Consider the following 226,051-nt stretch of genomic DNA (forward strand, 5'->3'; position numbering starts at 1 on the left):
ATTGTTGTTCTAGTTGTTGTTTCTGTCTTTGTGTGTTTTTTGGGGGGTTGGGGTCTTTGTTATTGTTGTTTCACAATTGAACTTTAAACTAACATAACTCTCAAATTCTAGATACTTTAAGGTCAACCTCTGTTTTCTAAGTAAGGTATACATGTGTACACATGTATTAACTATTAAGAGACAGAATACTCAATATAGTTATTATACCACACATATACATATATCTTTCTCGTGAATCTCGTGCTAATTTTGAAAAAGTTTGAAGGTGAACATCATGCATAGAACAATCGGATTACTCCGGAATGTTCTTTGCATCACGTATCTTTGTGTTTCAAATGTTTCAATTTTTGTTACCTAGTCCCGTGGATCAATTATAGATATGTATTAAACTGATTCGAAAATGGTGAGGGGTACTTTATTTTTATGACGTCATAATGTCCGGTTTAGGATACTCTCGAAAAGTTCATCCTAGACGATCCTGACACGTTACGCCCATTTTATGACTATCTTAAAGGGATTCCACTGAGGACCAAAGGCCTAAAACATAAAACTTTAATTTCTCACGAAGATCAGATAAGGCATTTAAAGCAGAAAGATATCAAAAATACTTACAAATAAATTGAAAATCGTATCTTTGTGTTGTTCTTAGCCCAATTAGAGTAAAAAGCGTTGCAACGCTTTTTAATTTTTGGTCATTTTTCACAATTGGAATAATTATTCTGGAAAACGTAGTAAGCGAATGATGTGAAATTTTTTCACACAAGTTATTGGTTCTACGCCTATATCCAATAGTACATTAATCTCGAAAAAAATATATATATTTCCAGCCCCTCATGTCAAAAAAAAACTAAGAGGAGTCCCTTTAAAGCCTTTGTTTATCAAAATCTTGAAAGAAATTAACCATTGAAATGGTAATAGAAGAAATGTTTTTTATGCATGTCCTATTTATATATTTCTGTATGACAAAAATAAGCTTTTTTACAGACAAGATGTCAGGTTGCCGTAGACAATGTGTTTCTTTAATTGGACACGTTTACGGCCAAATTATAGAATGGCTCCATGTGACACGCAGATGGACACTAACTAATTAGCTGAATATATTATTAATGGAGATTCACACATAGCCATGCGACCGTATGAATTAAATAAGACTTTTCCGCCGAACAAGGCTTCTTAATCAGACCGGTCAATAACGTATTGATCAAAGCATTCCGAATGTCGTGAGATCTTAAAATTATTTTCGTCTGCATCTGCGCGTTCTTTTATTCTTCTATATTGTATCTATCTTTATTTTTGCAGTTTTTTCACAATGGAGGATAATGACTAACGGTAAATTATGTTAGTGTTATTCTCCGATGGACTATTGTCGGTAGAAATTGCTTCATGTTGCGTAAATGTCCATAAAAAACGGGCGCCCATTATTTCAATTATATGAAGCGAATTTAACAAATACTTTGTGCTGTGAATTAGTATTATAACATTAAATTGATGTTGATGGCTAATTAAATCAAAACGTTTATAGGAAATAGAGAATATTTGTTCGTTCGTTCGTTTGTTCGTTCGTTCGTTCATTCTTCCGATCGTTATTTTTTTTGTTGGTTTGTTTCAATTAAAAATAATAATAACAAAATGTGTGTGTGTATGTCTTTTAAATATGGTTAATCTTCATGACGTCATTATGTTGATGATCAAAACAATATTCTGTATAATTTCTTCAACTTTTGTTAGGCTAACAAAACAACAAGTGTGAAAATACTTACATGCTCTCAGTTATCATGTACATTTTACTCGTGGCGGAGGAATTGTAATTCGGTTTATATGCCCAATTAAACAAATAATTCAAATAAATGTATTTTAGTAGCTTATATAAAAACGTGTATTCAAGGGAAGAAAGTTCATTTACATGTGAGTGATAACAAGTATTATGCTAACATATACATACATATGTGGCAAGGGGAAAGTTCAACATTATTATACGTACATGTGCATGTATATGGCTCGACGTTACGTACAGATTAAGATTAAACAACCTTATACACGGGATTTATTAGATATGGCGTATGCAGTACACAGATTTTTCTCTCTCAATACAATAGCTCAGTCATTTGATGCAATCTTTTTGCTATTTACATAAAATCTCTATTAATTCTATCTAGTGCGTGTGCAATTTTACTTCATGTGATATGTTTCTATTTTATATGAATTTTCATGCGTAATTTGTCTCTGCAGCAAAAGCTAACTTCTGTAACGAGAGTTGCGACTTTCTGTGCATGTTTCTTTTTTCTTTTCTTTTTCGTAAGAGCTGACTTGAAAAGACAAAGATACCACCTCCCCTCCTCTATTTCTATTGAAAGTAACATGAAGCTTCGAGGTATAAAGCGACCAATACACGTCTATTCTAAACGAATATAAAATTTGTTATTTTCTTCTTTTTTTAAAAAAAAATGCTATTTTTTGCACAACTTAACATGATATATTAAACAAAACATTTTTGTCTCTATCAAGATTGTCCCCTGTTTTAGGGGAAAATGTAAAAAGGGTGCATTAAATAAGGATTTTGAAGGTTTGTACTTAAATTGAAATAACTGTCAATAATTTGATATGGTTCGGCCAAGTTTGAAGTCATGATAATAACTTTTTAAACTTCTGATTGACATTTACTCGGTTACATTTTATTCTAGTTCAATATTTGACTGCATTCTCAAATCCATGGTTGTTGAATACTAGGATGGCTCAGGAACATAAAATAACTTTTATTTCATAATGCCCAAGGATGTAAACAGCTAGAAATCAAACTATTGGAACTGTTTATAACATTGTAAAACTGTGATTTATTACGTTTAAAATGTGTATTTATGACGGCATGATAAATTATGTGCATTTTTCGTTGCTGAAAACTCTATGTCCCAAAAGAGTATCTCAAAGTTTTTAGACAGCGTTACTGATTGCGCGAGTAATTTTGAGTTTTGTTTAGGTGCAACGTATGGTATCATTTACGAACTGTTTGATGCTTTTAATGCAAGATACAAATCCTGAGATCACTTTATTTAATAAAACTTACTTATTTAACACAGACGTCAAAACAACGCAACGCTAGTTTTTTTGGAATAATTTCCCCCCTGCATTGCAATAGGATAAGGTTATGTTTAAGTAAGAAATTATTCATTATTTAGTTTGCAGCAGCAGGGGACGATCGAGTTTACTTTACTTTATGACTATTTGAAATTGAAATTACAGTCATTATTTTAAATTAACGTTGTCTGGAAAAGTTAAATAAAGAGACAAAATGGCTCATATAAACGAAGGAACAAACAATTTAACTTATTAGCATTTTAATATCCTAATGTTCTCGTAGATTATACCATTTATTCACCGAATATTTAACTTAAATGTATTTAAAATGTTCTACTATAGAGTATATATAAGCTTATATAGAGAAATTGTTATTCTCTCCTTCACATTACGCAAGGCTTTCTTTGTAATAATGAACAGATCTAGAAATGTGTATCGGTATATCAAACAAATACCAAACAGCATTTTTATTCTACTTCAGTCTATTTCAATTTTTCTATCATCCGTACATATATAATTCATTTTCTATTACAAGTTAGTCTTATTCGATAGGCGCTTCAAAAGAACGCCGTTTTCTTCCGCTTATGAAGCCAAAGTCTCAACACAAAGGAAAAAAGGGAAGTGACGTAATATATCCGGAAATGGACGTCTCTCGAATTTGCTCTGATTCTAATATAGATCCAGTATGACTTTTTATCATTGATCTTTTGTCTGCATTTTCACAAAGACATATTCAGTCATTTTCTAGGAATTATTTTTTATCTTAATTAGAACCACTTCGCGTCGCTTAAACAAAAAGAAAGTAACAGTGAACATTCACAGGCTTTGATATAGTATTTCGGAATTTAAAAAAATGAGATTTTTTTTATTTTGATTCTTTTTTAAGTAAACGAATGATACTATTAAAAATTGTAAATACAATTTCCCCAATTACTCGCTAACATCTTCGATAAAAACTCGGAAATTCCGTGAAAGTAAAGTCTGGTGGTTCTTCTAGTGACACTAAAATCTTTAATAGCTTCTTTATTCTAAACTCTCACGAGAGTTCCCCCATGTTAGCCCACCATTTACATGCAAAACAAACGGGGGGTTTAGCGGTAATAACGTTAACATTCTATCAACATTTATAAAATTGCTGACCATGCCAGACATCCGTTGGCAAGGCAACTATTCGTGAGTTTGATTATCTTTTTACAGAAATTGTATAAAATTTGATCATCCAAGTCGCCAAATTATGCAAATGCCACACATTGAAATGAGGGAACAAAAAAGATGACATGCTAATATCGAATTCCAAACATTTCTTCGCCCTGATCTTGAGAAGTTTGGTAGACGCTTGAATAATTTGGCACAGGAAGAGAGCACGGTAATTTGTGACTATCGGATCTTGGAGGATTCTGATTGGTTAGAAGAGTCGGAATATTTGGAGATGAGGTCAGGCGCTCCGGCATAATGCGGAATACGGAGCCAGGACATCTTTACTCCAGTACCAAATACTTTCTTAAGGAATAAAGAGAGATATCTGATCATGCAAGATTTTTAATTTTCCTATTTTGGTGCGCGCATTGTTTAAAAAACGCTTAAAAGGAAAAATGGACATTCTTTAAAAAGAAGTATTCATATTACTTTTGATGGTCAATGAAGCATCTCAGCACGGCGTTGTACAATTTTATGGAAAGAAAAAATTGAAGGGAAAAATGAGTTGATTTAGATATGGAAGAAAAAGACATAATTTAAAAAAAGACGGGAAGTTAGAAGTTTGGTAAGTTTATTTTTTGCCCTGGTATTAATTTTTCATGTAATGCTGTTGTTATTGTTGTCTAAAAAATAAAAATAATAAACTTTCAGAATGCGCAAGTTGAACTTATCTTAAAATAGTTTTGCCAATTTGATACTTAAAGTTAAAGTTTGAACTGATCATTCGCATTTTTTTTAATCATTTTATTAAAACTTTAGATAAGCTCGTATCCGCCTAACTTTTTTAAGTATTTAAGTATATACATTTATAATATGTTTAGAAATAAACGAGTTTAACTTATAAGGGTATATCATCTATTGTTAGTTGATTTTGCATCGACCAACAACCTATGTTATATTATCTACCAAATCTTATGTAAATGATATTTGGTTTGACAGTTTTTCGTTTTAAGCGGACCTTTTCGTGATTTGTCAGTAATTTCACAATAAATCGTCAATTTTCCCATTCTTTTTTTACTTCTTTCTTTCTTTCTTTCTTTTTTATTTCTTTTTTTTTCTTTCTTTTTTTTTTCTTTTATTTTTCGCTCCTGTACTGTATAATACTGAATTAGCGTTCAAAACAAAAAATAAATCATTACTGTTTTAATTTATTGAACTTTTCGGATTTTTTTATTTTCGGAATGTGTTGAAATCTAAAACTCCCGAAAACACAAGATAAAATTTACAAAAAAAGTGCTTATTTTTTCATAAAATTATTCTGTTTAAGTATTACAACTTAACTTTGTCATCGCATAAGTAAAGTATGGCAATTCTCGTGCATGTTTTTTCATTCATGGGGAAATTTGTTTTATTACTTTCATTTGTCACGGAAACAAGTGAGAGAGAAAAAACAATCATTGTATAGTCACTTAAAAAAGATACATATTCTTGTAATTGTGTGCATTAACGACGTAACAAAAACTACAATAATTGCCCGCGTATTGATTTTCCCATATCTGACGATTAAATACATTAGGGCAAACCATCTTATTCATCTATAATGCAGCCCTCCCATCTGGTCTCCAGTTTTCACATTCTTTGAAACATCACGTCACATAATTCTGCCAGATGTTAAAAGCGCAGACGACAAAGTCATCTAAGGGCGCGTGGAGGCCACGTGACTGAAATCTCTTGACTATTGTTAGTGATCGACTACCGTTATATTGACGTCGCTGTCGAAATGGGAACAAAATCGATTTGCATCGTAATTTAACTTTACATTTGTGACAACATTATAATATCTCGGCAGAGATCTAAAAGCGAATTTTATGACCTGGTTTCTGGCTCATTCATGAATGTATCTTACACCGATCCATAAATTAACTTCCTGTGATGACCCTTATAATGAATAATTGATTGGGATGGGAGAAAAAAGGAAACAAAATTAACATTGACGCAGTCTGCTTAAAAATATTTTTAGATAAAAAGTTTTCATCATGATGACTCGAGATATTTTACGTAATTTTAGATTTGATATACCACATTATATTTACAATTTTATTCTATTTTAACACTATGTATACTGAATTCGTTGATCAATTAAATATTTTTGTTATGCATAAATTAGTAAAACTTGTCGCGGATTTAATTTTTCAGAAACATAAAAGGAGTTAAGTCAAGTCAATAGCACATTTAATAATCATGTTTGACTTCTTTTTGATTCACATTTTTTACTATTTGTAATGTAAATCATTTTCTTGTATCAGAAGGGAAATAAATTTGACGAAATAATCGCAAAAAAATCTGAATAAGAAATACATATAAATTTTATTGAAAACGAAATGAAAATTGTAATGAATTTTCGCGCGCTAAATTGAATAGAATATTTTTTTTAATTTTTATTTTGAATTGAATAATGCAATTTTATATATAAAATGTATTTATAAGGTGAAAAACATTAATTCAATTTATATGATGTATTTCATCATTGTTTGTGGTTGCGCTCGTGTTATTCGTATTGCACGTGTACATGCTCTTACTAACATTCTTCGATATATAGTGCAATTACACGATTATTTCTTTTCTACTCGAACATGTGAGCTTGGTCGATTTTAATTAAACAAATACGGAACTACAATGACGTAAAAATAAAGTTAACACCGTTAAATTTTAACTGTAACACGTGCGCGTTTGCCGATTTTACATTTATAAGTTAGAAACTACATGTAGTTTAAAAAATGTGCATTAGTTTGTAGGAATTTTTAATGATTTCATACTGTGCCAGTCCTTATTCATTGTTTTACCCATTTAGAGAATAAACTAAAATGTCACGTTAAAAACGCAACTTAGACCTTCTGTTGCAAAGGATGTCTTAAAATAGATCCGTGACGTAATAAGCACGCGCACATATAGCATCAGGGATAGTATGTCCAGTAATAGTCTTATATAAGCTTTTTAATAACCATTTCTATTTTCTAACAACATTTTAATATAAGCATAATTATAGCAATTTTACACGCACACCTTGTAAAGAGTGGATGGAAAATAACACGAAATTGTGTACATGAATTAATTTTGATATAGGTATTTAGGTAAACGGGAAAAAAATGAGAAAAAATTGTCAAAATACAAAATGTATTTATATATTGCTAAATCAAGTAATATGCTATAAAAGAATGCCATTTTATACATTGCGCAAAGATTTCCTTTCAAAATTACTTTAGTAACTTATTTCTCATATGATCTATTAAATTTTAGTTAACTTAAATATAATTAAATTTTATATTTATTATACAAATTATCACGATGTTATTGTCCGCGTTATGTGAAATCATCTCATGTATGAATATTAAACTAATCAGCATTGTACAGTAGGCTTAAATTGAGACACGTGCCCAGTTGACGGAGTGATTAAGAACATCATTTGCCACTTTCTGGTGGTAGATTCAATCACTTTGATTTCGTACATGTGGCAAAGTTGTACGGATTCTATATAGGTAGGGTGGGTTTTGTAGAAACGTTTTAGCTCTGTGCAAGAAATACAATGAGGTGCACCCGATTTTCTCTACGGCAGTATATAGATATAATAAAAATTACAGAAAGAAGAGAGAGGTTCATCTTAAAATAAGAAAAGAATTGTAAATAAGTTAAAATGGCAGACCCCGTTATATAAAGTCTATTCATCGGGTTTTGCGATTAACCCCCAAGCACCGGCAGTAGCTCCCAAACATCGACTGTATTGATAATATTCAATCTTTGAAAATAAAAGTACTTAAAATCGCAAGATAATATATATATAATTGCGTTTGTAGACAAAAAAGGAATATTTTCATATGCATATCTGAATCTTTTGTCATTTATTGGATGTTAACAAAACTATACTTATTCTAAATATATAATGTTGTTATGTTTTACATTTTTTCTATTATAATCAGAGCGGCACTTATTATTGTTTTTGTTACATTTAGTGTGAAATTTATAAAATATCCAGTTGCTGTATTGTTTGTGAGTTTATATATTAATATCGTTTAGCCATGCGCTGAAATCTTTTTTGTGTAAATATGTAGAATCAAACGTGTACAGCTTCTTAACAAAAATTTACAAATTCAGCATACATAATCATTTCTGAAGTTCATAACAGAACTTGACACTAACTTTGCTCGCTGGTAAAACGGGTGGTACTTACAGCTTTAAGCGATATATAATCCGTAGTCAGTACTTTGACCCAGTCCGGGATGCGGGCCGATGTGAGATAAATTCAAAATTGGAATCATTGTCAAATAATGGAAAACTAAATGATCTTGTTGGAAATTTAATGTTACACAAACTAAGTTAAAGATCTTCTGCTTTTTATTTGAAAAAAAAAATTAAGAAAAATATATTGCAGAAATTTAGGTCATATTCCAGTTCTTTGAGTAAAAATCCAAATTTTGATTATTATTTATATATTTTGCTTAATCATTCTTTAAATTTAAAGGAAAATCGATAAATCTTTTAAAAAGAATCGAAAAAGTATTGAAAGTTATCTACATCGGCATGCATTGAATAAATTATAAGCTAAATCTAATTTTATTTGTTAGACAATGCGTGCATTTTTACTAGCATCTTATATTGTTTACCCTTTAAATAGTTTTTATCTGTGTTTTATTAAGTTACAGTACACAATTTTTTTTAAATCCTTTGTAGACCATGCATGTATGTTTGAAATTTGAAAACCATTTATTTTGTTTGAAATAAAACAATGATAAAAAAATAAGTTTACATTTGCATTGAAGATGATTCCCCTTTTCATATATACATGTGTGATGTAATGTAACATGTTTTCAATTTTCTCTTGAAATTTATTTTTTTATTTTGCATGAACAAATATAAATTGATACTTACATTGGCCATTTTTTAAGCATGATGAATATCATTATTCTCATTGTTATTCAGAAGCTCATAACTTTCAATTACATGTCAGAAAAACTACACTTTCCTTTTGATATTTTATTATTTTTTTTGTGTGTGTGGAGGTGGGGGTCATTTATATATTTTTAAATGCTACAATTTGAATGCTATAATAGAATTTGTGGAAAGGCAGGCCTGGTTATATGTAATAAGATACCAACAAACGTGATAAAATTTATTTATTTATTTTTTATTATTAGAATGAAATAAGATACTAACAAACGTGATAAAAAAAATTATTTATTTATTTTTTATTATTAAAATGTAATAAGATACTAACAAACGTGATAAAATTTATTTATTTATTTATTTATTTATTTATTTATTTATTTATTTATTTATTTATTCATTTATTTATTAATTTATTTATTAATTTATTAATTTATTTATTTATAAATTTATTATTTATTCATTTATTTGTTTATTTATTTATTTATTTATTTCAAACCATTTTAATTTTTTTTAACCGTATTTTAACAAGATTATTCGATCGGATCAATAATTTTTATTTATTTTTTAATCTTTTTAACTTTACTATTCATATATGATTTCTTTAATGTCCTATATTTATCTATTTTCATCTTTTATTTGATTTTTTTTTTAAATAAATTAGAATTGTTTATTAAAAGAAAACAGTGCATTGAAAGTTTTTAGTCGAGTTTCGAGGATTTTAAAAATGATTCAGTTGACACGGAAATCTGTATTCTTATTTCGGAATTTGCTCTTTTCCTTGTCATTATTTCTTGAAAGAAAATCTTAAGCTCCGGTAACAGTTAAGTAGGAAGAAATGAACGTCAATGTGATTTTCCTTTTATTCATTGAACACATCATCAAAACTAGCATACTAATTCCTTTAAAAATGTACTCGGTGAGTCATGCAACAATTTTCATCAATAAGTAATCTTTGAAATACTCAGCCAGTGAACCTAACCCCTTTCATTTATGCTAAATTCATTTTAAAACAATATAATTAATAGATAATTTGTATTGATGTAAATTGCGTAAAGATATTATTAAAAAAGCACTGAATAAGGACAAAAATAATTTTAGATAAGTGTAGCGATTAAGCATTGATACCTTTTTGTAAAAGAAAATTATATAAAGTTTTTGTTGTTTTCTTTTCGTTAACTTAAGCTGATAAAAGCTAATAACAAAACAACTATTTCAAAAATTATGAGACAGTACAAATTGTCTTTAATTCGTAGACAAAAATAAGAAAATAGTTGATTTCAGTAACTTAAAAATATACAATATTTCATCACATACAGTCACTCTAAAAAAGCTTCTAGCTTTCTACTCAATCCTTTTTGCATTTGATTGTAATAATATTGTGTATATATATTTTATTGAAATTATATATTATTTAAAGTATCACATACAATCCAAACAAATACAACAGTATCATGGTGTAGCAATTTTATAAAGAGCTCGCAAAGAGTCAAGATTTTAGAATTAGTTTATTTGCAGAGACATTTCTTGATGTTGCAAACTGAAAAAGAAAACTTTCTGCAAAGAAAAACGAAAAAAAAACTCACATACATAATATATGTGACACGCATTGTAAAACACCGCCATCTGGAAAAACAAATATCAATTATTTAAGATATTATATCAATTATTTAAAGATTATATCTTTTCTCAGACAGTCATGTGTGTCAAAAATTTCTTCATTTTTAAATCAACTTTTTTAAATGAGTTTATCTAAATAATGAACATAAACGGATATACGGTGTAGAAATATCCTAAATCCAATGATTTTTATTTTTTCTTATCTCATCTAAACAAAAAATATTGTATGGTTTTGTATTTCCATTTTTTCTTATTACACCGTTAATGGCCAAAGGAAAGATTTGTGCCGATTTGCTGAAATAGAACTTGAAACTTAAATTAAACAGGATCATTCAAGTAATGTAAGTTTAAATTGAAACAAGTTTCAAAGCTTTGGTTATATGCAGAAATTATCTCGCAATAAAATAACTGTATCTTTGCATTTCAATATTTCAAACAATCTTTAATCATGTTTTTTATAGATTAAGTTTAGAGATACAGATGTTGTGACAGTTGTTAATGACTATGTAACTTTATAATGTGTTCATGTATAGCAAAAGAAGAAGTACAATATCCATGTGGTGTTTAATTGACAAGTTTTAAGATTTTAGAGTTTTACGTTATAGCATAATATTTACAACAAATGCTGTTTGTAACCTGTATTCCTATATAGGTTTTTCTTAACTTATTTCTATACATATATTTACATTTCATTTTCATTTGAGTTTAATGCAAAAAATTTCAGATTTTATAAGAAATATTATGATTATGCTTTATTCTTATTGTGTCAAATTAAATGCATACACCGCAAAGCATACTGTATTATAACCTACTTAGCAAATAGATACAGTTGTGTATTTTTTTTATTTATTTTTATTATTTTTTTATATTTACTATTTTTATTTTAAATTTAAATTATTTTTTTTTTGGGGGGGGGGGGGGGGCGGGGCTCTCGTCATGTTGCGATATTAGTTTTATGTATTTTTCCTCTTTATGTCGGTGGTTTATTTTGCTAATCAAAAAATAAGTCATTTTGCACATAGAATGAAGTGCTTTTTAACCGACCAATCAAACTAATGCTTGATAGAGCACCGAGCAGAAATTTTAAAATATCATTGAAACCATTTTGTAAGTGGACATTATGCAAAAAGGCCAGAGAAAAATGGCTTGCATTTTTACATACTTTGTAAAACAGCTGCAAAATCAGAACTGTTTGCTTTCAGAAGAAAATAAACAATATTAGAACATCCCGATTGAGAGGCTTTCGTTTGGACAAACTAACAAAAGGATTGTTGTCAAAGATTACACTTGAAGGAAATTAAAGATTATATCAAGTAGACGATGGAATTGGATTTATCCTTGTTGGTCAAACTACGTTATTTCTTGATTGATTCGATCTAGGCGAATGTTAATAAACCGTCAGCCGCGGAGGGATTCCCCACCATATTAGGACGGATTCTTAATTAAATTAGGAAATCTACACCACTTGCATGAGTGAATATGAAGAAATTTTCTGACATTTTTGTAATTACTTTTTGTATTTTCGGTTTCTTGAAAATACTGGAATCGATCACAGAAAGATCCTGGACAGAGTCTGAAATTGTTCTCTCCCCTAAAGACCAGTTAAACAGTTGGTGTATTGCAGAAAAATATGGTTTCTCGTCTGAAAAATGAAACATGATGTTGTAATAAAACGTGTTTAGAAATGTGTTACAATTGTTTTAACGCCTTCAGCATCTGATAAAAGCTTTCAGAAGATTACGTCGTATTGTTTGCGTTCAAACCTAGTTCAAATTTCCATAAATTGAAACCTCATTGAAACATCATATTACTATAGTGATTCGATTAAGGTCCATTTATTGTTTGACAATTTTTTCTGTCGTTTTTATATTTGCTATTCTACACCAATGATGTTAAAACTTGACACATTGTCGACATTTTCATCTCGTGATAGAATACAAACCGGTTACAGTTACATGTACCTTTTTCCTTGTGTGTGCGTGCTCGTTTATTAACCATTGATAAAATATTTAAATAGATAAAATAATGTTAGTATATTGTTGTGAAATATGAGGAAAAATTGATCATCTTTTCTACAAAACTTATGCATACGACTACGTACTACTGTCGTTCATTTTCATGTTCAACCAAAATCAAACCTGTAATATTTGCATTTGTGTTTAGCGACCTTGACCATTTATAAAGATAATAATAATCGGGACATGCCTATATAAATTGTATGAAGCCGGGCTAATTGGAACTGACTAGTTTGACTAAAATGTTTTACTGTTTGGACATTGAAATTCTTAGCTTCTTAACAGTGTTATGTTGTTCACATCATGCAAATATGTATTGCGACCTGTTAGGTTGCATCACAGCGAACTCTTTAAAAATATTTTCAGTACACTATAATATAATGTTAGCCTAGTGACACGATTTCAAACAATAGATTTATATCCCAGTAGTCACTTATTTTGACTTTAAACAACATTGCATACCTTGTAGAACATACATTGTAGAGCCTCGGTGCTGCAATTTTTTCTGTCGGTCTTTTCTTCTTGTTTAGATATTTCCAAAAGAAACAAAACGTTTGTGCAGCTGTAAGGAAAAAAAACAAAAAAAACACGAAACGTGGCGATGTAAATAATTTTTGTTTGTGCGACTAAAGCATTTAAATTTTATGTAAAATCAATTGCAAAGCATTTTAAAAAAAAAGACTGACGCAGGGAAGTTCACGATGTCTGTCTTATGACGTAAATACAGAAATAAACTTTCCAAAATCTCTGTTTAAAGGTCGATAGGAAACAGTGCAGAACTCTAGCTCTCAGCAGAGGTTTAATCTAGATTTATTACTGTATTATGTAAAACGTTTTGTCTTTTATACAAGCTCTTTTTTAGAATAAACAATTTTGGCCATTTGCCAATTTTCAAGTGACCGATACTCATCTAGTTTTTTCGGACGACGTAAGAGGATTTAGAGACTACTCTCAATGATGTAACCATGGAAACGACATTTAGTAATGAGTTTCGTCTGCTTCTTAGGAAGCCTGTTATGTCGATGGTTAGAAAGAAATTGGCGGATTCCGTCATTAGACCAAATTAAAGGATGGGAGAAGAGAGAGCTGTTCTGGGAAATACGTCTCTAAAAGCGCACTTTCATTGAAAGGCTTAAGGATTAATTGATCTAGTGTCCAATTTTAATCCATCAAAATAGGGAAACGAGTTTTTTTCCAATTAAAGTAGTCCTTTCTCCGACAAAGCAAACGTGAAAATATTTAAAACAATTTCAAAATGTCTGCAATTGATGGATCTCGTAACAGAGGCCTGGAATATTGACTTTTATCATGAAGAGATGAACTAGACTGATATTTGTTTTGTAGTCATTTTTTTTCTGTTATATTTTTAAAAGATTGGGGGTTGGGGGCACGTGTTTGTGAAAGAATTAATGTGTTGAAATTGTTGTAAGAAATTAAACGCTATGATCAAGGCATTACTTCAAGAAAGGGGAACCCGGTGCTTGATATACAAGAGTAAAGAATAATTATACAAGAGAAAATTACATAAAACAGTCGTCTGCAACTTTCAAAAGTGCGCCTATGATTTCAGAGTTCTTGCTCAATTATGACAATTTCATGCGGCGAGAAAAAGGCTTAAATACTTTCACTTGTCAATTTTCCATTAGAGCTTTTTACATCTCACAATTTAGGTTGACGTCAGCGGTGAAATATCCAAGCGTAGTTAGCCATCATTTTCTGAAAATATGATATGTTGGACAATTGTTTCACTCGTTTTCTACCGGTCAGATAATGGATGGCGCTAATATCTAATGCCTTCGACGCTGAGAACTAAAATTACAACGAGATGATTGGATGCAGTGGAACTCTTAACGTAGACAATGCTTTCTAACACCATCAGATTCTGTCGGAATTTAGTGGTTTTAGGGCTAATTCGACTTGATGCGGCTATTGTCACGTGAAAAAGTAATTGGCATCGATTTGTTTCTGACATTTATGAACGTACAAAGTCCGTTTGCAATTCTTCAGATGCCCAATTTAGAGAAACGTATTGCGACTGCTGAACGCTTGATTGATTGTTTTAATGATCATGTTCAGACAAGCGCTCTTTAATGACTGTAGGATCATGTATTTTAAAGGAAGCCTATGGCACAATACAATTAATGAATCTTGAAAATTACAAGTACTTACTGAAGGACATGTAATGTGCTATAGATTAGGTTTGTTATGAGATGGAAAATATAACTAATTGGACACAAAGCCATGATACAGGTTCAACGACGGTATTATGTTTTAATTATTTTTACAGCATCAATACTGTTGAATGAAATCTTATTAAAATGGAAAAGAGGACATACTCTTAATGGCATCAAAAATGTCACGATATCCCATTGTTAAGGTTTTACAGTAAGTAATGGTCCCTTAATTTACTTCTTTAATTTCAGCTTACTTCGGGGCTTTTCGTAATTGATCTATATATAGAATTCGTATAGCCACATCAGAATAAAACAGGTGAGTAAAGCTAAGAGGACAATACTCACAGTATAAAGTTGAAGGGATCATCCACAGGGCTACGAACAATGACGAGGCAAACAATAAATGGTCGGGATGGCACTAAAAGAAGAAATCGAACAAATAAATTATTCCAATAGCAAAGAAACCGAACAAGTGTTATGAAGAGTGATACAAATTACGGAGATGGAGGGAATACAAGTAGTGACAAAAACGAGGGTGAGCGGGAAAATATTTTTCCAGACGGTGGTACCTTTAACAAGATATCAAGATATGCTGACGAAACAACAAAGGAAGGATTTTACTTTTGAAAAGATGAATAGGAAGAAAACGGGAGGACATTGTCCTGAAATGGTCTACAGCAAAAACAGTACTTGAGAGTTCAAACCGGTCACAGTGCAACAAACATCACTCTCAGCTCCGCTATATGTTCTAAGACCGGGACAGGACACAGGAAATAACGTATTGTGCTAATATCTAAGAGCTTGTGACCTTAACAAGAAACTTGTAAACTAACTGGTTTGAAGAAATACCATACAATCCCAAAATTGGTGTGAAAATAGCAAGTGAATATCCTCAGATACATTTTCAGGGGAAGTAAAACGCTATTTATAAAATTATCTCTCTTCAATTGATAGGAGGAAGCACTGGTGCAATTTGGAAACCATATCGTTTATAGAGAAGTCTGACACTCTAATACCAAATTATATGTTAATTGCAGCAGCTTTAGTTGTCTAGACCTGATTCTGATCCATGTACGTTTATGTGTTTTGAAGTACTATAAATATATGAATAATTTATCTCACTGTAACAAGTATATTTAAACTGGTGTCACAATTCTAAAAAAGATCAGCATGCGCGAAAAGTATTATGGACCACAAATTTCTTAGATAGAAACCAAATAAATGCAAATTATACGATCTAACTACTGACAATACCTTAGTTATTCTGAAGTATAATAGAAGAAACAACTTCAATATTTCTCTTTTATGTAAATTATTTTTAATATGTTTCTATATACAGGTTTATAATGGTAGTTTAGGCCTGCAATAACGTTGTGTTCTCTCAATCTAGTTTTGGTTATAGCCCTACAAGGGCTACAATAATATCGCCTCACAATTCACCAGTTCTAGATTGTTCCAACAGATGCAATTACGGTTATCCATGTAAGATTCAAGCTCAAATATCAATCAAAATATATAACAATTGTTTTCACAAAATCTGTTCAGATGATTGACATTTTTTCAAAAGTCAATAAACTCTAAAGGAACATTTATATATATAACTTTATATGACTTCTGTTCAAAAAGGTCAAATGATTTCGATTACGTCATATTAAATTATTTTTTCTCACTTATATAAAATGAAAAGGTAATTGCTATAAATGTATGTTACTTTTACAGAAATATTATTTATATAATTTATCTATATACGCATTGTACCTGAAGGAAGCATTAACTGTCATTAAATTGACCTTTGAAGTTTCAACTTGAAATAGGTTATTAACACTTTGTTTAAAAATAGATATTTATAAACTCATAAAACAACTGGAAGAATTTGACAGAGAGAACATTAAAGTTATGTTGGTGGGTTATGGATTCAACGCAATCAAAATAAGATCTCCTTTGATTAGCCAAAACGCAATCTTAAATGTTCTTGTAAAAGCCATATGTTTCATGATAGCATTAACCCAATAAAGTATTGTCAGTGTCTCGTAGAAAAAAGAACATATTTTGAATATATCCTAGAGATCTATAACACATCTAAAACATTTTAACTTTGTAACCCAATACAAATGTTTTACTATATGGAAAAAAAAAACTTATGGAAATTTATTCTCCCTGTGAATTACTTGAATGACAAATGGAAAGGTTTTTTAAAATGTAGCTCTTATGTTTGGCACTTTCTTAAAAATAAAAGGTGAATTGGAAAAAACTAATTTCTTCTGCAATGTTAATGTGTTTGATACATCAAACATCGTGTTATCAATGATAAAGATTTAATACATGGAACCAGGGGTTATAAATACATATCTAAACAGAAACATAAGAGCATGTTTTTTTTGGTATGTTGCTAATCACAAAGGTATCTTTTAGGTATATAACCCTCAGTCTGTTGGTGGACGGCTATGTATTGAGTATGACTGGTATGAATGTATACCTATAACAATTACATGGAATTTTTTTTTTAATTTGGCCGCTGGCCTCCGAATGTTTATGGTCTAACTGATTTCAATTAGTTAAGTAGAGCCATGGTTTCTGGAATACTGCGGAGAATACTTAGTTCCACTGTAAGATTTTAACACCTTGAGCCATAACTAAATGCAAAAAATCATTAATCTGTTGAGAACGAACTAAATTTACCTGACCGTCGTCCTTTACATGGGAAGCATTGGTGTTTATGTTCAATAGTAGTAGTCATTTGTATATAAGTGAAGATAAAGGTCTTTGAGCAATTCGCAATATACAAACTTCAAAATAATCATGCAAATAAATCCCTTCTGAATACATTATACCCTCTATGATAGTAAATATTGACGAAGAAGAGGAGTGTGTTAGAGTCTGTAAGGTTGTCTTGTCCGTTATGTTTTAAGTCTCGTCGATGACGTTTGTGCCCAGTGCTCAGTTTCTAGTTATCTAGCTAAAAAAATCCAGATAATTATATTGTGCATAATTTATTCATTCTTTGATTTGGCATATTTGTTGAACTGCAAATCTAAAGAAATATACACAATGTATGGGATCGTAAATTCTACAGAACAGTCATCTAAGATTAACTTGTGTAGAGGAGCATGCAAGAGTTGATTTAATGAGGTTCAAAGTAGATTGTTAAGTGTTTAGAACGCCATAGCTTACATGCACTGATTTAATCAGGTTCAAAGTAGATTGTTTAGTGTTTAGAAAAACCATTGCATTCAAGCAATTATTTAGTGATGTTTAAAATGGTTTATTTAGTGTTGGAACATATCATAGCTTACAAATGCTGCTTTATTGAGATTTAAAGTGAAAAGATGAGTGTTTAGAAATTCCATAACTTATAAATGCTGACTTGATGAAATTAAAAGTGGTAGGATGAGTGTTTAGAAATTTCAAAGCTTACAATAGCTGGGCTGATTAAGGGTGACTTAAACTTTCAAAGGTTTCTATATACATTCATAAATGTATACATAACTACATATGGTCTCAATCTTTCAAGGGACAAAATAACATCTAACAAATGTCTATGGCTCTATACACGTGGCGTTCTCTCCTTGAGCTGTATGTCCCCCATTTATTTGCAAGCATTTGTAAAGAAATATAAATAAAATCTGTTATAACCGAATACAATTAAGACGATGGTACATTTATCATTTATTTGAAGATTCTGCATTCAGGGTATCTTAAGACCAAATACTTTCAAAGCTGATTTTTAACATTATCTGACAGCCTGCAATGTTTTCAAGAGAGGCTTATGTTTTGCTTTGTTGATTCCAAACCCTTAAATGTCGATTGGCATTAAGTATTTGAGTGATGGTGATGCTATCTCCATAATTTGTTCGATTATAATAAAATAAGTACTTGGTTTTTTTTCAATTTCGACGGAATTAATACTTGTAGAACCAATTAAACACATTACCCAACGTTCACTGGGAGATGCAGGGCACTAAAGTTATACGTATTGATTTAAAAAAAGAAGAGAAATGACCCGATATAAAAAACGAATCATTCATCTCCCTTATTCCTGTATCAAGGAACGTTACCAATTAATGAGTAATTCATTCCTCTTGCAGTAAAGCCAGTGATGGGATCTATCGATCAACGAACAGCGATTCAGACCAATTTTTGCATAGTGGAATTTGGACTTTTATAGGAAATACGATTGACAGTGCAATTTACTGCACCGACTGGTTTCTCCATTTTTTTCTGTGTTTAAGCGTGTATGTTTTATTTCAGTTGAGGGATTAAGCAAGTAAACTAGGTGAATATTTTGTTTTTCCAAAATTCAGAATGCGTTCTGTGTATGGATTAAGAGACGGTAAATTAATGAAGATGACCTTTCGGTAAAAATAACCAATTTTTAAGCAGTAAAACAAATTGTTTTTTTAATGTTCAATGTCGAGAGTACAACGGTTTTCTTTTTTTTTGTATAAAATACCAATTTATATTTATAGCAAACTCAAAAGTTTTTTTGATGCTATGTTATTACGGTTCAGTCTCTATTATTCACGCCAAGAATCTTGAAATTTTGATGTATGAAGGTATGTTTTAGGTTTTTACTGGAGTGGTTTCTGTGAGACGATATTTTGACGATATAAGCTGGTCACCCAGTCTGTCCAAAGACTGACGAGGGTAAATTTGAAGGTCAACAAAACTAAAGACACTGGCAACAGAATGAAAGAGATGGTAAACATGTTTGGGAAAAATGAGATGTCGAATACAATAGTAAAAATGGTGACAGGTAAGTCTCAACATTTATTTAAATATATGAAACTTCCTATATTTTAAGCTGAGTATCAAAATTTATAGTTTTAATCTTAGGATATAGCGTCCGTACATGTAAATGTTGACTTATAGATTTTGTTGTATATATTGTAGCAACAAAATTAAGCCGATAATTTAGTAGATAAATAATAACTGTCTTTTGCAAAATTTGGCTTCCGGAGTTGGATTTTAAACTATATAACCAAGTGGCAGCTTACTTTTTACCAAAAGTAGCAGACTAGTCCTAGAGTTAGTCTGCAGGAAATTCTTCTACATGCATTTGTTTGTCTTAAAGATCTTTATGAATGTGTACCTTTTCTACACAACAAATCATGGCTATAAATCATGTCCTAATGAGTTCGTGACTAACATTGTAAAAATATACTTAACTTGTTTTATACGAGTCGATATAGCAGTGTGCGTTAGTTATATTGTCAGAAAATCGTCTACAAATTCAGATGAGTGTATGTTTGGTACAAATTATGCAAATACTTAAATTTCTGCGTATGTTATGTGTTCATCTTTTCTCTTCTGTTTTAAATGTGAATAATTTTATCCTAAAGCAAAAGTTATTACATTCATTAATTTACAAAAGTCTATCAATATTCAACCAACATGAATAACAGGAAAGAAAATCATGCATGCATACATTTGCGATGCCCGATATTGTGTGATAAGTCTGTACCATGTATATATTGATCATGATAGAAGACCTATTACCGTTTGGCAATTCACCAATCTAGACATGAACAGCATCATATATGCACTTTATTTCATTGTTTAATTCCATATGCAATTCTACAGCAAAGCTATTTGAGCTTTTATTTAAGGTATGCCAATTCTACATGAATATGGTAAACAGATTGCGCGAGTTTTATTGATACATTGATAGCTTAATATCCTCACTTTATTGAATCAGAGTCTGTACAGGCATACACTACAGCTGATTTGCAGAGCTTTACTGTTACAAACGTTTCTACGAATCAATATCACAAATTCCGTTGGGAATTTCTTGGTTCAGAAATACTGATATCCTCATTCGGAACATGTCTTCAGAAGCAATTAAGCGAACGTTCATTGTTATGTATGCAAATGATTTCCGTCAAATCTTGTTTTGGCTGGTGCGCTCTTGACGTACAACATTTTAGCCGTCACGAAACAAAATTTTACACAGATACTGGCTCCCTGCCGTAACTAGTTTATTCCATTGAATAATCGATCGCGGCGAAATGACGTTTGAGGCTGGTTCCTTGATTAAAGCAAGAAATCGTTTTTGTCTGCCCTCTAGCAGGAAGCGGTAATAAATTTTGTATCTTTCAAGTCGTAAAGGTTCTATTCTTGACGTAGTTTATTACCATTATGCATCAACATCATGTTCGAATGAACTTAGGATTAGAGCAGAGAAAAAACAACAAGCCCCCAAGGGATAAGAAATATTTTAAAGCTTTGATGACTTGTTTCTTTACTAAAGCTTGAAATAGATACTTATAACAAAAGACCATTAAACAAGGACTGGTTTGCCTTAAAAATATTTCCATTTGTGAAAAAGAAACAGCACAAATACGTTCTCTTCGTTATCCAATTCTTTAATACCGCTTACGTTAAATATAAAATAAAATAATTTCCAAGAAACATATTTAGATACGAGACTGAAAATTAAAAAAGAAATCTAAGAATAATTTCTACACATTAGATAAAACAATTAACCGCATTCGACCTCTAAACCGATATTACTCAAATTTCTTACCAGTAAAAATCGTTAAAAAAAGAAGTAACAAATATCGTCTGATGCCATTTCTTCTGCGGTCGATAACACGCCGGAAATGTATAGACGTGACACATTACGATACACCGCAGAATGAAACAGAATCCGACAAATGTCCAATGGCGAATGCGCAATTAAGAACCGATTTATAGATAGAATCCTGTTAGAAAGTAAATCATTTTATGTATAATTATACATAAAATCAATAACAGCAAAGATGAAGTGATATCAATTGGAAAGTTCATGCGAACGGAATTGATACTTAATTACATTGTAGGTTTTGAAACGCGGATGTTTCTGGAAAGCAGTCAATGCGTGTAGAATATTGTTGTTGTTTTTGTCAGTTAATACATATGGTACTTGTTTAAATGAAATAAATGGTCGTTTACGTCATTTACATTAGGCTATATAAATGAAATTAGTTTTTATATGGTTTTGACGCAAATGACAATATAAAAAGGCATACAAAGTATAAAAAGCTAAGAGACAAGATTTTAGTATATTTTGATACAATCTGTGAATTCCATGTAGAATAATCTATATGAATGTCGGTATATGTTGTTTTGCTTATTTTGTACGTGCATAAACGCAATACAACTGATTCTATGTGTTGTCTGTCTTTGTTTTTATAAAACGTTATACGACCAGTTTAACATTCGATGCATTTTCCGTTTTTTATAGCTTGCTCTTAAATGGATTAAATGCATTATTCCCATTTTCCTAATTTCTGATAGTAATAGCTTCTGAGAAATTGAATGATTTATATAATTGGTCTGCAAGATTAAATTGCATTTTAGAAGCTATGCACGAATTTGTTTTGCATTTTGCTGCGCATTTGACTTTAATTATTTGTTTTAAGGATTGAATTCAAATTTACTGTTATTCAAATGATTTAGAAACGTGGGTAACAAATAAATATGTCTGAATAACAAAACAAAACAAGATGTTTAATTTAGAACAAAGTACATCGTCGTCATCATCTACAATACAAAAGGTTTATTTTAAGAGTTGACTTCAAACCATTTTCCCGCCGAACCAAACTAGTAATAAGTGGCAAACATTGAAACAATTGCTGTTTGATTGAAGAGCAAAACAACTAGATTACTTGTAGTTTGAACATATCATACAGTTTGAATATATCCTATAAATCGGCTGCAATAACCGGTATTTCAATTTAGTTGTTGTTGTTGTTGTTTTTTTTTGGTGTTTTTTTGGGTTTTTTTTTTTGGGGGGTGTTGGGGGGTTTTTTTGTGTTTTTTTTTGTTTTTTTTGATGTCTGTTTTTTTTGTTTTTTTTTTTTTGTTTTTTTTTCGTTTTTTTTTATTTTATTCTTATTATTATTATAATTTCAAGTCACCAAGCTACTGTAAATGTCATATGATGACAGCAGCTTTACGGTTGTGGGAACACCAGAAGAGACCCCGCCACCCCTGTCTCTGCCCTACCCCTCCCATGCATTATCTCAGGCCATCGGCTTAATTTAATAGCAAGAATTTTAAATTTATTGAAATATGAAAATTTTCAATAATATTAAAGTAAACGATAAATTGAAATTGTCTTAATTGGTGGTTTTTTGTCGTATTATGATATGTTATATATCAAAAAGCAATAACAATGACAAATTGAAATAGGAAAAAATAGATAATTCATATTTTATTAAGACTTAAAGTAGAAAATAAATATATAACAAAAATATGTTGCTATTGCTGTTTTTTTTGTGTTCTTCATGTTGTTTAAGATATTTATTATTTTTAAGACAAGAAATGTATTGATATTTTAGATTTAGGCAATATAGAGGTCGAACGAACATACCTGTATTCTTTTGTGTAATTACATAAAGAAACATACACGATTTAAACAGACTTAAAAGGGACGAAAACGGCGACTGTAGTTGTTTATAGCGTTTTTCCCCTTTTTGCTTCACGTTAAGGTGTGTTCCTAATTATTGTAGGAGCGCAATGGGTATTACGGACAAATAACCCAGACAGATATTTTTAGATTTAGGTCTTATCACTGTACGAAATATAGGACAAAGACTAAAAGAGTTTTAAAATTGACCAAATTAAGACATCCGTTCCTGTGTGTGCGTCAATTTAGACACTGACTGAGAATATTGTATCCGTTTGCAATCACGTGACACCTACTTTATACGACCTCTGGGATTAGTGAGCAATAAAGCTTACATGGCGTGCCGATACACAGAGTGTCATTGATTTAAGAGTGTCTCTAGTGGCAGGCATAATCTAAAGTACGGATGAGATTTTTTATATCTGAATACATTAAGGACCTGGAAAACTACCACTCGAAAAGCTAAAAGGATATTAAGTAATCCATGAGGACAATCATTTCCTTCGATCACCCGGACAATAAATACTCTCTATCAAAATTAATAACATGGTCTGAAGGGGGAGACATGTAGTCAAATGGTTCACTTAGAGAACGTGATGATTTTTGCTCTCTGGTTGCTAGTGACGACAGGTGTTTCTGGTTGCTAGTGATAATAGGTGTGTTTCTACTCAGTTACTGCCCAATTATTAACTTCCGTATGAATTAATGCACGTAAACGCACGTGCGTGCAAAGTCGTCGTGTTATCTAAATAAAAAACAATGTGAATTTATATAGTTTTGCAAACGTTACAAGAGAACAATAAAGATGTTCTCGTGTTCATTTCTGTTAAAAATAATATTCCGATGTAACTTTCAAATTGAATTGATTGAATTATGTTTGAAACGAGCTTTAAAAAATTCTGGTCGCACATTTAGGTTAGTTACTTAATACAATCATGTAAAATACGCTACATTAATTTAGTTCTAATTTTAGAAATGAAAATGGGTTCATTCTATGAAAATTTAAACGATCTCGGATTGTTCTCAATTTTATCTTAAACAGTATTGTTGTTGGAAAAAGTTTAACAAGACCACACATAAATTATAAGAAATCTGGAAACAATAGAAAAGTGTTTAAAACATTTATATTGTACTTTGCTATTTAATAATCTGAAAATTCTAAATTAGGTCAAAGTTTTCTTTCTTGTGAAATAATACGTTGTTGCAAATGCTGACATTATTTGCAACAATGTTTCAAAAGTGATAAGCCATGTTTTATTCAACTGAAGTCAAATTTCGAGAGTAATGTCATTTCTTATGCCATTTTATTGCCAAATGCACTCTCTCATACAAGCAAAACATTCGTTGCTCATTAAGCAGAATCTTGCTATTACAACGTTTTGAGTTAATTTACGAGGTAGTGTGACACTTTCATTATTATTCCCCGGTGACTGATTTCTCATTAAAGTCACATTTAGCACGGCATATCTGCCAATATCAAAATTGACACTAACCCTTCTACGAGTCAAAGATCATTGATAATTCGTTTTTTTTTTTAGAATTCACTTTTTTGCAGGCAACAAAAAAGATAATTCGGCTTTTGTTACGCAATTGATTGGAAATAAAACGGTTCAAAAGAATAAACCGGTATCTTACTTTTGTTACGCTAAATATATTAAATGGAATTGTCTACTTTTCCTTTGAACAAAACCATTCATCATTTTTTCGGGGGGAGGGGGGATTTTCCTATATATAAGTTGACTAAATAGTGAACAACATGGATATGCGATCTTGTTCTGCACTGAATGTGTTGTCGTCTGAGCCCAAGCAGTTAAATTCGTTTGCATTTGTTGAAATTGTTTTGCCTAAATTCGTCTTCACATCTTTTTATTTTGTTTATTGTGCTTGTAATGTATCTATTTTATAAGTCCATGAGACTAAGTAATTGAGAGGCAAAAACCTTTTCCTTAACAATAGATATTATTTAGATATTTTTTCATATTTCTTCCCTATGTTTTTCGTGTCTTTGTTGAGTTTTGTTGTTGTTGTTGTTGTTGTTGTTGTTTGTAGTTGTGGACTGGTGGTGGTGGTTGTTGTTGTTGTTATTTGCATTGTTGTTTGGCAAATATAGTAAGCTTTCTATATACATTATGATCAGCATCTCCATACCGATGGATTAAGGCAATGCTGGCTTTCCTTTACGACAACTGGCTTCAAAGAAACATGTGTACATCAAAGACTCGCATCAAACGCTGCATGTTGGTTGTCTTTCAAGTGTAATAAATTTCTGTGCACATGCCATTTTACAATTATTTTGATTTATTTCTCTCTTTTTGGGTCAACAATCGCAGGCACTGGAACGTTTATGTTTCACATTTTCATAACAACAGAATTGACATACAAAAGTGTGTTGTTGTTGTTTTTCACTTTTTGTCAATGTTCACTTAAAAAGAGAATTCTTATTTGATACGATTCAGAGAACAAATATCTGAAGTTCTAAGTTGTATAATCAATATAATTATACGTCAGATGTCTTCACTTTTTCTCTAAAAATGATAAATGAATGTAGCAATGCTGTTTCTTTAATATAGTATGTATATAAAGCGATGGCGTCCTCCTGACAGGAATAATGGTCTTTAAGGATTGGATGTGAACTTACAACAGATTTAAAGGTGCCATTTTCCTGCAAGAATGTTTTATAATCACCACCATTGATATAGATAAAGCATTAGAATACCGTATGAATAATTCATATTTCGTCGGCTCTAAGAATAACCTTGTCTAAGACGGCACACGTTCTGCAGAGGATGTGGTAACGAACTATTGATTTTCCATTTTCGGAAGCCCTCGCCGCTGGTTTTCGATAGTTTTAGAACGTCTCACTTAATTCCAGAGCGGCGCTATGAAATATAAGGTTTGCCAGGGGAGACGCCTACGTTATTTCTTTCTTTCTCTCTTTTTGTTCGATATTTTCCACAATTTTAGGGAAAATAGTTGTCGGTTATAAACAACAGTAGACATTGGAATTGATTGCGTTTTATGCCCAAAGGCAATCCAAAAATGAAAACATTAAGCTGCACAGTTCGGAATGAATGCTCTTGAATTTCTGTTTGTGTATATATACAAATATTATTATAGCAATATCATAATTCATAACTTGTATGTATGTTTTGTCTAACCTTACAATATTTATGTACTGAATCGCCGAATTGGCAATATTGCACGGTTTTTCTTCGGGGACATGGAAACTTAAGGAGGAATTCGACAAAGCTGATGAAAGAAATCAAAGGGAAGGATATTACGAGACATTTCTTCCAGCAGAGATAGTAAAATGCCTAAAATTAGCGTCCACTGTGTCAGCCTTGGTGTATATTTAACTATTAAGGCACGCGGTGAATGCCAAGGTGTGGCAAATAGCAGCAAATAATCCACTTGTAGACGAACGGATTTCAAAGATTGGTGATGAAATATGGAATTGAAATATAACTAACCATCATAAGATTTGTTTGTACTTCACAACATTGTTCAAACTAAACAGGCATTATCAAAGGTAAGTGATAACTTAACTTACTTGTAACTTAGGTTTTGAATTAACTTAAGTTTAATTTACTAGCAAATGATGGGTAAATAAGAAGTCAAGTTAACTTGCGATGGGCATAGTGCCACTGAGAGAATGCGGATGTTGATAGAAAGTAGTAATTTACGGTATATATATAGCATTGTAGCTTGTATATATCATTATTTGTATATAGAATAAAAATGATAAACTCTTTTACATGATACATAAAATTGATATGATGGTATTATAAAGTAATTAGACATTTCACGTAGGTCATGTTCCCCCTTCACTTGCAGACTTCACAATGGAAGTTGGTGAGCTGGACAAACAAACTGACAATGACATTGTTATAGATAGTAAAATAACTTTAAAACCTTCTTTCCTTTATTTTCTTTCAAGTATAAGTATCTCTGTATATGATTATACATGGACGTTTGTTCTTTTACAGTTGCACAACAACTTTGCTCTGAGAATATAAGAATAAGATTACTAACTTTATCTATACATCTCTGTATCTTGTATACCTTCTTAAGATATCATCATCATCATCATCATCATCATCATCATCATATATTATTATTATTATTATTATTTTCTTCAGCTATTTCATTTAGACTGGTCCTCTGCGTTTTTATAAGATATATAGAAGGTAAGCTTATAAGGCAAAGAACCAGGCTATGGTTTAATCGCTCTGAACTTCTGGGGCAAGTTATTTCAGTCCACTTTTAGTTCTTTTAGAGTTAAAGCTGCTACACAACCGGATATTTTGAGAAAATTTCTTCCTCGAGACAACGAAATGCCTAAAATTAGCGTCCACTGTGTCAGCCTTGGTGTATATTTACCTATTAAGGCACGCGGTGAATGCCAAGGTGTGGCAAATGGCAGCACGTTATACAATAACAAATGTTCACAATTTATTGTTGCATCTGTTTCTGTTTGGAATTTTTATGTCCATGATGGCTCTCAGACCATGATGTCTCTCAAACTGCTGAGAATTATGGATATACTTAAACATATTGCAAGAAGCGATACAAATATTTTGCAATTTGCTTTTGTATAATTGCATCAACTGTTACAAAATTTTGATAACATACCATTGTTTAATAAGTTATTTACCTTGAAAATAGGAAAATTATATGTAATAACATCCATCTAATGCATGGACTATTTAGTGGTGAATGGTCAGGTAGGTAACTTGTGAATGATAAAATTGCAAATATTTTTAATGGACAACATTAAGTTGTATATTTTGGTTACATTTACAATATGTTCATCAGTAAAACTACATTGTACATTTTTTGACTTGTGTAAATTTGTATTAGAATTCATACGTCTCAGTCTTGGTACGCTATACTCTCGTTAAAATGTTGTACATATATAAAAAAAAAACATATGAAAACAATGCTATGCTATACAATGAAGTTAACACATTACATACATGCATTATCATATCCGAAATAAAAAATATTACAAGTTTAACTTAAAGTATACAAGAATAATAATTTGGATTATCTGTTACTTATATAACTAACGAATTGAAATATATGGCGTGAAGTATGAGATTCAATGAAAAGCAAATGCTTCAAATATATCACTTTGCGAGATGTACTTTTATAAAACAGTTGTATTGACGGGTTTTGATCCATTATTTGGTTATCTAGTTCGATTGTATAGAAAAGCTCAAAGCTTTTAGATACACTCTCGGATCCGTTCCTGGAACAATCAATACAAAGCAATGATTGTAAAGCTTCTTGCTAAAGGAAACAACGGATTGCCCATGGCGGACCTATGCGGAAAGCGATCCTTAGATTTTACTAATCCGGCGCGGTAACCACCGGTACACGAGATTTCGTCGAAAGACATCGTCGAATAGGCCTACAATAGCTTGTCGAATATGACATTTGGTCGAATTATAATTGTAAGTTATGTTTGTCTTTGTGACGCAATAAAGCCGAGTCTTTGAGATTCAACTATTTGTTTTTGTTTTATTGCTCTCCAGGAATCTCTCCTTTCCAGAAGTTTAAATAAATTACAAAGTAAAAAAATATATTGATATCCTCGACTTTGTGGATTTTAATGTATCCATTGAGCAAACTTGAAAAACACTGATACTATTATTGCGATATATTTTTTAAATCAAAATTACAACTGAATTCTTGAATATTTTCAAATTACTAATGTTCTAACATGTTGTCGTCACTTCATAATTTCATCAATTATCCCGCTTTCTTGTGACACAGCGTAATTTTGTCACATTATGCAAATGCTTTTTCAACTTTACTATCTTCACTCACGCTCTCAAAGATTGATTATTATTTTGTTGAAATTGTTTCACGCCTAAACATTGAAAGGTTTGCATATTCAACATAATTGTGATATTTCATAGAAGATTGTGGCATATTACTATCATAGTCTAGCCATGAATAAACATTTTACATACCTGGTTAGTATTCTGGAGAGGTGAGAAAATATACAAATCTGCTTTAAGATCTATCATTAATTCTTTTTATATAATTTTTTATAGAATAATAAAACACTAGGAAGCGATTTTGCCAATTTTGAAACATAGGCTTACGTTATGTCACACTAACAAATCAGGAAAACTTATCGTGGTTCTGTTTTAGCACATACTGAGTTTTGCCATCAATACCGAAAGATTTTACCTAGTTCAAAATAAATATACAAACAACAAGCAAGGGTAAGCCGGTGCTAGAGGGGGGCATGGTGGATGTTGCACTTTTCACACAGACTCAATCAAACCGAGTCTGCAATTTTTATGTAATTTTGTTGTGATAAATGCTTTTAAGGGATCAGCCTTTTTTTCAGATTTTTGTAATATGAGCTGCATGGCAGTTGTAAAAAATATCATCTCATTTTTTATGTATTATTCCAGTCCTTTGGGAGCATTGGTTTCAACACATAAAATTCTAAAAATTAAATAATGCTATAACCGGTATCAGGGGTATTACGTATGTTGTGCAGTTTGGTAATTCTCCTGGAAAAAAAATCAATTCAGCAGAATCTGAAAGTTGTTATATTCATGCCATAACTCTCAAGGGATATCTTTATTTTGAAAAATGACATTTTGGCAAATGCACAAATTCATTTAAGATAAAGTTATTAACTATACGCGTAAGCTATAAATGGTTAGCACGGAATATCAACTTCATGTAAAACTTTTTTGGCTTAGTGTACCTTTCGTAAATGCATACAAATGCAAGTTTGTTTTTTATTCAAACTGTTCATAATGTGATGAAAATAGAAACAATTTACTGTGAACTGAAAAAAGAAATCATGAACGATTTATTTGGCTCTAAAAGAGCATTCTGTTTTTGTTTTTTTTTACACTTTGGTAGGCTAAATGCACGGAAAATATGCTTGCTGTAACTTAACGCGGTGCTGGGGGAGGGGCGCCGTATTGTACTTCACAATGTAGATCAATAACAGAGGCAATCAGCCGAGTCTACTATTGCCAAATGTTGCTTTATTCTTCATTGCTTATTTCAGAATTTAGGAGATGCAAAATAATTCATGATAAAGTAATGTTCGAATTGATTTTCAACATTGAAACAATTTGTTTCTGTAAATGTATTACAGTTCAACTATAACTACATTTGCATAATTATATGTTTATAAATGCAACACAATTTGCATGATTAAAGTATTTGAATAATAGCCCATTACACATTAAAGTAAAGATGTTTGGACAGGAAATAATTTTGCTTTTGTTAAAGCAATAGGCAACGCCATCCTTCACCTATTTGTGTTATGCTATTGAATGTGAAGGCACATTGTGATAATCTAATTTTGTCAAGCTCCACTTCATTTGAGCCGCGTCACGACAAAACCAACATAATGGGTTTGCGACCAGCAGGGATCCATACCAGCCTCCGCGCAGTCTGATCAGGATCCATGCTGTCCGCTATCAGTTTCTGTACTTGTTATAGGGTTTGTAAGCGAACAGCATGGATCCTGATCAGACTGCGCGGATGCGCAGGCTGGTCTGGATCCATGCTGGCCGCAAACGCATTATGTTGGTTTTGTCGTGACGCGGCTCATTTTAATTTAAGTTTACTTAAGAATGTTATTGACACATTTATGATTGAAATAACAATAAAAGTATATGGTAACAGGTTTCAGGTTTACTTTTATACGTGTGACTTCACCAAAATAAAATGAAAAAATAAAATAAAAGTAAAAAAAAATGTGTGCATAAAACATGACTATTTGCACTCGTTGATTGAAGAGGAATAAGTAAAAAAATGATTGGTTAAATTTCATTGAAAAATAATTTGTTGGTAAAAAGATATTTCATTAAATTACATTTACGATCGTATGTCTGAGAACAGAGGGCCATCTAAAGAATGGGGGTTCCTACAAATTGAAAGTAAAAGAAGGTCAAGAGAGAATACGTTATGTTTTAATGTATTAAGAGCTCGTTAACTGAACCTTATAATGGTTAAGGTTGTTCTATAAAGTTAGTCAATATGTTAATAACATGACTTTTTATAATGGTAGTTACAAATAGAAATAGCATGGCATTGTGGGGGAAAAATAAGGGATAAAACAAAATTTTATTTAAGGTAAAGCATACACATCGGCAGAAGTGTCAAATTAAATGCCTTTCTCCTTTTTGCATGTTTGTCAAAAAGTTAGTAATTTCAACTACTTAGTATATCTACTTAGTATATATAGATAATTTAAGTGAGTTTGGAGTTTTGTTAAATACAAAATATAAGCAACTGGTAACTAAGATTTTTATACTTCACTGCAAATTCATGCTGCACATAATTGATATGACCTGCAACGATTTGATGACCAAGGAAGCATTGTAAAATGTTGGATAAAATGTGAAATGTGGGAAATAATTAATATAATTATTACTTTTATGAACAGAGTATAGTGTTTGTAATGAAAACAAGAAATAGACTTAAAATATTTACCATGATAAATATATTAATCTTTTCAAACTTGAAAAAAATGAAGAAATTATACACGTAGCACTAAAAGTGAAATAATTTGTCATAAAAAAGGTAAATGTAAACCAAGTGGTTTTTTATATGAATGCAAAATACTAAGACACCATAACTGTACTTATTGCAAAGAAATAGCAAAAAAAAAAAAACGGTTCATCTAAGACAGCTATATGACCAATACTTTTTTTGGAAACTGTAACAGAACAAGAAAAGTGAAAGACTTTTGGAAAAAGAGAATAGGGTTTTGGAGTATAAAAGTGCCTTTAACTCATATGAAACAAGGGCAAATCTAAATGCTCCCCCATCCCTAAAAACAAGATATTAAAGCAGATCTATCTTTTTTTTTTATAAACTAATAAATAGCAAAAAATAACTTCCGTAATATACATTTAAATGTTAAACTTATATTTGCAAAAAAATATTGTTCCGATCAATTGATTTTATAGCACATTGGATTTTATAAATCATTTGATTAAGACAGTAAGAATTTGCAACTCTCTTGTTGATTAAATGAATTTGCAACTCTCTTGTTGATTAAATGAGCCACGTCACGACAAAACCAACATAATGGGTTTGCGATCAGCATGGATCCAGACCCCCCTGCGCATCCGCGCAGTCTGATCAGAATCCACGCTCTTCGTATACAAACCCTATAACAAGTAGAGAAACTGATAGCGAACAGCATGGATCCTGATCAGACTGCGCGGATGCGCAGGCTGGTCTGGATCCATGCTGGTCGCAAACCCATTATGTTGGTTTTGTCGTAACACGGCTCAAATTTTCTTTTTGATAGTCAACACAAGTCATTCCTTTAAAAGTTTTATGATTTTGAAAGTCGGGGTGTATTAAATTTACTGTCAAGTAGTTCAAATATTTAGTATGTAATATATTGATTGATATCAAATAAAAAAATATTATTATACAATGCACGCTTTGTCTAATACCTTTATGAAACATGGCGCCAATGATGATATTTATATTTCATTATATGTTGATAACATACATAAAATTTTCATTTTTAGTGTGTATCTACCATGGGGGAAATTAGTTAGCAATGCAAATGACTGGAATTGCTAGTTTTGAAGTCAGTTAAGAATAAGGTCAGTTCTTGTGACTTTAACTCAGCTATTCAGTAGTAGTAAACTTTGAAATCTTTAAACTCCTGTGATCCTCATTAATTGCTGTATGGCTCTTATAGATGGATAAAACGGAACAGGGGTTAAATATATATGTAAAAGAGTTTATTCTTGTAACATCTGGTGCTCAGTAGACATAACTTCACATTTTAAATGCCACGATAAGGTCTCATTACTTATGTGGCTTTTCTATGCCTAATGAGGGTCCATCCGGCCTTTCAGGTACTAAGAGTACGGACCCCGGACATGTTGGCCTTTTTAAAATGCACCTCATTAATATGCAAAATAGACCGGATGTATGACGTTATCGCGCATGCGTAATGTGCGTAGGCAAAGGGTCATTGCAATATACAGAAATGTGTATAGATGTTTAAAGACAAGCTTGGTCTGTATGACTTACAAAATTGTTCGTGATGTAAAATTTAAAATGTTACGATCGTCATTCATTTGTATAAATTATTATAGCGAGGATAATAAATAAATAAATAGTCTGGAAGCGGACAAATAGTGTTGCAAGTGCCTTTATATTTTATTGGTATTTTATTATTTTTGTTTCCTTTATTTGCATTCGTTTTGTTTTCTAACCATAGAAAGTATATTTATTTGGCAATAAAGTTTGATCAAAGGATCAATTCAACAGCTCAAACTTGATTAAAAACCAAGAGACATGATAAAAGACATTATATGTTTTATGTCTTTTTTATTGTTTACTATATAATATCCTTAGGCAATTAGTTTACAACAGAATTAGCATATAATCTTATGTCGAGTCAAATATTAGCGTTGTGCATGTATCACATAAACTGATAGATAGCAGTTCATGATCGGATAGGAGACATGTATCTAAAAACCGGGTTATCCAACTTTCCATATGCAGATAATTGAGCCGCGTCACGACAAAACCAACATAATTGGTTTGCGACCAGCATGGATCCAGACCAGCCTGCGCATCCGCGCATTCTGATCAGGATCCATGCTGTTCGCTTACAAACCCTATTACAAGTAGAGAAACTGATAGCGAACAGCATGGATCCTGATCAGACTGCGCGGATGCGCAGGCTGGTCTGGATCCATGCTGGTCGCAAACGCATAACGTTGGTTTTGTCGTGACGCGGCTCATATATCAATTCAAGTCAATTATTGCGACAAGTTTCAACACCAGGTCAAAGAACGGAGATAATAATGACATCGTAAACATGACTTTATCTTGCAAGAGTATTAAATAATCACACAGTGCAGTTTTATTTATTTTTTATACAAGTTATTTGTCAGCCGAAGTTGATTAATCTAAGCGGCTAAATTGACATTTATGTATCGTGTACAAGAGATAAGTCTTGAATATGTTTCCTAACTACTTTATGTACTCTTAACTAAAAATCATAGAATTTTCCTTTCATTCATCTTGTGACAAGTTTTATTGATGTATCATTTTTTTGTCATTTTCACTTTCAGGGGAAAATTAAAAGCATGTAAACTGTATTATCAATCTTTCTGTTCAAATTCATTTTCAGTTATTAACATGTCTGATTCATAACATTAATCATGATTGCACCATATATTTGTGAATCTCTACCATTTTTACCATTATTGTCCGGAAAATGATGGCTTTATTATGTAGTAGTACCCTCACACCCAGATCATTGTTTTCTCCTTTTCGCAATACATGTATTCATATTATTTATTTTTTTAATTTGGAATTCGAAATTCGGAAGCTTTTAAAAATCTTATTCATCGTATTCATTTTACAGACATAGGAGTTGCAAATTATAGGGCTTATGTTTTTCCTGTTGATAACGATATAAACTAACTTAGTCGTCAATGTTTGTTGCGAAACCCCTGTCATAGGTAGCACACCACAGTAATGTAAGCCACAGCTTCGAATGGCCAGGGAGGATTTCTTGGATATAGTGAATATTCTGGATTTAAATGACTGGTTGTCTTTAAAATGCATTTTCAGCATAAAATTTGTTTTTGTGACATCTAATATGATCACTGGCAAATTCGAAAACATGGCCAGAAATCACATGCTGTTGATTATGAATGTCAAGGCCGCCATTTTTTGTAAACATTGCTTTTATACAGCATGCACGGTAAAAAGAAGTCATTTTGCAGGGGGGTACAAACTTTTAGCAGTAGCAAAAAATCTAGAAGGTTGAGGACTAGTTTCTTTGTGATATTTTGCATGTATAGGGAGTTGCTAAAGCAGAGACGGTGTTCCTTTAGCCTGTATATTTGCAGATACTTTTTGCCAGAGGGTCGAAATGTGTTGTTTTGGGTCTCGGGCCACTGTAGATTTTGGGCTTCAACGGAATGAATTGCAAATTTTTTGACTGCCTGCCTATTGCAGATGGGATAATTTCTTTGTAGATTTGCAATCTTATGTCATATATGTTCTCAACAAAATGTGTTTTCTTTTTCCAGGTTGTGTAGTTTGGTATCAGAATTATTAGACGTATTGCTTGTAGGACATTGACGGCAGGAACTTGAAATTAACTGTGGAGTGCTACCATATCATAGTGTACACTAACTTGTGAACTTATAATACAGCACGTTTGTTACGTCGATTTTCATTCGATAATCGTAACGTTTCTAACTTTATATCACTAATATAAAGGGCTAATGGAAATGTATGAAATATTTATGTTATAATCAATGAAGACAGTTGTAAAGTTTTATAAATTCGTTACAAAGACGTTTATATGCATAACAACTCTGTCTGGTATTATATGCTATGGCCTGTTATAAAAATATATTTAATTGTTAAATGTCATGCGCATTGTAAAACAATATACTTTTTTCTGTTTCAATGTACATTATAAATACCAGCCAGTCTGTACGTTTGGGGGGGGTGTTCGTTTTTTGTTTTGTTTTTTTTTGTAAATAATTCGTTGACCTTAAATGACTGATAACTCCAGGACCTCCTGTATTTAAATGAAGAAATAAAACAAAACAAACATACACATGTATTTTGGACGCTAAAGCCATGCCTCATTAAAAAACAGATCGTTGCAACTTCCGCCGAATACCATATTTGTTTCATAACGGGATACGTTTTACTAAATCGATCCATGGTTCTATTTTAAAGCTATTTTATCTTCAACCGTTTATATAGCCATATGCAGTTAAACCTAATTAAGTAAAGTGTTAATATGTTTATTAAATCTCTGAAGATCACTCAATAATATTTGATATTTATCATATATACAATCAACTCCTATCCTTAAGTAAATATTGAACCAAGTATGTTTTCATTGTAATCATTGATTTTTGAAATTTAGAAGCAAACCACTATAACGATAAGAATATAAAAATATAAGTTTTTTATCATTTGGTAAGGGTGTTTAAATGCTTTTATTATTAAACTTTATATCGCAATCAGAAGGTCTTTAGATTACCGATAAAAAGAGTTTCAATGAGGCTCACATTTGCCTTTTTTGAATGGCTAATAGCTGTTTAAACTAATTATTGCCCATGAAGATAAGGCCTGATATCAAACGTTCTATAACAATGCATGTATGGCCTGTTAACGGCAATCGGTTCGATATTCATACAAATTTATGATGGGATACATTTAAAGGGGTTTTCAAAAAGTATTTAAAGGATATGTTAAATGAAAATGCGATTTTGTGGCCAACTGTTGGCTTGTATCTTCGTAACTCGTTCTGTAAAACAATTTTATGAAAAACATAACATTGAAACTGAAAGTATATTTTTAATTGAATTACTAACACATATAAATAGCTGCTACATATGGTGGCATATTTCTGCCCCCAGATAACCATATAACTAACTAGTTAATTAAGAGGTTAACTAGTTACGTAACTAGTTAACCTCTTAATTAACTAGTTAGTTATATGCTTATCATAACGGGAAATAAATGCATGGTAGTGCCTACAACTGCCATCCTTTTATCATTTTGCCAGCTTATTGTTAAGTGGTTAACTAGTTACGTAACTAGGTTAACCACATAATTAACTAGTTAGTAAGCAGGATTTTATCTACTGGTAGGCATGCTTAATTGACTTTTTTGGAATGAATATGTTCTCAATTTTTAAATAAATATGTTCTTTTGGTCACAAGAGTATAATTGGTAAAAAATAGAACAATAATGATACTTGTTATCTAATATCATTTATATCTTACTGACTTGATAAGAATGGGAAATGTGGGATACGTATTTGCAGCAATATAATATGGAATGCAATAGAAATTATATGTTTGCAAGCGACTCTGTCTCTCTAAGCGATAACAAGTGATTGTCCATACATTATTACATGGTTATAATAATGCACATTTGAAACGTCAAATTTCATTGGCTAATCGTGACGTTTACAAATATCATTATAGTATTACACGTTTGTAACGTCGCTTTTCATTGGCTAATCGTGACGTTTATAGTTTTATATACATCAATTTTTTTCTGTAATAAATTCGTTATAAAGCTTCTTGCCGGGTTATATGGCCGTATATAAACAGTTGTTTGCAATATAACCCTCTCCAATCGGCGGCTCGGTTTATATATACAAACAATCGTTTATATTCATTCATATTACCTGTCAAAAATCTTTATAACTAATAATATGGTATATCGAACTGTTGTAATTTTTTGAAAATATTATTACCAATGACAGCAATAGTTCATTACATGTATTATTAATTCTTACTGGGCCATATAAAACTGTCACATTTCTTTCAAACATTTATTGAGATAATTGTAAATAGAGAATTTACAGCGTTTTCCTGTAAATTTTGTTTTACGATTTACGATTGTTGACGTTTTTATGAATTCAATGTTATCTGTGTATTTAAGTTTGTATTCAACCTATCATTTAATATCAATATAACAATGACGCGATAGTGTTAAAATTTTGATGAGGCACAATGGTATATTTAAAATTGCCTACATAATCTCTTAATACTACTTGACCAGCGTCATAATTTAATAATTAAAATAAATAAAAGTAAAATTGTTGATCTGAAAGATAACATTGTTATTTTAGTTTAAATTTTAAATTGACACGTGCAAATAATTTGTGCCAAATAATTCAGCATTTGCATGTATTAATATACAATAATTGTTGTTTACAACTGTAATATAAACAATTTATGTTATACTAGTAAAAGCAATGCTGTTAATGGGTTGGAATAATAACGTATTCATTTTATGTTGATGAAGCTTCGTTCCCGTTTAATAATTTGTTACATGCACCGGTTCTTTCACGACCCTCTTGAGGAGGTTTTTAATGTCTATCTTTTAATCGTTTGATCACGTGATATGTATGAAATTCATTTAGAGTGCAGCATTGTAACATAATAGAATCATTTTTGTTAAACAATACACTGTCTTCAAAATGTATCAATGTTTAATCTTTTAAAAAAGGGAATAAAATTTTCAATCTAGGGGACGGTTTCTCTATACTTAAAAACTGGGGGTTTTTATATTTTTGAATTTTAAAGAAAAGAAACCCGGGGGGGTTGGCATTTTTAACCATAGAGATTGTGAAACGGAATTGTTTTTTTATTATTTTGGATATAAAGTAAGAAAAAAATTTTCTATTTTTGATGTTTTAAATTTTTAAAAGTTTGTTATAAAAGAAAGCGAAAAAAAATGTAAAAACAAAATTTAAAAACGATGCTCCCTAGGGAAAATTCTAGTTTAAAGAAAGGGAAATTACAATTTTAAATTGAATCAACAGGGGATATCGGGTAAAATTTATGAAAGGATTTTTAAAATTTTGTTTAATGCACTATCCCCAAAACAATTAAAATTTTATCGGAGGGAAAGGGGAGAAACTTCTTTTAAAAGAAATTTACTTTTTTTTATTCTACAGATTACGTCAAAAGTCCCAAATATGTCAAACAAAAAACAATTTTATTGGTTCCTGGGAACGAAGAAAATCAATTTTTTGACAGAAAGGTTTCCCTATAAAAAGCGGGAGGGGGGTTTCGTTTGTGCCCGGTGGCTCAAATTGGGCAAAGGGGCCACCATGGACAAAGGCGGATGTCTATTGCGACGGGGGGAAATACTCCTTTGGCCCCTTGGTTTCCCCTTGCCGGAACTTTTCAGGTTTATTTTCCCGCAGAAAAGAAATAGAAACGTGAAATATGAGAAAAATTTACAAGTTAAAAAACCAACGATAGATTTCCTATTTTCCCGGGGGCCAAAAAAATTGCAAACGGGCGTTCTTAAGTTTTAATCTAGGGAAGAAAATTTATAATAAAGACAAATTTCCCAAAAAGGGTTTGGGACTTTTAGCCATTTTCAGACCGGTTTTAAAAACAAAAAGTACGGGCTTTTGGGCCCAAGCCAGTTTTTAAAATTGTCGTTATCGTATCCATGGGGAAAACAGCAGGACATTTCACCCTTTCCATGTCTATGAGAGCAGAGGGCCTTTTGGGAATGAAAATTAAAGGCAATTATGCTGAAGGAAAACGTTCTAAAACCCGGGGCTTTTGTTTTCCCGTTGCCACTTTTTTATGAAATGTATGGGATTAAAAAAAAATTTAAAATTTGTTTTTTTTTTAACATTGGAGAGCTTTTTAGTCAGTTTGGGAAAAAATTAAATCAATCACTTTGGAATTCCGTTTTAAAAATTTTCAAAATAGAAAAATTTGGGGAAAAAATTTAAATTTTCCAAATTTTAATTTGGAAATTTAAAATTGTCAGCTGCTTTTTTTCCGAAAAGCATTTCAATAACGTGTCTCATACCTAGTTCAGGAATTACTTTAGACAAAAGGTTTGTGATTTTATGTCTAAAAGATTTTTTACAAGAAATCTTCTGACAAAATGTATAAACTGTATAATAACATATCAATAGTTGAATGTAATGTTAAATATTTATAATGAGTTTCGCAGATGATGTTAGTGTTGTCAATGTACATTAAACATTGTTTATATAGTTTGTAAAATATTTATCTATATATATGTCATGTTGTCGCATGTTTCCCAAGTTTCTTGTAAAATCGACTAATGGAAAAATGTAATAAAGAATTAAAAGATAGATTTTAAATGTCTGTTAATTTCAGACATGTGACTGAAAAATCTTCACTTATCTAAAAATCAGGTTATTTTACAAGTCTAAAGAAACGAAATTTTCGTCATTTAGAACTTTTTTATTTTAAACACGATGTGCACGGGATTTTATTCATCTACCTCATGGAAATGAATTGGACTTTTTATAAAGAACACCGTTATTCCTCTAAAAGAAATTTCTTTCAGCAATTTCAAGGGGTGATTAATTTTTTGGTAATATAACGAAGTAGATTTAAATTTTTTAACTGGTATAAGATTTTAGGTTTCCTTTCTTTAACTACATTTAAAAAAAAATTTTAATTTTTAAAGTATTTTAAAACACACCTGTCAGTTTTCCCCAAAAAAATGCTTGTAGCCATTTTAAACATGAATAATTGTTAGGTTAAAATTTGTAAATTATTTGGTGCTTTAAAATGTATAAACAAATTTTTTAAAATGTTTTGATTTTTAAGCGATGTTGTTTAAAAAATGCACGATTGAGTTCAAATGGACGAAAAACCCCTCACGAGGGCCAAAATGAAGCCTGGGAAAACCCTTGATATTTGATTTCAAATTTTCATGCTGCTACTTTCTTGTAAGTTTCTGAAATAATGGGGAAACCTTGGGTGGGAAAAATCGACAAATTTTGAAAATATTTTTTCATTAAAAAAGTGTAATTTGATTCATAAAGCATTTAAAGTTAAAAATTTTTCTGGCCGTAAACATATAACAAAAGAAACCCCGTATTACAAAAAACCCCCAAAAAGGTTTTGCGAAACCCGGGATGGATCCAGACCAGCCTGCCATCCCCGCCTCTATCAGGATCCCCTGCTGTTCGCCCCAAAAATCTTTTAAAAAAGAGAAAATTATAGCGAACGCATGGATTTTCCCGATCGACTTTCGCGGATTTCCCCCAGGTGGTCTGGATCCATGTGGTCGCAAACCCCTTTTTTGGTTTTTATGCCGGCTTTAAATAAAGACAGCGTTTGGGGGATATTTTTCTCCCTCTGTCTTTTATACTTTTAAAGGCGCATCCCTTATGACCTGTACCGGCGAAAAGGAAAATTTGTTTTTCTCAATTTCGGGCCCAAAACCCGTAAACATAAAAATAAATCTTTATTACAGTAAAATTTTTTTGAGGTATGGGACAGGTTTCAGCCTCCAGTCGAAAAAAATACATGAGGGGATAGTTTCATGTACTTTAAGTAGCGAAAGACGGGGAAAAATCAAAACCAAAAATTGGGAAAAATCACGGGTTTTTTTTTTTTTGTTTGTATTTTGATACAAATGTTTGTTTAAAAAAGTTAAAAAAAAAATTTGGGGACTGCCCAAAACCCCATGTCGTATTTGGGAAATTCGACGTATCTTCGTGTTTTCCTTCCCGTGTCAGAAAAGGCCCAAATACGGTAAATTTTCCCCCCAAACCAAATTTTAAAATTTTGCCCCAAAAAAGAGAGGGGAATTTAAAAATTAAAAACGGTCCCTTTCTTTGAGGACTGTACTTGAAAAGTCGATGATGATGCATTTACCTACCAATTGCCCCTTTTTTATTGAAAATTTAAAAATTTTGAAACACAATTGTTTAATTAAATGGCCCTACGTAAACCCTTTCCATTAAAAGGCATACTGTATTAAAGACCCGTTTATGTATTCAGGAAAACATCGACAGGTCTCAAAAGTAGGATATTATAACATGTTACATAAACTGACATACATTTACATCTATGTAACTACATTTTATTTTCAACGTGACATAGAATATAGTATATGATGGAGATTACTCAGTTCAAAAGTAATCTAACATCAACTGTAACGTTAGAATGTTCTTCTTTTATCTTCAAAGCTCAAATACATCACGGAAACAGTAAACATTCTACAGTTGTATCCGTTTCGCAGGGATTTCATTTCTTTACGCATTGATGCTGTTGTTGTTTGTATGATGCGCATTACTGTTAACAACACTTTCTTAAAGCACGTTATTTTCACGAAATCACGAATATTTTTTTATTCAAGATATTTATACACTTACTATTATTTGTAGAGAGCAAATGTTCGCACGAAACGTTTTCTAGCTATATATAATTCTGCCATTGATGTCTGCAATTGTTATATACTTTGCTTTTGATAACTTGACCGCCACGACATTCATACAACTATAAGAAGATTTATAAAAATTTTCATCTAAGAAGTTTTATTGATAGGACCTGGGTTTTTTTTCATGAAACTAAAGAAAATCCTAAAGAATTTCAAAGAAGTTAAAACCGAAAAAATAATATTTGATATGTTTGCATATAAATCAACTTAAACACTTAAAACGGAACATATGCATAATAAAAATACATTAAAAAATAAATAGAAAGTCTATGTTTTGTGCGATTCTAACCTCGATAAGAGTTCAAAAGCATGCAAACACTTTTCATTTTTGAATTATTTTGCACAATAAAATGATTTCTCTTGAGGGGATGATCTGATTTTTTGCATAAAAGTAATTGGTCCAGATGTACAACAAATGATACACAAATCTCGAAAAAATATTTCAAGTCCCTTAAAGTTTATCTCTAAAAACCCCCTTGGAGTTCTGTTTAAGGAAAACAGAGAAACTATTTGATTTATGAATACGGCCTCGGGTCTGTTTGAATGGAGCATAACTTACACAGAATATTCATTTCATATTGCATAATACACATAATATTATTTATCAAAGGCTTTGGTGAAATGGTTTTTTAACTCCTTTGTCACGAGTAACAACCCGGTTGGCACCAAGTCATCGTTATATGATCGTTTTCATGTAAGGTTTTACCATATGAGCCACGTTACGACAAAACCAACGTAATGCGCGTTTGCGACCTGAATGAATCAATTACCAGCCTGCCGCATCCGCGCAGTCTGATCAGGATCCATGCTGTTCGCTATCAGTTTCTTTACTTGTAATAGGGTTGGTAAAAGCGAACAGCATGGATCCTGATCAGACTGCGTGGATGCGAAGGCTTGTCTGGATCCATTGCTTGGTCGCAAACGCATTACGTTGCGTTTTGTCGTGACGCGGCCTCATATATTTTTCCCAAAACTAAATTCCTTACTTATATGCTGCCCCTTTTAACAGTTACGTATGTCCCAATTATTATTTGTGACCCCAGACAGACGTCCTCGCCACGAATGGCTTCAATACCATAAGATGAAAGTTCTTATAAAGTATTAGCCTGTTTGAACTAGAAGTTTGATTAGCCTTTGTAACCAGTATAGAGGCGTCGTGCACATCTGTTTACTTTTAAATCCTTTTAAACCGTTAATTGGGTCTATCTAAAATAAGAAACTGGACGGATTTTTTTTCTATTTAAGACAGTCCACATGTTCAGGGTTAGATAAGCTTCGTCTATTATTAGATCTTAGAAGGATTCTGATTTTTTTTTTAGACAAGATTTGAATACTTATTTTTTAGCAAAAATCTGAGATCTGATACAAGATCTCGAGAATCTTTGTCAAACAAATCTTCTTCACTGATGTGTTGTTTCTCTTGTAGCGTATACAAAAGCAAATAATTCAACACAGGAAAGGGCGTCCTTTAGGAATTCCGTTTTTTTTCTATTTTTTTTTTCAAATTACGTACGAGGATTTACTTACTACGGAGGCTTTGATGGAAGTCTCCCCCTCAGTACAAATTGTTCGCATGCTTCCGCTATACCAGGGTGCTTTAGGTTATTCACGGCTCATTTCAAAATGTACTTAATTGTCAAGATGTTGTCGCTTCTCGCCACCTGACCCCCCCCCCCCCACACCACACACACACACAACTTCGGCGCTTACTTGATTCTTTTGTAAAAAAATCTAGAAATCCAATATAAAGCAAAAATATATATAGATTTGGAAATTTACAGACCCGGTTTGATCGAGAATCTTCACGATATACATTCGCAAATGCAACATCTGTCATGCCCCTTTTAGCCACCGGCTTAATCATTCAATCTTTATCACTAACAAATTATTGAAAATCACTCAGAACCACTTTAACCAAAACCGGACTAAATATGTCTATTGTTACATTAATATATGTATACATTACAAATCTACATATTTTGAGAACAACTTTGCATTTTATGAAAATTCTGGTTGTTGTAATCAAATGAGCTATAGATATTAGTCTGTTACAGTATGAATATAAATAACCCTCTGATTTTCTGCAAAGAAACTAATGAAGTTTTTTGTCTTTGTTTTAAGTAAAAGATAAACAAGAGGGCCATAATGGCCCTGAGGTCGCTCACCTGTATATAGCCCCCTCCCCCCCTGGGCCAATTTTTACCCAAGGGCTTTTATTTGTTTATTTGAACAAACTTGGTAGATACCCATAAGAAGATGTTTCATGCTAAACATCTAAGTTCTAGCTCATTGGGTTTTTTAAAAGAAGATTTTTTAAGTTTTACTATACACATATAGTTAAAAACAATGACACCCCTGGGGCAGGGCCAGTTTTGATCCCCGGGCTTTTATTTGAACAAACTTTGTAGATATTTACTTAAAGATGTTTTATGCTTAATATTCTAAACTCTAGCTATTTGGGTTTTTTTTCAAAGAAGATTTTTAAGTTTTTGCTTATACACATATAAGGAAAATCAATGACCCCCGGGGCGGGCCAGTTTTGACCCCAGGGCTTTTTATTTGAACATATTTGGTAGACACTCATTAGAACATGTTTCATGCTAAATATCTTACCTCTAGCTCTTTGGGTTCTTTTAAAGAAGATTTTTTTTAAGTTTTTACTGTATGCATATAGGGAAAATCAATGACCCCTGGGCGGGGCCAATTTTGACCCAAGGGCTTTTATTTCAACAACTTGATAGACATTCACTAGAAGATGTTTCATGCCCAAATATCTAAGCTCTAGCTCTTAAGGTTCTTTAAAAGAAGATTTTTTAAGTTTTTACTATATGCATATAGGGAAAATCAATGACCCCTGAAGCGGGGCCAATTTTGACCCCAGGGTTTTTATTTGAACAAACATGGGTAGACATTCACTAGAAGATGTTTCATGCCAAATATCTAAGCTCTAGCTCTTACAGTTCTTTAAAAGAAGATTTTTTTAAGTTTTTACTATATGCATATAGGGAAAAATCAATGACCCCCCGGGGCGGGGCCAATTTTGACCCCAGGGCTTTTATTTGAACAAACTTGGTAGACACTCATTAGAAGATGTTTCATGCCAAAAATATCTTAGCTCTAGCTCTTACAGTTCTTTAAAAGAAGATTTTTTTAAGTTTTTACTATATGCATATAGGGAAAATCAATGACCCCCTGGGGCGGGGCCAATTTTGACCCCAGGATTTTTTATTTGAACAAACTTGGTAGACATTCACTAGAAGATGTTTCATGCCAAATAATCTAAGCTCTAGCTCTTACAGTTCTTTAAAAGAAGAGTTTTTAAGTTTTTACTATATGCATATAGGGAAAATCAATGACCCCCCGGGGCGGGGCCAATTTTGACCCCAGGGCTTTTATTTGAACAAACTTGGTAGACACTCACTAGAAGATGTTTCATGCCAAATATCTTACCTCTAGCTCTTTGGGTTCTTTAAAAGAAGATTTTTTAAGTTTTTACTATATGCATATAGGGAAAATCAATGACCCCCTGGGGCGGGGCCAATTTTGACCCCAGGGCTTTTATTTGAACAAACTTGGTAGACACTCATTAGAAGATGTTTCATGCCAAATATCTAAGCTCTAGCTCTTAGGGTTGTTTAAAAGAAGATATTTAAAGATTTTTCTTTCGGTTGCCATGGCAACCAGAGTTCTGTATGGAATTAAATTCTTTGAACAATTTTTAAAGGTGACCACCAAAGGAACATTCCTGTGAAGTTTGGATGAAATTGGCTCAGTGGTTTATGAGGAGATGTCATTTAAAGCAAAAGTTTACAGACGGACGACGGACGGACAAACGCCGGACGAAAAGCGATCACAAAAGCTCACCCTGTCACTTTGTGACAGGTGAGCTAAAAAGTCCATCTTTCTTTCAGTCATGGGCAAGGATAAACAGCCATGGTCAAAGATGAATAATTAATCCATAGTAAAGAATAGTAGCCATGGTGAAGGATGAATAAGCCATGGTGAAGGATGAATAAGCCATGGTGAAGGATAAATAAGACATGGTTAATAAGGATGAATAATTAAGCCATATTCAATGATTGTAGCCATGGTTAAGACAGAATAAGGCATTGTCAAGGACGCATAGTCATAGTAAAGGCCCAACAGCCTAATAGCCATCGTCAAGGACAATTTTTTGCGATAAAAGAACCATTTTACTTCTAGTTTAGGAGTATGAAGTCAGGTGTAAAGAAATTAAGACACATTTATCAATAACTTTCAAAATCTCATTTAGCAAGGACAATAAAACAATGAATGTCTAAGAGAAAATAAACAAGTCAGCTCCTGCAAAATACAAAATGCCTACATCACCATCCCTAAAGAAAATTAGAAAGTGAAAACAGTAAGTAAATGTAACAACTTTCCAAAGGACAACAAAAGATATTTCAACATTTGTTTTTATTCTTTGTTGTTGTAAAATAAAAAATATAAATAATATAACAAATAAAAAAATATAAAACTAACAACTATTGTGATTGGTAACTGGTGAACACAAATATGAATAAATAAAATCTACCAAAGTTAAATGAGATAATATCAAAACAGGGATTCAACAACTTAAAAAAACCCTATCAATGGGTAAAATGCTTTTGTTGCAGTGATTATGTCACCCAGTGACTTTCCAGCACTTATACATCATTTTTATTACAAAAAATGGACCACATTTGATCTCAAATAAAACTACTTATTTTACTTAACTAGCAAAAAAGCTTCTCTTTATAAACAATTAAGTGTTCTCGACAATACACTGAACTGAACAAAACAACAGGACATACCGATTCTGAATGCAGACCAAATTACACAACACAAGTTAGCTCTTATACCAAAAAAAAAGGCAAAAAAAAGAATTTATACCAAATAACTTAAAACAATTTGGCGGTTATACCAATAACTTAATACATTTTGTCAGTCATACAAAAAAATGCAATACATTTTGGCAGTCATACCAAATAATGCAATACACTTACAATTTAATATTAATAACTAATAACTAAATAAAATTAAGCAAAATTCTAAAACAAAAGCAGTCTTGAGTATTTAATTAAAAGACAGCCAAGCTGACCATTAAGTCACTAAAGTCTCACATGTCACATGGTATGCATTTACATGTATTTATACAAATATTACATAAATAGAAGATATAAAATGTAGGTTTAGCACTGAATTTATGTTGAATAGAATTATATTAAGCACACCTCTGGTAGGTAAAATGATACTTCTTATTTGACATGCTATTCAACATCATTTGTACACAGTCACTGAAGTAGCATATGTGATTTATATTTATAGTGAAACAGTTTCATATCAATGAAGAAAATAAAACATATAATTTTATATGTTATGCTATTTAAATAGATAAATTTATGTGTAAAAAATTGTATATCTGCCAAAACTGACTAAAGCCATGTTGCCAATGGGCTTTAAAACTCTTTTTGATATGATAAAATCTTTAGTATTATGAAATAATCAGTTTATAAAAACTAAATAGAACTAAGTGCTTCGAATTAAATATAAGCAGTTAGGAAAAGTCAGAAACAGCAAACTATCCTCAATTTGAGGTGGGTTCTTTTTCTACAAAAATCACCTGAAAAGAATGTGACTTGTACTGAGCCACTTTGAAAATAAATCTTACTGTTACATTCTAAAACGTAATCAAATGGAATCTTTTGGGTACACTTGAAATCACTCTGGCTTTTATCATAGATTTTATATTTTTATGATGAAAAGTGAGTAGGAAAAATATAAATGAGTTCTTAATTCAGTTTGTCAGGCCTGTCTCATGGGTAGCATTTAAACACTATACAAGTAATATCTGTGACCTAACTTATACATGTATGAAAAATCAGTATCTGCATGCAGACAATCCTTCTCAAGAATTCACCTTGTATGAACCACTTCCTTGTTTTAAAAAGACAATAGATGAAAAAATATTAAAAACTTTGTTAACTTTTTGTGAACCCTTGCCAATGCCATTTAGGATATATTCAGTCATAACAATGAATGTTCCTAAGAATTGAATTTTATTCCCAATGGAATATCAGATATATTTTGCAATGGAGAGAGTAAAATAACCAGGCAATGACTTTCAAAATGTAAACCTATTTTTTGCAATGGAGAGAGTAAAATAACCAGGCAATGACTTTCAAAATGTAAACCTATTTTTTGCAATGGAGAGAGTTAAATAACCAGGCAATGACTTTCAAAATGTAAACCTATATTTTGCCAAAATGTAAACCTATATTTTGCAATGGAGAGAGTAAAATAACCAGGCAATGACTTTCAAAATGTTAACCTATATTTTGCCAAAATGTAAACCTATATTTTGCAATGGAGAGAGTAAAATAACCAGGCAATGACTTTCAAAATGTAAACCTATATTTTGCAATGGAGAGAGTTTAATAACCAGGCAATGACTTTCAAAATGTAAACCTATTTTTTGCAATGGAGAGAGTTAAATAACCAGGCAATGACTTTCAAAATGTAAACCTATTTTTTGCAATGGAGAGAGTTAAATAACCAGGCAATGACTTTCAAAATGTAAACCTATTTTTTGCAATGGAGAGAGTTAAATAACCAGGCAATGACTTTTAAAATGTAAACCTATTTTTTGCAATGGAGAGAGTTAAAAAAACCAGGCAATGACTTTCAAAATGTAAACCTATATTTTGCAATGGAGAGAGTTTAATAACCAGGCAATGACTTTCAAAATGTAAACCTATATTTTGCAATGGAGGGAGTAAAATAACCAGGCAATGACTTTCAAAATGTAAACCTATAGTTTGCAATGGAGAGAGTTAAATAACCAGGCAATGACTTTTTAAATGTAAACCTATTTTATGCAATGGAGAGAGTTAAATAACCAGGCAATGACTTTCAAAATGTAAACCTATATTTTGCATGGAGAGAGTTAAATAACCAGGCAATGACTTTCAAAATGTTAACCTATATTTTGCAATGGAGAGAGTAAAATAACCAGGCAATGACTTTCAAAAGGTAAACCTATTTTTTGCAATGGAGAAAGTTAAATAACCAGGCAATGACTTTCAAAATGTAAACCTATTTTTTGCAATGGAGAGAGTTTAATAACCAGGCAATGACTTTCAAAATGTAAACCTATATTTTGCAATGGAGGGAGTAAAATAACCAGGCAATGACTTTCAAAATGTAAACCTATATTTTGCAATGGAGAGAGTTTAATAACCAGGCAATGACTTTCAAAATGTAAACCTATATTTTGCAATGGAGAGAGTTTAATAACCAGGCAATGACTTTCAAAATGTTAACCTCATCTCTATAAAGTAAATTTCTGTTTTTCTTGAATCTTGTTATTTTGTGCTGTGTAAATAGGATCTGAGAATCTTCCCAAGATGGAAAATACCTAGAAGGGAAATTGTCAATAGTTAAGACTTCAGAAGGTAGATTTTCTAAATCAACAAACATCTATCATAATAAAAGAGGCGGAAATCTTCAGTATGGGTTTTTGTCCTGATATATATAATAAGTACTTTTATGGCATCTTATACAATTGATACACTTTGTACTTTATTTTTATTTCAAAAGTGCATGTATCTATATTCAAATTTGCTGAAATTAACACTAAAATTTGCTGAAAATTAACGCTTATAAATTTGCAGAAAATAAAGTTTAAAAGAGTATAGGCAAAGATACCACTCATACAGAACATTAAACTGTAATATCTTAAATAACTTCTCACAAAATAGGGAACATTTTGAAATAACTACTCACTAAATAGGAAACATTTTAAAACAACTACTCACTGAAAAGGGAACATTTTGAAATAACTACTCACTGAATAGGGAACATTTTGAAATTACTACTCACTGAATAGGGAACATTTTGAAATAACTACACACTGAATAGGGAACATTTTGAAATAACTACTCACTAAATAGGAAACATTTTAAAACAACTACTCACTGAAAAGGGAACATTTTGAAATAACTACTCACTGAATAGGGAACATTTTGAAATAACTACTCACTGAATAGGAAACATTTTGAAATTACTACTCACTGAATAGGGAACATTTTGAAATAACTACACACTGAATAAGGAACATTTTGAAATAACTACTCACTAAATAGGAAACATTTTAAAACAACTACTCACTGAAAAGGGAACATTTTGAAATAACTACTCACTGAATAGGGAACATTTTGAAATTACTACTCACTGAATAGGGAACATTTTGAAATAACTACACACTGAATAGGGAACATTTTGAAATAACTACTCAATGAATAGGGATCATTTTGAAATAACTACTCACTGAATAGGAACATTTTAAAATAAATACTCAATGAATGGGGAACATTTTGAAATAACTACTCACTAAATAGGAAACATTTTAAAATAACTACTCAATGAATGAGGAACATTTTGAAATAACTACTCACTGAATAGGGAACATTTTGAAAAAAACTACTCACTGAAAAGGTAACATTTTTAAATTACTACTCACTGAATAGGGAACATTTGAAATAACTACACACTGAATGGGGATCATTTTGAAATAACTACTCACAGAATAGGGATCATTTGAAATAACTACTCACAGAATAGGGAATATTTTGAAATAACTACTCACTGAATAGGGAACATTTTGAAATAACTACTCACTAAATAGGAAAACATTTTAAAATAACTACTCAATGAATGAGGAACATTTTGAAATAACTACTCACTGAATAGGGAACATTTTGAAATAACTACTCACTGAATAGGTAACATTTTTAAATTACTACTCACTGAATAGGGAACATTTTGAAACAACTACTCACTGAAAAGGGAACATTTTGAAATAACTACTCACTGAATAGGGAACATTTTGAAATTACTACTCACTGAATAGGGAACATTTTGAAATAACTACACACTGAATAGGGAACATTTTGAAATAACTACTCACTAAATAGGAAACATTTTAAAACAACTACTCACTGAAAAGGAACATTTTGAAATAACTACTCACTGAATAGGGAACATTTTGAAATAACTACTCACTGAATAGGGAACATTTTGAAATTACTACTCACTGAATAGGGAACATTTTGAAATAACTACTCACTGAATAGGGAACATTTTGAAATAACTACTCACTAAATAGGAAACATTTTAAAACAACTACTCACTGAAAAGGGAACATTTTGAAATAACTACTCACTGAATAGGGAACATTTTGAAATTACTACTCACTGAATAGGGAACATTTTGAAATAACTACACACTGAATAGGGAACATTTTGAAATAACTACTCAATGAATAGGGATCATTTTGAAATAACTACTCACTGAATAGGGAACATTTTAAAATAACTACTCAATGAATGGGGAACATTTTGAAATAACTACTCACTAAATAGGAAACATTTTAAAATAACTACTCAATGAATGAGGAACATTTTGAAATAACTACTCACTGAATAGGGAACATTTTGAAATAACTACTCACTGAATAGGTAACATTTTTAAATTACTACTCACTGAATAGGGAACATTTTGAAATAACTACACACTGAATTAGGAACATTTTGAAATAACTACTCACTGAATAGGGAACATTTTGAAATAACTACTCACTGAATAGGGAACATTTTGAAATTACTACTCACTGAATAGGGAACATTTTGAAATTACTTCTCACTGAATAGGGAACATTTTTAAATTAATTACTACTCACTGAATAGGGAACATTTTGTAATTACTACTCACTGAATAGGAGACATTTTGAAATAACAACACATTGCATTGGAGACAATTAGACTACTATGCAGACCATGATCCTATTTATACAGTATGGTGTGACAGCTGATCCTGATATGCACAGGAAGGATGGATATATTCAATTGCCACAAACAGGGTTACAGGTTAATTTCTATCAAACATTTTTCACCAAATCAGATTTTAGTATCTTCATTTATTATGATAGAAAGCCAGCACAACTTAGCAAGCAATATCATTTGACTAAGATTTGACAATCCCTTTACCAAGATCTTAATATCTTACACATCACTGGAACTTTACCTTTATATCACTTATAAAAGTCTTACATGAACTTGTATATCTTTCCATCTAGACAAAAAAGACATTTATAATTTTTCAGGAAAAATAAAAACAGGTACTATACTGACTGATTAGCAATCATGGTCACTAAGGATTGATTCTGTAGCTACCTGCAGGCTAAGCGATAAAAATACAGTTATGCATACATAATTATATACATTATGAAACAGATTTTGTTATTTAACATATTTCTATTTGTTTAATACAAATGGTGGAGCTTATAATTATAATAAAATGGAGGTAACTGCTGTATTATTCCATACTATAATTTGTTTTGGTGATGATTGGTTCATGAAAGGAAATTGTTTATAATTCTTGAAAAAGGGGATTTTCTGACTTAAGTTTTATAGACATCAAAAGCAGATGAAGTTGTTTTTGTAAACAAAATGAGACAAGTTGTTTTTGTAAACAAACTTTAAAACTAGGCCACAGTAGCATCAAAAGAAGGTTAAGTTGTTTTTGTAAACAAACTTTAAAAGTAGGCCACTGGCATCACAAGCAAGCAACTTGTTTTTGTAAACAAACTTTAAAAGAGGGCACATAATTGTTGTTTGTTTACAGAATAAGACCATCTCAGAATATTACATAAATAGACATTCTTCAATATGTAGCCTTTCTGGCCATTCCCAGGTAATTCGAATATAAAATCGAGGCATGCGAAAGTAAATAACAACAACATGTTTTTCATTTGATTTAAAGGTAAATACTGGTTAGAACTGTGGTTGGCCCAAAATTACAACAACTTAATATACTTATAACAAGAGTGCTACTAAATTAATCACCTGTCTACCAGTTACATTAAAAAAAAATTGTCAAAATCTACATCAAGTATAAAACTGACATGGCATATTCAATTGAGTATGTGGTTCAAGTTTTAAGATTGTAGCTCTTTCCACATGAAAGAAATTTTAGTCCCATGATCAAACTCTAGCTAAGTCACTTGAACCAAACTTCTATTTTGCATCTTATAATCCAATTTTCATAGGTGTACATCAAAATAAAAACAGATAACATTTATATAGAAAAATTAGTGTTTCAAACTGGAAAAATAATGGCCTCCACATACAGATTATCTAGAACACTGGAAAAATAATGGCCTCCAAATACAGGTTATCTAGAACAATAAGCTTCCAAACTAAAAAAACAATGGCCGCCACATACAGATTATCTAAAACAATAATTTCCAAACTGGAAAAATAATGGCCTCCAAATACAGGTTATCTAGAACAATAAGCTTCCAAACTAAAAAAACAATGGCCGCCACATACATTTATACAAATATTACATAAATAGAAGGTATAAAATGTGGTTTAGCACTGAATTTATTGAACATGTTGAATAAAATTATATTAAGCACGCCTCTGGTAGGTAAAATGATACTTCTTATTTGACATGCTATTCAACATCATTTGTACACAGTCACTGAAGTAGCATATGTGATTTATATTTATAGTGAAACAGTTTCATATCAATGAAGAAAATAAAACATATAATTTTATATGTTATGCTATTTAAATAGATAAATTTATGTGTAAAAAAATGTATATCTGCCAAAACTGACTAAAGCCATGTTGCCAGGGGGCTTTAAAACTCTTTTTGATATGATAAAATCTTTAGTATTATGAAATAATCAGTTTATAAAAACTAAATAGAACTAAGTGCTTCGAATTAAATATAAGCAGTTAGGAAAAGTCAGAAACAGCAAACTATCCTCAATTTGAGGTGGGTTCTTTTTCTACAAAAATCACCTGAAAAGAATGTGACTTGTACTGAGCCACTTTGAAATAAATCTTACTGTTACATTCTAAAACGTAATCAAATGGAATCTTTTGGGTACACTTGAAATCACTCTGGCTTTTATCATAGATTTTATATTTTTATGATGAAAAGTGAGTAGGAAAAATATAAATGAGTTCTTAATTCAGTTTGTCAGGCCTGTCTCATGGGTAGCATTTAAACATTATACAAGTAATAACTGTGGCTTAACTTATACATGTATGAAAAATCAGTATCAGACAATCCTTCTCAAGAATTCACCTTGTATGAACCACTTCCTTGTTTTAAATAGACAATAGATGAAAAAATATTAAAAACTTTGTTAACTTTTTGTGAACCCTTGCCAATGCCATTTAGGATATATTCAGTCATAACAATGAATGTTTCTATGAATTGAATTTTATTCCCATTGGAATATCAGATATATTTTGCAATCAGGAGAGAGTAAAATAACCAGGCAATGACTTTCAAAATGTTAACCTCATCTTTATAAAGTAAATCTCTGGATTTTCTTGTTATTTTGTGCTGTGTAAATAGGATCTGAGAATCTTCCCAAGATGGAAAATACCTAGAAGGGAAATTGTCAATAGTTAAGACTTCAGAAGGTAGATTTTTTTAGATCAACAATTAAACATCTATCATAATAAAAGAGGCAGAAATCTCAAGTATTGTTATTTTGTCCTGATATATATATATAAGTACTTTTATGGCATCTTACACAAGGCATTCACTTTTTACTTTTTTTTCATTTTAAAAGTGCATGTATCTATATTCAAATTTGCTGAAATTAACACTTAAATTTGCTGAAAATTAACGCTTATAAATTTGCAGAAAATTTACAGTTTAAAAGAGTATAGGCAAAGATACCACTCATACTGAACATTCAACTGTGATATCTTACTTTTAGGTTTAAATAACTTCTCACAGAATAGGGAATATTTTGAAATAACTACTCAATGAATAGGAAACATTTTAAAATAACTACTCAATGAATGGGGAACATTTTGAAATAACTACTCACTGAATAGGGAACATTTTGAAATAACTACTCAATGAATGAGGAACATTTTGAAATAACTACTCACTGAATAGGAAACATTTTAAAATAACTACTCACAGAATAGGGAATATTTTGAAATAACTACTCAATGAATAGGAAACATTTTAAAATAACTACTCACTGAATTGGGAACATTTTAAAATAACTACTCACTGAATGGGGATCATTTTGAAATAACTACTCACAGAATAGGGAATATTTTGAAATAACTACTCACTGAATAGGAAACATTTTAAAATAACTACTCAATGAATGGGGAACATTTTAAAATAACTACTCACTGAATGGGGATCATTTTGAAATAACTACTCACAGAATAGGGAATATTTTGAAATAACTACTCACTAAATAGGGAACATTTTAAAATAACTACTCACTAAATAGGGAACATTTTAAAATAACTACTCAATGAATGGGGAACATTTTGAAATAACTACTCACTGATTAGGAAACATTTTGAAATAACTACTCACAGAATAGGGAATATTTTGAAATAACTACTAACTAAATAGGGAACATTTTAAAATAACTACTCACTAAATAGGGAACATTTTAAAATAACTACTCAATGAATAGGGAATATTTTGAAATAACTACTCACTGAATAGGAAACATTTTAAAATAATTATACTCACTGAATGGGGAACATTTTAAAATAACTACTCACTAAATAGGGAACATTTTGAAATAACTACTCACTAAATAGGGAACATTTTAAAATAACTACTCACTGAATGGGGAACATTTTAAAATAACTACTTACTGAATAAGGAACATTTTGAAATAACTACTCACTAAATAGGGAACATTTTAAAACAAGAGGGCCATGATGGCCCTGAGGTCGCTCACCTGTATATAGGCCCCCCCAACGTTGCAGGGCCAATTTAACCCAAGGGCTTTTATTTGCACAAACTTGGTAGACACCCATAAGAAGATGTTTCATGCTAAACATCTAAGCTCTAGCTCATTGGGCTTTTTAAAAGAAGATTTTTTTAAAGTTTTTACTATACACATATAGTTAAAAACAATGACACCCCTTGGGCCGGGCCAGTTTTGACCCCAGGGCTTTTATTTGAACAAACTTTGTAGACACTTACTAGAAGATGTTTCATACTTAATATCTAAACTCCAGCTATTTGGGTTTTTTCAAAGAAGATTTTTTAAGTTTTTGCTTTACACATATAAGGAAAATCAATGACCCCCGGGGCGGTGCCAATTTTGACCCCAGGGCTTTTATTTGAACAAACTTGGTAGACACCTATTAGAACATGTTTGATGCTAAATATCTTAGCCATAGCTCTTTGAGTTCTTTAAAAGAAGATTTTTTAAGTTTTTACTATATGCATATAGGGAAAATCAATGACCCCCCGGGGCGGGGCCAATTTTGACCCCAGGGCTTTTATTTGAACAAACTTGGTAGACACTTATTAGAACATGTTTCATGCTAAATATCTTAGCTCTAACTCTTTTGGTTCTTTAAAAGAAGATTTTTTAAGTTTTTACTATATGCATATAGGGAAAATCAATGACCCCCTGGGGCGGGGCCAATTTTGACCCCAGGGCTTTTATTTGAACAAACTTGGTAGACACCTATTAGAACATGTTTGATGCTCAATATCTTAGCCATAGCTCTTTGAGTTCTTTAAAAGAAGATTTTTTAAGTTTTTACTATATGCATATAGGGAAAATCAATGACCCCCGGGGCAGGGCCAATTTTGACCCCAGGGCTTTTATTTGAACAAACTTGGTAGACACCCATTAGAACATGTTTCATGCTAAATATCTTAGCTCTAGCTCTTTGGGTTCTTTAAAAGAAGAATTTTTAAGTTTTTACTATATGCATATAGGAAAAATCAATGACCCCCAGGGGCGGGGCCAATTTTGACCCCAGGGCTTTTATTTGAACAAACTTGGTAGACACTCACTAGAAGATGTTTCATGCCAAATATCTAAGCTCTAGCTCTTATGGTTTTTTAAAAGAAGATATTTAAAGGTTTTTCTTTCGGTTGCCATGGCAACCAGAGTTCTGCATGGAATTAAATTATTTGAACAATTTTTAAAGGTGACCACCAAAGGAACATTCCTGTGAAGTTTGGATGAAATTGGCTTAGTGGTTTATGAGGAGATGTCATTTAGAGTAAAAGTTTACGGACGGACGGACGCCGGACGAAAAGCGATCACAAAAGCTCACCCTGCCCTGTCACTTTGTGAAAGGTGAGCTAATAACTACTCACTGAATGGGGAACATTTTAAAATAACTACTCACTGAATAGGGAACATTTTGAAATAACTCCTCACTGAATAGGGAACATTTTGGAATAACTACTCACTGAATAGGGAACAATTTGAAATAACTACTCACTAAATAGGAAACATTTTAAAATAACTACTCAATAATTGGGGAACATTTTGAAATAACTACTCACTGAATAGGGAGCATTTATAATAACTACTCAATGAATGGGGAACATTTTGAAATAATTACTCACTGAATAGGGGAACATTTTGAAATAACTACTCACTGAATAGGGAACATTTTGGAATAACTCCTCACTGAATAGGGGAACATTTTGAAATAACTACTCACTGAATAGGGGAACATTTTGAAATAACTACTCACTGAATAGGGGAACATTTTGAAATAACTCCTCACTGAATAGGGGAACATTTTGAAATAACTACTCACTGAATAGGGAACATTTTGAAATAACTACTCACTGAATAGGGAGCATTTATAATAACTACTCAATGAATGGGGAACATTTTGAAATAATTACTCACTGAATAGGGGAACATTTTGAAATAACTACTCACTGAATAGGGAACATTTTGGAATAACTCCTCACTAAATAGGGGAACATTTTGAAATAACTCCTCACTGAATAGGGGAACATTTTGAAATAACTCCTCACTGAATAGGGGAACATTTTGAAATAACTACTCACTGAATAGGGGAACATTTTGAAATAACTCCTCACTGAATAGGGGAACATTTTGAAATAACTACTCACTGAATAGGGAACATTTTGAAATAACTACTCACTGAATAGGGAACATTTTGGAATAACTACTCACTGAATGGGGAACATTTTGAAATAACTACTCACTGAATAGGGGAACATTTTGAAATAACTACTCACTGAATAGGGAACATTTTGGAATAACTACTCACTGAATAGGGAACAATTTGAAATAACTACTCACTAAATAGGAAACATTTTAAAATAACTACTCAATAATTGGGGAACATTTTGAAATAACTACTCACTGAATAGGGAGCATTTATAATAACTACTCAATGAATGGGGAACATTTTGAAATAATTACTCACTTAAAAGGGAACATTTTGAAATAACTACTCACTAAAAAGGGAACATTTATAATAACTACTCAATGCATAGGGAACAATTAAGACTACTATACAACCATGATCATACTTATACAGCATGGTGTGACAGCTGATCCTGATATGCACAGTTTTCTGTATGTTTGTTTTGGGTTTTACGTCACATCGACACAGTATAGGTCATATCGCGACATTCCAGCTTTACTGGTGGAGGAAGACCTCAGGTGCCCTTCGGTGCATTATTTCAGGAACGAACGGGCACCTGAGTAGAACCACTGATGTTCCGTAAGCTAGCTGGATAGCTTCCTCACATGAAAGAATCCAAAGTCCCTGTCGGGATTGGAACCCACAGCGGTGAGGGGCAAGTGGTTTGAAGTTGACAACCTTAACCACTCAGTCACGGACGCACAGGTAGCATGGACAGATTTTATTGCCACAAACAGAGTTACAGGTAAATTTCTATCAAATACATTTTTCACCAAATCAGATTTTAGTATCTTCATTTATTATGATAGAAAGTCAGCACAACTTAGCAACCAATATCATTTGACTAAGATTTGGCAATCCCTTTACCATGATCTTAATATCTTACACATCACTGGAACTTTACCTTTATACCACTTGCAAAAGTCTTACATGAACTTGTACAACTTTTCATCTAGACAAAAACATACATTCATAATTTTTCAGGAAATATAAAAACAGGTACTATACTGACTGATTAGCAATCATAGTCACTTAGGATTGATTCTGTAGCTACCTGCAGGCTAAGCGATAAAAATACAGTTATGCATACATAATTATATACATTATGAAACAGATTAAATTTTGTTATCTAACAGATTTCTAGTTATTTAATACAAATGGTGGAGCTTATAATTATAATAAAAGGGAGTTAACTGTTGTATTATTCCATACTATAATTTTTTGGTCATGATTGGTTCATGAAAGGAAATTGTGTATAATTCTTGAAAAAGGGGATTTTCTGACTTAAGTTTTATAGACATCAAAAGCAGACAAAGTTGTTTTTGTAAACAAAATGAGACAAGTTGTTTTTGTAAACACACTTTAAAACTAGGTCACAGTAGCATCAAAAAAAGGTTAAGTTGTTTTTGTAAACAAACTTTAAAAAAAGACCTCACTTTAAAAAAAGACCTCTGGCATCAAAAGCAAGCAACTTGTTTTTGTAAACAAACTTTAAAAGAGGGCACTGGTATCAAAAGCAAACATTATTGTTGTTTGTTTACAGTATAAAACCATCTCAGAATATTACATAAATAGACATTCTTCAATATGTAGCCTTTCTGGCCATTCCCAGGTAATTAGAATGTACAATCGAGGCATGCAAAAGTAAATAACAACAACATGTTTTTCATTTGATTTAAAGGTAAATACTGGTTAGAAATATGGATGGCTCAAAATTACATCAAGTTAATATACTTATAACAAGAGTGCTACTAGATTAATCACCTAGCTGTCTACCAGTTACATTAAATTTTTTTGTCAAAATCTACATCAAGTATAAAACTGACATGGCATATTCAATTGAGTATGTGGTTCAAGTTTTAAGATTGTAGCTTTTTCCACATAAAAGAAAGTTTAGTCCTTGATCAAACTCTAGCTAAGTCACTTGAACCAAACTTTTATTCTGCATTTAATAATCCAATTTTCATGTGCATGTGTACATCAAAATACAAATAGATAACATGTTTATAAAAAACTTAGTGTTTCAAACTGGAAAATAATGGCCCCCAAAAACAGATTTTCTAGAACACTGGAAAAATAATGGCCTCCAAATACAGGTTATCTAGAACAATAAGCTTCCAAACTAAAAAAACAATGGCAGCCACATACAGATTATCTAAAACAATAATTTTCCAAACTAGAATATGGCCTCCACATACAGATTAGCTAGAACAATAAGTTTCCAAACTGGAAAATTATGGCCTCCACATACAGATTAGCTAGAAAAAATAAGTTTCCAAACTGGAAAATTATGGCCTCCACATACAGATTATCTAGAACAATAATTTTCCAAACTGGAAAATAATGGCATCTACATACAGATTATCTAAAACAATAATTTTCCAAACTGGAAAATTATGGCCTCCACATACAGATTAGCTAGAACAATAAGTTTCCAAACTGGAAAATTATGGCCTCCACATACAGATTAGCTAGAACAATAAGTTTCCAAACTGGAAAATTATGGCATCCACATACAGATTATCTAGAACAATAATTTTCCAAACTGGAAAATTATGGCCTCCACATACAGATTAGCTAGAACAATAAGTTTCCAAACTGGAAAATTATGGCCTCCACATACAGATAATCTAGAACAATAATTTTCCAAACTGGAAAATAATGGCCTTTACATACAGATTATCTAGAACAATAATTTTCCAAACTGGAAAATAATGGCCTCCACATACAGGTTATCTAGAACAATAAGCTTCCAAACTAAAAAAAACAATGGCCGCCACATACAGATTATCTAGAACAATAATTTTCAAAACTGGAAAAATAATGGTATCCACATACAGATTATCTAAAACAATAATTTTCCAAACTGGAAAATTATGGCCTTCACATACAGATTAGCTAGAAAAATAATTTTCCAAACTGGAAAATAATGACGTCTGTATAAAGCTATCTTAGCTGACAGGAAATAATTGCATCCTTTTTATTTCTTCTGTGTCCTATCCTCCTATCTCATCCCACAGTATATAACAACCAGGTGGTCTGTAATATTAAAATAACTATCCTATGGCCGTCAAACTGTTGACATTCCATTATCCAACATGTTTTCTTAGTTTTTTCAAACTGATAAAGTCTGTCAATCCTTTAACCTTTATATCTACTGACAGACCTTGACATAGAACTTAACTTTGAATTAAATTTTACATTTTTGCTATATTTCACTATTTCAGGTCTTTCTTGAAATCTTAAAGAACTAATTGCGGCAGTATGTGTATCCATTATCTAAAGAAATTGCATATTCAAAAAAGAGCTAAATCATAATAATATTCATCATGAAGTCTTAGTCCTATTTTTAACGTTTAGACTTGAAACCTTACCTTGCTGCTTAGACTTTAATGCCACCAGAATAGAGCCAGGCCAGTCTACACATCCATGCAGTCTGACTAGGTTCAAAACTCTTTACTGTATAACTTCAAATTTTCATTTTAACATTCCCTAAATTGATCATGGACATTTCAATAAAAAAAGAAGCTGTACCAGTCAATATAAGAAATTCAGTTAGTTAAAGGAACTTCACTGATGTCCAAAAGCATAACAACATTAATTTTGAAAATCTTACATCATGTACATGGATCCAACCTGGGCACATAAACAGAAAAAATATGACAAGGGTAATAGAGGAATATACCCAGAATTAAATTGAAAATTGATAACAAGTGCAATTCTCAATTAGCAATTTAAGTTAAAAAGCATTACAACACTTTTCATTTTTATGTTATTTTGCACACTAAAAATGATTCTCTGGAAAAACGGAATGGACAAATGACTTCAATTTATGACACAAGTTTTTGGTACAGATTTTCATCAAATGAGCCGCATCATGACAAAACCAACATAATGGGTTCAAATTGTATAAAAATCTTGAAAAAATATTCCTAGTCCAGTCATGTCAAAAAACCTCTGTGGAGACCCTTTCACTGAAATGAAGACTGACTGTCAATAGTATATACAATGTTTTGGCAGCTCAGTCTTAGATAATCTCAATGTAGAAATCTCTTTAAATAATTAATGGACAATTCCAAAATCAAACTAGGTCATGTCCATTACATAAATTCGAAACTTAAAGGGTAAAATTCTGAATATGTACACTGGAAAACTTTTATGTACACTGTTTTTATATGCACCAGAGTATTTTTATGTGCATTTAAATGTTTTTTTCATGTACACTTGTGTATTTTCGTGTGCAATGAAATGTTTTTAATGTGCACTAGAGTGTTTTAATGTACACTTGAGTGTTTTCATGTACACTTGAGTATTTTCATGAATGTACACTTGAGTATTTTCATGAATGTACACTTGAGTATTTTCATGAATGTACACTTGAGTTGCTTTATATGCACAGGAATGTTTTTCAGAGTATAATGGAATGTCACTGTTGATTTTAAGTCTTGATTCCACTGGCACTATTTAATGACTAACATCAAAATCAGCAAACAGCTTAGTAACCATACAGATATAGTGTGTCTACAGCCTGTGGTATATGTACACGGTAGCTTGAGATCTCTTAATGCTGGGCATTTGTTCTGTCCTGCTAGAGTAACTGTTGGTGATTCCTCGTGGGCACAAGTCCCATTTATTATTCTGTAAGCCCCTGAGTTCACAATGCTGAAAACAAATACAATAAAAGAATAAAGAATGTTATTTTTAAAACAGTAAATACAGTGCAAGTTCTGCCAAGCTGCCCTCAGTAGAGTAATATCATATTTACAACAACACTATTTATTCCCCCACCCCCACCAATAAAAAAAAAAATTCCCCCGCCCCCCAAAAAAAACAAAAGATTCCACAAAAACTTACTATGCTGTAGCAACCTTTAACCTTTTTTTCCCAAAGATGTTGCAGTGGTTGTTATGTGGCAACTGTTTAGCTAATATTCAAGTCTTGTTAATGAAAAATTTATCCAAAACAGGAGACAAAAGGTTAACATGCTTATAGATCTATATAAAATCTACATGTATATTCTAAAATTAATAACCATCCTAGTTCAAAGGATAGGTCAGTTTTTTCTTGATCTCTGTTACAAACTTATTGTCGATCCAGTGTTTGACAAACACAAAGTGGGGATGTTTAGCTAACCTCTGTATATTTGCAAATGTACGATGACCTTGCTAGAATACAGATAAAGTTTTGATTTGAAGTAAACAGCCTTTACATGGTACCTGTTTCTAATGAAAAGAGCATACCTGTGATAACTGAAATCGGCCAAAACTGGATTTTCAGCTGGATTTTGGGGCTCAAAATTTGAGCTTTTTTTAACATCTTTAATTTCAACAAGCCTTAAACACATTTGATATCTAATATATATGTATTAATATTTTAACAATTTCATATCACCGAAAAAAAAAAGGACATAATCATATTGCCTATGTCCCATATTATTATAAGTCCACACAGAACAGTCACATTTCATTATTTTCAGTTTGCATATATGAGCCGTGTCACAACAAAACCAACGTTATGCGTTTGCAAACAGCATGGATCCTGATCAGACTGCGCGGATGTGCAGGCTGGTCTGGATCCGTGTTGGTCGCAAACCCACTATGTTGGTTTTGTCATGACGTGGCTCATATATTGAACAACAGTTGGGTGTCTCTGTCTTTTCTTGCTGAGACATTCAATAAATCAAAACAAAGAAGCGATTTTTTCTTCATATTTCACCATCAATGTGACATGTCAAAAAGTACTTGACATGTAACCCCGTATATAAAAAGTATATTTGAAAATGTGTTAGAAAAATTATAACTGATCAAAAGACAATGTCATGGTATTTTTTCTCAGGCAGTTAAATAACAGCAAGAAGTTTTCCATTTTAAATCCTTTATTTCTTAAAACTAGAACTCCGCGAGTCGGATGTGTCGCCTTCACAGTGAACAATATAGTTTAGGAAAAATGGCCAGAACAAAAATGAAATATGAAAATCAAAAAAGGGCAATAATTCAAAAAATAAGAAGTGCAGAGCAGCAGTTTCTGTGCACTGCGCTTCTTTTCAATAAGATCTATCATCATATGAAGTTTCAAGTCCAAGTATGAAAATTAATAAAGGGTAATAACTCAATAAATAAGAAATGAAGAGTACTGGTTCTTGTGCACTGCACTTCTTCTTAATGAGATCTATCATCCTATAAAGTTTCATGTTCATAGCTTTTGTACTTTAGGAGAAATGGCCTGGACAAAAATAAAGTATGAAAAGTAACAAAGGGCAATAACTCATAAAATAAGAAATGCAGAGTACCTGTTCTTGTGCACTGCACTTCTTCTTAACAAGATCTATCATCCTTTGAAGTTTGATGTCCATAGTTTTTATACTTTAGGAGAAATGGCCTGGACAATAAATAAAGTATGAAAATTAATAAAGGGCAATAACTCAAAAAATAAGAAATGCAGAGTACCTGTTATTATGCACTGCACTTCTTCTTAATGAGATCTATCATCCTATGAAAAGTCAAGTCTATGGCTTTTATACTTTAGGAGAAATGGCCCAGTCAAAAATAAAGTATGAAAATTAACAAAGGGCAATAACTCAAAAATGAGAAAAATGAGATCTATCAACCTATGATGTTTCATGTCCATAGCTTTTATACTTTAGGAGAAATGGCCTGGACAAAAATAAAGAGTGAAAATAAACAAAGGGCAATAACTCAAAAAATAAGAAATGCAGGGTACCGGTTCTTGCGCAATGCACTTTTTCTTAATGAGATCTATCATCCTATAAAGTTTCATGTCCATAGCTTTTGTACTTTAGGAGAAATGGCCTGGACAAAAATAAAGTATGAAAAGTAACAAAGGGCAATAACTCATAAAATAAGAAATGCAGAGTACCGGTTCTTGTGCACTGCACTTCTTCTTAACAAGATCTATCATCCTTTGAAGTTTGATGTCCATAGTTTTTATACTTTAGGAGAAATGGCCTGGACAATAAATAAAGTATGAAAATTAATAAAGGGCAATAACTCAAAAAATAAGAAATGCAGAGTACCGGTTCTTATGCACTGCACTTCTTCTTAATGTGATCTATCATCCTGTGAAAAGTCAAGTCCATGGCTTTTATACTTTAGGAGAAATGGCCCAGTCAAAAATAAAGTATGAAAATTAACAAAGGGCAATAACTCAAAAATTAAGAAGTGCAGAGTACTGGCTCTTGTGCACTGCACATTGGGTAATTATAAAAAGCATACATACCAAGTTTTAAGTCAATCCGACTTATAATTTCTGACTTATGCTCCGGAAAAGTTTAAGGGGACGCCGACAAAGACGCCGCCGACAAAAGTAACCCCTATATGTCGCCTTTTTCAAGGCGACACAAAAATAAAATAGTAATTTGAAAAATGTATATCCCTATAGGAATGAGAAGCATATTATTTATATTATAGACTCGCTAAAACAGATGAATTACACATAGTCCCATTTCAAACAGGTTTTAAAATTATCCTGGTTGACCATTAATCTGTATCAGTACAGCACCAATTAAAGAACATCTGGTGGTGCATACTTTTATTATATGTGCAAATTCTTACATGTAAATTTAAGCAGTCCTTCTGACATACCATGCAATACCTTCTGCCAAATAATGTGAAAGCCAACACGTGTTTAGTTAACATGTGAGACTTACTTAGGCTACCAACAAGAGGCCTTTGTCCTATTGAGTTGTTTATTACATCACCTTGTTGTCAATTAGCAACACTATATTTATTCCATTATTATACAGGATATTGACTATACAACAAAATTAAAGCATCATTTTTACCAATAAACATAATTTAAGGAAAGACTTAAACAACTTTTACAACTATACATGCCAGAAGTAATATCTCCCCTTAAAACTGCAGTGGTCTAACGGATAATTGCATTGTTGGTTACTCGGACACACTTCAGCCGTCAAGGAATAAACAAATCAATGCATGACACAATTCTCCTTCTATTAACCTATCAATCAGTGTTTGTATTGCAGGCGCTTAACCAATAAGAGCGTCCGATACAGAATGCATGACGTTGGGACATGTAACCCTGCCTTAAGTTTGTGGTCAGGTTGAGTCTTTGAAGTTGATAAGAAGTAGCGAGTGATGCAGATAAAATTAATGATCAGGCAATAGAAACTCAAAGAATCACAGACAAGTAATGTTTGAAACTAGCTTTGTCTCACGGTAACTGACGAACACTGAGGGGAAAATCCTTTACAACTCTAAATTTTTAAAGAAAGAACACAATGATTCATTAAATTATTAAAATATAATCGCAAAACAATCTATAATTATTCATAATACAAATGTTCATATCAAACTTTTTTAAGGTGAAAACCGGAAATGAAACTCCATTACCGATATTTCCATGAAGAATTCATTGGGTCCTTGCAGATTAAATTCCAGTGTAAATATTAGATCTAACTTTTATTTGACATTCTTCATTTTCTTTGTATCAAGAATTTGAATTATATATTAAGTAATTGAAGAAATCACTTAATTCTGGACGTAATTTTTAATAACATATATTGCTGAAAGAATCAACAATGTCATGTATGAAAAAATATGAGATTTCAGATGTATCACATTTCGGATACATGTTTAAGTTGTTACTTATTTGTGTTTAAAACTTGAAAGTTACAAATTATGTTGTAGAAATGCACATTTTTATGATAAAATGGGGGAAATATAAGTATATGTTTGCATAGTTTTAAGATTACAACTGGTTTGTGCTTGCTTAAAAATCCCCCTACTTTTGGTCCAAATCCCCTGCTTTTTAAAGCCAAATCCCCCTATCTGGGTGGCTGGAAATATGGCATGTATGATATTGACAGATATTATTCATCACAAATAACTGGAGGCATGGTTAACATTTTTAAGACAGGTGCCTTGTTTGATATTTTTGGGGGTATTTATTTAAGTTGGTATTAATTTATTGACTGAAAAACAAATATCGGGAATTCAATTTCCGATATCGGGAATCGGGATAAGGGTGAAAGGTGGGTCAAAATATTGAGATTTTTTATCCTGCAGGGATATCACATGTATGGAAGAGTAGTGTAGGAGTGGTACACCAAACTCATAATCTGGAGGTAGTAGGTTTTAATCCTACCAGGGGCGGGTTTTTTCCAAACATCTATATAAATTTTAATTAGATTGTAAAATTACGTTGTTTCCATATTATTATAGTTGACTCTCGTCAGTAAAAAAGCAAAGAATGTCTCACTTAGCACACATTACTATTGCACATGACTAAACAAAATGAACCTCCATGCCAAATCTGAGCACTGTAGACCAAGCTTTGATTAGTTATTGGTCGGACAAGCTTTTAGTCAGGTCAAGGTCACACAATGTAACTTACCTTCTAGTTATTTTACAGTTGAAGTTATAGAACAGAGACTCTCTATACTGTTTCCAGTTCTCTATAACAAGTAGGTAGAGATTCGTCTTGGGAAGTGTGGTAACATAGTAAAATCCTGACATACATGGTCCAGATACATTACCCGTTACCATCCGACTTGGACCTGTGTAGTAAGATTTATACATATTTTCATATACGTTGTAAAAATGTTGATTCTTATTCAACGGCATTCAACATTATTGTACAGATTTTCTGTAAGAAACGAGCAATAACAAGTTCCAAGTGGAACCATTATTTCTCGAGTACGGATTTCACAGTCCTATAGCTGACTGGGAAACAAACAAAAGCCCTCCCGGACAAAAGCCCTCCTGTCAAAAAATGACAAGGCGGACAAAAGCCCTCCCGTGAAAATGACAAGGCGGACAAAAGCCCTCCTGGGAAAATGACAGGGCGGACAAAAGCCCTCCCATAAAAATGACTTGGCGGACAAAAGCCCTCCCGTGAAAATAATAGGGCGGACAAAAGCCCTCCCGTAACAAAAATAGATATATATGTTAAATACCTGTGTTTTTTCATGGCACTCAACGTATTAGAATTGTTACATATATTTCTTGTTGTTTTCAATTGGCCTAAGTATATGTATGAGCTAGAACCACCTTTTTTCTGAATATACCTTTCTGAAATGTTTAACGAGGTAACTTTTTTACATGAATGTCGTTAAAAACAAAGTCACTTTTAAAAGTAATTGACTCATTACAAGGCACATTATAAATGTCTTGAACTTTTAAGTTAGATAATTTTAACTTCTTTTGATAATTTATTACTCTATTAATCTTAACTTCACATATCAGTAATCCTTCATATCTACGTGAATAAATATGCACTTACAGATTTTAGCACTAATTATTCAGATGCCTGTCAGGAATGTGCTCAAGCTCATACAAACAAGCTTATGCCAATAGAAAACAAAAATATTCACGATTACAATTTTGATATGTTGAGTGCATTGAAAAGAAAATATAAACTATCCAACGTACATAATTATGTATTTGCTGCGGGAGGGCTTTTGTCTGCCCTATCAATTTCACATGAGGGTTTTTGTCCGCCAAGTCATTTTTACGGGAGGGCTTTTGTCCGCCCCGTCATTTTCACAGGAGGGTTTTTGTCCGCCTTGTCATTTTCACGGGAGGGCTTTTGTCCGCCTTGACACTTTTTGACGGGAGGGTTTTTGTCCCGGAGGGCTTTTGTCCTACACTCTAGCTGACTCAATGACTGACTAATTTTTTCACTTGCCCTTACAAACAAGAGTTGTCCAAAAGTTTGCATAAAAGTTGCAGTATTGAAAATATAGCACACTTCTTGTATTTTTACTTAACATTTGTGTTCACTACAGAGAAATTATATAAGTATAAATGTTCAATTTCTAAAAATATACCGCACTGTTTGCATTTCTGAGTCCACATTTGTATCTATATTTAACCACACAGCAAATATTGCAGAAAACATGTGATATATATATTTTTTAATTCAATTTCAGAAATGAAATTTTGCCATCTGTGAAGCATGTCAAAATTTTGAAAATTTTCATCTACAAAAGGTGTTCTTAGTTCAATCCATAAACCGTAAGTACCATTTGTTGAAAGAATTCATTTAAAAATTTTACATCATACATCAAGAAAAAGTAGACTAAAATAGTGTAATGTTTTAGCCATTTCAAGAACAAGGGAATAATATGCACGTATGTTTATTTAAATCTCATCAAATTAGACAATCAATATGATAAAAAGCAACAGGAAACAAAACCTGTTTATTGTCAATTGGTCAATAATTCATACCTAATGCTGTTTCATTGACTGAATATCCCACTACATCTTGTATACATCCAAACTCATTGTTGAATTTTGGTATTGGCCCTTTATTTCTAATATAGTCATCTTGTTCTTCAGGGTTCTTTGGTATACCATCCAATGTTTCCTGCAATGAAAATGATTTCACCATCACCCTGCTGATCCCAAAAGTCAAGCAAGTGTGAACATTTAAATGCAGTCTAACCAAGCTTTTTTGTTCTGCCATTGAATTGTGGAAAACCCATAAAATTGAAAATCCTGGAATGGACTGTTTCAGATTCAAAGTAGAGCAAATCAACCACTCAAATTCAGCAAATCAAAGAAACTCCACTAAGGTCAAAAAGCCTAAGAACATAAAATTTGAAATTCTTAAATAGACCAAATGGGGCACTTATATGGGAAGATATGCAACAGATAAATAAGAAACAGACTCAGAAATAAACAGAAATAGTATTTTGTGCTATTCTTAGCCCGATTTGAGTAAAAAGCCATGGGACGCTTTTCAATTTTGGGTCATTTTTCACAATTAAATTTTTTTTTTTTTTGAAAAACGGAGCGAGCGAATGATCTGAAATTTAATACATACGTTGTTGAAGTAGATGTACATCAAATGGAACACTTATCACAAAAAATAATTTCCAGTCCTGTCATGTAAAATAACCTCAGTGGGGTCCCTTCAAAAAAGGTTAACCCTTGTCCAACATTCATGATATAAAACGATGTATATAATGTGACTAATTTGACACAAACTTAACAATACTACCCATTATCAGCATTAGTAATGCTCTAAAATACTTTAGTAACATTATAAAATTAATGATGGATAGATTTTACACAAACCTTCGGTTCCTCTGGCGTTATTCTACAAGATCCCTGGAAATCGACCTTCTCGGTCCTTCGTATAAAACCGTGTTTATACACCAGATCCTTCATTACCTCGCCTTCTTTTTCTCCGAGCTGCACTCGCTCGTACTTGCTCTCATCAAGGTCACTCGCCAATAAGAAATCAGGGTCCATTATCAGAAATGCATTTGAGTCGAACAAATAACATCTGGAAATAAAGTTTAATTATTATCTGTTTTCAGTCAATAAAATTACTTTTTCTTCAATTAGACCTGTAATAGACACATAGCAATTTAAGATACCAGTTTTGATATTAAGACATCTTCAGTTTAAAAAAATCTGGTTTTTTTTGTGAAATTTAAAGTTTAATTCTGAAGTCAGCATCAAGTTTACAGATTCAACATAAAAAACCTGAAGATTTTGTCACTGATTTTCTCGACTGTCAGAATTTATAATCATGATGAAATTAACCCAAGAGAAATGCTCTCTTTTTTGTAAATTACTTAAGTTTTATATAAATAAGAATTAAATTCTTTTGCTCATATGTAGAATGAAAAGTACTTGCATTTTTTTATGATAATGCAAACATTTTAAGTTTTGATAAAATAGTTATAAAATCGTGGAGCATTTCCATGCCAGGAAAAAACAAAGTAAGTAAATCTATTACTTATTTAAGTATAACCCTTCTTATAGTGTCCTTTCAGTCTTGCTACAACAAAATGCCCTATAATATGATGTAAATACCTCCATCTACCATATAATTAAATACTACACATGTATTTTTCAGAGAACATTTATTTATACAATACCTTGTGGAGCACCCAGGTTCCCCATCTGGACAATCATATAGCTGACCACAAGACTTTTTGAAGTCACTAGCTTCCATACTGTCCATTGTTTTGTTTTGGAAGTCATCATATAGAATATCAAGTCCAGTCACAGCCTCAACACGTTCTGTGGCACAGCGGCGATGATCATCGGCATAGGGGCTCTTACTTAGGTAACAAACCTCTGTAAACCAAAAAAAAAAATTTTCAATATTTTTTTGCCTTTGCTTCAAGCCAAAAGGTAAGCTAAAGAATTTCATGGCACTGGAAACACATTGGGTATGGCCATATAAATGGGGACAATTGACAATTAAAATACAGACAGAAAGCCAAAGAATGCCAAGGAAGCTCCCTAGCAACAACTCAAATGCAGTGGGGACTCTGTGAACATTCATAACCCCCTATTTATACATTGCTAACACAAAAGTTATTATTCAGCTTTTTTGTCAAAGAATCGGTCAAAAGTTCAAGCTTTTATAAGCATTATGCCAAAGATCTCATTAGCATTTTTTCTTATGAAAATTGGCAAATTTTGACAAGAATCTGGGTTTCCAACCAGTAAGTGTTATATTTATTGTAAGCAAAAAACATGTTGACTTACTGATTATACAATCATCATCAACGTTACATTTACATCCCCCTGGCCATGGTCCAGAGTCGGAAAAATTACGACATTCCTCTTCCGTCTTCACTTTCATCCCTTCAAAAACTGCCTGTGATATAGTGTTGATCTTTCCAACACCAGCAGCATCCATATATGGTGTTGATATAGATATCTGATGAGGGGCTGCACTTGTCCTCTTGTACCATGGTCGCCTGTATTAAATCATTATAGTTGACATATTACATCACATTTAGTGTTATTTCAACCCTGGCTTTCTTGTGAAAACAAAATTCCATCTTTATGAAAGTTCTATTTAACTATTAAAACTGTGTTCACTTAAATTAAAGAATGAACATCCGAAACTAAGAAAAAAGCCATGGTTTTCCGATAATTTAAGTGGTTGGTTTTGGTGTGGGTAGTTTTCACTCCAAATCACGGCAGTAAACCACACTGAATTTACCAGAGCACAATTCAGCTACCACATCATTCCTGGGCAGGCTTTCAAGAAGTTAAATCAGTACTAGTTGCCTAAATATTTGCAAGGAACTGACAACTTCTCTGCATGCAAGAGCAAAACTACAGTATGAGTGACAGTAGAAAGAATTTCATGATCAATCATAACAGAAGTGACCTACATTGTCCTGAAATCGAACCCAGGACACCTGATTCACAGTCCAACACACTACCTACTGAGCTTACAGGACAGTTCATCGAGTGATACATAAAATATGGTTATTAATGATTATCTAATTATGTTTGCATATCGAGAAAAAAAGAGTTGCATTTAACTTGGAAAATATAAGGAAAAAAACACAAAGAGCTGTCTGTAACACACAGTACATCAACTCAAGTATAATCAATATCTGAAAGTAGATAACCTGTTTTTTTTTTTTAATTGCGTTTATTTAAGGTCGCCGCCGGAAAGCCCATATGGGCGACTGTACACTCAAGTCGGGTCATCCTAGAGCGTCCCGCCGAGATTTTTCGTCGATTTTTTTCCAGCTTTATTGGTGGAGGAAGACCCCAGGTGCCCCTCCGGGCATTATTTCAGGCACGAGCGGGCACCTGGGTAGAACCACCGACCTTCCGTAAGCCAGCTGGATGGCTTCCTCACATGAAAGATTTCGACCCGAGTGAGGACCGAACCTACAGTGGTGAGGGACCTGTGATCTCAAGTCAGCGACTTTAACCACTCGGCCACGGAGGCCCCTTAGATTACCTGTTGATATTATTGATAGTTTATAGTAGTATTACTGTCAAGCACTCAACATTTTTAAGTATAATAAAGGGAGATAATTTAAAAATAAAATAAGCAAGGTAGTACTTTGCACTTTCTCAAACTAATCTCTATCATAGTGTGAAGTTTTAATTTAACTCCATAAATATTTTTCAAGTTATACTCCGGACAAGCATTATTAAATATTATAAAAGAATACTGGTGAAGTGTCAAGTGATGGACCCTTTAAAGAGAAATTGCCAATTAAGATTGCTAGCCCAGTGAATTGGGACCCCGTAAGGGGCTAGTCTTTGTTGCCTTCAGCAAGAAATTTTACACTCACTTGTTGGTTTCAAGCATGAATTTGGAAATGTGTTTATATAAGCTTATAGCTTCCTACACAATCCAACTAAAATAAATCATGATGTGTGTTTTCTTTGTATTTTTTTCTTTTCTTCCAATTAGCAATAGATTCAGTACATGTTTAAACTAATTTCCATTCTGTGTTTGTTCAAACTTACAAGAAACTTAAAAATTTCCTGATAATAATTTTACAGTATAACATGTTTCCAAAATGGTGAGAAAAAAGAACAATTCTGGCATGTTTCTAAAATGGTGAAAGAGAAAAAAAGGTTCAAGTAGATGTTAAAAAGAAATGTACTTAGTTGGGTCGTATGTCCGTCTTGATCTGTGACCTGGATAAGCTCTGAACACCCCACTTCTCAGTCCCACATTAAACCATTTTACATTGCTGAGTGACTCAAATAAACTTGCCTTCCAGATCTCTTCAATAGGTTGTGTAATCAACACATCTGCCCTAGAACATAAAGCTTGCCGTCAGCAACAGATTCTCCCTGGTGCAGACCTAGATCAGCGAGAATATCTATGCCATTATCTTGTCATGGTCTGTACTGTTTGCTACTGAGTTGGTACTTATCTTAAACAATTTTTGCTAACTTTTGAATGGTTTTATATACACTGAAACATGAACAAGTCTATTTTATGATTAAAGACATTTTGCATGGTAAGTATTAAAGTATACACCAATCATTTGTTACCAAAGGAAATCAAACACAAGGGCTTTGGACTGGGTTTTAAGTCATAACAATACTGTACAAGTCATATGGCTAACATCTAGCTTTACTGGTCTTTACTGGTCGAGGAAGACTTCAGACCTGTACCTGACTCTTATATGTATAACTTCACACATGAGCCGCCTCATGACAAAACCAACATAATGCGTTTACGACCAGCATGAATCCAGACCAGCCTGTGCCTCTGCACAGTCTGATCAGGATCAATGCTGTTCGCTTTCAGTTTCTCTACTTGTAATACTAGGTTTGTAAGCGAACAGCATGGTCTGGATCCATGCTGGTCGCAAACACATTATGTTGGTTTTGTCTTGATGCGGCTCATGTGTAGTCACTTTAGACAAACCACCAACCTTCTGTAAGAAAGCTTGATTATGTCAGTACTTACATGTAGATATCCACTAGTCCCCCCTGGTGGGATTTGAACCCACACTAGTAAGAGTCAGCACTCTTAAGTAAACCATTTAGTCAGAAAGTCTCCCAAATGAAAATTAAAAAATGTTCTTTACACAAAGTCACAGAAGTTCACACAAAACGAGGGTCTGAAGTTACGAATAAATTTTCTCAGCTAAGACTCAGATCTTAGGTATTTGATTGGTCAGAAACAGTCACAGAATTTACACTGAACAATAAAAAATGCTGAGCTTTGGGACAGAACTCAGAAAAAAAGTTTCATAACCTTGAGGCCAGGTTTTACACCAATAATTAATGATTGTAAAACTCAAACAATGTGTGCCAGTCAGCACATAATGAAAATAGGTGTGTGAAAGTTTGGTTCAAATCTCTTGAGATATGTAAGAGGAGTTGCATTCAGAACAACTTTATTCCTCTTTTTTACAATACTATAATACTTTCCAAAGCAAGACTTCACAACAGATTTAACATCTCTAGAGTGAAACCTCTCTGAAACAACCAAAATATTTGTATATCAAAGGGTATTGCTCTGCAAAGGATATTCAGACAGGCATTTGAAATTATTTTAAATTAGTTCTAAATTCTTAAAGTATTTGTCTGAAAAAAACTTTTTTTTCACATTGTTTTATACAAAATGATTATCAATGATTGAGCAGACAATTTGAGAGACAATTTGAGAGAAATGCTACCAGTTCCTACCTTACACCTTTCTCAAATTTCTGGTGCCCTTTCTCGCAACCCAAATCCGGTTCAAAGCTATTAATCCATTTATGTGCATCAACGGTTTTCTTATCCAGATTATCATCATAAATATACTCTATCGGATCACAATGTGACATGGGCGCAAGAAATATTGTTGAATATTTGTATGTGACACGTAAACCCGGATATTTTTCTTCATTCTCCTTGATTTCTATTTCTTCTAGTGTACCGGGTGGTAAGGACTTCTTTGCCAGGGTACTGTTATAATGTTTCAGTAAGTTGTAGTAACTTGTTACATAGTCGTCTCTGTTGATTGGCTCCTGAGATCTCAGAAATTCCTGTAATAAAATGTACTTTTTTATGTATGTCACCAAAATATGAAATTTGAATTATAGCACTAAAAAATTTATTTTAAGATGTCTTCCTTTTGGCATATACATTGTGGTAACCGTAAAGCCATGTGGTAATAGTTCAGCTTGACTGGTAAAGGAAAACCTCAGGTTCACAGAAGTCATACACTTTTTCTTGTTTGTTTTTCTGGTTTTAATACTGATTTTTAACACAATTACAGTCATATCTTGGCAGTCAGTCCACCTAACAGGGTTACCTGGGTAACTTACCTTCTCTACAAGTGTTTAACTGCTTTTGTCACATGATTTCATGAATTTAACCAACCACTCCTGGATTACAAATCCAATGCTCTCCCTATCGAGTATAATCAAGCGGGCCCGACATATTTTGTATGACAATAAGCTGGTAACCAAGTTACCTGGAGAGCTTTCACATACAGTCAAGACTGTCATATGTGACTTTCCTAGGGACCTTCAGAAAAAGGTCACATATGACAGGGAGTCTCTTAATACAGTCTCATAGAAAATTAAAATACCATCTACAGTATCTGTGTATATACCATTGTGACTTAACATACATAGACTGTGTGTGATGGAATAATATCTAACCAATTGCAAATAAACATAGGTACTTTAAATATTTGATGTAAATAAAATAAGAATCCCTGTAAAACAAATATAATCGCATGTATATCATATAAAATTTTATTTTATTATTATATTAGATTTATACAAAAAAACTTGAATTTGATGCATTCAAATCCTTTAAACAAATATCATACTTTTAAAAACATATCCATATCCAAAGGTTTTTCTGGTCTGGTATCAACATTTTTCCGTATTATTCATGCAGCCATAGAAAGGTAAATTAAAAAAAATAAAATAACAAGAGGGCCATGATGGCCCTGAGGTCGCTCACCTGTATATAGGCCCCCCCAACCCCCACCCCCAACGTTGCAGGGCCAATTTAACCCAAGGGCTTTTATTTGCACAAACTTGGTAGACACCCATAAGAAGATGTTTCATGCTAAACATCTAAGCTCTAGCTCATTGGGCTTTTTAAAAGAAGATTTTTTTAAAGTTTTTACTATACACATATAGTTAAAAACAATGACACCCCTGGGGCCGGGCCAGGGCTTTTATTTGAACAAACTTTGTAGACACTTACTAGAAGATGTTTCATGCTTAATATCTAAACTCTAGCTATTTGGGTTTTTTCAAAGAAGATTTAAAGTTTTTGCTATACACATAAAAAGAAAATCAATGACCCCCGGGGCGGGGCCAATTTTGACCCCAGGTCTTTTATTTGAACAAACTTTGTAGACACTCACTAAAAGATGTTTCATGCTTAATATCTTAACTCTAGCTATTTGGGTTTTTTCAAAGAAGGTTTTTTAAGTTTTTGCTATACACATATAAGGAAAATCAATGACCCCCTGGGTCGGTGCCAATTTTGACCCCAGGGCTTTTATTTGAACAAACTTGGTAGACACCTATTAGAACATGTTTGATGCTAAATATCTTAGCCATAGCTCTTTGAGTTCTTTAAAAGAAGATTTTTTAAGTTTTTACTATATGCATATAGGGAAAATCAATGACCCCCCGGGGCGGGGCCAATTTTGACCCCAGGGCTTTTATTTGAACAAACTTGGTAAACACTTATTAGAACATGTTTCATGCTAAATATCTTAGCTCTAACTCTTTTGGTTCTTTAAAAGAAGATTTTTTAAGTTTTTACTACATTGTATATGCATATAGGGAAAATCAATGACCCCCCGGGGCGGGGCCAATTTTGACCCCAGGGCTTTTATTTGAACAAACTTGGTAAACACTTATTAGAACATGTTTCATGCTAAATATCTTAGCTCTAACTCTTTTGGTTCTTTAAAAGAAGATTTTTTAAGTTTTTACTACATTGTATATGCATATAGGGAAAATCAATGACCCCCTGGGGCGGGGCCAATTTTGACCCCCGGGCTTTTATTTGAACAAACTTTGTAGACACTCACTAAAAGATGTTTCATGCTTAATATCTTAACTCTAGCTATTTGGGTTTTTTCAAAGAAGATTTTTTAAGTTTTTGCTATACGCATATAAGGAAAATCAATGACCCCCGGTTCGGTGCCAATTTTGACCCAAGGGCTTTTATTTGAACAAACTTGGTAGACACCCATTAGAACATGTTTCATGCTAAATATCTTAGCCATAGCTCTTTGAGTTATTTAAAAGAAGATTTTTTAAGTTTTTACTATATGCATATAGGGAAAATCAATGACCCCCCGGGGCGGGGCCAATTTTGACCCCAGGGCTTTTATTTGAACAAACTTGGTAGGCACTCACTAGAAGATGTTTCATGCCAAATATCTAAGCTCTAGCTCTTATGGTTTTTTAAAAGAAGATATTTAAAGTTTTTTCTTTTGGTTGCCATGGCAACCAGAGTTCTGCATGGAATTAAATTCTTTGAACAATTTTTAAAGGTGACCACCAAAGGAACATTCCTGTGAAGTTTGGATGAAATTGGCTTAGTGGTTTATGAGGAGATGTCATTTAAAGTAAAAGTTTACGGACGGACCCCGGACGGACGCCGGACGAAAAGCGATCACAAAAGTTCACCCTGTCACTTTGTGACAGGTGAGCTAAAAAAAATGCTGCCTAAAAAAATCTTCTGTTGGCACTCCATAATTTAAAACAAGAGGGCCATGATGGCCCTGAAGTCGCTCACCTGTATATAGGCCCCCGGAGCGGGGCCAGTTTAAATCCCAGGGCTTTTATTTGAACAAACTTGGTAGACACCCATTAGAAGATGCTTCATGCTAAACATCTAAGGTCTAGCTGGTCAAGTTTTTTCTTTACACATATAGTTAAAAACAATGACACACCTGGGGCAGGGCCAGTTTTGACCCAAGGGCTTTTATTTGAACAATCTTTGTAGACACTTACTAGAAAATGTTTCATGCTTAATATCTAAACTCTAGCTATTCGGGTTTTTTCAAAGAAGATTTTTAAGTTTTTGCTATACACATATAAGGAAAATGAATGTCCCCCGGGGCGGGCCAATTTTGACCCAAGGGCTTTCATTTGAACAAACTTTGTAGACACTCACTAGAAGATGCTTCATGCTTAATATCTAAACTCTAGCTATTTGAGTTTTTTTAAAGAAGATTTTTTAAGTTTTTGTTATACACATATAAGGAAAATAAATGACCCCCGAGGCGGGACCAATTTTAACCCCAGGGCTTTTATAAGAACAAACTTGGTAGACATTCACTAGAAGATGTTTCATGCTTAGTATCTAAACTCTAGCTATTTGTTTTTTTTCAAAGAAGACTTTTTAAGTTTTTGCTATACACATATAAGGAAAATCAGTGACCCCCGGGGCGGGGCCAATTTTGACCCCAGGGCTTTTATTTAAACAAACTTAGTAGACATCCATTAGAACATGTTCCATGCTAAATATCTAAGCTCTAGCTCTTTGGGTTCTTTAAAAGAAGATTTTTTTAAGTTTTTACTATATGCATATAGGGAAAATCAATGACCCCCTGGGGCGGGGCCAATTTTGACCCCAGGGCTTTTATTTGAACAAACTTGGTAAACACCCATTAGAGGATGTTTCATGCTATTTATCTTAGCTCTAGCTCTTTTGGTTCTTTAAAAGAAGATTTTATAAGTTTTTACTATATACATATAGGGAAAATCAATGACCCCCTGGGGCGGGGCCAATTTTGACCCCAGGGCTTTTATTTGAACAAACTTGGTAGACACCCATTAGAGGATGTTTCATGCTAAATATCTTAGCTCTAGCTCTTTGGGTTCTTTAAAAGAAGATTTTATAAGTTTTTACTATATACATATAGGGAAAATCAATGACCCCCTGGGGCGGGGCCAATTTTGACCCCAGGGCTTTTATTTGAACAAACTTGGTAGACACTCACTAGAAGATGTTTCATGCCAAATATCTAAGCTCTAGCTCTTTGGGTTTTTTAGAAGAAGATATTTAAAGTTTTTTCTTTTGGTTGCCATGGCAACCAGAGTTCTGCATGGAATTAAATTCTTTGAACAATTTTCAAAGGTGACCACCATAGGAACATTCCTGTGAAGTTTGGTTGAAATTGGCTTAGTGGTTTATGAGAAGATGTCATTTAAAGTAAAAGTTTACGGACGACGGACGGACGACAGACGACGGACGGACGACGGACGGACGCCGGACGAAAAGTGATCACAAAAGCTCACCCTGTCACTTTGTGACAGGTGAGCTAAAAAAGTCTTAATCCAGTTTACTCAGGTCAATACACCTCAAATTTTTAACACACATCGATTGCATCATGCTTACCATATTTGGCAGTAGGGAGTATCGCTACGTCACTTGATACCTGTATATATGTAATCTGTGTAACTGAGGCAGAGGAGTGTAGAGTTTGTTTGAAGAGTACTGACTACTGGATTATAATTGGACTAAATTATTTTGCCCCTCTGGGTGTTAAAACAGGTAATATTTATCTGATTAACGGACAATTAAAAGGTGTGAAAGTCGTTTAAATTAGACAAAGAAATGCATTGAGACCAGACAATTAGGGTCGCATGTCACATATGACAGTGAGTTGTATAATTCAGACCATTTATATATGAAAATATGTTGGGAGCACTGAAACAAGGTCAGATAATACAGGGAGTCGTTGAAATCAGGGGGTTGCTAAGGCAGTCTCGACTGTATAACAAAATTAAAGTCTGTGATAAGATTCAAACCCACAGATGTTAAGTGACTTACATTTGTAAATTTTTCTGCCATGGAGGCCCCTGGATTAAAGAATCATTCACTGTTAAAAAGAAAGTACACAGAACTAAAGCCCTCTCAGTATTAAAGTGACAGATAAGTATGCCTCAAACATTGAATGTACTCAGTGCCTTTACTGGAAGGTCACTTAAATGTTATGAGGTCTAAAATGTTGTATAATATTCTTCTTTTATACTGCACTTTACCAAGAACAAAATGGAAATAATATCATGCTAATACTTTGATAGTTTTACATTTTTGTGTTAATTCAATGATGTCATTCTGAAAGTATGTTAATAATATTTAAATACCAACATTTATATAACTAAAGACAGAAAACATGTACCTACAGCAGAATTAGTACATACTTTGTGACATTACTGTGTTTAAAGTACATGTATGAAAGGCATTTATTATTAATACTGATTCTATGCAAAGAAACCAATGAAATTAACATACTATTTATATATTCTTAATTCTGGCTAAAATCTCAACAAGGCTTCTCATTCAAAAGGCCCAAATGAGGATAGGAGATACAGTCAGTATTTGTTAGTAAAATGCATAAAACAAGATCACAGATAATATAAAACAGATAAAATAATATAGAACTATACCATATCTGTATCAGCAATACTGTAGGCAAATGAATATTCTGAGTTGTTCAGTCCTGCATAGTAGAATGTCTGCAATGGAATAAGAATTCACTTGATAGAGATAATTTCGCATGAACCTGCAGAATTTCTTTAATGGATTTGCCCTGCTTTGAAATTGGAATAGTTCATTTGAAGTTTGGAGGGATTTTCATATCAAAATATAAAACCTGAGCTACCAACAGTATAAAACCTGGTCTTGGGACTCTATACTGGTGACAAAGGCTAATCACTTTCAATTTCAGAAGGTGATGGGTTAAAGAATGCAATGTTTACTTAGATTTTCAACTTAAATTTCTATTTAGATACAAAATAGTCTAATATGCTATTTTTATATGCTGTTTTTTTTTGGCACTTACAAACATTGTTTGACTACAGTGAAATTATCTTTCTAGTTATCTCTAATGAAAAACCTTTAATAATGCATAATGAAAATATACATATCCAAAATTTTGTCACATCAGTCCAGTAACAGGTTAAGTTCTTTAATAGGAGTTAACCAGTTATTGCACTAAGGTGTCGATTTGTAATTATTGTCTGTACATACCCTAGGTTTGCCATCTTTGGCTTTTTCAATTCTAAGAGAGCCTTCTTTGCCGAGTTTCATGTTGCGTTCAATCTCGGAAAACTCTTCTGGCTTGTTTGTCTCGGTGTTCTTCTCTAATTGTTGTATAGGGATAAATATAGGGTCCTCTAATAACTGTAAATCATAGATGTTTGATAAATAATATCTTTACATTTCATAGAAATATGTACATAAAACTAATGATTTGTATGGTTTATTTTGTCAAGTTTTAAGTCACACCGACTCTTGTAATGGTTGGATGGTAAATCATCAGTTTTATTGATGGAGGGACGTCTAAGCTAATCATTCATGTATTATTTCAGGCATGGGCAGGTACCTGAGCTTCTCCACATGAAGGAAACTAAGTTCTTGACGGGATACAAAACCACAGCAAGTATAAAGTGCCGTGTGGCAGCTGTAAAAAGTTGCCTCATACTACACTTCAGTGTTGTTGTACATTATTTTCTGGTACATCAGGATCAATGATTTCAAAAATTTTAATTCCAAAAATTTTAAGTGTTGAAAATTGAATACCGCTCAAGCTGGTGCTAGGGGGGCATGAGGGATGTTGCACCTTTTCATTATCCCTCATGTATAGACACAATATAACCAAGTCTGCAATTTTCTTGAATTTTGTTGTGATTTATGTTTCCAAGGGATCACATTCTGCCAGATTTTTAAGTTATTTGAAGTCAGCTAAATTAACCACTTAGCCAAGAAAGACCTCTGTACTTTCAAAAAAACAAACTCAAAGCTTGTTTACAAATCAAGAGGATCGTAAATAACCCTACATAGCTTATTAGATGTTGGTTGGCCAATTCTAATATTTGGTCACCTTGAGCATGTTGTATTCCGGTCAGCCAAAATACTGTGTAGATGGTTATGATAAAGGACCATTCTTACTTTCAGCTTGCATGTTGACTGTTGAAACAAAAAATCATTTAAACAATGCTTGTAGGCGCAAATACATCCATGAATGCTTGCTATCAAAAATAAAAATATGCTTACATTTGTACTAGGTTTCAGTTTTGGGTGAAATATGGTCTCTCCCTGGTTGTTGATCAGGAATGAGTAGACAGTTCCCCACTGATGTTTCGTGAGAAAATTCTCTATCTTATCTAATGTAGCATCTATGCCCACAACTCCTATAGTTCTGAAAAAAAAATCATTTTAAAAAAAGAGGGTTTAAGTAACAGTCAAACAAGAGTGATCAGTGATCACATGTGTCACCTAATGATAGCCAATTGCATGGCAGAAGACACAAAAATCATTTACAGGGCAAAAGTTTTGTGGCTGACGGACAGACAAACAGATAACATTAAAGTAATCCCCATATGATGCTACTATACAACACAAAAAAGGTATCCACATGTTTACCATTTAACCATTAACTTCCTGTCATTTAACCCTTAACTTCCTGTCATTTATCCTTTAACTTCTTGGAAACAAAATTTTAATGTGATAAGCCTTTGTAACCAGTATTGAGCCAGGCCTAAGCCTGTTTGCCATTGCACTCGGACCAGACCCTTTACTGCTTGTAATTCAATTTTTGTTACATAATCTATATACTGAAATCCCTAAAATTTTGAATGGGCTGTTCCTATCTCAAAGAAGGGCAAATCCATCACACAGATTTAGATATTTTAAGGTTAAAAACTAAAGTAGAAAACAGAATGAGTTCAGAAGTTAACATTTAAAGGTTACACATGACGTCTCTTGGATCAGATAATGCATAATTTGTATCATATCTAAAAATATTCATGTAAAGGGATTGTAAATTATCAAATACGTGACAATGACGTGAATGTTGAAACTAGATTGCGTAACAGATGACATTACCATGTGGAAAACTATATTTAAATATTATATAAAGGAGAATAACACAAACTGAACGGTAATTAAAAAAAAAGTTTCTAAGATTATTCACAGTGGAGCCTTGCTAATCTGAATCCTACATTATAAATCCGAGCAAAATATCCAGTCCCAATTTTATTTGCTCTATTTTTAATATTTTACAAAACAAAAATAAAATGAATAAAATTGGGACCAGACATTTTGTTCGGATAATTAGCAAGGCTCCACTATATTACATTGTCCTGTTTGGGCCATTTATGTCATTTCAGTGTAAGAAAGCAAAGTTACTCTGATGGAATCTGCTACCTTTATGCATGAATATGGAGAATAAATAAATCACTAATTGGGTCCTTGCTCTTAATCTTTGTACAAGCATTGTGAAAGCCACATGCCAAATCTGTTTTTGGACTGGGACAAAAATGTTGGTAACTTGCGCAATCTGATATAAAGTCACTGTTTTTTTGGATCAGGGCAAAAATATTGTTTACCTTATTTGATAAATCTTTAATTTAAATTTACTGTTTTCAAGACTGGGATAAAAAGATTGTTTAAGTTTTTTGCCAAATTTGATGTGTAAAATTCACACTTTCTTGTACTGAGACAAAAACAATGTCGAGGTTATTTGAAAAATTAGTGAAAATTCACTTTTATTTGTAATGGATCTTCATGAAGAACTGTACTAACTTACATTTTAGTTTTACCTTATTTTTTTATTAATGTAATAAAAATGACATATAATAATTCTTATTTTTGGATCATTTTTCTTCACCTATTTTCTCAAATATTACTATAATCATACTAAGAAAAAATTGTTCCTTGATTTTTTCCAAGAAAAGTTTTTATTTGCATTTTATTACCTATACAGTCCAACCCATTTATTCAGCAATCCTTTATTCTAATACCCAGCATTATCGAAGTAGATGGGCTGTCCCATTTTTAAATTAATACAGAACACTTTTCATATTCTTTAATTACCAACAATTTCTGGTATGTGAGTGTTTTTTTTAAATAATTCTATGGTAAAAAGAGCTCAATTTAATAATCTTATGGGTAATTTTAGACTAAAAATAAGCAAACACTACCTTGTAATTCACAGTATACAAAAACTGAGAATTTTTTTTTTCTATCTCAATAAAGAATCAGTGCATTATTTTTACACTATCGCAAGACATCCTAATATTGCTCGATTAAAATTATACACTGTGTCAGATTCTGTTACTTTAAATACTTGAAGATGACAGCAGTATCATATTTTCCATATATACACTACTGTATATGTGCTACATAATATGGAATAAAATACAATTATTTATGTCTTCAACATCAATAAAGTTTTATTTTTTACACATCTTTTGTTGTTTATTTATTTTTCTCTATTGATTACTTGAAAGAATTGTTTTATAAACGGTACTTTTGCTATAATTGGCGTTTGGTAAAAGTTGAGTAGTTGCGTCTATCACTATTTTAGATTTCGATTATTTGAACCCATCGAATATATAAAGCAAATTTTCAGTCCCCAGTAATTGTTGTTGGACTGTATATTAATTGAGCCCATTATTGCACTAGAAAAGGACTCTTATTCCTGTGTTTTAACTTTGCTACCCTATTCTATCTTAACTTACAATAGTTTAACACTATAAAATTTGCCCTGTCAACCCTTCTTTCTGGTTTTAAACTTTTGATCATGCAAGAAAATATAGGGAATATACAATTTTTTTCTATAAATACAGGATTTATTTTCATCAAGTGGTATGAAAATAAATATGTCACGAGTGACAGTATACACAAGTGAAATATGATAATTTCTTTACCACAAGATGATTAAAAAGACCACCCCTTTTATTTTGTGTATTCGCTAAATCTAAAAGAAAGTAGTCTGGCAAGACACCAGTGAAAATACAGAAAATACCTTTCACTGCAGTGAAAAATAAATTTTTACATTGAAAATACGGACAATGAAAATTTGGTTTTTATTTCATCAGTATTTCTCAACATGTGATTCATAGATATAATATAAATATGTTTTCTAGTTGACTCATTTTTAGATTCCTAAAATTGAACATTGATGACATCATACATTCATAGTTGCTAAAAAGTTGAATCATTATACATATGGCAAAAATCTATGACAACTTAACAGGATATTTTTTCACTTTTTAACCACGCTCATTTTGTACTGATAAAATAACCTATGAGTAAATTCCCAAGAAACATGTACTGCTAATATTTATTATATGGATAGAAGTAAACTGTTAAATTCTAAATAACATACCTTATACAATTCTGTTAATGACGCACAGGAAATGTCACATAACATTTCTGTTTATTATGATTCACTAAGACTCCAAGGAAGAGGGCAGTTGTTGTTACACAACACATTTTGAAATTGCAGAAATTGAATAATGTTCAGTATTTTATACAAGCATTTTATACAAGATTGAAATAAAACTTGCATTACAAATCCCTAAGCTGCTGAAACAGTGCTAAGCCTTTGCCAAGTCAGCCTGCGCTGATGTTCAGTCTGACCAGGCTCTATCTTCTTGGTAGTTCAATTTTTATTTTGAGAATTAATCCCTTTTAATGTATACATTTATTTATCTTAGTTTGGTGCTTGAAAGCTATATGATAATAGAAACACTCTTAAATCCTTTCCTTCAACCAACCAATACTAAGCAATTAGTGTTAAGTTTCTTGCTCATGGAAACAACAGCTTGGCCCTGATAGGTTTGAACCCACGCAGCCAGCAATCCATAAATAACTAGACCAACACCTTACCCACCTGGCCATGCTGCCATTTTCCTTTGGACTGTTCCAAATTTAGAGCTAAGTGACACAATAATTAACTTTTACATTTCTAAATATTTCAGTTGGGCTTACTCATCTTTAACTCTGGACAAAACCACTCATCACTTTAAGGGAACATTGCAAAAAGGACTGACTGAATAGTGACAGAGCAGACCATAGGAGAAACAGAAGTGCCAGCTGAATATACCCATGCATTGTACCGTCTGACCATGGTCAGCTAAGTTCACTTTTCAGTCAGTATATATCTTGAAATAATCCCAAAAAAATTATAAATGATTTAGTCCAGATTGAATGATAGACAAGTTCATTCAAAGAATTTGGCATGGAAAAGATTAAAAAAAACAAGAATCTGTGTTTGATAAACACAAATGCTCCCGCGCTCACTGTTGTCAATAATTTAACTTTAGAGAGTGAAGTAGCTAATTTGTATGGAAGAAAACCAATCATGTGTAGAAATCTGTAATTGGCACCCTTGACCTTGACCAACTGACCCCTACCTCTATCAAAAGGAAGAATATCATGCAAGTTATTTTCCTACCAAATATGAAATAAATCTGTCAATAAATAAAGGCTGTATGGGCAAAAGTGTAAAAAATCTATTTTTAGCACTGGTGACCTTGACCAAACTGACCCCTAACTCCACCCAAAGGAAGAATATCATGCAACATATTTTCCAACCAAATATGAAATAAATCTGTCAATATATAAAGACATTGGTGACCTTGACCCAAATGATCCCTTACTAAAGGAAAAGGAAGAGGACCTCCCTTGGTATGACTATTATAAACATGAAAGACATTAACTTAAAAATAAAGGCTGTATGAGCAGAAATGTTTAGACTTATTTTTTTACACAAGTGACCTTGACCTTGACCTAGAGACGCCTAACGCCACAAAAAATTAAAGGACCGTTAGAGGTATCCACTTACCAAATATGAACGATATCATTAAATAAATTAAGTAATTAGAAAGATATCATTAAATAAATTAAGTAATTAGGTGAAATATTTTTGATAAATCCAACTTGGCGGAATAGGTTAACCATACAAGAGTGATAAAAAGGGAAATTACTGGGAAAATGGATGGCACATTTATATAACTTGGCAATATCATGTACATTGTATTGATAAGTAAGTGTGAAAATTATTAAGCCATTAGTTCAGATAGAACATAACATATTTCCAACTTGCCGGTTTAGGTCAACCATTATTCATTTTCTAAGCGCTGAAAAGGGCCATAACTTGGTGCAAATGGAAGCCATAGTTATGTAACTTGCCCAGATCATATACTTTGTATGGATTAGTAAGTGTAAATTATGAAGCCATTGGTACAGGTATAACTTAAGAAAAATCCAACTTGCTGTTCTAGGTTAACCTCGTATAGACAGACGGACAGACGGTTCAATTACTATATGACTGGGGGCATAAAAACGCAAGCATACAAACCTTTTAGTAACTTTACTAATAACAGGGATAGCGTGAGTGACCATGATTCCTAAACCCCAGGCATCAAGGTACGGTGATGTCCACAAAGCCTTCGTTGTTTTTGCATTTGATGAGAGAAATTCAAAATAGTTGCTCATCTGAGAGATTAAGTTTTCACCAGTGGTCAATTTGAGCATACTTCCTCCATGACTACAGGCTAGTTTCCCTGGAAACATCTCTGCATCTTCTTTGATTAGGTAGCTAAAAACCCGTGCCTGGAAAAGTGAGAGCAAAAACAAGCTTTTAAGGTACAATCGTTTACTAAAATCTGTCACTTTATAAAAATCTTGTTATTCGTATTAAAGGAATGTAAATTGTGAGCTTTTTCAAACCAAAAAAAAAATAAAATGTAAGTGCGTTATTTGCTTGTTTTGTTTTACAGTGCACCAAAACAGTATAGTTCATAAGGCACTGAAACAGGAAAGAAGACTTTGGCTAACATCTGGTGTAACAAACTTTAAAGCAACACCAGGGTTTAAAACCACCTAATTCACTGAATCTGAGAGATGAATAGACTCAAGTAAACCTATTAAGTCACCTCTTACAATGATCAATCACGAAGGGTGGCTGTACTTTTGAGAACAACTCTTAAAGACTACTCCTCAGCCACAAGGGGCAAATTTAAAATGTACATGTATAGAATTATGTTTTAATCAGTAATCTTGCTGATATGATCTTTAACTTTTCCTTTGTCAGCAATAAACCAGTGTTTTGTATTGCAAGAGGCCCTGGTGGGCCTGTATTGCTCATCTGAATACATGAAAACCTGTAAAAAGTATGCATTATACCAGGCAACAAGCTTGAAGTGGGCACCTGAGTAGAACCACCTTCACTGTGTTAGTTAGCTGGATAGCTTCCTTACGTAAATTCTCCAAAATCCCTAGAGGTATTTTAAACCTACAGTGGTGAGGGGCAAGTGGTTCAAAATTAACTTAATGACCATAATCACTCAGTCAAAGTTGCCCCCTTTTTAGCTGATGACAGACATGTAACAGTATAACTTGCCCATGCGACCATGTGAATTAAGCGACTCTTGACTGTTTTGTCAATAAATATCAGAACGTTACTTTTTTTCATTTTAGCATCAATTTAGATTGTCGGAGCATTATAGTTATTTTATATATACATTTATATAAATGAAGTTGAAAAACTTCCCCACTGCAAAGGAAAGATGTCATGTATAAATTTTGATTTTTTTCTGTGTCTTAAGAGACTGTTTCATTTGGCGGCCATTTTTGGTGTTTCCCTTAATTTGCGCCTAATACACATTTGACTGTTTAGCTAACACAAAAGTCAACATTACATATGATGGCAGCATCCATGTCAAGTCAAGTTACAGAAACACTAATGTCTTACACTATAACATTTATACTTAGAGCATATAAATTCTTTATCTTTATCATATATATATATATACAATCCCTTAGATATCAGAAATTCCACAAATTTACAGTCGTTCAAAAATAATTATCTTAAATGGTGGTTCTCTGGTGGAAATAAAACACATGAAGTTGTATTATAAAATGATAAATGTATATCTGAATTGCAATTATTATATTCTTATATAATGTTTTTTCCCTAGATTTTCATTTTACATGTTTCTTAACTATATTGTATTTGTAATTTTGTTGTTGTTTATCATACCTTTTGTTTGTAAATGTTTATATTATGTACATGTACATTGTATATTTGATAGAGGCTCATAGGGAAGACTGGGCATGCCCAACTATGTTGCCTCTTTAAATAAAGTCTTTATTATTATTATTTCAAGAAATAACATACATGAGGACTGGTGTAGGAATTTTTACCATCTGCCACTGACCATACTTTTGTCCAGTTATATTTACATACAGGGCCAGGTACATACCCACTCCTTGTGTAGTAACCTTTAATCAAATATAAAAAAAAATCTTCAATAATAAAATAATATGTAATCATAAAATTCTTGTTATCTAAACACTTTCGGGACATAGTATGAACAGGACAATAGTCAATTACTGGAAATTTAGGGCTACATTTTATAATCGCCTTGTCCAATCAGACAATCTTAGCGTTCTTAAAGCTGGCTGGATAGCTTCCTCACATGAAATAATTCAAAGTCCCTGGCAAGATTTGAACCCACAGCTGTGAGGGGCAAGTGATTTGAAGTCAACAACCTTAACCACTCGGTCACGGACGTGCCTGTCATACAAAAGAACATCCTAGTGTATTCATCAAAATATTCTTGGAATCACTAATAAGGTAAAAAAATGCAAAACATCCTGTAACACAATTTTTTTATGGTTTTATATCATAAATATGATGCTCAAATTAAGATTTATCAATTTTTTAAGTACCAAAAAGCATTATTTATAAAGATATTACGGAACTTGACATTTCATGTAAATAAAGGGAGGTAATAAAAAATTTATTTTCTATAAAGTCTAAGTCAAATTTTTCCAGTAAGAAATGAATGCAAATATTTTAATTTATACATTTATTATACTCAACATCACTAATTCCTCATCATCACTTATTTCACAGTAATGGCATATTTTTATGTGACCAGTGTTAAAATTGGTCACAATTGACATATTTTATTCAAAAACCTAAACAACAAAGTTTTTGTGCAAAATATTTTAAATCTATAGATTTTTACGTAAAACAGAACAACATTTTACAAACTTCAGCAAAAGGCAACAATAGTCCGTTAAATTTGTGCATAGATCTGAAACAATCATCATTTTCAAAATGTTCTTGTTTGTTGAAAAAATAAGTTTTGAGTTACAAAGTAAAGATACTTTTAATAATTAAAATTATGCAAATGACATGCAGAAATTTTAACTGAGACATGAAAAAAATTAAATAAAACACCCATTACCGCGATTTAAATGATGACATACTGTTTTCAAAATGGCTGACATATGGTCTACGTCTGGCTCATTTAAACTAATTTTGACTAAATATATTGTTGTTTCCTTGTGTCAAACAGTCGAAAATACCTATAGGTTACAGCTTATGACAATTTTGATGTGTTGTTTTCTTTCTTGCTTCAAAGGGTTAAGTTCCGTGAACTAAGAGGAGCACAGTATAATATGTACAAATATTTGCAGTACATATGTTACATATTCTTCAATGTTTGAAAATTGTTTTATAAGCATAATTATATACATATACATAATTTCACTAAAGTGTGGTATACAACCTCAATTACAACATACAGGATATTTAATTATAGTAATATAATTATTGTTCTTGTAACATTGTATTGACTATGCACTTTTCCATTAAATTTCACTATAAGGTACACAAAAAAAATGAACTTTGTCCAGGATTCAAACTAAAATATCTGTGGAAAACTCTTATGCTTTCCTTTCTGGTGATCTTGGGTTTTCAAATAACTGGCAATTTTTCAGCTTTGGAAGACCTCACTGTGCCCCTCCTTGCATTATTTCAGGTACAAATAGGCACCTGAGTAAAGCCATCGGCATTCCGTAAACTAGCTGGGTAGTTTATGCACATGTAAGCATCCCTGGAAGGATTCAAACCCTCAGTTATTAGGGGCGAGAGGCTAAATATGTCCAAACTAACTACAGGCATGAAGATATGTCAAAATTGCAATGAATATAAGCAAGATATCAAATACAATATACTTCTACATATCAAATACAAAAATATTTATAACTCTACAATCTACGGCTAGCTTGTATACCTTTAAACACATTGTGTGCCATAAAAATAATCACAAATATTTTACCTGGGCCACATCTAACATTTTCCCCATCCGTGTCTTTCCCATCTGTGGCGAAGATTATCACAGACTGACAACCTGTTCGTGGATTGCTATTCAACAAACTAAATGCTTTCTCAAATCCACTCCTGAAGTATTAGCACAAATAGATTACAAACAACAACTCTGTAGACATGAAATGAGTTACAAAATGTAATATCAGTATTACTGTATCACAGTCAAATATACATATTAAATGATGCAAGCAAGCTCACGCCACATAAATTACACCTTTAACTTAATTTTGAATAATACACTAAAACTTTCACATGGATTGTTCACATTTATAGAATTCTTAATCTATGTATATTCCTTTTTAAATTTAATTTTTTCAAATACTTCTTTTGTACATACATGTATGGAGGTGTTCATTTTAAACTGCAGACATGATACCAACAAAATTTATGCTTTTATCACAAAATGTATATTCAAATCTTATTCATCTTGGACAATATTCTGATTTTTAGCTGCATTGCTTTATTCAGTTGATAAACATTCAAAGAAGGCTATAAATTAAATCAAAACAGCAAGTCTATGTAATTTTTTTTATCAATAAAATTTTCCGAAAAATTCTACTGCTTTCAAATACATGTATTAAAATATTTTCATTTATGTTGCATAGCAACCCAGAGTTCTGATTGAAATAGAATTGTTTGAACAACATTTAAAAGCATTTCTTTTGTATACATTTGCCAAGTGGTTAAGAAGAACGTGCTGTTTAAGGAAAAATGTAAACATACATCTGACATAGATTGATCACAATAGCTCACTTTGAGCTTGTTATGCTCTGTTAAACTATAATCTTATAAAATAAAGTCTGACATTAAAGGTCTCATACTCAAGTTCACTGGTTCCCCCTGGACGTAAATTCTCCACATTTTTTATAAGGTCTTTCCTGTGTGCAATAGTAGCTGGTACCATTCTCTCTGAGTGGCAGCTCAGTACTGTTGTCTCATAGAAATGCCACCTGAAAAATGCAAAACAAATTCAGAACTTCAATACAAATGTCTTCAAAACAAGAGCTGTCAGTAGGACAGTGTGCTCAACTATTCTCAGGGATTGATTCAAAACAAAAGCTTGCATAATGTAGAATTCAACTAGAACTGTGTCCAAAGGACAGGGATGCCCCCACTGACGACATATATATGGTATATAGTGAAAAAATCAACAAAGGGCCATAATTCTGTTAAATTTGGTTGCAGCAAAAATTCCTTCCTTTACTACCATCTACACATTAAGGTTGTTCATCCCTGGAAGTTTAAGCAAAATCTACCATCTGGTTTAAGAGGAGTTGCGTTCACAAAATTTCTACATATTATATAGTGAAAAAATCAACAAAGGGCCATAATTCTGTTAAATTTGGTCGCAGCGAAAATTCCTTCCTTAACTACCATCTACACATAAAGGTTGTTCATCCCTGGAAGTTTAAGCAAAATCTACCATCTGGTTAAAGAGGAGTTGCTATCACAAAATTTCTACATAGTATATAGTGAAAAAATTAACAAAGGGCCATAATTCTGTTAAATTTGGTCCCAGCGAAAATTCCTTCCTTTACTACTATCTACATATTAAGGTTGTTCATCTCTGAAAGTTTAAGCGAAATCTGCCATCCGGTTTAAAAGGAGTTGCGTTCACAAGATTTCGGGACGGACGGACAGACGGACGGCGTGACGGACGGACAAGTGCAACGCTATATGCTCCCACTCTGTGGGGGCATAAAAACAGCTATTACTATGTCAAAATCCATGTTGGAGCTATTTGCTTTGGAAAGTGACCACCTCTTATGCTCTCAAATACTAGTAAATGTATGAAGTTTCAACCCATTCCTTTCAGGAATTTTGAAGATACCAACTTAACCAAAGTATGATGGTGACATTGAAGCATGGGTGAGCACAATAGCTCTCTCTCTTTTTCAAAAAGTGGAACTAAAAATGCAACAAAAAATTTCAGAACTTTAATACAATAAACACAAATCACTTAATCAACTGAAAAAAATAAAGCCATTTGAATTTTTAACTAGAAATGTGTCGTCACGCCACAGATGCCCCCGCCTGTAGCCAAAATTTCAGATGTTACAATATTTAGTTCCAAATTTGTTTGCACTAACTATTTTTTTCATTTTAAGTTAAAAGCCCTTAAAACTATTCAATGTTAATACAAACCATTTTTATCCAAAGTTCAAGGCACTGAAACTATTCAGTGTTAACCTTTTGTAAATTGCATATTGCATATTTGTAGCCAAAATAATGACTACATACATTTCTACAAAAGTATGAGTGCTGAAACTGAAAACACAAAATTTTTCCAACATTCAAAAGAGATATCTTTGTCCAAAATCATTAAACCATGACCAAATTTGAACTTGAACTGCTTATTCCTAAGATGTATGTATATGTCAAATTTGAGTTAAATATGTACAACCATTGGGGAGATAATGAACGGAAACTAAAAATTTCTGATTTTTTTCAAAGTTTAAGAGGGATACCTCTGTCAGCTATCATCAAACAATGACCAAATTCAAACTTGACTAGTGTATTCTTATGATATATCCATATGTCAAATCTGAGTTGAATATGTACAACTGTTAGGGAGGTAATGAAAGGAAACTGAGAATTTCCTTCTTTTTCAAAGTGAAAGGGGCATAACTATTTCATCGAACCATGAACAAATTCAAACTTGACCTGCTCATTCCTTTGACGTATCCATATATCAAATTTGAGTTGAATGTGTAATACCGTTAGGGAGATAATGAACGGAAACTGAAAATTTCATATATTTTTCAAAGTGAAAGGGGCATAACTCTACCAAAATTCATCAAACCAAGACCAAATTCGAACTTGTCCTGCGCATTCCTTGATGTATCCAAATTTCAAATTTGAGTTCAATGTGTAATACCGTTGAGGAGATAATGAACGGAAACTGAAAATTTCATATATTTTTCAAAGTGAAAGGGGCATAACTCTACCAAAATTCATCAAACCAAGACCAAATTCGACTTTGACCTGTGCATTTTTTTGCCTTATCCATATGTAAAATTTGAGTTCAATGTGTAATACCGTTGGGGAGATAATGAACGGAAACTGAAAATTTAATCAAGGGGCATAACTCTGTCAAAAATCATCGGACCATGACCAAATTCGAACTTGACATGTATTTTCTCATGATATATCCATATATCAAATTTGAGTTGAATGTGTGCAACCGTTACTAAGATAATGAACGGAAACTGATGATGACGGAATGACAGAACAGGGCAACACTATATGCCCCGGCCATAAAATGGCTGGGGCATATAGTGTTACCCTGTTCTGTCATTCCGTGACATTAAGTGACAATTTTTCATAATGCTAATTTTTTTCATTATCAAGTTGAGATGAATTGATCACATATTTCAATAGCAGTATTGTTATAATGGTGATTGACTGCAGAATGTTTAGGATAAAATATAAATCTAACTACCCCACTCTTTTTATGAATTGAATGTTACAGGTAAATTCTGATGGATATTTACAGAGCCTTGCTTGGGCCTTGTGATTTATTTAGTACATTATAAAATTGAAAGGAATAATGGCAAAATGCCAACTTATTTTCACTTTCACCTGTTTACTCACTATATACTTTTGGATGGGCATAATGTCACTTTCAGTTTTAATATATTTTGTTTTTGTCTTACAGCTTCTTCCCAATTAGTGGCTATCCCATATTAGAGTAGGTACTATTTCATATAACGTCAACACTTTATTAATTCTAAGTAAAGTTAACACTTTTTATTTTGATCATCACTTACTTGCCAACTTCATCCCAGTAGCTTGCCCTAGCACATATCACATTCACATAGTCCTGTTTTGTCAAAGTATTGATCACTGTTTTTGCAACACCTTTGGCGATACTAAATTTCTCACCTCTCATGGAATAGCTGGAAAATTAATCAATAGAGGATTGATTTAGTTCTTATAAATCATTGCTTCATCAGCGCTTTGAACAAAATCTGGAAAAGGGGCAATTCCTCGTAAGCAACGAAAATGAAATACATGTATTATATGAAAATAGATTGAATCTGTTCATGATAGATAATGTAAAAGTATCAACCTTACAATCAATAACACTGTCTTTTTAACATATTAGAAAGGTTTAAGTAAATATTACTTTTTTAAATCTTTATCTACTTTTATTATTCTTTTTTTTTTAGTTGGGTTTATATCGCACCAACATAGTTTAGGTCATATGGTGACTTTCCAACTTTTACTGTTGGAGGAAGATGTTTGTACATATAAAGGTTGGAGTGCTTGATATAGTCAAGATAAATGACCATACATTTTAATCAAATTATTCAAGTGTTGCGATTCAATGGCATCATGCCACAGTTTACCACAATTTACTGGTATGTATGTTCCACAACTAATTACAGTCAACTTAAAACATTCTGTGACCTCCCTTTAGACACATATAGAGAATAGATAGAGTATTCGGACGCCATTTTTACCTGCAATCAATTATGATTATCACATCTTTGGGTCCACTTGTTGCTGCGATATACCAAGGCCTGACTCTTGGATCATAATCATTATAGAAACCCGCAAAATTTGTCGACCATTCCCGCCCGGGAAATATACGCACTATACCAGCTGTAGATCCAAAATACTGCCATCTGTTAAAAAAAGGAGTGGAATGTTCTCATGAAAATAAAAAAAAGAAAAGTATTCAGTAGTTCACTTTCAGATAATCATGACAATCTTTTCTTTTAAAAGCAATCTTAAAATGTTATTATATAAATATGTAAATAAACATTTGTTTTAAATTAAAGAAGCATTTTTGTATTTTAGTAACAATGCCTAATTTACATGTATCAGACCATACCACATAAATTTAAAATGACATTATGCCCCTCCATCATTTAACATGGCCAGTGGTTAAAACCCAAAATAACTTTTGCCATTAACTGTGTTCAATTTTAATATTTTTAACTATGAAAAATAATCAATAATGTACTTTGAAGCAATGGAAACTTCTACAAATGGATCGTTCAGAATGTATGTATTGCGTTACGTTCAAATCTTAAGGAGTGGATTGGAGTAATATGTAAGAAAATCATGGATTTGATTTTTATATCCATTTTTGTTATAATGATATCATACTTGAATCACATAAAGTTTTTCATTTCCTTGGAGTTAGACAAAATGAAGGAAAAGACCTAGCTGTGCACCCCAGTTATAGGCCCTGACCACCCTGATTTAAATTATAATCAAGTTTTCTTTAACTAGGTGAACTGCTTTGATCCATTAAATATATAGAAAATTAAATGAGTTGCCATTTTTCTGTTGATAAGCCATAACAGTTGTTATGCCCTTAGTTAGCATGTTTAACACGTGTTTGAATTATAACGCAAATGATGTCACATCAAAGTGTTATTACACTAGTGTAATATCGTTTTTTTTTTCCATTAAATGGATTTATATTGTATTACACTCCTGAGCCTTGGTTTATGTGGATTTTTTTAGATTTTCATCTTGATATCCCTCTACCAGTAAATAGGCTGTTCCAATATCAAAACAGGACTGGTCTATTGTATAAATTTGGTGATTGAACATAGTCTTACTGTAATGATTTCCCGACAAAATATCTAACATCTGGCAATATCCTAGCAAATCATTTATTTCCGGAATGTTATTTTTTCAAAATCTTGTGCATTAGATTATTTACAATCACTCATCCTTTATCGTTATGAACTAATTTCCAGTTATAAACGGTTAGAAATCATTGAATATCGAAGATTGTGAAAAATAACATGCCGGAAATGATTGAATTATTATGATATTGGTCAATGTTAGAAACTTTTTAGCGGGAAAGCATTAAAGTAAGATTACCTTAAGACGTTAAAAAAAGCAATATGAATATACAAACATAGTCATGTTACATTTCATATTGAAATATCTTTATAATACAAGCACTCTATAAATTTTCACAAACAATCATAAATAATGCAGTAATTATTTACTATGTAAACAATCTCATTTATTGTAAAATTACGCATCAATAATTCATTGGCTGATTAAGAAAGCCAGCAATGAAAGGAGAAATTACTATAATAGGGAGAAATACAAATAATACAAGTGGTGATAAAACCAATACATTCATAGAGGAGAGAGTACAAAATTTGAATACCAATTAACGACTCTAATTTCTCCAGCGTTTCTGTTTAAACATTTAAATTTTGTTAATACAAAGTATCTAATTGGTAAACATTCATACACAAACACATTAATCCTAAACGAATATCTCAAAAGAGTCATAAAGGTCACTAAGAATCACATGGACTTTCTGGAGTGAATGAAAGAGATTAGTTTGCAGATTATAACATAGATGTTATCTGAAACTTGGCAAATGTGTGTTATTCCCAGCTAAAGTCACTTTTACCGTTACAGCTTCACGGTGCTCTTACCTGTCACAATGGATATTCAGTCAACCTGTTAAGTTTACTTTCGAAGCTGGTAACTATAAAAGTTTGCTTGTACCTACAGAGTAGTAGGGAAATACCCAAATATTCTTAATTCAATAGTGAGTCTATTGATCTGGCTTATTCATTTATAGCTCACCTCAGGGTCGGATCAATTTCATGATTTTCCTTGAATAATGCGTCAAGTTTAGCAGTGAAATGCACCGTATTTATTGTGCTTATGTCATCTCTGGGTACCTCGTCTGCTATCTTTACTGTTGATTGATCCCAGCTTACTTGCTGCTTGAAATATCTTGTATATAAAAAATTAAAGTAGTAAAATAAAGCACATCATATTCTTAAATATACAATTTATACATTTTGTTCAGATTTAAGGTGAATGGGTAGTCATAATGAATGGTCTGAAATACAATTACACCAATAAGATTCCTAATGAAAATACCATCATTTTCATTATCTGTAACAATTTATCATTCCATGCTTTTTACATTGCTTTAATTGTTCCATCAAATATGTATTAATTGTTATATATTCATACACCTTATCTTTAAAACAAGAACGATCAGTGAGATTCATGTCGAACGAGAGGATACTTGTTTGGTACCAAGAACAATAGGTAACAGGTAATTCTATTCATTCCGTCATTATTGTTTGGTACTTTTATGGACTTCTTGGGTACTTTTAAACAAAAGAAGTACCCAATATGTGTTCTCTCATTAAGATGTCAGTGCAAATGGACAGTTTGTTCCCCATATTGATTTTACTAAGCCAGGATCTCATGAGGTCCCTAAAAATGAATGAGATCTGCTCAGGTGTAATCCATATGAGGCAAATAAATACATGTAGAATGTCCACATCACGATACAGTTATAATAACCCTTTAATTATTAACTCCTCCTCTAATTAAAATATATTCAACCATTACATTATGGTTATACCTCTGCAACAATAGTCTTGCTCACCCTCAAAATTTATTAAAATTATACAGATAGTCTTTCTGCCAGGTTATATTTGTGCCTGTTAAGTACATGCATTAAATATAGCATTATACATGTATGTATAAGAATATAATGAGATTTGCTTATACCAAAATCTCTAGCTTTCTCTATACTTTGCTTGTAAAGTTTTTAAACCTTTTTTTAATTTGAATTTTTAACACAGTAATTTCCATTATATTTCATTTCCTTAACTTAAATAAACTTTAAGGAAGGAAAACAATTTATACCCAGTATATGGCATGTAAAACACATGAAACATGTGATATTCATGGCCATGCAATCCTGCCAGTGCAAAAAAACAAAAAAACAAAAAACTAGATTAAGCAAGGGGGGTCAAAACAAATTTATCATATTTGCTTTCTTTTTATAGGCCACAATTTATTGGAAAAGAAAAGACTCAAGCCAACAATGTAGATTGATAGATTCGTACTGAGAATAAGCATGGCAGTACCTTTAAAACGCAGTGAAAAAGGGTTTGACTACCTAAAGTTCAAGTAAACAATTTAATTAAATTAACAACTTATTTATTTTTTGATTTTCGTGAAATATCATTTTTTGCGTAGCATAAACCTGGTTGGTTTACATGGGCATCAGATGGATTCCTATAAAAGTTTAAATACATTTAACATTAAGCTGACATTATTTTATCAACGGTTAGTAATCATTATAAAACAATTATACAACAATGATGTATAGCTATTATATAGATGGTTTTGTTAGTCACATCAACACCTTGAAGGTCATATGGTGTATTTGGAATCTTTAAAGAGGAAAAAAGACTGAAAAACAAGAGCAATCAATGATCACATGTGTCGCCTCGTGATAGCCAATTGCACGTTGCAGCAACTGTGTAACAGGAGACACAAATATCATTCAATGGGCCATAACTAATTAAATCCTGTAAGCTTCATTGAAATTGTGTAAGTGGTATAAGAAGAGTAGTCCTGACAAACTTTTAAAAAATGATCATAAAAGGGCTATAAATGTGACATAAATCATTGAACTGGAAAATGCAGACAATATTAAAACATTTCAAAAAAATATTCAGAATTTTCAACATATAAATGACAAGTTTTACTGCATCTAATGTGAGCGAGTTTTTATTGACAAACAAGAGGGCCATGATGGCCCTGAAATGGCTCACCTATATAAAGGCCCCCTGGGCGGGGCCAATTTTAACCCAAGGGCTTTTATTTGAACAAACTTGGTAGACACCCATTAGAAGATGTTTCCCGATAAATATCTAAGCTCTCTTTTATGAGAAGATTTTTTAAGTTTAAACTATACACATCTAGGGATAAACAATGACCCCCCCCCCCCCATGGCCTTGCCAATTTTGACCCCAGGGCTTTTATTTGTTCAAACTTGGTAGACTCTTACTAGAAGATACTTCATGCTTAGTATCTAAACTCTAGCTCTTTGGGTTTTTTAAAAGAAGATTTTTTAAGTATTTACTTTTTTAAGTATTTACTATATGCATATAGGGAAAATCAATGAACACCAGGCAGGGCCAATTTTAACCCAAGGGCCCTTATTTGAACAAACTTGGTAGACACCCATTAGAAGATATTTTATGCTATATATCTTAGCTCTAGCTCTTTGGGTTTTTTAAAAGAAGATTTTTAAAGTTTTTACTATATACATAAAGGGAAAAAGATTTTTTTTAAGTTTATTCTTTCGGTTGCCATTACAACCAGAGTTCTGCATGGAATTAAATTCTTTGAATAATTTTTAAAGTTGACTACCAAATAAAAATTCCTATGAAGTTTGGATGAAATTGGCTTAGCGGTTTATGAGGAGATGTCGTTTAAAGTAAAAGCTTACGGACGGACGCCGGACGAGAAGCAATCACAATAGCTCACCATGTCACTTTGTGACAGGTGAGCTAAAAACACTTGCCATTTACTTTACTTTTAAAAACATTTTGCGGAGGGACTATATTTGTTTGTATACACTTTCATGACCAAAAACTTTTAACAGCAATGTTAGTTCAACTGTTTAATATTTTACACATAGAAAATTTTGGCCATGAAAGAAAATCATTTATTCAGATTATTATAAATCGGAACAAAATGGACTGGAATTATTCATACATGTCATATATTTTAGATATGAGTAAGACTGTGTGTAACAAGATTTTCAAAACACTAAAACAGCTATTGGTGTCACAGCGATACTTACGGATTAAAGTTTCGGTGTGTCGGCAACCTTTCTGGTATATCTGAATCGGCATAGACCTCCTGAGGTAGCATTGACAGTTTACTCACATTGGCACTACCATTTGACAATAGAAATTCATCATGAAGCCTCGTTATGTTCTCAACTAGACTCTGAAATAATAGATTTACTAGACTCTGAAATAACAGATTTACTAGACTCTGAAATAACAAATATACTAAACTCTGAAATAACAGATTTACTAGACTCTGAAATAACAAATATACTAAACTCTGAAATAACAGATTTACTAGACTCTGAAATAACAAATATACTAAACTCTGAAATAACAGATTTACTAGACTCTGAAATAACAAATATACTAAACTCTGAAATAACAGATTTACTAGACTCTGAAATAACAAATATACTAAACTCTGAAATAACAGATTTACTAGACTCTGAAATAACAGATATACTAGACTCTGAAATAACAGATTTACTAGACTCTGAAATAACAGATTTACTAGACTCTGAAATAACAAATATACTAAACTCTGAAATAACAGATTTACTAGACTCTGAAATAACAGATTTACTAAACTCTGAAATAACAGATTTACTAGACTCTGAAATAACAAATATACTAAACTCTGAAATAACAGATTTACTAGACTCTGAAATAACAGATTTACTAGACTCTGAAATAACAGATTTACTAGACTCTGAAATAACAGATTTACTAGACTCTGAAATAACAGATTTACTAGACTCTGAAATAACAGATTTACTAGACTCTGAAATAACAAATATACTAAACTCTGAAATAACAGATTTACTAGACTCTGAAATAACAAATATACTAAACTCTGAAATAACAGATTTACTAGACTCTGAAATAACAAATATACTAAACTCTGAAATAACAGATTTACTAGACTCTGAAATAACAGATTTACTAAACTCTGAAATAACAGATTTACTAGACTCTGAAATAACAGATTTACTAAACTCTGAAATAACAGATTTACTAGACTCTGAAATAACAGATTTACTAGACTCTGAAATAACAGATTTACTAGACTCTGAAATAACAGATTTACTAGACTCTGAAATAACAAATATACTAGACTCTAAAAGAAAAAATTTAAGAAAAACTCTGAAATAACAGTTTTGTTTTATAAATAATTTATTTTAGTTCCATTGTGTAGAAAGCTGTAAGTTTATAGACATACTTTCGAATCCGTTCCTGGAACCAAACAGTACTGAACAATGAGTGTAAAGTTTCTTGCAAAAGGAAACAACGACTTGCCACTGATGGAGTTTAAACCCATGCAGCAAGTGATTATCAGATTACTAGTCCAACATGTTAACCACTCGGCTATGACGCCACCTCAAATAACAGATTTATTAAAATCTGAAATAACAGATTTTTACTAGACTCTGAAATAGCAGACATACTAGATAATATAATTGATTTACTAGATAAAATAACAGATAAACTAGACTCTGAAATAACAAAATTAATTTACTAGACTGTGAAATAACAGATATATAATGGTTCTTAACCCGGACTATGGCTGCTGGGAAACTTGAGTAAGCTTGTAAGCTTTCTGGGCAAATGACAACATCTATGTGGGATCAAAAGAAGGAGCTATATAATTGATTAAATAAAATCAAACATACAATTTTTCCTCTTGGACATTAAAATTTTTATAATTGGACATTTTTTGTATCAAATGAGTTTTTTTTTTTTTTTTTTTTTTTTTTTTTATAATTTATAAAATGCAGGTAGCAGAGATAAAACTATATATTCTTTAATAATAGGACAAAATTCTTCATGACCAAGAATCCCAAAACTACATATGGCATCTTATGATCTAGTGATCTTAAGCAATCATCCGATGTTCACATGCTATGAGGAATCTTCTCAACTTAATATGAAATCAACCTTTGGCAAGATGAGCTAAACAAGCTTAAAGGTTATCTATTTATAACAAGCAAGCATCCTATGAACTTTACAGGAGTTGTAGTTCATTACATTTAGATGTCAATGCACTAGGAAAACCCACACAAAATATCACACACGTAGTTCTACATATAGTTGTCTGATTACTCATGCTAACATCAGAAACAAGTAAATGAACAAACAATCCTCTTGACTATTCTCTATGTACAAACAAATATCATTCTTAAGTCACAAAATGATGATATTGTTGAGTTTTATGTCACACTCACACTGTAATAGTCATATGGTGACTTTCCACCCTTCCCGATAGAAGAAGACCTTTAGTAATTCAGGAAATAGAACATACATATTCCGTCTAAACAGGATAATGGCTTCATGTATGACTATCCCATTACAAAAGCAATCTTGTAAACTGCTGAAAAAAATGTCTTTTCATTTTGAGACCTTCCTTATGATGTAAAACTAATCTTATTTGGAAAATTAAAAAAATAGCAATGATATCTAAATGGAACATGATTTGCTACTAGTAATTCACAAATAGAAAATTACCTCTGCTGCTTTCTTTTTCTGCTCAAAATAGTTTGCCAAGTTGTCTTTAACAAGACGTACAATATCTTGACCATTCTTTGTATCTGAGAGGTATTTAGCTTGATCGAGATATCCCTGTGTGTAGTGCTGATTTATACCTTCGTATGCAAGCTGAAAAACACAATACAAAACACAAAACTTTACCAAATGTGAATAGTACCAAAAATAACAGGCAGGTTTGAGACATGCAATCATATAAGAGAATACACTGCTGGTTGCTTAAACTTGCTTTATTGGCATCTGTGGCAGAGTGGTTAAATTTGTTGACTTCAAACCACTTGCCACTCACCGCTGTGAGTTCGAATCCCGACAGGGACTTTGGATTCTTTCATGTGAGAAAGCTATCTAGCTAGCTTACGGAAAGATGGTGGTTCTACTCAGGTGCCCATTTATGACTGAAAAAATGTACGGAATAGCACTTGAGGTTTTCCTCCACCAGTAAAGCTAAAATGTCACCATATGACCTATACTGTGATGGTGTGAGGTAAAAGTCAATCAAACAAACAATGCTGAATACAATGATGCTGAAATTTTTTCAAATAACAATGGATGGTTTCACATGCGAAGCAGTACATCATCATCTTAGAAAATATAAACAATTGTACTGAATGTTTTACCTTTCTATTTTTCTTTCTATTTAATATTACACGTGTATGTGAACTGCTTAAAATTTGACAAGGATGAAAACAAACATGGAATGCAAATAGCAACCATCATAATTATACTATAACTGTTTCAACAAAGACAAACAACTTGACTTCCATAACATATCAAATTTATCTGAGAAGCACAGATTAAAACAAAATACATGTATAACAATTCAACATTAAAGTTAAACTGAACAAATATTTACAAACATTCTCATTTTATTATTTCATAGGGGTTGATGTCTTCCTTGTAAATTTGGTTAAAGTTGGGGTCTTGTCTGCCTATGGAAAATTTCAAAGTGAGCTTTTGTTAGCTTAAGAAAAAATCAAGGTGGGATGTGTTAGCTTCGTTTAATTTTAAAGGGTGGGTTTTGTCCAGTGCATTAACAGACTTCCCGAAATACGTCGGTCCGACGGACATGTCCGATAAATTTTGATCAGGTCCGACATTTTTTTATTCCGGATCGGTCCGACTGTCCGGCTTTTATCCAAGCCGCATGTATACAAAATGGCGTCGCTAAAGGTGCCAAACCTGGGGAAAAACGAAAATCTACGTCAGAAGAGTGCGCAGAACAGCAATAAAAGGATGAAAAGAATAGACCTGAGACAAAGTTTCATGAGAAATGGAAGCAGAACCATGAATCATTGGTGTATGACTGGGAGAAGATGAAAATGCGCTGTACGAATAGTGCCGATTTTTACGGCGAAAAAATAAAAGACAAAAAGTGTCTTAGAAATACAAACACAAGTTTTTCTTTGATTTTGATCAATTTTATTTGGTCCGACAGATTTTGTTTCCGTCCGACAGATTTTCATGGTTTGTCAGACCGAATGTCTGACAGTTTTTTTCAACTTTCGGGAAGTCTGCATTAATGTTCCACACTCATTTAAAGATGAGACTAAGGCACACTGATTTAGCCTAAAAATTATTCATCCAATATAATATTCATATATAAATATTAAAAAAATACTGTATGAAATAAATTGGAATTTCTGTATGTGTTAAAATGTCCTGCAATTATATATATATATATTTGTACAGATACATTTCATTATACATCATGAATAAGGAGATAAACCAACATGCAGTTAATGGGCTGCTGTGGACCACAATATCATCAGTTGTTTTTTTGTGTTTTTTTGGGCGCTTTTTTCTTCAATCAATTTTCTTTTTTGTAGCACTAATATAAATGTCTTAAGTAAAGTATATATTATTCCTAAACATCTTTAAATGAATTGTGGTAAGTAAAAAAAAAAAAAAAACACAAGTCATTTTTGCCAGGATATGTGAAGTTCAGAATCTAATGGCAATTGAGTTACTAAAATAGCCCTGTTGCCAGAAGGTGCAAGTTATTAACACTTTAAATGGCCCCTACCACGCAAATTCTGAGAGGGTCTAATGATTTACTTTAATGATATGGCTATAACAGTTACTAACTATAAATAATGACCAGCTGGTCAAAACTACTATCATTATAATGGTTGTAGCATCATATGAAAATAGAAATCAAAAATGTTTTAATTGAGAGTTGATGGATTTTTTGCGTTGAATTGCATGTAATATCAGATGTTGACTTTATATGAAAAGTGAATCAACAAAGTACATTGATGATCAAGGTCATTCTATTAACTCTTGGAATAGGTCTATTTCACAATCAAGAATATACAGAATGTCATTGTTCTGTATATTATGTATTCCCTTTAAAAGTTATGAATTCTTGACAAGTTTCCACATTTAATAAAGTCATCCAAATGTCACATATGTCGTGGACAAAATGTCATGGATGCGTTGCAAGAGCAATGTTATTCAAATAATTTGCCCTATAAGTTAGAGTGGTATGGAATGATGGATCCAGCAATGTTTTGAAAACAACACTACAGAAAACAATGGCAATGGGTACCTCTACACCAGTATGTTACCTGAAGTATATAGTTCTCTATAAGAACAGCCCAATTCTGCACGTCTCCTTCTAACGTACCAACTTCATGCTTCTCCTCTCCTGGATATTTACCTAACACTGTATACATCAGAACCCCTACCACTGTGATAACACTAAACCTAGATCTCATCATCGTTACCATTATTGCTATTTCCTAAACTGCTTTCTGAAAGAATAACAATGACATACTGATATTAATGAATGATATTGTTGGAATAAAGTACACATATTTGATATAAACCACAGTCTTATTAATTTGGCATAATTCGGTTTAACTCATTTTACAGGTTTGGCATAATTCGGTTTAACTCATTATTTTTCATCAAGCCTTCGGCTTCACATGTACAAAATAGCATTTCATTTTGAATTTATGGTTTAAGTCGCGTATTCAAAGGTTTAAATTTCCCGCTATATCACGGACATGCGCGTGACTACCGGAAGTAATAACCGGAAGCATGAAACACATGTTTTCACTTTTTGTTTTGGCGTTGTGGTTGTCGCGTGTTCTTAAAAGTTTAAGTTACTTTAAAACTTATTTTACGTTTAACCGCATTAATATGGCCCAAGAGGCTCTTCTCGATAGGATAGACCTTCATGCTTCGGGTGAGGAGGGAGATTTTTCTGGGTTTTCGGACCAAGAAATTACCGGTAAGAAAGAGAAAAAGTCTTCGGACAAAAAACGGTTAAAATCCGTCGTGGTGGAGAAAGAAAATAAAACCCCTCGTGGTAAAGGCAAAAAACAGTCAGGTAAAACTTTGAATACTATTTCTTCGGAAATATCGGACAGAAATTTATCCTCGGATAAATTTGATTTAAAAAACTTATCTAATAAGGATATTGAAGGTCTTAGGACTCTTCTTGGTATACAGCTGTTGTTCAACAGAATCCTCAGTTTCTCCCTGATTGTGATAACTATGACTATAATGAGGATAATTATGATTATATGGATGATGAATCTGTGAATGATAACTATTCTGCTGTTCCTGCAGCATTAAAACCTAACCTTAGGGTGGAGGTTGCTGCCCAAGATGTTGATATTGAAGATACAGGGATTCGTAATCTGTCAAAAGATTTTTCTTCGGCTTTTGACGATGGTTGTACTGATAATAGACTTGAGTCGGATAGTTGATACATGGGATCTTCCCAAATTAAAGATACCAGAGAAAGGTGAGCCAGTGAATGAGTCCTTGGCCAATTTAATTAACACGGCATTTACTGCCCAGTGTGACTTAGACTCTATTTTGAATAAGTACCAAGTACCTAAGAATTGTGATAGGGCCATTCCGCCCATTGTTAACCAGGAAATATGGAAAAATTAGACAAAAGAGCCCATTTTCAAGATAAGTTTATGGTGGACATACAAAATCTTGTGGTTTCGGGCCTAGGTCCAGTTGTTAAGTTGCTTGAGTTTGTGAAAAAGAACAATCTTATGAAAAACGAGGCAAAATGTATCTTCTCTTGACCTGTTTACTGTTCTGGGTCAGGTGCAATACAACCTCAGTTTGAGGAGGAGATATCTTATAAGACCGTATTTGAAGAAGAAGTATTCTTCATTGTGTAGTATTTCGATGCCTATAACAACCAAACTTTTTGTGACGATGTTTCAAAAGAAGTCAAAAGTTGTGATGCTTTATCGTACATTGGTAAGGATTATACTTACAGCAATTATAGAGGTGTTCAGCGTAGACGCTCTGGTCGAGGATTTGTTAACTCAAATTTTTAGTAATTACGGCTACCAGTCATCTACATACAATCAGCGTTCTGGTTTTAGGACTAGACCGTATCCGTTACGTGGACAATCTTTCAAGATTGGTCTAGGCGGACGAGGAAGAGGTATGAGAAGAGGTGCCTTGGCTTCTGCTACAGCCAGTGCCCCAAACGATCAGGAATAAATGAAAGGGTAAGTCAAGTTGGACGTACACAGTATTTTTTAAAGTGTATGGAAAAAATTTACCTCAGATCCTTGGATCTTGAATGCAGTTTCGAGGTATAAGATAGATTTTAATGAAAATCCTTTTTCAAAGAAGCATTCCTAATGAAATTCCTTTTTGTTCAGATCAAAAAACAATTGTTCATAATGAAATTCAAGATTTTTTTGAAAAAAGGAGCAATTATTAAATCAGAATCAGAGATTGATCAATTTATTTCAACAATATTTATTGTTCCTAAAACCTAATAATAAATTTCGACCAGTTATTAAACTTGAGATTTTTAAATGAGTTCGTACAATATAGTCATTTTAAACAGGAAACATTTCTATTGTTTTGGATTTGATTAAACAAAATGATTTTATGACAAAAGTTGATTTATCTGATGCATATTTCTCTATTCCTATACATCCTTCACACTGGAAATATTTGAAGTTTTCATTCAATTCTATTTTATACTCATTTGTATGTTTACCATTTGGTTTGAAAATAGCCCCATATTTGTTTACTAAAGTATTACGTCCATTTTTGCTTGGTTTAGACAGCAAGATATACGCTGTTCTTATTATATTGATGATTCTATTAATTTCAATGAGTTGTCACATGTGTGTTTGAATAATACGGTTACTATTACAAAGACATTACAGAGTTTAGGATTTACTATAAATGAGAAAAAGTCTGTGCTAATCCCTTGTCAGAGAATTATTTTCTTTGGTCATATTATTGATACAGTTCAGTTCAAGGTATTTTTGACTGATGAAAAAGTACAGAAAATTATGTCGAAAGCATCCTATTTATTGCAACATGAGGTTGTTTTGGTCAGACAGTTGGCATCTTTTATAGGTGTGATAGTTAGTTCTTTTTATGCAATTTAGAAGGGCCACTACATTATAGAGCCCTTGAAAGAAAACAAGTTGATAGGTTTAGGTCAAACTATGAATTTTGATAATAAAGTTAGTTTGTCTTACGAAAAGTATTCAAGAAATTCAATGGTGGTTACAAAACGTGAAGAATAAAAATGGTAAAAGAATCAGGCCTATTTCTGTATCCAGAAGGTGTTTTACAGATGCGTCGATGGAAGGTTATGGTGGAATAGACCTGATTTCTGGCTTGCACACACAAGGCAGATGGAAAAATCAGGAATGTGGTTATCATATTAATTATTTGGAACTCCTTGCAGTTTTTTACTGCATGCAAGCATTTTACAATGAATTTTGTGATATTCATATTGAGATTCATTCAGATTCTGTTTCAGTGGTAACTTACATAAATAATTTTGGTGGTATGAATTCTTTGGAATTAGATGACCTTTCAAAATTTTTTAGGGAATGGTGTTTAAGTAGAAATATATATATTTCTGCTGTACATGTCCCTGGTAAATTAAATAAAAGTGCTGATTATTATTCTAGAAATTTTTCAGATTCCACTGAATGGACATTGAAAAAAGATATTTTTGAAAGATTATGTAGACACACATTTATGCCTAACATAGACCTTTTTGCTTCTAGACTTAATAATCACTTACCTAAATTTGTTTCATGGTTTCCCGAACCAGGGGCTTACGCAGTTAATGCTTTTTCATTATCATGGAAGGATATGATACCATACATCTTTCCTCCATTTAATTTAATTGGGAAAGTACTAAATAAAATTGTTATTGATGAGGTTGATAGAGCTCTAATGGTTGTTCCTTTTTGGTTCACACAACCTTGGTTCCCTATTCTACTTGAAAACCTTTGTGATTTTCCTATCAGCTTACCCAGACACAGAGATCTTCTAGTTTTGCCGCACAATGGAACATTACACCCATTAGGAAGAAAATTAAAAATGATTGGAGTGGTGTTATCAGGGAAAGCCTGCAGAGTAAGGGAATTTCATCAAATGTTGCAGATTTCATCGCAGAATCTTGGTCACAGGGCACAAGAAAACAGTATAGCAGTGCCTGGAAAAGATGGTATATGTGGAATTCTATTAGATGTTCCAGTCCAATTTGTTCGTCTGAAGGTGTAGTCGTGAGTTACCTGTATTTTTTATTTCAATCTGGTATGTCATATTCGGTTATAAATCTTCATAAAGCGATGTTAATGCAAACATTGTCATTATTGGGAAATACATGGTGTAGTGACAACAAAATGATTGTAAGATTCATGAGAAGTGTATTTTTACATAAACCGGCTAAACCGCGTTATATAATGATTTGGGATGTTTCTGTTGTTTTGTGTTATTTACAAAAGTTAATGCCATTATCTAGGTTATCTTTGAAATTATTAACTTTTAAAACCTTAGCCTTGATTGCTCTTGCAACTGCACCAAGAGCTCAGACTTTGTGTTCTTTAACTTTAGACAATATGTTTATTCAACAACAGGCAGTTGTTTTCACATTCACGGATATTTTGAAGACATCCAAGACAGGTCAATATTACTCTATAAGGATAGAGCATTATCTGGAAGAAAATATATGTCCAATGCATACTCTACTTTATTATGTTAAAAAGACTGCTGATATTAGAAAAAGTAAAAAGGTGTTTGTTTCATATGTTACCTTTAATGCTGTTTCTTCGAGCACTTTGGCAAGATGGTTAAAAAATGTGTTAAGTTTAGCAGGGATTGATATAACGCAAACGTAAACGTAAATATAAGGCGCATTCTTATAGAGGAGCATCAGCTTCGGCTGCCTATAATAAAGGATGTTCAATAAGGGAGATTTTAAAAACTGCTGATTGGAAATCATCTAAAAATTTTCATAAGTTTTATTGTAGAAACTTAGAATCTGGTATTTCTTATAATGATGCTGTTTTTGGAACATAGAATATTTTTTGGGGTATTAAACTTGGAAAATATTTGTTTTTTGTTGCCTTTAAAGATGCTATTTTGTACATGTGAAGCCGAAGGCTTGATGAAAAATAATGGACCCCCATCCAAGCTTTAGTGCAGGATGGAGGGCATTATTTGAATAAAGCCGGAGGCTGAGCATGTACAAACCCTCCCTTGTGTATAGTATCATAGTATGTGATTAATGTCTTATAATATAATATAGAGAGGTTTTAACCCTCCCTTAGTTGCTTTATTGCAACAAAAAACACTCTTTAAATGAGTGAAAACATGTGTTTCATGCTTCCGGTTATTACTTCCGGTAGTCACGCGCATGTCCGTGATATAGCGGGAAATTTAAACCTTTGAATACGCGACTTAAACCATAAATTCAAAATGAAATGCTATTTTGTACATGCTCAGCCTCCAGCTTTATTCAAATAATGCCCTCCATCCTGCACTAAAGCTTGGATGGGGGTCCATTTTACAGGTTTGGCATATCCAGTTTTACCTATTTTACAGGTTTTGCATATTCAGTTTGACCTATTTTACAGGTTTGGCTTATCCGGTTTAACCCATTTTACAGGTTTGGCATATCCAGTTTTACCTATTTTACAGGTTTGGCATATCCAGTTTTACCTATTTTACAGGTTTGGCTTATCCGGTTTAACTCATTTTACAGGTTTGGCATATCCAGTTTTACCCATTTTACAGGTTTGGCATATCTGGTTTGACCTATTTTACAGGTTTGGCATATCCAGTTTGACCTATTTTACAGGTTTGGCATATCCGGTTTGACCTATTTTACAGGTTTGGCATATCCGGTTTTACCTATTTTACAGGTTTGGCATATCCAGTTATACCTATTTTACAGGTTTGGCATATCCGGTTTAACCCATTTTACAGGTTTGGCATATCCGGTTTTACCTATTTTACAGGTTTGGCATATCCGGTTTTACCCATTTTACAGGTTTGGCATATCCGGTTTTACCTATTTTACAGGTTTGGCATATCCGGTTTTACCCATTTTACAGGTTTGGCATATCCGGTTTTACCTATTTTACAGGTTTGGCATATCCGGTTTTACCTATTTTACAGGTTTGGCATATCCGGTTTAACCCATTTTACAGGTTTGGCATATCCGGTTTGACCTATTTTACAGGTTTGGCATATCTGGTTTGACCTATTTTACAGGTTTGGCATATCTGGTTTGACCTTTTTTACAGGTTTGGCATATCTGGTTTGACCTTTTTTTACAGGTTTGGCATAACCGGTTTGATCTATTTTACAGGTTTGGCATATCTGGTTTGACCTATTTTACAGGTTTGGCATATCTGGTTTGACCTATTTTACAGGTTTGGCATATCTGGTTTGACCTTTTTTACAAGTTTGGCGTTTTCAATTTAACCCATTTTACAGATTGATTTTCCATATGAAATGTACTATCCATATGTGTATTGTCAAACACATCATTTGATTGAGAAAAAAAGTAAATGTGTGCATCTGTTCACAGGGTACAGAAACTAATACTTAATGAGGTCCTGTGCAAAATGTTATAAAGAAAATCAACTTTTTTGATATAATACTTCCTTTCTGTAATGTTCCGGCACCTACTGTAGTAAGCAAGTCTACAAGATAGATTAAGCCAGGCCTTTAATATCAAATATTGTTATGTTACTGTATATATGTTTACTTGATGTTTGGGAGTTTATGAGTGTATACTTGGATGCAACACATATAATAAAATATATAAACCATAATTCGGGTCTTGTTTAGTTTGTGTGCTGAATTAAGCCATCCAAATAATTGAGCCGTGTCTTGACAAAACCAACATAATGGGTTTGCGACCAGCATAGATCCAGACCAATCCATGCTGTTCGCTATCAGTTTCTCTACTTGTAATAGAGTTGATAAGCGAACAGCATGGATCCTGATCAGACTGCGCGGATGCGCAGGCTGGTCTGGATCCATGCTGGTCACAAAACCATTATGTTGGTTTTGTCACGACGTGGCTCAAATAACTTTAAACCCTTCTTTCCCAAGTATAATTATCTCTGTATATGATTATAAAGGGATGTTGGTTATGTAATGACACGGCTCATATATAAATGTTACACCTACTAGTAGGTAAACCACTAAAACAGAGGGTTGTGGGGGGGGTGTTGTTTTTTTCCCCCAGAAAATTGGTATATACAATGTACTAATATACCCTTTAGCTTACATTCAAGGTTCCCTTAGGTCTAAGTATTAAGGGCTATGCAAGCTAGATTTGAGTTTAATGTGTCTTAACGACCCCAGTTCAATATAGAAATAGTCAAAACAAAGAATTCATGCATTAATTTAAGAATGATTATTTAAAAAAAACAAAAAAACAAAACATATTCATTGAAAAAAAAATATTGTAATTTAAGATAAAAAGCTTATTGGTACATGCAAAAAAAATTGACTTTGGAGGTAGGCCTGGGATATGGGTCTTAAAAATGTCACAATAATTATGTATTATTGATTTTTTTGTTGCTACATGTATTTTGATAATAAACTTATACAATATTGAAGAAAAACAGCATGTCCAAACAATTAACAGAATGATGCATGCAAATTAGAAGTTAGCGAGACATTCCCTTCAGAATTAGCAGACATTCTGTTTTTGACATCAAGTATGTATTATCATGCGTATTAATACATAATACTAGTTACTCAACTCATGACTGTACATTATATTAGTCTGCTAAACTTCCGGCAACATTTATGATCATTTCAAAGACAAATCTTATCTTTACCTTTTTTTCTTACTAAATTTTCTTATTCTTAGTATAATACTAAATATATATGTTTGCAATATGGTTCATGTAACTTTGAGTGAAAAGGCAATATTTATTTTTCATTTTTTTTACTTTTAATTGATATCTATTTTTCACACATGGATTATCAATAACCTACATGAAATTTATCCTGAAAGTTGATATTTAATCAGGCCTTGACACTAACTTTTTTAGCAGGTGGTAAGCCGGACAACTAGATTTGAAATTTAAGTGGTCCTTCCGTAAGTCAGCTGGTCAATTATTCTAATTTTATTGTTTATGAATTTTTTTACTCTTTTTTAATAGAAAGAACTGCAGATTTAGAAAAAATATGCTTAAAATTGGCAAAATAACCAACTAAAGAAACAAGAATTTGTAACAGAGTTACCAAAGTCCCCTGCCTCAGGGAAGCATAAAATTATGCTATTTCAAAAGATTGAGGTACTAGCTGTATGGATCTCAGGACTTTCAGTTCAAAATTATGATTAATGCTAGATCTGCAAATGCAACAATAAATTTATTACAGAAATAAAATGAAACACGGAATTTAAAACTCTATCATGTTAAGCTTTGACCTCTAAGTGTGACCTAGACCTTGGAGGTAGGGGTGCAGGTGTTGTGCATGACATATCGTCTTATTATTTTAACTATTTGTGCCAAATATTTTCTAAATCCACTATGAAGACGTTATAGATCGGACACAAAATATACCATATATCAGACTATGTTACTCTTTGACCTCTAAGTGTTACTTTGGAGGTAGGGACCCATGTTTTGCGCCTGACATATTGTCTTATTATTGTGATTATTTGTGCAGAGTATTTTTAAAATCCCTTGATCTATAAAAAAGTTATGGACTGGACACAAAATATACCTATAACAGACTATGTAAATCTTTGACCTCTAAGTGAGACCTTGACCTTGGAGGTAAGGACACAGGTGTTACGCATGACATATCAGCTTATCATTGTGTCTATCTGTGCCAAGTATTTTCAAAATCCCTTGATCTATGAAGAAGTTGTAGACAGGACACAAAATATACCATTTAACAGACTCTGTTAACCTTTGACCTCTAAGTGTGACCTTGACCTTGGAGGTAGGGGTGCAGGTGTTGTACTTGACATAACGTCTTATTATTGTGACTATTTGGGCCTAATTATTTCAAAATCCAGTGAAGAAGTTCTAGATCAGACACAAAATATACCCTAAAACAGACTATGTTAATTTTTTACCTCTAAGTGTGCTTGGAGGTAGGGATGCAGGTGTTGCGCATGACACATCATCTGATTATAGTGACTATTTGAGGCAAGTATTTACAAAATCCTTTGATTTATGAAAAAGTTATGGACCAGACACAAAATATACCCTATAACAGACTATGTTAATCTTTGACCTCCAAGTGTGACCATGACCTTGGAGGTAGGTGACTGGTTGTTGGGCATGACACATCGTCTCATTATTGTGAACAATTGTAACAAACATTTGTGCCAAGTTATTTCAGATTCCTTTGATAAATGACAAAGTTATGGACCTGACACAAAAGTGTGATGGACAGACAGATGGACATCCGCCAGAAATGGAGTAAGGGGCCATTTCTATTGTTATTTTTTTATTGCTTAATAGAGGGCCAATGGCCTCTTATTCTATTGTTACGGAACAAAATCTATTGTTCTCTTTTGTCCTGTTTACAGTTAGATGGCCCCCTATCCTTATTCGGTAGTGCAGATAGACGGACGGACGGACGGACAGACGGACGGAGCCTATTTCTATATCCCCCTTTTTTCTTTGAAAAGGCGGGGGACAATAAGATATTTATAGATGTATATTTACATCTTATCAGAAATTAAGGAGTGCAAGTCAGTAGTTATTCTATTGTGAAGTTTTTTGTTGTTTTTATTTATCTCATTAAAAATATATATTTATGTAAAACTTTTTCACTCAACTCAAGTTAGGGAATAGTTAGAAACCATTTGTGTCTGCCTTATTTTCTTACTGTTATTCAAATATTCATTACGTTGCAAGTCTTATTATAATTATCTTTTATAGATTAACATTTGATAAAACTATTTAATCATCTTATTATTGTCTCTGAAAACAATGAAATATCAGAAGGATAAAATAATAATACCAACGTTATATGCATGTTTAACTTTAGTAGTTTTTTGGTTTTTGTTTTTTTTTATATAAATGTAAATAGAAGTGGCAGAAATGAAAAATTTATTCTTGCATGTTTCACTTTGTGTTACTAATTATCTTGTAAGCTAAACTGACTGTAATGAACTTGAATGTCTACAATTTTAGTTTTCTTGTTTTTAAATATAATCACGCTGAAAACTTAGTCACTCTAATCTTAATCTTTTTATTAGGCCTACATAGCAGTGATTTTTTAATTTTTTTATTACTGTGACATTTGGTTTTTTTGGCCAATTCTGGGGAATACATCAGAGACATAGATATCTACATCTCTGATTATATATACAATACTAATTAACCATGAATTTAATTGCCTCATAAGTTATATGAACTTCACAATGAGTAGCTATTTTTTCAAATGATTTATTCTTATCACATAATCTGAGGCATTTGATTGTGGTAATAGTAAAATATATCTTAGAGGAAAGGTAATAATTCAGTAACTTCTAAATTTGTGGGTTTTTTCCTTTGTAAACCCAATAATTATTAATAAACTTTTACCCTTGTAGCTTCAAGTGCATATTGCATTCTGACAGTTAAAAATGTAAGTTTGTTGGTACATGTACATGCATAAATTTACTGCTGTGAAATGTGTTAAACCGAATATGCCGAATTAATTACTAAATTAGTCTGTGATTTATATCAAATACTTTCTTTCAGCAATATAAACAATTAAGTATCAGCCAAACAACCCGCAGTTCTAGTATGGGATTATTTATCAGAGTAGATTTGTACACCGACACAAACAATTAATTAATGATAAATTTATAAAACACACGAATATGCATTTGCTTGCAAACTTGAAAATTTACATGTTATGCTTACTTTTATAAAAGATAACAATAATATCGTTAAACAAGCACTAACCTTTCTTGTCTCTTCATGTTTTGGTTAAAACTACCCACTTTTTCAGCCTCTGCAACTCAATATTATTGATCGTGCGATTCCGTGCGCTAATCGATTTCCGTATGTTTACGGAACCGTCACGCTTGGGTAATGCGCACGTCACCGATGTTATTTCCCTGATCAATTAATTCATTCTTTATCTATTTCTTATGAGGAGTTATATAACAGTTATTAGATATTATTTGTTATTAGAATATTTTTAACAACTAGAACTACTACTGTATAGTAAAGATTCTTTAATGAAAATTCTTTAAAAAATGTCTAAATTTGGTAGGCCTATACTATATTTTTAAATGATTTCAATGGATCTAGAAATGTCCCTATACATAGGCAAACTAAACAAAATCATAGGCAAATTTAAGCCTGAGCATGTTGTTGGAAGGGCAATGGTCCAGTCAACATTTGTGCCAAGTTTGATTAGTGTTGAAGCAGTTTTTATAGTATTATAGCAATTTGAACTTGTAACGGGAGACATTTCAATGAAAACAGCCATTTTTCACAAAATGCTCATGAAGTAATGGGTTAATGCATTCTTTATTTATTTCTTATGAGGAGTTATATATAACAGTTACTATATATTAGTATATTTTTAACAACTAGAACTACTATAGTAAAAATTCTTTATTGAAAATTCAACAAAAAATGTCCAAATTTGGTATACTATATTTTAAAATGACTTCAATGGATCTAGCATATGTCCCTATACACATCCAAAAGGCGAAAATGTAAAAAAAAACTGATTATTGTAATTCCACCATAGCTGGATCTTTTAATCACTTTAACCTAAGCTGACTATTTAAAGTGGATACTGCTATGAGGCACTGCAGGTTTAAATATTCAAGACAAATCAGGTCAGATGAAAGGTCTATATGTTCATCCTAGATATATGCAGAGTCAAAAATTAATTTCTTCTTTAGTTCAACATATGCTATGCGCCATATCATTTAGATGCTTTTCATTTTTGGGTTTTTCATAATAATATAATGTTAATATTAATTCATATAAGGATGTTTCTGTAATCAAATTTTCGTTTCAAAATGTAGAATTCTGTTCAAGCCTTTGTAAGGGGGTCAGCAGCTTGAAACTTTCACTATTGTCCATGAAGAGGCTCTTGTGCATTTTTGGGCATTCTTTAGGTATTCTGTTTTCTCTACTTTATGTATGATTTGATTCTTTAGACGGGTTACACAGACAGAAAAAGCTCCATATATAATTTCAATACATAATAAATAAACAAGCTAAGGTTCATGCTCTCATCTGGCTTCCTCACATTAGAGACACCCTTAATATGGTTTCATATCACTTCAATGTCATTAAAAAATATCCTAACTGATGCTCTACTACCCCTCTCCTTGTAGCAAAGAGTTTTGATCTCACTTAAATGAGATTGATTTAACTTGCTCATCAAAGCTATTAGCTTGCAGGGCATGTGTTGAAAAAAAAAAAATGTTTTTCTTGTTGAACATTTGTTATCCGACACTGTACTGGAAACCTTTGGGTTCTACATGTAGGAAACCTCAGGTCCCCTTTCAAGGCAAATGGTAGGCACCCGAATACGCTTCCCTTCTTTCTTTCATAAAATAGCTTAATAGTTTCCCCATAAGAATAATTTCTCTTGCAATCACAGTAAAAATCTAAGGTCCATTCATTGTCTTGCACTGCCTGAAAGGTTCCTATAATGCTACATCAGAAGTTGTGAGACCTATTTCTAATATTCTTCTGCACTTTGATACAACATGAACAAAGCTTATCCATGGGTTAATAACATTGCAACCTTTGATTCAACATGAACAAAGCTTTTCCATGGGGAAATAACATTACATTTTACTTAATGTAAAACTACTGAAAATTGAAACACTTTCATCAGTCATCAACTTGTTTCGACATCTACGTAAAATTAAGACATTGTAAAATAAGCATTTATAACCTTTATAAATCAGCAGTCTGGTAACTATTAATATTAGTGCCCCCTCAGGCAGTCCCTTTGTTTTTCTGCTGTACGTCTGACATCATCATGAAAACTGTATTATTTTAAGGCCCACTTAAAAGAAGGATATATTACGTGTTTGTTTTTTTTCATTCTTTTTTTATTTGGTTGGGTTTTATGAAGCACCAACACAGTATAGGTCATGTGGCAACTTTTCAGCTCAGCTTTACTGGTGGAGGAAGTCCTCCGGTGCCCTTCCATGCATTAATTCAGGTATGAATGGTCATCTGAGTAGAACCACCAATATTCCGTAAGCTAGCTGGATAGCTTCCTCACATGAAAGAATCCAAAATCCCTGTTGGAATTCAAACCCACAGCTGTGAGGGGGAAAGGGTTTATAGTCAATGACCTTAACCACTAGACTATTGATGCCCCAAATATATTTTTATGTAAGGCATAATATCTTAAGTCTCCTGTAAATTATAGAAAACATTTCTCATAAAATTGAATGCTATTCTCTTATTGTTTTTATGAACTATAGGTCACTGGGACTTTACTTAACATGAGGGCCATGATGGCCCAGGATCGCTCACCTGACCCATCAACTGCATCCAAGCAATGTCTTAGACAAGCATCCTGGCCAAGTTTGATGACAACTGAGTCAAACATGTGACCTCTAGTGTGTTAAAAAGGTTTTTCCATATTTGGTTAATGTGACCAAATTTTTGACCGGAGACGACCCATTTCCAAACTTGACCTAGAAATCATCAAAACAACCTTCCTGGCAAATTTCCAGAATATTCTGATCAAAACTTAAGCCACTTGTTTAAATAGATTTTTTTATTTTTAGCTCCTGTGACCTAGTTTTTAAACGGACATGACCCATCTTCGAACTTGACCTAGAAATCATCAAAACAACCTTCCTGACAAATTTCCAGAATATTTGGTTCAAAACTGCAGCCACTAGAGTGTTTACAAGCTTTTTCTATTTTTAGCTCCTGTGGCCTAGTTTTTGACCGGAGATGACCCATCTTCGAACTTGACCTAGAAATCATCAAAACAACCTTCCTGACAAATTTCCAGAATATTTGAATCAAAACTGCAGCCACTAGAGTGTTAACAAGCTTTTTCTATTTTTAGCTCCTGTGACCTAGTTTTTGACCGGAGATGACCCATCTTCGAACTTGACCTAGAAATCATCAAAACAACCTTCCTGACAAATTTCCAGAATATTTGAATCAAAACTGCAGCCACTAGAGTGTTAACAAGCTTTTTCTATTTTTAGCTCCTGTGACCTAGTTTTTGACCGGAGATAACCCATCTTCGAACTTGACCTAGAAATCATCAAAACAACCTTCCTGACAAATTTCCAGAATATTTGGATGAAAACTGCAGCCACTAGAGTGTTAACAAGCTTTTTCTATTTTTAGCTCCTGTGACCTAGTTTTTGACCAGAGATAACCCATCTTCAAACTCGATCTGTATTTCATTGAGACAAACATTCTGACAAAGTTTGATGATGATCCAATCAAAACTGTGACTGCTAGACTGTTAACAACCCAATTGTTGACGACAACGGACGCCGGACATAGCCCCATCACTATACCTCACCTTGACCACTTCGTGGTCAGGTGAGCTAAAAACAAGCACAAGCAATATATCTTAAATGCATTTATTAAAAAATAATCACTAATAATTCATTAAGTATACAAAACAAATTACATGTATTTAAATCAATATGAATCATAAATATATATATAGTTACATACATTTATAATAAATAACAACAGAAATGTGAAAAATCTTGCAACCATGAAGTTAAAGTAATAGGCCCCTAATTGAAATTTTTGTATATTTTTACAAAGGCAAAGACTAGCAGTAAGAATTTCTAGAGATAAGAAAAACTTTTCTAAAATTTTGCATGATTATTCTCTTTATGCTGGGGCCTTTTGTGTGAAACATTTCAGTAATTATGCAATTATAGTGCTTCATAACTTAATCCCTTGATCAAACAGCACACACAAAAATTCAGTAAAACTGATGGACGCTCCTCAATGTTTGTTTGTTTTGGGTTTTACGTCACATCGGCAAAATATAGGTCATATCACAACGTTCAAGCTTTACTGGTGGAGGAAGACCTCAGGTGCCCTTCCGTGCATTACTTCAGGCATGAATGGGCACCTGAGTAGAACAATCTCATTAAAATCATATCCTAACTGTCGCTTCACTACCCTACGCTCGTAGCGAAGAGTAACGGAGCGAAAACGATGATCTGATTTTAATGAGATTGCTGAGTAGAACCACCAGCGTTCTGTAACTCCTCAATGTAGCTTTCACAAAGTTTACCTGATGGCCTATGAGGAAAATCTACCTGTAGCCACAGCAGTCTTTACCTTGACTTAATGAACCTGAACCTTTTTCTGAAGTTAGTAGGATCTTAAAACTGAACATAGGTAAAAAATATAAGTGAATTTCCACTGATCAAGATGTGTGCTTTAACTAGATATGTGAAGGAGAAAGTAGGTCAATCACAGGGTCAGTTTTCAACTTTTTAAACATTTATATAAAATTCAAAGCTTTTTTTAAGAAAATCAAAATATGATTCTACCCTCCTGGCTTTCCTCTAAATTTTTACTTATTTTTGTTTGGATTTTTATGCAGTGTTCTATTGTGGCTTCTGGTGTGCCCAAAATATGCAATGTGTTTTAAGAAAATGTAACTAAACGGACTCCAAACAGTTTTCACAAAATCTTACCACCAAACGAACCCTTATTGAAATATTTATTGAGATTGGGCTCAAAATAAAGGAATTGCCGGTCAAATTCCATCTGAGCTTCATATGTGCTGAGGATATCCATAGGGGCATGATATAAGAATCAACAACATAAGAACAGATCACTTTCACATATATTTTTTACTGATGCTCAATTTTGAGATCCATATGGATTTTCCACCCTGTGTTACTGGTATTGCATCAAAATTTCCTGATTAGATTATATTTATATAATAATAAGTTTTTAAAAACAGCAAACAGTAAAAGCCCAAAGAACTTACTACATGTATATGTAAATGTTCATGATTATCTTTTTACTCTCTTGGTAGGGTTGTAAAATTTTGGTGATAGAAAAGTAAATTTTATGACATGAAAGCATTCCTTTTATTGCTGTGCATATATTGTGTAATAATGCACTTGAATGTCCTACCTGTTTGACAGGAGAATAGTATAAAGTGTGTTTGAATGCCAGTTCATGCATGTGATTGGTTACAAGTTTAAAAAAACTAACCAACTAACATATGACTAAAACAGTCTTGTAAAAACACAGCCTTCACACATGTGTGATATATTAAAAAAAAATTAGTATCTAAAGTTGATACTTATATTAAATAAATATTTCTGATTATACAACAAATGTAGTACATGTATTAAAGATATATTTTGCTCACATTTCATCATATATTTTACCTGTACAAGTGGAAAGTATTAAAGGAGAATGAGTATCAGCACTGGTATGCTTAATTAAAAAATTCTCACAAAACAAATGAGCCACGTCACAATAAAACCAACATAGTGCATTTGCGACCAGCATAGATCCAGACCAGCCTGCGCATCTGTGCTTACAAACCCTATAACAAGTAGAGAAACTGACAGCAAACATCATGGATCCTGATCATACTGCGCCGATGCACAGGCTGGTCTGGATCCATGCTGGTCTCAAACCCATTATGTTGGTTTTTTCATGTCGCGGCTCATTAATGTTAAAACAATTCATTTGTCTTTATTTGTTTTTTGTTTTTTTAAAGAACTGTGGGAGGGGAGGAAAGCTGCCAGTGTAATGCTTTAGAACTTGTCTCACAACGACTTCTATTGCATTTTTGCAACATCAACATAGTTGTATGCATACCATGAAATAGGCTGGTTTTACCCGTAACCTGATAAATTTCTTAAATGGATTTGTCCAGCTTCTATTTTTTAATACTGATCCTTGATCTTTATCAATTTTAGAGATACCAAGATGAAAAATTTAATTTTAGTCAGTCAATAGAGTTCAGTCTTATAACAGTACATAGATGTCCAGGCTCACCTGGCTCTACATGTGACATAGGTTATACACTTATCACTTTCTGTTCAATAATAGGATTGTAAAGCAGAAAACCAATAAATTTTGCCAACAATATCTTAAGACAAGAGCCATCTGTAAGACATCATGCTCGACTATTCTCAGTGCTTGATAATGAAACAACAGCCTCAATAATGTAGAATTTTCTTAATTCACAAAGGGCCATAATTCTGTTAAAATCAATGTTAGAGTTATGGGCCTTGGATAGTGACCTCCTATTATGCTCTCAAATAAATGTGTCAAGTTTCAGCCTTTTCCTTTCAGCAGTTTTGGAGATACCAACTTGCACACAAAAACATAGCAGAAGTGTGACTGGGTACAAAAGCTTTCACTTTTCTTTGAACAGTCGAGCTAAAAGTACATGTACAAAATGGCATATGAAATAACTTTACAAGCAAAATATTAATAAGTATAAAAAATCTGTGAAAATATTTTCACAGATTATTCTGCACAAAAGACCACCACTAAGAAAAGAGTGCTTTTTTTTTTAAGTTATACAATATACTTTCATATAACGACTGATAGACCAACATGTGCAAAGCAATATCATCATCATAACCTGCTTGGGGGCATGATTACGTGAGTAAATGGTTAAACCTAACTGCTAGCATTAGACACAATAAAATTACATAATTATATCTGCTACCTCTAAAAATAAACAGTATATGTTCCACAACAATAAACAAAATAATAAGAAAGTCATAATAATGTAATTAAAAAGAAAAAATTAACATGTCACACTGTCAACGCATGGATCTTAGTTTCATATTAAATTTTATGACAACTTTTAATGCCTTACAAAATATACAACTTTAAACAATAAAGTTTCAGTGTTTTGGCCACTATAAATCCATGTAACTATGTGATATTTCTGGCATTTGTTTCATTAACCAACACAATAACAAAATAGATATCGTCATAATACAGGATGTTTGTAACATCGCTTTTTTATTAAATAATCATGACGTTTATATAGTTTTACAAATGTATATACACGGCTTTTGTCAATTTATGAGGAAATTTCATTTTATATCTGTGACCAAGGAAGTTTGCTGTATTTTTAATTTGTTATAAAGACTCTTCAAAGGTTATATGACTGTATATAAAAGTTGTTTGCAATATAACCCTTGTCTAGGGGTTTGGGTTAAATATGCAAACACATTATGTAGAACCATCTAACCAGTCAAAAATCTTTATAACTATAATATAAAAGTTTCTATGCTAGGGCATAATAAACAAATAAATAAATTAATGTTACAAACTCTATTTCTGATATACTTAAATACATACTGCATACATGTACATAATATAAAGACAGTTTGACTGTTTGCCTTACGAAAATATTATTTTCATAACATGACATTACATGACAGTGGATTGGGTTACAATGGACACAATTTTCATATGGATTTCAAATACTGATAAAAACAATAGAAATGTATTATTTAGATATATCATTTAGATATTCTTTTAGAATATTGCTTCAAAAAATGTTGGTAAGTAATTTAGTATGAACATTTATATGAATAAACAATAAATGAGCCGCGTCACGACAAACCAACATAATGGGTTTGCGACCGACCAGCATGGATCAAGACCAGCCTGCGCATCCGCGCAGACTGATCAGGATCAATGCTGTTCGCTATAAGTTTCTCTACTTGTAATAGAGTTGATAAGCGAACAGCATGGATCCTGATCAGACTGTGCGGATGCGCAGGCTGGTCTGGATCCATGCTGGTCGCAAACCCATTATGTTGGTTTTGTCGTGACTTGGCTCAAATTAAAAGATTTAGAGGAGGGGACAACACATCAAACACCAGGTCGTTTATATATTTTATATAACTACTGGTTTCGGGTATTCACTTTAATTTTCTAATGTCATGTAAAAAAAAAACAAATCTCTTATTTGTTGTTATATAATACAGAATTTAATTAACCTCATTCTAGAAAGTGTAATAAAGTTCAATTTAAAACAATTTTTCTTGAACTTGTTTGATAAAATTTGATATTATACGATATAACATTGTATGGCATCCCACAAGAGATCCTACATATATATATTTCACAGGTAAGAGAAATATGAGCAAAATATATCACAAAAAGAAAGGAATAAGGTATTACATCCATTAACAGCCTGTGTAAATTAAGTGAAACCTTATATATATCTACTTCTTATTTGAAAAAGACTTTTCAATTGATGAAGATTGATGAAGATTGATTTTTTTGCTCTTGATCATTTTGACGCTTATTGACCTTTCCAAGACATTGACAGTCATAAATGAGCATTTACGTAACACAGACTGATGCCACGGATGCCCCTTTTGTAACAATACAAAAATTATGGTCATACTGACAGGTAATGTAGAATGATCTATTATTAGCCTCAGTGGCCTTAACCTTGATCAAAAAATGATCTTTGACCCTTACCATGAATAGTGGTTAATGAAGAGATCAAAAGATGACAAAAAACTCTGAGAAATTGATCAATAAATGAAAGTGTCTAGTGAAGTGGTAAAATATTGTTATATAGAAATTGATCAATAAATGAAAGTGTAAAGACAGGTGGCAAAATTTTGTTACAGACAATCAAGTATGTATATATTCTTAACCGAAAAGTCTTGGAAAGCATAAAGTTTGTTGCATTTTCAAGGGCATACAATGGATGTATATAACCTTATGAAAGCATGGGGAAGAAAAATAAAATTCTGTTAAAGAACATGTTGTTCAAGGTTGAGGGTCATCTGTCTCTTCTATCTGACTGAAAGCTTCATAAATGTTTGCTGCTAGAGTTTTTGTTTGTTCTAGTAATAATAATTCCTGAAAATATACATAAAACAAATGGATTTTCATTGTTAGTTTTTAAATGAGTAAGATCATTATTACATCCTTTACAGAAATCTGAATATTAACATAATAAATTTGGTGGTTTGCTTGGCTTACACAATCTATAGTTGCTTACACAGAATAGTAAGATATATGAGCCGTGTCATGACAAAACCAACATAATGCGTTTGCGACCAGCATGGATCCAGACCAGCCTGCGCATCCGCGCACTCTGATCAGGATCCATGCTGTTCGCTTACAAACCCTATTACAAGTAGAGAAACTGATAGCAAACAGCATGGATCCTGATCAGACTGCGCGAATGCGCAGGCTGGTCTGGATCCATGCTGGTCGCAAACCCACTATGTTGGTTTTGTCATGACACGGCTCAATTATACATTACAAAACTTGTAAGAAATCATCATGTTTAATTTGTCCAATGAGCGAAATACTATCTACCACTAAAAAGGCACATTGTACCTCAAGAATCTATAAAATTTTTATTCTTTAGAAAGGTAAAGTATTTGTTTAATAATGCTTTATTAATGTATTTAGAGGAATGTTAGATGTTTAACAACTGAAGAAAGTAGCGCTGAACATGCTGTAATGTGTCATGAAAGGTAGAAAATTGTAAACAAAGTAGTACTCTGACTTCCATACAAAATACTTAATCACTATAATTATACCAGTTGCCAAAGAACAAAAGAGGCAAAAGAAAGTACACCTAAATGGCACATGCGTAACGTTTTGGAAACAATTACAAGATATCGAAAATAAAAAGTTTTTGAGAAACAAAAATAAAAGCATTTTGGGGCCTAAATGAGCCTTCAAATTTAGATTTAGAATATGTTACCTGAACAAGAGGATTTGGTGCATCACTCCCTAACTTGTACAATAGACCACTTAAAAAGGGTATCAATTTGGCTAAAGGGACAGATACATCATGTAATCTGAAATAAAAGAAAGAAACAACACTTATATTGATAACCTGAATGTGCAGAATAAAGTTTTGATATAGACATGTACATTTACGAAGAACTTACTAAACATTGAAGTAATCAAAAAATTTGAACACTTAATAATCCTTAGCATATTCATCTCCTTTTTATGGGTTTAAAATCAAGTCAACACCGATATGGTTATATGGTATTTCCTTCTTAACTTGTGGAGGATGACCTCAGGTGACACACCATGAAAAAGCGACACCCAGTAGAACCACCTACCCTATGAAAGCTAGCTGGATAGCGTCCTCACAAGAAAGAATCCCAATTTCATGGCAGGAATATTTTGGAATTAGCAACCTTAACCACTTGGTCACAGAGAAAGGATAGATTTTCATACTAGCAGCCTAATACGTCAAGTGGTACATGTGTCTATTCCATTTAAACCACAGGCACACCAATGGAGTATATAAAGATTGATTCGTTATTTTTTATTATTTTGGTAAGGATATATGATGCGCTGACACAGTATAGGTCTTTTGGTGACTTTCCAGCTTTACTGGTGGAGGAAGACCTTAGGTGCCTTTCCATTCATTATTTCATGCACGATCGGGTATCTGAGTAGACCCACCTACTTTCAGTAAACCAGCTTGAAAGTTTCCTCACACGAAAGAATGGTATTCCAACCTACAGTGGTGAGGGGAAGTGTCTTGAAGTCAACGACCATTACCACTCAGCCGCTGATGCTCTTTTTAATCTTAATATCATTCTGAGTTACATTATTCATAAAATCTAATATGACACTGATAAAAGTTCTAGAATTACTGTATGACTGAAGTTTCTGTCTTCTGCAATGGTTGATAGAACTCTGCTAGATAATCAACTAATTTTGCAAATCCTCGGTCCAACGCAGTACTAAACACTGTGTGAAAATCATGACTGAAACAAACAAAAAATGTTTACAATATATAAATTACATGGCACATTTTTTTTATTATAAAGTTATAGAATGGCCATAGCAACTGGTATATATGATATCATATTTAAAGGTATCTGCTTGGTTTGCACAAAAAAGCTCCCTGGAGTCCTTCAAAAGCTATGCTGTGGAAACCAATTGTCTATGAAAAGATGGACGGACATGCAATCGAAATGGGATAAGGGGCTAATAAAACCAACATAATGGGTTTGTGACCAGCATGGATCCAGACCAGCCTGCTCATCCGCGCAGTCTGATCAGGATCCATGCTGTTCGCTTACAAACACTATTACAAGTAGAGAAACTGATAGCGAACAGCATGGATCCTGATCAGACTGCGCGGATGCGCAGGCTGGTCTGGATCCATGCTGGTCGCAAACGCACTATGTTGGTTTTGTCATGGCGCGGCTCAAATGATATATACTTTTCAATGAAAAACTTCATTGATTTGCATTATAAATCTCAATAATCCATATTGTTCTTTACCACATCTCATAATTTATATCCTCTATCTACATACTAAGTGTTTTTAATGTTTAAATAAGGTCATTAAATGCATATAAATTAATTAATTTTTAAAAACAACAAACAACATAATATTACCTATATAGAATATCTTGTGTTTCTTTTAATAGCTGACAATATAGGTCATCTGAGGGCTCTTTGTCCTTAAAATAATATACAATACAAAATATGATAATCGTTATAATAATTACCTATCAAACAGTATTATTCTTAAAAGTTACATCAAAACATATGGAAGCTTCCTGGACATTTTTCTTAAAAAATATTGATACTGACTGTCAATGTTGTCAGTTTGGATTCAAAGTAACACAAACAAGAAGGCCATAGACCTGAGTGACTGATGCAAAACAATCTGAATAGTTAATTGTATACAGTGATGAAAGTAAAACATGTTTTTATGAAGGTATTTCTAATTCTACTATTCTAAAAAGAACAACAGTTGAACCTAACAATAAAAGGAAGTTTATTGAACTATATTAATGGGAGAAGTAATAAACATGATGTTGTTTGATCTACATCATATCCGATATCATGCCGTAAATACATGTAATCAGGCACTCCAGATCTTAGTCATTATTCAATCCTATATTTTCTATAGTGGCAACCATGTTAGAATTACTAATACTGATGTATTCTGGTAAATGTAGCATAACTGATGTATTCTGGTAAATTTAGCATAACTGATGTATTCTGGTAAATGTAGCATAACTGATGCATTCTGGTAAATTTAGCATAACTGATGTATTCTGGTAAATTTAGCATAACTGATATATTCTGGTAAATTTAGCATAACTGATGCATTTTCGTAAATTTAGCATAACTGATGCATTCTGGTAAATTGAGTATAACTGATGAATTCTGGTAAATTTAGCATAAATTATGTATTTTGGTAAATTTAGCATAAATTATGCATTCTGGTAAACTTTGCATAAATCCCTGTACAATACACAACTGTATATTAATATACATATATGTTCCTCAACATTTATTTGTCTGTTGATGGTGTATCTATTTTTTACACCAATTTTAAACACATTTTTTTGTCCTGATTTGACAGTTAGTCCACCTAATCTTTCCTGGATAACTCACCAGTAATTACCAAATTCTCAAAAATAGACCGACTACTAATCCCACACGATTTCTGAATCAATCATAACACTATATAAAACACTTCTACTGTCCAGTACGAAATACTAATGGAATGTTGGAAACGTAAACTAATTTTTTAATAGAATCAGAAAAACTCAAAACCTTGTTAAATATAAAACTTAATTCCCTTGCAATCAAAAATGCTTTCAATGTTGTAAAGTATAAACTGGAAAAAAATCAAACTCACCTCATCAGACGTTTTCCAACAGACTAAAAGTTCACTTAACGGCAACGTTGAAATTTCTTTAATACTAACTTCTTGACCATTTTCAACCCTCTCTCGTATATGCTTAATAATTGCTTCTAAGTTATGCAATGATAACTTTTCTTTTAATGTTAAACTGAAATATGAACAACAAGCAAATTTGTTTCATTAAAATACCCTGTCGAATTATTCAAATCATTTCATTGAAGCTTCTGGGAATAATGTTCCTATAGTCTAAAGAACATAGATATTATGATACAAAAATGGGTCAAAAACAGAAAAGGCCGGGTTGCATATGTGTACAAAATATCATGAGGCTGTGATGTTACTTAAATTTTCTACCACTGTCTGACCATTGATGTTGAAAATTTAACATAGTTGGTAAACCGGAAAAGAATGAGCATCAGACCTGAAATGGAATCCCACAATATGGGACCACAGTCATGTCAATGCTGTGAACCACATATCAAGAGGCTGTGGTAAGAAGTTGTTGAGAAAACTGTTAAGAAAATTTCCTACTATCTATTGATCATTAATTATGTCAAAATTTAACTAAATCGGCAAACAGGAAGTGGATGAGAGACAGACCTGAAATCGAATCCCACAGTATGGGACCATGTGTTGATGCTGTATACAAAATATCAAAAGGCTGTGATAAGTAGTTGCCAAGAAAACTGTTACGAAAATTTCCTGCTATTGACCATTAATGTTGAAAATTTAACTAGGTCAGCAAACAGGAAGTAGATGAGCGACAGACCTGAAATCGAATCCCACAGTATGGGACCATGTTTTGATGCTGTATACTAAATATTAAAAGGCTGTGATAAGTAGTTACTGAGAAAACTGTTACGAAAGTTTTGCCCCGCCCGCCCGCCGCCCAACATTCACCATACTATAACCTGGGTTTGCACCAGTGCAACCCGGCCAAAAACTGTTGATCTTTGTTCATAGAGATTATGCATATATATCTATATATGGAAAAGAATACAACTTCCGCACTAAAATTAACCATATCTTGCACGAAGATCTATGTATGAACATAGTAACATGATAAAAAAATAAAATTGCTTATAGCTGATGAAAGTAATAAAACTTATTTAACAACACAATATTATTTTATACTATAATGCTCAACAAAATCATCGGATTGTTTTTTCACATATCTCACCCACCTGCTAGTTTCTTTATACACTGCTTCTTTCACTTTAGATACCAGACTAACAACCCCTGAAAAAATATCGACCATAATCAAAAATTCATGATATAAAAAAACTTATTTTAAATTACTGTCTGTGCTTGTTTGTTTTTTGGTTTGTGTTTCAAGTCCAATCAATATGTCACTTTCTGGTTTTACTGGTCACTTTCCAGTTTCACTGGTAATTTTCTGGTTTTACTGGTCACTTTCTGGTTTTATTGGTCACTCTCCAATTTCACAGGTCACTCTCCAGTTTTACTGGTCACTTCCTAGTGTTTCCGGTCACTTTTTGGTTTCAGTGGTCACTCCAGATTTACAAGTCACTCTCCAGTTTTACTGGTCACTTTCTGGTTTTACTGATCACTTACTTTTCTTATTTTACTGGTCACTTTTTTATTTTACTGGTCACTTTCTAATTTTACTGGTCACTTTCTGGTTTTACTGGTCACTCTGGTTTTACTGGTCAATTTCTGGCTTCATCTGACTCTTTTTGGTTTAACTGGTCACTTTCAAGTGTAATTATAAAGATACCACATGTGTATTATGTCAAGCAGGTAAAGACTTTATTGTCTGGATTAGTCTTTAGCTATTTCTTTCATTTAACAGTATTATTACCAGAAATTCGAACTTGTTTAAATGAACCCGAGCCTTTCTTTGCGGCAACATTATTTTGTACATTTTTTAAGTACTTAAATATTTGTCTTTGCCATTGATCATGCATCATTAATAAACAATACATTCATTTTTATTATCTTATTTCCTTTAAATTTAGGATCAATTTTACATGTTTGGGACTAATTGGAAATTAAGGGATATTGACACAAATTATTTCACATTTGGCGCTATTGACTACAGGTGATAAAAACATTTAACATGTTCCAAATCCATAACATAACGTTAATAAATCATGTCCAATTGTGGTTGCCATGGTGAACTTGCGTACATTGCAGTTTTAATATAACAAAGAAGCATTTTGGTAGCAAATACTTTTTTGGTCTAGCTTTAAAGGCCCATTAAGCCTAAAAAATGCTAATTTTTTTTTTCTTAAAGCTTCCTATTTTCTGTGTCTTTTTACAGTTTCCATAAAGGTACACAATGATCATATTGTTGAGTCATAACATGTGTCTTTTTATGTTTTTGTGATTAGTAAGATATAGTGATTTAGTATTCTGTAAGGACTTTGTTAACATTTTCCTAGCTTTAACACCAATATTTTACATACAGCTCTATTTCCTTAAAAAAGGTGACAAGGAGCTCATATGATATAAATAAATTACAACATTTTCAAACAAATATTTGCCCTTTTTACAGAAATAAAATTTCTGAGACTTGATATGCCTTTAAACGTATGTAAAGACAGCTTTAGTATAGTTTTACTGCAGAAGTATCTACTGTAATCTACTGTAATTTCCTTAAACTATACGAATACCGTTACCTTTATCAAAAAATTCCCTTATAAGAGCCAGGTACTTCTCTTGTACAGGTGTTGGTGCCACATGCATTGCTGCATTTGCACTCTGAAACCAGAGAAATAACAATGTCAACATTGACAATAAACCTGCTGAATTAATTTTTTACAACAATTTTGCTCTGACTTTAAATTTGGAAAAGTCCATTTGAAGTTTAAGGGATATAAATATCAAAACTATCAACAGAATATGACAAACAAGATCAACAAGGAAGAAGCGGCAATCCAATTTAACGCATCTCCGAACACAGGACTATCAGCGTATACTGGCCATGCTCTATACTGATTTCAGCAGGTTAATGGTTAACCAGACATAGTAAACTACTTTCTGTGTTAATTTTATATACATGTAATGACACTGTTCTGCTTTGAATTTAAAATCGTACATAGTTAATCAAAGAATTTCATTATATAAATTTGTGGTGTTGAAAATAGTTTAGTTGAAATGTATGCATTTAAAAATTTGCAGATTATAAATCATTTTAATTCATTTTCATGTAACTGACAAGTACTGGTGTTATAAGAGGAAGATATGGTCATCATCAGACTTCGTCCTGAACCCAAGATTGAGAGCAGATGCCTTGACCACCTTGTAACAGTTCCGCCCTCCTTATTATATAACCCTGCAAATAAATTCCGTATCCTGTTCAATTCAATTTTACCACTTTACATTTATTTCCAAACTGAAATATCTTACCATTCCTTGATGTTTCTTAACATTTTCCACAAACATGTAACCACCAATGATGTTTAATTGTACGCGTAGCATCAAGCACATCATTGTACAAGCATAAACAACAGTTATAACCCTTGTGAGACCTGAAATAATATGGTACTTAAAATAGAGAAATTGTACTCTAATAACTCATGTAAGAGACCTGAAATAATGGAAATAGAGAAATTGTAACCTTATAACACATTTAAGAGACCTGAAATAATACTTGAAATAGAGAAATTGTACACAAATAACGTTAGTCACCTGAAATAATACTTGTATTTAAGAAATTTTAAGTATATAAACGACACTTATAACATGTGCAAGACCTGAAAGAAAACTTCTATTAGAGAAATTTTACACATATAAAAAAACAATTATGATGTGTAAAACCTATGCAAATTAAGTTCAAATCAAGTCAACAAAAAAGCTTCTTTCATGTGAACAAACAAAAGGATGAACAATACACTATATTTGATCCTAACAATTCAAATGAGGATTAATCCGAGTTATATTAAAATCTTAGCTCATAAAAGTTCTTTTTTATGAGTAATTGCTCATCCTAAAACGGATGTATTTCCTGTAACTTATGAAACCAGTCTTACCTATCCTAATCAAACCAGCTTACATGTAGGTCACAGGAGTGGAAACAAAGATATTTTTAATGCAGGCCTTTAATGTGATAAGAAGACACGTTTGAAGAAACTAGAGCTATTACTTCAGGAGATTCATACCACAATCTGATTAAGATCAGCTCCTAAATAACGCTACACATTCGGATCTGACATTCACCCATAGGTAGTCACCTTCTTGTGGTCTTTCTCATACAACCAATCATTGGCGATCTTTCATTTTTTTAAAAAACAATGTTATTTTTAATTTTTAACACTTGGAAAATCAATACTGAGTAGGTAATTTTCACGATTTAGAGAACAAACATGGCGTTGTCCATATAGCCAACAGGTAAACTGGCAAAACAATCTTGCCCATTAAAAATTGATTATTATTTCAGATTAATTTGTTAAAAATAACATTTTTTTCTAACAAAAATAAACAATTTGTTTAACTTCCACAAATAACTGTCGTTTGATACTTCTTCTAATGCCTACATGTATCTGTAATAAGCCACCAAGTATAAAACAGATTGCTTAGGGTTTTGATGTTCTTTCTCTTTTGAATCATAGGCAAAAACACTCTCCCTGCCATCAAAATATGCTAACTCCAGAAAATATGTAACCAATGTATAACAAGCATATGGATATGACTTTTCTACTGTTATTCCTTTCCCTGTCATCACAATAAGCAAACCCCAGAAAAATGTAGCTAATTAACGAGCATGCACTATTTTTATCCATGACAGACATTACGGTAACTGGATTATGGGTAACTAATACCTGCACTCCAGTTAATGCACTGAGCATTTATGGGTTTACCATTTAACTCAGACACATTTTCAATGAAAAAGGTCCCAAAAATATGATATTGATAGAGTCTATATTTCATTGCTTTTTTATGTAATTTGTATATTTTTACGAAATAATAATGTTAACAATGTGCAACTTGGAAGTTAATTTAATTTTCAAATACTATGGAAAGGATTGTTCATTTATAGAGTTCATACATGTGAATGACCTACATATACCTAACTCTTTGCTGAACACTAAATTATGTTCATTAAAAAGTTCTTTTGATGGGGTAACAAAACATTTTCAGATATTTTTTTGAATTTTTACATTACAGATGGAAGTATTTCATTACTGCAGTTTCCTATACAGTGCTAGTTTAAATATGTACATTGTATGCATTTAAAGTTTTCTAGAATGAAGATCAAGATGCTGTTTAAAGTTACCATCCAAATGTACATGGTCAGTGAATAGGTAAAAATCCAAATAATTTGACATGTTGCCATAATTGTGTTCAATTTAATAGTTAACTATGAAAACAACGTCAATAATCCAGGTGACCAACAGAAATATCTATAAATATTGATCAGATTGTATCTGTAAAGTTCAATTCTTAAAAAGAGTCTTTTTATAACATTGATCATTTAATATTGTATCATTTTTTGATATCAATTATTGGTTAATCACCATTATAATGGTCAATCTTTTGAATTATATTTACTAATTCAAAACAACTTGACAGCGAAAAAATGAGCATAATGTTACTTTATTTTCTAAGAAGCAAATAAAGCTTAATATTGCATTTTCTTTTTTAAATTTACATTTTTTTGAATTTGTGTTTTTCAGGAATAGATTATTATCAACATACTTTTTCAGTGCTAGTAAATTTTGTTGTTGTGAAGGTGCAGAGCAGTATTTTCTGATTTTGTTTATTGTTTTCATTTGAGAATTTCATAGCTTAAGTTCTTTGCACTATTTTCTTGCACCACATGTTTACACTGTCAATATCATGTTTGAAAATTAACATTGAATATATCATAAACACAATATATTCCCCCTCATATATCTTTCCTGAGCCTATCGAGAAGTCCGGTGGCTCCCCTTCTGCCGGAAACCCAGGATCATCGACTTCCTGTAGTGTATTTCCAGAATATTTCAAAACCTGAGTATAAGATTTATTGTAACAGAAAGCATAGACCTTTCCTTGATGACTGGTTAAAATGGACTTTCCATACTTGTTAATGAAAAGGAATGGTAATATTGGTATTAATCATGGAAAAGACGTAATCTATTCTCTCAATAAAACGAACAATATATTAGCATAGACCAATTCAGATTCACAGATATCAACCCACACATGCAAAGGGGATATCAATCCCCTTATGCAAAGGGAACAAGAACAATTGGAATGCCATGACATTTAAATTTTCAACAATATATAGTGGGTTTTTTTTTCGATTCCAGCTTTTTCATATTACCAAAGATGCTTTATTGGCTAAATGTCAATCAAAAGAAAAGGTCATACATTTATATTACTAAACTAAGACTGGTGAATTTGCACGTAGGATAAAGAAAATGAGCCGTGTCACGACAAAACCAACATAATGGGTTTGCAACCAGCATGGATCCAGACCAGCCTGCGCATCCGCGCAGTCTGATCAGGATCCATGCTGTTCACTTACCAACTCTATTACAAGTAGAGAAACTGATAGCGAACAGCATGGATCCTGATCAGACTGCGCGGATGCGCAGGCTGGTCTGGATCCATGCTGGTCGCAAACCCATTATGTTGGTTTTGTTGTGACGCGGCTCAAATGATTTATTTCACTGAGAGAAACACTTTTTCCAGCAATAGAAAACTTAAAGGAACTCCATTGAGGTTCAAAAACCTAAAAACATAATATTTGAAATTCGTACAAAAATTAACAGGGGCATCTAAAAAAATAATTATATCTTAAAGATAATTATGAAATATACTATACATGTACACTGAAAATCATATTTTTGTGCTATTCTTAGCACAATTTAAGTGAAATGCATAGCAATGCTTTTTAATTGGGTTATTTTTCACAATTTGAATAAATATCCTGCCCTGGATAATGGATGATCTGAAATTTGGTACACAAATTGGCTTAGACCTACATGTATATCAAATGGCACATTAATCTTGAAAGATGATTTCCGGTCCCTTCATGCCAAAAAAATTCAGTGGAGTAACTTTAATAAAAGCTTTTTATATCATTTAATGTCCTGTATATGATTGCCAAAAGTAAGCATTAAATGGAATAAAGTATGACAAAATCAACATGTTTTTCCAAAACGCATACCAAATGAAGAAAATAAATAAAGCGAAACATGTATTGATAAACATGGCCATTTCCAGAAATTTATTACGCTTACTTTTGTTGTGTGTGATAACTAACTAAGACTAAGTACCACAGAAAAATGAGACACTGAAAATTTTCTGCAGTGAGAAGCTCATTTGGATTTTCTGAAGGGCAATTATATGTAAAAATTTACCACAAATTAATTGTAAGGTTATTAATTATATTACAGTTCCTCAACCTTTGCTGACCATTCTATACAGAATGAATACATTTGAGTTGATAAAACATAATTTTAGGGCCTGGAACAAAAAATTGCATATACTTGTAAATCAAATAATGCAAAAAAACTGACCAGAATTCTTTCTAGAAAGGTACTAGTGAAAGTTTTTTCTGAAAAACTCAATGCTGTTTCAACCCTCTCAACATTCTGGCTTCTTCTGAGGAAATTTATGCATAAATTTTTGCATCACATAAATTTTCACTAGCCCCCATTTTGAATGATATTTCTCTATTAATGGCCTACAATATTATAAATATTATTATAATTATACTTACTTAAAATTTTCAGGTCCTCCCATAGCTGTACTTTATCTGCAGGACTGAAAGAAATCCATTTATATTTAATGAGAAAAGTTCATGTAAATATAGTAATGTACAAGCAGTATTTCATATGTACAAAGCAACTTAGGCAAATTCAAAAGAATTCATATTGACTGAAAACTATTCTATTTTGAGGAAATGCCTCTTACATAAAATAAAATTCATTTATTCAAATATTCAAATTTAAATTTCCACAAAATAGAATACATGTAGTAAATATTAAACAAGAGCTGTCGGTAGGACAGCAACGCTCGACTATTCTTAGTGCTTGATAGTAAAAACAATGCTTGATACAGTTACCTCCTCCTGTTTACAGGTTGGGGTCATGATGGTGAACAAGTGTGCAAAGTTTCAAAGCCATATGTCAATGAACTTTGAAAATATTTGAACTATTACAAAAACTTTAACGTAAATTCTAAGTCGAAAAAGGGGCATAATTCTGTCAAAATGCTTGATAGAGTTACCTCCTCCTGTTTACAGGTTGGGGTCATGATGTTGAACAAGTGTGCAAAGTTTCAAAGCCATATGTCAATGGACTTTGAAAATATTTGAACTATTACAAAAACTTTAACGTAAATTCTAAGTCGAAAAAGGGGCATAATTCTGTCAAAATGCTTGATAGAGTTACCTCCTCCTGTTTACAGGTTGGGGTCATGATGTTGAACAAGTGTGCAAAGTTTCAAAGCCATATGTCAATGGACTTTGAAAATATTTGAACTATTACAAAAACTTTAACGTAAATTCTAAGTCAAACAAGAGCTGTCGGTAGGACAGCATGCTCGACTATTCTTAGTGCTTGATAGTAAAAAAAATGCCTGATACAGTTACCTCCTCCTGTTTACAGGTTGGGGTCATGATGGTGAACAAGTGTGCAAAGTTTCAAAGCCATATGTCAATGGACTTTGAAAATATTTGAACTATTACAAAAACTTTAACGTAAATTCTAAGTCGAAAAAGGGGCATAATTCTGTCAAAATGCTTGATAGAGTTACCTCCTCCTGTTTACAGGTTGGGGTCATGATGTTGAACAAGCGTGCAAAGTTTCAAAGCCATATGTCAATGGACTTTGAAAATATTTGAACTATTACAAAAACTTTAACGTAAATTCTAAGTCGAAAAAGGGGCATAATTCTGTCAAAATGCTTAATAGAGTTACCTCCTGCTGTCTACAGGTTGGGGTCATGATGTTGAACAAGTGTGCAAAGTTTCAAAGCCATATGTCTATGGACTTTGAAAATATTTGAACTATTACAAAAACTTTAACGTAAATTCTAAGTCGAAAAAGGGGCATAATTCTGTCAAAATGCTTGATAGAGTTACCTCCTCCTGTCTACAGGTTGGGGTCATGATGGTGAACAAGTGTGCAAAGTTTCAAAGCCATATGTCAATGGACTTTGAAAATATTTGAGATGGTACACAAACTTTGATGTAAATTCTAAGTAAAAAAGTGGCATAATTATGTCAAAATGCTTGATATTGTTTATAGATTGAGGGTCATGATGATGAACAAGTGTGTAAAGCTTCAAAGGCATATGTCAATGGACTTCGAAAATATTTTAGGTGGTACACAAACTTTTACATAAATTCTAAGTCGAAAAAGGGGTATAATTGTATCAAAATGCTTGATAAAGTTACCTCCTTCTGTCTACAGATTGTAGTCATGATAGTGAACAAGTGTGCAAAGTTTCAAAGCCATATGTCAATGGACTTTGAAAATATTTGAACTATTACAAAAACTTTAACATAAGTGGTTACGCCAACGCTGACGCTCGGGTGACTGCAATAGCTCTACTTATTCTTATCGAATAGTCGAGCTAAAAAGGGGCATAATTCTGTCAAAATGCTTGATAGAGTTTCCTCCTCTTGTCTACAGGTTGGGGTCATGATGGTGAACAAGTGTGCAAAGTTTCAAAGCCATATGTCAATGGACTTTGAAAATATTTGAACTATTACAAAAACGTTAACGTAAATTCTAAGTCGAAAAAGGGGCATAATTCTGTCAAAATGCTTGATAGAGTTACCTCCTCCTGTCTACAGGTTGGGGTCATGATGGTGAACAAGTGTGCAAAGTTTCAAAGCCATATGTCTATGGACTTTGAAAATATTTGAACTATTACAAAAACTTTAACATAAGTGGTTACGCCGACGCTCAGGTGACTGCAATAGCTCTACTTATTCTTATCGAATAGTCGAGCTAAAAATTAGTAAATATTAATATTTGTTTTGTCTAATAGCCAATGTTCTGAAACTTTTTACAGGCGAACATGCATTAGCGGTCACCATCATTACATGACAATCAATATCAAGTCGGGCTACAAATAATTCCTATACATGTTGATAATCTGGCCCTGTTGAACATGATCAGCGACCACTTTCATGTCAGACCAATAATGGCAATAGTATGATCAGCTAAAGGAAAGGTACCATTGCCAAAGGCTAGTCACTTCCTGTACCAGCAGACTCAGGCCATTTTCCAATCTCAGTATGTTTCTTCACAAATCACTACAAATTCAACATTCTTAAAACTTTTCCAGCAAAAACATTTCAAATTCATTACCTTGATTTTAGATTTTCAGTAATTTCTTCTGTGTTTAACAATGCCCTCAGACGTTCCCTCAAGGTAGGTAGCATTGACAAAACTAGAAAAATATATAAACATTATGATTATTTTCTTTTTCTTTATTCAACATAAAAAATAGAAAATAAATGAAAAGGCAATTGCACAACCTTGTCTAGCTTGATCTCTTTAATCTTTGTCCTTAGCCTGCTGCAGTTATGTAATGGAATTGTCCTATTTTCAAACTTTTGGGACTCAGGAATGGTTCATTTGATTTTAATATTTAAATCAGGCAACAAACAGTATACTTTTTCTATTTGGTTGGGTTTTTTGTCACACTAACACAGTATAGGCCATATGGTGACTTTCTAACTTCATGTGTGGAGGAAGATCTCAAATGCCCTTCCATGCATTATTTGGGCACAAATGAAACCTGAGTAGAATCACTGACATTCTGTAAGCTAGCTGAATAGCTTACTAACATGAAAGAATCCAAAGTGCCTCTCTGGATTCAAACCCACAGTGGTGAGGGGAAAATAGTTCATAAACAGTCTGATTAAACAGATTATGCAGACTGGCAGGCTTTTAGTTTATCCTGCCAGCATATAAACAGGCTTATGCTAATCGCAAAAGGTAAAGTTATTCATCTAACACCATGGCGACTTTCCACCTTTACTGATGAAGGAATACCTCAGGTGCCCTTCTCTGCATTATGTCAGGCACAAACAGGCACCTGAGTAGAACCACCGACACTCATTCCGTAACCTAGCTGGATAGATTGCTCACATGAAAGCATCCAAGGTCCCTGTCAAGATTCGAACACACAATGGAGCAAGTGGTTTGAAGTCAATGACCTTAACCACTCTGCTGGCCTACAACTCATATGTCATACTCACAAAAGTACATGTAGATCTCATAATTACATGTATGTCACATTGTACAAAATGAAATATTCAAAAGATGCCACTTAATACTATACAATACAAACGTACATACCTGTCATATTGCATGTTCTCTGATTGTTGTCAAAATGATGCTGGCGCCTGAAGAAAGAAAATCCAAAACACTGACTAGAATATTTAAACCAAAAAAATATCTAGTTCAGAAAAATCAATGAACAACTGCAAAACAGTTTTATTAAGAAGCTTTAAAAGGAATTATTGTATCATTCAAATATGAATCATATAACAAAATAATATTCTGCTACATAAAAAGCCCTCATTCTCATAATGTGCAATATTCAAAATCATTGCTATAAAAATAGGAATACAGTTTTGAAATATTTACCTTGCATATTCAAGGCATTCTGCTGCCTCTTTATTTTGGAAGTCTTTCAGTTTTTTGCCTATATAATGATAAAAGTACCTGCCACCTGAAATACATTAATTAGTATTCAATGTTTATAAAAAATAATAAAAAAATATTCATAAAGTAACACAATTTGTCGAGACATGTTTCACTTTTCTTTTTTGATTGTACAAGAAAATAAGAACCATAAAAGTTATAGAAGAGAGTGAGAACTAAAAAAGTTAAGGTCAATGTTAAAGACTGGATGCAAAGACCACATAATGATACATATCTGAACTATTGTTTACAGTATGTCTTTTTCAGGAATTTTTAGGTTACATACCATGGAGGAAACATACCACTGCATATGTACCATTTTTGTAGGTTATGTACCGCATAGTAGAAAAAAGGGATAATAAGGGCTAAAGGCAAAATTGTCCATTCTTTAAATTTATGCATTAATTGATCTTTAGATTGTATTTTTATAATGAGATTATAATTATAATATAATAACAATAATAGTATTTCATAGTTTGTAATTTGTTTGATTACTCATTTCTGTGTGATAATCATACATAGATGTAAGTTAAACTGCCTTTTGCTTTTTAAGTAAATTAGTATTGTAATATTCAAGGCCGTCGTCGATGGTCCGGCCGGTCCGGCTTTGGCCGGACCAATATTTTGACCGAAAATGAGTAAAAAAAACCAAAAAAAACACGCATCGCTGATTAGCAATTTGACACTTAACTGGCCCCTTATGCAATGCGCGGTAATATACAAACATGACGCGAAGAAACAACTGGACACAATTAATTGACCAGGAATATGTAGGGGTCCTACGAAGTCAAGTTCGAGTACTTTTTCGGTGTAATGCTCGCACACGACATCCTAGCATTGACAGACAACCTCAGCAAATCTCAACAACTTTCATTGTAAGCATCGAGAATGGGCACGGTGTTAGCTACCACCCCGTTACAGTGCAGGACGTGTTCCGGCCTAGGTACTTTTAAGCAATCTTTCCATCGCCAGAGTTAAAGAGAGATTTGACCAACCGGGATATCGCGTACTTCAAAACATGGAGAATTTACTTATAAAGGCTGCACAACCTTTGAAGACCAAGTACACTAGAGAACTTGGTTTTGTTTGGTAACGATATTGACTGAGACATCTAAGATGTGCAGATTCAGCTGCTACGTTCACATTTTGACAAATCAGAAATTAGTACTGTTACTCTACCTGACATTTTGAAATTTGAGTCAGAACAGTCAGCACTATTCTCTGAGGTCGTTGTGTTGTTAAAGATTTTGTCAGTAATGCCTGCTACTAATGCTAGCAGTGAAAGGACATACTCGGCGTTCAGAAGAATTAAGACATACCTGAGATCGACAATGTCTCAAGTACGCTTGAATGGTGTTACATATTCATAAGTACGGGACAGATTCACTCAACTTACGTGTGATTGCCGATGAGTTCATTACTACCAGAGACCGACGGCGATGTGTTTTGGAAAATTTGCATAAAATGAGACTCTGTGTTGTGCAAGATTATTGTTTACAAAATACAAGTTACTGCTAAACAAAAAGTGGTTATTGTTGACTCGTAATTATTCTTCCATCATGTCATCGATTGTCTATTTATGCTAAACAATAATCCACGTACTGTAATATTTCTTTTATTTGTTTATTTATAATCATCAGATAAAAATGCATCTAAAGAATTATAATAACATAAGTTATTGTTTATTTTTCATTTGCCAAATATCAATTAAATGTATTCATCTTTTAGGTACGTACACCTGTCCGTCCGTCATGCGAACCTTAAAACTTACGACGCACTTAAATCGTTGACATATTACTATAACATGTACTAGCGGCAGGCTGTAAACTGTGTCAAATATACGCCCCTGAGAGCATCCTAGAAGAAAAATTTTTCCGGGGGAGCATGCCCCCGTACCCCCCTAGATTCTACCTAAAACCAATCAAATTGGCCGCACCAATCACAAAATCGTGACGACGGGCCTGATATTTAAGTAATAATTTGTTCATTTACTTTTTTATTATAATTAATCAGCTATATTACGTATTATTTCATAGAAATAAAATTAAAATATTTATCAATGGTACATATGCTTCAAAATATATAAGTGGTATGTAACCTCCATGGTACTATCCTCCATGCAGTAATCCTTTTTCAACTGCCTTAGTACAGGGTCTTTCAAATTTTTGAAAGACCCTGCTTAGAACTAAATGAAATGAAGATTAAACAGATAAAAAAGGCATCATAGAAAGCCCATAAAGCATTGGTGATAATTTTTCCATTATGTTGCATCTTTAACTGAGGTTGATTTAAGGTGTTACAGTACTGTTTCTTTTAAATGCTTTGAACAGCCAAAACCACTCAAAAATATTGCAAAAAAATAATGATTCTCATCAAGTGAGTTTGATTGCCTGCACTTACTGTAGTAAATGCAAGGAACTGCTCACATCTGTTAGAAATAAATAACATTTCAACATTTGACATGAAAAGGTAAACAATTTGGAAGAGTAAAACTACTATCCGAACGAGGATCTATCCGAACACGCATCTAAAAAGAGTTTATCTAGAGCTATAGAAATCGCTCACCAATTAAAAAAATTGCCCCAAAGACAATTTTTTTCTTATGCCTTCTTACGAAATTCCAAACTCTGTACAACATTATGCAAATTTAAAGTACAATGACATGAAAAATATAAAATCATGTGAAATGTTGTTGTAGTTGTTGTTGTTGTTGGTATCTTGGTATTAAACTACTAAATTTCTTGGTATAAAACTACTAAATATTTATAAAATCTAAAATATGCATAAAAAATTATGTTAGAAAAATGGACTTGAAGCATTATACTATAATGATTAACATTTCGAGAGTAAGGGATCTTTTGAATGAATACAAAGTGATATTTGCATTTATCAAGCACGAATAAAAAGAACAACTTATTGGAAAGACTTGCCCCCAGATGTCACCTTGTCCGGACCAAATAGGCAGACTGAGCCTCTCCTTTTATACTTTTTTACTGTACTTTTATCTCAGTTTTACGCCTTTGTTTTTTATCCTTCTTATAAATGGGACAGAATAACATTATATCTAAAGCAGGGTTTGACTTTAAATGGAAGATAGGCTTAATATGTAAACATATATACACTGCGCATATGCTTTGTAAGAGACCATTTCAAAACTAGCATTCCCCATTTCAAAACGGATAAAAAATCCTTTTTACCATTGAGTCTCATTAAAGTATTTATTGAGATTTTATGGTAAATAGGATTTTTTGAATTCATGGGGAAGTTAAACCATATCAAGCGCCAAAAGAGCACTTAAACAACCTACAGTAGCCTTTAGGTAAGATATATATATAATGTAGCCCAGATAACGACTGTTTGTGCCAAGCAAAGGGGGCACCTTTCAAAGTCGTCACTACGTGCTATAGGGGCTGACGCACCCTACAAATGTACATGCAAAAATTTTATCGTTCCTCGTCGTCTCTGCCTATCTTGTAGGGTACATGTAGCTTGGACATCGGCAGCAAACTTCATAAGAGCTAAGTACGTCGTACCGCCTTACACGGTAACCCTGAGCTGCAGAACGCATACGAACTTGTCGCCTTGTAAACACGTTGCAGTAGATCTTAAATCATATGCCGATGTCTCTTGCTTCTTTTTTTTATGCGTTTATTTAAAATAGTCGCCGCCGGAAAGCCCATATGGACGACCGTACACTCAAGTCGGGTCATCCTAGAGCGTCCCGCCGAGATTTTTCGTCGATTTTTTTCCAGCTTTATTGGTGGAGAAAGACCCCAGGTGCCCCTCCGGGCATTATTTCAGGCACAAGCGGGCACCTGGGTAGAACCACCGACCTTCCGTAAGCCAGCTGGATGGCTTCCTCACATGAAAGATTTCGACCCGAGTGAGGATCGAACCTACAGTTGTGAGGGACCTGTGATCTCAAGTCAACGACTTTAACCACTCGGCCACGGAGGCCCTCTTGCTTCTCCACGGCGTGGTGAGAGTAATTCAAGTATACCACCGTTTAACGCTCGATAATGTACTGTACGTGTTTCTATTCCCTGTATCAGTAGCCAAGGTCTCCGGCCTACCGAACTAATTTCTTAACAAAATAAGACAAATTAACCAAGATAACATAATCTTTTCTATACTTTACGGAGGTATAAACACATCCCTGTATACATGAGCGGTTCAAACTTAATTAGGTTTCTTTATGAAATTTAGATTTCCATAATGATATGGTTCTACGTATACATATGGGTTCTAGGTTATATGTGATTCTTTTTGTTTAAAAAAAACATACATGTATATTGTTACAATAAGAATGACACTGACTCAGAGTCACTGCCATATTAAAACACATCTGCGAATGTTTCTAAATTCAAATTTTTGCAACATTTTACTTTGTATTCTGCCTGGGTTGGTGCTTAAATTGCATCATGACCGGTCGACTGCACATTTTAAATTTAGCCGTTTTGGGCGTTTTTAAGGTTTTCATTATATGAATTTCATCACTGACCTGGTTAAAGCTTCACATTAATTAATCGGGACATGTCATTTTATTAAAACCTACCCATTTGAATAAACTAACTAACTAACTAACTAACTAACTAACTAACTAACTAACTAACTAACTAACTAATTATCTAACTAACTAACTAACTAACTAACTAACTAACTAACTAACTAACTAACTAACTAACTAACTAACTAACTAACTAACTTACTAACTAACTTACTAACTAACTAACTAACTAACTAACTAACTAACTAACTAAGTAGCCACACTAACTAACTAACTAACTAAGTAACCGCACTAACCACACTAACTAACTAACTAACTAACTAACTAACTAACTAACTATCTTAACTAACTTTACTAACTAACTAACTAACTAACTAACTTGATTACAAACTCTATTACATACTGAAGGACATTTAGCCGAATTTTTTACATCTGAATGGGACCTTGGAGATCAGTAAGTCATACAAACTAGCGTGCTCTACACTTTATCAAAATTTAAAAAAAAAAAAAAATTATTTAAAAAGTTTTGGCAAAAATAATAATTGGATCATTTTTCGTACTAGTTATTTTGTCCAAAACAGATCACGAAAAAAGACGTACGTGGTGATGGGATGGAACAACGCACTATTATCCAGATGTCGTGGGTTCTCGTCCAAACTCTGGTGCGAAATTACTGGTTATGAAATGGTTATGAAAGTTAATGAAATCATAAAAAAGTTAAACAGTCATAGATCGTGACTTAAAAATCTGGAAACAAAGTGATCCCTCGAAACCATTAATGGTGCACCATTAACCGGTTAAAACTCCCCAGCAGTGCTTTTGCTGCTGACCGTTCTAAAGCGGCGGCCCTCTGTGTTCCTCAGATGTTTCTCTTGTTTATTGTTGCATATTATTGTGATTGCACTTTTGTGTCCCTTCTTGATTTTTCGTCTACTGTAAGTATCTTCCCTTCCCGTAGTTTTTTTTTCTTCAATTGTACCCTCCCCGTGCCTCATCCTTCTTGCCCCTTTCCCTGCACCCTTATCATTGTGTAGGTCTTTTAATTAATTTTGCAAACTTATTTTTTTTCAGTCAAATATCAAACTACCAAAGTTTTCAGCGAAGATCATATTGATTAGTCACAGATATTCATTGAAAATTTATAAATGCAATTGTGTTTTTTTTTAACTTGCTTTTAAAATGTTTTTAAACGGCTTTGACATTTAGGGGTTTCTTTATTTAGTTGTAAATTTTTATCATTTACTGGTGTCCCGACTTTTGTGCCTTCTCCTGCTTTATGTTCGGTGCCATACTGAATGCATTTGAGGATTTTGTCGGGGGCTGCATTCTCTTAAAACGTTTTGCATTGTTGATCTTTGTTCCTATATTTTTCCTGTTCCACAGTCATAAAGCACGTGCGTATTTCTGACATGTCCATGCGGAAATGATGGATTTATCAAAAAGCCAGAATAAACGCTGTATATGCAATCACTATGGAATATTTCAGTGCTCATCACCATGTAATATTACAATTATCATCACTATGGAATATTTCAATTATTATCACCATGGAATATTTCAATTATTATCACTATGGAATATTTCAATTATTATCACTATGACATATTTCAATTATCATCACCATGTAATATTTCAATTATCATCACTATGGAATATTTCAATTATTATCACCATGACATATTTCAATTATTATCACTATGGAATATTTCAATTATTATCACTATGGAATATTACAATTATCATCACTATGACATATTTCAATTATCATCACCATGTAATATTTCAATTATCATCACTATGGAATATTTCAAATACCATCACTATGGAAGCTATGAATCACAAGATTGGCAACGGAAACAGTCCGTCGCGATTTGAAATCATTGCTGACCAACAGTCGTGCAATCCGAAAATAATGGTCCTTACGATGTTTGTCGGTATTCGCGTTAAGCAAGACATCGTTCAGCACGTTTGCAACGGGAAAGACGACAAATATGATTTACACGTTTGCTCTTTGGTGCTTACATCCATACCAGTTTTTAGTTACAAGACAAAAATAGCCGCGTTATTCTTACACAAATATGAATATTGTACTCAACGATCCGCATCTGTTCTTAGGTTTAATGTAAAGTCGATATCAAGCTGTTGTAGCATCACGCAGAGATAAAACAAATATTGCAACATACATCTTTGTGAATTTTTAATTAGCGAATGACCGTCTTTGAAACAATATGAATTTTTTGAGAGATTCATTCAAAATATAACAAAATGAACTGATATAAAATCGATTTTTTTTTTTTCAATAAAGAAAAGAAAGACATGCGGACGGACTAAATAGTCTCTATAATTTCCTTATGAAAATTTTTAGAAACTTGTTTCAGTTTTTTCTCAAATCCCATTTACAATGTTCAGATATGGCTATATCAAGAGCCATTTAAAAACTTAATATTATTAAACTTAATCAATTATTCTTGACACAAATACAAAAAAAATTTACCTTCTTGTTTTAAAAATATTAACGATAAAAAAGGTAAACTTGTGTTTTAGATATATAAATTATAAAAAACAGCAACAAATCAGTTTTACTTATTTTAAAAATAAGATAAAAAATTAAGAGAGAGGGACCAGAAAACCGATCATAATTGTCATCTAGCAACGGGGCCTCCTTTTATATTCATATAATAATTATGTATAATTTCGAACATTTGTGGAAAACGTAAAGGAGGTTTACCATATGAACATTTTAAGTTGTAAAACTACATCTTTTTCACTCATTTAACACAAAAAGTACAAATACATTGCAAATACATGCATATCTTAATTCAAGAATTTTCAAAAATAAAAAAAAAGGAAAAAGAAAACCAGAATGAGACAAGACTAAAAAGAATAAAGAGAACTTTTTTTAAAGAGGCTTTCAATAGGGCTTGAACTCACAACCTATACAAACTATAATCCTCACTGAAACCGAATACTTTTTAGAAAAAAAGATTCTGCATTAGGTATCTACGAGTAAAACCAAAACTTTGGAACACAATTTCACACAATTCGCTCACTCCATTTTTCCAGAATATTTTTTATTGTTGAAATTGACTTAAAATGGAAAGCGTTTAAATGCTGTTAACTAAAATTGGACTAAGAATCGATTTTCAATTAAAACCAGAGGTTATTATGTTTTTTGCCAGTTTTAGGTGTCCAAGTCGATCTAGGCAAGAATTTCATTTTTTTTATTGTTTAAGGGGTTTGAACCTAAGTGGAGCTTCTTTAAAGGGAAACACTTCTACAGGTTAAACCTCTTATTGTATTATATAATTATTAACTTTTACTAATTTATTTTAGTTCGATTGTGTTGGAAGCTATAAGCTTATTGAAACACTCTCGAATCCGTTCCTGGAACCAACCAGTACTAAGCAATGAGCGCAGTTTCTTGCTCATGGAAACAACAGCTTGCCCCCACGCGGCCAGCAATCCTGAGATTACTAGCCCAACGCGTTAAACACCTCGACCACACACCGCCACTTTTTAATATTTACTAACTGAACATATTTTTCATATCTAAATTAAAAAAGAAATGTTTAACAATGTTTTATTTATGCTCGTATGAGTCTTACGAGCCCTTCCTTTTTATTACTCTTGAAAAATGACGTGAGCCCACGTCAGTTCATGTTTGTCAAATCAGAATAGTTAAAAAGACGAGAGACATGCATTAGCATAGTTAGCAACATTTTGCTTCTTACCATAACTCAATGCTCGGGTATAAATTCAACACACTGAAAACATTCTTAGCATTACGAGCACGACATTTATACGCACAGCTACCATATTTCTTGTTGAAAGAGACTACCTGAACGTGGACTGTTCATAATGGCTACAAGGTAATTTTTTATTACAAATGTAATTGTTTTAATTTGTTATTAAAATATTTCATCTTAAGAATGAAGAATTCTGAAAATTGACTTTTTCTACATGTCTAACATGAAAATGAAATTTTTTGTTAAATCTTTATGTAGGAATTTTATGAATTGGATACTCTTTTTAAAAATAAACAAATTAATTTATTTTATACATGTACTCAATTTGTTTGAAAAATGTTAATGACGCAGAATATTTTTCATTATATATTCTGAGCGTCTTTTCTAATAAATTAAAATATGAATATAATTTGTCTTTTTCATCATATTGTTTCAATGATTTTAGGAACTTAAGCTCCTTGTATGTAACCCAGTCATGTACTTTGTGAAGATTCAGTAAAAAATTGCTCATCAATTAAATAATCATATTTCATACGCACATTTCAATATTATAGCAATGTAGTACACTATGTTATTCTACGAAATAAACTGCTTGGCAATATTTTAACATTGTAGATATGTAGAAGACTAATATAAACATTGGATCAAATTGTTTACTCAACAATTGCTATGTTCTTTTCTTTTTAGTTTGAAAATACGTCAGCACATTCAGAAGAATGGTGTGAAGGTGATGGTTTTGGGACATGAACAAGTTGGTAAGACGACCATAATAAACAACCTGTGTAGTATCATCTCAGATACGCTACAGAGCGAGGGGGACACGTTCAAATTCATGGAAGCATCCCTATCCGATATGCCAAACTTAAGGAAATTGATGATTGGAACTGCCAATGCATTCATTCTCACATATGCCGTAGATGATGATGCTTCATTTGATTACGTCACAACCCTTATAAATGATGTACAAGCAGTAAAAGGTACCTATAATTTCATATTCTATATATTATATACTAGTCAGCTTTTCTGGTATTCTAAATTAATTTTATCTTTTTAGAAGTATTCGTAATGTAGATACAAATTTTTTTTTTCGTGAGAAAGTAAAGTAAAGCATATACGAAGTGTACCAAATGATATTTGGTCCGTCTTAGAAAATACTAAACAAATACCACTCAAGAGTCAGTTATACTACAGTATTAGACATGTCGGAAACTATATTGGAGTATAGAAGAAAGCCTTTGAGACATAAAGACACTAGCATTTCAGTATAATAACCTTTGTTGTTGTTTTTTTTGTCTTTATAGGAAAAAATACACCTGTGTTTGTCGTGGCCAATAAAATGGACAAAGAAACAACTATACAGAAGCGTATCATAGCAGACTGTGTCATCACGATTGATTACGAATGCGATCATTTTGAGGTGTGTGCCAACACCGGTAAGAATATAGACAGCATAGCCAAAAAGCTGTTTGATTATTATGGAAAATATCTTCTGTTTCCAACCAGTATAGAGGAGGAAGAGACATATGCTGAAATTGAAGAAACAATGACTAAATCAAGCAAAAAGCTGAGAACTACAATTCGCGAATTCTTTTGCATAAGATGATAAACTGGGTAGTAAATTTGTAGTGTAAATAAAGATTTTTTTCAGTTTATGTAATTATAAAAGTTAATGTAATTATAAAAGTTTATGTAATTATAAAAGTTTATATAAAAATGTTCTAATAACAGCGTTAAATATGTTTGTACATGTTTGTACACGTTGATATGCGACGATAATAAATGTTTATGTACATATAATAAGGTGATAATATGTATCAAAATGTTTAAAAGATTGTTGACTGAGATGTCTTGAACATATTTTATAAATTGTTTTGGTCGTTGAATAACATTTAAAAATAAGTGTAATGAAATAAATGTGAGATATTTGTAAAATTGCACTGTTTTATTGTTTTAGAATAAATATGAGTGCTTGACTTTTCAACTGGTTTGTCGTTGTCTTCTTTTCTTTGTGCTTTATAGGTTAAAAATTATATAGAATGTTATTTTAAAAACCCACGGTATTCAACAGCTTCTTAATTATTTGTAAAAATGATAAACAGCTTTATAAGGTTTTTCATAATTTGTGAGACAGGTTTACTTTGAAGTAGTTTAAACATACATGTATTTATTTAAGCTCGATTGCGAAACAAATCCTTGCAACTTATATTACTCCCTTTCGAGTCCGCTTCCTGGAACCAACCAGTACTGGTGTTATATGAAGAAACATGGTCGTGACCCGATTAGGGCCCGAACTCATGATTCCTGGGTTGAGTGGCAGACACCTTAACCACTAGGCCACCGCTCCCCACTTTTTAAAGACAGTACACTGTAAATTCTTATCCGGTTGCTTTGCAAACGTTTCATAAGAATTGGCCTATCCTTGATTTGTAAACTGTTAATTAACATCTCCGAAAACAATGTGATGGTTGTAGAGCGATTACCTTTTTCCAGCATCAGTATCATGTGGATTTTTTTCTTCTGAAATCAAAATACATTTAACCTCTCCAGAACAACCTGTCTCAGCAACAACCCAATTCTTCCTAAGGGTGTTTGCTTTGTAGCGACTGTGTGTTCACCTGCTATAATTTGATGAAACGGGTTCATATAATTTATATTATCAGCTTAACACAGAACTGCAAGGGTTTGCTGATTAGGCCAGATACTTTGGGTATTTTTTAAAACTATATTAGAATTTTTGTTTCCCCCAAAATTTTTGATTTATATACTGCTTACTATTGTTACAAATACATCTGGTCCAAAAAAAAAATTGCATAGCGAAGGAAAACTTTTTTTTTCTCCACAAGATTGCGAATGCGGGAGTGCTGAAGTATGTGGAAGACTAAAAGTTTTCGCACGATACTAAAATAGACTAAAATAGACTTTATTAATGTACATATATCAATTTCGTAGAAGTCCACTTCACTTGGTTTAGTTTCGCCAACTGTTTTCTAGTTTAGGACACACTGAGGACCATACGCCGCTCTTCATCGAATGACACTTAATTATTAAAGGTTCCATGATTACTACCGTATTAACGATTCTGCGGATTCTTCTTAATCCAAAATTTTACCATTTCATTTGCTTAAGCCGGTGCTTAAGGCGTAGACGGTACCTTGCACTATCCAGAACAGATTTTTTCTGAAAACGCAGACGTAAAGAAAAAAATAGTATCTTCAGAAATAATATCTATCAATTGAATCTGCAGGTAATATAGTAAGAGGCTGTGAAATTAACCAAAGATTTCATTATGAATAGATTCGTTTTAAAACAAACTGTATGATAAGACGAACATCATGTAAGCATGCTCAGAAAATACTCCTTACTTAACTTCATATTCTGCTGATTCTATTTGAGTGTTTATAATTTTCTGGTACATGTGCATATTTATAACATGTCATAGGTTATTTTAAGGCTAAAAGTACAATAAAGGAGTCTATAAAGATGTTTCAAAATTCAAAATATCGCCATTTTCAAATTTAAATGTGGAGTTATGCTTCAGTCGGTGATAAGGGGCGTGCAAATATTTAGATGGCTTTGCTGTATCTTATAAAGATCTTGATGACCAGAATGAGCTCTAAGTTTGCCAGGTGGTGGCAACCAGCCCGCTCTCAGCACTATGAAGGCAAACGCAGACCTTTTGATGGACTCGCATTTCGACGCGAATACGTGCATTTCAATATCTTTGGGAAAGAAGGGAATTTACTTCTATTGGTAGGAATTTGTTTTAAAAACACTGTTACTTCCCTTGTTAAAGTAACGCTGAATTACTTTCCTTTGATTAACGTTATTATTATTGATTTTTAGGTATATGTAAATGGTGGTCTGAAAATGATTTGTGCATATGTTGATAAAGTCCATGAATAATAAGGAATAAAGATTTGATTTTAACGGAAATTAAATATGATTATAAGTGGGCAAAATTAATATTCATTAACTATCATGTCCAATGGTTTTTATTTTTACGACGTTTGCCTACTTGTAAAGTGTAAAACGGAAAAATAATTTACATCCTTAAAGGAACTCAACTGAGTTTTATAAGCTTTTAATTTCTCACATAGATAAACTGGGGCCCTTAAAACAGAAGTATAATATAACGAAGAAATATACTCAGAAATACATTGAAAATCGTATGTTTTGTGCGATTTGAGTTTTTTTTCAATTTTGGGTCATTTTTCACATTTTGAATAATTATTCTGGAAGAACGGAGCGAGCTAACGATCTGAAATTTTACAATGAGTTGTTAGTTTAGACCTACATGTAATGGAGTAATAATCTCGAAAAATTATTTCCAGTCCCGTCATGTGAATAAGCCTCAGTGGAGTCCCTTTAAACTGTACTATGTACTATAATGCAATGTAGTTATTATTTTAATTTTGAAAGACAATTCTTCCAAAATGCCTGTACGAAAGAAATACATTCGTAGATTTCCTCAAAACAAATAGTGCATGTATACGATATTACTAAACGGTAAAACCACTACTTGAAATGGCAGAATAATATGGTATTTTGTTTCGGAACATTTTATTCTGTTTATATGTTACAACTCTTTCAAGAATCAACCATAAGATTGTGAAAACAACACATTTTTACTGTTTGAAAATTATATAAAAAATCATTAGAGATAGATTTATACTATTTAATATGCTCTTTCTATTACTTCAATGGTTTATATAGCAGCCTGCAATTTAAAACAAGTACCGGTTATTGGAAAGGTTTGTGTGCTTAAAAAGATAAAAATTGCTCTAAGATTTGCTCAATAATTTAGCCATACTCTGTGAAATAGAATCAATCTATGAATGAATGTAAAAAGCCTTCACCGTTAAATTTTCTGTTCACATTTGATATTTACTAACCGGCCAGTTATGCTGTATTTTCAATGATGAAAATGACATAAATAAAAGAGCAACATTTTCAACACAGCTATTGGTTCTTTGGAAAAAATAAATCATCTTAAATATTATAAGTATACTCTCGACAACTAAAATCATAATTGATTGAAAAAGATTATGCCTAAATGGAATGCACATAAAAATATGATAAGTCAGCAATATCATAAGTACGGAATACCGTTAGGGCCATCGTGGTTATACGTTAAAATACAGAGGGCGACAATGCGATAGTGCGACAGTGCGATGACGACAATGCGACAGTGCGATGGCGACAGTGCGATAACACTATCGCTCTGTCATCATCGTACTATCGCGTTATCGCGTTGTCGCCATCGCACTGTCGCATTGTCGTCATCGCACTGTCGCATTCTCGTCATCACACTGTCGCATTCTCGTCATCGCACTGTCGCACTTGTCGCCCTCTGTATTTTAACGTATAACCACGATGGCCCTAACGATATTCCGTACATAAGGGATTTCGTGTTATCAATAAAAATAGTTCGTGATTTTTTGAAATCGCTATGTCGCTGGTGATAACGCGGAATCGCCATTTGAAGCTTTACGAGATTACTCGATTTTCCTGATTGCACACTTTCTCATTATCTGTATAAAGATGTATTTCGTGGCGAATTGATTTTTGATTTCAGTGAATGTTCTACTAATTTAGATATCTTTTAAGATGTATGAAAGCGGTTCTGTACGTATGATATGATTTTGATAAACCCCTTTTGTAAAGAAGTTTAAAGCTTAAAGCTGCATGCCTCCAGATGGGCCAAAACATTTCAAGAAAATCACCTTTGAGTAAAATTAACTAAGAATAAAAGTGAAGATATTCAGAATTCAAATAACAAATAATGATTATAGCATATTTAACAATGATTTTGTAGCATTTATCACCATATTTCTACTACGTGACTGACGCAGTAAGGGCCTTTTTTGCATATTTTGACCTTTATTTGTTAATCTAAACGTGCCGTTGGCAATGCATTAATTATTGTTGTTGTTTACAAAACAATATTGTATCTTCTTATACACGTTCAAAATTTTCATGAAAATAAACGTGAATCTCAAGGCTTTAAGAAAAAAAGATATTGAAAAAATACCCATTCGCTCGACGAAAATGTCAGAAATGGCTCTCTTTCATAGCCATGATATTTTAATGGAAAGGAAACGTTTTTGGCTGCCTATGAATTATTCGTTTATTACTTAAAGAAACATTGTTCATTTCTTTGATATGACGTAACCTATAAAGGGTAACGCGAGTTTTAACAGTATAAAATTACCCTCAACCCATCCATTGTAAATATACATAAAACCAAAATCAAACAAGTTAAAGAGATAACGAAGTTGACTTTGTGTAATGAAACACTTTCACTGTATTATGATGACGTTGTGAGCACGTGGATTGCAATTCAATATATATAGACCAGGCCTCGACACTAACTTATTTAGCAGGTGGTTCGCCGGACCACTAGATTTGAAAGTTAGGTGGTCCTTCCAGAAGTTAGGTGGTCAGTTATCATTATTATATCATTTTACTGCAAATGTAGAAAAAAATGCTTAAACTTGATGACAAAGATGTATTATTAACCTTTAAAGAAAACAGATATTTTTAGATATATTTTTTTCATGTAATCAGAAAAGGGAGAGTAAATCAGTAGGTAATCTATCGTAGAGTTATTTGTTTGTTTGTTTTTATCTCATTCAAAAATACACAACAGAGCTCTTATTTATGTTAACTTTTATATTGAAGTGATTTCTCCCTCAACTCAAGTTAGGGAATAGTGAAGCCATTTGTGTCTGTTATTATTTTTACTGTTATTCAAATATTCATTGCTGGTACGTGGTACATCTTATAATCATGATAATAACATAGTATCTTTTATAGATAAACATTTTTAATGAAACTAATAAACTATCTTATTCTTGTCTTTGAAAACAAGGAAATATCTAAATTATTAAAATAATAACAAAGTTATAGATAACTATAGTTTTGCTTATTTTTCTCACAGATTTATAACACAGAATTTTTACCACCCTGTTGCTTGTTGGTTGATATTCATTTTTGACATTGAGTATTTTTAACCTTTTAAAGTATTTTTAACTCTAGGAGATATAGATCTTTTATCGTTATACAGTTAAAATAAAGATAAATAGCAAAGAATTTCTAGATGTTTTTTTTTCCAGTTCCTTTCGTTTGCTGCCGTTAATTTTAGTTTATCTAATATCATATAATTACCATCATCCGATACTCACGGTTGATTAACATGTAACATAACAATAATGTTAATGGTTCCACCATGGGTATCAGACGATGCATAATTACTAGCACTATTTGAATGAATTGTGTACCTTAATTAATATGACAAATTCTTAACTCTTTTACATTGCATAAACAAAATTTTTGCGACTTCAAATGAAAGTTATTGATGACTTAAGAACTTCTTTAACTAATCAGAGATTAATGAACCATAAACATGTGCATTGGACACATGATTTTAAACAAAATTGTATAACATATTTTTGACCAAATCGCCTTTCTCCCAAATGAGCCTTGTATCAACCAGAAAATTCAAGTGGTCCGACGGACCAGTGGAATTTAAAATAAGGTGGTCCTTGCCAAAATCAAGTGGTCTGGGACCAACGGACCACCGCTAATGTCGAGGCCTGATTATAGATAACTCGAAGCAAAACCGGTATAACCGCGGTAGACAGTCTGTCTTTTTATTTTGCCTTATAAATCAATTCGAAAGCTCTCTTTGACGCAACTTTTTACTGTGCTCAAGATACCAAAAGCAAGAGTACTACAGTAGTCCCGTACTTCACTTCAGTGTTGTTATATTTTTCTAGTTCTTCTGGATCATTTATTTTGCCACTAGTCTTTTAAGTGTTGAAAATTGAGTACCGGTCAAGCCGGTGTCACGGGGCGTGGGGTATGTTGCACTTTTTCATTATTCCTCATCTGCAGACTCAATAAAACCGAGTCTGCAATTACCATGTAATTTTGTTGTAATTAATTCTTCCGAGGGATCACCCTTTTCCAGATTTTTTAATGGCTAACCTGGCTAAGAAAATAGTTTACGTGAATAAGATCTCATTATAACCTCATTTTATTAGGTTAATCAAAGCCTGCCTAGCAGTTGTTGAGAGTATAAATGTCTAGGTATTTGTTATCATTAAAAATATTCAAATAATTACTTTGTATAGTTTGATCTTTCCACTTTCATTAACCAAATACTGTTGCTGTCGTTCATAATCAAACAACTGAATGAAGACAAATGTGGCTTTCCATAGTTCACTGTACATTGATCAGGTCAAACAAAGATAACGATTTGCTAGGTCAGATTGATAAAATTTAATACAACTTATGCCATATCTTAACGCAATATATAAGCATCTTGTCAACATTTTTTTTCAATAACGTTTTACTAATATTTTCAGTAAAATATTGTATTTTTAACGGATTTAATAGCTGGAGCTGAAGTTAAACATGAGAGGATCACGAGGGATGCGGCCAGCAAGGTATGCTGAATTAGATTATCATTTATATGTGCAATAGAAAGTAAAACAGACGAAGAGCGAGAATATAATAGGACAAGATTGAAAACAAAAGAATAAAAAAATTACGGATCTTAATTTCAAGACACGTTTCATCTTTAAACTGACAGATTACATCGATTGTTGACATATAAAACAAGGAAAATGTATCCTAGCGTTTGTTCAAAGAATTTTTTATCTGTGCTAAGAGCGAAAGTAAATTTACTCGGGTGTTTAACATTTGTAATTCATTAAAATTTACCAAAGTATCCGAGCCTTTATTGGTGTTTGAACTGTTTATGACAGGATTTATACACACTGCGCGAGCAACAAGTACAAAGAGCAAACAAAACCATTACTAATCGTGGCTTAAATTCCTGTTCGAGTAGGAAAATAAAGAAAACTTAACCGATTAAGTATTAAAACAATTGAGATAAAAAATAAGCTTAAGAAATTGAAAGTGATATATAGTGGATATAACTTGGAATAATTTCTTTATTTACATGCAGGGACGATAACTGACGGAGATGCTGCTGAATCTATCTAAAATTGGAGTTTCTAGGAAACGTGTACATCGTGCAGTGTTACTATGTGGATCTATTTTCATCGTTATCTTTATTTACATACTGACTAACCGGCCGAAATATACCGACAAGACTGTTATAGAAAGTGACAAGTGGTTAAAGAACCCGACAACCGGATGTAACGGCTATTTTACCGGATATGGACACGAGTTTGTCTGGCTCCGTTATGCCTCAGTTGATAAAACTAAAAAGACATTTTCAATTCCATGTGAAAATGAAAAACCAGTTTATGATTTTTTATTCGGAAAAGAAGGCACAATATTAAAGGAATGGATGAACAATTTACAAACGTCGAAGTACTCAGATGTATCGAAATTACAGAAGAACGCCGTGGACACAGCCGCCATTGCTGTGATGAGATATGAGGCTCATAATCTTTATCATACATTATGTGAATGGTATAATATATTCGTTATCTCAAAACTCCTAAGGTTAGATCCTAAACAACTGCATGTAATATTCATGGATGATAGACCACGTGGATTAATGGACGAGACATGGAGCACACTATTTGGCAATGTTAGCAGATACTCGGATATACCATCAGGCACTGTGTTCAAAAATCTGATTTGGAATATAATTGGCTATGAAAGTCCAATGAATTTTCATAACCTAAAAATTCTCCCATATGCTGTTGAATTTTATAGCTTTTTCATGAAGTCGTTTGGAGTAGACCAACTTAAAACATTAAACTGTAAACAGTTACAAATAACCATAATTTGGCGGAAGGATTACATGACACACCCAGAAAGATTGAAAGAAACAGGTGGTTTAGTCCATAGAAAATTTAAAAATGAAGATGAAATACTAAAAATAGTTCAAGAGTTATTTCAAGGTCATTCAATAAATACCGTAATTTTAGAAAAAATGAATATGAAAGAACAAATTAATTTATTTTCAAAAACTGATCTTCTGATTGGTATGCATGGTGCCGGAATGTCACATGTGATGTTTTTGCCACAACACGCGGCAGTGTTTGAAACTTTTCCTAACTACTGGGGTTTCTTAAAACATTTCAAAGCATTTTCCCGGTGGCGAGGCATCAAATACCTTGGCTGGCAAAATACTGATCCGAAAAACGAGTATCCGGATTACTATACTAGAATACCACCGGAAGTGGTACAGTCTCATTTAGAAAAGTTAAAGAATTATTTGTGTCCCCCTTGATCACACTGGTCCGCAAAAACGACAGCATTCCATATGAACGCTGCAGTTCCAGCTTTATAGATATAGTCGCTTGTTTCGGTTTGTACTGACGACTAATAACGCGCATGCGCCAGAAAAAAATATGGCGGATATGACAAACAGTATCTTTTAAAGGAAAAAGTCCTTATGGAAAGGAGTTGCCGATAACTGATATGAACTCAAAACATGATGTTGAATCTGTATTTTTGTAGTTTTGTTTGAGAGGCAATGTGTAACAATTCATGTTAAAAATTAGGAGCACGTGATCAAATGTGAAATTGTCTTATTATACTAAAGTTAATTGTCTTTCAAAAAAGGAATTCTGGAAAACAACTTAAATGTTTCGAATTATTATGTTTTTATTCATTTTTAATACATATATTTCCGTATAATCATTTGTGAAACTTTCAGATTATTGTCGCGTTGTTTTTGTCATTGTACTTTATATCATTAATTAAATCATTCATGAAATTAAAATCATCTGCGTTGATTATTCTACAAATAAACACAATGTCTTTAGACTTGAATAAAAAGTTAAAAACTAAAAATTAGGCTAAACGCAATGCAGTAATTCTTTTTAACGTTTAAGGAGAAAATGGTTCGGCTATTGGAATAGTTTGAACTGATACTGATCCTTATTTAGTTTATACTAATTTATTTTAGTTTGATTTTAGCTTACTGAAACACTCTGGAATCCGTTCCTGGAACGAACAAGTACTGAGCAATGACTGTAAAGTTTCTTGCTCACGGAAACAACGGCTTGCGCCTACCGGGGTTTGAACCCACGCAGCCAGAAATCCTTCGATTACCAAGAATTTCTATTCCGATGCGTTAACGCCTCACTTGCCCTAGTTCGCCGTGTTAAACAGGAAATGAAATTGTCCTGACTATCATCGTTCTTTATAAACGGTGTTCGCATCAAACAAGTTGCGGAGATAACGAAGTTGTGTTTATGATCGCGTAATGTAAACCATTAACAGTATCACATGTTACATGTATGTGAAAAAAATATTTTGGATAACTTAAAAACGCAAGAAGAAAAATCACAATGTTTTACAGATTATTTTTTTGAAACTTTTGTCTCTATCATCAGACCATGCACGTGAATCGTATTTCATTTTCTCCAAATCAATGTTATGGCGCCAAACGTGCACTGACCAACCTTTTTTAAAATCCAGTAAAAACTTTTAAAATAAATAACCGTAAATTTTAAAGGGGAAAAATTTAAAGAAAAACGAATATCTGCCAAAACTTTGATTTTATTAAAAACTAATGCCCACAAAGGGGACTGGGTAAATGGGGTTTAAAAGTAAAATAATTTACATTTTGCTATTTTTTTCCAAATTTAAATAATTTATTTCGATAAACATTAAAACTCGCATCTAAAAGGAAAATTTCTGTCAATATTCATCAGAATTTTACAGAATTCCATCCCTTGAATTTACCTGTAACATTTCAATTCATCAAAAGAGTGGGGCAGTCCTTGATATTTTAATCTCAATCTTTTGAGATATACATGTATATATTCAATTTTGCTAAACTTTAAAATGCAAAAGTGAGCAAAATCACTTAAAATCTTTATCAGTCTTTTTCACGAAAACAATTTAATAAAGACAGAGATTTATAATTATCTTATACCGTTTTTTACGTAGTGCTGAACTTCATATTACAATTTAATACCTAGTGTGCCATGACACTTCATTTCTCTCTTCCCCTCGGTACTGCAAGCCGTTGAGAAGACAGCGCATCGGCAGATGATTGAAGAACCAATGCTACGTGTAAGACGGCAAGTTCGCATGTTTTCTACAGCTCGACGTAACGTTTAAGACGGCACGACTTAGCTTGATGAAGGGGATGCCCATAAAAAGGGGCCCCGATCACAGATAAGAACCAGGGTGCTGACCCCCTAGAACGTTTTAGGGTTTTAAAGGGCAGGCCCTTTGTTTTGACATAAAGGGTTATCTTAAGGGCTACCTCCTTTCATTATTGTCTATTTCTGTACATTTGGGTTCTCTTTGAAAGCCGTACATGACTATTTTTTGGCTAAAAATTTATATTTTTGGGGCTAATATTTCCGTGGAAAAGCATGGTAAATTATCCCCCTCTTTTTTTTAAAAAATTTAACTTTTTAAGGGCCATACTCTGACATGCCCGGGGATCCGTACCGACAGCAAAAAGTTGCATATGCCCTTTTACGGGGGGATACCTTATTAAGCATAGACTACACTAGTCTGGATTACCTGCCCTTTGTTCTATTTGTTTACAATAGAAGCTGGGAACCAGACTAAGACTACACATACATATGCCATGACACTTATTAATATTTTATAGTCAAGCAAGACGGTAAGGGGAAGGGTGGCCTAGTGGTTAAGGTGCCTGGTGTCTCAGGTCTCGACACTAACTTTTTCAGCAGGTTGTATGCCGGACCACTGGATCCAAAATTCAGGTGGTCCTTTCTGAACACAGGTGGTCCATTTTTTTTTACTCATTTGTTTTTAAGGAATCTTCAGATTTAGAAGAACTACACTTAAAATTGGTGACAGAGACATACATGTATTTATTATTAGATTTATAACAACTGAAGAAAACATGTATATTTTCTATTTCAATCTTAGATCAGATAGTAAGTCATTGTAATCCTATTTAGTATTTATTATCTCATTGAAAAATACATGACATAATTAAGTGACTTCTTCCGCAACTCAAGTAAGGAATAGTGAAACCATTTAATTGTGAATGACTTATTTCCTTACTGTTATTCAAATACTCATTGCTGTTTCCTGGTAAGAATAATAATTGCTTTTTATAGATTAAAGTTTTTAATTAAACTATTAAGTTATTATATTCTTGTCTTTGAAACAATGAAATATGAATGATAAACAGAAAAATTCCTACATTATAATTGAGCTTATCTTCCTCACAGATTTATTATGCATGCTTGTTTGTTGAAATTTATTTATTTTTGACAAAGTATTTATAACCTTTTAAAGTGCTTTAAATAAGAAAAAAATGGATCTCTGATCGTTTAAAAAAGTAGCCAAAGATGACTAGATATTTAATTTTTCCTTTGCCTTTGTTTGCACCATTATTCATGTGTTTATCCGATATCCCATAGTGATACAATGTTATAAATTCAATGCAGTACTAGAGACATTTGAATGAATTTTATACTTTAATTATTAAAATAATTTTCTACTTTTTTAACTACACTGTTAGCGAGTTAATAAAAGGTTATGGATGTCCTAAGATCTTTTTGAACTAATGAGATGAATGAACATATACCTGTACATCGGAGAAATGGTTTTAAACAACAATTATAGAACACGATTTTCGACCAAATAACCATTCTCCCAGATGAGCCCTCACCATTTGGAAAATTCAAGTGGTCTAACGGACCAGTTGCCTGTAAAATTAGGTGGTCCTTGCCAAAATCAGGTGGTCTCGGACCAATGGACCACCGCTAATGTCGAGGCCTGCTGTCTGTTTCTCAACCCAGGGATCATGGGTTCGAGTCGTAATCGAGTCACGACCATGACACCAATACTGGTTTGTTCCAGGAAACGGGCTCGAAAGTGATTAATATAAGTTGCAAGAACTTGTTTCATAATCGAGCTTAAATAAATAAGCTTGTACTGGTATTGTTCTTTGTCCAGTTGTTAATTTACAGAAAATATCTGGAATTGGCTATTTTTTCTGTCGATTCCGACATTTGTGATTTGACTACGTGTAAATCAGGCTACCGTGCAGACATGTAAATAAACCAATTTTAATGACATGAACCACTTTATTGGTTTTAAAACATTTTGATGATCGTGTAAGTTACATTACATGGATAGCTAGCGGGTGGGGCAACTTTTCCTCTCATAAGACAGGTTATTCTATGGCGAAGTGAAAATGCTAAAGATGGTTACGTCAAAAATTGTCATAAAGAGAGATTCAGTGTAGCTCAAAATTTAGCTTCATAATATCGTATAGTTTGATAATATTCAAACGGAAATTTATAGGTCCAACCTGTTCTTTTAATATACATCTAAATATACAACATACAAATGGAAATGAATTATGTTTTGTTATGTTTGTTATGTTATCATTGAAAATGATTTAGGAAGGTTGAATGAATATCATTTATTTTGAAATTGTCTCGAGAGCTGCAAGAAAATGTTGATGTTGTTTATAGTTCTGTTATAAATGGAATATCTTAATTGTATGTCATACAAAACAAAATTATGTAATAATAAATATATATAAATATGTCTTTTATGAGATTCTCTTTGTTTATGTCGGCATTTTCCGGATATAATTACTTACTATGTACACAAATGTATAAACAACAGTTACAAACAACAGCCGAATGTCCATAAATAAAAATATGGCCACAATGTACATGTATATCATATAACTAAAAGGAGTGTGCGTGTAATGACAGTTTGTTCAGTTGATAGCAACAATCACAATGCAGACGACAGTGAACGCTAATATAACTAACACGTGACAAGCAAGTATGATTTTCTTCAGAAGACTTCCACGAGGGTCTTTCAAACTTCCGTCTCTGTAGTAGCGCCGGCCTGTAGGGAAACAATATTTTAATAACATAGTATATTTATCAAAAAGTACATGTATTTCATAAACCATCATAAAATTGTATTGAATAATTAACATGCTTGTAAAAGTATGACTAAAACATTTTTACTGACTTAGTGTAACTGTATAGTAACAAGTAAATAGTATTGACTGTTACATAAACCTTTGACAGCTTGGGAAGACTTCTGTGACATACATGTATATATATAGTTTCGGATATTTAATGTTTCAAATCATATTTAATGGTACACTGCCGTTTGTAATTACTTCTGGTAGTTTGGACAAGTTTCATAAAATAATTTGTCAAAGTTGTGTATAACAGTGTAGCAATCGAAAAACACAATGGGTCTAAATAATAAATTTAAATTCTGCATTAAAGTTTTGCTATAATTGATAACTTTTACTTTGTTAAGGCTTTTACCAATAACAACATGTGTTATACAACAGTAATTTCAATGAGAATTTCTCAAGGGAACTGAATTAAACCACTTACTGTTATCAGCAATGCAACAATCCAAGAGTTCGAGGATCAACTCTATTATCATTTGGTATGCCACCCAAGCCACCAGCACCCAGACACAGTAAAATGGCACGGACGCCCTTCCGAGTGTAACTCCCAGAATCAAAGCCAAACCTATACATATTGTTACAGTCAGATGTAGAGATGTAATGGGTGAAAAACACAAGTCGTTTAGAATTCCACACAGGCAAACGTTATTGGAAGCAATTCTCTATTTACATAAACAATTATACTCGTCCTATTAGTCTTTATCACATCAATTGTTTAGAAAAGAACGACAACTCGCCCGGGACTACAGGGAATTAAATTTATTTGTCAGATATAATATTTTTAAAAACTTAAAACTATCTTATTAGATTACATATGAGCCTCGTCATGACAAAAAATACATAGGGTGTTTGCGACCAGCATGGATCCAGACCAGCCTGCGCATCCGCGCAGTCTGATCAGGATCCATGCTGTTCGCTATCAGTTTCTCTACTTGTTATAGAGTTTGTAAGCGAACAGCATGGATCCTGATCGGATTGCGCGGATGCGCAGGCTGGCCTGGATCCATGCTGGTCGCAAACCCATTATGTTGGATTTGTCGTGACGTGGCTCATATAGTTCTTTAAAGGAACATACGCCTTAGGAATTATTTGCTTTAGAGCATGTTATATGCTCACCACCTGAAGAAAGTAGAGGTGAATGTGAAATTATTTGTTATAATTGTAGCAAAATGTAAACAAAGTAATATTTTGACTTCCATACAAAATATTGAATCACTATAACTGTACTACTTGCAACAGAAGCAAAATATGGTTAAGGTATTGGCCTTTAAGTCTTAAAAACCTAAAAAGTCCTATTTTTCTTGCCAAACTAATCTAAATTGGTATCGGTTCATTATCAGATCAGTGGAGTATTTTTGTAAATGTCTTTAGAGAAAATGATCCTTATGAATTGTGATAGAAACAAAGGTTCCATACTATTCTCACATACCTGAAAGTATTTGAGCCACAGTTCCAACAAACCAATGAGCCCAACTAAATATGTAACGGCGCTTTGCATCTGGATGCGGACGAAACAGTGCCATGATTGGCTGAAAAATTAGAGCACGTCAACACAATAAACTGTTTAAATGCAATGTGTGTTTATATATAGACATTTTCCCAAATTTAATCCATGCTTATAAACTATTGGGAATGAATTCCGTGTAAAACAAACAAACGCATAAAATCTTATATGCGAGTCAATAAGTAAAATGTACATTAGTGAACTTATAATACTGCATATTTGTAGCGATAATCGTGACATTAACATAAAAATATATACTTACATTGAGGACAACGCAGAATGTGACGATGACTCCGAGGTAAGGATGTGCTCTTTGCCACTTTGTTGCTCCAGCAAGCTGTAATATAGACATTCATTAATTGATTAATTAATTAATGACCGTGCACTAATAATAATAATGACAGAGCCGTGCCAACAGTAAGGACAGCTCACCATACTGTCTAACTTAATATTGTTGTGATTCATTAAACATTTATAAATGAAATTAGGAATAAAGGACTGTCATTCAGAGGTGTGTAAGCAGTATATTTGATAATGTCTTGTGATTAAAGTTAATTATAAATGTATACCAAGTCAAAATGTACTATTCTATGTGTAAAAACTGTTGTTAATATCTATCGTTATTATGATTTTCTCGCTAATTCAAGGAACAAAATACCTTACTGTTCACTAACTATTGCTTTAAAACTGAATACACGAGAGATATAAACAATTTAATATAGAATACAACTTTATCAACGTTAAAAATATGCATTTGAGATAGTAGGTCATTCCATACAACATTGTTTAATTGTAATACATTACATCAGACCAATCTTTGACGTCAACAAAGATGATAATAAAACCAGCAGAACACGTCACAAATGCCGAAATCATGCATATCCTGTGGAACTGAAATACAAATGGACAGCTAATTCTAATAGGGTCTAAAATAACAAAATACAAATGAATAACACAGCACGATTCGATCTTATAATAACAAACGTAAAACACCGCATGATCGGGGATTGAATTAACAAAGTAAAAATAGGTTAACGTTAACACTTTATGATTGGTGCTTAAATAAACAAAATACAAATGAATAACATATAGTACTTTGGAGTCTTAAAACAACGAAATACAAATGGACACCGCAGTACGATCGAATCTTAAAATAGCAAAATGCAAATGGATGATACCGTAATTACCACAGTATGATCGAGTCTTGAAATAACGAAATACAAATGGATACTGTATACAGAAAAAGGCATGTTCTTACCGTGAACCAAACTTTCTCGCTACAAACTTGACTGTTTGGCCACATTGGTTTGTAATGTCTGGATAAAACAATTCCAATACTGGCACAAAATATCCACGCAATCATCATTAAAGAACCTACAACAAATTACCATGAGTTACCATGAGTTATCTCCCTTGGTGTTATATATTGAAATAAGTAAGGTTTCTTTAAGAAAAGAATATCGCCATAAATATCAGATGTTAAACTAGAACTGCCACTATCATGGCGTGAATACCCCCGCATACCACTTTGTCAGAATCAACAGTGGCCATTTAGAGCTCAAGGACAACCTCCCTGCCAAATCTGAGGTTACTAAGCCAGTGCATTGCTAAGTTATGTATTCTACATGCTTCAAATGTGAAAATGTCAAAATCAATACATTGCGGACAGGACATTCTTAAGCAATTGAGAAGAAAAGCTTTTTTTTGGTCAAGGTCCCCTGTGACCTTGACCTTTGACCCAGTGACCTCAAAATCAATAGGGGTCACCTTATAGTCATGATCAACATCCATGCCAAAATATGAAGACTGTGGGTCAAAGAAATCTTAAGTTAATGGGTGGACAAACTTTTTGAAGTCAAAGTCCCTATGACCTTGACCTTTGATCCAGTGACCTCAAAATCAAAAAAGGGGTCATCTTCTAATCATGATCAACATCCATGCCAAATATAAGACTGTGGGTCAAAGAATCTAAAGTTATTGGGCAGACAAAACTTTTTGAAGTCAAAGTCCCTGTGACTTTGACCTATGACCTGGTGACCCTCAAAATCAATAGGGGTCATCTACTAATCATGACTAAACCTCCATGCCAAATATGAAGACTGTGGGTCAAAGGAATCTAAAGTTATAGGGCGGACAAGCTTTTTGAAGTCAAGGCCCCTGTGACCTTGACCTTTGACCTGGTGACCTCAAAATCAATAGGGGTCATCTACTAATCATGACTAACCTCCATGCCAAATATGAAGACTAAGGGTCAAAGGAATCTTAAGTTATTGGGCGGACAAGAAAAAACCGACGGACGGCCGGACGGACGGACAAGCTGATTCCAGTATATCCCCCTTACAACTTTGTTGTGCGGGGTATAATAAGCACGGTCATCTTGTGGAATGGCATATATACCGTGAAGAACCGAAGCAAGCACAAAATAACAATGTAATTTTAAATCGTGGACAAATAACTACTTGTGTGCGTAGCATTTTTATTGCGATTAAAATCATGCAAGATTTTCCCGCTTTTTTGAAACAGTCTGATGTTGCTGAGTTTTCTTATGTACTCGTCGTCCATAACAATATGCAGTATTATGAATTCGTTATATAAATACTGACGGGATATACGGGAGAATATAGTATTCCTGACATAAATAAAATTAATAATGTATACAACAAGGTGACGACATTATTCGGAGAGGGAAAGCTTTGGTGATATTATTTCTCACCATGAAGTTTGACCATCACAGCCTTGGCTGTTCCAGATAGATCGTCTGTTGATTGAAGATCAGCCTTCTCTGGAGATATAGCCGGGAGTGTATCTACTCTGTGCTGGGACTTGAACCCTGCCAGAAAAAAAAGACAAACAAAACCCCCAAATTGGTATAATAACACAGTCGACAAATAATTGCTCCAGACAAAGATTCTGTTGAAAACTTTTTTTAAACTTTTCTCTTAAATATTTATTACTATTCTTCAATAAGTGATATTTCGGTAAGTAAATTGCTTCTTTACTGACACTAACAAATTTTGACAAAACAAATTAGCTCATAAACGATACGCATTAGGATCTGACGGGCACCAATAGGAGATCACCTTCTGTGACCTTCAATGAAGGCAAAACAAATAGGTGGCAATGAGATCTACATGCAAGAAATAACTTTGGTATCTTGAGTCAGATAATGAGATTGTACTCTAGTAAACCTTTAACTGTAGAGATTTAGTTCAATCTAAAACACTCAAATGGCCATTTCTTCAGCTACAAGCTGTACAACGCATATGACATTTGGTGGTATTTCTTTCACAGATATCTTTTTACAAATTGTTTACCAGTACGTTTTTGTATTCAATACAGAAATGATGAAAGTAAAAAATGGCACTTGATTCTGGTATTCTCTACGCGGTATCGAGGTGGCCTTTATTTTTAGCCCGTGTTTGGACACATTTAGCGAGACAGTCGGAAAGAATGCTATATGGCCAAGCTGATAACATGCTAAGAACTTTTATACAGATACCTTGGAACTGCTGTATAAAATCTGTATAGTTTGATATTAGGAAACGCATTGTGTTTGGCTCTGAACTGACTATTCCCCATTTTATGTCTACAGGTTTGCTATAAAGTAAAAATCGCCTTTACTGAAAAAAAAACAACCAAAAACAAAACATTCTTGGAACTTAAATTTAGAAAATTTGAAAAACCATACCATTGGAAGCTTTGCCATTGGCGACCAGTAAATACCAATCAGTGTCAAGATTGAAGATTTGACTGTTGGAGGAAGTTTTAGTCTGGGTGTACGAGCACGTGAGGACACCATCGGTAACGCTCCCCTGAGCATTAGTCAAACCAGTAGATTTCTGAAAGAATCAGATTTTCAAAATACGCAAAAATGTACCACAATATAATTAGTAACAAATTGAATTTATAATATGTACGAACCTCGCTCTCTGAAATAAATAGACATACAATTCTAGTGTTATTTGCGTCGGTGGTTTGTAATAAATACAGCTCTATGTATGTCACGGTTCAGAACTGTTCACTATTTAGGGGAGAAGATGTGTAACCGGCGGATAGCTCAGTCGGTAGAGCCGCGGAACGGTATTCCGAGGGTCCCGGGTTCGAGTCCCGGTCAGGCTGCACACTTTTCTCACCCTGTGACATTTGGCGCCCAACGGGGGACCGTGACTGCCTCTAGCTCAGAGTTCAATTAGCATTGCTCTGTAGCTTTGTGAAATTCGAGGACGAATTTCAATATTGTGGTGAAGTATGTCACGGTTCAGAACTGTTCACTATTTAGGGGAGAAGATGTGTAAGCGGCCGGATAGCTCAGTCGGTAGAGCCGCGGAACGGTATTCCGAAGGTCCCGGGTTCGAGTCCCGGTCAGGCTGCACATTTTTCTCACCCTGTGACATTTAAATGACCTTCGGAATACCGTTCCGCGGCTCTACCGACTGAGCTATCCGGCCGCTTACACATCTTCTCCCCTAAATAGTGAACAGTTCTGAACCGTGACATGTATATATTACATTTTTCTATAAAACCAAATGAAATTTTCTACGACTAAGTATTACCTAGGACAGTTATCTTCTGTCCCAGGTATTACACTTGGTGGGCAAAATATGAAAATTCGCATAGATAGGAACCGCTTGCATTAATAAAATTGTTTTAGCATATTAACTCATTTTGGCTCATTTTATAACTCTAAAGAATGGTGACGGACTACTTTATTTTAGTTTTGCAGAGAAATATTTTCTGTTACTTACTTCAGCTAAAGGTGAGTTAAATTTCCCTGGATTGTACGATTTTGATACAGCCACATTACCGCCATTCATCACACACTCTGTAACACTGTCAGACCCCTGTGGTTAAAAAGTAGTTCCATTTTACTTCTTCTTGATTATTCATTCGCAAGCCCATTAACATATACGTTTAAGGCGTTGACGGTATGATAGTTTTTAATACTTCCAGTATTCATTTTACATAAAAGACTCTTCACGCCAGCTTAATATCACAAAAAGATTTAAGATTTATTAATGTCGTATATACATTAAATATTTGAGTATTCATAATAATGTATCTATACATAAGTCAACATGATGCAGGATGTTGTTTTTTTATTTATGAAACGGTGAATGTTAAAGAAAAAAGACAAGTAATAAACAAACAATAAATGAAAACCATAAAAACCAATTCGGCAGAGATTAAAATAATCGGAGCACGTAATGTATCTTTATTTATCTACATATCTCCGCGAAATATTTAATCAAAGTTACAGAAGATATTATGATTTATATATGTTTTGCGTTCTTATGAAATGTAACCAAACCATTTGTTGATCGTCCGACAGTCCGAGCGCTATCCACTGGTCCGATCCGCCAGACTCTAATGTTAAAGAAAGCGTAAAGTCTATATTCCCGCCATTTTCTTTCCACGTGACAACAAACTTGCACGTGCCATCACAGTCAGAATAACAACCACGATCGCTACCGCATTCAGCTGGCTTATCCTATACAGTTTAAAGATAGAATAAATATCATTTTAACTTTCTTATTGTTTAACAAAAAATGTGACAAAATGAAAATAGTAAGATAAAAATAAATGTCATACCATATACCTTATAAATGATTGTATATTATGAATTCACGATCAGATAATTTCCTATCGTACTAAAGTCCACTGAGGTCAAAAAGCCCATAAATTTATTATTGGAAATTCTTACACATATCAAAAGGAGCATTTTAAATATACGGACAAATTTGCAAAGGATAATAAAGAAACATACTTTAAATTGAATTGATAATCGATTTTTTGTGTGCAATTCTTAGCCCCATTTGAGCGAAAAGCATTGAAACTATTTTAATTTTGTGACCATTTTTGCACAATAAAAATAACTATTTTGGAAAAAACGGGGTGAGGGAATTATCTGAAAATTTGCACACACAAGTTGTTGGTCCAGACCTTCATCAAATGGTATACAAATCTCGGAAAAATATTTCACGTTCCTTCATGTAAAAAAAACCCTCAATAGTTATTGGAGTCCCCTTAAGTAGAGTTATTACATTCCATAGCCCAAGTATCACCCATCAACATCAACTGAAGAAAACAAAATCTCTCATTCCGTTGCGAAAAGATTTGAGATGAGACATACAAGCACTTCGACTGGTAGTGAAAATTACACTTTTTCGTTTGTTTGTTTTTTATCTATTTTTTTTTGCTTTTTTTATGTTTTTGTTTTGTTTTTGTTTTTATTGCAGGAGATAACTTACAGAAGATAACTTACCAACGCTGCTTTTGTTACACAGGCAAACAAGTTCACTAATAAAACTGTTATCAGCACCCGCATCTTTACTGACCAAGAACTGAAAATGCATAAATAAATTAAATCTAAACATTTATATAACTTCGAGAAAAATAATATATACAAAGCACGGACATCGGATTGGTGGTTTTTTTTTCTGAGAATTGAATAATTCTCTTAAACATATGCGTATCAAAACTTCTGACTAATATTTTATGTCTCTTAAGATTTCAATAAAACATTTAAATATGATTTAACGATTGAAAACGAAGTATTTTTAACGATAAAGTTGTATAATACAATTAAACAGTACCTTTAGAACGTATTACGTTTGTGGTTCGCTACCCATGAAAGCAAGGTCGGAATGAAATAAGTAGTTAAAACATCACGATTTGAGATAATATGTTTTTACTTGGGTATTCGATTTATTTACAATTTAGTCGCCACTGGCATATAACCTATATTTATAAGCAGGTTCACAAAAATACATTTAAAAGTACGTCATGTTACTCAAATATCAATTATTTACAAAGCAGAAGTAACTTAATTGTTTTTCGTAAAACATTTTAGCACACTATCGTGAAAAATTACTTTCCTCAGCCAAAAAAACTTCCACATTCGGACGACTTGGACATGTTGTTGTTTTTTTTGTTTTTTTAATCAGTGAAACAAATTAAATATTTCGATTATCAATACCAAACACTTGCAATGAAAATTTTGTAATTCGACCCTCAGCAGATCTATTACGGTAACACCCGATAAATGCGTAATATGTGACGGAAGTTTATGCACTGGTTAACGCCCTTTTACAGAAATCTATGTACTTATAACAAATACAATTACAAATCCAGACAGTCCAGTGCCACCAAAATTTTACCCATACTCAAGATTCCTCTATACCATATCGACAATTTATCCCGACATATTAAAAGTATAAAGGAATAATGAACCAATTTCGAATTTGAATAAAATAACATGGTTTATACCTTTTTATATTTGCAATTTATCCGTACATTAAAGTTCTGCACTGCTTACGATTCCAGTTACATATATTTATATATCCTATCCTTAACACAGAGTTCCGGTTTATTGCAAGTACGAAAAAAATATTCAACCCATAAATAAATAATGTTTTGTAATATCGTGCTAAAAATCGATATCATAAATAACCAACTGGTTCCGCTTCAATTGACTGGGTGTAAATATCAGTACGGCATGACAAAAAATGTACTTTTTGAATAATTTCAATCGTGACATCACAAAGTTTAATATAACAGAGATGTATAGAAGTTTAAGTTTTACTTTGTTAACTTTCTGATTATTTTAGGACAAATGTTATGATTCAGTACATGATAGCACTAGTTGTAAACTCAAAAGGGAAATTGCATTGTTGCTTTAAAATTCATTTTTCTTTGTTTTTGTTTTGTTCAGTCTACGGTTACAGACGTTAACTTAAAATCAATTGTCACTTGCTTTAGTCGCGTCTGCTCCATGGGATTTGCATTCGTTCATTTGAGGAGACTATCAAGATAACTAGATGGTCGGTCGTTCTACTAGGGTGTCCGCTCATGCCTGGAAAAAATACACGACGGGCACCTGAAGTCTTCTTTCATCAGTAAACTTGGAACGTTGCTATGACATTTATTAGTTTAAGTGTGAGCAGGGTCTTTCAAATTTGAAAGACCTTAGTGTGAATTTAAAACCAAACTAACGTTATTTCGGGACTGCAGGCATCAAGTAAGCTTAGTGTAGAGGAAAAACAACCTGTATGTTCTATGCAGTCTTAATTCAATACCGTAAATCAACAAAATTATCTGTTGAATAAATTATCGAAAGTGTAATGTGCATTTAGGAAGGTGTAATGTGCATTTACGCACATAATTACATTTCTTCTCTTTTTGGTCATTGCTAAATTAACTTCTCGAACAAACGATATAGCGATTTGAGAATATTTTGCCTAAAAATCGTGAGAAATTTGCTGTTCCTTGAGATTTTTGCATTTGTTTACTATGATAACGCGGTTCTCTACATCAAAAGTAAACTAAATTACTGTTTACAAAGACTAAGTTGATAGTGACAGCAGCGACATGGTCGTGATACATAAATCGATTTGGTATCTTGTACTTTCTCAATCAAAGTTGGTGCGTTTTCCTAAATCATAAGTTGTAAGGGGTTGTTTTTTTGGATCATAAACATAAAGTTTATATGCATATGATTGATATAAACCCAGTGACTGTATAATCATGTTGAATTCATTGAACACCAGTACAAAAACAAGTAGATAACAGCTATCATTTAATATTATTTTATTGCTGTTTAAACAGCGTGTAAAATATTTCAGTACAGAAATTAAATGTTCCCTATTCATTAAGACAAACACTTGACATCAAGATAAAAATTGAATCACTAAAATTTTCAATTTTTCTTTAGGTAAGTCATATTAAAAGCTGGTTTAAGAGACACATATGCTTAAAAGTTTTTTTCACAAAGAGTAGATACAAAAATAAATACTGATAACAATATTTAACTTTTAAAATTTCATTCTAAATTCTTTTGGCACTAAAACAGTATGTTTAATTCTAACATATTCAATTGTCTAATAAAATAAACCAACTAAATGATTCATCCAATACTGATTTTCTAAGGTCAAAACAAACTATTCAGTTCCGACTTTCTGACTTAAAAACAGGCCATGAATATGTATTTCTTTCCAATTTTCTGAATCAAAACAGACTAGCCGATCCATCAAGATCTGACTTATCCGAGTTTAGTCTATCGTTTCTAGCAGAAGATTTTGGTTCTTTTTTCTTCAATTTCCCACTGGTAAATAAATCATTGTAATCCGAATCACTACCGTGTATAAGTCGATCAACAACGTTTCTTTTATCTGGTGCTTCACGTTTCCTCTTTTTCCATAATTTAGGATCGTCAAAACAGTCATAATTATCATCCTTTAATGTACTATCTTCAAGGTTCACTTCATCATCATCTATTTCCGCATTATCTTTCCTATATTCAGCTTTAACAGAGTTGTTACGTTTGTTTATGTCACGTTTAGTGATATCACCTTCTTCATATGATTTTTTATCTTGTTTTCTTTTATTACTGTTACAACTAAATATTTCATCAACTAGTTTAAAAGGATCATCATCATCTGAGGACAAGTGTTCATGTTTTTCTTCCTTTACTTTTCCAATTCTTTTAACTGGCGAATTTGTTTTAATGTTCTTAGATGGAGGAGGTTTTCTGGACCTGCTTGAAGAATATGTTCCATCAAATACATCATCTAACACTGAAGAAATGGAGAAATTTTTGGCACTGTTTCTTTTTTCTGCGACTTTTTTACGTTTCACTTGACCTTCATTTACAGAATCATCAAGATGTTCAACAGTCCTCCCTATTTCATCCAGTAAATCCTCAGTGTCAGCACTTTCTTCAACATCTGCATCTCTCTCTTGCTTATACCTTTCCTCCAACAAATTGTCAAAGTCTTCAAAATAGGTTTGTGGGACAGTTTCATGTACACCCTTTGATGAAATTTTACATTTTTTCACCAATTTACTATTCGGTGATCTATGAACCCTTTTTCTTGGAGACACTTTCCTGCCAATTTCAATACTGCTCTCAACTGTGTCACTGTTTGATCTAAGATTGTCAGATTTTTCATTTTTCTGACTTAGAGATTCACTGTCTGGTATTACTTCATCAAGAAAACTAACACCAGGACCAATCTTCTTGATTCTTGCACTCAATGGTGTGACCTTTGTATGCTTGGATTCCCTTTTCTTTTGTGCTGAAATTGAAAACATATCTTTCATTAAACTTTCTTAGTCATATCATTAGCACTTTAATTATTCTTTTCAATGCTAAGCTATGAAATTTTATTAATCCATCTCTCATGTATATAAGAAAAAAATACATGTTTGCCTGACTTTGTTAATGAGATATACTGATTTATTTTATTGCATAGAATAATGGTTTTTAAGGGGGGGCCCCCTTTTAAATAGTTGCTCTTGTGAAAATACTTTCCCGGGTAAATGCAAAATGAATCCCAAAATAATATTTTAAATTTCCATACATTAAAACTAAAACAAATTTAAACTGTAAACTTATTTTAAACTGCAAAAAATTTTTTTTACCTCTACTTATTTTGGTCATTATTTAAAAATAATGTTTTAGAAAAAAATTGTAACAAGGGGGGTCAAAAAAAAAAAAAGCCCCCTTTTGAAAAACAAAAAATTAGAATTTTCTAGGCCTTTTAAAAAGGGCCCTTTTATTTTTTTACAAAATGGGTACATTTTCCTTTTTTAAAATTTTTTTCTTTGGCAAAATAACTTCCCCTTTTTTGTCCCAAACCCCTTTAGATTTTTATGTGTTTTTTATTTTTAAAAATTTTGGAAAATCCTGGGAAAGGGTTTTGGGTTCCCTTGGGTTTTTAAAAGCTGTTTTAACATATCTATTTTTCTTCCCCCAGATTTTGGGGGCCCAAAAACCAGTTCTGCAAAAATTTCCCGAGGAAAAAACCAAAATATTTAGATGCTTAGAACAACTCCTTCCCAAAAATTTTTTTCCTTTCCCCAACAAAAAAAATAAAAAAAAAATTTTTAAATTTTTAGCTTTTTTTCAATTGTTTTTTTTTTTCTTTTTGAATTTCGAGAATTATTTCAACAATGTATCAAATCTACCTTAAAAAAGTTCAATTAATAAGTACAACTTCAGTGAAAATACTTGATATAACATTTAGTATGTTATAAAATAAAAGAGCTTCAATCATTAGTAAGAGATTTAAAGTGTCCTGCCCAATAGAAAATAATTGAAACCTAACCCTATACACATAAAAAGGCAAAGAAAAATACTTACAGTCTAAAAGCCTTTGGAGTCTGACCAATCAAAAACTTTGTATTTCCAATCATCACTGATCGTGCAGTATTGTGATCTTCTACAGGAGCACTTTGACCACGCCTCTTTTTCTGAGGTTGAGGCTCTTCCTCTTCACTTGACTATAACAGAAAAATTCTTTTACAAAATTGAGCCGCGTCACGACAAAACCAACGTTATGCGATTGCGACCAGCATGGATCCAGACCAGCCTGCGCTTTCGCACAGTCTGATCAGGATCCATGCTGTTCGCTATCAGTTTCTCTACTTGTAATAGGGTTGGTAAGCCAACAGCAAGGATCGCAGATGCGCACGCTGGTCTGGATCCATGCTGGTCGCAAACCCATTATGTTAGTTTTGTCATGGCATGGCTCAAATATTACCCAAAGTACATGACTGGTGTCATATCCTTGGTCCATAATCAACAGTAGAAGCTGCATTTAGTGCCTTAATGGGCAGATGGACCCTCATTGAGCATTGATCTCAGTCACCCTCATTAAGCCTAGGTCTCAGTCAGTCACATATTGCCCATCCATACATTTGATAATGAATTACTTGGACAAAACAGTTGTGCGACAACATTCAATCATAACAGACAGTTAAAAATTTACCATTAAGTGATTTAAAATATGTTAAGCAAATATAATCAATTTTCAGAATAATGAATACAAACATATTTCAAATCTGTATTTACTTTTAAAGGTAACAAAATATGTGATTGCAGCAACTACCTCTGACATGGGTTCACATTGAGCAGCAAGGTCCTGAGAGTTTTTGTTAAACTCGTACACGTCAGATATCGCACACCTAGACATATGATCCTCAGCTCGACTTCCTCCAACTACCTTCACATTCTTGTGTATATGTACAACACCACAGTTATCTACAACCATTCAAGTAAAAGTGTCAAATTTTGTTAAAATCATAGGGATTTAGCCTTGTAGTTGGTAAAACTTAGTCAAAATGACCCTCAGGATTTCATGGCTAGTGAACAACCTGAACTGTATTAATGTTAAGTAAGCTGAGTTCCTATTAAATCCTAATGTTCAAAATCTCCTTTGTTACGGTATGCTTATTTGCACTAAAATATTGACATTTTCCTTATTTTCTATTTTATATTAGAGCACCATTATCAGGTGTTTTGGATAGCAACATCTGAATTATCAACAAACTCATTTTTATCATTTTACAAAAAATACAAAATTCTCAATGCATCCCAACACTTTTTATCAGTTGCATTAATGGTATTTACAATTTTTTGAAAAGATAATGACAACAACTTGATTTTTTATGTTTTCTTTTGTTTGACTTCACGTCACATCAACACTGTAATGGTCACATGGCTAGTGATGGAAGAAGACCCTTGGTGTCCTTTCATGCATTATTGATTTTTTATATCATTGACATTTAAATCTCACATATAACATAGATTTCTACACCTCAATTAAAGAAGAAACTTACCAAACACATCAGCTACATCAGCAAATGTTCCAGCTAGTGTCTGGTCATATTGTAACACATTCCCATCATCATCATTATCTCTCATAGTAGCAGTTCTAGAACGTTTACCATTTGCCTTCAATGGAGCTTTCCCTGTTCTACTCTCTGATGGTTTTACCTTCCCTTTTGAAGACACCTGAAACCTAACTCTAGGTTTTTCCTTATTCCTGTTATCCATTCCTTGATCCATTTCTTGAACGTCTGACACCTCAGGGTTCTTGAAACTTTTCTTTTTTTTCTCAATCTTACTATTTCCACACCCCATGGCTCTTGATGTATTATCAGTCAACTCTAAGGAATTGATCCCTTCTAGGTTGTTCCGGTGTTCTTCTATATCTGATTCTAAAAATATCATTTAGCCAGTAAAAAATAAAAGTGTTAATGGAAGTTGGAAAATATAATTGAACCATAATTAATACATAATGGCCTTCATATCAAATAAGAATTATTAAAATTTAATAAAAATGTAAATTTAATAAAGTAAATAAACCATGATCTTAAAAGTATGTTAAACAATCAAATGATTAATCTATTTATAATTTCAAGTCAGAAACAATCAAGAACATTTGTATGAATAACATAAACAGAACCAAACATACAACATTGCTTCCTGTTAAAGGGATACTCAGGCAAATTAATAAAAAAAAAAAATCAAAGTTATCTTATGTACTCAAATCACACTAAAATGATATTTGTAAAAGTCCCATCATGAATTTCTGTATAAATTCTACATATTTTGGATTTGAAGCGTAAATATATCTATAAATGTTGAACGAAATTTAGACGCCGACAGAATCACTGAGTATTTTTAAAACTAGCCATGTGACTAACAAACCCTGGAAGTTAAAAAAACAGATATTGTGCGTATTGTATAATTGAAACAAACCTAAATCATTCCTTTGACATGTTCTTTAACGTTTACAGAGCTCACTGTGACAACTATTGTGAAATATTAAAGCTCTAACATTACCCAAATGAAGAAATGAACATTTTGCCTGTGTCTCCCTTTAATTCTTTACCTATCATACTACACATTACTAATCATAACAGCTAAAGCAATATAAAATATCAGTAGCCTACCATCAGAGGCAGAGAAAAACTGAGCAAATATATCCTCTGACTCGGAGGCTGGTGAGGGAAGTGAGGGTGAGGTATTTCCCTCGGCAACCAACTCCTCGTAATCCTCATCTTCCTCGACACGAACCACCGGAGGTACATACTGTGCTGTCTCGAATCCTTCCAGGGCAGATTCAACTCTCTCATTTCTCTGTAAACATAATATATTAATACCTTTAAAACTCACAGATTAATCTTACAATAATTTTCAAAATCTCAAGCATTTTTAAAAAGGAAATACATATTACTATTCAAGTCTTTTCTTCTTGGCAATTATGATACAATGTCAGGCTGGCTATTAGGGTCATGTGATGCCTGCAAGCAGTACTTGAGCTAGAGGAAGAGATCCGTGCATTATTTAATATTTCAATAGAATAGACAAATATTATTATAGGGATAAGGGCAACAACTTATCATAAGATTATGATTTTACATTAAAATGGTAGATTTCAGAAAGTAAATTGATAGTGAATTGCAATGTAAAGAATAAACTAGCAGAAAATTTATATTAATTTGGAGATAAAACAAGAGCTTTCAAACAGGCAGCATGCTCCACTATTCAGTACTTGATAGTTGCAATTATATCTATAAAGGAATTTTGTCTTTCGTTTTCAGATAGGGAAAAAAATTCTAAATAAAAGCACATGATATTAAAGAGACAGTTTCACAGTAAATGACCTGCAATTTACAGTTTATGAAGTATACAAATAACAATTAAAAGATTCTTCAATATATCCACCAAAAAAAACAGATCAACTGCACTCTGTACTTATGTCAACATACCTTAATTATGTCTCTAGTGATACAGGATTCACCAATTTCAAGTAACAAACCAAATTTTTACACCGAATATTCTCACCCCTTTTGGTAGGATTTCCCTTTTTTACAGCACTCCTAGAAATTCCTTGGATTTTCATCTTCTTCAGTTTACATTCAGTAATTGCTGCAATAACAATGGAATTAAGTATGAATATTATATCTAAAATTTTCATTTCAAAGACAAATGTATCATAAATACTAGAGAGGGCAGGCCAATAAGAAATATCAACATTTAGTAGAATACGAAGCATGGCAACTAGCTAATTGAATGGTATTGATCAAACGTGCAAGTGTCAGTTAACAAAATTCGTTAGATACAGTACATTATTCACAGGGTATTTTATGTATACTAGACACTTGTGGTCATTGAAAAATTTCAAATAATAAAAGATAAGTTGTCTTTTTTTATATAACCAATTCTTAAACATGGATATAATATACCCATCCTTACACTTATAAAGGCTAAAATAAACTTTTTTAATTGATAAACCAAGGTAACGTAACCATTAAACTAAGACACGGTATCTAACTTTACAGTAACAAAATAAATATTTCATGCAGAATAAACTTTAAATTCTTATACTTTACTACTCTTTTTTGTTAAGTCTAAATTTAACCAATTTTATTTAGACCATTGCAACATTCTAGACTACATTTTGGATAAGGATGCAATGCACAACTCTGTTTAAAGTTAGATTTCAAGTCAGACTGACTGTAAAGGTCATTTCTGCAACTTTCCAGCTTTCTTGGCAGAGGAATACATCAGGTGCCTCTTCGTGAATTATTTCAGGCATGAACGAGCATCTGAGGATGTGCATGCTGACTGGACTCTTAAAATGTGACACCAGCCTAACTTATAACAACAAGGATCAAGGGGTTAAATGTTTTACCTGTTTAGTATATTTGTCTAGGTACATTTCTCTTCTTTGGTTACCCAGTTGATATTCAGTCTTAATAAACCTGTACATCACGTCTCTGTTGCCCTATACGAGGTTAATGCCCTAGAATTGTAAAAATAAACCCGGCCTGTATTAAGATTGCAGGGACTGTCAGCACATCTGTGTCAACTGGATTACGGTCTGCACTTGCTTTGCTATGCGTCAGAAACATATAACAAAATTTTCAATACTGATGGAATGAAAACAGTTTTTGTCGAGATTGAAAGACAATTCCAGAATGGGTTAATGGTTAATAACAAACTTCTTTGTATAGTAACCCCAATGCCTCAACAACAGAAAATACTTAATTATCACCTGTCTTTGTGCCTGGTAGGTCAATTGTTGGGGTTCCAGTTTAGGGTCAAATATAACAACCTTGTTAGGCTCCCAGGTAAGGTTTCAAAACCCCCAAACCTCCAGCCCTGAAAAATTTTAAAAAATTTCCCCAACCCAAAAAAAAAAAACAAAAAGAAAAAAAAAAACAAAAAAATAAAAAAAAAATAAACACCAATTTTTCAAATTCTTTAATTCCAGTACTCAAAACATTTCATTCACTTAAGATGACTGATTCATAAAAAAAGCTTATAATGGGAAGAAACAACTTATAATGGAAAAAAATAAGGTGAAAGATGCCATACTAGCTCAAAGATGGGTGCAGGTCTAACAAGACTATTCATTGATTGCTGCAGACACAGAATTTAACTTTAAATCCAATCTACCACAGAACATGTCTATCATGCAAACATTCTACAGAATTCGACCCTGAATAAGGCATCTTGATAGTATTTGTTGATTTTTATAACAATTCTACTTTTACCTCAAATGTAATTTTACTAAACGTGGTGGCTTCATCGCAAGTGATTCATATAAATATACCTGTGAACTTACTTAGTTGAGATAAGACATATAAAGATATTAGGATCCATGTTAAACTCTCGCACCACAATCATTCTCTTCTTAGCTGACACTGATCCATCAATTCTTCTAAATTCATAACCTGTACTCATCAAATGTTGTTCAATTATGTCTAATACCTGATTAATACAACACATGTATACTTAAATACACTTAATCACAAATGGATTGAGGAAATTTTTTAAAATATAAACTTTATATTATAAAGTAGCATGGGACGCCATATTATCGGCGTACTTAACTTTTCCTATATTTCTGTATTGAATTTCATTGGTGAATTTAAAAATCAATATTCTGCTTAAAGCAGTACAAATTCAGCTAATCATTATATTTTTTATTGAATGAGGGCAAAGATTTTTAACTTCAACGTATGCATGACCACACATAACAAAATACTGAGAGTACGTCTGTAAAAGAGCTGCGCCGATAATACAGAGTTAGAGTATAATATGATAAAAAGCTCACACACCAACACAGTTTATCAAAACATGTTTTACTTTAATAAGCTTCATCAGTTGATATAAAGTGGTAACAGTTGGTTTATGCAACTTCTTAAATATTATATGCAAAAATTATATAAATTTATATTGAAAAATTGAAATGTACTTGCTCTTTCTTCAAAAAAATCTTATTCAACTGGTAAATAAACTTTTATGTCCATGTAATCAAGAAAATAAACTTTATAATGGTTCTAACATTCTACATGCTGGAAATGTTGTGTTTTTTTGTTGTTTTTTTTCTCATTTAAGGCATTGCCTTTTTCTTACAGTTTCTTTTTTCTGACAATACAAAAATAATTGTTAGCACAACATCTGATAAAGTTAGGTGGTGGTGTTTTCAAATGTAAATGGGAAATTGATTTGATCAATGAAGAATATGTAGCATTATACTTCTAAATTACTAAATCATTTTAAACAGAGCATGTGAACTTAGTCAAACAGAACATTAGAAATACCTGAGTTGAGTAGGAAAAAACGAGAGCTTTAGAATGTTCTTTATAAAACACTTTCAACAATCCCTGCAGTATCTGAAATAACAAAGTTTACATTTTATTCTAAAATATATCATTTATTAATGAATACAAATGAGGAATTTAAGTAACAATCCTACATTGACAAAAACATATGCTCATAAAAAAAATCACACCACTAAAATTGTACAATGGTTTTGCCCTGGATTAAATTTTGTTAAAAAGTTTTAATACCTAAAAGCTAATAATCAGCAGCAAACAGTATAGACATTGGTCACGTTACATATATCTTATATTTTTGTTTGTTATTATTTTGTTTAGTTAACGGCGCATCAACACAGTTTAGGTCATATGATGCCAAAACAGGAAAGATGATTTGGCTAACCTCAAGTGTTACAAACTTAAAGCAACACAAGAGGTCAAAACCACCTAACCTGCTGGAGCTAAGAGATGCATAAACTCAAGTTATTCAAACCCATACAGTCGCCTCTTACAATCGCGTAGGAATAAACCATTAAAGGCAATGGGCAAGACTTAAACTAGGCGTCTAGCTTATGTCAACACTAGGAATGAGTAGGATAACCAAATTATTCCATAAATATCAAGTTAAAACTATAACACCAAAGTCACCTTCATTTTGCCACAATATTTTGGATCAGAAAGTGTCTTAAAAGATGCTTCTTTAGTTTGTGCGACAAATTCTGGATGTTCCTTCAAGGCAGCCTTACAGATTTTACGTGCCGTCGTAGCCTGTCTCTCACTGGTTTTCTGTGTCGGAATGAGCAATGCCACATGGTTGGATGTCTTCAGTAGTAAATGCATAAATGTGAAACGTAATGATCTGATTGACTGACCTTCAGGGGTTTTCTGAAGAAATGATAGAAAATCAACATCTGTTCTATTTTGTTCATATGCAGATTTTTTAACAAATTATAGCTTTTCATTAATAACTAACAGAAAAAGATTCCATTGTGACATTTTTTGTCGCTATCTCAGGACAAGGGTCATCACCACGTATTACATAATCCATACTGCGATAAGCCTCCAGTAGCCAGCAAAATAGTCTTTACACATAAAATACAATATAATATATTTACCTGTTTACAACATTTACTCTGAGGTTCGCCGCTATCACACGAGCAAGGGTCATCACCGTGTATAACATAATCCATCCCAGGCTGCTCCAGTATTGTACGATATATACTGACTTGTAACTGACTTAGTTTACAGAACACAACACTGTCATCTATCAATAATATACATGTTTCATCTCATTTCTCAATCTTTATGCAGTATAAAAGGGACTTCACTAAGATCCAATAGCCTTAAATCATGAAATTTGAAACCTTTCATAAACCAACTGATCCACTTAAAATTGGATACTTAGCAATAGATAATATAAATAATTAATAATTCAATTTTTAATGTAACTTTTTGGGCTAATTTGGGTGAAAATTGATGCAGCGCTTTTCATTTTTGGGTCAATTTGCACAAAAAAATTGATTATCCCTGGTAATCGGAGTGAACAAATGATCTGAAATGTTGAACACCAGTTACTGATCTAGGTCTACATTCAGTTATACAAGAATCATGAAACTATATTTTCGATCCCTTCATGTCAAAAAATCTTAGTGCAGTCCCTTTAAGATCACAACTGTAAACTGTGATCATTCAATATGAAGCTAAGGTACATTGTACTCTAAAATAAAGTTTCAATAAGACAAGAAACTAAATTTGATTTCTTAAACGACAAACATTTTCTATTATTAAATATATCTTTATTTTTTTCTCAAAAGATATTTATGAATGAAATATTCCAACAGTGTTTTATTGTTATGCAAAAAGCAAGTCAAAATTTATAACATATTTGTAAATTATAACAAGAAAGACAAGTATGATATCAATACATTATCAAGCAAAGTAAAATCATTGGACATTTGTTAAAGATAATAATGTTTTATTGCGACGCACTTTTGGGTAATTCTAACATGTGAATAATAAAGCTAAACAAGATCATTTCTTTTCTTTTTTTAAAATTACATTTGTCACTAATCTATGCTTTATAATATTCACGACTTTGTTTCCTTCCTTTCATTAGAAAAGAAATGGTTATAAGAGAAGAGATACCTTAAAGTAATAACAATAAGATGAGAGTTGTTATTTTTATCACACTAATTAGGATTTATCTTATAAACTAGATATAAACAATTAACATCCCATTGCCAAAACAAATTGATAAATTTTATTTGTGGAAACAGTCAGGGGAGGTAATCAGAATCACTAGAATTGACTACAGTAAGAGTTGTTTACCTTTCTTAGGTAGCTGATCAGCAATTAGGCTTTTCACTCTTCTTATCATCATTGTCTTCCTTATCTCAGCAAGTTTATTCTTCTCTGAAAATGTTATGTCATGCCAATATAATGATTGTAAAAATCGTTTTTAACCAATCACAAAAGTGACAAAATACATCATATGTTTTACAATACTTTATGTCTTAGAAAATGATCCTTGACACAATATTATTATGTATTGTAGAAAAAAATCTGGAGAAGGGGATAACCCTCAGAAGCAATTAAAACCACACAGTAACATAAAATTACAGTATCTGATTGACTGTGTCTGTTCATGAGGGTAAATGTATAAATAGAGACAACATCCCTCACAACCCCTAGCACTGGTTTAAGCAGTATTCAATCTTCAACACTATAATCATGTGAAGGAACTTGTGTATACATTTAAAACTGGTATGCAAGTGGTTTGTACAAATAACTACAAATTATTTCAATTTAGCTCGCATGCTTTTGCCTTATAAAACTTATGACGGATAGTAGGTTTGTAATCCATTTGGGCCAAAACCATGTTCCCGCATATGGAATCATTACTGTTTAGTAAAAATGGGTCAAAGACAGAAAAGGCCGGGTTTCATAATTATGTATACAAAGTATTCATGAGGCTGTGATGTTACTTAAATTTTCTACCACTGAACATTGATGTTGAAAATTTAACTAAGTCGATAAACCAGAAGTGGATGAGCATCAGACCTGAAATGGAATCCCACAATATCGGACCACATGTCAATGTTGTGAACCACATATCAAGAGGCTGTTGTAAGTAGTTGCTGAGAAAACTGTTACGAAAATGTCCTACTATTGATCATTAATTATGTCAAAATTTAACTTAAGTCGGCAAACAGGAAGTGGATGAGCTACAGACCTGAAATCAAATCCCACAGTATGGGACCATGTGTTAATGCTGTATACTAAATATCAAAAGGCTGTGATAAGTAGTTGCTGAGAAAACTGTTACGAAAATTTCCTACCATTGACCATTAATGTAGAAAATTTAACTAAGTCAGCAAACAGAAAGTGGATGAGCGACAGACCTGAAATCGAATCCCATGGTATGGGACCACATGTTAATGCTGTATGCCAAATATCAAGAAGCTGTGATAAGTAGTTGCTGAAAAAACTGTTACGAGAATTTCCTCCTATTGATCATTAATGTTGAAAATTTAACTAAATCAGCAAACAGGAAGTGGATGAGCATCAGACCTGAAATCAAATCCCACAGTATAGGACCATGTGTTAATGCTGTATACCAAATATCAAAAGGCTGTGATAAGTAGTTGCTGAGAAAACTGTTACGAAAATTTCCTACCATTGACCATTAATGTAGAAAATTTAACTAAATCAGCAAACAGGAAGTGGATGAGCGACAGACCTGAAATCGAATCCCATGGTATGGGACCACATGTTAATGCTGTATGCCAAATATCAAGAAGCTGTGATAAGTAGTTGCTGAGAAAACTATTACAAAAGTTTTTCCCGCCCGCCACCCACCCAACCGCCACCCACCCAACATTAACCATACTGTAACCAGGGTTTGCACCTGTGCAACCCAGCCAAAAATAAATGGTTACACTAAGCTTATTACATTTTATTAGTATCTAGCTAAGACAAATATACTGAAGGTATAGAACACACAGAGAGGTACTTTAAGTCATCTTTTAGTAAAATTAGACTGATGCCATATGACATTAAATATTTCAGTGTAATTTGAGCCGCGTCATGACAAAACCAACATAATGGGTTTGCGACCAGCATGGATCCATGCTGTTCGCTTACAAACCCTATAACAAGTAGAGAAACTGATTGCAAACAGCATGGATCCAGCGGATGTGCAGGCTGTTCTGGATCCATGCTGGTCGCAAACCCATTATGTTGGTTTTGTCGTGACGCGGCTCATTTTATACCAAACACCACTCCCATTTACAAATTATTAAACAAAAATACAACATTTTGCAGCATATCTTGTGCGTGTATGTAATGAGATTGGTAAGTAAAATGACATACGTTTTCTTGCTGTTGCCAACTCTCTTTTGTTAGCATCATGTCTCTGACCACTTTCTATAGGTCGTACAAACTCGTGAACGAAATCAGCTTGTGAACCTAAACAATCTGGTTGTGCCCTGGAGAATATAGAATGCAGTACTGTATATACACAGCGATAATCATTTGCAGTTTGTTTACTGTTCACTACGATATTTCAACTATATAGAACCAAGTTTAGTATATTCATGATGATAAAAAGAACCAGCTTGTTTAATAAACAATACTTCAGTTCATATCAACATTACTAACAAGTCCTACCTTAACTACAGAATCAACACCAGTAAATAAATACTCAGTTTTTGTCTAAAAAACAAAACACCCTTGAACTTTCAAATTTCTGTAACAAGTTAATCAATACTTAAATAAGAAAAACAAAAAGAATTTAAATTTTTCACTACATTGTCTATATCATAACGTAACAAAAATCCAATCACTGATGTTTAGGTAATGAAGTTTAAAAACAAAACAATGAGAATTACATATGATTATATGAACTTACCAGTCTAATATACTCCAAAACTCCAACAAAGTATTCTGTAATGCTGTACCAGTCAAACCAAATCTTCTACTTGTATTGATCTCTCTTAAAGCCTTTGTCGTTTTTGCTTTCATTTCCTGTAACCATTCATAACAAAAACTGGTTATTCTAACATTTAGGTCATTCTTACAGCAATGTTAATGCCAGCAATAAATAGCCAGGCCAGTCAGCAGTAGTGTTCAACAGTCTGTTTCTAGAATAATATTCGTTGACACTAGTCCCTCATATAAGCGTGTTTTGACGGCTTTTTGTCCCCAAGTGAGGCCTCAGTGAAAAAATGCCCTATTTAGGCCCCAAACACTGTTTTACGTTTGAGAAATGTTGTTTAAAAAAGTGACCCCTTTTTTAGGCACAGCCCCCCATCAAAATGATACATCAGGGCGTTGTCAGAAGGGGGATGTGCCCCCTTCTGTTTGGGGGGTTTGAGGAGGACATGTGACAGGCTTTAAAATGGCCTCAGGTCGATTTTAAGGTGATGTGTAACCAACACTGAAAAGCCCTTTACTCTATCTCATTGCATTGAGAAGTTGCAGCACTTTGAAATCAGTTTTGATGGAAAAAACACTGCAAAATAGTGATTTTTCGCAATTTTGAGACGTCCCCCCATTGGCATGGTAACAGGAAATTTAAGATTGATCATGTTGTTACAGAGGTTATGGTTCAGTCCACATATGTGGCAAGTTTGATCAGTATTGAAGCATTTTTCATAGTTTTATAACAGATGGAACTTGTAACGGGAGGCTTTTCAATGAAAAAGGCCATTTTTCGCAATACAGTCTGACCCCGGTTATGCGACAACCCATTATTCGAATACCCGGCATTATCCGAAGTAGATCGGCGGTCCCGTTTTTATTTCTATATAAATCAATATAAATACGAGCGTATTATTCGAAATGCATTATCCGAATACCTCCTATTTTTCGAAGTAAAATTTTGGTCCTGATTATACAATTATGAAAGAATTTCACACCTATTATTCGAAGCAAGCCTAATTATCATTCGAAGCCAGACTAATTGGCGCAGATCCACTCGCTGACCGGTCGACTTGTGAAAATATCAACAGTTATGCGTGTATTTAGACAATCATGATAATAACTCTTTGTGTGTTCTTTAATCAGCTTAATTACCGAAAATGAAAAGCAATTCAACGTGTTCGATTTTGTTACTGTTATTGCGTGAAGATGACAGCAATAATTTACATACAAACCGCATATGTAAATTTGTCAAAACATCGAAAACATTTTTTTCATTAATTGTAACGCTACATGAGTCTCTATCCTAATCGAAAATACCAGAGTTTAGCTGTAAATACCGTAGTGACAACACGGCCATTATCAAGGCTTTGCGCGAAACGAAACGATACATAACGTAGAATAAAATGCAAGTATTTATGTCTTTAATGTCAATACAACTATTTTCACGTATCTTTTCTTTAATATATTTTTCTCAATTGATTACAGGAAGTAAGTGTGTTGTAAAAGGTAGTTTTGCTATGATTAGTCTTAGTGGAGTAGTGTTCGTCTTTCACAATACATATTCCGATTTCGATTATTCGAACCCATCGATTATTCGAAGTAAATATTCAGTCCCAGGCACTTCGAATAAACGGGGTTGGACTGTATGCTCATGGGGTAAAAGGTTAATATGATAAAAAGTTATGTTGTGAATTGGTTTAATTAAAACAAGGAAACACAGCATTTATCAACTTGTTAAACTATATCACATGACATGTAAAAGAAAAAAAAGGTAACATTTTAGTTTTAAAGTTATCTATTTCCCATTGATTGGGACAAGAGCCCCTGAAATATCTTAACCACTCAAAAACTTTCCAGAAAAATAAAGTCATTCACATGGCTGTTACACAGTAGGGCTCAAACCCTTTAGCTCAGATATAAAACACAGAGACTTTGACTTAAATGACAAATCTCCATAGTAAAGACAGAATATCTTTAATTCTTACGAAATATTTTATAATTACCTTGATCTTATGAACTTCATCAACAATAACAGCATCCCACTTTATTGCATTTAAATCAGCCTGGAAATAAAAACAATAAATAATTCAAACATTTTTCTCTTCTTCCATAACTGATTAAAGAGCAGGGCAGTACCACCAGGGATGTCACAGCAACTTCAAAAAGTAGCAAACTACTTTGAAATGAATAATCAATAACCTTTACAATCAATGGAAATTTACGTGAATATCCTTCCAAATTAATCAGTAACATTCATTTCATAAAAAGAAAATTGGCATTTTTTTATTTAGTTCAGGCAATTTTTATATTTTATCCTAAACATTTGACATTATCAATTGCTGGTCAATTACTATTATAAAAGTCATTCTTTTGAAATATATAGCTTATTAAACTCCACTTAAACAGCGAATAAAATTAAGCATAATGTAACTTTAATTGAGTTTTAACAGCCACAAACAGTTAAACAATTACCATATGCTCTCTGAATGTCTCAAATGTTGTAACCACTATCTCTAACTTTCCTTTCTTTATTTCCTTTAAACACTCTGACTTGTCTGATCCATGGTACTTCCTGAAAATCAAAGCTTAATGGCATAATAATTATCTGAATAGGTCCTTAATGGGAAGTCTGTAATAACCATAAATAATCATGTTGATAGTCATTATTATCACATGTTTTTCGGTGGTTTATAGAAATATATCAGTGAAATATAAAACTGATATTTCACTGTTTGAAACAGTGAAAATATAAATTTGATATTTTTCACTGTTTTGAATTTAAGCCCGTTGTTTAAGTGAAATACCAGCATGCACAGTACTGGAAACCAACTTTATGACGTGACGTCATGAATGACATTGCGTTGTATTAATTTTTGGCCCTCTTTTCATTTAGTATTGGGTTAAAATATCTTTTTAAACGTTTCTTTGCATATCATTATAAAAAGAAAATTTGTTTAGTTTAGTGTAAGATCGAAATATATGTCACCTCGTGAACACCAAAAGTTTAAATTTCTCTCATGGCTGTGCCACTCGCGAAATAAACATTTTGGTGCTCACTCGGTGAAATATATTCCCATCTAACATTGAAATAAACAAAAATCCTCTATTTATCATACGTGACAATGAATGATGACAGATTTATATATGGCTCTTGTTGGAAATTCAGAGATTCATAATAAAATATCACATATCTTCAAACAGAAAGATAATAAATTGTTTTAAAGCAAAATATTATTCTTCATCATATTAATGTTCATATCTAATCATTTATAACTCCAATCAACATTTTTTTCCATAAATATTTCATAAGAATATCCAAATGATATATTTCTATTATTTTCATCATATTGAAATAATTATAGAAAATTTGCCCAAAGCAGACAAATCTGCTTTGAATTAGGACATATACATGCATATCATTGTTTGCTAAAGAGAGATTACACTTTTAATAAATATGAATTAATAAATTAAACTGCATCATGTCAAAAACAAGTAAAATCTAAGTACAATGTATATCCATTTCTCACCTTAGAGATTTTGTTGTATTAGATAAAGTTTTAAATCACTTTTTGGTTCTTACATTATAATGACTAACGCCCGATATTCTACGAGAAGTATGCAGGTGACAGATGGAAGTTTGAGCTGGTATTGGGAGGAGAGGTGGGGAGGGGTGTGGGGGCGAGGATCATTTACCTGACAGAGAAGTATCCCCATGTCTCCAGCTCCTCTAACCAGTTATACAGTACACATCCTGGACCAATAATGAGGAATGGACCTTTACTAGGAGTATCTCTTCTCACACTAGCTGAGTCAGATAACTGTAAAATACAAACTTTCATTATAATCATAAGAGAAATTGTGAGGTTTTTCAACAAACATATCTTCATGGAAACATGTGCCATACCTTGGACCCCAACTAGAGAATCTGAGAATCATATTAAACATAAATTGAGATTGTTTGGGAAATAGTTGATGTAATCCCAGGAACATTACTTGTAATGGTCCTATATTCAGAACGTTTAATCAGTTATGTATTCTTAAGTTATCATTTTGTGTTAATATTAACTGATCTCATTCTGTTGATGTACAGTATATATTTTTTGTAAAGTTTCATCAAAATCTGCCAAAAACTAACAATGAAAAACAAACAGAATAATGAGCCTTAATTTCTTTTCTCAAACAACACTTATTAGTTACTTGCAGAAACTTAATAGTTAGTTTTTAATATCTTTAATTTGTTCAATATGACTTTTTCAATGGCTATCATGAACATAATTTACCGTTTTTTCACTATTCAATCAATTATTGAACAAAGGTGATGGTATGATGTAGTTAAATAAAAACACTGAAAATGGACAAATTGTAATTAAATATCACACATCGAAAGTAAGAATCATTATTCTCTACAAACTAGATGACACAAACCTTTCTAATAAACCTGGGTTTCTGTCTCATCACATCTACTCTGTTACCCTGCTTGTCTAACAATGCTGATAAAAATCCTATCACCTTTAACAGAAATAAGCAGAAATAAGGTCAAACAAACCTGACTTATATATAAAATAACATAATACAAGTAAAACAAGATATGTTTGTAAAACATGTATGCCCCCTATCAGCAGCCAATTAGTCATGTGATAAGGTTATTAATGCATGACGTCTGACCCAGTGATCAAACAATTAATAAGGGTTATAAAGTATCTACTGGTCATGACCTTGACCTTTGACCCTTGACCCAAAACTCAATAGGGGTCATCTGCTGGTCACGACCAATCATCATACAAAGTTTGAAGTTCCTAGGCCTAGGCGTTTTTAGTAAATTGATCAGAAACCGTTTTTACCTACAAGGTCAATGTGACCTTGACCTTTGACCCCTTGACCCCAAAATCAATAGGGGTCATCTGCTGGTAATGACCAATCACCATGCCAAGTTTGAAGTTCTTAGGCCTAAGGGTTCTCTTATTATTGATCGGAAACCGTTTTTAACATACAAGGTCAATGTGACCTTGACCTTTGACCCCAAAATCAATAGGGGTCATCTGCTGGTCATGACCAATCACCATGCCAAGTTTTGAAGTTTCTTAGGCCGAAGCGTTCTTAAGTTATTGATCAGAAACCGTTTTTACTTACAAGGTCATTGTGACCTTGACCTTTGACCCCTTGATCCCAAAATCAATAGGAGTAATCTGCTGGTCATGACAAATCACCATACCAAGTTTGAAGTTCCTAGGCCTAAGCGTTCTTGAGTTATTGATCAGAAACCGTTTTTACTTAAAAGGTCAATGTGACCTTGACCTTTGACCCCAAAATCAATAGGGGTCATCTGCTGGTCATGACCAATCACCATGCCAAGTTTGAAGTTTCTAGGCCGAAGCGTTCTTTATTTATTGATCAGAAACCGTTTTTACTTACAAGGTCATTGTGACCTTGACCTTTGACCCTTGATCCCAAAATCAATAGGAGTAATCTGCTGGTCATGACAAATCACCATACCAAGTTTGAAAAGTTCCTAGGCCTAAGCGTTCTTGAGTTATTGATCAGAAACCGTTTTTACTTAAAAGGTCAATGTGACCTTGACCTTTGACCCCTTCACCTAAAACTCAATAGGGGTCATCTGCTGGTCATGACCAATCATCACACAAAGTTTGAAGTTCCTAGGCCTAAGCGTTTTTAGTTCATTGATCGGAAACCGTCTTTACCTATAAGGTCAATGTGACCTTGACCTTTGACCCCTTGACCCCAAAATCAATAGGTCATCTGCTGGTCATGACCAATCACCATACCAAGTTTTGAAGTTCCTAGGCATAAGGGTTCTTAAGTTATTGATCCGAAAGCATTTTTACCTACAAGGTCAATGTGACCTTGACCTTTGACCCCTAGACCCCAAAATCAATAGGGGTCATCTACTGATCATGACCAATCACCATCTCAAGTTTGAAGTCCCTAGGCCTAAGGGTTCTTTCATTATTGATCGGAAACCGTTTTTTACCTACAAGGTCAATGTGACCTTGACCTTTGACCCCTTAACGCCAAAATCAATAGGGGTCATCTGATTGGTCATAACCAATCACCATACCAAGTTTGAAGTTCCTAGGCCTAAGGGTTCTTTTGTTATTGATCAGAAACCGTTTTTAATTAAAAGGTCACAATGTGACCTTGACCTTTGACCCCTTGACCCCAAAATCTATATGGGTCATCTACTGATCATGACCAATCACCATACCAAGTTTGAAGTTCCTAGGCCTTAAGGTTCTTTAGTTATTGATCGGAAACCGTTTTTACCTACAAGGTCAATGTGACCTTGACCTTTGACCCCTTGACCCCAAAATCAATAGGGGTCATCTACTGATCATGACCAATCACCATACCAAGTTTAATGTTCCTAAGCCTTAAGGTTCTTTAGGTATTGATCGGAAACCGTTTTTACCTACAAGGTCAATGTGACCTTGACCTTTGACCCCTTGACCCCAAAATCAATAGGGGTCATCTACTGATCATGACCAATCACCATACCAAGTTTGAAGTTCCTAGGCCTTAAGGTTCTTTAGTTATTGATCGGAAACCGTTTTTGCTTTTAAGGTCAATGTGACCTTGACCTTTGACCCCTTGACCCCAAAATCAATAGGGGTCATCTACTGGTCATGACCAATCACCATAGCAAGTTTGAAGTTCCTAGGCCTTAAGGTTCTTTAGTTATTGATCGGAAACCGTTTTTTGCTTTCAAGGTCAATGTGACCTTGACCTTCGACCCCTTGACCCCAAAATCAATAGGGGTCATCTACTGGTCATGACCAATCACCATACCAAGTTTGAAGTTCCTAGGCCTAAGGGTTCTTTAGTTATCACTCGGAAACCATTTGGTCTACGGACCGACGGACCGACAAGTGCAAAGCAATATACCCCCTTTTTTTCAAAATGGGGGCATAATAATACAAATATGAACAAATGCAAACAGCTATCTTATTTTTTTCAATTAATCATGCAAACTGCTTCCCTTTCTTTTGAACAAATCCATTTGTTTAATGTAACATGATTCATACCTGTTGCTGATTCTAATTGGGTCTTTAGACAAAAATCTGAAAACAAAGTGATCCCTTGGAAGCATTAATCACAACAAAATTACAAGAGAATTGCAGACTCGGTTTGATTGAGTCTGTACATGAGGGATAATGAATATGTGCAACATCCCCCACGCCCCTAGCACCGACTTGAGCGGTACTAAATTCTCAACACTTAATAGTGCTAGCATCAATGATCCCAAAGGACCAGAAAAATATAACAACACTGAAGTGAAGTACGGGGCAACTTTTTACAGATGCCACACAACCCTTGTTCGTATGTCATCTTCTTTATTATCAAAAGCTCACTTTTTTTACTAATAAGGAAAAGAAGAATGGAATTTAACTAATCAAACTGACCTGCACTGTTTTACCAAGTCCCATATCATCTCCAAGAATTGCCCCTCTATTCTCCATATAATGACTGTACAGAAATTTGATTCCCTCCCTTTGATAATCTCTCAGATATTGATTCAATGTCCCAGGTACCTGTTAGTGTAAAAATAAAAAATAAAACCTCTATCACATACTGCCAATCACATATAAAGACAAAGTTACTTACTTACATTTTCATTTTTGCACCGATAATACTAAAGCTAAATAAAATGAAAAAAATAAAATGTTTACAAACTAATATGTTATGACAACTTTTGATGTCTCTATGGCATTGACAAGTTTGCAATAATTTGTATCATTTGCTCATTTCGTTTTTTCCATGTAAGATTTCTAAATTTTATACTTTTAGGGTTTTGATGGTGTTCATTTAACAGTTTATAATTTACTTATTACAGCAAGCTTTATTTCCATTTTCTAGACTAACCAGTGCTTGTGCCACTATAATGTCCATATATAATCGAGTTATACTACAAGTTAAACCATCATATGAAGAAACATGGTACTGACCACTATAGGGCTTGAACCTTACATTGAGAGGGTAACACCATAAATTACCTGGCAACACCTTGTTAAAAATACAACTTTAAAACAACAAAATTTACCTGGACAATGTTATCTTCATCATCACCCGAGAGTATAAGAGGAACTTTAACTCCATCTGGTTTAAATATAAACCTTGGTTTCTCCATATCTTCTTCATTAAATCCTGTTAGAGAAACAAGCACATACATAACAGTTAATCTCACCCTCATTAACAAATGAGCCGCGTCACAACAATACCAACATAGTGCGTTTGCGACCAGCATGGATCCAGACCAGGCTGCGCATCTGCGCAGTCTGATCAGGATCCATGCTGTTCGCTATCAGTTTCTCTACTTGTAATAGGGTTGGTAAGCGAACAGCATGGATCCTGATCAGACTGCGCGGATGCGCAGGCTGGTCTGGATCCATGCTGGTCACAAACCCATTATGTTGCTTTTGTAGTGACGCAGCTCAAATAAGTGAAGATATCTCAAACTACGATGACTTATTTCTGTTACTTACAAACCACTAAAACCGCTCTCATTACGTAAATGTAAACACAATAGTAATTCAAGAATTCACAAAATCTCTAACCATACTAAGGACATTGAATACTATTTAGTCATCACATGTGAAGAACAAAAAATAAGTTCTCCAGTATTCAATTTATATGTTTGTTGTTCAACTGTTGGCCATCAACTTACGTCAATGTAAAACTGAATTTTTAAAAAATATACAACAGAAATGCTCAAGTTCAAGTTTATCCCCTACGAATTTGTGCAATGAACTTATCCTTTTTTGTGTTTGGCACTTTCAATTTTGTAGTTTTATAAATTTTAATATTAAAATACTAAAATACTTTATCGTTGAAAAGATAACCATGACACATAGCAGTATAGAGTATGGTAAAACTATATGAATGTGCATGCTAACCTTGCTCTATACTGGTTAACTAAGTCTGTAATTACCCATACTAGCATTTAAAGCTGCAGGTCTCCACATGAACCAAAATATTTCATGAAAATCAAACTTGAGAAAAAAGTACTAAGACTTTAAGAAAAGTAAAAATATTCAAGTTGAAAATAATAATTTCTATGTTTTGCGCCATTTATGATTGATTTTGTAGTATTTTTCACCAGAGTTCTACTGCGCTAATGCAGTAACAACTATTTTTGCATATTTTAAACTCCATTGGTAATTTGCATGGGTTGTAAAAGTTGTTTTGCAATGTGGAAATTATTTTCTTTGTTCACTTCATAATATTTTACTTTTGAATATATTTTCAAAATTTTCATGAAAATCAGCATGAATCTGGAGGCGTGCTGCTTTAAGGATATTAAAGAAAACAAACACATTGTATTTACCACAGTTCTCATCATCTGAGGACGACATTGCACGCTCACTGTGCTTGTCAGATCTTTTGTTGACTTCCTTTGATTTCATGTAATTTATGTCTTTATCAAACTTAGGCTGACTTTCATCATCTGATGAAGACATTGTGTGTTCCGAGTGTCTCATCAACGCTTTCTTTACTTTACGAGAGTCCACGATGGACGATATATCTGACAGGATCTTACTAGTTATCCTACAATACAGGTGATGCGAAATCTTACATGCATGGAATTTTTGCTGGAAATCATTTAAAAGGGGTAATTGGATAATATAAAATCTAGGTTTTCAGGTTAGATTAGGACCAATTTTTAGATGAATGGTCAGAGAAATTGGTTTTTTAACTGTCACTTGATTACATTTGATATCCTAGGATCAACATTGTTAGATCTACAATGCTCAGGTATACACACACTATTTCTTGAGATCATTACAATTATATCATATTTTAACCTCCTGAATGTCCTAAATGAAATTGTACAACTAACATCTTGGAACAGTTCATTATAAATAACAAAGAAATCACAGTGAAAGTTTAGTGTCTGACCAGCCAACAGTATGTTTCGCATTGTTTACTGAATACATCTTTATGTATAAATTACAATTTCAGTGACAATTACTAATTAAATATATTCTTCTAAGAATAGAATGAGTGATACTGATTTTAGGGCCAGATTTTCCAAATGCTTCCAGGAATCAGTTGACATGTGCTTTTTAACAGAATTATAATTACAATGTGAATAACTTAGAATAATTGTTGCTGTTAAAACATGATATCTTTACATAAATATTCCTATTTATCATTTGATTTAAATTTGATTGATAAAATTAAGAATGAAATCTTAGCTTAAAAAAAAAATCTATTTCTGCTTACAATTCATCGTCTGAATTCTTTGCCTGTCCACCTGTGATGTTCAGCTGCTGTTTTCGAGAACGGCCAACATTTGGGGAATCTGGCTCAACAAATTGACTTTTGTCTGTAAGCTTCTTATTTTTGCTATTCACTATTAAAACAAGAGGGCCATGATGGCCCTGAGGTCGCTCACCTGTATATAGGCCCCCGGAGGGGGCCCAGTTTAAACCCCAGGGCTTTTATTTGAACAAACTTGGAAGACACTCATTAGAAGATGTTTCACAATGTTAAGTTTTTACTACACACATGTAATGAAAAACAACGATCTCACCTGCCCCTCCTCCCCCCCGGCAGGGCCAATTTTCACCCAAGGGCTTTTATTTGAACAAACTTGATAGATATCCATAAGAAGATATTTCATGCTAAACATCTAAGCTCTAGCTCATTGGGTTTTTTTAAAAGAAGATTTTTAAGTTTTTACAACACACATATAGTTAAAAACAATGACACCCCTGGGGCGGGGCCAGTTTTGACCCCAGGGCTTTTATTTGAACAAACTTTGTAGACATTTACTAGAAGATGTTTCATGCTTAATATCTAAACTCTAGCAATTTGGTTTTTTTTAAAGAAGATTTTTTAAGTTTTTACTATATGCATATAGGGAAATCAATGACCCCTGGGGCGGGGCCAGTTTTGACCCCAGGGCTATTATTTAAACAAACTTTGTAGACACTCACTAGAAGATGTTTCATGCTTAATATCTTAACTCTAGCTATTTGAGTTTTTTCAAAGAAGATTATTTAAGTTTTTGCTATACACATATAAGGAAAATCAATGACCCCCGGGGCGGGGCCAATTTTGACCCAAGGGCTTTTATTTGAACAAACTTGGTAGACACTCATTAGAAGATGTTTCATGCTGAATATCTTAGCTCTAGCTCTTTGAGTTCTTTCAAAGAAGATTTTGTAAGTTTTTACTATATGCATATAGGGAAAATCAATGACTCCCTGGGGCGGGGCCAATTTTGACCCCAGGGCTTTTATTTGAACAAACTTGGTACACACTCATTAGAAGATGTTTCATGCTGAATATCTTAGCTCTAGCTCTTTGGGTTCTTTAAAAGAAGAATTTTTAAGTTTTTACTATATGCATATAGGGAAAATATACCCCCTGGGGCGGGGCCAATTTTGACCCCAGGGATTTTATTTGAACAAACTTGGTAGACACTCACTAGAAGATGTTTCATGCCAAATATCTAATCTCTAGCTCTTAGGGTTTTTAAAAGAAGATATTTAAAGTTTTTTCTTTCGGTTGCCATGGCAACCAGAGTTCTGCATGGAATTAAATTCTTTGAACAATTTTTAAAGGTGACCACCAAAGGAACATTCCTGTGAAGTTTGGATGAAATTGGCTTAGTGGTTTATGAGGAGATGTCATTTAAAGTAAAAGTTTACGGACGGAGGGACGCCGGATGGACGCCGGACGAAAAGCGATCACAAAAGCTCACCCTGTCACTTTGTAACAGGTGAGCTAAAAACAACACAATTTGAGAATTGTATATATCATGTTATTAAATATCAGAGATAATGACAATCATTTTATCCCTATCATTTTTGTCAACAGTTTAAATTATCATCACAATTATCAGTTAAAAATAAAGCTTAATAATAAATCATTTAACAAATCAGTATCTTATACATTTTTTGTAACCTACAATGTATATATTCCCTTAAAATGAAATTTATGCCATTTCAAATCAGTTTTTCTATCTATATTTTTGTGCCCATGTGCCTAGGTGAAATAATGCACAGGTATCTACAATATAATTTTCCTAATCAATAAAATTTCCTGTGTGACCTACATGTAGCTACAAGTCTACAATAGTGATAAGCTACAAATGTGTGCATAGAACATGGATGCCCCTACATTCCACTGTTTTACAAATCTATAGACAGCAAGATGGATGGATAAGGGCAAATCTATATTACCCCTCCTTCCCTACTTTCCACCAATTTGTAATTTTGTAAATCTACAGATAGCGGGACAGCAAGATGGATGGATAAGTGTAAATCTATATTTCCCCTCCATCCAGTATTAAGGGCATAAAAATGTATAACTCAGCAAACCTTTTAACTGTTCTCCACCAGTCACAACAACTGGTTTCCTTGACTTGTTCCCTGATCCTGATGTGGAACAAGAGCTGGAACCAGGGGACTTCTTCCCGAACAAAACAGATGACAGCTTTTGACTTTTTACAGAAATTTCATCCTCCGCATCCCTGTCATATTTCTCTTTCAGTCTTTGACTAACTTCACTCCCCTCTAATGGACTGAACATTCCTCCCTGAGTAAAGGCCCGAGAGTTTTCTTTCTTTCTGCCACATGCTTTTTCTGTGAACAAAGTTACACAAGTACTATAAAAAACCAATGTGACTGGTCGGAAATTAAGCGAACTCTGATATATTCGATTATCGTTCTTACATTAAAGAACTTAGAAGAACCAGGGTTACACCAATATCATGTATAATTTCATACAGATCATTGATATTTATTGTTTCAATCCTAATCCTAAATAGAAAAGTGAAAAACCTTTATATATGATTCACTCATTACTTAACTGCTAAACATTTGTAAATCATTTAATATTTACCTTTAACTTTTGTACTAGTCTTGACCTTTTCAAGTAATTCAACTTTGACCTCTTCTATATCATCTTCACCATATCCGTCAAACTTCACTAACGCCAGCACATCACCTCCTGGTGACCTTTTAAACTTCCTAATGACCCCTCTGTAAAGGTCATTGTCACCAGAATATGGGGACAGACAAGGGTCTCCTTTACTCCAAACTACAGTGTAATGAAATCAAAAGTAAAATTTCAAAACATGGTAACCGTAAAGTATATAAATGAAAACAAGAGGGCCATGATGGCCCTGAGGTCGCTCACCTGTATATAGGCCCACAGAGCGGTGCCAGTTTAAACCCCAGGGCTTTTATTTTGAACAAACTTGGAAGACACCCATTAGAAGATGTTTCATGCTAAATATCTTAGCTCTAGCTCTATGGGTTCTTTAAAAGAAGATTTTTTAAGTTTTTACTATATGCGTATAGGGAAAATCAATGACCCCCTGGGGCGGGGCCAATTTTGACCCCAGGGCTTTTATTTGAACAAACTTGGTAGACACTTATTAGAAGATGTTTCATGCTAAATATCTTAGCTATAGCTCTATGGGTTCTTTAAAAGAAGATTTTTTAAGTTTTTACTATATGCATATAGGGAAAATCATAACCCCCTGGGGCGGGGCCAATTTTGACCCCAGGGTTTTTATTTGAACAAACTTGGTAGACACTCACTAGAAGATGTTTTATGCCAAATATCTAAGCTCTAGCTCTTTGGGTTTATTAAAAGAAGATATTTAAAGTTTTTTCTTTCAGTTGCCATGGCAACCAGAGTTCTGCATGGATTTAAGTTCTTTGAACAATTTTTACAGGTGACCACCAAAGGAACATTCCTGTGAAGTTTGGATAAAATTGGCTTAGTGGTTTATGAGGAGATGTCATTTAAAGTAAAAGTTTACGGACTGACGGACGGACGCCGGACGAAAAGGCTAAGCGATCACAAAAGCTCACCCTGTCACTTTGTGACAGGTGAGCTAATAAAAACAACAGATTTGACTCCAGCAATAAAAAACAACTTCATTATCTGCTTTTCTAAAATATTTTAAAAAATTTAAAACTAGATCTATCTTGAAATATGTTCACAAATTATACAATCAATTTTTATACCTAATACAACATCCTTTTTATTGTCAATCAATACTTGTAAATATTTAAAAGTTTTATCTATATTTACAGAATGGCTGAAATATTTTTGAAAAGGTTTCTTAAATTTGCAGCAAAAGGTTGTCAAACTGTTTTTAATAGAAATGTGTTTTTTTGTACTTGCCTACCGTACATCTATATCAAAATTTGCTACAAAAGCATTTAAAATACCTAGAGAGTCTTTTTTATCAGTTGACATCATTTCATCTTCACATCATGTTATTTTGTTCATCTATTATGCTTAAACACATTTTCTCAATTATTCTCCACCAAGCAACCATGACCAGTGTTCAAACTTATTTTACCTATAATACAATATTAATGCAATAAAAACAAGAGCTGTCGGTAGGACAGCACGCTCGACTATTCTAAGTGCTTGATAGTAAAAGAGCCTTTATATTGTTAAATTTTTTAAGTTCACAAAAGGGCTAATTTTTTTTTATAAATTCATGTTATAGGCCTAAGAGAGAGTCTAATTCTACAGTATTGTCTTGACTATTCGGAAGGTAATGTCACAAGGGTGTTTTATTGAGTTTAATAATACTAATTACCTATGAATAAATAAATTTGACAGAAAAGGTACAAAGGCTTGTTATTAAGATGTTTTATCAAGTAAATCACTGCTTTATTATTATGAATGCATAAAATTGTCCCGAAAAAGGCACAAACCCTTCAGTAGTTATTGAGATAACAGCTTACAAGAAAAACTTAACCATGAATTTCTAAGTTGAAAAAGGGGAGAAAAATCAGCCTAAATGCAAGATAGAATTATGGATCTTTGTCAGTGACCTACAATTATGACACTAAATGCATATGTGAAGTTTTTAATAAATATCTTAAATAGTTATTGAGATATGTAAAACTTGCATGTAAACATTAACCAAGAGACTAAGTAGAAAAGGGGATATGAATCAGCCTTAATGCAAGATAGAGTTATGGAACTTGGTCAGTGACATACAATTATGACCCTCCAATTATGACCCTAAGTGCATGTGTAAAGTTTCAAGTAAATATCTTTGAAGACCTTTAATCTTTAACCAAAATTTCTAAGTTTTAAAGGGGCAAATAATTCTGCAAATATTGCAGGCAGAGTTATGCAATTTTGCAAAACTGATTTACATTGTTACTATAAACAAGAGCTGTCCGTAAGACAGCGCGCTCGACTTTTTTATTGCTTGCCAATAAAAAAAGTTTTTGCAGTAAAAGGCAATACAAGAATCTCTGTATTTTTAAAGTGAACTAGTTGTTTGATACCCTTGAATATTACAGCAATGTTTATATGACATAATTTATGGTAAAGTGAACAAGTGGATAGGAATGAATTTTTTTAGATTTTTTAAGTTTTTTAGTGCTTGCCTATAATACAAAACATTGACAGTTAAGGGCCATAATTCAAATAAAATCTTTGACAGAATTACCTTCTCCTGGACATGTTTGGGAATCATGATTGTAAACAAGTATTCCAACTTTCAAATTAATATCTCAAACAGTTCAGTCAAAAAGTGGACTGGTACTAAAAACTTAACCAAGATTCTAAGTCGATAAAAGGCCTTAATTTTTAAAACAAATCCTTGACAGAGTTACCTTCTCTTGCGTACAGATGGGGGTAATGATGTGAAATAGCATTAAAAGTTTCAAAGCAATATCTCAAAGGGTTAAGGCAATAAGTGGATTTTACCCATATTCAATGTATTTTCTAAGTCAAAAGGGGCATAATTCTGTCAAAAACCTTGACAGAGTTATGTCCTCTTGTCTGTTGATGAAGGTCGTGATGGTAAACAAGTATGGTCAGTTTCAAAGCAATACCTCCAATGGTTTTGAAATAAAGTGAGGTGGTACAAAAAACTTAACCAAGCTCAATACACTTTCTAAGTCAAAAAAGGGCCATAATTCTGTCAAAAACCTTGACAGAGTTATGTACTCTTGTCTGTAGATGGAGGTTATGATGGTGAACAAGTATGGTAAGTTTCAAAGCCATACTTGTAATACTTCTGAAATAAAGTGGGGTGGTACGAAAAACTTAACCAAGGTGTGACGCCAACGCCGACGCCAACGCCGACGCCGACGCCGGGGCGAGTAGGATAGCTCCCCTTTTCATAGAAAAGTCGAGCTAAAAAAGTATTTTAAATTTCAATTGAATATCTCAAGCAATAATTGAGATATTTGACTTTACAAAAAAACTTTAACCAAAAATTTCTAAGTTCCAAAGGGGCATAATTCTGTTAATATTGTAGGCAGAGTTATCCAACTTGTCAATCTGATGCACCTTGTTACTATAAATAAGTATTGTAAGTTTCAATTGAATATCTCAAGCAATAATTGAGATATTTGACTACAAAAAACTTTAACCAAAATTTCTAAGTTAAAAAGGGGCATAATTCTGTCAATATTGTAGGCAGAGTTATCCAACTTGTCAATCTGATGTACCTTGTTACTATAAATAAGTATTGTAAGTTTCAATTGAATATCTCAAGCATTGATTGAGATATTTGACTTTACAAAAAACTTTAACCAAAATTTCTAAGTTAAAAAGGGGCATAATTCTGTCAATATTGTAGGCAGAGTTATCCAACTTGTCAATCTGATGTGCCTTGTTACTATAAATAAGTATTGTAAGTTTCAATTGAATATCTCAAGTAATAATTGAAATATTTGACTTTACAAAAAACTTTAACCAACGCAGACGCCGACGCGGACGCTGACGCCGACGCCGGGGCGACTACAATAGCTCTCATATTCTTCGAATAGTCGAGCTAAAAACAGCAAATTACTTTATTACCATGACACATAGACAACCCTAGCACTGGTTATTGGTTAATTTGATTGTTTAAAAAAAAAATCCAACAATCATCACATGGTCACCTACATATATGTAGTATGAAGTAACATACATTTAACTACTTTTTTTTGAGCTGGGTCAAAGATGTTCAGTCATGTTACCATGACCGTAGATATGTAGTCATGATAGCACATTATGAATTATTAAGAAAAAAAACAATGACAATAGAGATGTGTTAATAATACAGAGTTTGATTTTACTTTTTCTTTTTTTCTCAATATAAAAGATTTCAACTGTAGTGTAAATCTTTTATCCTAAGTTTGTTAAGGTAGGTCAGAGTTCTTGGTGACTTATAATTCAGCCGCCTGATACGCATTGTGAGGTCTCAATGCTTTACTGAATTTAAACGATTTGCCCCATAATGACTCACAGTCACCCCACTTAAGTGATGATTCGCCCAAGATAAGTGACAATTCCCCACCCTTCAAAATAGTATGTGTAAATAAACAATTATCACAATTATCACTTATCTATAAACATCAATTTAATCACAAATATTGCTGAAAGGTAAATAAAAAAAATAAACAAATACATGTAAGAGACTGAGTAGATCTAGTAATATTTAATAAATTCTGTTTGTTTTTTGTTTTGTTTTGGGTTTTTTCTTATCCTTTCTTATAATTTCTATTTCCAAATCAAATGTTTACAATAAAAATATATCAAATATCTGCAATAAATACCAAAAAGTAAAAGAAGTGTGTAATATAAAGTGGGCAATAAAAGTTGTATTGTCACTTTTAAGTGCTACTGATATATGCTCAAGCAGCCTGTGGGTCTTTGGGCACACTTTGAGGCATTGCCTCATTCTTATTGATATGTGATTATTAATCTAATTTATTTTACAGTTTCACTCATAAGTGAGCATTGATCTTCTTAATCATATTTCCTTCCTCCAATATACTGGCCACCTTCAACTAACTGAAGTTTACTGCGAGGTTAATTTTTCTTTTAGACAGATTGTTTGTTTGCATTGTTGAAGGATAGTCTGTCACTCTGTTATGTCGGAAAATAGTTAAAATAGCTAACATTATTATGTTGTTTTTTTGTAACTGAGGGCTTATATAAATAAAGATTGTCTTTTTTTTATCATTTTTAGTGGGGCGACTCGATTTGGGGCGAATCTTCAGTGGGGCGAATCGTTATATTACCGCTTCACAAGGTAATCTTATAATAATTTGTACCGTATTATCAAATTAAATATTATCTTTATTATGTCTTACCAATCATGTATCTCAAATTATTAGAAATAATGCATATTTCAATACAAGTTGATCACTTTTTGAGATTCATGGGCAGCGCCATATTTGTTTTGAAATTTAAAGGTTGGACACAACTAAAATAAATTTTAGATAGGTCTATCACCGCTAAGTATTTTAATTGTACTTATCAATGATCATTACAATACATGTACATACCCTGCTTTGATATTGCAAAAATGAAAAGGTTTATAAGTACAATGTGAATATGCAATTACTGTGTCAATTTGAATAAGAAACAAACCTAGTCCAACTACATTGTACTAAGCATTGCTTTCTTGTATTGACAATATTTATCTCCCTTAGCTAGAGCTATATTTGTACATTTATCTTTGTTATGTCAATATATGTTGCTAGTCTAACTAATTGTACTCCGCGACGAGATATTGTGCTATTTTCGTGTCTGGGCAATATCTCGCCTCTACAAATATCTCGTTAAAGCGAGATTCTGCCCAAGAACGAAAATATCTCAGAATCAAGCTTTGGCACGTCAATATATTTTGACTATATATGTTGCATAAAATAACCCAGCACTTGCATTCTATTTATCATTAAGATGATAATCATCATAATTTATGAATAATTACATGTATGATTTCAGTTACATACACACATTACCCTAATTTATTTGGCGTGAACGGTTTGACCCATTTTACAGACTTTTTTTCTTACTGAGAAACGGAAAAAAGACAGCGCCCGTCCAAAATTATCTCGGTGTCTCTTTGACAAGTCTAATTAGTTGGACTAATACACACATGTAATTGTAACATGTTCATATTGAATATCACATTACATTTAAGGTAGAAACAGTCAAGCTTATGTATTTTATTATATAATGTGTGTTATAGATTTTTTTTCCATTCATCAAATAACACTGCGTATTTCTGAAACCCATGTAGGAATTTCGAGCTATTAAAAAGTTAATAAAAGATACTGTTGTGAAAAGTATTTGCTACCAATGTTTGCTATACTGCCTATTAAATATATCAGTTTTATCTCTGTACTTTTATTCTGGTGCCTGTATCCAAATTAAAAAACCTACCTGTTTCAATTGGCATTTGAAAAACGCTATGGTAAAATTTTAAAACCATATTGAGCAAAGGGAGACTAATGCGTCGGGGTTTGCGCAAACTCCTCACAGTGATTACTTCCCTTAGCCTTAGCAGATTGTAAAAATAAGGGGAGAGCACTGCGTACGATTGTTTTCAACGATGTAAGCAGCCACATCCGGTAAATGGCATAGTCACGTGACCAAACGTAACACAAAGGCGCTGATTTTGAGCAGAGATATATCGAATGAACTGCTTAGAAATAATTTTATTGGTAAGATGCATGTTTTAGACAAAAAAATATTTTTAGCATATTCTAAGGTTTTCTTCAAATTTCAATGACACATGTAAATAAGAGCACCTGATTCAATGTTTACTTTTGAATAAGTATTCGTACTCAAATAACATCGGTCCAGCCTCTTCGTAGGTAGTCCTATAGAATAAAGCATTTCCGCAAGTACAACGTACACTCCAACGTCTTATAATATTTGAATGTTTAGTCGAAGTATGTTTAGTCCTATATGTTGCAGTCACGGATTGACTGCAGTTTCCGTTATTTAGGTGTCCTTTCGCTTTTAAATGAAATCTATTTTAACATCCTAATCATATATGAATGTACCAGTCCTAGTCAAATATGAATGTACCATATGAATGTACCAGTCCTAGTCCTATATGAATGTTCCAGTCCTAGTCCTATATGAATGTAAATTGTAGTAGTCCTAGTCCTATATAAATGTAATTGTCCTATTCCTATATGAATGTACTAGTCCTTGAGTCATATGAATGTGCTAGTCCTAATCCTATATGAATTGCACCAGTCCTATTCCTATATGAATGTATCAGTCCTATTCCTATATGAATATTCCAGTTCTCTTCCTATATGCATGGGTGCAAGTTTTCCGGCATGTGCCGGAAGTTCCGGTTTTTCAAGTGCCGGAGGGATCATTTTTGCAAATCATGTAAATCCGTTGAGATATTTGGAGGGGTATGGTGCGTGTCTACCTTTTCGAACTGAGAAGTACCACCGATTAGAAGTTCAAAATCGAGAACGCTATATAACATACAGATGCTCACGGTTGTTCTCGAAGCGTCAATAGTAAACTTTCGCGGAAACTGCCGATAGTTTCCGAAGATATACAAGATGTTTACGAAAACATGTATTATTAATCCCGGCATGCAATTTTATCCGTGAATTTATTACAACGATTTAGATTGGCGCGCTAATTATAATCATCCAATGAAAAAGCGGCTTCGTTACCGATTCGGCTACAGATTAATATGTAAACTGAAAGTAATTGTACAATTTGCTAGTCAAAATGAAGTTTCTACACGAAGGATTTAATACAAAAGATATCGAGAAGACCTCAAAAAATAAATGGAGATGGGAATGGTTGTCTGTATGTGATCGAAACGGGGATAACTACGGAAACTGGCTGGAAAATCCAGACGTTCCCGGCGTAGCTTTCTGCACTGTATGTAGAAAATCCATCAAGTATGGATCCAGCGGGAAAAAAAAAAGAATTAAATGCACGCAGACGATCCAAACCATATGAAAAACAAACTTACTGTGAAACATAACCAGGCTTGTTTTAATTATCTTTTTTGAAAACAATTTATTTTTTGTATGGAATCAGGGTCAGCTCAGCCCTAATTAAAACGTATACTCGGTACAAATCAACTCAATTTTCAATTTATTTATATATTGGTTTGTTTTATCACTCTTTACTGTTGGAACCACAATATTAAATAGTGGAAACAATATATGAATGCACATTTCTTTTTATGTTAAAATGTTTTTGTTTATATAATTAAGAAAAAGAGAGAGAAAAGAAGAAAATAATTATGTGAGCAATATTTATGTGAAAATACTATACTACAGTATGTATGTTATCTGGCATGTAATCATTCAAGGGAATTGCATTTTAGGCCTTCAAATGTGCTATAATGCAGGAGCTTCCGGGGGCCTCCGGCCCCCTGGATCCCTGGCTGGGCTTTGTCCTGGACCCACCGGGGGCACTTGCGGCCCCCTGGCCCCCAAACAAGTAGTTCAGGTTTTTCAAAATCTTTAACTTGCACCCATGTATATGAATGTTCCAGTCCTAGTCCTAAGACTCCTATATGATAATGAATGTAATAGTCCTAGTCCTATATGAATGTAATAGTCCTATTCCTGTATGAATGTTCCAGTCCTAGTCCTAGATGAATGTAATAGTCCTAGTCCTATATGAATGTTCCAGTCCTAGCCCTATATGAATGTACTAGTCCTAGTCCTATATGAATGTAATAGTCCTATTCCTATATGAATGTTCCAGTCCTAGTCCTATATGAATGTGCTAAACCTAATCCTATATTAAATACACCAGTCGTAGTCCTATATGAATGAAATAGTCCTAGTCCTATATGAATGTAATTGTCCTATTCCTATATGAATGTACTAGTCCTTAGGTCCTATATGAATGTACTACTCCTAGTCCTATATGAACGTACCAGTCCTAATCCTATATGAATGCACCAGTTCTATTCCTATATGAATGTAATAGTCCTAGTCCTATATGAATGTTCCAGTCATATTCCTATATGAATGTTCCAGTCCTAGTCTTATATGAATGTAATAGTCCTATTCCTATATGAATGTTCCAGTCCTAGTACTATATGAATGTCCAAGTCCTATTAGTCCTATATGAATGTACCAGTAAGGGAATATCCAGGACTCCGACTTAACTAAAACTGTCTGCAAATTTTGATAAGCAGATATTAATAAAATAATACCAGATTGATCCTTTTATTGTCATTCATACAATGCAAAATTAGCTGAAATTGTTCCATTCAGTTTATCAAAATTGCCACCAGGACTGGCTTATAACAGAATACCATTAAAATAACATCTCCCTAAATACTGGGCAAGGGTGGAATCAGTGTGGACTAGTGGTAACACTTTCAAAAATACAGGAACCGCAAGTGTGATCACTCACTACTTCAGTTAATGTAGAATAATTGCAGAATTTGAATAAAAAGGACGAAACTGTATGATAACATCAGTCCTCCAAACAAAGAACCTGCAAGTGCATTAAAAAGGAGAAAAGAAATAAGCTTTAAATGACATTTGTTCCAGTTTTTGATGTGACACTTGATAGAAATGATTTTTGCATGATACTGTAAAGTAGCTGAAAGTGCAAGATGGTGGGCTGTGTAAAAAATAGAAATAAGCTTTAAAAACTTTTAATATTGACCTAAGATGACATGTACCAAGTGAAGTAATAGAAAGAGCACCGAAACACGAGGCTATCTGATTTGTACGAGGGGGCATGGCCCCGAGTATTAATCAGATTGCCAAGTGTTTTGGTGTTCTTTCTCTTTTGTATCATAGTCAAAAATAAAAGCATGTCCCTGTTGTCACAATATGAAACCCTGGCAAAAATGAACCAATGAACGAACATCTGAATATGACATTTCTGTCGCTTTCCCTTTCTCTGCCGTCAAAATATATAAACCCCAGCAAAAATGAGCCAATCAATGGGCATGCTCTATAGTGCGGGTAACTAATACCCGCACTCCAGTTAACACACTGTGCATGTATATGTATACGATTTAACCCTGACACATTTTCAACAGAAAGGTCTCCAAACTATGATACAAGATGTAATTTATTGCATGGTTTGGCTCTTCAGTGCCCTATAGACTTATAATAGTACTTGTACATGTACAGTGATTTTTCACCTTATATAACAGAGGCCAATAGAAGGCCTCTTCCCAATAGAAATTTTCTTTAAAATCTTACAGTTCCCCCCCCCCCCCCCCAAAAAAAAAAAAAAACAAACAAAAAACAGAGCTTACATAAGCGTTGATACCTCTCAAATAAGCAATTCTAGCAAAAATTGTTCCCTATTCAGGTGGCTAATTAAAGACCTCTTCCCAATTTGGTAGGATGTATATGTATATTTATGTCCAATGCTTGAAAGTCATGGTTTCATTAAGTGATCACATTTGACAAAAAAAAAAAGTTTATTTAATGTAGGAGTATTATTTGTTAAATAAAATATGTTTTGAGGGTATTTGTTTAAGATTGAAAGTGCTCATTCCTTTATATTTTATTTTTATTTTTCCTGTGCTCAGTTTTAATAGTTGACATGTCTTGGTTTACATACATGCATATTCAGTTTCATAATTTTCAGATTTATACCCACTAAAATTTGGAATATTATAAGTCAAGTGTATCGATTTGCTTGTTATATTGACATAAAGTCGCGATTTATCATCGGATATAATCCATGGAAAGATAAGTACTCGGATAACATGTAAACAGCATTTACAAAGTATTAAGTGTACAAAGTTTTGAAAAATCACATAAGTCCTCTTAGCAAACAAAGATGGAGGAATTTTTTACATTATTAAAATCTCCTGTTCAATAATATATGGTTGGGTATTTGGCACATCTTTTCTTTGTTAAAAATGATAAGAGGCAGGTAATAAAAGCAGTACAGTGTCACATGACGTTACACAGTGTTTACTGCCATTGATAATATCCTTGAATGGCTGAGGGTTTTTTTTTACATTGGAAAGATTGGCATTGATTTTGAATCAGTTTGAATAACATTTGAATTGTATTATCTGAGTTGAAATATCTATGAGAGGATTGTTATCAAGATTTGATTTATTGCATCGTCATGATAAGTGGCAATGTCTGTGCTATACTGTACTTCTATAGAATCACTGTATCAAGTCTATATTTAATCCTTAACTTGCTGTACTGAAAGTATTTAACCAATGCCACCAGTATAGAGCCATGTCAGTCTGCATATGTATCCCTGACCAGGATCAGTACTGTTTGTTTCTTAAATTTGTAGGGGCGTCCGTGGCCGAGTGGTTAAGGTTGTTGACTTCAAACCACTTGCCCCTCACCGCTGTGGGTTCGAATCCCGACAGGGACTTTGGATTCTTTCATGTGAGGAAGCTATAATAATCAAGCTAGCTTCCAGTATGTCGTGGTTCTACTCATGCCTGAAATAATGCACGGAAGGGCACCTAAGGTCTTCCTCCACCAGTAAAGCTGGAACGTCGCGATATGACCTATACCGTGTTGATGTGACGTAAAAACCCAAAACAAACAAACAAACTTAAATTTGTATTTTGAAATTTTGAATACTGGTACAAATTCAAAGCAGGGCCAATCCATTTCACAAATTCAGAAGGTTAATGGTCAAGGTTCCTGTGGTTGCTGTTTGACAATACAGTCGACTCCGTTTATACCAAGTCAATGGGACATTTAATAAATAAAGTTCGTTCAATCGGAAGTTCGCTAAAAGCCAGGTAGCAACAACTTTCGCTGACTTGTTTAGATGGGCAAATTTGCCGTGAAAAAGCCATACCTGTCACTGGTGTTATCGGTATGTCTGATTTAGTTCGCTATTGACGATAATTAGTTATAAACGAGTTCATTATAAGTGGAGTGAACTAAAATTTCTGCCTGCATTAATTTGCAAGCTAATTGCTAATTGGTTCTGCCAAAAATAATGATGAAATATTGCCATGTCTTTTAATCAGCAAAGGAACACATCTATGAACAGATATCATATACAAATGTAGATGTGTTATACCTGAGCACAAATGAATGTTATTTCTATAATTTTTAAATGATAAAGATTTTAAGAAACAGTCAGGTTGTCATTTTGAAGTATTATCTTCTAAAATAACAGCCCCATATCAATATTTTGGTTGCCCCCTGAGTATTTTAAGCCTCATTAATTGATGTATTTATTGGAAAAATTTAAATGATTCCAATGATAACATTATTTCTAATGAAAAAGTCAAGGACTTCAAGTGTTTCAACAGTCGAGATTTGAAGAAATTATTTAAGGGTAAGGTTTTAGTTGTTGGTTATCAAAGAATGTGAATGGCCAAAATTTAGTTAATATGGAATCAGGAGTCACTTCTAAAGATTAATATGTAATTATGCCCCCTTTTGAAAAAAAGGGGGTATATTGCTTTGCACTTGTCGGTCCGTCGGTCCGTCGGTCCGTCGGTCCGTAGACCAAATGGTTTCCGAGTGATAACTAAAGAACCCTTAGGCCTAGGAACTTCAAACTTGGTATGGTGATTGGTCATGACAAGTAGATGAACCCTATTGATTTTGGGGTCAAGGGGTCAAAGGTCAAGGTCACATTGACCTTGTAAGCAAAAACGGTTTCCGATCAATAAGTAAAGAACCTTAAGGCCTAGGAACTTCAAACTTGGTATGGTGATTGGTCATGATCAGTAGATGACCCCTAACGATTTTGGGGTCAAGGGGTCAAAGGTCAAGGTCACATTGACCTTGTAGGTAAAAACGGTTTCCGATCAATAACGAAAGAACCCTTAGGCCTAGGGACTTCAAACTTGGTATGGTGATTGGTTATGACCAGCAGATGACCCCTATTGATTTTGGGGTCAAGGGGTCAAAGGTCAAGGTCACATTGACCTCTTAGGTAAAAACAGTTTCGGATCAATAACTAAAGAACCCTTAGGCCTAGGAACTTCAAACTTGGTATGGTGATTGGTCATGATCAGTAGATGACCCCTATTGATTTTGGGGTCAAGGGGTCAAAGGTCAAGGTCACATTGACCTCTTGGGTAAAAACGGTTTCCGATCAATAACAAAAGAACCGTTAGGCCTAGGAACTTCAAACTTGGTATGGTGATTGGTTATGACCAGCAGATGACCCCTATTGATTTTGGGGTTAAGTGGTCAAAGGTCAAGGTCACATTGACCTTGTAGGTAAAAACGGTTTCCGATCAATAACGAAAGAACCCTTAGGCCTAGGGACTTCAAACTTGATATGGTGATTGGTCATGATCAGTAGATGACCCCTAACGATTTTTGAGTTAAGGGGTCAAAGGTCAAGGTCACATTGACCTTGTAGGTAAAAACGGTTTCCGATCAATAACGAAAGAACCCTTAGGCCTAGGGACTACAAACTTGATATGGTGATTGGTCATGATCAGTAGATGACCCCTATTGATTTTGGGGTCAAGGGGTCAAAGGTCAAGGTCACATTGACCTCTTAGGTAAAAACAGTTTCGGATCAATAACTAAAGAACCCTTAGGCCTAGGAACTTCAAACTTGGTATGGTGATTGGTCATGATCAGTAGATGACCCCTATTGATTTTGGGGTCAAGGGGTCAAAGGTCAAGGTCACATTGACCTCTTAGGTAAAAGCAGTTTCCTATCAATAACTAAAGAACCCTTAGGCCTAGGAACTTCAAACTTGGTATGGTGATTGGTCATGACCAGCAGATGACCTATTGTTTTTAGGGTCAAGGGGTCAAAGGTCATGTAACATTGACCTTGTAGGTAAAAACGGTTTCCGATCAATTAACTAAAAACGCTTAGGCCTAGGAACTTCAAACTTTGTATGATGATTGGTGGTGACCAGCAGATGACCCCTATTGAGTTTTGGGTCAAGGGGTCAAAGGTCAAGGTCACATCGACCTTGTAAGTAAAAACGGTTTCTGATCAATAACTTAAGAACGCTTAGGCCTAGGAACTTCAAACTTGGTATGGTGATTTTTCATGACCAGCAGATTACCTCTTTCGATTTTGGGATCAAGGGGTCAAAGGTCAAGGTCACATTGACCTAGTAAGTAAAAACGGTTTCTGATCAATAACTAAAGAACACTTCGGCCTAGGAACTTCAAACTTGGCATAGTGATTGGTCATGATCAGCAGATGACCCCTATTGATTTTGGGGTCAAAGGTCAAGGTCACATTGACCTTGTATGTTAAAACGGTTTCTGATCAATAATAAAAGAACCCTTAGGCCTAGGAACTTCAAACTTGGCATGGTGATTAGTCATGACCAGCAAATGACCCCTATTGATTTTGGGGTCAAGGGGTCAAAGGTCAAGGTCACATTGACCTTGTAAGTAAAAACGGTTTCTAATCAATTAAGTAAAAACGCTTAGGCCTAGGAACTTCAAACTTTGTATGATGATTTGTCTTGACCAGCAGATGACCCCTATTGAGTTTTGGGTCAAGGGGTCAAAGGTCAAGGTCATGACCAGTAGATACTTGATAACCCTTATTAATTGTTTGATCACTGGGTCAGAAGTCATGCATAATTACCTTATCACATGAATAATTGGCTGCTGATAGGGGGCATACATGTTTTACAAACATATCTTGTTTAATTTTAACATCTTAAGTAGATAAGATATAGATTAATTAGCTTTACATGCTGCAGAAAAAGCCATTGCTTTATGTAGAAGCCAAGTATAGTCCTTTCACAAAGTATTGAATATTGTCAATTTCATCGAAAAAATTCCAAAAACTTGAATGTGAAGATTTTCCCCTAATTAATCTGTCTTAATAATTATGCGTATATATTTTTTATGAGACACTTTGTTTATATTTGATTGTTTATCGAAATTATTTTTCTAAGTAAATTATTTTTCTAAGTTTGTGAAATTTATCCAGTTTTATTATGGTTATGCTGCTAAAATGCCATTTATAATAAGCCATTGCATGTAGAATGTATGCAGCCTAACTAGGCTATATTGTATTTGTACTACTTTAGGATTTTATAGTAACCCTTATCATGTTATAATATTTTCTGGACAAAACTTTTATTAATTTTAGGTAATTTTTCAGAAGATGTTGTACATGTTGATGAATATTGAAAAGTGCAGACCATGGACAGACTGCATACATGAAGATGTGTCAGCTGATCATGGTCTGCTCTGGTTGGATTAGTGCAACTGATTGCTCCCCAGTAGGCTTAGGGTTAAAATATTTTAAACTAAAAATGAAATTTCAAGTTTCAAAGTCATTGCAGGGCAAGACAATTATATTTAGTGGAGTAAAAGGTTAATAAAATAGATATGCATATTGTTTTGGGTTAAAGGTAAATAAAGAAATAGATATGCGTATTTTGTGGGTTAAATGAAGGTTAATAAAATAAATAGATATGCATATGTTGTGGGTTAAAGGTTAATAAAATAAATAGATATGCGTATGTTGTGGGTTAAAGGTTAATAAAATAAATAGATATTCGTATGTTGTGGGTTAAAGGTTAATAAAATATTAGTAAATAAATAATAGACATAGCAGGCTTTTTTTGGAGTATGACCCATACCCTTTTTTAGCAGCTTTTAGTTCAAAATTATAATAGGTATATATTTGACATCCATTATTTCATTGTTATTACAAACATGATTATAAACTATCATAATCAGATCATTGAATCATTTTGATTCTTATCGTGATCACAATTGAATTAAAGGTTTTTCTCCATTCATATAATTTTGCTTGAATGGTATAAAACAAAACCCTGACGTGTTAAAATAAAAGACAATACCTGTCTTTAGTGTTAAATTTTCTTTCAAATTTAGGACATGTCTTTATGCGTATTATCTGATGTCGTATATGTTTCGTAAAGTTTCAAGGGTCAGAAATTTTTTACAAATAGTTTTTACAAGGTCTTTTATTGTGTTAGATCTCAGAATGTTATAAATCATATACAAGACACAATGAGTAAAACACGAGACCTCGCCTTTGCTCTGTACGGTACTAAATGACATTGCATTTCTTCTTCAATGCTATCAAAGAACACCTTATACCTTTGATATTTCTGCCAATAATTGTATTTTCCATTGAAGCTCATGATTTTGTTAGAGCTAGTCTTAAAGTCTATGGTGGGTAGTTTTTTTAATTAAATATTCATTAAAATTCTCTTTATTGTTGTTATTTTGTTACAGGCAGACTGTCCTAGAACTGTTAATCCTTAACTTGCTGAATTTCTTAAATAGTTTTGTCAATTGCTTCCATTTTTTAAAAGGTCCTTTATCAAATTTGGGGATAAAAAATTAAAGGGCTCCACTGAGGTTTTTTGACATGGCAGGACTGGAAATATTTTTTTTGAGATTAATGTTCCATTTGATGTAGGTCTAAACAAATAACTTGTTTGCAAAATTTCAGATCATTTGCTCACTCAGTTTTTCCGGAACTATTATCATAATTGTGCAAAATGACTCGAAATTGAAAAGTGTTGCAATGCTTTTCATTCAAATCGCTAAGAATAGAACAATAATATTATTTTCAAAAAGTATATTTCTTAATCATCTTTAGAATATCTTTCTACTTAATTAATGTGCTCCAGCTGATCTATGTAAGAAAATCAAATTTAAATTTTTTATCTTTTGGACCTTAGTAGAGTTCCTTTATATTGTGGAAGGACAGTTTATAGACTTTTCAAATGATAAACAAAAACAAAAAATTAGTCCTGCACACTGGTAAACAATGAATATTGGAGACAAAGCTATCAATGCAACAAAACAGACAGCTGTTATTAATTAAATTTGATTATTGCATACAGATTGATATTAAATTTTATTGACTAAGTAGTGGTATCTTTAATATGTCGTCAACAGACCCTTTGAATTAATGCTTGAATTGATTTTTCAGATTTTCCTGTAGGCAATTTCCTTTTTCGGCTATAAATGTAGTTTGCATGCAATTAAAATTGTAATAAAGTTGTTGATCAATGAAATCATTATCTTTTGCTGATATCAAACTGCTAAACATTGCTTTAGTTGCAGTACATGAGGTGTAAGTTGGAAAGGTAGCCTATTAAAAATATTGTTAAACTGAGATAAGATTGTGTTAGAAGTAGATGATTTTTCCATTTATCAGGAATACCTGTCACCTAAAATGCATATGCAAATCTGGCAACAAAGTAGGTAGAAAAACTCTCAATTTGAAATCTAAACTCGGAAAAAAAAACAGCATACTGTACAGCACAACACACAGCGAAAGAATATTTGAGCCACCCCAAGATAAAACCAACATAATACGTTTGCGACCAGCGCAGTCTGATCAGGATCCATGCTGTTCGCTTACAAACCCTATTACAAGTAGAGAAACTGATAGGGAACAGCATGGATCCTGATTAGACTGCGCAGAGGCGCATTCTGGTCTGGATCCATGCTGATCGCAAACGCATTCTGTTGGTTTTATGGTGACGCAGCTCATTTGATTTTCATGATGACCGAGTGTTGAGCATGGTGGTTACCTAATGTTGTGTGGTAATGACATTGTGTTGTCTATGATTAAGCTCCAATAGAATAATGTTGTGTGCTTGGGAAATATTGTATCATTTAGAAATGATACTGTGTTGTATATGATTTGAATGGAAGAGTGACTTTCTGTTGTGTGGTAAAGTAAAACTATGTTGTGTGGGGGAGAAATATTTATGTTGTCTGGAAATGATTCTTTGAGGCATAGGATTTGACTCCTTGTTATGTTTTTGAGCAACATTTTATATGCTTATTTAAAAAAAAGCCAAAAAACAAGACTGGACGTACAATTTCTACACACATTGAGAGATTTTGATATATCTTGGCATAAATGTTCACCATTGTTATTGTCACATGCAAAATTCAGGTCCCTGGGACGAAGGTCAAGGTCATGTTTTGAGGTCAAAGATCTGTTAAAACTATATAAATGTGGAACAGGACAATTCCCCCGGGGTTGAAATGTTTGAGTGTTAAAACATTTGGTCATCTTATTGTAAAGTTTTACTATCTGGGATTAACCCAGACTTTAAAAATTTTGTGTAAAATGTTTTTGCTCTTATTGTAAAAGAAAATTGTAAAAGCCTGGTTGTGTATGGTTTTTTACCCCCTTTTTTGTGTTTTCTAAAATTTTCGTTTGACTTTTTTGTTATTTTTTAAAAAATACAAAATGTTTTTTTTTGGTAAAAATTTGGATGACCTTTTTGTTTTAGCTCGACTATTCGATAAGAATAAGTAGAGCTATTGCAGTCACCCGAGCGTCAGCGTCAGTGTCTGGATGTTGCAGAGGGGTTGTCTTTTCGTGTTTAGGCATCAGCATTGCAGCCACTGTTTAACCCTTTTGGATCGTAAGAGGCGACTAAATGGGTTCTAATTAATCAATAATTGGAGACTAAATATATATAAAGTCAGTGATTTTCCTGCTTATATAACAGACTCCGATAAAAGGCCTCTTCCCAATTGAAATTTTCTTTATAATCATGCAGGTTTTCCCAAAAATCTGTACTTAAACCTGCTTTTTTACTTCCCAAATTAGCAATATTTTTCCCAAAATCAAGTGGCTAAGGCCTCTTCCCAATTAAGTGAAAAAATCACTGAATGCATCTCTTTAGCTTCAGTAGGTGGGGTTGCTTTGATCCCTGGTGTTGCTTTAAGTTTGTAAAACCAGAGGTTAGCCTAAATCATCTTTAATTTTTCGGGACCATACAACCTAAAGTGTGTTGGTTGTTATAGTGTGTAACAAACGCAATTTTAAGAAGATTTATTTATTGTGAGTTAAAAGCAGTTAAACTTGTTCTTTTGATCTACATTTGACATGGCATTGTTACAAAGCTAATAAACCTGTATGAGAATTAACACCTTGTGATCAGAAGCTATTTCCTATCTTACAAAGGGAATATATTATCATAACATTTATGAGAAAATATTTGTTTAAGCTCAAAAGATGAGCAGTTAGAGTTTGTTATAACACGTTTTGTGTGTCATGTCAGCAGGACGTGTTTACTAATGTAACAAACGGCAGGACTATCTTTGGGCACAAACAATCCACTAAACTGGTGTAGCTTTGTGAAGTGGGGATTTGCTGATATTAAAACCCTAGGATGTCATTGTTAAAGATTCTAGACCAAAGTTTGCTACCCTTTTACAGTCCTATGTATGTAAATAATACACAGCGTTTAATTTTTATGGTTATTTTCAATTTTAGTGCTGTTTTTTTTTATTAGTTGAATTATATCTTAAGTGTCATTATTTATGATAGACATATTTAGATATAGAGCGCTGCTGCCAGTTTTTGTTTTATCATTTTAACATACTCAACTAGTGAACTGCAATGCTGACCCAAATTTCAAGAGTTATTTTCCATCCCCTGGCTTTGTTTGGCTTTGTTACTAATTTCTGTATAAGGTCAATAAATGTACTATCTTTTGGACTATGATAATTTGTACAAATCAGTTTTAAAACATTGTGTATTACATAATGATTAAGCTTAGTAATTTAAAGATCCTGTAACACATTTTTTTCATGGTTTTATTTCATAAATATGACGCTCAAATTAAGATTTGTCAATCTTGTAAGTTCAAATAAGCATTATCTATAAAAATATTACCCAATTTAACATTTTGCGTAAATAAAGGGAGGTAATTAGATATTTATTATGCCCCCATTTCGAAGAAAAGGGGGTATATTGCTTTGCACTTGTCGGTCCGTCGGTCCGTAGACCAAATGGTTTCCGAGTGATAACTAAAGAACCCTTAGGCCTAGGAACTTCAAACTTGGTATGGTGATTGGTCATGACCAGTAGATGACCCCTATTGATTTTGGGGTTCAAGTTGTCAAAGGTCAAGGTCACATTGACCTTGAAAGCAAAAACGGTTTTCCGATCAATAACTAAAAGAACCTTAAGGCCTAGGGAACTTCAAACTTGGTATGGTGATTGGTCATGATCAGTAGATGACCCCTATTGATTTTTGGGGTCAAGGGGTCAAAGGTCCAAGGTCACATTGACCTTGGAAAGCAAAAAAAAAACGGTTTCCCGATCAATAACTAAAGAACCTTAAGGCCTAGGGAACTTCAAACTTGGTATGGTGATTGGTCATGATCAGTAGAATGACCCCTATTGATTTTGGGGTCAAGGGGTCAAAGGTCAAGGTCACATTGACCTTGTAAGCAAAAACGGTTTCCGCATCAATAACTAAAGAACCTTAAGGCCTAGGAACTTCAAACTTGGTATGGTGATTGGTTCATGATCAGTAGATTGCCCCTATTGATTTTTGGGGTCCAATGGGTCAAAATGGGGTCAAGGTTCACATTGACCTTGAAAGCAAAAAAACGCGTCTTCCGATCAATAACCGCTAAAGAATCCTTAAGGCCCTAGGAACTTCAAAACTTGAGATTGGTGATTGGTCATTGATCAGTAGATGACCCCTATTGATTTGGGGTCAAGGCCGCGTCAAAGGTTCAAGCGTCACATTGACCGTTGTAGGTAAAAAAACGGTTTCCAATTCAATAACTAAAGAACCTTAAGGCCTAGGAAAACTTCAAACTTGGTATGGTGATTGGTTATGACCAATCAGATGACCTCCTATTTGATTTTGGGGTTAAGGGGTCAAAGGTCAAGGTCACATTGACACTTGTAGGATAAAAACGGTTCCGATCAATAATGAAAGAACCCTTAGGCCTAGGGACTTCAAACTTGAGATGGTGAATTCGGTTCCATGATCAAGTAGATGACCCCCCCTCCCCCGCCATATTGATTTTGCGGGGTCATAGGGGTCAAAGGTCAAGGTCACATTGGACCTTCTTAGGTAAAAACGGTTTCCGAGTCAATGAACTAAATGCAACCCTTAGGCCTAGAACTTCCACAACTTGGTAATGGTGATTGGTCATGACCAGCAGATGACCCCTTTATTGATTTTGGAGTTAAAAGGGCGTTATTAAAGGGCAAGGTCAACATTGACCTTTTTAGGGGTTAAAAAATGCTTTCCGATCAATAACTTAAGAACCCTTATGCCTTAGGAACTCAAACTTGGTATGGTGATTGGCATGACCAGCAGATGACCTATTGATTTTGGGGTCAGGCCGTTCGAAAGGTCAAGGTCACCATTGACCTTGTAGCGTAAAAACGCTGTTTCCGGATCAATTAACTAAAAAACGCTTAGGCTAGGAACTTCAACCTTTGTGTGATGAATTGGTCATGACGCAGCAGATGACCCCTATTGAGTTTTAGGTGAAGGGGTCAAAGGATCAAGGTTCACATGACCTTTTAAGCAAAAACGGTTTCTGTATCAATAACTCAAGAACACTTAAGGCCTAGGAACTTCAAACTTGTGTATGGTGATTTGTCATGATCAGCAAGCATTACTCCTATTGATTTTGGATTAAGGGGTCAAAGGTCAAGGTCACAATGACCTTTGTAAGTAAAAAACGGTTTTCTGATCAATAACTAAGAACGCTTCGGCTAGGAACTTCAAACTTGGCATGGGTGATGGTCATGACCAGCAGGATGACCCCTATTGATTTTGGTCCGGTCAAAGGTCAAGGTCACATTTGACCCCCCCTGTATGTTATTTAAAAAACGGTTTCCGCATCAATAATCAAGAGAACCCTTAGGCCTAGGAACTTCAACCTAGCATGGGTATGGGTCATGAACCAGCAGGGATGGGACCCCTATTGAATTTGGGGTCAAGGGGTCAAACGGTCAAGGTCAATTGACCTTGTTAGGGTAAAACGGTTTCTGAATCAAATTTACTAAAAACGCCTAGGCCTAGGAACTTCAAACTTTTATGATGATTGGTCGTGACCAGCAGTATGACCCCCATTGAGTTTTTGGGTCAAGAGGTCAAAGGTCAAGTCATGACCAGTAGATACTTTATAACCTATTAATTGTTTTGAATCACTGGGTCAGAAGTCATGCATAATAACCTTATCACATGACTAATTTGGCTGCTGATAGGGGCATACATGTTTTTACAAACATATCTTGTTTTTCTTAAATTCCAAGTCAAATTTTCCAATAAGAAATTGATATGCATGTAACTTATTGATTAAATATAATGTGCACAAATATTTGCAGTACACATTTTACATATTCTTGGATGTTTGAAAATTGTTTTATTTGCATAATTATATACATATATAATATTTTGCAAGTGTGTGATACACACAGTAACAATATCAATTACAAAACATACAGGATCTTTAAAATGTAAGTACAATGTATATAATTATGTCCTCCAAGGCATTGACAGACCAGGATTGTCCATTGATGTAAGTTTTTACGTCACGCCAACACTGCAAAGGTCATATGACAACTCTCGAGCTAATATTGCTGCTTTAAGGAGACCCCATGTACCCTTTCATGCATTAATTTAGGCACAAATGGGCACCTGAGTGGAACTACCTATGTTCCATAAGTTAACTGGATATCTTCCTCACATGAAAGAATCTTAAGTCTGTGTTAGGATTCAAACCCACAGCAGTGAGGGACAAGTAGTTTGAAGTCCATGATCACAGTCATTGACGCCACTCGATTAGTTCCATTTAAAAAGTGTCTTTTCATCCATGAAAGAGATATTATAGGTAAAAACAGCATTTGTCTTTCCCTGTCAGTGAATTCTGGCTTATAATAATGCTTGAATTCTACCCCAACCTTCCCTGACCAAACCCACCTGCACCCTGGTACAAAAGTGAAACAGTAAAATTTAAGTTATGATTTTTAAGTTATCTTTTTTATGATTCCTAATACTTGTTAGAAATGCAAGCTCTTACACTTCTAGGGTTCTTTCTAGAGCAATAGAAATGACAAATAGATTATATAAACTTTATATAATGAAGATATATAATGCAATAAAATATTTTTGTTTCTATTTCAGTTTTAAGCTGTAAATCTAGATTTTCATATACATGGACTTTAGTGTAGCAGCAACCAAATGAAGATATGTGGTGGAAAGCTTACAGGATGCCTTCAGACTATAGGACAAATGTTTGTTCAGCATGAGGATTGCAGTAAGTATCAGTCTACTTTCTCTTGGGGGGTTTGATATACATACATGTATATATGTATATAATAAAACATTTTTAATAGCCTCGAAACAGTATTGATATCCTGGTTGCTGTATGATTGCTTTAAAGGGTATAACTATTTCAAAGTTTTAGAATATTTTATTCTTTGTTCTCTTTGACAAATCAATACTTTAAAGGGTTTAACTATTTCAAAGTTTTCGAATATTTTATTCTTTGTTCTCTTTGTTTTAAAGACAAATCAATACTTTCCAGCTTTACTAATTGAGGAGGATTTCCCTTTAAAGATAGTTTTTAAAAAATTAATTTTTAAACCATTTGGGAAAAAATTCTTTTTTTTTTAATCAAATTAGATCGTTTAAAAATTTAAATGTACCCCATTTTTTTGGTTCATTTGAAATTGGAACTTGCTTATCATGACAAGAAACTGTTGTAAAACAAGGGGCATAATTCTGAAGGCTAATATATTTAAAGAGTTATGCCCTTTATAGATTAGAAATTTTGTCAAAAAATTGTTAATTGATTAGAATGATTTCAAAACAATAAAAGTCATCAACATGAAACTTGGAATACTTGATTATCATGACAATGTACAGTTGTAAGACAAGGGGCATTATCCTGAAAGCAATATTTTTAGGAGTTGTGTCCCTTGAATATTTATGAAAAGTGGTTATTAATAGTCATTCCAGATGAGCGTTAACACAGCATGTTGTGCTCTTGTTGGATTCAATTCACAGCATAAATGGGCAAGTGGTTTGAATTTGAGCTGCATCACAACAAAACCAACATAGTGTGTTTGCTACCAGCATGGATCCAGACCAGCCAGCACATCCGCGCAGTCTGATCAGGATCCATGCTGTTCACTATCAGTTTCTCCACTTGTTATAGAGTTGGTAAGCAAACAGCATGGATCCTGATCAGACTGCACAGATGCGCAGGCTGGTCTGGATTCATGCTGGTCGCAAACGCACTATGTTGGTTTTGTCGTGACGCGGCTCATTTATTGACTGTCACTGCTGTCCTGAAAATGATCCTGTTATTATTATTACATGGTTGATATGAGGTTTAAATATAAATGTCTCTAATGAAAGGTTTCGGGGTGTTTCCTGATTTATAATTGAAGGAAAATTTGTGTGACATCAATTTTTTAGCTCAGTGCAAAAAGTGGTAGTTTTGCTAAGGTTTTCATTATCATAGGTGATAATGTTACAGATACTGGGGTGATAATTAATGACCGTGTAATGGGATTATTATGCTACGTTGAATGTATAAATTTCTGAAGTTTATACCCATTTAAATATATACGGCGTAAAAGCGTCAAAAATTACAAAGGAGTGTGGATGAACACCGACAGTCCCGACTTTATGCAACAAAAGGACTGTTTATTCGTTGGCATATTTGCATAAAAATTAGTTGATTAAATATTTTCGTATTATATTCTGTAAACATTAAAGATTGCAAGGCTGAATATGTATTTTGATTAAATTTGTAATAGTTAAAAGTTAACTTTACATTGGCTGTAGATCAGATCATTTTACCATTTCTTGTAATGATGTAAAATAATTTTAATACTTATGACTATTTTTATGTAAAGCAGCTTGATTTTAAAAACTTGTATATATTACTTTTAGATAGGTGACAGGAAATACTATGAAACAAATGTATTTATAAAAATAGGGTGTATTGATTTTATTCTCAATCAAAAATACTTCATGCACAGTGATATTTGAAAGGGGAACAAACAAGTGCATTTATTATCCATGATAATATTCATTGACTATCATTGATTGTTTGTGCTTTAAACTTGCCCAGGATAGGTTTGTGCTTTAAATTTTTCCAGATATGTTGTCAGTACTCTTATGTGCCAAATGGTTAAGGTCAATTACTGAATAATTTGCATCTGCCACTGTAGGTTCAAATTCCAATAGGCGTGTTGAATTCTTTCCTACATTGTGTATTAAGGTAGTGTGTTAGTTTGTTTATGCTAATAAATTTTAGTTTGATTGTGTAGGAGGCTATAAGCTTATTTAAACAGTCTCTTAAATCTGTTCCTGGAACCAACCAGTACTAAGCAATGAGTGTAAACTTTCCTGCTCAGGGAAACAACAGCTTGTCCCTGACAGGGTTTGAACTCATGTGGCCAGCAATCCTTAGATTACTAACAAATGATTAGTAACAATCTATAAAGTAAGATAAAAACACCTGTAGGAATATGGGAAACTTGTGTTATCAAGGTCATGTCTATGTATACTGGCATGCGAGCAGTTCCCGTACAGAAGCAGTTCCCGTATTTTTCATTTAAACGCTTGATTTTTACTTGCAATCTTCAAAAAAATTTATTTCAAATCAAACAGATGCATAAAAAAGAAAAATTTAAGTTCAGTTCGGGAGTACGTATAAA

At 33.0% G+C, this 226,051-nt stretch overlaps 6 protein-coding genes across 6 annotated transcripts; 2 read left to right on the forward strand and 4 right to left on the reverse strand.

The window, feature by feature from the left end:
• Positions 1-59,555: 59,555 nt before the first annotated feature.
• Positions 59,556-116,748, reverse strand: LOC132740876 (voltage-dependent calcium channel subunit alpha-2/delta-3-like). Its single transcript, XM_060728921.1, has 22 exons — positions 116,631-116,748; positions 106,011-106,196; positions 103,405-103,554; positions 100,911-101,059; positions 97,871-98,023; positions 95,761-95,925; positions 95,065-95,193; positions 92,116-92,244; positions 91,245-91,366; positions 89,291-89,394; positions 87,470-87,723; positions 82,375-82,519; positions 81,349-81,501; positions 80,766-80,834; positions 75,028-75,368; positions 73,485-73,640; positions 71,605-71,819; positions 70,986-71,187; positions 70,174-70,384; positions 69,322-69,460; positions 67,487-67,649; positions 59,556-62,773 (listed from the first exon to the last, which is right to left on the reverse strand). Exons 2-22 carry the CDS (start codon positions 106,170-106,172, stop codon positions 62,572-62,574), a joined length of 3,513 nt encoding a protein of 1,170 aa, XP_060584904.1. The 5' UTR covers positions 106,173-106,196; positions 116,631-116,748; the 3' UTR covers positions 59,556-62,571.
• A 3,504-nt stretch (positions 116,749-120,252) lies between these two features.
• On the reverse strand, positions 120,253-143,658 carry LOC132740877 (peroxisomal biogenesis factor 3-like). The gene is made up of 13 exons (XM_060728922.1): positions 143,508-143,658; positions 140,886-140,970; positions 140,595-140,641; positions 139,599-139,680; positions 136,997-137,040; positions 132,694-132,815; positions 131,964-132,045; positions 130,506-130,560; positions 129,316-129,469; positions 128,058-128,122; positions 127,304-127,417; positions 126,391-126,487; positions 120,253-125,531 (listed from the first exon to the last, which is right to left on the reverse strand). Exons 1-13 carry the CDS (start codon positions 143,578-143,580, stop codon positions 125,439-125,441), a joined length of 1,113 nt encoding a protein of 370 aa, XP_060584905.1. The 5' UTR covers positions 143,581-143,658; the 3' UTR covers positions 120,253-125,438.
• Positions 143,659-149,186: 5,528 nt separating this feature from the next.
• On the forward strand, positions 149,187-150,936 carry LOC132740875 (ras-like protein rasU). Its single transcript, XM_060728920.1, has 3 exons — positions 149,187-149,318; positions 149,883-150,172; positions 150,497-150,936. Exons 1-3 carry the CDS (start codon positions 149,308-149,310, stop codon positions 150,796-150,798), a joined length of 603 nt encoding a protein of 200 aa, XP_060584903.1. The 5' UTR covers positions 149,187-149,307; the 3' UTR covers positions 150,799-150,936.
• A 6,494-nt stretch (positions 150,937-157,430) lies between these two features.
• On the forward strand, positions 157,431-159,918 carry LOC132740878 (uncharacterized). The gene is made up of 2 exons (XM_060728923.1): positions 157,431-157,645; positions 158,170-159,918. Exon 2 carries the CDS (start codon positions 158,188-158,190, stop codon positions 159,409-159,411), a length of 1,224 nt encoding a protein of 407 aa, XP_060584906.1. The 5' UTR covers positions 157,431-157,645; positions 158,170-158,187; the 3' UTR covers positions 159,412-159,918.
• Positions 159,919-163,489: 3,571 nt separating this feature from the next.
• Positions 163,490-171,924, reverse strand: LOC132740879 (putative ferric-chelate reductase 1). The gene is made up of 11 exons (XM_060728924.1): positions 171,846-171,924; positions 170,892-171,071; positions 170,329-170,424; positions 169,272-169,422; positions 168,297-168,413; positions 166,842-166,957; positions 166,388-166,474; positions 165,846-165,920; positions 165,509-165,608; positions 164,504-164,644; positions 163,490-163,994 (listed from the first exon to the last, which is right to left on the reverse strand). The coding sequence occupies exons 1-11, from the start codon at positions 171,906-171,908 to the stop codon at positions 163,861-163,863; spliced, it is 1,260 nt and encodes a 419-aa protein (XP_060584907.1). The 5' UTR covers positions 171,909-171,924; the 3' UTR covers positions 163,490-163,860.
• A 2,228-nt stretch (positions 171,925-174,152) lies between these two features.
• Positions 174,153-202,246, reverse strand: LOC132740880 (DNA excision repair protein ERCC-6-like 2). Its single transcript, XM_060728925.1, is given in 27 exon segments — positions 174,153-175,656; positions 176,357-176,361; positions 176,724-176,863; positions 177,472-177,623; positions 178,202-178,582; positions 179,321-179,507; positions 180,140-180,193; positions 181,429-181,494; positions 181,496-181,535; positions 182,002-182,147; positions 182,984-183,055; positions 183,629-183,865; positions 184,096-184,244; positions 185,309-185,392; positions 187,352-187,467; positions 187,890-188,005; positions 189,907-189,966; positions 190,376-190,475; positions 191,597-191,721; positions 192,329-192,412; positions 195,322-195,450; positions 195,960-196,063; positions 197,244-197,464; positions 198,143-198,272; positions 200,248-200,511; positions 200,771-200,968; positions 202,114-202,246. Coding segments are annotated over 27 exon segments (4,461 nt in total). The 5' UTR covers positions 202,145-202,246; the 3' UTR covers positions 174,153-174,586.
• Positions 202,247-226,051: the final 23,805 nt, after the last annotated feature.

This window comes from Ruditapes philippinarum, unplaced genomic scaffold (assembly GCF_026571515.1).
Source record: "Ruditapes philippinarum isolate M1 unplaced genomic scaffold, ASM2657151v2 ctg958_1_1_1_1, whole genome shotgun sequence".
Lineage (NCBI taxonomy): Eukaryota > Metazoa > Mollusca > Bivalvia > Venerida > Veneridae > Ruditapes > Ruditapes philippinarum.

Coding starts and splice junctions, on each gene's coding strand:
- LOC132740876 (XM_060728921.1), bottom strand. CDS start 106,172: ATGGTAACGATGATGAGATCTAGGTTTAGTGTTATCACAGTGGTAGGG. Junction 95,194..95,760: donor ATAATCATAATTGATTGCAG/GTAAAAATGGCG, acceptor TTAATTTTCCAG/CTATTCCATGAGAGGTGAGA. Junction 69,461..70,173: donor TAACGCCAGAGGAACCGAAG/GTTTGTGTAAAA, acceptor TTTTCATTGCAG/GAAACATTGGATGGTATACC.
- LOC132740877 (XM_060728922.1), bottom strand. CDS start 143,580: ATGTTGTACAGAGTTTGGAATTTCGTAAGAAGGCATAAGAAAAAAATT. Junction 127,418..128,057: donor ACACAAGATATTCTATATAG/GTAATATTATGT, acceptor TGTTTGTTTCAG/TCATGATTTTCACACAGTGT. Junction 125,532..126,390: donor CACCAAATCCTCTTGTTCAG/GTAACATATTCT, acceptor GTATATTTTCAG/GAATTATTATTACTAGAACA.
- LOC132740875 (XM_060728920.1), top strand. Junction 150,173..150,496: donor TGATGTACAAGCAGTAAAAG/GTACCTATAATT, acceptor TTGTCTTTATAG/GAAAAAATACACCTGTGTTT.
- LOC132740878 (XM_060728923.1), top strand. CDS start 158,188: ATGCTGCTGAATCTATCTAAAATTGGAGTTTCTAGGAAACGTGTACAT.
- LOC132740879 (XM_060728924.1), bottom strand. CDS start 171,908: ATGCGGGTGCTGATAACAGTTTTATTAGTGAACTTGTTTGCCTGTGTA. Junction 168,414..169,271: donor CAATGGCAAAGCTTCCAATG/GTATGGTTTTTC, acceptor TTTTTCTGGCAG/GGTTCAAGTCCCAGCACAGA. Junction 163,995..164,503: donor TTGTTGCATTGCTGATAACA/GTAAGTGGTTTA, acceptor GTTTCCCTACAG/GCCGGCGCTACTACAGAGAC.